At 46.1% G+C, this 262682-nt stretch overlaps 6 protein-coding genes across 11 annotated transcripts; 3 read left to right on the top strand and 3 right to left on the bottom strand.

The window, feature by feature from the left end:
• Window positions 1-26883: 26883 nt before the first annotated feature.
• LOC126531812 (uncharacterized) lies at window positions 26884-47318 on the top strand. Its single transcript, XM_050179544.3, has 2 exons — window positions 26884-27105; window positions 44304-47318. The coding sequence occupies exons 1-2, from the start codon at window positions 27061-27063 to the stop codon at window positions 44817-44819; spliced, it is 561 nt and encodes a 186-aa protein (XP_050035501.1). The 5' UTR covers window positions 26884-27060; the 3' UTR covers window positions 44820-47318.
• A 13702-nt stretch (window positions 47319-61020) lies between these two features.
• On the top strand, window positions 61021-64410 carry LOC126531817 (short neuropeptide F-like). Of its 2 annotated transcripts, none has more exons than XM_055070418.1 (3): window positions 61021-61087; window positions 61708-61793; window positions 64187-64410. In XM_055070418.1, exons 2-3 carry the CDS (start codon window positions 61715-61717, stop codon window positions 64351-64353), a joined length of 246 nt encoding a protein of 81 aa, XP_054926393.1. In that variant the 5' UTR covers window positions 61021-61087; window positions 61708-61714; the 3' UTR covers window positions 64354-64410. The 2 variants fall into 2 exon arrangements, with proteins under 2 accessions (XP_054926393.1, XP_072144237.1); XM_072288136.1 differs by having other exon boundaries at window positions 61040-61087; window positions 61668-61793.
• Window positions 64411-69898: 5488 nt separating this feature from the next.
• Window positions 69899-96561, top strand: LOC126531809 (uncharacterized). Of its 4 annotated transcripts, none has more exons than XM_055071493.2 (8): window positions 69900-70321; window positions 70417-70538; window positions 71585-71667; window positions 78275-78377; window positions 84525-84610; window positions 88102-88209; window positions 89030-89083; window positions 96241-96561. In XM_055071493.2, the coding sequence occupies exons 3-8, from the start codon at window positions 71593-71595 to the stop codon at window positions 96517-96519; spliced, it is 705 nt and encodes a 234-aa protein (XP_054927468.1). In that variant the 5' UTR covers window positions 69900-70321; window positions 70417-70538; window positions 71585-71592; the 3' UTR covers window positions 96520-96561. The 4 variants fall into 4 exon arrangements, with proteins under 4 accessions (XP_054927470.1, XP_054927468.1, XP_054927469.1 ...); XM_055071494.2 differs by having other exon boundaries at window positions 70414-70538; XM_072288134.1 differs by having other exon boundaries at window positions 69900-70538.
• Window positions 96562-101111: 4550 nt separating this feature from the next.
• On the bottom strand, window positions 101112-105284 carry LOC126531816 (uncharacterized). Of its 2 annotated transcripts, none has more exons than XM_050179548.3 (4): window positions 104505-105284; window positions 102120-102253; window positions 101705-101843; window positions 101112-101292 (listed from the first exon to the last, which is right to left on the bottom strand). In XM_050179548.3, the coding sequence occupies exons 1-4, from the start codon at window positions 104527-104529 to the stop codon at window positions 101219-101221; spliced, it is 372 nt and encodes a 123-aa protein (XP_050035505.2). In that variant the 5' UTR covers window positions 104530-105284; the 3' UTR covers window positions 101112-101218. The 2 variants fall into 2 exon arrangements, with proteins under 2 accessions (XP_050035505.2, XP_050035504.2); XM_050179547.3 differs by having other exon boundaries at window positions 101112-101295; window positions 104505-105275.
• A 397-nt stretch (window positions 105285-105681) lies between these two features.
• LOC126531802 (nephrin-like) lies at window positions 105682-180574 on the bottom strand. Its single transcript, XM_050179530.2, has 20 exons — window positions 180446-180574; window positions 167870-168016; window positions 166737-166858; window positions 165279-165336; window positions 164142-164294; window positions 162429-162596; window positions 161296-161586; window positions 158511-158725; window positions 155324-155411; window positions 152917-153053; window positions 151127-151280; window positions 148853-148911; window positions 142239-142479; window positions 139290-139577; window positions 118561-118842; window positions 113300-113602; window positions 112911-113207; window positions 112060-112230; window positions 109229-109353; window positions 105682-107854 (listed from the first exon to the last, which is right to left on the bottom strand). Exons 1-20 carry the CDS (start codon window positions 180504-180506, stop codon window positions 107624-107626), a joined length of 3591 nt encoding a protein of 1196 aa, XP_050035487.1. The 5' UTR covers window positions 180507-180574; the 3' UTR covers window positions 105682-107623.
• Window positions 180575-190330: 9756 nt separating this feature from the next.
• On the bottom strand, window positions 190331-260133 carry Fas1 (fasciclin 1 Fas1 domain-containing). The gene is made up of 13 exons (XM_050179533.3): window positions 259952-260133; window positions 236629-236773; window positions 223031-223125; window positions 221462-221643; window positions 220635-220764; window positions 219957-220107; window positions 217446-217629; window positions 211667-211823; window positions 208248-208392; window positions 198014-198161; window positions 196741-196912; window positions 196043-196151; window positions 190331-193412 (listed from the first exon to the last, which is right to left on the bottom strand). Exons 1-13 carry the CDS (start codon window positions 260063-260065, stop codon window positions 193207-193209), a joined length of 1938 nt encoding a protein of 645 aa, XP_050035490.1. The 5' UTR covers window positions 260066-260133; the 3' UTR covers window positions 190331-193206.
• Window positions 260134-262682: the final 2549 nt, after the last annotated feature.

The raw sequence follows: 262682 nt of genomic DNA, 5'->3' as shown, positions 1-262682 counted from the left end.
ACTGCGAAGAAAAGATATTTGCGATAATTTTACTTCCCCGAAGGGACATAACTTCACGGGTTCACTCTTACCAGAATCTCGAGAGCAGGATAAAAAAATACGTTCCGAGTTTTCGTGTACGTGCCAGAACCACGAAGGATTATAAGGTACGCCGCAGAGAGAGAGAAAATATTTTATTGTAGAAAAAGCAAGCAAGTTGTCGGGGCCCTCAGTCCAGGGCCTCACGCCTCACTTGTTGCCGATGAAGACTGCAAGGCGCTGTTGGTCTAGCTTGCTTCGAAGTGGCGGTGGTCAACCACTCAGCAGTGGGATTAGATGTGAGGGATGTGAGGTGAGGTTATAAGGTGTAGAGTGGGGAGGCAGTGCCACAAAATGTGGGGGAGTATTAGGGTAGCCTCCACAGTGTCGGCAGGGCCGTGGGCCTTCTGCGCGGAGGCCATTTAGAGGGCGCATACGGGCGGGTGTCGGGAGGGTGCCGGTTTATGCCTGGCGGATGAGCACGCCTCGTCGGCGTGTCATATCGGGATCTAGTTGTGCATATATTCGGCGTGTGTCTCGATATGGCTTAAGGTGTGGCCCGGTTGATAATGATTGGTCTCGGTCTGGCCCGGGAATGTCAGGAGCCTGGTTTACTGCTTCGCTGGCAAGCTGATTTGCTCGTTCATACCCCAACATTCCCGCGTGGCCAGGGATCCAGATTATTTCTACCACCACCACCTAGACTCTCTTCTCTACCGGGTGATAAAGATATTGCTGTAAGTGTTTCGTGATATTTGTGGGTACGTCGTTATGCAGGAGCTTCCTGCACGCAGACATGGAGTCCGTGAATATGATAGGTGTGCATGTGGGCGAGTGAGGAAGGCACTGGATAGCTGCTACGATCGCACGTAGCTCGGCTGTGGTGGGGTGTGTTGTAGGTACGAGCTCTGTGTGTAATGTGTGTAGGCGGTGATCGAATACGGAAATGGCCGATCCCTTTTCCTGCACACTGGCGTCTGCATGGTAGTACCTCGCAGGTTACGTGCGGTGTACCGTGTGGTATGCTACTCGTTCTTGCCTACGGGCTTTGTTATTTTCCGGGTTCATATGACGTGGAAGAGGTGCTACATGTAGTAGGGATCTAGCTTCTGGAGTGAGTGGTAGTGTATCCGCAGGGTGCGTGGCAGACAGTTGTAGTCCTACGCTACGTGAGACGCTGCGACCTTGTTCTGTTTGGTGTAGGCGTAGCTCCTGACTGCGACAGTGGATGGCGATGAGCTCGGTGACAGTGTTGTGACTTCCCACGTCCATGAGGAACTCTGTGCTAGTGCAGAGAGGGAGTCCCAGTGCCAGGTTGGTCGCTTTGCGGATGAGCGCGTCGAGAGTTGTCTTGGATGCGTAGGTTGGCATGGGGAAGGTGATGCGCAGAAAGGAACTCCGGAGTAATTTTGATTACCTGGGCTTTTTAAACGTGCACCGAATGCATGGTACACAAGCGTGCTTGCGTCTCCATCGAAACGCGGCCGGGATAGAGCCCGCGACCTTGAGCTCAGTAGCGCCATAACCGCTAAGCTACCGCGGCGGACTAGAACAGGCTACCTTTGCACAAAAGAAAGAAAACAGGGCCCACCACTTAACATAACTGACTACTTTTACATATACAGGGGGCACCGGCTAACTTTAGCCAAGCTGTCCAACCAAAAAAGAAAAATATGTTAAAAAACATGGTGCAAGATACAATCATAGGACTTGCGGCGTTCGGTCGTCCGACCTCTGACGACCGAACACCATACGTCTTAAAATCGTGTCTTACACCATGGTATTTCAATTTTTTTTTTCGTTGACGAACTTGGCCAAAGTTAGCTGGGACACCCTATTTACTAATGTCGCTGATGCAAACAGAAGATGTTAAAGCATACCGTGCTAATGCAATTACATTTGGCGTGGAGTGGGTGAAATGTTCTACAAGGTTTCCCTGTTGCTATCAGGACATTCTCCTGCATACGCTGCTTCGGTATAAAGGTGATAAGAAAGCGTACTGAAGCGCGGAGTTACGCGGTTACGCTGCCTGCCTAGCCGTTACTGACCGTGGTAACCACCTCCTCTCTCGTAGAGACTTTTTGAGAAAGAGCGTGAAGAAACGGGGCGACGATTGCCGCATGATCTGAAACCGGCAACGACTGCGTGAGCAAAGCGGTGCGTATTCGATTCGTGTCTTGCGTGAAGCCGCGAAAGCACCTCGGAGGCTGCGAGCGAGCGTGCTTCGTTGCTGTGAAGCCTCTTCGAAACTTGTGCAGCGTCAGCAAGAATTGACTTTCGATGGGTGGAGAAAGTGCTGACATCCGGCTGTTTTATATTGATAGAAAATTGCAACCTATGCCGTCAATGCCAACTGTGCCGTAAACTTCGCTGCGAATTCCGACATGGACTGAATTCGGCTCTTTTAATGCGAATCATCCTTGGCGAGTTAAAAGTCCAGTTTTCTGCAACGAGTATCTGGTACCTGACCATTTTCAGGGCCCAATCCAGTAGACAGTGCAATCTGAAAATGTGGGCCGTTCCCGTAAGAATGTGTGACTGGGTATGTGTCGCTCATCTATGAACCTCTCTGACACTAACTTGAGTCACTAGGTCCCACAGCAACGAACAACACCACGCACTGAGCCCCGCATCAGTTCGAAACACGGTGCAAGAGCAGAGCAATTACGTAGTTGTCTAATTAGGCGGAATGAAAAAAAAAACTAATATATCTCCAAGCGACGGCAAACAACATTACCTTGATTCTGTCCATGCAGCTACGTGGAATTCGCATATTTTTAAATTCTGGCTAAAGTTATCTGGGACACCCTGTATATATGTACGGACAGCGTCAACTTTAGCTAGATGACTATTAACATGGTAACTTACGGAGATGCGCACATTTGAGCATGTAAAACCTAAACGGTGCCATTTACCTTAAATAAATGCACATACGCGTAAGTGTGGATGTTTTAAATGTTTGTCGCGAGGCCTATAAATCGATGGGAGTAAAATTTTGCGGGAGCGAATCAAAGGTAACCATGGCGCCAGGCTTCTTATTACAGCGCACGTGTAATATAACATGCGCTTAATTTAAGTGTATACTGCCTTTGTAAATATTATAACATTGATGCCACCTTCAGACATAATGAAAAATTGTCGAAACAACTAAGCTGTGATTTTTTTTTCTTGTAAATGAGCTGTGGTTATAGCAGCTCTATTGACGTTACCGGGTAAGACTTGCCGTAGAGCTATTGGAACCAGTGTTAAGCACACATCAGCCATTTACGAACAAGAAGAGTTCCGAGCTCACGAAAGAAAGAAAGAGAATGAATACTGCAGTAAGCGCCAGTTTCAAGACGGGACAAGAGAAGGCACCGACGCAAAGCGCTTGTCCCGTGCGTCAGTGTCTTCTATTGTGCCGTCTTGAAACTGCGCTTGCCAGTATTCATTTATTAGCATGAAACAAGTAGCCCAGCAACGAATTTTGAAAGAAAGAAAGAGGGGAAAGCATGACGAGCAGGGGAAACAAGTTACGGTCCTGACGCGTAACTGAAGAACGAGAAGCGGGCGGAACAGATAGATGCAGGTTTCTGCAGCATTTATACTGGCGCAAGACGCACGGTGACCACAAATAAAGAGGGGTACTGGATCTTGCCGCAATAAGATAGGTTTGTGCAGATATTTTGTTTCGTCTCCCAAAGACGACTTGCCGTTGCCGAGGTATAATTAAAAAGAAACTCCGATCCCATTTCGTCATTGTTGCAGCGCGAGAAGTAAAGAATACAGGAAAATTGAGCGTTGGTACGTGCGTCTCCGCGCGCTCGTTTTTCCTGCGTCTGCCCATGCGTGCTCTGGAAACTCAATCTAATCCAAGCACGTGTTTGCTCGTTTGTCTGAAAATGTGGCCCGCGCTAATATTTTCAAACGAATTTACATTTCATTCTAGGTCGCTTGTACGTACACACACACACACACACACACACACACACACACACACACACACACACACACACACACACACACACACACACACATATATATATATATATATATATATATATATATATATATATATATATATATATATATATATATATATATATATATATATATATATATACTTTTTATAGCTCCTAAGTCAGAATGGGACTCATAAAGAAATATTAGCAAATAAAGTATTCTAACATTGGAGAAGCTGTACCACAAGCTTTTCGCAAGTGAACGGACCGCAGTTATCAAGTGCATGAATCGAGAGTATACACAGTCCAGTGGGGTCAGGACTGAACTTGATGAAATATTAAAACAGACACTTACTATAAAAGGTTTGATATAATGATAACGTTTTGGTTTCCTATGCATACAAAAGTCTTGTTCCCAAAGGGATCCTTTGAGCAAGCCTAGGCTTTCTCTTTATACGACATGCTAACTTTACTGAACATTTTGAGGTCGGTGTCTGTCTTCTCATTCATCAAGTTAGGAAGTATAGAGGGCGGGAAAGACATCTTAAAATAAAATAAAAGAATTTATATTAAACTTATCTTAAAAGGCCGTCCCTCGCGTCATCGACATTCACGTGACATCATGACAGAGAGAAATTGCTGAAGTCGTGTGGCAATATAAGCATATAAGTATGGTGGTAGTGCTCACAAAGAAAGTAAACTATAGCGTTGCGCGTGTTTCTTTCGGCTGGCATCGCGTGCGTCAGCCGCAGCGGTCGCAGGAACGGAGTCAGGCACTGTATTCTGACGTCATGATGTATTCACCGCCTGGGGACGTATTCTAGGACGGTCACTTTCGGCGATCGATAACACTGTCAGTGAGCGCTTATTAGCTGGTTCAGCGAAACCGGATGAGCTGATTGGCTGGTTGAGCCCTACGTCAAGCGAATGCATTGGTATCGATGAAAGTGATCATCTAAGAATACGTCCCTGGTATACCGAAAGCGCGGTCTGTATAAAGAAGTACTATAGCAAATTATTTAGGGCTCGGTTCTCTAGCGCTTGCAATGTTTTTTCCTAAGGTTTCAGTGTTTGGGCTTTCACTTAGCGCAAAGAAAAAAGTTATAATATGCCATGCCAGTACTTTTTCGTGGGAAAGAAGCGGGATTCTCACGTAATGTGTATTTGTCCAGTAAAACAATGTCGGCGTGTACCCATCTACTCAGAAAACAATACTTTCCAACAAGACTTAATGCTCCCAAGAATATAGTCGCGTGATGCGCGAATTGCAGACGTTATTCCGTCAATGCTATCTGGTTATACAGGCTGCTAGTGGCGTTGCCAGAACTTCTTTTTTTGGACGGGTGGGGGGGAGCAGTGGGGGGAGGGCACCAACTTGACCGGGGACGAAGAGGTTGAGGGGAGAGCAGGGGGGCCCCATACAAACACCGAAATTTCGGGAAGGGGGGGGGGGGGTGCACATGCACGGTGTGCCACCACCTGGCCATTGCAGGCTGCCTTAAGATTCGAGATGATGCACCTTGCAAGCCAACGGACGTAGAAGTGACAAAACATTATCATATCAAAGCATTATTTCTTACTATAGGCGCCCTTTTCACTTTTCCGTAGCAAGCCCCCTAATTTCACTCTGCGTGGAGTATAGCTGAAGGTGTGAAACCACATTTGGATGTTAAGAGTCATAAACAATTTACAAGCGCGCTTAAGTGAAAGTCAAGTGTTATTATTTTTAGGCGAGAAAAATCTGGCAACAAGTGGTTAAGTGCTGTGACGTGTGATGACTTGTCTGTTCGAAAAAAAATGAAAGTTCACGCAATTCATTCCGACGTCCTTTGGTCAGGTATGTTGCTCAAATCAATAGGAGAAATAAAGTTACTCCGGGGCAAGAAACAACCTGTAGAAGCTGGCGATCATGTCTCAAGAATAAGAACGTCAAGTCGTATAATAAAGCTGATAATGACTGAAGAGAGAGAGGGAGAAAAAATAGATGTACGTGTTTTGAGCGAAAGTAGAAAGGGCGATGTTAGAGGAAGAATTAGCAAACTGACGGCTTACACAAGATAAATGCGAGGATGAAGCCGTTGCCACCATTAGTCGCGCGTGACCCAGAAAATAAAAGAGGCAATCAACGCCCATTTTCCTTCGGTGATTCGTAGCGGGAAACACGCTCGCGGCTTTCCTAGCGTTAATTATAGCGCGTGGAATATTCCGGCAAGTGGACGCAGCCTAATGCTTTCAGTTCGTTCGAGCTAACCCTTTTATACATGCATAATAACGACGACGTATAAATATGACAAGAACCCCCTACAGCCATCAGTTATGGCGTACACCGATGTTTAACAATGCTTAGTAATTCCATTTGTGGATAAGTCACTTCATCAATTTTTCGGGCAGACAAATAGATATAACTTTCATCAAAATGAGACCCCCGGAGCAAGATAAGAAAAATGACTAGAGAAAGAATGCCGCTCGGCCGCGCGTTTTCGCGTCCAATTAACTTGAAGGCAATGCGGGCGCAATACGCGCTTGTACGTGTGACGACGTCCTTGCTGCGCGGTGCGGCCTCGTATTGATTGTGCGCGTCGCATGTATTGATCGGGTAAGGTATATACGCAACCCGTATACTGGGCATTAAAAATAGAACGCTTGATTTCAGGGAGAGTGATATCACTTCAGGGAAATGCGACTGCTTCGCGCTGCTGCTTCGGCATGCACCTATCGGTGTTCTTTCACGTTGTGGTGACAAGCAGTTGGTTAGTCACGCTGTTGCGCATGCTGTACACCTGGTGGACGTGGGAGAAAAAATTGTAAGCACTTTGAGTGCTTCGAAAGGACTGCTTGGAGCTGGCATTTCGCGTTGAAATGAACCTTGACCCTCATGCATTTTTTAAAACTTTTTTTTTTGTGTGTGTGTGCGGCGGTGAAAGCCTACGAAAGTTTCAAGAAGGCTTGCGTACGATTTGCGGCCACAACCGGAGGCGAGTCCCGAATGGAAGTGCGCTCAACTGTACGTAACCATGACAACGACAAAGGCGTGCCTAGTTGCAAGCACGCAGCTAAAACCGGTTGAGCTGCGTGGTGCACTTTGTTTACTGCTAAAAAAAATACCCTGGTGGGTAAGCGCAAATCGCGCGATGCCTGGCGAATTTTTTGCCCTAATAATTGTTGTAATCTGTAATCAGCATTCGTATCAACACACTAATAGAAGTCACGCTCTGAGGTAATTGGAATCACCCAATACATTGAATAATGCGTGCTCAAAACTTCAGCTCTGATGCCTTTATAATGCTGCAAGACAGCAAATTAAAGCTTCATTGAACGTTTGTAGTATCTTGTCTTCTATCGTCGCTCGCGTCATTCCTTCTCATGATGAACGGGAGTTAAGCATATACCGATATCCTGTGCACCCTTTGTTGACGCCATGGGCAATGCGTCATTGTGAGAAATAGCGAAATGGAGGAGTTAATTTAATCTTGACCAACTGCATGGATTTTTTAACGTGCACACACAACGCATTCCCGTAGAGCGTCCTTGCATTTCGCCACCGTCACAAATCGAGACCGCCGGCAATCGAACCCGCGACCCTGGCTCCGCAGCAGAACGCCACTGATCAACCGCGGCACACACCCAAGACAGACGCCGATGCAAACACTGCCACACTCAGTTGTTTCTTGGTGCCATCAGCTTCGCTTCCGATTGTGTATCGAAAAATGCGTTTGTTCTGCGGGAATTTTGATTTGTTCGGTCTGTGTATATCCCAACACCCTCTGTTCTGTCTACTTGGCACGACTCAAGTGGCCGTAGTCGTATAGATCAAAGCTGTATAGAAACGTTATTATTTAAAATGGACGCTGACACAACTCCAGATCAGATTTGACTGGTACACCGTAGTTCTTCTAAGCTAAGCGTTGGCAAGGCGGGAGGAGCTTGTTAATTAACCCGTTCAGTGACGGCGTATGCACATTTGTGCACGTGGTTTGTTTTTGCCAATTCTGTCCAGTAGCAGCAATAAAAAAAAACATGAACATTGACTTGCAGGTTCAGTGAACCTTCTGCTTACCCAATGTGACCCGCCGTGGTTTCTTAGTGGCAATGGTGTTGAGCTGCTAAGCACAAGGCCGCGGGATCATATCCCGGCCACGGCGACCGCATTTCGATGGGGGCAAAATGCGAAAAACACCCATTTAGGTGCACGTTAAAGAACCCCAGGTGGTCCAAATTTCTGGAGTCCCCCGGAAATTATTCGCGGCGTGCCTCATAATCATATCGTGGTTTTGGCAATGTGACTTTAGTTCACTTCAGTTTGCAAAGTGACCACTCGATAACTTCTTTGCAGGCACTGATACCATGTTTGACGGAATGTTCGACATGCCGCGTTCCGTCATCAATGCTGAAGGAATAGTTTTTCTTTCCTCGCAGCGCCTGCACGCCATAATGAACTTCGCTTTCGTATGTCAGACCTCACAGATTTCGCAGTCTTTTCGCAGGTTTGGGTGCACGGAACTAAACAAGACAGCTCTTCACAGAACAGTTGCAGGAATTGCCAGAATTAATGTCCATTTATATCAGGGTACAGCAAGCAGTTCGTAATCAACAATTGATCGGTATATTGACTAGTAGTTGGCCCGATTTGTGACGTCACAGGGAACTACTTCGGGAATCGAAAGGATTCGTCTCCCCTTGCCTTTAGATCTTTATCCCATTCTATAGTGTATACAAAAAAAAAGTCATCTACTTTCGGTAAAAGCGACATGCTCTATATTTACCTTTTTAGTGCCTCTTTACTCGAATAACAACAGCAACAGAAAATTGGTGGTTCATAAATGACAGTTGCAAACCAGCGCCTGTCAATGTTTCTGCTAGTTGTCATTGTTAAGCCCAGAGAGGCGCTCATGCGTATCTGGAGTTTTCCGAATGAAAAGTACCCGAAGTAGGTGCATAATTCCATGCATCAAATCTCGTGGCGCCGGCTACAACCGACGAGCTCTTTCTCGGGCCGTAAACAGGCGTTCACGTGTACGCCTCAATGAAGCCGCGCCGTCTTCAATTGAAAGCAATTGACCGGGCCCTGTAGAGACTAGCCTCCGTCACCCTATACACGAAGGCCTCGCGCTTCTCGACAGTTTGAAACCATTCTTTCTTTTCATCTCTGCATTTCATACTAGCATAACGGGAGCAACGAAACTGTAGGAATGATGCGTGTGCAATGTGGGGTCATATATGTGACTGTATGAGAGAGGTAGTCGCGTTTTAAGGATATATATGTATAGTAATGACGAAGAGCGGCAAGGGAGCTCGGGCGCTGGGACTATGAGTGCGAGGAAGACGAAGAGGGGCTCAGAACAGAACAGCCGACAAGAGTTGGCATTTTTCCGCCATCAATAAATTGGTATTTCGCTCTTAGATTGCCCCTCCTTTACGCCGATATTTCAGGCAGAGTTATTGGTGATCATTCTAGGTCTACGAAAACGAATTCCCAGACCTATTTATTCAGCCGTAGTCATAACCGACGTCTTGTCCGTTTGTTCGGATCTATCAATGCCCAATTAATCTACAATTCTCCAAGAATTTTATTCATCTATCCTCCAACATTTACGCCTCATCCATGTGGTACGGGTACCAGGGCACATGGGACTCACTTTAAACGAGTTAGCAGACGTACTAGCGGCAGAATCCCTTAAAGGCCCGGTACTCAGGATCCTAAGACATTCGACATACATCACCTCTGCAAGATCTAAAAAAATTCGGTCCAAGAAGAACATGTCGAATCATGAGCATTAAATAACACCGATTTTCGGCACCTCATATTCCCTTGGAACAGCCGTTGGCGTTGAAAAAAGAAAATTTGAAGTTTCATTTATGAGAACGAGTTGCCGAATACCAATGCTTAATTGTTATTCCCACAGGTTTGGTTTGGCGCCTTCCCCTCAATGTTCCAGAGCGCAGCTCCTTGGCACCCGTTCCCGCGTTCGTAACGAAGGTGATCATCCGTACTCTGCTCTAGCTGCGCGCGCTCCTGCTGCCACTTCTCGCGCGCGGCGCGAGTCTTGCTCTCCCCTTGTCATAGGGCCCCTTGTCCTCCAAAGCCGGATCACGTGTTCTCGCCTATCCTCTCGCCCCATGTCTCGCCCCCTACCTCCGCGCAGCGCTGTTGCGGTGGATCTCACCACTACCATCCACTCCGCCCTCGCCGTCCCTTCTCCCTCTGTCGCGGCACTGCCGCGGTGTCGACGGTGGGCGCTCCTTGCCACCTCGCGCGTGATCCACAGCTTTCCGCTCCTTTGTCTCCGCGTCGCGTGGCTGTACGGCTCTCGGCCGTGTCTGTCGCTTCCCCGTTTGCGGGGCGCGTTCTTCAGTGACATTTGTCACCTCTGGCAGTACTTGCGCCTGGCTCTCCTTCTCCCGTGTCCACTCTTGCCCTATACCTCCCCTTACCTGACGCAGTGCCGTTGCGATGACTCGAAAGGCAGTTATAGCGTTTCGTCCCCTTCTACTTCCCACCCCAACCTTGTGCGGCCACATTGACGCCTGTCTGTGAGTGAATGAGTGTGTGACCTCTACTCAATACCCCTGTTCTCCACCCGTTTCCTCATCCCACCTAAGAAGAAACATTAAATAATAATTGCTATCCCCCCCCCCCCTCTCTGCGATGGTGATCCACTATAAGATGGCGCGATGGCGCGCCGCCGGAGCGCCGGCTCGATAGCGGCGGATCCCGGTGTCTGCTGCCCAATCCGAAACGCAGAACCGCCTCCGTTAGGCACTGCGTGTCCTGTATGCGGTTGCCTGTTGTTGAAATAAGGCAGCAGCTGCGCTCAAAGATCGCATTACCAAGAAGCGTAATCGTCGGCCAATTTTTTGTTGCAATGAGCCTGATACTATGGAACCTTTCTTTAGTGTAGTAGGTTCAACGTGCACAGTAAACTACTTCTGGAAGATCGCCTTCGCCAACTTGTATTGGTCTTTATGCTTCCTGTCAGTAGAGAGCTTTAGTTTAGGGGACGCAAGGCGTTGGGGCCCCTAAACGTTGGGGCTACGCAAGCAGATTAGTTTTGGGGACGCAAGCGGCTTGCGTACGCAAGAACTAGGGGCGACGGTAGTGCGCATACGCAGACACCTACGTCTAGGTCTGCGCATGCGCACTGCCGTCGCCTCTAGTTCTTGCGTGCGCAAGCCGCTTGCGTCCCCTAAACTAAAGCTCTCTAATATGTTAGCGGCTCCAGACGCAAGCCGCACTGAGGTCCCATGCGCTTGCAGCGCCATCAGCGTCTGATCGTTGCTGCGTTATCATTTAAAAAAATATGAAATCAAGCACATGAAGTAATGTACATTAAACTATTTTTATTAAAAGCAGTTAATATATATAAAAACGATGTCTGTCGACACTAGGCAAAATATTTATAAGATTATCTGCGCGCCTACGTTACGACTGAGACCGAGCCGAAGCAATTCAAACAAACGTTTGGTAAACTGTAGTTAGGCGTCTCGTGCAGCATAATCCGTTGTGGTCTGTGTTATGTTTGTTTAGAGCCTCCTGCAAATTTTGACATGCCGCCGTTGCGTCGAGAGCGTGCCTGTGTGCTCTGCGACCAGCTTCTTTACCACGTCGGCCGTGAAATGCACACGTGCACACATCCACCCCGGCGCAGCCATGTTCTCCCTCTGTGTGGCGGGACGGGTGGCTTGTCTCGGCTGGTCTCACTTCTCGTAAGTTCTCGTACACCGCGAGAGTCACGTGGGTAACGCGACCTCTTAGGTCACAGTGTACCAGAATATGTGTACTATTCATACAGTGTACTATTCTAGTACACTGTACATAGAGTCAGCGATGTTTTCGGCCGCCCCAACAACCCAAGAACGCAAGTAGACGTAGCGGTCTGCGCATGCGCAGTACCGTCGCCCCTAGTTCTTACGTACGCAAGCCGCTTGCGTCCTCTAAAGCTCTCTACTGTCTCCGGGGGCGTCGGCACTAGGGCACGGCAATAGAAACGTATGTGATGCTATATTTATTTTGTAAGGAAAACAAGGAGATTGCCATCTTAATTCTATTGTTGTATTTTCCGCAAGATGTCAACAAAAATATTAACGTCAAACTTGAAAATAATATAGCATGGAAATTGATATTAACGATTAGTATTACTTTAATATATCATGCTTAAATTACGATTTTTACCTAGTGCTGCTCGATTCATGGCCGATCGGCAGTAGTGGGTTGCGCTATATCCACAGGCACCAAACCAAACTAAACGAAACACAGTGAACGGGTGTTGTTCCTGTTCTTTTACGCAGATGCGCAGATGCGAAACAAAGAAACATCGGAAGACCTTAATCCGCCTACGCCTACGTCCACAGCCCTTCGAAGCGGACTGGTACTTTCGGACTCGCAGCCACAACTGTCCGGGGACGGCGTCCAAGCTTACATGGCGGCTCCTCGGCAAAACTGCAACGCTGAAATTGCCCGGACCTTGTCCATGCTAACACGACAGCTGAACACCATGGCAATCTACTCTACTTCCGGCATTGTGGGCGCCGCACTTACACCGCACTTTCAGACTGAAATTCCAGTTTCGTGGCTTTAAGGATGACCCTACCACCTGGGTCTGCACCATTGACTCTGTTGTCCTGAAACACTCTTGGCCAGAGTCCGTCATGCAATCCATTGCGGAAGGGCATCTCCGAGGAGCGGCTCAAGCCTGGCACCGCTTTCAAGGAAGCAAATATGACTCATGGCCAATTTGTCGTCGGCGTCGCCAACAAGCCGGAGCTGAAGACATCGCAACCGACATCTACGACAAACTAAACGCCTCTTGCAGGCTTGCGACACAGCCTGGACCTCTCACGCACCCAGACAATATGTGATCGACGGAATAGATGACGAACGTTGCCATCCGCGGTTCATACAATCAATTCAGGGTGACATCGAGACTTTCGTCCGACGGGCGGCGAAGTTGCACGACACTGCTAGTCAGCGCGTGGCCGCAGGCTGCCCACAGGTGCCCGCTACATCACGACGTGAATGCCTTTCGTGTAGGCGCTTCCGACATGGTTATAATAACTGCCCACAGCGCAGCATCAAACCATCCAATACCAAACGCGCCCGCTGCCGACAGTCCAGGTCCGCGTCGACAGTATCGGGGAGCTTACGGCTCTTGCGGATATCGGAGCCCAGCGTACGGCGCTGCTTCTACGCCATGCCCCACCCTGCAGCCTCGGACCGAGGCACCCCTGCAGGACCTCGGCGGTAGCGTATTGCTTGTCGGTGCGCTGACCTGTAGCTCCAAACCGAAGCCGCAAGCAACTTCCTTACTGCGGTTTCCGTCTTCGTGGACTTGCCCGCTGACATGGTTATAGGAGCCGACTACCACCTCTCTGATGAATTTCAGCTCGTTGCAGATGGCAGTAGAGTGAACCTCCGCTCCGTTGCTCCGAGTACATCTTTGGCTCAAGGTTCCCAAGGTGAGCCGGCAACGCTGCATACACTGTCAGCCGCATTCGAAAAGCACGGATTACTTTTTGCTGATACTGCAGCTGCGCAGCTTCCCGGGACTAGCTTGCTTGAACACCATATACCAACTGACAACCATCCGCCGGTGTCCGTACCATTGCGACGATATCACGAACGAGAGCGGGCTGCTATGTCCGAACATGTACAAGAAATGCTAGCCGTTAACATAATCAGGCCGTCTTCCAGCCCGTGGGCTGTACCTGTCGTTTCAGTCTGTAAAAAGGACGGCAATCCACAATTTTGTGTGGACTACCGGGAGCTAAATAAACACACCATACCCGACTCATAGCCACTGCCACGCATTGATGACATTATTGACACTGTACGAAATGCAAGATTCTTTTCGTCTCTAGGTTTGAAAGCGGGGTATTGGCAGGTCAACGTGGTTGAAGAGGATAAGTGCAAGACGGCCTTACGTACATCTTCTGGCCTGTACGAATTTAACCAAATGCCTTTTGGACTGCAAAGATGCACTCTTAAAATTTAACACTCTTATGGGTGTAATAGGGGCGTCTCGGTTTTTTCACCTTTGTAAACACCCTTGGAACGCCCTTTCTTCCAGAAAAGGGTGTTCCTAAAGAGAACACCCTTGGAACACCCCCGTCCATCTAATTTAAGTCCGAATTTTACGGTTGTAAATTAACAAGGCTATAGTATGATAAATGAACGTTGGTAGATTGCGCATTTATATTGGCTATACGTGAAACACGCTACTTGGCTGCCCCCGGGCGGCAAACTTCAGACAGTGTCAATTACTGGCTGCATTTCCTTTTAGAGACGTGAATACGGTTCTAATCTTATTAGATATGTTAGTATAGTAGGACTCACTGCAGTTCCCGGGCGTCTCATAGCAAAAAAAAAAAAAAAAAACCTACACACAGCCATCAGAAAACCTTAGTTTCAGCAGGCCTCTGTGAGCTGTGCAAGAGCATGTTAAAAAGAAAAACTACACACACCCCTTACATACGTTATCAGCTCTGGATCACTACCGACTGCATTTTTCCAATAAAAAAAATCGCAGATACGGCGAATGCTCCGAGAACCAACACGCGCCTACTCCCCCGCCGAGCAACGCTGTCTGGGTCGCTCCCCCATATTGAAAGGGTGACGTCTGTGTTACACCCATATAGGAAGGGTGTCGTTTGTTTCCCCCCCCCCATCTCGTAAAGGGTGCTCTTTATTTGACACCCATAGGCAAGGTGTCATTTCAACACCCTTTTCTTTGTGGGGTGTTACTTAGCACCCTTTGCTTGGGGTGTAGCAATACAGCCAAACATGTTATTAAAATTTTTAGAGTGTACGTTCCAACGCGCCCTGAACACAGGGCTGGATTCGCTGATAGATTCGCTGATGTCGTGTGTACCTCGACGACATACTCGTTATCGGTACAACGGAAGAAGAACACCTGCGAAATCTCGACAAAATACTGAAGAGGTTACATGACGCCGGATTCCGACTCAACCGCGAAAAATGCCAGTTTGGGATGACCACAATATCTTAGCTCGGTTCTAAGATATCTCAGGACGGTATACAACCCCTTCCTGAACGAAAGAGGCCGTAATCAACTGTCCCGTGCCAATCTGTACTGCAGGTATTATTCGGAACTGCGTCGCATTTGCGCAAGTTCGTCCCAAACTTTGGGTCAACTGCTGCTCCGCTCACGGACCTGCTTAAAAAGGAGCTCAATTCCAATGGGCACCATCGCAGGACACCGCCTTTCGTACCGTCAAACACCAGCTGACACAAGGATTTGTTGTCCGTTATGAATTCCGTTACAGATACTGGAGCTAATTCCAAGTTTGTTTTACGCGAAGGTCCATCGCATCGTCGCCACTGGACCAATAAGCAGGACGAACGCCACCTCCTGGTCATTCCTAGCTCCTTGCGCTTAAGTATTTTGCGTGCCATCCACGACACAACCGAAGGAGACCACGTCGGCCATCGAGCTACCTTGCTCAATGCGCAAGGACGCTTTTGGTGGGCGAGAATAGACAAGAATGTGTGTTCGTATGTCGCCAGCTGTGAGGTGTGCCAACAACACAAACGGCGTCCCGGGTGCCAACCTGGTTACCTGTATTCCTTACTTCACCGTGCTGGAAGGCAAAACCAGGTTGAGGACGCTCTGTCACGAAACCCAACTGAGGAAGGCTCTCCACGGAATTGAGAAGGCTGGATCATGTGATCGCGGCGGCGACAACTCGGCCACAAGGATGTGGTGTCCCTTATGAATTCCATTGCAGATACTGGACCTAGTGCCTCTTTTCTTTAATTCAGTTAAGAACTACGGAGAATTTCCCACATGCTGTCCTTGGTTTCATTCTTTGTTGGCTTCTTATTATATGACTAATAAAAATTGGGTCCCCGGTTTCCTTTCTTCTCGTTCAGTACATAGTGAGGTTCTAGAATCCGGCAGCATTGATGCCTTCAGTTAGCATGTGCGGGTTTATTGACCAGTTGCTTACAGCCAGAAGGTATCTTCTGTGTGAAGATAAGGGATCATTTTCTCCCGGTCCACCTCTATTTCTTCTAAACCTAGTCTCGGTGAACGATCTAGTTCTTTCAGGACGACTAGAAAACAAGCATATTAGGTCTAGCATATGTAACTACCATATAACAAGCATACATAAGCTTCTAGTCGCGCTACCAATTTCACTGTAAAATTATGGCAAGCTTGGGAGATACTAAAAGAGAAATGCACTTCCATGCGTTAGCATCGCGCTGCAACTAATGTAACATCTAACGCCTGACCTAGCTATTTCTGCTGACGCGTTTGCATATTCATGATTTTAAGCAATTAATATTGAAAACGCCTTGAAGAACAAGTACCGGCAAGAGAGCGAGAAACGACCTGTAGGCAAGAGCTTTGAAGTCGTGTAGACCCGTCGATCGGGTCGGCAGCGTTTTTAAAGCATTTTCTTGCAGAGCGGCAACCTGCGGTGTGTAACAGGCATGTCTAATGAGCATGTGAGCAGCTACATTTTCTTTGGGTTGGAGTAGCGCTGTGCGTTCATGTCTCGCCGTGACGAGAATAATAACCTTGCACGTTACGCCAGGCCCTGCATAACTATTGCCAGGCAGACCTGATTAGTTACTTTACTTAAACGGCCGTTATGTGGAACGAGCCAGTTCAGGCGTCGCGAGGGAATGTTGCACTTTTAAGCCAGATCTCGTGGCTTGCTGCAGTGGTGCAGCTTCATTGGTATGCCGTCTGAGTGAAGCAGAAAGCTGTCGAAAAAATTGCTGGCTCTCCCGTAATCGAGAGCACATGTAAGCATGAAATGGCAACCGGCAAAGCAGATTGGTTGGAGATGATACTAGCCACAATCTTAAAACGGGTGTAGTGCACGTTCGCAACGGCACACTTCACCCACCACACCGCACCACGCCATACTGCGCACTGGTCCATACGGACGCTGCCCAGCTAGAAGAATAAAAGCGCCTGAAGGAGGCGCTTTTAGAGCGCAGGCAACCCTGTCTCAGTGCCAAAAGATGACAGTGAAGTGTACAGTGCCCTGTATCTGCCTTTTGAATGTCGCCTCCCTCTCTATTGGAAATGACAAATAAAACTTCAGCGTACTAGAAGTTACAGCTTGAGTGATATTGTAAACAAACAGGAAGAACTCGGAAGCAATATTGTTGTAACTTGTTTGGGCAGTAACTAGCATATATAATGCGGTCCTGTACTAAGGGCTGGGGGCCAGAGACGGCATTTTCTTAAGTTTTTACTGGTTGCCCGGATGTTCTTGTTTGAGTGCCCGGATAACGGCTCCGGCTTTTGGCTCAAAGTCACTTGAAGGTCGCCGATAGCTGGAGCTAAAAGCATTTCATGCTTAATAAAGAAGGAAAACAAAATAGAAAGCTAGTATCTGGCATCAGAATTTATACACGAATTTGCTAAAGCAAACAAGATAGTTAAGGCGTGCGTGGCACGGCATATCTCTCGTTATCATACAAGTACTCGTTGGGCGTTCAATTGATACACGTGTATTAGTGCGTGTTTGGAGGTCACTGAAGAGCCATCTTCTTCCAATTTGCATGTGCAGCGCGTGCTCTTTTGCGAATACACAGAGTCAAATAGCTTACATAGCTAAATGCGAACATTGTTATAGTCGTCCGTCCGTCCGTCCGTCCGTCCGTCCGTCTCTGTCTGTCTGTCTGTCTGTCTGTCTGTCTGTCTGTCTGTCTGTCTGTCTGTCTGTCTGTCTGTCTGTCTGTCTGTCTGTCTGTCTGTCTGTCTGTCTGTCTGTCTGTCTGTCTGTCTGTCTGTCTGTCTGTCTGTCTGTCTGTCTGTCTGTCTGTCTGTCTGTCTGTCTGTCTGTCTGTCTGTCTGTCTGTCTGTCTGTCTGTCTGTCTGTCTGTCTGTCTGTCTGTCTGTCTGTCTGTCTGTCTGTCTGTCTGTCTGTCTGTCTGTCTGTCTGTCTGTCTGTCTGTCTGTCTGTCTGTCTGTCTGTCTGTCTGTCTGTCTGTCTGTCTGTCTGTCTGTCTGTCTGTCTGTCTGTCTGTCTGTCTGTCTGTCTGTCTGTCTGTCTGTCTGTCTGTCTGTCTGTCTGTCTGTCTGTCTGTCTGTCTGTCTGTCTGTCTGTCTGTCTGTCTGTCTGTCTGTCTGTCTGTCTGTCCGTCCGTCCGTCCGTCCGTCCGTCCGTCCGTCCGTCCGTCCGTCCGTCCGTCCGTCCGTCCGTCCGTCCGTCCGTCCGTCCGTCCGTCCGTCTGTCTGTCTGTCTGTCTGTCTGTCTGTCTGTCTGTCTGTCTGTCTGTCTGTCTGTCTGTCTGTCTGTCTGTCTGTCTGTCTGTCTGTCTGTCTGTCTGTCTGTCTGTCTGTCTTTTTAATATTTGCGTCGATTGTGACTCCGATGCCTGGAACAAACAAGCTTCTCTATCTGTTCGACGCTGTTTCTATTCCGTTAGTGGATATTCATTCCTACGGAGACTGAGATTGTATTTTCATAGTTTATGTAATAACGCATGATGATTTTCATATCTTGCGCTCAAGAGCGTTTTTGATTTCGCAATGTTAATTGACGCTCCCATATAGTGGAAACAGGCGAGGAGGACTTTGAACAGAAAACAACAACGTTAAATAAGAATACAGACATTATAACTGATTATACATCAGGTGAGCCTTTTTTTACCGATACCTGCTTAGCAATTAGCAGAGAAGAGGCAGAAATATGTAAGCCAACACTACAATATCGCATGCATAAAGTGGGTATATGAGATAAACAATATACACTCGAGACAGAGAAGCGATAAGGGAAATGAATGTTATTCAGGATTAGCCCAGTTGGCTACCCTGCATTGGGGAAGGGGATTGAATAACGAGGAGGGAAGTTCGCAGTATGCACGGACACACACACACAATGAAGAAGATCATTGTTCAGTTGATCACAAGCGGTACGCTCGAAATTCGCGAAGCTTCCTACCTGCGGCTTGAGAGAGTTAACACGTCACATGTGTCAACAGGACTCACGCGGTGGTGCCAAACTGAACGATCACGAACCTAACCACAACTGCCCGGAAACGCTACAAGCAGGGTCAAACCAGTCCTTCATGAACTTGTATGGAAGAGCACATTCGCTGACGCGTGTCACGTATCGCACGTCATTCATGGACCCTTTCCCGTTGCTCTTACTATTAGCGAATTTTCGCTGCACAAGCGCCTTGCATATATGTAAGCCACTGTTGCAATCTCACCGCTGACGCCCGTTGTTGCAAATGGGTCGCAAGCCCCAAGGGTAGCGTTGGCCTGGCGGCCTGGGGCACAACTGGAAGCATCCGAAGGTCCTGGCAAAGCATGAGTCGACTGCTAACAGAACAACTTGTTTATTCTAGCATCGCAAAAGAGCGGCCGGTCAAGTCGACCGAAGTGGAGAGACGGGAGAGCACGTTACTCGACGGAAGAAATCGGAGCCTCTCTCCTGGCGTCCGGGGGCAGCTGCTTTTATACTCTCGGAGTCGAGGGCAAGAAGGAACGTCTCTGGATGAGGCCACGTGACGGCGGCGCTCGGGCACGTTGAGACTAGAAGGTGACGCATCCGCCGGGCCGGCGCCGGTCAGACCTCCTCGCTTCACACTTGGGGAGCTCCTCTTCCCGGCTGCCGCGCCTTGACGAGCGTGGGCACCAACATGCACACACACACACACGCACACACGAATACACGTGGCATTGAAACATGCCTGGACGCGCTTGGCGGGGAGGCGTTGCGGCGGCGCTGAACGGGCCAAAATGTCCGCCGCTTTGAACGAAGCCCCGCCGTCCGTTGCATCCGCGCCGGCTATACCGCGCGTCGTAGGCGAAACGTAACACCACGTTGTTCCGGGCCGCCGAGACATGCACTGCGTTTTACGGGTGAACGAAGTCGCGAGTAGGTGGCATTTCGATGAAATAATAATAATAATAATAATAATAATAATAATAATAATAATAATAATAATAATAATAATAATAATAATAATAATCGTCATCGTCCTGTTTTATGTCCACTGCAGGACGAAGGCCTCTCCCTGCGATCTCCAATTACCCCTGTCCTGCGCCAACCGATTCCAACTAGCGCCCGCGAATTTCCCAATTTCATCGCTCCACCTAGTCTTCTGCCGTCCTCGACTGCGTTTCCTTTCTCTTGGTACCCATTCTGTAACCATAATGGTCCAGCGGTTATCTAACCGGCGCATTACATGGCCTGCCCAGCTCCATTTTTTTCGCTTGATGTCAATTAGAATATCGTCTATACCCGTTTGCTCTCTGATATGAACCGCTCTGTTTCTGTCTCTTAACGCTATGCCTAGAAATCTTCGTTCCATCGCTCTTTGTGCGGTCCTTAACTTGTTCTCAAGCTTCTTTGTCAGTCTCCAAGTCTCTGCCCCATATGTCAGCACTGGTAAAATGCCCTGATTGTACACCTTCCTTTTCAATGATAACGGTAAGCTTCCATTCAAGAGCTGACAATGTCTGCCGTATGCGATCCAACCTATTTTTATTGTTCTATGAATTTCCTTCTCATGATCAGGGTTTTCTGTGATTAATTGACCTAGGTAAACGTATTCCTTCACAGTCTCTAGAGGCCGACGGGCGATCCTGAACTCTTGTTCCTTTGACCGGCTATTTATCATTATCTTTGTCTTCTGCATATTAATCTTCAATGCCACTCTTACGCTCTCTCGTTTAAGGTCCTCCATCATTTGTTGTGACTCGTCTGCATTGTTGCTGAATAGAACAATGTCATCGGCAAACCGAAGGTTGCTGAGATATTCGCCGTCGATTTTACTCCTAAGCCTTCCTAGTTTAATAGGTTGAATACTTCTTCCAAGCACGCAGTGAATACCATTGGAGATATTGTGTCTCCCTGTCTGACCCCTTTCTTTATAGGTATCTTCGTGCTGAGCTGTAGAACCTCTGTAGATATTTTCCAAGGTATTTACGTGAGCGTTCTGTACTCCTTGAATACGTAATGCCTCAATTATGACTGCTGGTATCTCTACTGAATCAAATGCCTTTTCGTAATCTATGAACGCCATATAGAGAGGCTTATTGTACCTTGCGGATTTCTCGATAACCTGATTAATGACATGGATGTGGTCCATTGTAGAGTATCCCTTCCTGAAGCCAGCCTGTTCCCTTGGTTGACTAAAGTCCAGTGTTGCCCATGTTCTGTTGGAGATTATTTTGGTAAATATTTTATATAATACTGGGAGTAAGCTAATGGGCCTATAATTTTGCAATTCTTTAACGCCTATCTTTTTGTGGATTAGTATAATGTTTGTATTCTTACAGTTTTCTGGGACCCTTGCAGTCGATAGACACTTCGTATAAAGAGCCGCCAGTTTTCATATAGTGCAGCATATAGTGCAGAAAATCAGGAACCGATACAGGGTAGATTGTTGAAGAACTGCACGTTGTCAAAATAAATGCAGAACCCTCCTCTGCGACGTCTCTCATACACACTCCAAGAAAAGCTTGCACCCTTTTCTGGAGAAAGCCGCCAAGGACCACACAGGAAGAGTGGTCCATGAACAAACATGTTAATTTACTGGAACAGGAAAGTGATGATGATGATAGCGGGTGAACGAAGAAGTTTCAACACCTTTCGGGTCTTGTCCCACAACAGCAATCGTCATCTGTCTTGCGCACCTTTCCTTTTTCTAAAGCTGCGCGCGCCCAGCGCTTCCAGGTGGTCACCATGGAATTTCATACAATAACTATTGTAGGAAACTCTATGGTGGTCACGAACGACATACGGGTTATCTGCGTGACAGTATTCTTGACAGGAAAGTAGCGAGCGCGGAGTTTTCAATAAAGGAAACTCAAGCAAGACAGATTACGATTATAGTAGTGAGACAAAGTTACGCCTCGAAGGGTGCAGCTGTTTTTGGACTGTATACCCACTGTGCTGCTTTACGACGTTAAACTAACTAACTAACTAACTAACTAACTAACTAACTAACTAACTAACTAACTAACTAACTAACTACTGCATTAATTCGGCATTTCAGTGATCTGACGAGATGGGTGCATGACTTGCAGGCTTACCTCACTAAGCGCTGCGTAATCTGAAAATGTGGTACAAATAAGGTAAGCGTGATGTCGTGTGAAGTAGTAAGTCATTGGGCAGAGCGGCACACGATTGAAGCACAGTGCAGATCTCAGTGCATGGCCGTTGTCGAAGCATATCGTTGTGCACAACGAGTTTAAAGCCAGCGCGCAGCTGCGAACGCGGGTTGCTTACTTCCACACATGCAAGGTGACGCCACCGACGCGCCTGCGCCTTGTCTGTGTCGGAGAACCACCGTTGATGCGCGAAATTTCCAACACCACCGTGCCAATCGACGGTAGCGGCCTCGTAAGGAATGTGCAAAGGCACTCTGTGAGTTTAGTTATTTGTAGTCATTTCTTAGCTATACTCGCGTTCATCGCTCGACATTACATTATGTTGGATAGAAAAAACACAAGCTGTACATTTTCTTTTGTACTTGCCACATTGCAGCATGACAGTTGAGCCTAGCGGATTAGAGCATATATAGAGATGCTTGTAAACTGAAAATAATTCTGTTTTCGAAAAATATTTTAGCTGTATGTTTTTCAAATGTATTTGTTTGAGATATGCATCGAGGGGTTTAATGGGCCCACTGAATCGCTCATTGTGTCTGCTAACCGCCGAGTTATGCATGACATATGAGTAGGCCTCCAAGTTTTTGTAGTTAATTTGTGACCAAGACTCCGAACAGTGCCTTCGGCGTTGCGCTGCGCTGTTAAGCCTCAAAGCGCGGGATCGAATACCGACCGTGGCAGCCGCATTTAAATGGGGGCGATATGCGAGAACGCAGGTGTACAGTGCGTTGGGTGTACGTTAAAGAACCCCAGCTGATCAAAATTGTTCCGTATTCCCCCACAACGGCGTGCCTCATAATCGTATCGTGGTTTTGACATGTAGAACTCAAGATGTTTTTAAAAATAATTTTATGACGATTCCCTTGAACTTTCCGATATAAACATGCGCCGTAAAGACTGAAACTAAGGGATTATTCCGACCAGCTTATTTAGTGAATGGATTCCTTTGGTTCTAATTGCAAATATGTCCACCAGGGCAGATAACTCATCTGCATGCAGTGACGTAAGTTGAGTAAAAGTTGTAGGCTATGAAAAAAACAAAAGTTTGAAGTAGAAAAATAGAAAAAAGAACGCTGTATATGAGACAACAATTTAATTCCTACAAAGGATGTTGTTCAGAACTTACTTTGCTCTTAGAGTGTAGATTTCTCATATTATGGGTCAAGGAACTTTTCGCAATAAACGCGTATGAATACTTCTTATGTCACTTTGACATCGTAGAATAGCGTCCGTAAACTTGTACCGCTCCAGGTGCCTGCACGAAAGAATTTACGAAAGGGGACTTTGAAGCGTTTGATTGCGACTGCAATGTGAAAGAAGGGCCAGAAAAATTTATTGATAGAGACTGTCTCCTGTACGTAACTACTGGAGAGCAAGCTACGTCGCATCACGGAGTAGACGATAGTAAATGCTATTCGCAAAACAAGAATGCTAAAATGGGAAAAGAAACTTCGTATCATATAGCCTGTGTCGGGCAAATGTCACGCTTGATGAATGTGGAAATGCAAAAGCTCATTATATTTCATTTTGTCTTGTTCAGATTTCAGTTTACACCAATTGCACAAATATGTGTTTATTGTAGGAATTCGGTATTCTCTAAGTCGCACTTTATCCACTAATTTGCATGCTGCAACACTTGGAAAATCAATATTGACACGTGCTTATGTGTTTCCAGCGAGTGCTTTTCACCGGCTAACCACTGTTCCAAAGTTATCGTCCGGCGCAAGACGCACCTTCCTCTATGGAAACGTTCTCATTCTACAGCGAAAAACTCTTTGTTGAATCAGATTGCGTGCTCGAAGGGAATAGTGGTGTACCTTCTAGAACATACCCGAGCAACAGCGATAACGCTGCAATGTACGACGAGCCATGTATAAGTAGCCGACGCGTCTTACCGGCAGATCAGATTTTGATGACCGACGACTGGGCTCACCGAGCTATCGTTGTTCTTTGAGTGTCACATGCTTTTCTGCGCAAAGTTCGCCCAATAGAGAGCTAGTTCTCATTACTCGTAGTTTTGCTACTGGCTGGTTCTTCACCTTCACCGCAACGTGACAATATCACGGAGAGCATGACGCTAAATTGTGTGAGCTAGCTAGGATACGACAATATATAAAATATGAAAATATAGCAAATGGAAATGAGTTTGCTTTGTTACAGTTCAACTTCCGCAACGACGCATTTATTTGTGTCACGTAGTTCGATAGTAATAAATGAGAGCCGACATCGGTCTGATCCCACACATACACCCATATTTGGTTGGTGATGTGATATTGCTTTGTTGTGTGATGCATTCTCTGTGATCTATTGTGGTGTGATTTTATGCATATTTTGTGACCTGAGGGATGTGATATAATTTGTCATCTTTGTGATGTGATAGTATACATTCAATTTACGTTGCTGTAATCCTTATGTAAGTTCTACACGCTCCTGTTAGAGTTATTAGTTTTAGATTATACAATTTTATTACTTCTGGCAATTGGTATTCTAGCGAGTGTTTAGAGTGACTATTAACTTTTTGCATATTTCCTGCTAACTTCTGTGTATTGACGTCTCTAATTTTGACAAATGGTTGCCTGCAATTTATATATCGATCTCCATTGGATCCTTTATTTGCCGCTGGTTACGGGTCCAGATAGTGTTTTGCGTACATTCTGTAGTGCAACAAAGGACAATAAAAGAGAAAAAAGGAGAAAGACTTGAATATTATGCCTTGTGACATGGTTCTTTGAATTCATTTGAACGACACTGAAATATGCAAATGTCTACATTATAGGAATATTTATTTGATATATTGCAATCAGTCATCATCGCCTCAACCAGCCCGTTTTTATGCCCACTGCAGAACGAAGGCATCTCCAAAAGATGTCCAATAACCCCTGTCTAGGACTAGCTGATTCCAATTTGCGCCTGCAAATTTCCTAATTTCATCGCCCTACTTGATTTTCTGCCGTGCTAGACTGCATGGCATGAATGGGTTCCCTCGGCACTCATTCGTTAACTCTAATGGTCCGCCAGTTATCTGCCCTATGCGTTAGACGGCCGGGCCTACCCAGCTCCATTTTTTAATCTTACTGCCAAATAAAATTACGGCTTTCCCCATTTGCTCTCTGATTCACACCACACTTTCTGTCTCTTAACATTACTCCTAACTTTCTTTCCTTCCATCGCTCTTTGCGCGTTCCTTGTTCTCGAGCTTCATTGTTAACCTCCAAGTTCCTGCCCCATATATTAGCACTGGTAGAACGCAATGACTGTACACTTTTCTTTTCAACGACAGTGGTGAGATCCCATTCAGGATTTGGTAATGCCTGCTGTATGCACTCCAACCCTTTTTTATTCTTCTTTAAATATTTTTCTCACAATCAGGGTCCCTTGTCAGTAGTTGACCTATAGATAAACGTACTCGTGCACACACTCTAGAGGCTGACTGGCGATCATGAATTCTTGTTCCGTTGCCAGGCCCATAACCCACACAATAGTCCTGAAGAAGAGTTGCGTTGGCCTAAGTTGAACACCGTGGCCGTACCCAAGCTGCCGAAGGCACAAAGTCACTGTCATTCGTTAGCTTTCGCATATTTTGGCTTACTTCACGTATTTGGCTATACATAAAGAATCGCTATTCACTCCTCTTATCTAGAGGCCCTGCGCCTGCGTATACCAGTGCGACTCGATAGAGCCGCCAACCATAAGTGAAGTGGGCACCACAAAACCATGCGGTTTATGTACACTTCTTTTTCCTGTATGCTCGTCGACGTCCCACAACGAGAACCTGGGCACGTTGTTGGCTGTATGCTCAAGGACAAGGTGTAACAGCGCCATGAACGAAAAATGCAGAAAAATAGACACGACGAATGCTGGAAGCTATTACCAACAGAAACTTTATTTCTGAAGATAAGATTTCATAATTAATTAATTAACTGCAGCGCGACAGGAAGGCTACGCGCAGAGACAAAGTGAACACGCTGGGCGCTTCAGTTTGTTCGTTATTTACCCGTTTCGCTGCACTTAATAATGAATCAACACCAACTAGATCGACTTTCAGTTCAACTATCAGCTTTTATAAGTACCGACCCTGTTACACTTAAAATAATTAGGCGCATTATCACATGATGCGCAGCGCAGCGCATTGCTGCGCAATATACATTTCTCAAGTCCAACTAATCAAAGTTTGTCTTCAAAAATAATGTTTCAGTCGGTAGAACACAATGCTTGCCCTCTGTACGCGTGTGTGCTGCCATGTGTATGTGCTTATACAGTCGGCGTTAACTTTCTTTCGTGTTGTTTCACCTTGAGTTTCTCACAGTGAACATGCCACCATGCAGTTGCACGCACTGTTGCATGCAGTCTAGCACAAACAATACAGGCATGATGACGGGGAAGACGGCTAGGCACGTCTTGTGACAGATTGTTTTTTCTGGGTGGTACCCTTTTAACATTCTGTTGTATACAATGTCAGTGAGGCGCAGCAAACCATCATTTGTTAGAATAGATCGCGTTTACAGCTTCCCTGTCCTCGGGCGTGCCCTGTTCGGCCTGTGTCTACTGGCCCCACCATTCGGCCGTCGATGCACACTCCGCAGCTGGAAGGAACTCTGCCGGTGCCGCAGGAGAGCAGACGGTGCTCTCCGACGCGCATATATACGCTGTCCGCTGTTACGATTCGAGCATTCGCTCCACGGAGCGGTTCTCGCAGGTGCGGCTCACGACAACGGGGGAATTCCACTGCCATCACTGCAGGTAGCACGGGCTTCTGCAGTGGGAGGCTGTGTGTGTGGGGGGGGGGGGGGGGGGGGGGGGGGTGAGCTCCGTGAAAGTCGCCCCGGTGGTCTTCCAGCGCTGCTCGGCTGCTGCCGGTGGTCGCACCTCCCATCCCCCGCCCCCCTCCTCGTCCGTGAACCTGACCCGAATCGAGGACGACCTCGTATAAGAGGCGCATCCGGAAGCGCGCATCCCCCAGACGCCCCCTTGGTCGGAAAGCAGTCGCACGCGCAGACATGGATTCTTCCTCGCCGCCTCGCTTCTTCGCAACCGCCGTCACGGTGAGTGCAACGGCCGACGACGCTTCTGGCCGGACGACGGATATGCCCGTCGGGTCTCCGAGCCGAGCTGAGCGCATCACCCGGTTGCCGCGCGCGTCGGGCGCTCGTGGCATCCCGTGTTCTTGCCGTAATCGCGGTGGTGACACAGTCAACCTTTCGCTCGTACCTCCTTCTTGTGTTACGAGTGATTCGACGTGAGTATCCCCCCCCCCATATATTTAATGACCTCCTCCCCTGTCCCACCCTCGTTCGCATATACTGCTCACTCCTGCTATGGGAACGAATACCTTGAACTAGAGGGCGGGTTGCGAAAAGGTATCCGTATAACCAACTATCCGATGAATGTGAGCAGGATCAACATCTACTGTATTGTAGCTTGAGCATCGGATTATATTTTCTGCATCTTTATTTGTTCATTTGCAGACACTGTTGTGGTAACGCTTTAATACCTGAAGGATAAAATAGTCGAATACTCGCAGTGCAACTGTGATGCAGTGCTAGAGGTTACGCATGGTGATATGGACATTGCATCAGTTCGAGCACGACGACAGAACACGGTGAGTAGATGTAAGGAACCTAAAACGGGAACTCAAAATAATGCTTGACGAAATTGCAGCATTTACACCTCGCTTCATGCCGTGGAGTCACACTACAGAGCGGTGAAGAATACGTCTCTGTGCGTGTTTTCTGTCCATTGCTAAGGAGCGACAGTGATTCGCGACAAAGTGTGGAGTGACCCTTGATGCAGAGCGACGCAAGAGGCAGGGCTCTATATAGCGGTCCGCTCGTATCGAGCCCAGTATACCGCCAATTTTGTACAAATAATCTGGACTGAGCAGCCCGCAGTGAGACTCTACCGAACAGGTCGAGCTGCAGACATTCGCCCCTTCATCTGAATTAGGCGCTCAGAATGTGCCTTAGGCTACTTACACAGGGGCAGTGCCACAGCACTACCCCCTCCCCCTTTCCATTCTCGGGTAACAGAGGGTCAGTTGTACCCTTCCCCGTCCTGCAGGATTCCACGCAATCATGGCGCTGGAGAGCAGCTTTGAGTCAAGAGATTGCCGGACAACTCGTATAAGGTCGTTCACACCAAATACTTATCAAACACAAACTAAATTTGTAGCTTTTTAAGCGTCTGCGTTTTAGACATATAGATCAATCAATTTCTGGATGCATTTAAGCTATTGCCAGCAGCCTAGAGAATGGCACTGTTCTTTCCCTTTGTTTTCAGTTAAGGCCACAGAGGGTTGTTATTAGTGCCGTACGAGTAGAGACTCCGTAATGTGCTCAGAAACAGTACAAATACGAGACCAAGCGCCACGAGAACGCTCCTTACCTTTCACAACGCTCACGACAGCTGCCGTCAGCAAAAAGCAACATCATTACTTAAACTACACCACGTGGCCTGGGGCTCTTGCACTTAATCCACGTGAAGCAGGGGCCGATCGAGGTAGCAACAAGGAGATTGAGAAGAGGGTGTCACCAAAACAAACTGAAGAAGAAGGGGATGGGATGCTCACTGTGCGGTCAATTTTGTCAGCGCGAAAATTTTCAGACCGAACGCTGGACATTTTACTGCTGCATGTGAGGTGCATTGTGTATTTATGGGCGTGGCTTGTACTGACTACTTAGGTGTCACCAAAGACTTTTCTGTTTCTCTTTGATTTTTATTAGGTTCACGTGATACGCTTGCGCGCCGCATATTAGCACATTCGCAAATATATGTATTCCGGCAATATAAAGCAAGAAAATCGAGGATTCTCTGCACCATCATGCAAAACAAGTGCGGCGTCAACCACGGCCGTTCATATATGGTGCACATTTGTGCCGTTTTGCTTACTATAGGTACGTAGCTCCCATTCCAGCAAAGTTCTCGCCAACCACTTTCCCCACGGATATATATATATATGCTAAACAATGCTAAACAGCTATGTTGATGAACTTAAAGCGACGCAAGCTTCGCCATCATAATTGGCTTTGTTGCGTTCTGTAGCACTCCTGTCGCTTTAGTTCGCGATATTCGCCCGGTTACCCGCTTCCGCTCTCGCCAGCCTCCGGTGGCTTCGATGCGATGAATTCGCTCTTTGCCGGTTTTCGACTGAAACACAAACGAGTAGGCTGCTTAGCATGGCGTTCTTTATGGTGGTTCTTCTTCAATAGATAAGTGTGAGAGGGAATGCTCTTCATTGAAATTGCAGAGTATTTAGCCAGCGTATTTTCGCCTACATGCTGCTCTTCAGGGAATGGGACGAAGGAGAAGAAATGCCCTAGAAAAAGGTGGGCGGAAGAAAAAAAAATGCAGGTCGTGTGATGTAATCAGCAGTAGGGTAAGTGTCCGGTGCGACGAATGGAGACAGTAAATGCAAAATCAAATAAAATCGCAGCCTTGATGAGACGACGTGCGTGAGTCACGGTTTAGACAGCAAACCAATTGGCTGGATTCGACTAGAAGGAAGTTTTCTTCAACTGCGAGGCTTTTCTTTCGAGGAACCCTTTGTAGCAAATGCCACGTTTGGGCGGATGTCTCATTTCCCGTTTATTATTAGTTTCAAGATGCCGACTTAAATTGCTGCACTTTATTTGAACTGTTCTTGGAGGGTATCAGAAATATATTCGCTCAAAAGTGTTCCCATCGCGTCTGTTCTGAGCGACTAACAAAAAAAAAAGGGGGGGGGAAGGAAATTAGTAAAATCCAAACACGAATAATTCGCAGTGGGACGGAATCTAGACGTGCTACGCCAGAGTTCTACTTGCGACGCCGCATACTAAACATTTAAACAAGCTTTGTTTCTAAAACAAACAGAAGCTACCGCACGTCTCGTGTGTAGTACATATAGGGTGCCCCAGCTGTCATGCACAGAGTTAAAAAAAAGAAAACAGAACACAGGCACACACAAACACTTGAACAAGAGCAAGTGGATGTTGTTTGGAGTCTCGTTGAGAAGATGCCAGTATGTTTTTTTATATATTATGCACCTATAGTCTTAAAAGAAAAGGTATTATTCTATGTGAATGAGAACAAGCGCATGTCATTCACAGTATTTTTGAGAAACCACCGGCTCTCTGAAACCCAATTATTATTAAAAGGTAATTATCTAACATTTTTAATTGTCAAGTTGTGAATTAGGCGGTTGTAGAGAATCGTAACAGACGTCAAAATGTGGCGTTTCCAGCGAGGCCGGCACATATCGCGTGTTTACTTTCTTCAGAAAATATAGAAAGTCCACGATATGTGACAAACACCACATGACCTCGCACTCGGGCGCCCATGAATCGCACTGCCATCGAGCAGACTCAGCGGGAAAGCAAGCCGTTTCTCAGTCTCACCATTCAGTGCAGCGGGTTTTCTTATTCTTGATTCGCAATAATCGTCGGGAGCAGTTGGCGCGTCGTGGAGAGAACGCCTGCCCATATCACCGCCGCCCGGCCCAGATGAATATCTCTCCTGCTGAGACTGTTTGATGGCGTGGCCTCGATGTCGATCCTCCTCCCTGGCGGCGGGGGAGGAGGACATTGCGGGGCACCCTAGTGCTCACCAAGGTCCGTGCCTACGGTTGCGCAGCCACATCACATTTTTCATATTTCGCGGGCTTTCTCTATTTGCCGAAAACCGTAAACACGCTATGTGTACCTTGTTGGAAACACTTCGTTTTTAGGTCTTGTATGATTACCTACAACCTCTTAATTAACATATGGACAATTATTACAACAAGAAAGAACTGAGCTAATTGATTTTATTTAACGAATTAATGTCAGTGACTAAAGTATTACTGGTTTTTAAGTAGTTTTTTTAGGACACTTGAAACACGAAACGACCGCGCTTGTGTCTGTCGTCTTGTGTTTCGAGTGTCATCCTAAAATACCGCGCTAAGCATCTAAGAGCTATTGTATTTATCACCATTTGGTTTTCTAATGTGACTCATTCCAGTAGTTAGCCGTAATAGAGCTATCACGCCTGCAATATCATTTGCTCACTTTGAGCAAGAGGACATCTCATCTGCCAACACCCGCGGTGACTGCAGAGCCTGCGCATATTTATTTATTTATTCAAAATACCTTACAGGCCCGAAGAATGGGCATTGGGTAAGGGGAAAATTTTTTTTACACAGTATAAAGAGCTAACAATTATACAAAATTATACAATTATACAATCCTTTGCTAATAATAATACAACGAAGAGTCAAGTTTACGCAAACTCTAATATTCTAAGCTAAAAGAAAAAAAGCATACAAGAAACAACGCAGACAAGAAGTTTTTTTTTTAAATTAAGAAATGAATGTTTATGTCGTGACGGAGTTTTTCTTTGTTAGCTTCAGCTACCAAGATATCGGGAAGGTCGTTCCACAAGCGGATGACACGTGGAAGCGCAGATGGAACTTATATATTCGTGGGAACTTATATATTCGCAGATGGAACTTGTATATTATATATTCTATATATTCGAATATATTTATATTCGTGAAAGACTTCGCATTTTGTATTTGGACAAGCAGCGTGCTTGCAAACGACTGAAGTGTTGCGATACATAACCCAGAAGAACGCCTGCGACGGTATTTCGTAATGATCCATATTATTTTTTCAATATTTTTGTTCTTCTTCTATGGCTCGCACGAAGCCATGCATCACTGTAGCTGGAATGGGCCACACGGCAGCGTGGATGATACGGAATGAACAGGAGCGGATAAAAATAATTCCTGCAAGATACGACCCAAAGTGTCGAAGGAAGTCTACGTGCCGGATGCCTCGTGTGCGGCCTCTTCTCTAAGTGAAAGCCGGACTGGAGTTGAGCAGTAAACGAACCGAGGCTGAAGGAAAGAGTCGGGGGAAGCAGACGGGTGAAACGTGGGCCTACCGATTTGCGCGGACCAGAAGCAGAACAAGAAATCGTTAGAGTTTCTTTGCATTGTCTGTCACTTTGAACGGACATATTGTACGGGGATCGTATTTTGTAACGATCCATCGTTCATTTTTCATTCCTTTATTACCATTCGCCGCGCCTATATATAGCGGGCAATCCCGGCGATTACGGTGACGCGGCGACATCCGGACTAATCACGAAGGGCAAGAAGAATGGGAATAGAAGAAATGGGTCGTTACAAAATGTGGCCTCGGGTTACATTGAAAAAGTTGTCCACAAATATTCTTGATTTTAATGGAAATCAATGCCTTTCGAGCCTTTGTCAATTGTTCGAAATAGGTGAGAGACGATGACGCGCGCACATCACTCAAAGGGAAGCGCCTCCTGTCGATATGCGCGCGCCGCCGCATCTTCGCGACTTCCCTTGAAAGCAGCTTTCCTGGCTGACGCAAGCATCTCGGTCCAACGGACACGCTCGGCAGCGGCGGCCTTTCCCTGACGCCCGCTGATCCGAGGACGGCGGCGTTTAAGGTCACCAGACCACTAATGTGTTGCAAGAAGCGGGACAAGCGGATGAAGGCGGGCATGCGTAACCAGAGCGCCGCTGACCGACCTAACCATGCCTGCGCAATCTGACGGCGGGGCGGAAAAATAGACGCAGCGGGTGCCGCCACTGCCTCCGCTACGTCTACGAAGTGTCGGCGCTTGTCACGTGTGCTGACGGTGTTGTACGTCCCAGAGCTGCACCGTCGGCTATGCGGGGCGCCGTAGTGCAGCGATGCGGGTTTATTTTAGTCTCTTGAGGCTGTTTAATGTGCACATAAATCCATGCACACGAGAGCTTTTGTTTTGCTTGCTGCTCGAATCGGAACGCGACCGCCGCTGCGAAGAATGGAACGCCCGAGCTGGCGATGACCATAGCAACCGAGCACCACTGACGAAATCTCGCTATATTTTCTGGCAGCAGCCCTGCTGGGGTCGGGATGGACAGAGAATGTGAAGGAGCGCATGGTCTAGATTTCACGGTGGACATTTGGTGCACAGGACATCTACGCTCGCTTCAACGACCATATACGAGCTAATTACCTTGGGTGCTGTACGCAAAAAGAAAAATGAAACGAAGCAAAAAGAAGTCAGATTTGCCTAGGTCGCACTTGATCCGCCCCTTTGATGCTCCTGTCATTGCACATTTAATCCTGGAACAGTATCTGCTCGTGCCAAGAAAAGAAGATGCTCGAAATGAAAGCGAAGGGACGCGTCGAGCTATGGCCAAGTGATAGGCTGCCACTTTCGTCTTTTGTCGGAATCCAATACCATATACGAATGAATGTTCTTTTTTAATTTTTACTTATACTAAGCAATAGTTTCCGAACACTTCGTGCACTGCCATTTACGTTCCATTAAGACTTTCATTTGGAACCAAAATGGCTGAATTTGTCTAATCAACACTGCGGCACCTCAATACTGCTGATTTGCATTTTATACGTCCATGATAATTACGCTTGGGATTTACGCAATCACTTTCAAAATTTTATTTGGTGATGTGTATGTTTTTGTACAATTACGTTCCTTTTTTCACCCGACGGCCCTCAGTTGAACATTGGACTAGGAATCACTTTGTAACCTATCAAAAAAATAAAAAATAAAAACGACCTGCAGGACATGCTGTTACTTTTGTGTTGTTCACCAAAGCGATTGAACGCTTAGGATTTAACGCACGCCGTGCTCCACAACACCTCATCTTGGAGAGCGGACAACGTCTGGAACTAACCCTTCTCTAGGTGAGCGTGGATTGGTTCAGCACCTGAACAAAAGATAACGGCTGCGTTCTATTCTTCTACAAGTTTACACTAAAAATGAAGAATTATACAATTGACGTAGCCCGGCTACGTACCTTACCATACTCCTGCATCAATCAATCAATCAATCAATCAATCAATCAATCAATCAATCAATCAATCAATCAATCAATCAATCAATCAATCAAATGTGTTTATTAATGTGCCCATGAAAAACATCGAGGGTATACTACTACTACTACTACTACTACTACTACTACTACTACTACTAATAATAATAATAATAATAATAATAGTAATAATAGTAATAAATATTAATAATCATAATAATAATTTGTTTTCAATACTGCCAGTCTCTTTCCGAGACCATAGCAGGTGGGCGTACAGATTGTACATGCAGGTATAATAAATCAGCACCACAAGGCAAAACAAACAGGAATCCAGTGCAGTGACATTCATCACAAAGGTATAAGAGCTAAAGGTATGCACAACTTTCCTTAATGATAATTAGGAATGAATGCCGAGCTGAAATTCTATAAACAACACGCTTATAACACCTATAACTTATACACACTTATAATATAAATAAATTAAAAAGCAGATTTTAACAGCGGAACTGCTTAAGCTTTTAGTTCCACCGTGGAGCGTTACCAGAAAACTCAGCCCAGCTGTGCGCCACCTCGCGTTGCCTAGCAACCACCTGCGCGCCCGTAGGGCGAAGTCGTGACGTCACAGGCGAGTAAAAGCTTGAAGTAGCCGGCGCGGCGACACACCTCTCGCCTTCTCTACTGCGTGTGTACATGCTGCTGCCATGGGAAGACCGAAGAAAGTCCGGACGCCCGAAGATGAAGTGGCATACCAGCAAGAGCGCCGTACTGCCGAGCGAGAAGCGATACGTCGCCGCCGAGCTGATCCGGAACACCGCGCCGAAGCTGCGGCTGAGAAGAGGCGACGCCGAGTCGAGGATCCCGAGTTTCAGTCCAGGGAACGCGAGAGTCGGCGCCTGAACGCTCGACGTCGCCGAGAACGCGTTCTCGGCCTGCGACTGCTCGAATACCTCCAGGGGCGCTATAACGTAAAACTATTCCAAACTTTTCTATTCCAATTCTGCTATCAGCCCTCCGCAATTGGTCAAAAACATTTTTGGACCACCCCCATTTCGCCTATCTGTCACGCGACGTCACGAAAATCGTGATGCCTCCCCATCTGATATGACGTGTATACACTGATTATGCATGAGTTGACCGAAAAAGGAAAAACAGTCTTTTCTCATTGGACGCCTTTTCGCCATTAGCCCCCTGCTATTGGTCAAAAGATTTCGGGCTGCACCCACTTCACCTGCCTGTCAAAAAACCGCGAAAACTCACTGCGTCAAAATGACGTGTACGCATTAAAGACCCATTAATATGCCGAACAAAACTGAATTTTCTTCTGAATAGCCGCAGGCTGCCCCGTTCCTAAACGAATAAAAGATGGCTGCCGCCGATCGCTCAGGCGCCGGCTACTCGCACCTGCCGGAGAGCATGGGTTTATTTGCGTATAATAAAACTTCTTGCGTGGCCGTGTAACGTTTTCGAGCACTTTCGCCACGTTTACGACCTCATTCTGCCTACTCTTCTTTGCTGAGGATCCGTTTTAGCGTGATTCTTAAGCTTCCGTTGCATGCCGCCGCGATTTTCGACTAGCCACCGCAAGCTAAGTAAGGGAAAGCGGACCAATCCCAGACGCCGGCACCACCCTCTTCATCCAGTTATCGATTTTCACTGCACTGGCTCTGCCCCATCGAATCCCTTTTCACTTGAGCGTGCTCCTCGCCCCTTGTCAGCGAATTAGATACGACAAGCCGCTCATTGTAGGCAATGGTATTCGTTTTTCAAACAAACAAAAGTGACCTCCTATCAACGAGGAGAGCGTTTGATTGGTCTGTTCAGACAACCTTGCGGGTGACCGCCCGATGCTTGCGTCGGCGGTTACGCAAATTTGACGTCAGAAGATTGGAATAAAAACATATTGGAATAGTTTTACGTTATAGGGCCCCAGCGTCAAGCCCGCCGAGACAAGAACTTTGCAAAACCTAGCATAACCTCGCAAAACCTAGAAACAACTTATCCAAGCCTATCATAACCTCGCAAAACCTAGAAACGACTTAGCCAAGCCTAACAACAACTTAGCAAAACCTAGCATAACCTCGCAAAACCTACAAACAATTTAAGCAAGCCACGTAAAAGCTAGGTGATCACAAGCTCTGCTGCCGACTCCAACCTTGCACCACTAGCGCAAGCTGCACACGTTTTTAAGCTCAGATAACACAAAGTAAACAACAGCAAAAGATAACAGATATTAAAGCAAAAGCTTTACTGGCCGCGAACTTGCGATTTCGCCGTGGCGGTGCTCCGAGGAGGCACATGACGTCACAACGTGTGCCTCGCCGCGGATATTATTTCTCTCTCTCTCGCTCCCTAGCCACTACTGCGCATGCGCCACTAGTAGCACCAAGCCACAGGTGTTCCGCCGTTGCGCAGCGCCGCGCCTTTCCGCTTCCGCCGTTTGGTAAGATGTCAACCGCGTTCCTCGTCGTTGCGCTCGCCTCCGCTCGCTTTGCCAGCTGCGTCGCATGCCTGATAACATGTCGGAGGATTGAAAAGGAGAGCTCACGTGCGCCGCAACCACAGTTGAGGCGGCCGTATGGACGGCGCCAATTCTGATAAGCAGAAGGAGGCCTGGAATCGACATCGGAACGAGATGAAGAGGAAACGAATCGCCCTGGAAACAGACGAACAGCGCGTCGAACGACTGGCTAAACGCCGAAACATAGTTAAACAACCATACTAACCTGGACTTGCAATCAAGATTAACCAAGGCTAACCATGATATGCCTTAGTTTTCGCTACGTATATCCTGGCATAGCGGAACTAAGCCACTGCCCATTTTTCATACATGAAATGGACAAAGTACACAGAGAGATAAGAACAAATATGATAGCACTCTGTTGTGAGCATTCGGCCACTAATATGCTCCCAATGATGGCGAAATGCCTCTGGGGCTGAGAATGTTACTGCATTAACGGATTATATTTTCTATTTTTGAGGCAAAGTCCCATAATGAATTCGCATTAGGAATCGAGGGGTCTGAACAATTCCATTCCCTGACAGCAAGTGGAAAGAAGTGCTTGAAAGTGTCATTGTGGTAAGAGTACTCTTTTAATGTGTGTGGAATGTTTGTGCCGGGTTATGCCGGATTCTGATGGACGGATGTACAATGACGTGTCAATTTTATAATAGTTGTGAAGTAGCTGAAAAAGAAATTTCAGGCGCTCTTGTTTTGCTCTAATCGCCAGTCTTTCGAGGCCAGAGCTTGTCAACATATTTGTGGGAGAATCAGTGCGCTTATAATTGCTGCAAATGAGTCTTGCAGCCTACCCCTGTGTATTTTCTAGTTATTTAATGTTAGTAAGTGACTGTATAAGAAAACCATACTGTGTTAGCGCATTCTAATACAGGTCTAACATAGGTTGTATAGGCTAAAAGCTTGGTAGATTGAGGAGCCAGCCGGACGCATCTGCGAAGATAAAACAGCTTGTGCAGGGCAACTGAAGTAATATTAGAAATGTGCGCATCCCGTCTGTGGTTTGAAGCAATCGTGACACCTAAATATTTTTGTTCATTCACTTTTTGAAGCCCAGTACCTTTAATCCTGTAATCATATTCGATAGCTTCTTTCTTTCGCGTCATCGTCACACATACTGCTTTTTGGGGATAATCGACATTTGCCACGTGTCGCACCAGTTCGAGAGATGGTTTAAGGAATCAGTTAGTGCAAGGTGATATGAATGACTGTTAATTTCTTTGTAAATAAAGCAGTTGTCTGCGAAGAGCCTAGTGTTGCAAGAGATATTGTCTGTGATATCGTTAACAAAAATAAGAAATAACAGAGGCCCCAGAACAGAGCCTTGTGGTACAACGGACGTGACAGGCCGGGTTTCTGGTGGTACTTGCTGAAACAGGACATATTGGGAATGGTCAGTTAAAAAGTTTTCAATCCAGCTTGTTAATAATCCACCTCCAATAATATTTCGGAGCTTTGCAATTAGTTTGTTGTGACATACGAAATCACAGGCCTTAGAAAAGTCTAGTAGTGTAATATCTGTTTACGCGCAGTTATTAATTGACAGTGCTAAATCATGAACAACCTTTGTTAGTTGCGTTATAGTCGATAATCTGCTACGGAACCCCTGCTGGTTAGATGAAGAAATGCCGCTCGTCTCTAAGAAAACGAAAGTGTTTTAAGATTAAATGTTACAACAACAAGAAAAACAACACAACAAAACAACTGAGGTTTTACCTGACAAAACCACGATCTGGTTTTAAGGCGCGCCATAGTAGTAAACCCAGGATAATTTCTGATCACCTTGGACTCTTTAAGTACATTTAAATCTAAGTACACGAGCGTTTTTGAAGTTCTTCGCCTCCGTCGAAATGCGGCTACCGCGGCCAGGACGTCGAGCTCAGCAGGCACTACGCCGCAGCCACGCGGCTACCGCGACGGGTGTCCCCCACATGCCTGGTGCCTTACATGTGGTCATGTAGTACACTGTTTTGGTACCCAATTACTTCGCACTTTTATTATAGAAAAGCTTGAGGCCACTAGCCTGTAATCCCAATGTCCCCCCCCCCCCCCCCATAATGTTGTCTGTGCACACTTTGGCAAGTGTGTTTCTCGACCTTTTCGCTTGACGAAAGGTGCAACATTGTGAACATGCGAACATCGAGAGGGGCGCCACCTCGCCACAGAACTGCGTAAAATTGCTCTAAATATAATTTGTTTTTGCCAAGATAGTGTTTAACTGTCTACAAGGGACCAACTGCCTATACGACAGGATATAAATACCTTGTATTTAAAACTGCATAATTTACGACGCTTTAAACAGCAACGTCCTACATGTTGGACGATAGGCAGATTAGGTGCGGTTTCGGGAGCCTATATAGTACATAATGCATGATGCCAAAGAGGGTCAAACGTAATAACTAATTCGCGTCTGTCACATTAACTGTAGAGATTCCTTGCTCAGTCTTTTGCAAACAAAGCCTTACAGAGGTTGAAGATAATGTTGAACCAAACTGGCACTCGTGATGAGGCGCCATCATCCACCTTTATTCTTCCACATGAACATCAAGCTGCGGCACTAAGTGACGAGGAAAGCAGCGAGGAATGCGCTACCAGTATGAACGATTCGCAGACACAACTTTTTCGGTTGCAGTAATAGGCAAACCTTCGCAGTCCAGTGACGATAGTAAGGTTAGCACTGAGCCACCAGCAAAATGTCAGACGTTTTGTAGAAAGTGAGCACAAGCGCAATCTGAACTTGTTTTCCTTGCACCCGGTCCTGTGGCACACCAATTCATGAAAGAGCAGCCCTGACTGCAACAGACAAGTCCGAAAAATGTTTCACTGATGAAATGGCCACTTTTCTTGTAGATAACACGAAGTGCTACGGACAGCAAAGTAATCAATGCTTCGACGATACACGGGATAAGAGGTAGTGGTTTCAGGCCCTTTATCTTAGGCGTTCCTTACCTAGAGTGGTAGAATATAGGTGAAATATTTCTAAGTAATTTACAAAGCATGACTACCAGATTTTGATTACCGAGTTGATTGAGATTCTAAAGTAATCGTCTTTCACTGTAAACGCTACAAAACCTTTGCAGTCACGACTAATGATTCCGGCGTGCAACCTGACGAGCTGGTATTGAGACATTTGAGAAAAATTCATTGAAGTGTCATGGTCAAAACTCAAAGCCTTTACAATCACACGATATAATGCTAGCACATGTGGAATGGTGAGACATGACCAAAACAGTGCAATTTACTGCGCTGCTATATTGTCAAGAAGCGGTATCCTTCGCTACTTAACTTTTCGATGTGTGTGTAAAAAAAATGCATTCAAGCTATAGAGGGTAGCAAGTCATAAAGCTCACCTGAAGCATGCCAAAGGCCTCTAGCAGTGATATGCCAGAACGTCTATGGCTATAAGCCATTACATGGAAAAAGACGGCAGTATCTTTAGTAACGACAAAATGGATTTGCTGGTTCGTTCATTTTGTGATTCTGCAGGGCAAACAAACAATTTCTTCGCACTTCCACGTGAATACTACCATCGGTTATGAGGAACTTGACATAGGAGTTCGTACGAAAGCTAAAATTTAATCACACGCGATAAGAAGCGCATTTGCCTGGTGTCCTATATGTAGGACCGACTCAGATCCAAGGGTTAAAAATTATGTTCATGTCACTAAACGGCTGATACTGTATTATGAACATTCGGAAATGCTTTCTATTAAAATATTCTTAAATATTTAAGTTTCCAACGTTTAGGCATACATGGCTTAACAAAAAGCGCGGTGAATATCAGTTTTCCAGTTTTTGATATTGAGGATAATGGCGACGGAAGCGGGAAATAAATTGTATATTGCTCTCTTGCGGCAATATTGGTTGATAGTCAGCGCTTCGTCTGTTCGTTCCGTTTGTCTTGTCTCGCTGTAACTTCGTTTAACTGTAACATGCTCCAAACAGCCCGAATTCGGACTCTTTTGCGAACAGAATGACATTCAATTCGTTATTATAAATCTGTGAATGTTACTACGCTATATATAGTTAGGAAATGAGCAGTAGAATCCGCGAATAATCTCGTTTTTCTTCACATAGTGTTCGATACAATGCAGTGTCTTCTGCAATGCACATGAGGTGTCCATAATAGATGTTAACAAGCACCACTACTCCTAATGCGTCTAGAATAGGTCATTACGTTCGATAGAAAACATTTTACTCCTGCTATTTCGTGATGATCAACAGTGCGCGAAGAAGAGAAACTTCGCGTTTGAGCCAACGCTTCGGCAATATGACTTTGTCCTTTTATCTAAACGTTGCATACTTCTAGCCTGTAATATTCTTTGTTCTCCCATTTTTACACACGCACTGCGAAATAAGCTCTCTTTGTAAGCCTCACTGCTGCTTTACAAGGAAGGAGATCGTGAACCTTTCTGCACGGCAAGTTTCAGAAATGCTTTCACTTTTGGTGCAGAACAAGGAGGCATTCAGCCAGCGAATAATAGTCGCGCTCACATGAGTGCTAAAGCGGCGGATTGCATCTCCTTGTCGGCACATTGGACCAAGTTAAACGACGGTAATGCGCTTGGAAGCGCATCAGTGCTCCGGACGAGAGAAAATCAAAAAGGGCGAGTCGGTTCACACGCCGCAAGTATAGACGCTGGCGAATGGCATCGAAGGAGACGGGGAAAAAAATCCTGACGCTTGTCTTCCTCTCCTCAGCTGCATATCAAAACAGGCAGAAATATATTACAGCTTGTCTGGGTCATCGTCGCCAGAAAAAGTCATGCTCCGCATGCAAACGTTGGCGCATAGCGTTGTCGTGACGCGCCGGGAAATGCGACACGCTACTGTCGGATTCAAGTAAACACTGCCTATGAGATCGATGATTGGACGACCTCTCCTCTGTTCGGGAAGTAAATCCATTTTCGAAAGAGCAAAACAGAATGCCGACCAAAGGGTGTACTTGAACAAGGTTCCCGTGTAGAACAAGGCTTTCGTTTGTTCACTTGAACAAGCGGGTAAGGTTTCCGTGTGGAAGCCGAAATGTGAACCCTTCTGAGTACACCACTTATGTTGGCGTTCTGTCTTTCTGTCTCTAGCATGGAACTCTGCGTATGACTTACAACAGGCTCTCAGCAGCAGCCTAAGACATAACAGAATAGAGATTAATGCCGATGACGTCTTGATTTCAGCAAACTCCGTGAACACATGGAAGAACAAGGGGAATGATCTTTCACGTCATCATCTTCCGAAAGCACTTAACAGAAAGAATTCGTTAATATGCGTCCTAATATACGCACGCGCGGAAGGCCAAAGGTGATAGATGAGTTCACAACAGTAATTCCCTGCACAGCTCTGCGTGCGCATATGATGCTCATCTCACATCGACAGCTGCCCAGAAAACTATACATTATGGCTTTCACTCTCAATATAGGGTTGAAAAAACAGAGAGAGAGAGAGAGAGAGAGAGAGAGAGAGAGAGAGAGAGAGACCTAAATGCAGAGATCAACTAAAACCATCGCTTTGTGGGGCCGCTGGAATTGTAGCAAAACTTTGGAAACATTAATATTGAATATAAAAATGTAAAACAAAACGAGACGAGATTTTTAACTCGGAGAAAACAAATTATTCTAATCAAGAGCATACTTCGAAATAGAATGCGAGCACTTCGCAACATGTGCACATTTATTATGGTCTCTTCAAGATAAAAGCCGTTGCCAGAACCTATACGCTCAGGGTAATGCAATGTTTAACATCCCTGTGATGTGTGGATTTACGGGTAAAAACTCGTGGAAGCGACTGATTTCGAAGGGGGGAAGGGAACGCACTCGTAACGCGAGGTGCCTTTATCATTAATGAACTGTTCGCATACACGTAATTTTTCCGAAAGGAAATCATCGGAGCAGGAAAGTGCCTAGTAGGCAGTCGGGAAGCCTTCCTTCACTTACCTGTCAGGTCTTGTTATTGCTCGGTATTTCTATTCCGAAACAACTGTATGGTAGCAGCCGGAAATTCATGCTGCAAGTCAGATAAGGGGCAATGCTTTACCTTGGTTACACCAAACATAAAAGGATGAACTCGCCTGTTCTGCGTTCTCACTAGGGAAATTAATGCGAACTTCACCGTAGGCGCAGTGCACCTTCCGACACGCATATAGCAGATGCGAATCAACGAGGGGCCGGCTAGTTTGCTACCTTGTCACCGCCAGCAGACACACTGAAAAAGATATAAGTTGGTTGTAGTTAGCAGTTAACGCTAAATCAACTATAATTCATGGTGCACTTTCTTTCCATGGCGAAGAACAAGCGCAGTTCTGCCTATGTGTGGACAGTTTCTTGTTTTCGTATTAGCGCAGACGACTCTCCGTAATTTGTGTTCTACACTGACAGCGAGTACAGATTTTCCACAGCTGCTCCTTATATGGCGGTTGTATTTTGTCCATTGGAAGTTGCGCAAATCGCCGGTTTCAAAGAAGTTCGAACTGGACAGGATTATTTGCGCCACAATCAGCATCGCGGCAACAAAGTTGGCGAGAACAATGCGAACAATCTCGCGGGAAGCGTCCGCGAAGCAGTGGCTTCGGAAGCGGGGCAGGCTTGAGGACCAGGAGGAGGGGGCCAGTGTTGGGGCCACTTGAGGGGCAGCCTGGGAGCGAGAAGGAGCTGCACTGCCGGTGCAGGTGGCGGGCGCGTTTGCGGATGTGGGTCAAGCGGCGGCGGTCACGGCCACTTCCTGCCCGGTCGGATCGCTCGTCCCAGCGCGAGACAAAGACGCGCCCCGCGGTGACCCCCTCTCCTCGCTTGACTCGCCCTCCCTTCGCTGGGCGAAGGGGCTTCGCGTGCGCAGATGCGGACGGGAGTGCGCATCCGTGTGCACGCTGTCGGGCGCGGAGCGCAGGAGGGGCGGGGAACGGGAACAAATGCGATTAGCTCACTCTAACTGCTTCCTAATGCTAGCCGCGAAGCACGTTCACGGTGACTGCCCAGAACGCTGAATTCAGTCGCGGAATCCACGGAAGCGAAACAAAGGCCGCAGCGGCTGAACCGCGCGCCGCCTTTCATCGAGCCGCCCTCGGTCCTCGAGGGATATCTGTGGCCTCGTGTTGTCGCTTTTCAAGGATAGCAAACTGTGAAAAACAAAGGATCTAATGTTTGCATGTGTTGTAAGAAGGTTCGCGTACGAGGAAGCCGCACTACCAGTGTTCTTTTGTCGAGACCCTCCACTGCTTGTTATTCTTTTATATAGAGCGAATGAGAGAGAGAAGTACTCGTATTTTTGCTCTGGGTTGTGCTCCGACATGTTACGCTTTGTATCTCGCGACAATGCAAACGCGCCAACAACTTCTGTAAGGGCGTCTGTAAGCATGACGGGAGTAATACCAATACTTATAGAAACAGAAGCCGGTATGGCTGTAGTGTGCTAGTGTGCTACAAGTTATCCTGGTGGGGTATCGGCCACCGCTCATTGGCTAGAGCTGAACCAGCGTAAGGAAAACTGGCTATGGGTACCTGTTTTCTTCTCACTGGCACCCCAACTCAGCCAACTGGCACAATTCAGCGGCAGCCGCAATGGACACGCCTACTAGGTGGTTATCTACACTAAATGTCCCCCCCCCCATCCCCCTTTAAAGGATAGGAACATTTAATACTGGTGTCAGCGGTGCATGCAGCGCGTGGGAGCATTTAAAGAAACACCGCTTGGCACATCTGAGGAGAGAAGCGCTATTTAGTTCGAACACGCGCTTACACGTGCCATACCGTCAAATGTGTGGAAAGAGCCGCGAAAAAGCTCGAAAGATGCACACGCATGCTGCTATAGCGCTGCACAAGGGTTGTGCGCATTGCGTATCAAGCAACGCTAACGTGCGTAAAAAGACGTTGCGCTTGTTGAGCATGAAGTGAATAATCCGTCTCCTGCTTTCCTGATCGCAGCTATTCCTGCTGGTGGTTCTGGCGCTTGGAAGGGGCGCGCATGCTGACTCGGCCACCGAGCGAGAGCCTGCCTCGTTCCGGCAGCAGCAGCCGCTGGGCTCGTACCCCACAGTGTACGGGCTCGCGTACCAGCAAGGGTTTCCGACCGCCTACCTGGCCAGGCCTGTTGCGAGGCCATCGCTTGGATCTCGCCTTCGGGGCCTGGTGAATGCGCTGTTCTTCCGCCGCCAGCAGCAACAGCAGCAGCAGCCTGGCTACCCGACCTTCAAGCCAGCGGCCGCCGTCAAGCCCGATCTGGTTGCAGCGGCGTCCAAGCCCTTGCTCCACTCGGCGCACAAGATCCACTTTCCGGGCTCCTTCCAGACTGACAAACTGGGATACGGGAAGCAGGGACTGCAGGCAGCCTACGCCCAGGCATACCCCTACCTTTCCACGGCAAAACTCTACAACGGTCTTTATGGGACCTCGAAGAACACGTACGCCGCAAAGCCCTTCGCCGGAGCATACAAGGCCTGACTACCCCGGACCGATGTTACTCTGAAAGACCGGGATGCGGCCTGAGCGCTTTCACTGGCGCGTTTTTTTTTTTTTTCAATTGTGATGAAGTTCACTGTCATCATTTGCCACCCTTCGAGACACTCAGCAAATCATCGTGGACCTTGCAGAGCGCCCGTTTAGCATCAGAAGGAATCGTTACTGCTGAGGTCTGAAGGGTCATCGCTTTCAACTCCACGATTTATGGTTATCCATATCGAACAAACGGGCATCAGTCAACGATTGGGTGACATTCGTCATATTTGCGCTGCCTCCTCGTCCTTTCCATGAGCGCCTTGAGTCAACGTTTATAATGGCCAAGATTGACGACATGGAGTCTGCCATTTTAGTGCTTGTCAGCCAGCCCACAAAAGTGCCAGAACTCGCAAAATTTTGTCTAAAACGGCATAACGGTTTCTCAGAATCTGTCCCTGCCGGTGGCAAGGAATGTGCGTCTGCTCTTGCACTTGGCGCAAGTACCACGAGGCGTGTTCAAAAGCATTTTGAGAAAGCTGGAATAACCGCACCAAGAATGGTGCATGTTCGTTCAAGTGAGGCACCGTCATACGGGTTCTCTTTCAGAGACGTTCTCTTTCGTAATTTAATTATACCAATTTAGCATGTCATATTGTTATCAATTGTTAGAAAGACCGTCATTGTAAAACATTGTTACCAACACAAGCGAAGAGTTCCACATATGTGTAAGGTCCACGTGAAGATCGGCAGCATGATGTATTAAAATGAAACTTCGTAGTCTTAAAAGTGCTCGTGGGTACAACTTAGAATTGACTCTCATATCGTCTGAAATTAGGAATGGAATGTGGAAGTGCGCAAGAAAGAAGCCAACTCGCAGTAAATGGAGGCACAGTAGCAAGGGTATTATCTAGTGCAGATATCCTGACATGTAGCTTTTAATGAAGACGCCAAAATAAAAGCGGTTGAGAACTTATGTTTTTTTGCAGGACAGTGTGAGTAGGGTGCATTAAGCTTATAACAGTCTGTAGTACCTCGCCCGCTTTTTCGCAGTCAGTTTGATAACATCCACCGTTTGCTGTTGGAAATTTGCGTTGTGCCATGCTTAGTGGAAACCACTATTGCTTTTGAGAGCGGCCCAATGCATTTAAAGATTCGCTGACACTTCAAGTACAAGTCAGACAGTATTTGTACGAAAGTACACATTTTCAATGCTAGTTTCTTACCCGATGTAACGATTGTTCTCGTGAAACTCGGTACAACTGCATTGTGCCGAGTTATCGTTGTTATGTAAAGGCAAGTGTTTTGCTAAAAGGCTGGAAGGTCGACAGTGACCGAAGCTCAGTGTACTGCGTGTGATGTGCTGAAGGGTGAGAGCTTACGTAGTGACGAAATATGTTTCACTACTGTGCCTATATGTTAAGAGTTATTTGTTCGACCTGCGAAACTTCTTGATCTTCATAAGCTTCCACTGTGCGGCAAGAAGACCATTGTAACGTAGCCGCGTACAGAAGGTACGAGAACCACTGTATAGCCTTTGTGACACGAAAGAGAAAGCATGTTGGGCCTCGGTGACTACCATGTAAAGCTTATTGGCTACAGTAGAACTTGGCTAAAGTCGAGCCGCTCACATTCCCCGATTCTTCTCACTCGATTCTAAACCTTAGGTCATGCGCTGAGCCATTTGTTAAAAAGAACATTTACCTTTAGCCTTACCACGGAGAATGGGTGAGAATTGTATTGCCATTAAGTGTGTGTGCGTGTGTGCGTGTACCAGCATCTTTGTATCGAACAAACCAAAAATGAAAAGAGCTCAGAGAATCGTCTATTTATTTGCTCCATTTGGCTATCACGAAACCCACCCACAATTTTTCATCACTGACGGATACTTCACCGTGCACTGTTCTGGGTAAAAAAAATGAGGTCTAGTAAGCGCGACCTAGTAGTACAAGTTCGAAATTGTGGATAGAGCTAGGTAGATAAATTATACGTTTGCTTAGCACATGTAACGCGCCACGGCGTAAGCTGAACTCAATAAGATGAAACCCGAGGTGATTTGTTGACCGAGATACTCGAATTACTCATATTTGTGTAAGAATGCATTTAGGTTAGCGCCAGCGCTTGATGTCATGTGAAGTGAAGCAGCGAACCATGTGAGCATACAAAATGAGTGGTATGACGACAAAAGTGTTGCGCAGTTTCATTTGCGGCACTGGGATCTGTCAAATGGGCAGGAAGCGAAGGCAAACGAGCAGCACAAGCAGGTGCGGGGGCCACAGACGAGCGCTGTTGCGGCGAGCTCTCGTCAGGCGCCCAGAGTCCGTTGGCGTCGTTTCAAAATATCGATGCTGAGAAATATCACTCCCACGTATCAAAATGAGCAACATGACGTTTTCTTCCCCCGATAACGTTTAGTCCTTTTAGATGAAATATACGTCATAATATCACTTGGCTGTATGCGTTACAATATTTATGCGTGCCCTGATTCTAATAAATTTGTGTGCTGTCTTTACCGTCTCCGCTTGACTTAATTTGTATACGAGGCTGCCTTTTATTTTCTGCAGAGGGCGACAGACCAAAGGTGAAATCTGTCCGACGTAAGCAGATATGTGAACCACGCTGTAACCAGTGTAGTTCAAGGTTCCGCAACCGCGTTGGTAACGCAATAACGAAGTGTCAATGATAATGATTGAAAAGGATGAAATCAAGTGAAACGTTATCACTCGCACAACAGAATGAAATTCAAGTACAGTATCTATCGTACCCTTGCAGGCAGTTTTTAAGTGGTCCGAACCTTGTAAAACAATGGCTTGCGCGATGACTTCGAGCCGACTGGGATGCCTTCTAGTCAGACCTCCGTGACCATTAGGTTCCGACAAACCATCGCCTCCGAGATAATGGGTGAGCTAGTCTACTGAGTGTTCCACGTGACTTGAGCTAATATTTAAAGATATGCAAACGCCAGATAGCTGGATAGAACCAAGATGTTGCTTGCCGTCTCTCGGAGATACTCAGATTACTTTCTGCATTCCGCCTAATTGTATAAGTAGAGGCTTAATTAATTAATTAATTGACTTCTTAAATATAATTATATGAAAGGTTCCACTGTGCGAATTGTATAGCAACATGAAAAACTTCCGATACAGCTTTCTGTTGCTCAAAATTTGGAGGACGCTTAAGCGTCGCCTTTAAGAGTGGAAGGCGATAGCACTCAAAAGTCCCTGGCTGCTTCTCACGCATCCAGGCAACTGCAGCTTATGTAACCGTAATGTTTACCGGGAAACGCTGGCAGGGAACGCTGTTAAAGAAGGCGAGCTTTCTGGTAGAAAGGCGGCCTCTTTCGTGGGCCGCGGATGCACGGAGGCGAGCGCCATCTGGATGGTGTTGCAAGGACCCGAGCGCGGCGCTCTATGAATGGTCGAAGCGCTAGAAAAGGGGGTTGTGTGTGAATTTCCGCGTAACAGAATTATGTTTTCTAATATATTCAAATTACATTTCGACGCTATCATGTCTGTAGGTTGTGTGTAAGTCGTACTTTACGATTTTTCTGACGCATTTTACCTTGAGAAATTCAATTAGTTCAGTAACGTTTTTGCGCTACACGGAGGGCCTGCGTGGTTGAGTATGCGTGGCACGGAAAGATGTTTCACTCACAAGACGCTGGACGCCGAGCCGCATTTTCTGCGACACGCGGCCCTTAACGCTGTCGTGCTACACAAAAATGCTTTCCAAGCATGAAAAAAGCACGCGCATACACAAAAAATTGCCGCGCCACTAGCTGCTCAAGGCACTTAGCGTTTATTTGCGGACTTCTTTTATGCTCAGAAAAACACCTTTATGTAGCGCGTATTGAGGAACAGTCAGCTGCATCGGAAGTTTTTCATGTTGCTCTACAATTTCCTTATTGAGACTTTTAATCTAATTGTAATATTTGAGAAGTTGATTAATAAATAAGACTAATTATGTATTTAGGCGGAATGCAGAGAATAATCTGAGTATCTCCGAGCGACGGCAAACAACAACACTTTGGTTCTGTTCAGCTACGTGACATTCGCGCATTTTTGATGTTTGGCTCTAGTTATGTGGGACACCCTATATATTGAAGATCATGCTCACGCGCTTCCTGTTCTCAAAGGTGCAACTCCGTGCTGTATATAGTTGAAGATGCCATTTCACTCGTATTCTCATTCCTAGCTTAAATGAAAATGTAGGTGCTTGCCAGTTTGTAGTTAGTAGACACTGAATGAGCCGTGAAAGATTTTTGCGGCAGGCGAAGGACGGGAAACGCGTTACATCACTGGAAACCATAGGCGTATCTACCGTGGGCGGGGGGGGGGGGGGGGGCAAGGAGGGCACTTGCCCGCCTCCCCACTGTCAAAAGTGGGGGGAAAGTATGTCATTTGCCCCCCCACCTCCCACTTTTGAAAGCGGGCACTTTCGGCTGCATGCTGGAAAGTACAAGAAAAATACACATGAAGCTAAATTTGCTTTCGTAATAGAGAGAGAGAAAGCAAAAGGGAAAGGCAGAGCCACCACATAATACTTTACTACGCATCCTCTGCTTGGACGGCGAGGATTGTCTTTTGTGCCTTGTCGGGATGCGCTGTAGCGGACGACGCGCGGGATTGACCATACACGTTCGCGTTGCGGAGAACGCCTGGCGTTGGGCAGTTCCCGCCGTAACAAATGTCATGTTGCGCAACTAGCATTCTGCCCAGTTTTTTGGGACCACTATATCTGTATGCGAATCAGCTTGCTGCTTTTAACCTGCGGGCGAGAGGGAGGTTTGGATAAAGCACTATAATTAGCCGCACCCAGTGATGTGCCTTACAGCATGAAATCATAGGATTATGAAATGCCGGAACTATTTATCTCTGTCCAAAGATATCGTAGAAAGCGATGCAGTCTCAGTATGTTATCATCAGGAAAAGTCTAATCAATCTCCTACAGGTATATCTGTAGAATATGATTGTATTATCACGAATTATTGTAGAGAAGCTCGTGAAAATTACGTTGGTCTAACGTGCAAAGCCGTTTCAGTACCGATTTTTTCTAAAGGCAAGTGTCACTTCTTACTTTGAAGATTTCATTTTCAGGCTGCTTCTAAATAAAAGTTACGCTATTACATGTTTCAAGGCAGGAAGAAAAAAGAAAATATTTAGTATATTGAAAAAAAATGAAGCCCACATTTTGGTGACGTGTAGTGAAAATTTGCACTGTGTAGGTTGCTTTTGTGCTCTGAAAACAGTTGCTGAATAATCGCTTTGTACCAATTTTTATGCGCTATACATCTCATTTAGTTTTCTCCCCCGGTATCTTCGGTAAAATATGTGGGGCACAGTGTATTCGAAGTACGAAGCAATGTTCTGATAGACCAGCGAGATATGTTTGTTCTGTGTAGGTTCAGTACAGCCTTTGTAGAAAGTTACTCATCGAAGCGTTCCTGGGTGTCGCACTGCCGCTAATAGAAATGTTTCCCAGAATCCTAAAACAACAGCACGAATGACGGTTGAATTTCTGTGAAAATAGAGAGAACTTTAAGCGCACTGCATTGCGAAACTTTCCTGCTGTAAATGCAAGTGTTGCAATTACTAATCCCTCGTTTTTTCGTGTATTTTACGAAATTCGTTGTTTGTTTCTCCGGTGTGCTCGGTGAGCTAAACAAGGCACCTTGTTTATATCTTGGGAGAATGAGTGGCATGCTATGGCCAATCTGTAGGCAATGTTCCAAATTTGTGGTTTAAATTCGAATTTTCTAGCAGAATATGTATGCAAGTGGTACAGAACGTTATTAGTCTGTTTTACAAAAGCTGTAAAACTTAGACGGTTGCAATGCATAATTACAGCTACAACTCAGGTGAAATTTTGCGAACATAAGGGGAATAATGCGCCAAATTTATTTGCAATGATAAATGAGTGTTGAACAACTACAAGGTTTAAAAAATTGTAAGCAAGTGTTCGAAAGTATCACGCTGCTGCTATTAGCTAGGTTTCCCAATTTTCCTAGAGAACTCTACGTTTCAGATAGTTCATACTTTGAATGAATAGGCAGGACTTTAAATGCTATGTGACGCGTAGCTCTAACGTTGCTAGCTCATTTAGAAGCGTCGCGAATATTTATTGTACCCTCATTTTTTCTTTCTTCCTTTTTACTTTTTCATGCGTGATATGTTAGTTTCACCTGGTGTCTTCACTAAACAAAAGGAGGCCGCTTCTTTATGTTCGGTAACCAAGAACAAGTTAATGGGTGATGTGCAGGTGAGGCTCACAATAGATAAGGAATTGGGGCTTTCGCAATAAATTACGTGTGCAAGCACTCTAGGGTGTTATAAGCGTGTCTAACGAGCCGGGAAGAGTTGAGCCCGCTGCCCTGGCAGAACTAAAAAAACCACAAAGATAAAATTTAGCGAAAATTTGTGGTATGCTATGGAAACTTTCCATGCGAAGATAAATGTGGTTGGACCAAAGACAATCGTTGTAAAAAAATTTCGTTCAAGTGCTAGAGCGTCTGATATGGCCGCTATCAGCTATGCTATATCCCGACGTAGTTGTTGGGTACAACAGGTATATATATTGTGGAAAAGGGATCAGGAGCATGGTAACTGCAATATGTGACAAATTTTTTATGTTCCTGGAACTCTTAGGATCGTTGCGAATAATTACTAAGCCATCGTCTTTCTTTCCCTATTTTCAGGCGTCATAATACGTCTTGGTTTGAGCGATGTCCTCGTTGAACTAAACAAGGAATCTTGCTTATATCTGGCGAAAATAAAGGCGCGTTATGAGCAATATGTAGGTGAACTTCAAAGACGGGACTAATTATGACATTTGCAGTGAATTACGCATCCAAGAGATCTGGAACTTTATGAATGTGTTTGGCGAACAAAGAATTTATACCGTTGCCTTGAGGAACTGGGAACTCAACCGATATGAAATCTAGCGGGAAAGTTTTCAAGCAGGACTGTCTATATATATATATATATATATATGTATATATATATTACGTCCAAGCGTGTAAAAGGGACGCGGGGATGAAGAAGAGAAGGGAAGAGGAGAACGAAGACTGTGCAGCGGCCATTCCTGTTGTTCGTAGCCTGCCGTTCCGGCTCTCGCACGCCTAAATAAACCCCTTTTCCCCGTGCTTGAAACAATATATATTTATACGGGCAACTTTTAAAGTACGCGATATAATTAAAAGAAACTCAAACTTTTATTGCGGCTGTTCGAAAGACAGCTTCGAAATCGGGTTGTAACTCTTGAAGGTCGCACACATCCGCTGTCCTTTTGGTGTGAATATTGCAAGTAGTTTATGTTGGTTATACTTCGTTGCATATAACCTCAACAGTACTATTACCGAAGCCACCGATGCATTTATGCTGTAGACTTAAACACCAAGTACAATTCCTTGTTTAATTATTAAATTTGTTTGTCGCAAATGTCAATTTTTTGTGTGGTGCGTGATCCGGGGACTCTCTGAGGCACTCATTTCCTTTTGTTCCTGCATCTTCATGAGATTTTATATACTTGCAAGAAATAAATGCAGATCAAAATAATTTTTTGAGCCCCAATGGTTCCCCACGTGTGATTGATAAATAGGTCTATGTCTGCTAAATATAAATTTAACTGACAGAAGCATTTCCAGGCTCTCTCGTTTATTTTTCTGATATCAGTTATATGGAAACTGCAGGCGCATTTTTGTTGTCGTCGCCGTCGACGTTGTGTTCCGTATGACGTCCAAGGTCGATAACACCGTCGCCGTAGGCTGTATGTGCCAGTGAAAGTGTGCGAGGCTGAGCCGACGATCGCGGCTCAATCTCGCGTGCGCAAGGGCGGAACGCGGGGAGGAAGCGCGCGATTTTCCGTCGCGTGCAAAGAACCGGTGGGATCGGAGGTAGTGGGTGCGTTGTACTTCGGCCGCAACTGCGTATGGGACGGCCGCGCGTGTTCGTGCGGGCTTTGTGTCTTGAAAGCGATCAGCCTTGGGGGCACAGTCTAGGTGGGCCGACAGCTCGTGCCTTTGCGTGTGCTGTGTTCTCGTCGCTCAGTTTGCGTTGAAGAGATAGACAGCATGAAGGTCACTTCTCTCGCTGCTGCTGCCGCACTTCCTCGCGCTGGTGTTTTGACAGTGAGTGTCCGCGGTCATTAAGTGCGATGTGTGAATGTCTGCCTGTGCACGCTGACACCATTCTTGGTAATTTAGTTACTAAGCGAGTGTTTACAAGTTTATATGGCCGATAGAACTACTGTCCTTACTTATTATGGCTGTCTACTAATTTGCAATTTGCTATAGCAATCGATGCTTCGCCTCTCGGGAGAAACTGCGACATCTTTCAATAGTAATTCGCCACTTTGTGTGTGTGTGTGTACACACACACACACACACACACACACACACACACACACACAAACACACACACACACACACACACACACACACACACACACACACACACACACACACACACACACACACACACACACACACACACACACACACACGTGTATATGAGAGAGGTCAGATCATTTGCGGTTTGCATGCCCTCCCCCCCCCCCCCCCTCGAGAAATAGCTGGCACGGCAGATAAAACTACTAAAACACATTAGCAATGTGACAAACTGCCAGAGTGCCGTTGTTAGCAATTGAACGCCATGAATCAGCACATTTATGAGAGAGAGAGAGAGAGAGAGAGAACATTTAATGGCAGAAAGGTGGAGAGGTCCGCCTGATTGAAGTGCCTCTAGCCTGCTACTCCACGCTGGGGAAGGGGTTTGGGGCAATAACAGAGAAAGGATGTGAAGAGGAAGGATGGTAGTGGTATGGTGAATATGATGAGAGCTGCACAGTATACTGTTTGTGGCACAGTTTTGAAATGTTGCTTAAAATGCAACTCCGGCGATATTTTGATGATGTCAAGGTAATGGAATGTTTAGGTTCCGCGTCTGATAGTAGAATTGTTAAGCAAATTCGCAAATAGTATTAAATAATCAAGAAAGCGCAAAAACAAAACCGAAACCAAGCAGCCGAGCGAACCTCTTCGTGTGACGTCACGAGTGTCTCCCCCGGGAAAGGCGCGCAAGGCATGCCGGTCTCGCCCGCTGTAAGCGAAGAACAGACGCTCGGCTGAATCGTGACCAAGCCGGACCTTCAGGTGACAATATGTCACCTACAACAGCTCTTCGAATCTGTCAAATATCGACAGTTATGATTCTGAAAAAATTAAGTAGTCGTGAATCGCCGTTCGCATTCGACCCGCCACCATGAGAGCCAGCGCCTATGCTCTACATATCGTGCTGCAACGTAAAGACCAAGGGTACCCCTAACCACTGATTTTATAGGTACTGCTTGCAATTTAAGTGTTTTACCCCTTCTCATGAAAGCGCTTCGCATGCTCACTGTAAGATGTGGAGCACGACTTTCCCCTTTTGTATCCCGCAAGAACGCCACTGACAGTGCAAAGCGTCGAACGGTGCATTTGTTTACATCAGCAGGTACAGCGACCACTCCTCGTTCGCTTGAGATATAATGCTATAGCCGCTCATCGGTGACATCAATTAATGTCAGAACATATAAAAACATGGATATTTTGTACATGTAAGCACCGTTGCATCACTCTGCATTGCGCTGATATGAGCTACCACCCACCTTCGAAAACAGCGAGCGGGAGAACGTAGTACGGGAGCGTTGTTGTGGCTGCCTACTTATCATTCTTCGTATTCTCCACATATACACCGTATGTTCCGTAAAGTGGACATAGATGAGGACTTTGCGAGAACGCGAAGTTTTCTAGCGGTAACGCCGTTGCCAGTATAGACACTGCTGGCAGCTGAACTACGGGATTGTTTACGCTGCTGTATCGAGGGGCCTACGCTTGCTGCCCATTTGGCATACGAGGCAAGCAGTCCACCTCGGAAGCTAAATAACGAGTATGCATGGCAATACGTAAAACTACACCCATGCTCGTAGTGCATTTAATTTAGGGAAGTCATGAATGGTTTATTTCAAATACGTATGGTCAAAAGTGAACCACAGAAGGAGTTTTCTTCATCCTGATGGCTTGATTAGCTTCATACCAGTCGCTCAGGCCCACCAGCAGCAGATGCATGGAGTACGCGACTGTGACACGTAGGCTTAAAGGGACACTAAAGGCAAATACTAAGTAAAGCTAAAGTGATAGATTAGTGCTCCAGAATCTCTAAGGCGTCAATGTTATCGCGAACAGAGCCTTAATAATCGAGAAATAGTGGAAAATGCAGGACATGATTAGAGACTCTCCCGGGACATTCAAGCACTTGCCCGGTGACGAAAGCACTCCTGAGTTAAATTCTCTCACTAGTACTCAACTACTCGTTGCAAAAAACATCCTCGTATTGTATTATAGGATCAACTAAAATGATACTTGTCCAGTCCCGTTTCGTGTTTAGGAAAAAGAACTCATTGAAATTACCAACGATAACGACGCGGGCGGTTGAAAGGTTTCGTTTTCACTCGACTCTGTGCCGCCCACGCTTTCGCGTTTCATTACAGTTTTGTTATCGCGTAGTGCTGCGCTGGTTTTGCTGGCTCACGAAACTCGCACAAACTGCAAGTAGCAGAGAATTGAACTTCGATGTGATGTCCTGAATTCTACCCGAAGTGTCTACGCCACTTTACCAAAAAGAAGCTGCAGTGGCGAATCCACCACTCTGGATGGATGGATGGATGGATGAATGAGGCTGAACCCTTTGAATCGGGCGGTGGCGGCGGGCGCCAACTAGCCTTGAATGGTACTATATGCATGCATACCTATGTATTTACTCCTTTACTTTTGCGTTGATATTATCCACCAATCAGATAGCATCCGTTTAGTTATTTCTACCTGTTCAAAGTCTATTTTACTTTCACTGTCTTTAAAACCCAAAGCCTTGAATAGTTCCCCGTTACATTAAACTGCAGGATGAAGTTGTTTACAAGCAAGTATCAGGTGTTCAGCCATTTCCTCATCCTCTCCACACGCCCCGCACAATAAGCCTATCTCCTGGTATCAGGGTCGGTACCTTTTAGTCCGCGGTACACCTGTCCTGGCCTCAAACAACAATGAGCTTCCCTTAGAGTTATAGTAAATATTTTCTTTGGCTAATTCTAGCTTAAACGTCCTGTATGTCTCTAATGCTGATTTGGTTTGCATCTCTGTTTTCCACATACCCCTCTCTGTCTCCTAAACCTTTTTCTTTACGGATGATTCCTTACCTGTCCCCCCAGTGCAGCCCAAGTATTTGCTCGTCAATTTTCTAGTTCGCTTCCTCCACCTTGTGTCAACATTCCTCATGTATAAGTAACTGAAAACCTTCCTAGCCCACCGCATTTCCCCCATTTTTCTCAATCGCTCCTCAAATGCTATCTTGCTACTAGCCTCTCTGTCCTCGAAAGAAGACCATCCCAGATCCCTCTGCACCCCAAGATTTGGCGTCTTGCTCTGGGAGCGAGCCTACCCACACCACGTTGCCTAGTTTCCAACTGTACCCGGGTCCCTGCTCTCATACATAGAACTGCATTGACAAAAGTCAGGCCCGGAACCATTTCCCCTTTCTATATCCCTCGTACTGCCTCGTACCTAGTGTAGTTCCACAGTGCCCTAATCTTCATAATCGCTGCACTTCTGTTACCTTCAGCCGTAACATATTTTCGTACTCTGTCAGATACTTAATTCCATTATTTATCCACACCCCAAGATACTTGTACTTATCGAATATCTCAAGCGTGGCCTCCTGTATCTTATGCTCACCGCAAATGTTATCATTAAAAATCATGACTGCTGATTTTTCTTTGCTAAACTTCAAGCCTAATATGTCTCCTTCTGTACCACATATGTCCACCAATCCCTGCAGATCTTCTGTATTGTCAGCGATGAATACAATATCATCCGCATACACCAGTCCTGGTAATGACTGTTCAATCAATTTTCCTTGTTTGAAAAATGATAGGTTGAAGCCGAGTCCGCTTTGCTGTATTTTGGCCTCTAATCCTTGTAGGTACAGCATACACAACAGAGGTGACAATGGACACCCCTGCCTAAGCCCCCGCAGAATCATTACAGGCTTCGAAACCTGCTTTTCCCATTGTATAATCACCCGGTTGCATTTATAGATATCTTTTAAGAAATTGGTTACTCCATCTTGCACTCCTAAAGTTTCCAGAATGCCCCACATGCCCCGAATGCCCCTCTTGAAGTACACTGTCATAGGCTCCCTCGATATCCAAAAAAGCCAACCATAGGGGTCTGTGTTCCTTTTCAGCTATTTCAATGCACTGTGTCAGTGAGAACAGATTGTCTTCTAGCCTCCTATGCTTCCGGAACCCATATTGTAGCTTTCCAAGCACCTCCTCGTTCTCTACCCATGCCGGCAGTCTGTCCTTTATAATCTGCATAACCACCCTGTAAACCACTGACGTCACTGTTATAGGCCGGTAGTTATTTATGTCAGCTTCGACCCCCTTTCCCTTATACATCATTCTCATCCTACTTAGCCTCCATTCGTCAGGTACTTTACCATCCATTAGCAGTTTGCTCACCACCTCCCTTAATGCTTTCTTAGATTTCGGGCCCAATTTCTTTATTAACATAATTGGAAAACCATCCGGGCCTGCCGATGTGCTACTTGGTACGTTCTTCTCCGCCCTTTCCCACTCTCTTTGTCCAAGCGAAAGCAGTTGATTGACCGGGCTATCCCTCTCCGACATACTGCATGTACCATTTCTCTGTTCCGTAAATTTTTCCCTCATCATGGTTCCTATATGCTCCGTTGCCTCCTCTCCTTCTAACCGAGTACCTTGAGCTGCTACTATATGCCTCTGCTCTAGGCTTGTCCTATTACCCAAGGAGTTCAGATGTTGCCAGAAATTCCTAGCTGCCTGTTTATCGTTTTCATTGCTTACTTCTGACAGCCACTGGTACCCTTTTGTCTTGATTTTCTCGTTGATCCGATGGGATGCTTCCCTTTTGCATTTTATGTAGTTTACCCATTTTCTCTCTACTTCTGCTTCAGGTTCTCCCTTACTTTTGGATTACCTGTGTTCCCTGGAGGCTTCCTGACGTTTCTTTATGGCCTTCTTAACCTCTTCATCCCACCAGCTCTTAAGTTTTCGTATCCCTTTCGTATAACTCTGTCTTGGGTAGGTAGCGCCGTCTGTCGGGCGGGGTATTACTCACTGACAGCAGTAAAGGATGGTGATAGCGTATGCAACGTCACCACTCCCACGGTTGGGTGGCGGGAAATATGAATTTCGAAAAAAAGGTATTCGGACCTTTCTGATACAATTTTCTTGTAAACTATAAGTATTTTCTTGGCACGAAACAAGCGTTGCGAGATTTCTGGACAGGTATTTAAACAGTCCACGTCGACTTAGTATTTGCCTTTAGTGACCTTTTAACCTTGGCTGAGCGCGATTGTCATCGGCTCAGCTGTGTGTGCGTATGGCAAGTGCTGAAGTTCTTGCAGCCTACGTCTACAGGGAACACAACTTCTCCCGACAGCAACTTCTCATGCCATGCGCGACCGTCGATTCCTCGACGCTCTCGTCACTGTCGTCTGCAAAATCTCGGCAGGCTCTGCATGGAACACGATCCTGACGTCATACACAATGTGGCTTGTAACTGGAGAGGAGGAAAGGTGGGGTCTTCTAGGGTGTTCGAGGTAATTAATGAAATTCATTTGTAAAAAATGTGCTCAACTCTCAAACCTGTTTTTTGAGGACATGGCGAAAAGTGTTCAGAGGAACGTACGGAGCGAATTTCATCGACATCCGTTGACATCGAAAAATCGCCGGAGTTGCCCTTTAAAGGCGCCTTTCACGACAAATTTTGCATTTCGTTGCAAAACATTGAACTTAATCTACAGGATGGACTCTACACTTGGCATGATGGAAGGAGAATAATTTTGCTCTGTAGGTATGAGGCGTAATTCAATCGCACTCTTTCTGGCGTATATTTTTTTTACTTCACACTGCCGATCGACTTCGAGCGAAATAGCCTCGAGATGGTGCCACGATCCGCATGAGGAGACGGTTGTTTTCTTTTGCATTTTTGTTGATTAGGAATGTCAAAGTGGAAAAAAGTGTTGGTGTGAGTAGTGTGGGAAGCTGGTCACGTGGTAGAGGCACGAAGTGGATGGGAAGCTTAGAAGAGCGTGTGTGTGTGTGTGTGTGCAGGTAGGTAGGTAGGTAGGCTGGTATGTATGTATGTATGTATGTATGTATGTATGTATGTATGCATGTATGCATGTATGCATGTATGCATGTATGCATGTATGTATGTATGTATGTATGTATGTATGTATGTATGCTTACGTGTGTATGCTTACGTGATGGTCTGCTCCGGACCACTGTCAGTTTCGCATTGCTCCTTGAAGGGCAGGATATGTGTCGAGTAAACATTGTTGTGCCCGGCGGCCGTTCAGAGGTGGGGATGCCACCCCGGCGACATGCAGTTGTCACCATTCATGCTACGATTCTTCACACCTGTCAGCAGTCCAAATTGGCCTGTCCACGCCAGAGTGGAGGTCCGTGCAAGGCTACGCTTCTTCACACCTCTCAGCCGCACAAATTGGCACGACCACGCCGAAATCGGAGTCAGCGGACGTTCCCCCTCTTTCCCTGTTTGTGCCAAGTGAGGCGAGTGCGTTTCCGACCAAGCTCTCTCCAGAGGAAAAGGCAAACCGACCTCCTGACGCCATCGGTCGTCCGGCGCCCCCGGTAGCCCGACGCACTCGGTGTACCGACGCCATCGGTCACCCGACCCCATCGTTTCCCCGACGCCGGGACTGGACTCCTGACGCAATCTGTCTCCTGACACCTGATTGCTGGAAACCATGAACAATGACGACACAGGCATAAAAAGCGGATCCAGACGGCTGGAGGAAGAGGAGGACGCTCGGAAACAGTGGGAGACTCGGACATGCTAAGACGCTACAATAGTGTGCTCCGATAGTTGGAGCCGTTTTGTAACTCTCAACCACGTACTTTGTTTTTAATATAATCATTTTTCTTCGCTCTCTTAAACGCCGCTCGGAACCTTTTCTCCCGGCACCTGGCACGGCACCATTGATGGAAGTTTCGTTGGCCGCACGGAACCCCGTCTTCACAACAGTGGTAGGCAGCGATGAGATTGACCTCACGGAACTTGGGACGTGCTGGCTTCACAGCACCACCTGAACAACACTTTGCGATGTGGTGAAGGTGGTTTAAAACATTGATCAGGGACCTGAAAAAGGTGCGACATAATGCTAACGCATTTCTCTCGCATTTGCTGCTAAATCGCCACTAAATTTTGACCAGTGGCATAAAAATTGTTTTTTTTTTTACGAAAAATAAGATATTAGGACTGGTCTCTTACTAGAATGGCCAGATAACGTCAGGAGACTACGACGTGCACCCTCTCCCGTTGCGTGCTGGCGTAACCTTGCGACTGAAAAAAGTATGCAGGTCCAATGAAAATATTGGAATTTATGTGAACCGAAGTTTTAATGAAGCGGTGTGCATTCAATCCTATTTCTCAGGCTTCTGGGTTATGCCTTCATTAAATTATTCATCACCAATTGCCGCTTAGACAAATTATAACTATTTCTGCTTAACTATCTAGCTAACAAATCAATCTTTGGAAGACGAAAAAAATAAAATAAAAATATAGACATCGCGCGTTATTTAACTACGGTTTAGCTGGCAGCGAGCTGTCTATGGTGTAGTCGATATGAAGATGATTCTGGTACGGTATGACAGTCTGTTTATTGAAGAAATAAATATGTTGAAGTAAGCGTTGAAGCCGCATTGACGACACATCTTTATTTTCTCTAATTTAGAAAGAGTCCGAACACACTAGGAGCAGTATGGCGACAGCCGTATAGCAAGAATCAGCCCCGCGCATGCAAACTATAACAAAAAGTTGCATGTCATAAGGGCCATTTTGACTGCTGGGTCAGATGTGGCCTCAGGTCTCGTGGATTGCTCAGCTAAACCGTTTTATCACCGTCATATTCGCACGCAGAGAAGAAGGAAATACAAAGAGCTCCGACAGATCAAAGCTTCGTTCGCGCTTCTTTTACTGCAACATGGAGACTGACCGAGCCGGGCCTGATCAAACAAGGTGCCCACGTTGGCGCCGTCTGATTATCCCGGTGGCAGCAATCAACGCTGCAGCGACATGAAAGCGATATCTGCTCGCGTTCGGCCAGGGAAAAGGATATAAAGCGTCGCACAATCCAGCCTTCAGCAGTGCGCCATCAGCAGCGAGTCCCCGAAGCTACAAGGTGAGTCTGGCTTGCTGATCTTCCCGTTCCCTATTTGCCGCCATGTATGCAACATACAAGCACATTTTTAGATTCGTGCTACAAATCGGGTGGATGAAACTTCTTCCCTTCCGTACCACTATCTGTAAGAGTGCACTCCAGCTTAAGACCGTAAACAGTTTCCTAACAGCATGGGCTATTATTTAGTACGTCAAAATAAACGTTTGCTGGCGAAGTGAGTGATCAAGGGTGAAAAAGTACTTGTTACACCCTTCGAGAAAGGTGATAATTAATTCAAACACTCTTATAGGGAAAATAGGTAAGCAGCGTTTGCTGAAACGCGTTCAACACGGGCAAGCACTGAACTGTAGAAAATGGTTAACTTAGACGACACTACTTCTTGTCTGGCAGTCCTGTTGGGATGGTAAATTGGCTACCATAAAGTTTGCCTGAGATTCCTGCCAGGATCGTAAATTTGCATAAAGAGAATTGGGTGGTTGTCTAACATTAATCGAATGAGCCTGGTGCTTGTGGCAAGCGCTTCAATACTGAAGGAGTGACATTCGCATTCCATTCAATTCATCATACTTTACCAAACAAGTGATTCAATCGAATCGCATCGTTGCGTCATTTTCCTGGAGAGACGAGATGCCCAGCCCTGCCGCCGCCCGCTGTTTGGTCCTCCTGCTCCTGCTACAAGCGGCGCTTGCCTTTCCTGATTACAAAGGTGAGTATGCGTGCAGCCTTTCAATACTACAACATTCAACATGAAACTGTGCTACGTCTTACAAGTCCGTGCAGTATAGCGAAAGCTATGGGTCACGCCAGTCATCCAAAACAATGGAACCCGAAGAAGAGCTCCTCCATTCACCGCTCCTGGCTCTGCGCCCTCCGCGCGACGCTAATTGAACGGAAACTCATCCCGGGCGAGCCCTACTCGCGTTTTTGGAGAAGCCAGCTGGCTCTCGTTACTCATTGCCTGGCACAAGCCCTACCCTTCGCTACCCTCCGCAGAATTAGTGAAACGGAGCAGACACAGAATGGTGCTATACAGTAATATTCCATGAATCATACATGGAGTTTTCGGCGTGTGTATAGAACGTTTAATGATAGAGGGCCTTTGCTTCTGATAAACTACCAAGATGCCATAATTCGAACTAGCTAGTTGCTCAAACTTTTGGAGTGCATCTTAGAGAGTTTTAAAGAAGCTACATTATGACCAGCTGCTTTTCTGGCATACCATTCTTAAAAATAGATTTTGTTTTCAGAAAAGCCGGAAGACGGGCTTTCCGACTACTCTTTTAGCTGGAACTGAAGTACTCTAAGGTGCTGGAGGGGAACGAATGTCTCACTTACTGTATGTAATAAGTGAGACACATGTGCCCCTCCAAATACCTAAAGTACTTCATTATGTGTGGCATGTCTACCTATAATGAGCATTCCAGGCGCCACATCATCACACTAAGAACGAAAAAAAAAGAAACTTATACGCCATGTAGCACACCGCACACACCACAAGATTTATTTTGAACAAGCCTTTCTAATTTTTATTGATTTCGGAAGGCGGTATCGAATAAGAAAACTATAAAATACCATTAAACAAAGCACAAGAATAGATGAATTGCGAGTGTCCATCTGTTGCGCGCAGAAAATTTGCATTGGGAACTTTAAGAAGGTACACAGGAGCAATGCTATAAAAAAAATAAAAAAAATAAAGGAACCTGGGGACACATTAATAAAGACAAAAATATTGTTTTTGCGCTCCATTTTTATCTTTTTTGATAAACAAAGGTTTTAAATGGCTCTATTCATCAGTTTTGAACGCGCTGATTGAAATGGTAATGGCGCGTTGTCGCCTCTGGGTTCATAGGCCCAGCAGACCTTCCCCCGAGTTCTAGATTGACATCAAGGAATCTCAAAGACGCTTGCGTGAGGACCTCGTGGGTAACAGCAAGCGGCTGAAGCGCTTGACTAGAGCACGTTACTGCCTTTAAAACTGCGTTATCTAAATTTGTGCTACGGCCATCACACAGAACTAAGTAATCATCGATGTATCGAAATACTTTTTTGTACGCTTGTTCTGGTTAGGGCATTCTGAAGTAATCTATCTTTCTGGGCAAGGTACAAATCACTAAGTGCTGGTGCAATACAGGACCCTATACACATGCCGCGTTTCTGCAAGTACACGTTCTTCTCCACAGGACTTGAGTGGACTTCAGATATACAGAAATGAGTTCCAGGAACCCACCAGTCGAAACCCCGCAGGCATATTGAAAAGCGACAGCACCGTGTGCATCTATACATATTTTCCACGCACTCCAGAATCTCATTGTGGGGGATCGAATAATATAAATCTTTAATGTCTATGCAAAGTCAGTGCAAGCATTGTCTCTTACAAATCTTATTGCATCGTCTGAGGATTTCACCTGGAAAGGGTCGTCGACAGTTAGTACATTTAGTTTTTCCTGCAAGAACAGGGCAATTGTTTTCTGCCATGTGTCGTTCTCGGATACCATAACATGCAGGGGCCATTCAGGTTTATGCGTTTTTACAGTGAAAAACACGCCAATGGATGATTTTTTGCTAGTTTCGATGCTACGCACTAGGTGGTCGAGCTTGAGGTTTCCACGTAGCTTCTTATCAGCTTACTCTCCTTTTCTCAGAACCGATTTTTCATGCTTGTTAAAAATGGAACTGATGGCTGGTGAGCTGGTTAGGGAGATCATTGAGGTAGCCGAGATTGCCAGACTTCGTGACCAATGTGTTAGCACGCCGTCCTTGTTACTAACAAAGAAAAAAAAAAGAACTTCGACTTTTGCACGTGCAATCATTTTCTTGAGTGTGCAGAAGTGCGTGTGTCATATGATGTGCAATGAGCTGTCTGTGATACGTGTGATTCCTGTGGGAAAATGTATAAGAAGCCGTGTTTCGTTCAAATAAACGTTGTTGAAAGTCAGCTCGTGCCACTGTCTACGTTTTCTGCTGTTAACACCAGGCGATAATCTTAATTTCTACAGAGTCACAGTAGCAGAGAGCAGGTCTTGTTACGCCTGCATTGCTTCAGAACAAAGACTGTGCCCTGCCTTTCTGACCACGCTGTCTATTCGCCTATGCACACAGATCTTCGCGACCTGTACGAGCTGATGGCCAAGGGTGAGCAGGAAAGTGCCGGCCACGCCATGGAGCGCAAGGCCGGCTACACACCGACCCTGCGCTTGCGGTTTGGACGCCGCTCGGATCCAGCTTGGAACGAGGCGAGGACTTGGGACGCTCAGCGGGCAGCCTGAACGGCGGGCACTCACTCTCTACGCGTGAAATAAACCGATGATTCATTCCTGCAGAAAGACTGTTATTGCCAGTGCGGCGGTGCTCTGGTCTTACAGCCGACACACAGGCATTTCATTTTATTTCATTAATTTACTCTCAGCGCTGTTCGGCGTTACAGAGAGAAGTGCGTAATAGACAAGAATACACGTGTAGTAGGCCGATTAGTGAAGATGGAAATATACAGCACACTTGAAGGCTTCGGGTACTGTGATGGACACGATGGAGGCGGGAATGTGGTTCCTGTCCGTGTTAGTCTTCGGAACAAGCGAATGAAAATAAAGATGAGTCCTGCAGCTTGGCACGACAACTTTGAACCACTGCTCCACGCGGGATGAAAAGTGGCAGCAATAAAAAGTAATTGCTTTAAAATTTCATTGGTGAAATATATTTTGTGAAAGAGGCATAAACGAGAAATACTACGGTGTATAGGGAAAGGTCAGGAAGATCTAATGTTTTTTTCATAACCGTTACACTGGCTGAACGAGAATAATTAGAAAGTACAAAACGCACAGGGTGATTCTGGATTTATTCGATGACTTGTATGGATCTTTTGGTGTGGGGGGGTCTCAAATGGAAGAGGCATACTCTACTTTTGGGCGCACAAGAGTCTCATATATAGAAGTAGTTTTAGGGACGCAGGAGCCAGGGAAACATTAGGGCGAAGGAAACCAAGTGTTCGGTTAGCGTTATTAGTGATATATTCAACGTGCGTTTTCCATAATATGTTGGTGGTAATATATACGCCAAGATACGTATAATCAGAGACAGACGTTAAAGGAGAATTATTAAGGAAGTAGGTACATGAAGACTGGTTAGGCGTACGCGTTATTCTCATTGCTTGGCATTCACCAATATTTAGTTTCTTGGACCAGGTGTGACACCAAGTGGAGATGTTATCCAGATTAGATTGAAGAGGGACTGCACCAGAAGTTTTAGGTTTTTGTCTATATAATACAAACTCATCAGCGTAGAGTCTAATTTGTGAGTCAGTGGAATCAGGAAGGTCGTTAACATAATTTATGAAAAGCAGAGGACCTAGTATGGAGCGTTGGGGAGCTCCGCACGTTACGGGGCATACAGGTGAGTCACAGTCATTAATTGTAACGCACTGGGTATGGACCTGCAAAAAGCATTCGATGCACTTTATCAGATTAGTACAAAGACTTAGTTTACTAAGCTTGAAAAGTAGTAGTTGGTGTGACGCAGTATCAAATTCCTTCGCAATATCTATAAAGATACAGGTAGGTATGTAAATCCACAAATGATGAACGATCCAAAATGGAAAACAAGCCTTTAGTAAAAGCGAGTAGTTGACTTTCGCAGGAGGGGTGTTTGCAAAAACCATGCTGATTAGGTGTGAAGAAACAGTTCGATTCGAGATGCGGCATTAGGCTAGAATGTATTATGTGTTCAAGCAACTTGCATGGAACTGAAGTTACTGAAATAGGTCTGTAGTTGTGGGGGCTATGAACGTCACCAGATTTATGCACCGGAACGACCTTCCCCACCTTCCATTCGTCCGGCAACATGGCACTCCGCAATGATTGCGAAAATACATACGACAATATAATGGTTGAATAAGTCTGGGTGCTTTTCAGAAACTTTAGGTAATACCATCTGTACAAGCTGACGATGAAATTTTCTCAACTTGAATAAGTTTAGAAATGTCTACCCAGTCGACAGGAACAGGGGCCATTTGTAAGAAGTCAGCTGAAGAAATGATAGGAAAGGTTATTGGTGCAACATGTGAAAAACATGATGAAAACGTGGCATTGAGTAGGATACAGCACTGTTTATTTGGGACAAAGTATCCTCGATTGTTCTTCAAGCAAACTTCATCGGATTTACGCATGCCGATAAGATTCCGAAACTTGCGTGGATTTCAAGTAATTAAAGAAGTAAGGGATGACTGAAAATAATTGTGTTTGGCACGGATGAGGGCACATCTATACCCCGCAGCGGTAGATTGATCAGCCAACCTTGCTCTATCAGTGTTAAGTTTCTTGGAGGCATTTTAAGGATAGGTTGAACCAGGGCGAACGTCTCTTGCTAGATATCTGTCGCAGAGGAATATATTTATCGATGAGCACTCTGACTTGCATTTGAAGTAACCGCCAGTTCTCATGCACTGTACGTTCCCAGAACTGCGGAAAGAACTCCCGAAACTTTTCTAAAGCAGTATGAATGGCTTGAAAGTCTGCTCTCCCGTAATAGTGGATTATGTTTGACTATTTCGAAGGGCGACACGAGCGTGATGGCGTAGTAAAGTGGATTGTAAACTGATCACTTAGACCTGGCAGTAGGGTTAGAGCTGGCAGTAGCGTTAGTTGGCAGTGTCCATCGAAACGGCCGGCATCCACGCCATTACTGGTGAGTAATCCAAAATTGCATTGAAAAGAAAAAAGAAAGACGCAGAGAGCGATACTTGATTTCAAAACTTACATTGCCGTAGATGCCAATTGCTGCTGCTATCATAGGATGCTACAATGTGAGAGCGGATCCCTGACCTAACAGCGCGCGAGCGCATGTAGCCGACAGTACCATCCACGTCACCTGCCGATAACTACCAGCGCTATTGGTGAGGGCACAAGCAACGTCCTTGGTACAAGGGCGCAAAGACAAACTATATGCACCATTTCCACCGCGTTATTAGAGAGTTGTAGCTCAGCGAGCCCAGCGGGCCAGCGTAGACGCCACTGCGCATGTTGTACCGCGCATGCGCACTGGCGTCTACGCTGGCCCGTTGACCCGCTGAGCTTAACCATAGAGTAATATAGTAAACGTAAAGAGTGGACACTCCCGTAGGCGCCTGCGGCCGACTTTAAAGCCCAGCCGACTTTGGCTCTCAGCGCACCTAGCGGAATCGGCGAAAAGCATTAGCCTCCAAGATGGTGACCACACGCCGCTGAATCTCGGGGGCCATAATTTAAGTTTCGTTTCTTTAATTATTTTTTGTGTGACCCATAACGTTGCGCAAATCAAGTGACTTCATGCAGGTGCTCCTACCGCTGTTTATATGTTGCGACGATGAGCGCGCGAAGGTGTTTCACTTTAGGTTAATTTTATTTAAATTCCTATCTACTGTTTCAAGCTGTAACTTAGCACAACAATCATGTCAAATGTTGAGGAAGTAGAACTTTATCCTTGGTGATATTGTACTTGTAGTAACTCACACCAAAAGGAGTATCGCAAATAAATGTGCCATGTTCCTTCGCTATAAATGAACTTGCTGCACAGCCGAGGACACGAAAATAGCAGACAATTCATTGCAGCAAGATTGTGAGAAAAGTGGCAGACATGGAAACTGGAAGAAACTGCAAAATGCGAGTAATGGAGAATAGTCGGAAATTAATGGCGTGATGGCAATAACTTCACACAAGCAAAACACATACAAGACGTGTCGCAACTATCCAGAGAACGAAAAAAAAAAAAGGTACACGGACACGCCAGCCATTAATTAGCTCAAAATGGGATTGCTTTAGAAGGAAAATATTTGACGCTTCTTCTTGTACTTCTGCGAGGGATGGTGAATTAAGGTAGCAGAATTATGTGACTGGTTGCATGCCAAAATAAAATGGCTACAAAAATAATTGGGCACGCACCAACCTCCTCATCTCGAATGTGTAAGTTTGTGCGTCCTTCATTAAACAGCTGCAAGATATTGGCACCTCAGTCAATTAAGCCCTTTGACTGTGTTGGGGGTCTTCATCTGCTATCTTCGAAGCCTCACAATCGTCTTCAACTCTTCTGATACTTGGAAACTTGCCCTTGAATATGCATGATATCCTTTGGCTCTAGAGTATATATTGAGGAAATAGTGGAGATTCCTGCAATACGTAGAATGACAGGCAGAAGGTAAGCAATACTGGAGGCTTGAAAGCTATTGAATGTAGATGCTAGGTTCCTTTGTGTAAGCAATACAGAGCCTTCAAATTTAGCTTTACAATGGAAATGCTGCTTTGCTTCGTGTAATGCATATTTTTCTGATCTAATGTCAATGAAGCACTTTTATAAATGCTAATAAAAAACAAGGAACTTTCTACTGTAAGGATTCCATGCACAATTAAAACATGAAAAGACGTATTTTCAGTCCAATGCAATATAGCTAACAACGCTCGAGGGCACGTAGCCGGCTACAGAGGCTGAGAGAGCGCGCACTCTTGCCATACTGCAAATATTGCACGTGTACCGCTTTAGAAATAGCTATAGTACTATTTCTTTTGCAAAAGTGAAGCACCATACTTTTTCAGAAGCCGCTGCTCGTAACATAAATATATCTGCACCGAACGGCATGTGTTCACAGGCCATTTTCTTTTGTAACTTCGTCATGGTTTCGAACGTGCGCCTGCAGCTCGGACGCTGCCGCGTCGCTGTTATCGCTAGCATCACCACTCATTGCTGCGCATGATAAAAGAAAAAGAATGTGAAATGAAATTCAGCGTTGCAAATGGGCAGCAGCTGTCTATGCCTTCAAAGCCACCGTCACTCGTTCATGCGGTTAACAGCGACATAACGAAATACGAATAGAATAAGTCTTTAACAACCTGAAAAACGTGTGCAAAAGAACTTCCTGTGGCCTTACCATGAAACGGCGACGAAGCAGTAGTGTCACACGCTAACAGAAGAACCCAGCAACGATCCTCGGGCGCATTTTACAGAACCGCGAGTCCGGCGACGAGACCTGTCTAGGTTTCGCACGTGTTCGGTCGTGCCACCTGTGAAGCTGCTAGCCGCAGCCACATTTTTTTTTAATGTGCTCTGCCACCTAGCGGAATCGGCGAAGCTCCATAGCTCGTCCGCGAAACGGCTTGAGTGTCCACTCTTGACGTTTACTATGTTACTCTATGCTGTAGGTTCTTTATTCTATGCTATAACTTTCTATTGTCGTGAAAGACATGAGTTACGCCCTTCTTTGTGCCCTTGATACGTTCCGCCGCACGGGCAGATGCTAATGACGCAGCTAAACGCGAAGCCACTGGTGAGCGCTACGTCATCTGCCTGTGCGACGGAGTCCAGGCATCTCACGCAGGAGCCACGACCACGCCACGGCTCGCACCACTCGTAACACGAAAAGGAAGCGTCATCTCGGGTGTATGCAGCGACTAAAGGCGCGAATATTGTCCGGCGCAGCGCGGGCGCGCGCCACTCACGGCACAGTATACACCACATATATATAGCACCACAACGAAGCCAACGGCACAGCTGGCGTTCGGCTCGCTTTGGCGTGGCTGGCTCCGGAAGAGAACGTGAACATGTGTCTCGTCTCACTCCAGAGTCGCTAGACAAAGGTGCACCTCACGCTGTATAATTTGGATGGCCGGCAGCATATACACTTCGAGTGCACTGAAAACAATGCGCGGAGTTTGCGCTTTCGCCAAGCACAAACGCGCTCGCTCGCCACCCATTTGTGCGCATGCGCTGCGGCAACAGCTTATCGCCGCGTTGTTGTGGGACGCGTTCAACGCGCTGAACCCTATCCAGATGGCGAATTTGCGGTGATCCTAGCGTCACCGGCGGTATGTATCCGACTTCACCGGCCGCTTGTGGGCAGGCTGGACACGCCGCACTATACATATACTGTGTCCGTGAACTGCGTGTCATCGCCACCAGCGCAAGGGCTCTTGCGAAAGAAGCGGAACAAGAGGCCGCGAAAGCATCGCAGCACCGTATGAAGTGCGAAGCAGACCGCGAAGACAGCAGACGACCTGCAAGGCAAGGAACGGCAGAAGCGAACGTCAGACGACTCGCGGGAAAATTAAGGCCGCGAGAAAAGCACGAGCTGATAGCTAGCCCCATGGTATCGACATGGTGAAGAAGCAAAGCTCCGACAAATAGAAGAACGGAATGTGTCAAGGGCTGCAGGGCAAAGGCACGCTGCTGTGGTGACATTGGGTGCTTGCGAATTGAAGTTGCTGTGTGTGAGAAAGTGTACGTAGAACGTGGAGCATGATGCAGATGCATACAGTTTCATGCACGGAATTGCTGATATTCTTTTTTCTCGACGCATTGCTACTTCTCAGCAGCGGCAACTGCTATAGCGCAAGGAAGGAGGAAGAAATATTGAACGCGGACGTCTTCACTTTGTAGAAGAAGAAGATCAAGCGGGGTGAGCGGGGCTGTCCGTCGGCTTTTATCGCTGTCGCAGGTATGTTCGATGTGCCGCTTTGCGAAAGTTATTTTTCCCAATATGCTAAAAGGAATGCACTGGCCTTGTGAATCATACTAATCGCGTCGTTCCTGAGTCGTTCTTATACTTAATGATTAATTGAGATGTGAATGTCGTGCATATATGGTAAACATTCTTGTTCCAGTGGCCGGTATCATTCGAAGCCGCTGCTGTATTACTACGTATAGTACGAGCGAGAAATTATATAAATGTAGGCAAATATGAATTCGCTGCATAGTTCGAAGAGGGGCATGTCCCCTCCAGTGAGCCAGAAAGAAGAAAACCAAATGGAACAGAGTTGTAGACAGGGCGCTTACTTACTTGTCTGGTTCTTCTTGGTTTTGCAGGTGTTTCCCCTTATATGATACCACATTCACTTCTGCATAAACCGTAGGGAACCCCCATTGATCAATGAAACACACCTGTTCTTATGGTACATGCCACTGGTTCCTACCACGCTCCAACTCGGTTTGCAGCGATGCGAAGCGCTCTCGAGGTTGGAACCAGAGGATGGCTGCTCTAGCCGAACGCGCTATGTGCTCCTTCAGCAATCGGAGTATCCACGTGGTCAAGTATCTGTCGGATAGCGGTCACTCACGCTCCCAGGTTGACGCTGGGAGCGCCTCCGAGCACTCGGAACTGGAGCGTGTGTGAAGTGATTTTTAAAGAGAAATGGAAGAGATAAGTGCAGTGCCGTAACTGTCTCTCGGAGCTGGAGCGCAGCGCTCAGAATGAACCAGTCGAATGGTTTCCGAGAGTTCGATTTCGAACAGCCGAATGTAAACCGAACCGCGAGAACGCACTCGAAAGCGACCAGCCAAAGATACCATTAATATAGGTACTTTGTCGGCCATTCTGTATTTTACATGTTTTCCCAGCGGTTCCTGATCCGGCACCAAATAATGTATCGTACTTGGATTAGGTTCTGGGAGCTGAGGAAGCAGATGTCTGCCAGACCATGATAGATCATGCTTCGCTGTCACGCTGTGACCTTGGGTCTCTGTTTTCGCTTTCCTTTTCACAAGGCTTCGTCATGGGAGGTAGCTGCTATCAGTTCCTGCACTTCAGAGACCGACCCAGCATCCAGACGATGGCGAGCGTCTGTTTTGTGAGTGCCTCAATATTTTCTTATGTTTCCGGCCTAATGGAGACTGTTGAATAGGGACTATCAAACGGGTCGTAGACACATAAAATGTTTCTACGACCAGTTTTCAAATTAGCAAGTGTGCCTGAAACAGATTACACTCAAAATAGGACGACATGAGTGCAGATTGACTGTTTGACTCATTTAGAACCGCGTATCGAGTACTAGAGACAGAGGGCCACGTGTCGTTTATTTTCGTGTACATAGTGGCTTGGATACCATGCTATCTAACTTGCCAACAAGCATCTCATTTTAAGTCAAGGGACGTTTATATCACGTTGTCCAAAATAGTATATATGACGTGTGCGCGCGAAACCAAGATAAATAAATAATGGCGTTTAACATTCCGAAACTGCTCAGCAGATTATGAAGGACGCCTCAGTGGAAAACTCCGCTTTAATTTCGACCATGTCGAATTCCTTGACGTGCACTCAAACATAAGTTCAAAACAGTTTTTGCAATTCGTCCCCAATCGAACTGCAGCTGGAAACGAAAGCACGACCTCATGCAACATGACTGCCCATCGCTCCGGGTCACCCTGCAGAATTGGAAGTCTCTGTGCAAAAACCATTCCGCGTCCCAAATATCTTGAAGTGGTGTACCGTCAGACGAGTCACGAATCGTCAAAAGTTTCACCTCCCCAACCCCATCATATTTATCGAAGTGAGAAAAGGTAAATTAGGCAAAGTTTCCGAAGTTCAACTGCCCATAATGACAGGGTGCTCTAAACTACACTATAAGGATGACATCAGCTACTGTATATGCGACAACACAAGTGTGCGACAGTAATATTTGTCTTACTTTATTCGTTTTTGAGAAGTGTAAGCATGAAGTCCAAAAGAATAGGCAGATGGTGCAGTTGTGTGATGTTATGTACAGCATACAGGTATGTTGTACTGGAATAGGGCAGTGTGTCGTCTCGAGGCGAAAACGTGGCTCTTTTTGCGATGACGGCCTGGGGTGCTGGATCACTCCGGTCTACTGTAGCGTCATCTGTCACTGCAGCCTGAAGTCGTAACTGACAATCGGAGCCATATGGTGCAACACCGGGCCTCCGGAAATGCTGAGCAGACGACCAGGAACACTGCATGATCAGTGAATTGAAACGTGCAAGCTTAGGCGGCATTATTGATGTATCCTAACAGTCTGTATTATTTACTTTTGCTAAATATAACAGGTTCAATTGCGTTTTGAAGGCGTTTTAGTTTATAAATGCAGAAAATTTTCCACAACATACTTAAGTTTCGCGCGCTATGCACACCTGTAGATCGCTGCGCTTCTCTGGTGGCGCCATCGCAGGAGCGACCCCGGTTTTCCCATTGTTTTGCTATACGAACGACACACTGCCCTATTCCAGTACACCATAGAACAGGTCAAGCAGAACACACTTGACGAGAGCAAAGTCGGAGACGCGGCAAACAGGATAAGCGCCGTGGTGCCGTGTTAACGCGATAACGTTAAGTGCCCCCTGTCGCAGAAGATCCGGTGTCGGCGTCCGCGGCCGAGAAAACCATCCGGAACTACACATATTCTATACGGCACTAAAGTTCTCCTTCTATCAAGTTGCTAATACCTTCTCTTACGTTCCTTGCAAAGCTATTTCTCGGGATTTTGACAATGGCAGCCCACAAACAAACGTCAAGAAACGAAATACCGACAGCGCATGCCTTTTACGTTAAATATGCTCAGACTGAAATATCAAAAGTGCGAAACAACAGGAGATCGGCCCACGTAGAGGCTGCGTTTCTACCAGAAAGTTCGCCTTCGTGCATAGATTTCGCCGCCATCGTTTCCCGGTAAACATTACGGTTACATAAGCTGAAGCTGTCCGGAGGCGTGAGATGCAGTCAGGGATCTTTGAATGCTATCACGTTCCACTCTTAAAGGCGAAGCTTAAGCGCCCTCCAATTTTTGATATGGTCATGCATGTTCTGGTTAAACTGTACTGTACATAATGCGAGCACAAGCGATAAAAAAGATGGGAGAGAAATTTTAAACTGCTTATGTGTGGGAATCCGGAAGCATTATTGTCCCTTTGGTGAAGTTTTTTTTTTTTTTCGTGCGTTCCTTGTACGCGAAAGCTTTCACCTGCGTTATAACTGCGCCTAGGTAAGGCCAAATCAAAACGCGCCAAGGGTCTCAACCCCTCTCGACGCGCTCGCTTGCCTGCGAGTAGTACATAAATCGAAGGACCGCTCATCGCCGTTCAATTGGGAATTAATGCCTTTTTAATGCGAAAGCATTACATGTCCAATGAGGCAGAAAATCCGGTGTGATCAAGCGATGGTACCGAAAATGGACGACAGCGCAAAGAGCAAAACATCTACAAAAATGCTCAGATTGATCAGGGAGGTTTCCGTAAACAAAGTAAATTAACGGCTTTGAGAAGAAAATTCGGTACGTTTGGGTCTGGGTGGGATTAGAAGCCGGGTCTGGGGTGCGCGACGAGCACGCTTCTCCAACGCCACGGCGGCTGCACGGTTGTGGCTGAGTAAAGGCTGAACTCCATGAGCGCGATTTTGTGCGCGACAGCGACGAGTGATGGCTTCGAACGACGGATCGGGCCATCGCTTGAACAGATCGCTCGGTCTTGTCGCGCGATCGCTCGCTCCTGCAAATCTAGAATTCGTCTCTCGTCGCCCGGAAGCGCTATGAGCGACTAGCCAATAGCGCGAAGCCGGAAGTGGAAGTGCTATCGCGCTCTGTATGAGCTACAACGTGCGACCGCTTGACACGTGCTTTCGCGTTGTAGCTCATACTGAGCGTGATCGCGTACATCGCTTAAGAACTACCGATTGCGGCACGGAACGAGCAAACAATTGAATTTTTATAGTGCAAGGACAAGAACCTACTGTAAGACCTTCCGAAATATTTTATGTTGCTTTTTACAGTAAAACACATCAACTTAAGTTAACAAAGCACGCGTCACGCTAGTTTCGGCACCTATATTGCTCCCCTCAAACCCGCAACTCCGGGGAGACGTCGCTCGAAGTCATCGCCCGCATGGGGTACGGCTTTAGGCGACGAGCGAACGCGACAGCCATCTCCATCGGCGGGGACCGAAAGAAAATTTAGAACCGCGCAAGATCGCTTGCTTTATACTTCAAGGTGTGCCACGTGCGTGCGTCATTGCACACGCCACGTCGCAGAGAACTGGCTGCGACCTTAGAGTTGATTAAGATGAATTAAGGTTATTATATCTAGGTGGATTAAGAAGAATGAAGGTCTGCTAAGCTTGAGTTATTAAGGGCACATGACAATGTATGACGTCCCATATTATGGTCACATGATAATTACAATTAATAAACGCAAAGAAAGCAAACCGAAGAACGGAACGCAAACACGTTATGTTACTTATGCCTTTAATGGTGATAACTTGGATCAATCATAATGCTTTCGCATTAAAATCACGTAAGGAGACTTCGGTGACTGTCAAATTTTTACGCTCATCATCATCATCATCATCATCATCATCATCATCATCATCATCATCATCATCATCATCATCATCATCATCATCATCATCATCATCATAATCATCATCATCATCATCATCATCATCACTATTATTATTATTATTATTATTATTATTATTATTATTATTATTATTATTATTATTATTATTATTATTATTTATTGACATCACCCTCTGAACCGGGGCGGTGACAAATAGTCACCTAGCGTGCTTGAGTTGCTCAGGTCTGCTATACCCGCCGCGGTGGCTTAGCGGTCATGGCGTTGCGCTGCTAAGCATGACGTCAGGGTATCAAATTCCAGCCATGGTGGCCGCATTTGGATGGGGACGAGATGCAAAAACGCCAGTGTCCCGTGCATTGGGCGCACGTTAAAGATCCCGTGGTGGTCAAAATTAATTCGGTATCTCTCACTACGGCGTGACTCATAATAAATCGTGGTTTTGGCATATAAAACCCCAGAATTGAATTCTATGCTATTATACATTCTAGCATTTTTGTTTTGATCTCTTTAATCTTTTTTTTTCTTCCTCAATACTACTCTATCTACCTTGGACCGCTACATATGTCTGTAACGAATCTGGTCGTATCAATATCTTCACTGCGTTTTTTTTTCACCAATACTCTAAACGTCTCTTTCTTATTCAGAGTGCTGAGCGGTTGATGCTTCCGTCCGCTTTAAATCCAAGAGCTTCTGGAAGGAGTACGTTACCTCCGGGTCTCTCTGGGTGAATCCCTTCGCATTCAATTAGGACGTGCTGAGCGGTTTCCAGATTTTCGCTGCAGCATACACATGCCTCATCTAGTTGCGAATATTTGCTCCGGTATCTTCTTGTCCTTATGCAACCAACTCGAGCCTCAAATAGTAATCCACTTTCCTCCATATTATCGTACAGATTGTCCCTGCTAATTTCTTTTTTCTCATTCTTGTAAATCTCTATGGCCCTTTGCATCAAATTCACTGTCTCTGTTTCTCTCGTTTTCTTTCTGATGACTCCTGGCTGTCTGTTTACACTTTCAATTACCCTGTGCTTGGTCGTCAATTTTCTTGATCTCTTCCTCCATTCTTTGTCCACGCTTATCAGGTACAGATCCTTGTGCACTTTAGCCGCTCATTTATATTGATCCATGGTCCTGAGCTTTCCTTAAAAACTCATTTTACTCTGCGCTTCTCCGGCTTCACTCATAACCTGGCGCCACCTTCGCTGCGACGTCATGTGTGGAGTGACGCTCGCACTAGGCACACCTTCAGTCAACGAGAACCGCATAGCCGCCGTGTCATCGGGGTCGCGTGCTCGTCTCACACCCAGAGCGGAATTTATGAAACCTTCTTTTCGATGCCATTAATTTACTTTGTTTACAGGAACCTCCTTGAGAAATTTTAGTCAATTCGAGCATTTTGTGATGTGTGCTTGGTCTTTGCGCCGTCCGCCATTTTTTATACCATAGCTCGGTGGCAACGCTGGATTTTCGCGCAATGGTGTATATAATGCATTCAGTCACCCCGACGGAGACAGTGTACTGCTCGTGTTCTCATCGACGGCATACGCCACCACAATATATATATATATATATATATATATATATATATATATATATATATATATATATACAAACGCACACACCAACTAACTTTTATTGGGTGAACTTGTGGCCACAAAAGCAGGATGCACTCAAAGCACAATGATAGCGGGGAACACGGTCGGCGATCATCGGGTCAAGCGCTTCGGTTTTTGTACATGAGTCACTGAAAATTCCAGAGTAATCACTGGTGCCCGCGTATCATCTAGAAAGTACTACACAATTGAGTCGCGCAAGAATCAGATTACACGAGGTTCGCTGACAATATATTGTGAAGAAGTTTATAGGCTGCGGACTGAGAGCGGCTAACGCGGCGGTCAGCACGAGTGGCGAACCCGGCACCCAACGCTGGTGATGATGATTGGCCAGCGTTCGTCTATTATACGTTCGTATATATATATATATATATATTTGTCCTTGGTTGACAGCCGTTACAGAATCACCATGTTGAGCCGTATGCTTGTGGTAATACGCATATATTACAGAGTTTACCATTACTAGCAAGACACGAAACGACAACCTCCAAAGCATGGATCTTTCTTACGCGGTGCATCATCATTGCATTAAACATGTTCCCTTGTTTCTGTTCAGGTGTCTTGTCCAATTTATGGAGGTAAGATGCGTTTACTACGCTAAGGTTGCAAGGTGTTGACCTGGGCAAGTTAATCTAGGGTAGCTATATGCTAAAATGAATCTATAGGCACAAATGGACAACAACAAAAATGACTAGGCCATAAACAGAGCGCTCTGTCTGTGATCTAGTGCTTATTCTGTTGCTTTTTATTCTGTCCGTGTGTGCATATGCTGCGCTGAAACTAGCATGGATCCGGAAAAAGAACCCTTCATTGCGACCCCGCTCGCCCAACCACACTAAAAAAAAAAAAAAAAAAAAAAGAAAAAGGCAAAAGGAGGAGATCAAGATTGGCCATAAAAAATTAGTACAACACAGTGAGGTTGCTTGCTGCAATAACAAATGGCTCTTGGTAGGAATGCAACGCACGACACGGATACCAGCTATATATGGAAGGACATTGCGCGACCTTAGCAGGCAAATACTTTTTCGCGGGATTATCTCCTGAAAATTGCTTCAATAAATAAACGAATCGTAAACGGTCAGTCTAAGATGCGCTGCAGTATAAATATCCAAAATAGTGCCGTAGGACGAAGGACAAATAGTTAGTAGCAGCAATAATAGTGCTGTGTTGAGCCTTCGTTTTGTTGCCTTTGGTCTTTTGGCGCTAGTATACTTGCTTCAATACGAATCCGAAAGTAAGAAGCCTTATCGCAGAAACGAGAAAAAGAAAGTGTTCCTCGTTCTCCAAAGGAATTTTTTGACCAATTTGAACGTTCATAAATGATAAAAAAAGACGTTTATCGCAGTGAAAATTACGCGCATCATTGGTAAAGGCCTACCATGGCGCTGTGATGCTGAGAAACGTGTTTGAAATGATACTTGTCGTTATGTTATGGCGGGTCAGTATACTTACGGGCTGTTCTCTCCCAACCCGCTATCGCAGGCAATGAACAGCATTCATCTCGTCGCGGTGCTGTACGCCGCCATGAGCGCTGATGACGCCATCGTCATGCTCAAGCTGAACGGCATTGAATCGACAGTGACGGGTATGAACGTACTCCGCAGCGAGTACTGCCGACAGACGAAGTGACATTTCAAAGATGGCTACTTGTACTGCAGTGATGGCGGTATGGAAGGGCCCATCTCTGACATAGACGTCCTTCACGTTGTTTTCGTATTTGATCATTTGAAAGAAACAGAACAGAGCAAGTGATAGCAAGGGTCACAGAAAGAAAATGCAGCAAGCGTTGACTTGCAAGTAGATTACATTTCGCCAGAACATTGACGTTGAGCTGGTTTTGTTGGCATCCAGCTCACTGGCATATATGCGCGATTTTCCAAATTTACCCTGATTACTCTTTTTCAGAAATAAATTTTTCCGAGTTAAGTGCTTGCTACGTCATCTCTCCTATTCCTCGTTACGTCGCGCTGTTCAGAGAGTTCAAGACGCCTAGTAAGTTATCTTACTGCAAGGTTGGAGCGGCCCTTGAACCTACGAAAGAGATGTAGAATAAACTTTTATTCTGAGCAAGCGCAGTGTGCGCCCTAGGTGGGCGGCCTCCTTATTCCAGGTAGCCGCGGGCCATGGCCATCTTTCGTGCCCGTTTGATTAGGTTGCTCTGCTTCGTTGGGTCCGGGTCTGTTTGCTTGGCCTCCAACTGCTCCTCGGTTAGTAATTCGACTCCCACCAAAGGTCGAGAGTTCGACTCCCACAAAAGGCCATGGGTTAAAGTGGCTTAATTAACTCTATCATAAGTAACTGTGCCTTAATTAACTTATTAATTAACAGCAAAGGCCGTGGGTTCGAGTGCCTAAATTTATCTGAAAGAACATGTGCCTTAATTCGCCTTAATTAACACAAAAGTCGTGGTTTCGACTCCCACCAATGGTCTTGCGTTCGACTACCATCACTTTTGGAGCCGTTGAATTTTTGTGCCATAACGCCGGATGGTCACTTTTTTTTATAAAGCCGGACGGTCAATTTTTCGATCCATGAGCCATCTAAGGCTTGTGGTGTACTTTTTGGGGACTTTCTCCTCAGCGCGTCGTGTGAGGAAGCGCGGTGAACGTGAGCTCGGGCAGAGGCGTCGGCTGCCACATTCTCCAGCAGGAACTCGCGGCCCGGGGTCCAAACGATGTATGCATATTTGGTATGTGATTCCTTGGCGTGGCTGTGAGGATTTGCAGGGCTCGCCTGGAGATTCTCCCTTTCTGAAAATTTCTGCAAGCCGCTTGTGAATCAGTGAGTGTGGTTGCTACCTTCCCGCAAGTTGAGATGCCCAGGGCTGTTGCTGTTATCTTCTGCCGTATCTATTGCTCTGGTTAAGATGCTACTCCGTTCACTCTTTGCTCTTACTATCGACGACGCTGATAGCATGTGCTTGAGTTCCCGAATATTTCACTGCATTGGTGTGTGTTCATATTTCGGCCGTAGGTTTTTTCGGAGAGTGCCTATTCTGGTTTTTCTTCTTCCGTCATGGTGGGGTGGATGCATATTTTTTGGAATGGGGCTACAGAGACGAACTCTCTAATTGTCTCTGGGATTATCCTTTTCTCGTCGCGACCCAGTTGCATAGCTTCAGCATTTCCTAATCTTCTGAGTGTTCTTCTAATGTAATCTTCTACCTGTTTTAGTAATTTCGAGACGTTCGAGCTGGTTGAATTAATGTGCTTCGACTAGCTCCTCCCAGGTGTTGTGGAAACATAAGCAAAGTAGTCGTGTGGAGGCGCGTTCGGAGATCCCTATGGCAATCTTGATGACCTTCCTGATGAGCGTGTTCAGTATTTCGATTTCCGCATACTTGAGGTCTAAGTAAGGGGTGCCGTAGGTGATTCTACTGAAGATAAGGGCTTGGATGCTTTTGACTGCGTCTTGTTCTTTCAAACTGTCTTCTGTTTGCTACCCATTGTACCGAATATGCTACTTGCGTGACGGTATCTTGCATTTTGGGTAGAGTGGCGGCGCCGGATCCGTCCTTGTGTATATGTAGGCCGAGGATTCTGAGCGACGCTACTTTAAGAATTGGCACTCCATCCTGGCGGAGTTCTGGTTCCGGGGTTTCCCCTTTTGGCGACTAGTTGTAATTTCCTGGTTCTCACTTTTCGTGTGAGAAGCTCCGACTTTTCTGGCGCGCATGCGAGACCGCAAGCCTTGAGGTAGGTTTCTGTATGGTCCACCGCTTCTGGAAGTGCATCCTGTTGACTTCTTGGAGATCCGCCTGTTGTCCAGATGGTGATGTTATCTGTATAGAGGGCAATATATTTGGTAGTTTCAGCATAGCTATGTTAAAAAGCAGGGTGAGATGACAGAGCTCTGCGGAGTTGCTTTGTTCGCCATTTCAAATATGTCGGATTTCAGGCTGCCCAGACCAACTGTCGCTGTTCTGCTGGTAAGAAAGTTTTGTACGTAGCGGTAAGTTCTTTCGCCACAATGCATGTCCTGGAGATTCTTCAACACTGCCTCGTGAGAGACATTGTCAAAGGCTCCTTTCATGTCCATGGCCAGGAGTGAGCACTTGCTGTGTTTTCCCTAGATGATGGAAGACGTCTTCCTTTAGTTGTAGCAAGATGTCTTGAGCCGTTAAATGTGGGTGGAATCCATACATGGTGTCGGGCATGTACCGGTTTTCTTCCACGTATGAAGTTCGTCTGTTAAGGACTATGTGCTCGTACAGCTTGCCTGCGCATGATGTTAGGCACATGGGTCGCATATTTCCTATTCCCTGTGGTTTCTTTGGCTTCGGGATCATGATGACCTACGCGTGTTTCCAGATTGATGAAATTGTTCCACTTGCCCAGCTTTTGTTGATGGCCTTTAGAGGTATTCTGCCGCACTCTTGCTTAGGTTGCGGCGTATATCGTTTATGAAGTCTATACATGGGGTTGTGCTTCGAGTGAGCTTTGCCAGTGTCGCTTCCATTTCCGCATGGGTGAAAGGACGATCTAGTTCTTCATTTAGGTTGCCTGTGTAATCTAGGTGCATCTACGAAATTGCTGTGCCTTGTGTGCCTCCTGTCAGCTTGTTTACTGCTTCCAAGATTTCGTCATCTGAGCCTCCGTAATTGTGGAGGATCTTCGTGAGGTTCTTCCTTGTCTTGTTTTTTGATTCCTTAGTGTTTCACAGTGAGATGATGCTCCATATCGTGCCTTTGCTTAGACTTTCCTGAAGCCTGTCACATACCTGGGTCCAGTTCTGCCTTTTTAATTAGTCGGCGTATTCTTCGGCTTGCCTGGTCAGCTCCGCAATGTGTTTTTTCAAGAGTCTGTTCCGTTTCTGTTTTTTTCCTTCTACGGATAAGGCTTCTACGAGTTTCCCACACATGGAGCACGTGGGGGTCCACTGCTGGAATTTCCGTGGTGAATTAAATTTCCATGATGCACTTCTCTACCTTTTCTATGATGAATTTGGTCTATTCTTCGAGGTCTTCGGCAGTTGGTATGGGGCGTTCTTTTCGGAAAGCGGTCCAGTCCGTCATTTCTGTCTTGCTAATTTTGAGGGCTGCTCTCCTGTAAGCGACTTCCGTCTGTACCAGGTAAGTTGTCACTTCCCACAGTTTTTGGAGTCTCGTCCACTCCACTTGGGGTAGTCCCGCTGTGAAAGTTAGATCCGAGTTGGTGTCTCTTGATACATGGTTTCCAATTCTTGTAGGGGCGTGCGGGTCATTCCACAATGTTACCGGGTGATGTGCTGTGTTGTGGACATTCGTTCCTTTCTTGTCCATATTGTGATAGCCCTAAGCCGTATGGTAGGCGTTGAAGTCCCCCAACACCACGAGCTTATGCCCTCTCGTATACTTTTTCACTTCTCTCACGAGGGCATCGAAGTTGGCGAGAGATTCCCTCGGGGTCTGCGAACGTTGAGTAGAAAACGGTTCTGGGCTGTTTTCTTGGCGGGAAGTATCTCCACGAAGGTGTATCCGATGTGATTGTTAATCTGATACGGTCGTGCGACTAGTAGGTTTTGTGTTAGGACTGCTGTGCGGGTCCTCCATACCGCTGTTTAAGTTTCGTATTCCCTGATTTCGATTTTGTCTGTTTGGGTTTCTTGCAGGGCTATGACGTCCGTATTCTCTTGTGTAGTTAGTTGTAACAGATTCTGTCTATTGGTTTGGATGAATCTACAATTCCATTACTATATCATTATTCTTGTTTGCTTTTGTTGTATCCTATCCTTAGGTTTGCTATCGATCTTGGCCTTCCATGGTTTCGCTCATGCGTGCTTCTTTGGCTGGATACTACGGCTTCTTTTTGCTTTGCTCAGGCATTTTCTCCAAATCTGCTGTCCGTACCCCCTTTCGGCGAAAGTCTTGTTGACATGGGCGATGAATCCATCTATGGTTGCCTTGAGTAGGTTGACCGTTGCCATGAGGGTCTCAATGGCCTGTTGTTGCTGCTGCTGCAGGATAGATTCGAGGGCTGCTTGCAGCTTGGCTTCCTGTTCTAGTTGTTTTTTCTTGTTTTCAAGTTGCTTGGTGTAGGTTTGCTATAGTCCATGCATCTTCTGACTAACTCATGGTTGACACGTTTTAGTTCTTCGATTTCTTTGCGGAGCTTCTCGACTTCGTGTTCTTCTGGCGTTTGTTTTGTGGGTCCCCGAGAAGATAAGGTGGAGCCGTAACTTGCAGCTTCTTCATAGCTCACTGTTTTCTATGATCTCGGCCATGATCTTGATCGGGAGCGTGATCTTCCCCTCGATATGGGCCTTCCTCTCGATGTGCTGACGATGCTGCTACCCATAGTGCCCGAGAGAGTGTGTGAGAAGTCAGAGACTGAGTTGATGAACCAAGACAGCTGTGACTCCTGCTGTTGTTTGAATTGTTGATTCCTTACATATAGGGGAGGTGGAGCCACCTACAGCCTTTTCATGCAGTCATTTTCCCGAAGTTTCGTGAGGGAGGTTGCACATCTTGCATATGAGATTGCACTGATGCTCAGCTGGTTGGTTGAGTTGACAGAACTTGTAACAGAAATCGGGTTTCGGTTGCGGACAGACAACCTTCCTGTGTCCCAGGTCTCCGCAGGTTTTGTAGTACTGTACTGTCTTCCGGTATGGTCGGCATCTGATTTGGGCTCACTTTACTTTTACGTAGAATGGGACATGAGGGCCGTGAAAGTAAGTGATGGCTGAAGTCGAGCTTCTCAGCCTTCTGATGCTGAGGATTTCATCAGTTGTTCCGCTGTCATTCCTGGTATTAGGCTGTGTGTGACTCCTATTTACCCTTCTGCCAGGGTTTTGATGTATGTGGTCAGGATGTAGCCATTTCCGTCCAATTGAACGGTTGTAATGTTTGGCAGGATTTCGAAAGCGACGTTGTTGTCCGAAGTGTTCGCTATGATGAAATTTTGGCTCCGTTGCACTTCTGTTGTAACTTTTATTCGAAACGCTTCGGGGTTCATCTTGCTTGCCTTGGCTAAGGCATAGGCGAGTGCTACTGTTGGCCACCTTGAAAGTTGCAGTCCGGGCTGAGGTGGATAGCTGACTTTTCGGTCTTCTGCCGGCAGTGGTGGCTGCCTGTACGTTTCTTTCTTTATTCTTTTTGTAGGCTGCGTCGATTGCAAATTTCCTTGAGACTTGCGCGTCACCCTTTTCTGCTTAGCTTCCAGGTTGTTGCGACAGCTTCATGGGGCTTTCCTTCTTTGCGGTTTTGTCCTCCTCCCTAGCTACCGCCATATGTTCTGAGTCTCGATCGTTCGTCCACTGTTTGTGTCGAAGGCTGTTTCCCCATTCATTTCTTCCCTCGCCTGCTTGTCCCCTCCATGTGCAGCTGCTTCGGTAACTGCATGCGTTTGCTCCGTCCTCCCAACGCGGCGAAGACGGGCACGAAGATGGCAAGGTACGAAGCCCCATCCCGAAGCTCGAGCACGGGCACGAGGCTGGTGGCCTCGGGGAAAGAAGCTTGGCAAACCTCAGTAGGCCAAGCTCGGTGGGCGCCGCTTTGCTACTTTTGGGAGAAGCAAACACGTGAGAAATTGACTCACGGAGTTGTGGGTGGTCTCTCTGGATGCCGCTTCTCGGGCTCCGTTTATTGATGTAAACCTAAGAGGAAATAAAAAAAATGGCGTTACATATAATTGGCGGACAGCCGAACGGCGCAAATCGCTATGTACATTCGAGATAGGTTTTGATGGTCGCGTTCACGTTGACTCTGCCTCAGTATTACGTATCTCAACCATTTCGACGAATCTCGTTTCAGAGCTTCACATCGCAGGGGGATCACGCTTTGTCCTTTATTACATAACAATATTTGCTGACTTATTTCTCATCATCGGCATCGAAGATGTGAGTAGAACTGTTTGTTGTAGCACATTAATGTTTCGTAATAGTTTAGTTTGCAGCTTTTGTTTCAGGTGACTACGTTACCTTTTCTCCACAGTGAAACAGTAGGTAGTACACGCCGTCTTTAAAATAGGCGAGTGACCTTGTAGCTGGAAAAGTTTCTTGTTCCACATTTGGTTGTTACAAAATACAAGGCCATAGCGAAAGAGGAAGAGAAGGTCGAATCGTTTCCGGCACGCCTCATGTTCTGTGACGTTCTTGCAGAGGATTGGTTATGCAAGGGATATTAGAAGAAAGCACTCATCTTACAGAAGTTAACTAGTATGCATGAACTTGATTTCAAGCCCAAGCAGATCCCATTTACAAAGTACTACGATCTGAAAAGTGCGAAATTTGATACACTGAGACCACCTTTCTTTTATGAAAATAACTTGTTCCCGGACAATTCATCTCATAGCTGAGGGAGTCATTGCAACTTAAGTCATGGCCGGTATGGGCGGCGATTTCGTAGCGATGCCTTCTGCTCAATTCTATGCCACTTTTATCATCCACTGTTCACGACCGGTTATTCCCAATGATAACACGGGTGGAGTGCGCTCTGACTACTCACGAAAAGCGAAAGCGCTCAAAGAAATAGCATCAGAAAAGGCATCGCTAATTGAGACGCGCGTGCGCTGTAGACCAGCCGCGCACAAATAATATAAACGCAAAGACCATAGACCGGACACCGCGGGCACTGGCAAAAAAGCGATATTACAAAACGTTCGTGATTAGAAATAAGACCAACATAAGTTGACGTTGTTATTACGTATTTGTTGTGTCGCTCTTTTCAATTAGCGTTGGGGGTAGTGAGCCTGCTGTAATGGTCTTATGGGTGCCTGCGGGTTCATATTTAAAGGGACACTAAAGATTACTATGAAGTCAAGTTAAAGTGATAAAGCAATGCTCTAGAGCGTCTAAGGCGTCAATATAATCGCGAACAGAGCTTTAGTAACCGAGAAAGGAAGGTAAATGCATGACACGATTTGCGACCCCCCAGCGACATTCCGGTACTAGACCGATGACGAAGGCACTCCTCATCATAATTTCTGTCACTAGTACTCAACTACTCGTATTAAAAAGATAATTTCATTACGTTATAAGACGGAAGAAAATGCTGCTTGTCTACTTCTGTTCGATTCTAAGAAAAAAAAAAACATTTTGACGTTACCCTTCAGTAGTATGGGTGGTCGAAAGGTTTCGTTTTCGCTCTACTCTGCGCGCTCGACTCTGCGCCGCGCGCGCTTTGGAGTTTCAGCTGTTTCGTTATCGCGTCGTTCTGCGCTGCTTCTGCTGGCTCGTGAAACTTGCATTTGGAACAAGCAGCGAGAATGCCACGTCCATGTAATGTGGTGGGATGCGCGAACGGTCCGCGGAACTTGGCCAAGGGCACTTGTAGCGGCGAATCCAACGTTACTTATCACTGTGTGCCAACGAGTGAACCTCTCCGTTCGAAGTGGTTAAGTGCCGTACCTCTGCCACATCGTGTTGGCAAAGAGCCGAAAAATCGCATAGTGTGCTCTCTGCCATTTCGTCCAGAGGATGACGAGTTCAACGCCGACTTACTGAAGTCGTGTGGAGTGTCTTTCAAAGCAGTGCTTTCCCGCAGAGCTGTTCCGTCGGTCTTGCCTGCATTCTCCGAAGCACAAGAACAACTGCAGGTCGAAGACGGGGCAGTGAGTGCGGTCTTTCGTTTTCACGAAGGAAAAGCTACAAATGTGCGAATATGTACAGCCATGACATACAGTTGCCGTCGTAGTAGTACGCAACGACGCCGGCAGCGCGAACCCTCAGCAGCAGATCACGTTCATCAGTGCTTAAATCGCTGAAGTCGAGCCCAGCATCGCGAGCCAATGTGTCGTTCTCAGGGTCGTCGAAGTTGGCGTCATAAAATAAAGAACCAGCCTATTGTCGCGCGATTTCCCTTCTCCTAGCCACCATATAATTTCGCTTTCGCGCTGCTGTCGGCTCTGTCTTGGCTCTGCTTCTGGCCGCGCGTTTGCTTTTTGCGCAGAAAAGCCGTAGCGCCGTCTGCGGCCGCCGTTTTACTCACCGACGGCGCAAATTCACTATGAGACAATGACGTCACCACTCCTCGGTCGGTGCGCGGGCGATTTGAACTGCGCTAGAGGTACGCGGAGGCTTCAGAACGCATTTTCTCTTAAAATAAGTCTCTTCTTCGCAGGAAACAAGTGTTTAGAGATTTCTGGGATGGTATTTCAACAGTTCACGTTGACTTAATATTAATATTTAGTGTTCCTTTAAAACAGAACGCTTACTGAACAATCTCAGATAAGCCCTCTTCCTTCCACTGCCGCCCTAGTATAGACACAGACCGATATAGTGCGGCCAATCACATGACGGTCTTGTTTCTTATCCGTTGTGACACAAAAGGCTTCCAGAGTACTATAGTGCACCATCATGAGCAAGGAGGAAAACCCTTTTTTAATGACAGATGCTGCTGATAAGTAAGGCGTCATGATCTATCACTTAGACGATCTACGACTGATTGCATGACAGCGCACCAGAACGCGTTTTTTTTTAGATATTTCATCATCGCATTATCATCATTATCTCATCATCCTATTTATGTCCCGCTGCAGGATGAAGGCCTCTCTCAGTGATTTCCAATCACTCCTAGCTCCAGCTGGCACCCCATCTTATGCGTAAATTTCCAGCTTCACCGCAGCATCTAATTGTATGCCCTCCTTGATTGCGCTTCGCTTCTCCTGGCACCCATAGTGTAACTCTATCAGACCACGGGCTATCTGCCCTACGCGTTACATGGCCAGCCCAGCTCCATTTCTTCCTCTTAATATTAACTGAAATATCGGCTACCCCCGTATGCTTCTTAACCCACACAGCTGTCTTCTTATTCTTCTTCTGAAAAAATGAAAATACGCAATAAAAAAAGATGCATGACAATATAAATGCATGATTACGCTTAAATACACATGTAGCCACTTTCCCCTCTCTTAACGTTACGCCTAACATTTGAACGACAGAAAGTTGTTGAGCTAGTTGGTAAGGATTCATAATGCAGAAGAAGGGTAAGGCGTGCAGACACGGACACAAGAGAAGTGGACAACGCCGTTCGTGTTGTCCACTTCTCTTGTGTCCGTGTCTGCACGCCTTACCCTTTCTTTTTGCATTATGAAGCCTAACATTTTTTGTTCCATCGCTCGTTGAGCGGTCCTTAGTTTGTTCTGAAGCGTGGTTGTTAGTTGTTATCGTATGAAGAAGCACGAGAAGACGTTAAGGATCGCGCGTTCTGAATTTTACAGCACAGGCGCAGAATGTTGTATTTTTCCACACATTTTTCTTTCAGATTTCTTTTTTCAGCATTTCAAGAGCCTTCGTAACTGGGGTGCAACGAATGCTCAGCGCGAAATTGACGGATTTCATGTGCTTGTTTGAGCTATAATACGCCCGTTTTTTTTCTTCTTGCCGTGCAGAACTGCCGGCTGGGCATGTTGACCTTCATATGGTGGAACTCGTTTCGCATTTTCCTGGAAGTCCTTACCATCGTGGGCGTGGGATTATGGAAAGGCACCAGTGAAAATGTTAGTATATCTTCATCCTCGCGCTTTATGTGATCTGACGAAGTCGAAGATCATCACTGCTGCGTTTAGCTGTATTTCATGCACGTGTCGTTATCGTAGAAAAGACTGTGAAGTTCAAGAGCTTAAGCAATACGCGACGTCAGCCAGCGATTCACCTTTCGCGATAAGAGGATTACGGGTTTTGCTGAATAAGCGTTGTTATAAGTGTGTATGACCTTCGATGCCGTCAGCGTGGGTCTTGCATGAAGTCTTATACTTAAAATATCAGCACGAAACCGTCTGGCCTGTAGTTTCACCCATGATCGATAATTTAGGAGGATTTGAAAACTGCTTATGGTTGCGTATAACGTAGCCGTTATGAGCGCTCGCCAGTTTCAATCGAACACCGTGTTGCACTAACGCCCTGCATTCTGAACGCGAAAACTACTTTTCTGGCTAACCGATGTCCTTTCAATGCTGGTTGTTGCTACGGACAAAACGCTCCCGCATTGAAGTCGGCGGGCGTTCTAATGAAAAAACGGTTTTAGCTGCATGATTAACCGGTTGAAAATGTTTCTTGGCGCTCCGTTAGTCGTTGCTTGAGTAAGCGTATAGAGGCGTCCTTCCGGTGTCATTACTGCACAGCACACAACTTTTTTTCTATAGGACTTTGGATTTCCTTAATTGGAGACACTTCTCGCTTTTTTCTCGCGGCCTGTTTTGAAATCTCGACACTGCGTGCAACAACACTGCTGACTGACGCTGTACCCAGCATTCTAGGTGATCGTATCTTCTGTAAGCAACGGTTTCGCTGTTTCAATGATCATCTACCGTTTTGCAGTTCACCCTCATAATGTCCTTCCTGTCGTGCCTGGGTCTGACACTTCTTGTTCAGGTAAACAAAGAAATGGCATTTCTTTACGTTGAACCTTTAATGATTTAACGATGCAACGATGCAACGATGCAACGGTTACACCATTATTCCGGATAAAAAAAAAAAAAAAGCTCTTGCTGATTTCTTCGGTGAAAAATTTGTTGTGCACGGTAAACAGTTTACGTGACTGTTCGGATAATCTTTCTTCCCTCACACCCTCATAATATACACTATACAGGGTGTCCCAGCTAACTTTACCCAAAGTTTAAAAATATGCGAATGACACGTAGCTGGACAGAACCAAGGTAATGTTGTTTGCCGTCGCTTGGAGATACCCAAATTATTATTTTTATTTCGCCTAATTAGATAATTAGACTTAATTATTCAACTTCTAGAATGTTATAGTTAGATGAAAAGTGTAAACGAGAAAATTGTAGGACGACATTAAGAACTCCCGATACAGCTATCTGTCGCTCAATACGTGCTACATAATAGTGTTTTTCCGAGCGTGAACGAAGCCCGCAAACGCACGCAAGATTGCCGCGCAACTGGCCGCTCGAGGCACTTTGCGTGTATTCGCGGGCTTCTTCCGCGCTCGGAAAAACACCTTTTTGTAACACGTATTAAGCAACAGAAAGCTGTATCGCGAATTTTTCATGTTGCTCTACAATTTTCTCATTGAAATTTTTAATGTGATTATAATTTTCACGAAGTTTATAAATTAGCCAAGACTAATTATCTAATTAGACGGAATGAACAAAAATTGCGTATCTCCCAGTGATAGCAAACATTACCTTGGTTCTGTCCAGCTACATGGCATTCATATATTTTTGAAATTCTTGCTAAAGTTAGCTGGGACACCCCCTCTACAGACGACAGCCAGCTGCTGTCGCTAATCAAACGTTGCAGAAACCTACATAAAATTATCTTTAAGAGGGTAACTGCTAAAAGCAATTTTAATTTTACGCACAATATTATATTGCTGTTACAAAGACCTCTGAACGCATCTCGGGCACCCAAAAGTCTTCTTAGACTTTCAGTCGCATTTACCTAAAATTTGTTGTCGCACTAGGAAGTACCTCAACTGCCTTTTGTGGTTTATCCAGTCCTGAAAGTAACTGAGATGCTTGCGTGGCAGTAGCTAATTGCTGGAGAAGCTCCTGCGCAAGCATTTGTTGATCGCGTATACCTTTTGCTTACTGTAGCGATACTTAAGGCGTATCGTGTGGCAGAATAATGTAGTCGTTTTGTTTGTCACGAACTTCGTAGGTCTTAATAATTTTCTGTCTGTAAAAAATGTGGCACATGTTACGTTAACCGTAAATCACACCCTATAAAATCTTGCATGGTGAATTTTTCATGAGGCACGACGGGGGCACGACGTGACGCAGCATGTCCTGCAAAAAAAAAAAAAAAAGAGCTAGCTGAAATGATAATACTCTGCACGCCAGATGTAAATGAAGATCTACTTTAGAGCCTTTTTCTAAGGGATTGAAGTGCAGATATGCGCGATGCACCAATATAAAAAAACAAGTCGCAGTGGAAAGCAACCAGTTTAGTTGCTCAAGTTATTCTTAGTGTTTGCAGTGGTTTGTGAAACGTCTTCTCTGATGCTTCTTATGTGTCGTGTGTCTCCGATGTGTCTAATCATGAAAAACTTTTCTTGCTATCGATAGTTATACTCAGTGTTTATAAATCGGAAGAAGGAATTTCTGTTACAACATATTTGAGTAAAAAAATCAAAATTAGAACTCGTGTGCTCCCCTATTCAGTTGAGTATATGCGGAGCCAGATAAATATTAGAACACCGCTGGTTTCTGGAACGGACGAAACAAATGTGCGCTTTGGCGGGTCACTGTTGAACCCTGCGTCCGAGTGTCTTTATTACACCGGCAGTGTATCAAAATATCATTAATAGGCAGGCTGAAATACTCCGTCGCATCGCAAGGCACGTCATCAATACACCAAATTCTCGCTTGCACTTTCTCTCTTTGATTTCGCATTGTAAGAAGAAATTTTCGCTTCATCCTTTTTTATCGCAATATGGCTCAATTATTTCCCACAACGACAAAACGATTATTGACTGCGCTTCCTTATTGCATTAGGTTCCGGTAGTTAAAACGGTTCTGACGCTGGTTGTACTAGGCTAATAGGAGTCTAAGGCTGCTTGGTAGAAGCTTTAACGCATATGATAATACTCTGCACGGCAGATGTAAATGAAGATATACTTTACAGCCTTTTTCTAAGGAATTGAAGTGCAGATATGCGTGATGCACCAATGTAAAGAAACAAGTCGCAGTGGAAAGTAACCAGTTTAGAAGCTTAAGTTATTCTTAGTGTTTGCAGTGGTTTGTGAAACGTCTTGTCTGATGCTTCTTATGTGTCGTGTGTGTCTCCGATGTGTCTAATCATGAAAAAGTTTTCTTGCTATCGCTAGTTATACTCAGTGTTTAGTTTACTTATTGTCTTTTTGTCTGAAGCCCTTCGTGTGTCATCTGCTTGAGCACTCAGAAAAAAAAATGGCGAGAACTGTCGCAGAGGTGTGCACCGAAATCTCAGGGGGGACAACCCTCGTCGGTGAAGCAACGAGGGTTGTCCTAACGCCTTTAAGTAAATCCTCTAAGTTCCCATAATTGGGCTTAGGTTAGCTTAGATTAGGTTTAGTTTGGCTAAGTTAGGTTATGCGAATAGACTTCCTTTTTTTCTAAGGTGAAAAATAAAGGAAACTAAACTCACTCCTTCCTCCCGTCGAATTGGCATGTTTGCTTGATCGTCACCCAAATTTCACGTAAAAAAATGCAACTTGTGCTTTGTATTTGAGCTGCGGCCGAGTCAAGCTGTTTATGAGAGCTTTTTCTGCAGCTCCCCTGTCTGTATTTCTTGAGGCAGAAATAAATTATTATTATTATATTATTATACCTTTCCGCACTGCATCCTTGCCAGCATGGTTCCTGCCTGGTTTCTGCAGGCTTTTACTTGTCCACATTTTTTTCAGCAGGAGCTCGTTTTCTGGATGGCGAGGCGAGCATACGACAGTCTGGTCAAAGCACAGATGAACGAAGCGCTTTAGTGAGTGGTGCGGGCCAATAATAGCGATATTGTGGCAAAATTTGCACAACAGCAAAGTAGGGGTAAAAGCAAAAAAAAATGTTTGAACGTTGTGGGAATAAAAGCACCAGCCAGTTAATGTAAGGATTGTGTTTAGCCTCATGTCTCCAGGTATAGTTCAATTTAAAATCTAAGAACTGAAAGCAATGGTGAACGACTGCCCGATGGAAATCAGCTCACGAAGTACGAGGCGGCGCTTTGAAAACTCGTGCGCTGCCTTAGCCTGAATGCGCCCTGCAGTGTACTTTCGAGTGGAAGCTCCAGTGCGTGTGTTCGGCCGCCCTAGCCATGTGGGAAAGAGTGCGCACGTTGCAGATGAGCGGATAATTGAACTGCTCGGCAGGGATGCCGCCGAAGGAAAAGGGAATAGCACAAGCTGCTTTGCGTGTTCCCCTCCCCGTGCTTTTTAATCCTGCTCGAACCATTCCCAACTCTCCCCGCTCTCAACCTTATAAACTATCGTGCTACTTCACTCTGTAGGTGAAACTTTCTTGTGCACATGTACACGCAGTCCAACTGTTCTGAATAATAATTAAAAGAACGCGTTTGCTCCGCGATGGTTTCAAAACGCGCTCTACGTGCACTGGATTACACTCATAGTGGCGTCTTCGCACTCAGGTTCTCGCAGAACATAACCTTACGCGGATCTTGCAGTCCATTTAAAAGGACAAATTCCGAGTCTTGTTTGGTATAACTGGTGCTGGCCTGAAAAAAAGAAATCACGCAGGAACTCCTCTGGGAGTTGTCTAATTATGCGTAAGCATTGTTGTTACGCATACATCGATGTTATGAAACTTGATCCGGCGAGTACAAACGACAGCGCTGCGGCGATACGAACTGGTGCGGACGGCACCGCGAGGAGCATTGATGACCCAAGCAAAGTACTGCAGGTGGCGGAGCCAGGTGGACTGATGATGTTCTCATCATTATAATCGTTATCGCTCTTTAGCGCCTTATCTATCCGCGTCGAACCGTTCTGACCCGTGAACAAACGTGTCCGGCCGGCGGCACCGCCGCGCGGACAGTGCCTCGAAAGCGATCTGCAATGCCGACAAAGAGCGCCGACTGCTGATAGCTTCGCGGGCTGTGTTCTCGCCGCTTACTTAGCGTTGAAGAGAGACACCCGGGCCCGTATCTTGAAAGCGATCTGCGAAAGTGGCTCAGTGCGGCGTGTGCTGACAGCTCCGTGAGCGCTGTGTTCCGCTTCGTTGGCGTTGAAGCGAGAGGCAGGACAAATGTGAATTCGCTCGCTGCTGCGGGCGCCATCTTGAAAGCGATCGTCTTACGGGACGGACGGACGGTTTGCTTGTTGGATTTAAGCATTTAAAAAAATATGCAGTAACTCCAGTGGGGTTACCTAAGTATGCGTAAGCATTGTGCCACTTGCTCATCTCCAAGCATATGACGCGACGTATGTTGTTTATCGCGTTTGAGGAAGCAGCAGACGGTTCATTAAATGCATGTTTTATTCCCCTTGTAATCTTTTTTCACTCTTCATCCGACTAGTATAAACCATTATCAACCCTTATAGGTCGTTATCAACCTGATTGGACTCGATACAACCTTTATCGACCATTATCAACCCTTATCTGCCCGTATTACCCCTATCAGGCATGATACAATTATTAAACTTCATCTGTTGTTATCAACTTTATCGGACTCAATCCGACCCTTATCAACCCTTGTCGGTCTTTATCAGCCTTATTTCATTTCATTTATTATCACGTTGAAGGCCCGAAGGCATTACACAAGGGGGGGGGGGGGTAGGACCAGACAAATACATGTAAATGTCCGACTTGATCCCACCCTTATCAACACTTATCAGTCCTTATAAACCTTATCAGAATTGCTCCGACTATTAGAAGCCCTTAGCGCTATTTAGCACGTTATCCAACCACGTCGAATCATTATCAACCACGACAAAAACCCATAAAACCCCTCATCAATCCTTATCACCCTTATAAACTCATTGACTGCTTATCTGTCTGTGTTGCGCTATACCATAGATAACTCGGTACAACACATTCATCTGGTTCAGATATATTCGCCTTTTGCAACCGCGGGTGCTTAGCCCAGTGGGCAAGACCCTCGGCTTCTGAGCGTCACAAGTCACGCGTCAGCGACCGTTTTCGTCAGTGAGTCGACATAAAAATGCTTACGCATTTAAAATCGAGGACTATTTGAGTTTTGAACCAAACTAGGTTATCGCCGATGCCATGGCCACTGAGTGCCGTAGAAACACTGAAAGTACTCCCAAATAGGTTTGTATTTACGTTGCATTGAAGCGTGTGTCGCCCATGATACATTGGTTCGACAGGAGACGCGCGGCGGATTTCGGTGACATACACGGCCCGGAACCGTCAGCCCAGGCGGTGGAGAAACGCGACGCAGTCTCAAAACCTTCAGACGCCACAGAGCTCTCGCATGTCAGCACGAGCAATCTCGAAGAGCTAGCCGGAGTTCGGTGATCTTAGCGGAGGTCGCAATTCCGAACCCGGATGAAAGCGCCAAAGAAAACTAGCCACTTTAAAACTGGGACAACTTAAAAAAAATAATTTGGTTTATTAAAGGAATGACACTCTTGACTTCGTGTATTTGGATATTTGGTGCAGTGAGGGTATTAAGGCCGCGTTTGCTGTGTCGTAGTGTAATTCCGTAGATAACAGGGGCGGCTTGCCCGAACATTTAATAAAGAAAATAATAATGAATTTAAGAACGCGTTCTGGTGCGGACTAGGAGTTGTCTAAGAAACATTTAAAAACGCGTTCCTAAATTCGTTACTATTTTCGTTATTAAATGTTCGCGCAAGGCGCTCCGTAGAGCCGGTGGCAGCCGCATCTGTAGCGGTGTAGTACCGATGCGCCGGCTCGTCATGTGTGCGCGGTGTTGAGCCATGCCGGGCGATGGCATAACTTCTGTGAAATGGAAGGCTGCGGGTGACCTCGAGGAAAACCATTTCTGCGTTAAAATGTTATCACAAAGGAATGCTAGACGATTCCTCGCTGCTATACCAGGTGCTTATTATTTAGCCGTACCAAAATTATAAACGTTGCCTGTGGCAGGTAGCACGATTCCAACCCTCGAGCTAAATTACTCAATGAGGCGGCCATTACATCTATGAAAAACCTAATACCTAATAACTGAGCTGATTACATATCTTATTAATCACTTTAGGGCGCATACTTCATTTTACGAATTGTAGCCGGTGAGTTCGCAAGGCCTATTCACTTGGAAGCAATTTTTAGGACTATGCCACTTTCGAGATATTCATTTTCAAAGTGTCCGATAAAATGCACTGGCGTTCAAGCTACTTGTGTACTTAAATGAATAGAACAGCGTGTTCGTACTGAAGTAAGTGGAACAATAGTCGATTTTTACGGCAATTTTTACGGCGCATACCTCGAAACCGGTGCCATTCTCCGAATTTCTCGCAAGTCGACATGCCTTGCATGCTCAATCGCTACAATTTGGTTTGTTGGTTGGCGTGTAGGATTTAATTCCGCAAGAGCGACTACGGCTATGATGCGCGAACCACAATAATCGCTACAATTCGTAGATTTAGATGCGCACCGTAAAGTAATTAATTAAAGAGTGAATTAGTTTAATTTTATTAATTGTTCAAAGAAGCCTTTTGATCTCTCGTAGAAGTACGACCTCTCCATCAAGCAATTTATCTCAAGGGTTGAAATCGTGCTATCTACCACAGGCAATTTTAAGAACTTGGTACAGCTAAAAAAAAAAAAAAAAAAGAAACGCCTTATATATTGCGTTCCTCGCTGAACGCGCCATTTTTTTTTTTCTGTGATGGCTGCGGAGTTACCACGTGGTCTTCTTTCAAATGACCAGATTCTACGCAGCTGTTGCTACGCGCGCTCTGTCTTTAACTAAAGGTCATGTCATCGTGCGCATTTCATTGCCTCTTTCACATTAGTTCACTTCCTTAGCTTTAGCTCGCCTCTTTCAAATTGGTTCTCAATGTAAGCTGGCTACAAGAAGAAAGGCTTTCATATTCTACGCGTTGGCGCGGCTTCTCTCCTCCGTTCCTTCTCAGAACCGTTCGCTGTGCGCAGGGCTTCTTCACTCGTCGGGTGTTCCACTACAGCTCGCTGGTGCGTCCCAGCGTGCGCATGCATGCGCACGGCGAGATGATGCCCAGCAACATGGCCCTGGTCGAGCCGGGACCCACTCCAGGCCAGGTGGGAGTTAAGGAGGGCGATGAGGAGTCGACCGAGACGAAGACCGCGCACAGGACGACCGAGAGCCGCAACGTGACCGACAGCACCAAGCGAGAGCCCAGCCCGAACAGTGGCGAGGAGTCCTCCGCTATCAAGAAGAGTCCTCCACAATGAGGCCGCAAGACCAAACATAAAAGACGTCAGTCGCGCTGCTTCCCTCGGCTTTTGTGCTCTCTGCATTTACTGCGTCAGCATTTACGCGTCCGGTATCTCAGCGGCGAACTACGTAGAGGCGGAAAAACGGCGTGGCAACGCTACCTTAGGCTCCTTGTTTCTGGATGCGAATGGCAAGCGCACGCTTGCAATCACCTTGAGAAGCGAATCGCGCTGAGTCGACCCACGTCGTTCGAGCCGGATGACCCAGTCCAGCACGACGCTTGCTCAGTCCGACCGGCTAGCGCTCATGAGGACTATATATGCAAATGTCAGTTCTAACAGGCTTTGAGAGCCCACTTTGGTCATGCTCATGATGGTGTGAGGGACTAAGCTAATTGTAACACAGCCGAAATAATATTTCTCCAACGTGGCGTAACGGACACTATACAGGGCGTCCCACGTAACTTGTGCCAAACATTAAAAATATGCAAATGTCACGTGGCTGGACAGAACCAATGTAATGTTGTTCGCCGTCACTTGGAGATACTCAGATTATTTTTCAGATTTATAATATAAAACTAATAAGATAACTAGTTTTAATAATCAACTTCTCAAATATTATATTTCGATGAAAAGTGTCAATTAGAAGATTGTAGAGCAACGTGGAAAACTTCCGATACAGCTTTTTGTTGCTCAATACGTGTTACATAATAGTGTTTTTCCGAGTGTGAAAGCAGCCCACAAGTGCACGCAATATTGCCGCGCGACTGGCCGCTCGAGGCACTTTGCGCGTATTCGCGGGCTTCTTTCACACTCGGAAAACCACTTACGTAACACGGATTCAGCAACAGAAAGCTGTATCGGAAATTTTTAACGTTGCTCTACCGTTTTTTCAATAGCACTTTTCACCTAATTATAATATTTGAAAAGTTGCTTAAAGAATTAAGACTGATTTATCTAATTAGGCGGAGTGGAAAAAATTGCGATAGTAAATTGCGATTGCGATAGTAAATTAGTATACAACTATATGAAGTAAGGATAGTAGCTTTATCGGCCGTATAAACTTGGAAACATTCGTTTACTAACTAAATTAACAACCATGGTGTCCGCGCGCACAGGCAAACATGAATACATCACACTCGATGACCACGGACACTCGCTGTCAAAACGCTGGCGTGAGGAAGCGCGGCGGCTGCAGCGAGCGAAGTGACCTTCGTGCTGTTTATCGCTTCAACCGAAACTGAGTGGTGAGAACACACGCACAAAGGTATGAGCCGTCTGCCGCACAAAGGTATGAGCCGTCTGCAGATCGCTTTCAAGATAGGGAGGCCGCGCTGCCCATCCCTACCCCGCTGCCTCCCCACTTTGTTCCCTTGCCCGCACGAAATTGAGTCGCTATCGTCGGTTCCCCTAGCGCACGGACACAAATACACAGTTGTTGCCGGAGAACGCCGCCCCCTCCCTCCCTCTCTCCCTCCCTCCCTTCCCGCCATTTCACGCGACGGAAGAAGGCGCGTTTCTTCTCAGTTTTCCCCCTTGCGCACGCCAGATTGGGCCGCGATCGTCGACTCCACTGGCGCGCTTTCATTCGCACATACAGCACTCTGCGTGGCGACGGTCATCGCCCTTGGACTTTATACGGAACACCACGGCGACGGCAAGAATGTGCCCGGAGTGTCCATAGAAATGCTATCGCAACAATAAGTGGGCTTCTTCTCATACATTTTGTTATTGTGGAGAAGACAGCTTTGGAGGCTGTGATACATGCGCGCACACGCACGAACACACACACACGCGCACACACACACGCGCGCGCGCACGCGCACACGCACACGCACACGCACACGCACACGCACAAACACACACACACACACACACACACACACACACACACACACACACACACACACACACACACACACACACACACACACACACACACACACACACACACACACACACACACACACACACACACACACACACACACACACACACACACACACACACACACACACACACACACACACACACACACACACACACACACACACACACACACACACACACACACACACACACACACACACACACACACACACACACACACACACACACACACACACACACACACACACACACACACACACACACACACACACACACACACACACACACACACACACACACACACACACACACACACACACACACACACACACACACACACACACACACACACACACACACACACACACACACACACACACACACTTTGAGGATGATGACAAAGTAACCCTTTTTGATACTACTGGCAAATCGATCCCACATGACAAATGCTGTTCTGACCGGTGGCAGCAACGACGCCCGGGGCGCTGGAATGCCCCTGCCTTAATGTCAGTGGGTCAAATACTAACGCTTCTAAAGCTCTTTGCAGCAGCGCAGTCCAAAACGAAAGCGAAAGAAGTTCTCTTAGCTATCGTCAACCCCGAAAACTTAAGAACATTGATGCCACCCACAAGAGCCTGCCACGTGCATTGATGCGTTGTTCAGCGGGAGGCCCGAAGAGACAAGCTTGCTTTCGGATGCAGAGTGCTCTGCTTTAGAAACCTGTGCTTCTTGAGCAACATTATTTCGCCTTCGCTGTACGACAGTCGACGGCACCATAGGCAATATCATTATGCTATGTGTGCAGAAAGGTTTCTGCAGCCTCGAAATCCCGAGCGAAGATGCTCAAACTTCATCGTTTTTAGTCGCTTTTAGCCAACAGCGTAGATTCGCCGCATATAAGGCAGAGCAGAGGCGCACAACACTGCAGTACCAGCAAAGTTTATTTGTAGGAGCTGTCAGTAGCAACCCCTCATCGAGGCACTTCATTGAAAGCGAAACTGGGCAAGAACCATTAGGGACACCTGCACCATACGTATAGCACTTGTTATGAAACTATACTTTTCATAATGTTGACCTTTCCAAACCTTCTATGATAGAATAGGACAGGATAGAAATAACTATTTTAAAATGCCGGGAACCGACGGTTTAACGCGTCGTGCCGTTGGCCACGCGTCGATCTAAGGTCGACCCCGGGCCTGCTGGATGGCCCATAGTTGAGCGTCCTTATCAATAGACTGCACTGCACTTTGAAGTTCGGGCGGGTATGTCCCGGAGGTAGCTTCGGTCGGGAATCTGGCACAGTCCCACATGTTATGCCATTGGTCCACCGGACCCACTGCACAAACACCGCACGCACCACTCGGTTAGAGTTTTGGGTGAAGCACGTGTTGTACTGCCGGGGCGAGGAGTGACCCGGTCGGTATGTGCCTTAGGATGACGGCCTCCTCCCGACTGAGCATCGGGTGGGGAGGCGGCATTGTTCGTTGAGCTAAGCGGTAACGCTTGGTAACTTCGCCATAACTGGTCACTCGGTCCTTGGTTTCGAACCACCACACGGAACGGTCACTCTCGAGGGGCGCGGAGGGTAAGCGCTCGCGTCGCCGAATGGGCCGTCTCGTTGTGGTCCGGTGAGAATGCACACTCGCCGGCGTGCGCCGGGAACCACTTGATACGCATGGTGCTGCCGCGGTCTGGAGCTTGCCGATGACGGCGGCCGCCGGCGCGCATACTTGCGCCATGAAGTTTTACCAAAATGTGGAAACAAGTTTCTGGTACACATCAGCAATGCTTATTACATACCATGTGTGCCACGTAACTAGTGCCAAAATAATATATATATATATATATATATATATATATATATTATATATATTCTGCAAGAGCCGCTTGGCTGGACAGAACCAAGGTAACGTTGTTTATCGTCACCTTGAACAAGTCAGACAATTTTTTGTAGTTTGCCTAACTACATAATTCGTTATTCTCAATTTAACTTCTTCCTTATTACATTCAGGGAAATATTGTAAATGAGACTATTGTAGACTACAATGAAAAGTTTCTTATCCAGCTTCTGTTGCTCAATACATGCTACAATACGTACTACATCAGTCAAATTTTGCTGTAAATAGTATATTTGAGCAGTAATATTCTTTATTCTGTTTCATTTCTTTTTCGTCGGTTGTCTTTTAACGGAATGTCATAGTATAGCTGGCGCGTCACGCTAGCGAATGTAAGGGCACCTACATGTTAGCTGTCGTGTGTCTAGAGAAGCAGACATGTTTTTGCGATGTCATAAGCTGTATTTTTGGAGTCAGGGCGAGGCGCATTGCCCACTGTGAGGCGATTCGGACGACAAGAGGTAATTAAGCTGCCTCCTCACTGAGTAGGCTTCTCACCGCAGCTGCTTTCGTCTCAGGAGATGCACCGCCGTTCTTCGAGACATGCGAGATTACCGACTTCACCGACACATTACATAAAAGTGATGGGATGATGTCGCTGGTTAGTTTAAGTGTCTATAGGGTGTAAAAATGGCAGTATGAATGACGGAGAAACTGGCGCTTGCAGCCAAATATCACGTGCCTGAGGTGCCATATCTTACACGTAGTGGCTGAAACCCATACAGATTTGCGTGAATGGGAGCCCGAGGCACACGCGAGTTTTCCTGCGAAACTGCTAGCTCATATGAGCTCAGCTTCTGCGCATACGTGGCATTTCACATTGCATGAAGTTTTCACTACCTCCAACAGAGGCGTCTGTGTGTTTTATTAATTTTAAACAATAATCGCTTCTTCGCCACGATGAAGAGGAACCGCTTCTTCAGAGGTCATCATTACACATTGTCGACGTCTTGCAAGGTCCGTAGCAGCGCAGCTCCCTGAACTCGGCACTGGCTTCCATGGCAACCTGCTGCGAAGCATGCAAATTTCCAAGCGGCCAGGCAATCGGTCAGGGCGGCAAGCAGACAAGCGCATTTGAGATCGATCGATCGATCGATCAATCAATCAATCAATCAATCAATCAATCAATCAATCAATCAATCAATCAATCAATCAATCAATCAATCAATCAATCAATCAATCAATCAATCAATCAATCAATCAATCAACGTTTCGTAAAGCATGACACTAACGAGTTGGAGTTGCTCGCAAAAGTTGTTCGTCACAAGTTTATCATTGATGTTTGCGCACGCTCACACGCACAGGTGCGTTAAAAAGCAGGCACACGCCAGTACAAATACACGCGCGGGACAGCTGCGTTCAAAGTCCAGCTTTCTCACATGCGCTATATTTATGGCACTTAGGGCCACGTTATGTACCATTGATCGGTCTTTGCCAGGCTCTGTACTGCACGCCATCCGCTCCCAGTAGATATCCCAGGTCGGCCATTGCCACCGACTGATGCGACGGGTCTGCCCTCAGGAGGCCGAGAACGCGGCTCAACCTCTGTTCTTCCAACTGCGAATCGCATGTCGGAGATGTCAACGCCGGACGTAGGACATGCTCGTACAGACGTGTTAGCAGTAGAAGTATAGCGTTAGCGGCAGAAAAATATGGCGATCTATTTGGTCGGTAACAGCAGGCTATTTGTTATAAATAAAAATAAGAAATATATTTAGTTCCCAACTGGCACATCGCGCGTGTCTTCAACGCCCCTTTTAAGACCTTACTATTTAAAATTTCTTACGTTGTAAACCAAGCGGCCAACGCCGCGTCATAATGAACGTCACTCACCGGAGGGTAGTCAAAAGCCCTTCTGCCCATACGAGGTATAGTGTTGGTTGTCTTCGAAAAGAACTGTCCCTGTGTCATTCCTAGAAGGGCTAGGCAGCAGCAAAGCTTCATGGGAACGTCTAGACGCAGCCAGCCTGGAGGAACAACGTGATTTCTGGGAAGCTGTACCCGGGCACACGAGAGCCACCATGAAAATGTCTACAAGTGAGAACACGTGACGGAATAAAAGCCTTGGGTACTGAGGCGCTGGGTTCGGCCTCTGCATGCACGCGCGTGCACTGTCGTGAGTGCAACAGAAATGCTGCAGCCAGCGTGATTGCTGTTCCGTCTGTAGACGTGTCAGTTTCAGTTTACGCTATAGCAAATCCACAAACATTTCTTTTTCGTGGAGGGCTGTCTCAAGGAAAAAAAAAAAACGTAGAAAAGAAACATTTACATGTGAACGCAATCTTACGTCATGTGGGAGGTCATTCCAGTCTCCTAGCATGTTCGTGGAGTTCCTGCATGAATTCACAAATGTGCTGACTGGAATGACCTGCTCACTGACACCGCGCTCGATTTCGATCCACATCGTTTCAAGAACGCCATCGAGTCGACCCTGAAATTAAGAAATCCCACATCCCTCTTTTAGGAGGCCTCGTGTACAGTTTCTACTTTGGGTCGTCCTCCTCCATAATACTGCGACTGTGTATATTTAATGATCACCAATAAAACTGAGTTGAATTGAAAGCCTCATAACTGGGGCCTCTGCGATGTAAATGAAAAACTTGCCCGAGACTTACGTAGGGCGCCAATTTCACCTGAATACGGCAACTTCTTTCAGACCCAAACATTGCCTCATTCCCTGAGGCATTGCCGATTCTCCCTATCGCGATAAGGAGTCGCAACTCGCCGTGGCGCGTGACTCTCACTTCCTCCGTTCAGGTTGGGCGCCGCTGCTCGTTGTGCGCAATTTTCGCACTTACAATACACTTACTTTATTTGTCGCAAGGTACGTGAGATACGAGACGTCCTTATGCACAAAGAACAATAACATCGACGTATTTTTAGGCGTTTGAATAGTGTTTATGTCTGTGAGAGAAATAGAAAGAGAAGCTTTTACATAAGCTGCAAGGCACAGATAATTAACCTGGCGGGAGGTGACACACGCGCTTTATTTGGTGAAAAACGAGCACCCGGTGTGGATGGGCGGTGACATGGCGTCCCTTCGTTTTCTGGTGTTCAAATCTACACACAGTTGCTGTCTTGACTGGCAGTGGCAGTATTGCTTTCTTGGACACCTGAAATGTGAAAAGGTGCCTCTCGTGTGAGTCGTACCGTTGTCACGAGTGCCCGTGGCGTTGTTTGACACCGCAAATGCGACGAGGAAGCCTTATTAAGCAAACGTCACCGGAGTAGAAACGGTGACAAGACAGCGAGAGCTGCTTACAGACAATTTGGTGTTTTTAGAGAGAAACGAGTCTAAATGAAAGTGTTTACATGGGTACAGTGCTTCGCACGTCCATGCGTCTCTCGTGTGTGTGCGTGAGTGATAGTAAGGAAGAACTCAAACAAGGTGCACCGACCTTTTTGAACCCCCCCCCCCCCCCCCCCCCCTTCTATTCGGTGACGACTGGTTGTGCCACGAGGACATTGCCTATCTGGATGCGATAAGAGCATCTAACACCTCGTGACGCACAGCGTGCGGTAGATACGTTGCGTTTGCAAGCTTATGACGACTGCGGCACATCTAGGTGTGGGACAAGTTGGGTGTGGGGTGGTAGCGATCAAACACGGGGTAGACTACTGAAAAGGATACTGGACGAAAAGAAAAAAAAAAGGCTAAACCTATTTAGACTGATGAAGTATCTCAAAACATCGTTTTTAATAATTTTGTGGCAAGATGCTGATTACTAAAACAGAAAATGAAGGCTAAATTTGCATTTTTTTAAAATTTTGCGTCGAAACCACCGTGCCGGTACACGAGCGTGACGTCACGAAGTTTGAAGTATTTATTGTGTTAAGGCTGTCGGGGGGGCGTTAACAGTTCTCTCAACCTGCCGAGTTCAGTATCTGGCCATTTCAGATACAACTTAATCAATTTTTGCTGATGAACAACTAGTGACACGGCGAACTGTTGCGGGAATTTAAGGCGGCGCCGCCACTGTAGCCTTTTCCTTGTTGCGCCTTTTTTGTCTTACTCAGCCACCCCAAACATTGAGAATGTCTTCTTTATTACAGTAGAAGGGTAATTTACTACTACAGAAGAAATTATTTCTTTTTCTCTTGAGTGCCCCCTTACATAGCTCAAATCGTAGTGGGTGTTAGCGAACTCCAGAACTATAGTGGTACGAAAGTTTACTTGCAGCGTACACCTCTCCCTAGAACATGAAGAGCTCACCTCACCTCTAAGGGCACGTCCGTTGTCCATTGCAGCCCTGCGGAGCAGAGTATAGCTGGACTCTGCGTTGGAGCACCCGCGCGCGACGCTTTTATATGCAGGCAGAGAGCAGGCGCCTTGGTCGGTTTACTTCCTCGCGAAGTCAGCGGGCGAAACCCAATTATCACTTGGCAAGCGGGCGCCCGCGACATTAATCGAGATCAGCAGGCGCTGCTGGCAAGTCGCTTCCTCCCTTTTTTTTTTTGTCTTTCTTTTGTTGCTTACCTTCCGTCATACTGCTACCGATTTGGTACCTTGCTAATGCGTCTCCATATACTCGTATGTATACATACTTGGCGCTTTTCACAGACACTTAGGTTGAGATACGTGCACGGACCACACAACGCTCCCGAGTGCCTCTATGTTGCGCTGTCGGCGTCCCAGCACGTGACAGGACGTCACTACCTTCGATGCTCGCGTTCTTTCTTTCTTTTTTTTTTTGTGTTGCGGCGTTCCTATTTTAACCAAGGTGTCAGAGAGTAACCTTGTTTGGTCCATTGCACCGAGCTTCCATGAGCTCCAAACACAATGTCACCTTCCTCGCAAAGGCCGTTCGCATGTAATACCTGCATTCAGTGAAATTCAAGGAGACAGCCAGTGTGAGCGCCGAATGGAACCCGGATTTTTAAAGCATGACAGGCACCGCAAAACCTTGAAATGTCTCGTTTTAGTTGAATTTACGTTTTGATCAATCAGTTTTTTTGCTACGAGACTAGCGGGCGCTTTATATATATATATAGATATATATATATATATATATGCGCCAAGCTTTCTCTTTAAGAAAGGAAGCTATCGCAGGTGTAGTTTTTTTTATATATAGCAGCGATGGATGTCAAAAATAACTTCAGCCATATTTCTTGTCTTTTGTCGCAAGTATAATCATCACCTTTCTGTATTGATATCAAACTTGAAGCGATGCTTCACACATTGAAATGAGTGCTTGTAATGCAAGGCTGCTTCTCGTGGAGTCTTCATAGTCTCTGGGAAAAGCCCCGTTTCTGATACAAACATGGCTATATAATCTTCTGCTAACAGACAGTCTTGTTTAAAAGCTTGTGGTTGCAGCCGTAGAGTGTGCCACAATATGCGACAATCAAACACGCGAGAAGAAAGAAAGAAAACGAAAAAATGCGGACGCAGTAGTGAGAACTTCTATGCACAAAAATAAGCTTGTGCAACCATTTTATTATGTACAAAGTCGTCCAGTTAACAATATGGTTTCTTAGCTGCATACAGATATTTTTTCTTTCCTTTTTACACCAAGTAGGATGTATGGTATAGTGTACCAGAACATTTATGTTGCATTTACTTTCCTCGCACCATAGTGCAAACACCTTTTTGCTTCAATGAAGACAAAAAGAAACGATCTGCGGCATGTTGAATCAGGAGTTTTTTTTTTTTCAGAGATTTCCGCAACACATCGCGCAAGGGCACAACCGAACACTCAGTTGGAGCCACGAGAATAAATACTGGCACTTAGCGAGTGCTTCTCCGCATAAACACCGACTATCACAATCACGTCGGAGGCACAACAGGCGAGTACTTAGCGATGTTTTGTTCAAGGAATACGCCATTTATATCAAACAAACGCTTTAAAGGCAGGTAAGAAAGTGGGACAAAGCTGTGCTTGATTGTTGAACGTTCTTTTCCTAGCGAGCTTACAGCATCTGCCACGCTGTGCAACTTGATCATGCCTCCCAAGAATCACTAGGTTTCTTCGCAACTATGGCAATGCTGGAAAGATGGTTTGGCGGTGTTTGGCGGAAAAATTGGGGCGGCCTGCTTCTTTGCAACAGAGGAAATGTAGTGGATGAGTGAAATGCGCGAGTGGCTTGCTTAGGAACATGGCTAAGGCGTCATGTTTGCCGTGTTGGAATGACTGACCAAGTGTTTTGATAGAATTTGGCTTTATCGTTTCCCGACTACATACTTTGCGCTGTTCTGAGCGCACGGAGACACCCTCAGTTTCCTATTTTTGATAGGCTGCGCGGCTTGTAGCTTCGTTCTGCGGACCACATTGATCAGCGCTCCTCTCCGTAGCGCCGTTATATAGCGTGCTGAGAGCCTTGCTGAAATGATCTAAACTAGTCGCGATTCTCAGAGCACCGCCGGCGAGTGGCACCATGAAAATAATTCATTCAGCTGTGTTCACTGCCACCAAAGCCACGTCAGCATCGTCGCCACTCATCAGTTATTCGACACTGTTGGAAAGGCTGAATGGCGAGCTGGTGACGGAGGATGAGGTAATTCGGCTGCTGCGCTTGTCGGCCTATCTCTCGTTCAGCGATTGTTGTAAGTTTGCAGACAGCCGCCTATGCAAGAGGAAAAAAGTACAAGGTGACAAAGTGATAAAGCGCTCTGAAAAAATAATGATAAATAAGGTCGCCTCCAGCACTTCGCAGCATTTGCTTATTATGTGTAGGTAGCGTCCATATCAACGCCATAACTGCACCGCAGTCAACATTTTCTGCCCTCGTTGGCCCTCTTTGGAGCATTCCTGTCGTTATTCTTAAGAACAGACGGAATACAAAGGTCTACGCACGAGCGCTAAAAATCATGGAGTGGGGAAGGGGCATATGCCCACCAGTGTGCAACCCACGCTAAGAGCGATGAGGCAGCCCTTAACGCACTCGCTCACGCTCGGGTTATTTAGAAAGCGACTGTAATGACGTAGGACATCAAAAGCCAGCGTCGTTTCATTAAGGTTTTGTCCGTAATTTGACCAGCCTCATGACGTTCGCTTCTTGGCCCGAGGTTGCGGAAATTATGCCCGCGGTAGTGCCTAGTTCAAGGTGTCTGAAAGATCACAGGGACCGTAGAGTACACGGCATCAGGACAACAGGTACCTGAATCACATTGTCTGCGCGGCAAAGTATGAACGCGAGGAATTCTACATGCGTATAAAGACTGTTCAATCATTCTCAAAAACACGCCGGGAAAAATACGATGTTCCGCCCGCTTGTTCCCCGTCACAATAATAGAGCGAATCCGAAGGGAGTCTCTCGCAGTACGGCGTGGCTGCAGCATTCTGCGAGTGTCTTGTTCCGTGAGCAAAGCTTGCACATTGCTCGACGCGGCAGAGCGGTCACACCATGTGGCTGCCCAGCTTTCCGAGAACGCAGCTCACCGCCGCAGCCTGCGGATGGCTGGGCGTTGTGCGCACAATGGAGTCCTGCGCGACCTGCGGTGCGTGACTTGAGCTTCGGGGCAGCAGTGATTCGCTGGGGTCGAACACTTCGTGCGGCGCAGCTGGCGCATAGATGGCGTCCGTGCAGCACTGTTCGATCTCAGGTTTTTCTTCACTAGGAGGTATTTCCTGCGAAATGACCAGGGCATACGGTCCATGAAGGGTCGTATGCACACATGTTCAAACAGGCTCATACCGATCTAACGCGTCAATGTAAGCACTGTGACGTCTCGTGGTCCCACGAAAGAGCGTTTACTGGCCTCTGCTATAGCGCTCACCACTCAGAATACTGACCGGTATGATATTCACGGCGGTGGTAGCCACTTCCAGACGGCGCTGATCCCGAGACGCCGATATAACGAGCAATGACAGCGGCATTAGCTTTGAACAGCCGCTAAATGAGAGGAATAAATACTTGTTCGATGTGGTCTATTACAGTTCATTAACAAATTATATCCAGGCAGCACGACGACATACTTTTTTTGGGGAAAATTAAATAAAAAGAAAGAGACGACAACGTCAAACTTGCGATCGTTACACAATGCCTATATATATGCGCTCCATGCACAGACAAAACGAAACAACATTCACATAATCTGTGGACTACGTTTACGGCACTGTTAGAATTGCTTGAGAAGCTGCTGGAATCACGATGACTTGATGAAATATTTGCTCTAAAACTTCTACCTCTGTGTAAGCGGTGGTAAAGGTTGGTGGGCTCAGAAGAAAAGTGCGCGCAAATAACATTGTCGATAATATGGGGAATAAACACATCACAGGAAGAGTGATTACTAAAACTAATAACGTGGACACCTTAACAGTTGTATATGGCGACTGGTATAAGAAGGAAAACCTCAGATCCAGCATTGTAAAATATAGCAAACTGTGTTACGCTTATAGACTTACATTTGTTGGAGGTTTGCTTTACCAGACATGGAACCCCTCGTAAAATGTTTAGATCAGGCTGCAGCCTGTATCTAACAAATATATGAGAAAACTGTCAATACAACACAGGCATCTGCGAATAGTGTTATGCGGTACGCATCGGTGGACTCTTTCTTTGGAAGATTTGTGACAGTTCATGCAGGCAAGAATGCCATACGAAAATGGCTACTGAACATTGCTTCCACTTGTCGACTGTCTGGATTCTGTCAGCTACGAAATCATATGCCTTGACGATCTTTACTTTACCTTCGCAACTTTTCATATTATACTTCTCAGCTAGCTAACGACATTCGCGACTAGCCATAGTATAAGTCAGCACAGTGGAAAGGTAGTTACGCGTCAGCAGAACAGGACAGAGGATGCCCGGTGTTGCCGTCTCAGAGACTTAGTGTCCATGCAAATGTCTCTTACGAACAAGACTTCTTTTCATGCATCATGCAGAGGAGCTGCACAACTACGGCAAAAACTATCACGTTGTTAAACTTTAGTGCCAAGAGGATGCTGATCGCACTGCTGCTGGTGGTAAATGAAGCCTTACGAACCTTGGTCTTTACTTACAGTTATGGCTTGACCAACGTAAACATCACTCGTCGCCATGGAGTGCCCGTCGAAGGTGGACTCGTGGCTTGCCGAATTGCAAAACTGCATGTCCGCTGAATGGCCGACAGAGTTCTTCTCGGATGCTGCAAATAATAATCAAGAAGGAGGTTAATGTAATTAACGTCCTGGAGGCGATGACAGCTGAAGTACAAACAGAAGCATAAAAGAAAAGCGACTAGGAAATTAAACGGACCTGCAGAGAAAAACACGTAAGCTCTATTTTTTTCTTGAATGAGGCGGAATAAGCGGATTTTATAGTTTACTGAGAATTCGACTTCCTCTAAACGCACGTGAAATTCATCTGTGTCCTTGCTTCTGTCGCGTTTTGCCTTGTACCATGTGCGAATAATACAAGTAATGCGAACAATTACTTGGAAATATATGTAGATTCAATGCACATTGGGAATCTATGTTACTTGGACGTTTAGAAAGGCGGTTACCTGATGCTATAAAACTAAATACGATGCGCACAAAGTTAAATGTCTTTATCGTCATCTTATATGCCAACCTCTCCTCCTTTCCCTTAATTAAAATGTACTCCTCCTCCTCCATGTTATGTTAATTTTTATGCACTGCAAAGGTGACAGTTTTAATGTCGTGAGAGAGAGAGAGAGAGAGAGAGAGAGAGAGAGAGAGAGAGAACTTCTTAATGAAATGCAGAGATTTTAGCCGGCGTAAAGACATCGCTGGCATGCTACTCTGCGCGTGGAAGGGAATGAGGGAGAGAAAGAGAGAAGGAGAGAGGCGCATAAAGAAGGAATAAGTAAAAAAAAATTGAGCGATGAGTTTCCTGACTCATGGGCGACGGCGTGCAATGGTAGAGTCCTTCATATTTCAGTGTATGCACCGCCCTACATTGAGGTGACAGAATTCGCCGCGTGAAAGGTGCATGAGGATGACAGAGTAGAACTAAAGTTTGTCGAGTTGACCAATGTTTTTTTAAGTATGTAAATAAAAAGTTCATTGCACGCCTCTGTTGCGTGAGGCAGGCTAAAGGGCCTAAGACATAGTCAAATCACAAAGGTCTCTGTGTAAGTGAATGCATGCAATGTTCATAGAACGCACGCTCGTCGACATGCGCTCGTCGACATACGCTCGACACTCAAACAGGATATGCTACACGGTTTCTATTGAGCCACAGTTGTTGCAGTTTGGACTTATCACTTGACCGAAGCGGTACCGTAAGCCGTTTCCATAGGTGGTGCTCAGGCGAAGACGGTGAGATAGAGTTTACAGATGGCGAGCAATGCTGGATGGGAGTCTGGATCTGAGATTTTGTCCCGGCTCCGGCGGCCGCATTTCGCTGGGGGCGAAATGCGAAAACACCTGTGTACTTAGATTTAGGCGCACGTTAAAGAACCCCAGGTGGTCGAAATTTCCGGAATCCCCCACTACGGCGCGCCTCATAATCAGAAAGTGGTTTTTGCACGTAGAACCCAAAGATTTAGATCTGAGATTTGGGTCGATTGAGCAAAAGAAAGGGTAATGTTGGGTCGGCGAGCTCCAGAGCCGATCCTTTTCTTCAGAAGCAAATCTTTTAGCTAGTTGAGAAGCATCAGATCTGGTGAAATAAAACCGCTTATAGTTTATGTGTTGAAGACCTTTGCGTGCAGCTTCATCTGCTTTTTCGTTGGCCAGAATACCACAATAAGCCGGTATCCACTGAAATGTGATACAGTGGCCTGATGCAATGACCAAGTGATGTAAGTACGCAATGTTTGTTTCCACACTACCGCGTCTACAAGCTATGTCCAAATGCGAACGGCAGTTCAAGTCAATGCAGACTGTGAGATGTCGATGTAGTAATACCATGACGACAGAGGCAATGTTTGATGTTGGTCAACGTAAGAACGATAAGATGGGGTGTGCGCAGCGAGAGGTGCAACAGAAAATGCAGTGAACCTCTATGATGGAAGACAAAGGTGAACAGTTCGTTTTGTGTGCTTGGAAATAAAATTGCACGCATCTTGTATGTATTTGCATAGCCTTTAATTGAGACGATTCACGAAAGTATCACTTAACGTTGATTTCAATAAATACATCGGAACTGCCGTAATATTTATTTTTTTATGTGTGTGAACTATTCGGCGAGACAGTACTACAGCTATACAGGCACAATTAGTAGCCACGGTCAGCAAATTTCGAGTGAATTCGCTAAGAAAGGTTCGCTTTAACAAGATCGTGGACTGCTAATTTTATCGTCTAAGAGAGATGTGAAGCAATAACATTTGAGAGGTTATATCATACGATGTTCTACGGCCATAAATCTGCACTGAGTAAACGGTTGTATCTCCGCCGCAGCAGCAGCCTGCTCGGGCCTGAACGCTTTCGCCTCCCCCTTTACGACCGTAGCGAGAGCGCCGTCACGTGACGGCGACGTAATAGCCTGCGCCCGCATTCTCCCCGGCTCCGTACGTAATCCTCACCACTTCACCTATTTCCTTTATTTTTTTTGGCCTCCACGTGCCTTTCCCTTTTTTCCAGGCGGCTGATGACAACCCACAACGTCAAGCGCCTGCGAATTATTGGCTTAATACTATCAGAGTAAAATTATAATAGGAACTGAAGTCTAACGGAAAGATTTTTTAAAATTTCTTTATTCAATATTGCCAACCTTGTGCAAGACCAATCAGAGTGGGTGAAAAGATAAACAAAGCAAGTATAAACAAAGTCAATCAAGTTTCACTGTATCAAAATATGGCGAAAGGCAACAGAATCATTCCTAAGGTGGACGAGTTGGTACGTATTGAATCATCTATGACAAGAGCGCCGTGTTATTGGTAACGCACCGGCTAGCCGCCGCCGCCTCCTGCGTCGACGGCGCACGAGACAGGCGGCCAACATTCCGTTGAGCAGCAGCGTGGCGCCGGCAGCGACGGTGACGAGCAGGAACTGTGCCACCGTCGCCTGGCGTCCACCAAGTGCGTCCATCACGGCGCCGCTGTGAGGCCAGCTGAAGGCTGCGAGGGGCAGTCACGTGGGTGAGCTCTGGCGGGCGTGGATAGACAACTCCGCGCTTGGATTTTGCTGTCTGCCGATTTGAATGGTAATGATGAGGAGAACGCGTTTAATAAGTGGTCTAAACTATTCATCTTGACTTTCGGCAAAGATGGTTGTAGCTTGTCGCGCCTACAAGCTTATTCAAGCACGTCACGCAGTGAAAGTAGACGTCTCCTATTTTCTCTGGAACTGACGTGACGACACTGCATTCCCCCAGCCCCTGTCATCACCTCCCTTTTCAGCGCACCACACAAGGACTCGAATATACAGCCCTACTCTACCGACCCGCTTCGAAATGACGAAAGCTCCGGAACGAGATCCCAGCTAACTTTAGCCATGCTTTTAAACGAAAATCAAAGATAAGAAAAAGACACGTTGCGAGACACGATTTTAAGACCTATGGTGTTCGCTCGTCATGGGTATGACGACTGAACACCGTAGGTTTTATAATTATATCCTGAACCCTGCTTTTTCTCATGTGTTTTCTTTTTCTTTAACAGCTTGGCTAAAGTTAGCTGGGACACACCTTGTACTGTGTTCGCAACAGTTCGCATGGTTAACGCTCAAGATTTTGGCATACGATGTTTTGTAATGTGTTTAACACTTCATGATGGTTGAAAGCATAGATCCGAACCCTTACTCTTTGTCGTGACAGCGGGTGACTCGTGGCTGAAGACGCTATCGCCTAGCGCATTGCGCGCTTGCACGCTAAACGCGTACTCGACGCCGGACTCGAGTCCCTGCACGAGCAGCTCGAAAACGCCCTGGGCCGAGGCAGTGTGCTCGTAGCGGATGGAGCCCGGTCCGCCGCCGAGCCGCCGCGTGCGCACGCGGAACTGCTGCTCGAGCCCTCCGTCGAAGCCCGGAGACCACACCAGCAGCACGCTCGAGTGGCTCACGTTGAGCGCGCGCGCGGCCGTGGGAGGGTCGGGTTTTCCTGCGTTGGGAAGGGGCGCACGAGGCGCGGCCCAAGTGAGCGCCCGAGTTGGCGAAAATGTCCACGCATGGGGCGAGCAATGCACCGCTCACCCCTTGGTCGCACCGTGAACCGGGACCAGTCGTAGCCGAGCTCGTTGCGCGCGGTGCACGTGTAGCGGCCGTAGTCGCCGAGCTCGACCCTCTCCACGGACAGCGTGGACTTCCAGCGCACCACGTCCTCCTGCTCGCTGCGCACGACGCGCCGCATGTCGCCGCCGCTGTCCAGCGCCACCTTGCCGAACGACCAGACGAACGCGGGGCCCGGCGCACCGTGGGCAGTGCACGACAGCGACAGCGGCCGGCCAAGTTCGGCCGCCAGCGTCGTCTCGCGGGCCTGCAGCATGGCCGCCTTGACTGCACCGCGAAAAGCAGCAGGACATCGCGTCGCTACGGGGTCGCCGCATCGATGGGCGGTCAGGGACGCTTTCGTTTAACAACTGTCTCGGTTCACCAAGCTGTATCCGCTGCTATAGCTTTGTCGAAAAAGAGGTCCTGGGTTTGATTCACTGCGGCACTCCGATGAAAGCGGAATGCAAAAGCAATCGTGTATACAGATTACAGATTTAGGTGCTGTACGTCAAAGAATTCCGCACGAATAACAATGGCGTGCTGAACTAACTAACTAACTAACTAACTAACTAACTAACTAACTAACTAACTAACTAACTAACTAACTAACTAACTAACTAACTAACTAACTAACTAACTAACTAACTAACTAACTAACTAACTAACTATTCAATCAATCAATCATGAATTACAGTATATTGTAGTGACATTTCTCTAGTTCTTTTCCGTGCTTCGTTAGTACACTGTGCGGTGCTTTCTGAGTTATGTCACCAAAACAGTCCATTCGGTAATGGCACGTGATAACAATGCAATAGAAAAGGGTGAAAAAGAAGCGCGCTAAATTACAACTGCATTATAGTTGCTATTTACAGATTAAAAAAAAAAAATGTCATGTGGTGAGGCCAGTTCCGACATAATAAAAACACTTGTTGGCGGAGTTGAACCCCCCTCCTCCCCCCCATCCCTCCCGAGCTGCCTCCCCCGCTTTCCTCCATAAATGGCGCGCGAGATTGAGCCGCGATCGTCAGTTGCCTCTGCGCCCGGTTGCGACATGCGCAGTTGCTGCCGGAGCAGAACGCCGTGCCCCTCCCTCCCCCCGCCGCTCTTCCGGCGCCGTTCGCGCGACGGAATAGGGCGCGTTTGACATCCGCTTTCTCCTTCGTGCGCGCCAGATTAAGCCACGATCGTCGGCTTTCCTCACGTACTTCCACTCGCGCTTACAGCACGCGACACGTGGCGAAAGTGCTATCGCCCTTGGACTTCATGCGGTATATCACGGCGACGGCAAATTGTACCTGGAGTGTCCATATAACTGCTATCGCAACAAAAATGATGCGAAATATTGAGCGGTCATTCCTTGACCTCGGTTATAACCCCTTGCTTAATATCTTGTGTCGAGGTTTTGATAAAATAGTATTAGAAATAGAGACAGAAGCGATATAATATTCACTGGACAATGACGAATGCATTTATGGACATATTGACATACTGCTCCGTATTTAAAATGCACTCACTGAAAAATGTGCAATTTCGTGACCTTGATGCGAGACTACATTTGGAACAGTTGAAACAAGAGAATGCGAGGGCACTACATTGCTGATGATTGCAGCAATGCAAAGACCCTTTGATCGAAAAATTAATGTAGCAAGGATGGTCCCGCTTAACAGAGTTGGCATAGATCGACCTAGGCAACATCGGGATAAAGATAAGGACATTAAAGAAAAATATATCTCCAGTGCCACATGCATAAATACGAAATCTAAGCGAGCCCTTGTCGAAAAGAACCTTTGCATTCGAAGCAGTCCAGAGAACCGTCCCGAATATTGCAATTATCGGTGCTGTGATTGCGTCACCTTAACGCTTTTTTAAGCACACTGTTCATGATGCTGCTTACCTACAATGCAGAAATGTACCCATTGAACGTTAAATATACCTCTGGTAAACGAGCGAGCATTTAGCTACAACAAAAAGCACTCTGCTTGCCCTGCATACGTTATATTATTTCTTTCTGGTGCACATTTTGTTCTGTGTATGGCGTGATTAAAGTGCTTTTGCTGGCACTAAGTTTCCACAAAATGCCAAAAATATTACCTAATTGCTTCGCCTCAGACAGCATTCAACTTGAACTATGTACATATTTTCTATGAAGACAGTACTTAAAATTTAGTGAAGAATTTTTTTTTTACTATTTTTTACGCTCTCAGGACATAGTTTTGCAAGTAGAAAACTATGTGCTCCCTGCTGACACATCTGCGTGAATTCAAATTACTTAGCTTCAGTAGTTCTTTATTTCTAAGGTTTTCAACATCTTAATCTTTTAAGGCCTCGTGCGTGTTGCTGCGAGTAAAAAACACACAGAAAGATCATATTGTGGGACATATCAGCTTGGTAACATAAGAGAAGAGGATAACAAGAAAGAGATTGTCTACTTCCGTTCCTTTGCTTCCAGCAGTTCCATGCTACGATTGCTAGAGGAAAATCCAGCGCTGCGAACGTTGAACCAAGGTCATCATTATGTGTAACTCCAGAATGTTTTTACTGATTTGGCATTGCTTCGTTGAGAATGTACGTTGTGGCTCCTTTTACCCATTTTCAGGATTAGTTGTCCCATGCGCCTGCCTCAAACGTTTCTTTATAACGATGAAGTTTCTTATATTTGTGGCCCATTACTTTTATCCCGTAATATTTAACAGATAAACAAACTCCGACGCTTTCGCACGTGTCTATTGCTAAATATATGCGACATTGGCAGAGCAACGTTCACCATGGTACGGTGGCTAAATGGGTAGGTGTGCCGACTGGCCTAGTTGACTGTTTCTCCGCATTATGACGGCAGGAGATCATGGCGCTGCGTCCAGAGGCCTGTCGCGAAGAGCGCGTCGTCTGCTACTCATTCTGTTGTTGTTGTGTGTGTGTAATATTCAAAATAAGTTGTTTTTACACTAAAACTTCAAAAAACGTATGGTTACCATATGGTTAGAGAGTGTATAAAAGTGTGAGGTTTCTTGCTGCAATGAGTAATCTTGAAAATCGATCATTTATATCGTCTGTTCACACGCCGACGGTACGGTGCGTTGCACTCGCAGTCACGATAGCTCTCCAAGTTCCCGTAACTCACTTCGACGTTTAAGGAGCTAAGTGAATACGGTGATGTTCGTGGGTGCTAAGCTCCTGAGACGCCGGAACAGAGTGAAAGAGTTCCTGCAAAGAAGAAAACTAATCGGAGAAGCAACACTTGATTTACGTCGAATTCTAAGTTCGGCTACAAAAATGCCGGCCACGGGCGAAAATTTTGCTGGTTTCAATGCAGCGAGACCTAGAACTTTCCGAGAAACGTGAGTTTGCAATTCATCGTGTGGAGAAAATGGTTCAACCGCATTAGTGGTGTACGAACGCCGCTTCGAGGAGTATATTTCATTGAGTGTACAGGACAGGCTGGAAGGTTGTGCAGATTTCGAGGTTGTATCTCCGCCTCGGTGCCTTCGATGTTACCAGACGCTCCGGCTCACATAGTGAAGCAAACTACCCCTAAAAGAACGTGCAATCCGACCAAATGCCGGCCTTTGAAATAATCCTGAATAGACAGCCAGCCATACTTTCACACGCTTCAAGCAAATATGATGCGAATGAAAATGACGCGTGTTGTATATACCGGTCAGGAATAAGTATATGTAGATAAGTGAAGAAGTGAACCTGTTGAAATAAGGCCCACAAAACGATTCTGTGTGAGATACTTGAAGAAGTTTTGATGAGTACGACGAAAAATATCAACATTGCAGTGGAAAAATTGGGGGTGAAGTGCAGCGGCCGTGGTTCACAAGAAAACGACTGCTGCATGTATTGGCTGATGTTTCTTCCTTTCTCCATAGCTCAAGCCTACAGGACTGGTCAGTTTTGAGCAGCGCAAACTCAAACTTACTTACAAACAGCATCATGCAGTTAATCATTTGCTCGGTTGAACTTTCATTCTTGCAAAGAGCAAGAGCAACTTGGCTACTGAGCGTATTCCATAAAAGAAAAAAAGCACCTTACGCTACACTAGGACGCTGAGATGCAGTGCCGTGTTTCATTTAGAGCTATATATATAGTTTGCTGTAAAAGCTTGGTGTGGCTGGTTTGCGCGTGCGACCGACGAATTGCCCTATTGCACTCAAATATGCATGTGCACGATCATCAAGAGTACAAACAATGTGAATTTGCAAGCTAACAATTACTGCTCTCATGGAATTAAGCATAGGTCATTGAACAACGTAATATTTTTTTGTTATAGAAACAAGTTAATTTCTATTGTCAAAAATGATGTTTGATTTAGGTTGTAAACATGTACGTCTCGTTTACAATAGGGCCTATAAAGAAAAAAAAAGAAGGAAACCAGGGGCTTTAATTGTGCGGTTATCAATATTTATTCGATTGTAGTTTACATTCCTTCAAACGAAATCATTTCGCTTGCGCATTTTGTGGTATAAGGATACTTCCTGGGCGAATTGCGTTCGCATACAACACCTATACATATTGTTTCGTAAACGAAATTTCGCCTGTTTCGGTTAATAAGAACTGATCAAAAGCTAGTTCATTCGCGCAGAGCTTGTGCTCCTTCTCGTATGATCATGCTTAACGTGTTTACTGAACTAAACAGTGTTAAGAGCTCTGTATTTTCGCCTCTTAAACCGGGAAACAAGCAGCTGACGGACAAGGCAAGTACTTACCTTGCTTCGCAAGTGACAGAGCTCCGCTGCGTTCAGAAATTTGTTACTGTCTGTGACGTCACCGTGAAGGCGGTTTGCAGCTTAACTGCATTGACAAATACTCCGAAATACGACTCGCGCCGCTTGCGACAGGCCTCTGACCGCAGCGCCACGTTTGTCATCATGAAGAGGAGAAGCGCTGAACTACGCTTCCTGCACGAGAGACGACTCACTTACCCATCTAGCCACCATAACCATGGTAAATAACATTCCCTGTTCTATAAATATCCCTTTTGCCAGTAAATTTTTGAGAACGGTTGGATGCACAATGGTGTTAATTGCTGTAGAACGAACTTATGATAGCAGCTTCAAAAATGTTGTGTTAAAGAGCCACGAAATTCGAAGGCAACGGAAGACGCACAGACAAACGCATCCGTGCACAGACTCTATAGGTGCACTGCTTCCTGCAGCAACTTAACCATAAAACTTTCTGTCGATGCTGTCGTGTTGTACCCAGCCAGCTCGTGCCAACCGTCGCCATACAAAGTTTCCGCTCACACTTTACGACCAGCCTGGCGGCCCGGGCAACCTGGCTGCCCAGGCCATTGTGGGCGACGCACTCGAACAGGCCTTCGTCCTCCCGGGTCACGTTGAGCAGCGTGAGGAAGGCGCGGCCCCGCTCCAGAAGCAGCCTGGCGCGATGACGAAGGTCGAACCCTGGCCGCCGCCACCGGACCACGTCGTCCGTGAGCGGGTCCGCGTCCGCGGCGCAGGCCAACGAAGCGTTTTCACCCGCACCGGCCAGCACCTGCTCCGTTATCTTGGTGATGCGGGCGGGGTCTGCGCAGTCGCCAAGCCGACATTGTTTTTCTACGCGGAACTGGCGCAGTATAACTTCCGCTACTGACGGCGCTGTAGCACCGTACCGTGCGTCACAGTGATGCAGTGAAGCAATCTTTACCGGCATATTGTAGCGACATTGTTCGGAGACATGATCAGCGGTTGGTTGTCTCGAAGCGCAAGTGCCCGCGCACTGGCTTCGCAGCAGCTCGACATGCAAGCCACGAAGAGGCGCACACGTGGTCAAACGATGTAATGCACTCGTACTCGCGTTCACACACTGCCCTAGTTATCTGTGCAAGCTAGGCGGACGAACCATCGATAAGGCATGAAATAGACTGGTCGATCTGAAAGTCGTCTCATTTTAGCCGCCAGCAGTTAGAAGGTCTTGATAGCAAACTGGATACGTTGGGGCATCGTATTACCAACCTTTGCTCCCGTCAAGCTTCTTCACTCATCATGTGATAATGTCAAGCTGTGTACATTTATCCTTTCAGAGGATGCCGAGAGGAGCACTCTGCTGCATGGCTAAGCGTACGTCGCAGTGTATCCTCAAGGAGCTCTTTCGTAGATGGGGATGTCAGTAGTAAAGCCACGCGCCCATGCATACAAGTATTGGAGATTATAACGTCAATGAGCTCAGTAAAGTAGTTTGTTCATGCTACAGAATACAAAACCTGAGTATACTAAATGCCAAGGTCAGAAGAAAAGAAGGACAGGACATGGTTCGCTGCCTCTTTGGTGAAAAATGGGAAAACGCTATAGTAAAACAGCTCACTATGGATACCTCTCCATGCGAAGCATAGTAGTGAATTAAATGTCTTTAATGTTAGCCCACTGATGCACTCAGTTGTTGAAGGAAGTTGCCCTATGGGGTATCTGCTAGCCAAAAATGTCCCTAGTCCTGCATATTCCCATCACGAGCTGAGGCATGTTTAACATGTCCCACACGCTAGAAAGGAGCTCGTCTTCAGCTATGTGAAGTACTAGCTATCTGCCAAGACCGCGGCTTTCGCTCCTGGAAGTCCCACTAAAATTTCGTTCTTTGGGCGCTATTTACACTCCACGTTAGGAGGAAGCTTTAGCTCGGGTGCTCCTATCTAAATACATGTAAAAGGAGAATTCGTTTTCCTCGGCAACCACTGCACCAAATTTGATTAGGTTTGTTGAATTTAAAAGAAAAACTTACAATCTGGTGACTGTTGGTTACGAATTTTCTATTTAAGTCGTAAAGGTATTATTAAAAGTTGGCAAAAATCGAAAATTTTCAAGAAACGGAAGTATCAAGTTTACATCTCTGTAACTCAGCAACAAAAAATGATGCAATTCTGTGAATTGCATCATTTTTGTGAATTGCATCATTCTGTGAATTGCATCATGTTCTATTAGATGCAATTCTGTGAATTGCATCTAATAGAACATCTAAAGCGGAAAAAATTTATATGTTGCACATTAACATAAAAAAATTAATCATCATCATCATCATCATCATCATCAGCATCATCATCATCATCATCCTAGTTACGCCCACTGCAGGGCAAAGGCCTCTCCCATACTTCTCCAACTACCCCGGTCATGTACTAATTGTGGCCATGTTGTCCCTGCAAACGTCTTAATGTCATCCGCCCACCTAACTTTCTGCCGCCCTCTACTACGCTTCCCTTACCCGCCGTGGTTGCTCAGTGGCTATGGTGTTAGGCTGCTGAGCACGAGGTCGCGGGATCGAATCCCGGCCACGGCGGCCGCATTTCGATGGGGGCGAAATGCGAAAACACCCGTGTACTTAGATTTAGGTGCACGTTAAAGAACCCCAGGTGGTCGAAATTCCCGGAGTCCTCCACTACGGCGTGCCTCATAATCAGAAAGTGGTTTTTGCACGTAAAACCCCATAATTTAATTTTACGCTTCCCTTCCCTTGGAATCCAGTCCGTAACCCTTAATGACCATCGGTTATCTTCCCTCCTCATTACATGTCCGGCCCATGTCCATTTCTTTTTCTTGATTTCCACTAAGATGTCATTTACCCGCGTTTGTTCCCTCACCCAATCTGCTCTTTTCTTATCCCTTAACGTTACACCTATCATTCTTCTTTCCATGGCTCGTTGCGTCGTCCTCAATTTCAGCAGAACCCTTTTCGTAAGCCTCCAGGTTTCTGCCCCGTAGGTGAGTACTGGTAAGACACAGCTGTTATACACTTTCCTCTTGAGGGATAGTGGCAACCTGCTGTTCATGATTTGAGAATGCCTGCCAAACGCACCCCAGCCCATTCTTATTCTTCTGGTTATTTCAGTCTCATGATCCGGATCCGTGGTCACTACCTGCCCTAAGTAGATGTATTCCCTTACCACTTCCAGTGCCTCGCTGCCTATCGTAAACTGCTGTTCTCTTCCGAGACTGTTAAACATTACTTTAGTTTTCTGTAGATTAATTTTCAGACCCACCCTTCTGCTTTGCCTCTCCAGGTCAGTGAGCATGCATTGCAATTCGTCTCCTGAGTTACTAAGCAAGGAAATATCATCAGCGAATCGCAAGTTGCTAAGGTATTCTCCATCAACTTTTATCCCCAATTCTTCCCACTCCAGGTCTCTGAATACCTCCTGTAAACATGCTGTGAATAGCATTGGAGATATCGTATCTCCCTGTCTGACGCCTTTCTTTATTGGGATTTTGTTGCTTTCTTTGTGGAGGATTACGGTGGCTGTGGAACCGCTATAGATAGCTTCCAGTATCTTTACATATGGCTCATCTACACCCCGATTCCGTAGTGCCTTCATGACTGCTGTGGTTTCGACTGAATCAAATGCTTTTTCGTAATCAATGAAGGCTATATAAAAGGGTTGGTTATATTCCGCACATTTCTCTATCACCTGATTGATAGTGTGAATATGGTCTATTGTTGAGTAGCCTTTACGGAATCCTGCCTGGTCCTTTGGTTGACAGAAGTCTAAGGTATTCCTGATTCTATTTGCGATTACCTTAGTAAATACTTTGTAGGCAACGGACAGTAAGCTGATCGGTCTATAATTTTTCAAGTCTTTGGCGTCCCCTTTCTTATGGATTAGGATTATGTTAGCGTTCTTCCAAGATTCCGGTACGTTAGAGGTCATGAGGCATTGTGTATATAGGGCGGCCAACCTTTCTAGGACAGAGTTTCCACCATCCTTCAACAAATCTGCTGTTACCTGATCCTCTCCAGCTGCCTTACCCCTTTGCATAGCTACCAAGGCATTCTTTACCTCTTCCGGTGTTACTTGTGGGATTTCAAGTTCCTCTAGACTATTCTCTCTCACCTTATCGTCGTGGGTGTTACTGGTACTGGTACTGTATAAATCTCTATAAAACTCTTCAGCCACTTGAACTATCTCATCCATATTAGTAACGATATTGCCGGCTTTGTCTCTTAACGCACACATCTGATTCTTGCCTATTCCTAGTTTCTTCTTTACTGCTTTTAGGCTTCCTCCGTTCCTGAGAGCCTGTTCAATTCTATCCATATTATAGTTCCTTATGTCCGCTGTCTTACGCTTGTTGATTAACTTAGAAAGTTCTGCCAGTTCTATTCTAGCTGTAGGGTTAGAGGCTTTCATACATTGGCGTTTCTTGATCAGATCTTTCGTCTCCTGCGATAGCTTACTGGTTTCCTGTTTAACGACGTTACCACCGACTTCTATTGCGCACTCCTTAATGATGCCCATAAGATTGTCGTTCATTGCTTCAACACTATGGTCCTCTTCCTGGGTTAAAGCCGAATACCTGTTCTGTAGCTTGATCCGGAATTCCTCTAGTTTCCCTCTTACCGCTAACTCATTGATTGGTTTCTTATGTACCAGTTTCTTCCGTTCCCTCCTCAAGTCAAGGCTAATTCGAGTTCTTACCATCCTATGGTCACTGCAGCGCACCTTGCCGAGCACGTCTACATCTTGTATGATGCCAGGGTTCGCGCAGAGTATGAAGTCGATTTCATTTCTAGTCTCACCATTCGGGCTCCTCCACGTCCACTTTCGGCCAACCCGCTTGCGAAAAAAGGTATTCATTATCCGAATATTATTCTGTTCTGCAAACTCTACTAATAACTCTCCTCTGCTATTCCTAGAGCCTATGCCATATTCCCCCACTGACTTGTCTCCGGCCTGCTTCTTGCCTACCCTGGCATTGAAATCGCCCATCAGTATACTGTATTTTGTTTTGACTTTACCCATCGCCGATTCCACGTCTTCATAGAAGCTTTCGACTTCCTGGTCATCATGACTAGATGTAGGGGCGTAGACCTGTACAACCTTCATTTTGTACCTCTTATTAAGTTTCACAACAAGACATGCCACCCTCTCGTTAATGCTATAGAATTCCTGTATGTTACCAGCTATGTTCTTATTAATCAGGAATCCGACTCCTAGTTCTCGTCTCTCTGCTAAGCCCCGGTAGCACAGGACGTGCCCGCTTTTTAGCACGGTATATGCTTCTTTCGGCCTCCTAACTTCACTGAGCCCTATTATATCCCATTTACTGCCCTCTAATTCCTCCAATAGCACTGCTAGACTCGCCTCACTAGATAACGTTCTAGCGTTAAACGTTGCCAGGTTCATATTCCAATGGCGGCCTGTCCGGCCGCCATTGGAATATGAAAAAATTAGTAATCCGTAAATACAGATTTTGTAGAACCCTTGTACACAACGTAACAAATTCACGTAAGATATAAGTTGGCTTATAGAATTTGTCCGCTTTGAGTGATCTAATGGATGCCGTTTACAGAACCACGGTATCTGTTTTTGATGCAGAACTATTCCTTTATAAACTTCGTGGGTCTATCTTTTTTAATCTCCCGAATTTAAAAACATCTTTTTCATAAAATTCAGGCCATAAATTAAAATTTCGCTTCCAACAGTCGCTAGAATTAAACTTTCTCCCTCAAGTGCAACACATTTCATTAAAATCGGTCTAGGGGTTATCTCAGAGAAGCGTTCTTTCCATTTTACATGTATATGAATAGGCCGCGTCGGAGTTGAGCCAGAGCTAAAGCTTCCTCTTAAGAGGAGACTTAAGCTTAGTGTCACTGATAATCAGCTTTTTTTTTTACCTGTGAAATAAAGCAGAGTTCCCATTAGGCAACCTGCAGAAGTAATTATTTATAAATTTGCTGCATCTTGACAATAAAACTTAACTGATAAATTATTTGGAGCAGACTTTTTATTAAGGTACCTCAACATTCTGGAAAATTGGTCGAGAATCATCAATTTAAAAAATATCGAATAAAGTGTCAAGCTTACAACTTCGTAACTCCGCACCAAGAATCAATATAATCTGTCTGAATTAGACAAATCTAATGTATTTAATTTTCAGCTTGCATGAAATAATTAGTTCGTTTATTTGAATTTGTTTAAATGTCGTGTTTGCAGAGCACAGGTGCATTGAGGAGTTGTGTACAGTAAATCAATTGGTCTCCTTTACATCCTCACAGAACTTTGTAGAACTTGAATTCTGATAGTGTTGCCGAGTTATGCGACATGAAATTTGACATGGATATCTGCTCCTCAGCGGTCGCTATGATTTTGTCTATATTTCGCTAAAATTCTGTTTGCTACATGCATGGTAGGTCATAAGGTGGGAGGCCATGCTGTGTTTTACAGAACTGGATGACTAGCGAAAGCTGGGGGACCAGGCCAGGGTGGTAGCGAGAGCCTACGGATTCTTGGAAGGAGGAGGCCGCCTACCTGAGGGCGAGGAGATCTCTCTCACTCTCTCGGCATTAAAGATATAAACGGTTATCTTTCTCTCTGTCTACATGCATGGTAGCACGGAAGGACCGAGGTCAAGTGTTCTCTTATAACGTCAAACCAGATATACTGCTATCTTGTGGTCATGAGTGCCCAGCAGCTTTTAAGTAAAGGTCCTGCTTATGTGGCGAAATTCATTTAATCCCCAGTCCTTCGCGAAACTGCTCAATTTTAATGTTTTGCATATTTTGCTCGATGCAGTTTCCACGAGCACATATATTATGGGTGTTTATTTTATGCTCATTTGTTGCAACAGTGGTGAAACTCGCTTGTTCATGAAGCCGATAACAAACGACCTTATTTATTTATTTATTTATTTATTTATTCAAATACTCTCAGGTCCACTAGAGAATTAGGGAGAGAGTGGTTGGCACTTGAACGATGTAGAAATGGCGGTCTTGAATGAAGACTCATCGGAATTGCTGGCGACGAAGGCGGTGACGTGGTTCCAATCAGATGCAGTGTTCGGTATGAAGGAATTTGCGTACTGGCTTGTGCGGCAGCTGGGCACATGGACATTAAGACTGTCATCAATGCGGGAGGGAATGTATGAAGGGGCAGCGATAAGCTCGCGTTTTAGCTTTGAAATATGATAGAATATTTTATGAACGAGGCACAGTCGAGCACCTTTCCGTGTAATTGCTAAGTCAGCGAGAGAACGCTTGATTGCTGACGCGCGAGCGTTGCAGGCGTAGTTGCGCGCAATAAAACGGGCATATCGATTCTGGATTGACTCAAGGAAAGAAGATAGGGCAGGACAGGGATCCCAGTTACACGAGACATATTCGAGTTTTGACCTGACGAGAGTTTTGCAGAGAGTTAGTTCAAAGATGTCGGGGCAGAGGAGAAATTACGGTGTATGAAATCTAGGCTACGGTTAGCATTATTAATTACGTAGGCACTCTGCATTTTTCGTGACAGGCTATTGGTAATATGGATACGAAGGTAATATGGATACGAGTTATCTGAATATAGGGATACACTGTTTAAGTACATACGGGTAAAGCTCCGAAAGCTCTCACCTGCGCGTGATATTCTCATAGACTTGCATTTACTAATACTGAGTGACATCATCAATACGCAACATTGTTAAGATCGGCTTGAAGCAAGACACTGCCATCGGGGTTGGCTATTTCACGGTAAATAACACAGCCGCCAGCATATAATGTGATAGGGGAGGAGGCTTCATTAGACAAATCATTATTAAAAATAAGAAATAGCCATGGTCCCAGGACCGAGCGCTGTGGTACTTCAGGGGTGACAGAACACACGAGTGACTTACAGTCATTAGCAAAACGATTTGGGTGCGAGAGATTAGAAATCTTTCAATCCATTTTATCCATAGAGATTGCGTCATTATAACGTTCGAACAAATGGCAGGCCAGAAAATATTGCATTTATATTTGCATAGCGTTGACTTTTATGCCCCTCGTATAGCAAAAGAAGGAAGATGCCCAAGTGCAAGCACCCTCATTCAAGTGGATAGTTGGAACGACTGCTGACTCGTGTTTGATCAAAGATTAGCACATGCCGGCCCCCCTCACCTTTGGATCAGCTCTCACATTTCTCACTTATTGAAAATAAGACCGTTTTCAGGGAGCGCGTGGTATCCTTCGTTATTAATTGAATAAGTTATGCGCCTCGGTATGGTTTAAATACACGAAATTCGATAGGGCTTAGACGTATTATATTTCAGCTTAATAAGCCAGCAGCCCTAAATGCTATTACGGCCGATATTGATTTTTTTTTGCTTGTATTCGTGTGAATTACTTGTTGAAGTACTTCGTACTTTATACGACAGTAGAACAGTGTTAGTTGTGAGTGCTCCCGGTTCTTGTTCAAAGGTTGTGCGTACACGCGTACGTGTCTGCCTTTGGGCAATATTTATTCTGTTTCTTCTTGGTGAATAATTGAATTCCCTGATATAAAACTTAGACGTTAATTTTTGGTGCCTCGGTCCCTGTAAACTTAGCAGGGTACTTTTTCTCCTTTATCAGGATCTGCAAAGTCTAAACCGAGATAGCCGTGTAATGGCCATTGCTTCTTTTCACCAGCTTACGAGAAGAGTCAGGTAAAAAGAAGAGTTGTTTCTTAAAAGCACTAACTACGAAAGAATTGAACAATCTTTAAAATTCGGAGCAGTACAAATGGAATACGTTCTAACACGGTTGCGCGTACGTTATTGGTAGGTACAGTTCCCACCAATTTCGCGTCACAAATGCTTTATGATTCCTATTAAAGCGATAGCTTTAAAGGCCCCGCGTCGCTGAAAATCCTGCGTAGGCGTCGGTGTCCGATGTCGGTGGCGTGGCCCGTCAGAAAAAAATCATACTGAACACAACTTCGCAGGTCCTCCGCGTGGCGCACAGGCGTTACTGAACTAATTGAATTTCTCAAACTGAAATTCGTCAGAAAATTCATGCAGTCCGACTTTAAGGCAACCTACAGAGATGATAACGTCGCATTGTAATTTGAATATACGAGAAAATAATTTGAATATTGGAGAAAACATAATTTTTTTACGCGGAAACTCAAACACAAACCCCTTTTTCCTTGCTTGCGGGGGTAGGATCCATTGATGAGTCACTGCTTGTAGCTGCTGCCTTACGGCGGTATGACCCATTGCTCTGGCCTTCACTGCCGTGTTGCTGCCGAAAATTTACAACAGCATCGAAGTAGAATACACTTGGTTAAGGCAATGCTAGCTGTTTTTGTCTCTTCGAGGTCTGCGCCACCAGGTGGCTGCACCATTCAGGCCGCTCCCGTTTACGCCTCCGCCCCAACGCCCCCGTCCGCCTGCGCTTACCCGAATACCGGACACGCTAAACCTCTCTATGGTTTCCTGAAGGAGAACGGCAGATTGGGCGATTTGGTACTTTACCACAATGTTTAAAAACAGCGCCAACTACACAGGACACAGAAACGAGGATGGGACACACACGGCGTTTTCTATCGAGCTTCTGTGTCGCAGAATATCCGCTGTCAGTGTCGGCGTCAACGGGGCCCGATAACGCTATCGTGTTCCACTCTTAAAGGGGAAGCTTAAGCTTCCTTCAAGTTCTTCTTCTCGTTCTTCTTCTTTTATCACTAATGTGATTGCAGTCGGCGGCAGTCTTGCTGCACAATAATAATTGGCATTTGGCGGCAAAGTCTTGCTGGACGCTTATCAGAACCGTTTTCGTTTAAACAGCTGCAGGGTTGTATCGCCGCCAATCAGCTAAGAGGAATCTGCGACTACTGGATCGAATCACCGCCCCAGGATCTACCGGCGATGTGCGAAAGTTGCTCCTGTTAGCAGGATGCGTCATTCATTGAAAAAGTTGTTGTCTCAGGATTCTACTGGAGCGTGGCGTCTGGGATCGTCCGTTCAAGGATAAAAGACGCCCCCTCAGCACAAGTGCTTCGCAGTCAGCAGCAAAGTCTTGCCGGACACTTATCAGAACTGTTTCCGTTTAAACAGGTGAGCTTTGCTTACCTAGGGCCCATTTATTTGCTGCTGCCGCCGACTGATGCCATGATTGATGCTAAACATTGATACTTGACGTTATTTGTGTGCGAAATTTTTGACTAGTTTTGTGCCTCGCCATAACATCGATCTATCCAGTGTGTTCAAATTGGCTTCCAAGTGATAACAGATTCTTGTCTTGTGTGGAATGCGGGAATGGCGTTCACTTGGGGAACGCATGCTGGGTGTTGCTGAAAGTTCATTCTTGGCTACGGGATCCTCAAAAAGGGAGATTTGGCGATGGACGCACTGTAGCGCATCTACGCGCGAGTCCAGTTCAGGGCAACTTCGCTACTCGGCTGCAACTGCAGAAGTCAATGAGGTTCTCCTCGGGAACAACTACAAGGAATTTTGCCTCTTAAAGAAAAAGGTAGATAAGTTACTTGCACTAAAACCAACGATCGATGAGGTGCTAGCGTTGAAAGGAACAGTACTGGAGTTGCAAAGTTCTGTGCAGTATCTGGCAACAGGTTATGCCACTGTCCTGGCTATAGAATAGAAACTTTATTGCAATGGAAAAGATTTGAAGGAGGGGTGGTCGGAGCCTCTCAGTCCAGGGCCCCACTGGCCTCTGCCGCCTGGCTGACCTGGCTAATTAAGGACTTTTGTCCTGCCAGGTCGGAGCGGGCGAGCTGTGCCTCTCACTGCTCTATTGTTTTGCTGGTATTCGGCCTATGAGGGTGCTTAGTGCACTCCCAGGTTATATGTATTAGGGTAGGTATGCCACCGCACCAAGGGCAGTTGGCCCTATAACGAGTGGGATACATGGCGTTTAGCAATTTTAAATAGGGGAATACCCCGGTCTGTATTTTACGCCAATCGGCGGCCTCCTCCCCGCTAAGTTGTGGGTGAGGCGGCGGGTATTTTCTGCGGACTCCGCGCTGATGACCACGGATGTCTTTGGCATTTACATTGATGGAATTTTGTGAGGGATAGTGCGGGTGGTTGGGTAGAAGAGGACGCCGTCGCTCGGTTAGTGAACCCTCGAGCTAACGCGTTAGCGTTTTCGTTCCCCTGTACCCACGCGTGGCCCGGGCACCAGAGTAGGCGATGATGGTGGTTGAAGGATTTGGGGATTATCGCGAGGCTAGCCGCAGTCACGTGCCCCTTGAGAAACATGCGACATGTCTCCTGGGAGTCCGTGACCACGACCGAGTCCCTTTGCTAACGCTCCGCGTGAGCGAGTGCGATCGCCACTACTAATATTTCAGCCGGGGTGGGGGATCCCGCCGTGGCCGACGCGGTAATTTGCTGTTGGCTGATCGCGTTCACGACTGCTAGCTACCAAAGGAGGTACTCCTTTGGTAGCGCTGCCCGGTCGCCTCTGCATACACAGCTGCGTCCATGTAGTACGTGTTGTACCTCTGGTTATTAGAGTACGCTGATTGAATGTGTTGTGCGCGTGCTTTGCCCCTTTCTTTGTTGTACTCGGGATGCATATTCTTTGGAATTGGGGCTACTGTAATTTTGGATCTCATCAAAGGAGGGAGACGTACGGCGTGCTCTGTGAGATAAATGGGGTATGCTGGGATATTGAGCTCGTGTTGAGCGCAACAAAGACGAACAGTACAGCAGGCCTTCGAATTTGGAACTCGACGGTCTTTCATTTTCATCAGGGGAAAACCTGCGTGCTGTCATAGCAGAACTTGCATAGAAGCTAGCCTTGACAGAATTCAATCCTCGGGGTGTTGTTGCGGTTCACGGACTACCAACCAGAAAGGATGAAGTACCAAATGTACTAATTAGGTTCTCTGACATTTTACTACGGGATACTTGGCTGACAGCACGTCGAAGGCTGCGTGACTTGACAGAGAAAAAACTCTACCCCATGATGTACCTAAACGAAAATTTGACTCAGACCAACAAAGAATTATTCCGGAAAGCTCGTTCCAAAGGCAAGGAAAGCCTCTATAAGTTTGTGAGTCTTGAAAAAGACAAGTCCACTAGTCGAAACGTTGGCTCCCGCTTTTACCTTGTTCTCGTTTTGCTTATTGTCTTGAATTTCCATCTCCCACCTTCCCCGTGTTTCCTTTGGATCTATGAGTTTGTGTTGGTTAAGAATGGTAAGAATGGTAAGACGGAGGCCGCGTGCTTCGAATCAACATGGTCGCTAACGTTCATAAGATGGATTAGAAAAGGACAGTGAACTTTCACTCCCTTCTAGATTTTTGCTCACTTGGAATAGTCTTTGCCGTCACTGATACCCGTCCTTTTCAGTTGTCCATATAAACGTCAGAAGTATAAGGAAACACTGGGATCGGTTTCTTGTCGATACTACTGACATTTTAAGCTTAGCAGATGCTTTCGTACTTGCAGAAATTAACGTTCAAGACGATATGCTGTTCCATTCCGCCTACCCAACATTCAACACTATTTTATAAACAGAACAGGTGGACGAAGCAGCGAAAAAGCGGTCTTCATTAAGACTAAATGGTTAATTACACCGGTGACGTTTTCAGTTTCGGTGGCTGAAAGCCTCGCATTCCGCCTGGAAAATTATAGCACTGTTCTATCTTTAATCGCTATGTATCGTGCCCCGTCAGAACACGCGCAGTCATTTCTCGATGAACTGAAACAAACTTTAGATGTTTTACTTTCTCATGTGCATTATCGATTATATTAATATAGATATCCTAAGCTCGGACAAAACATTTGTTTCAGATTGATTAAAGGTATTAGCAGACTATGGCATAGGATCTGCCGTTAACGAAGCCGCTAGACAAGGAGTGCTCTCAGAACGCCTTGTGTCCTCGTGCCTCAACCACGTCTTAGTTCGTTCAATTCATATCGTCACCATCGAATTCATTCGAACAACAACAAAAGCTGGCTGATCATTACTATATCGGCTGCAAGATCTCGTCTCCTGACGCTTATGCATTCAAAAACAAGGCCTAATATTCAGAAATATTTCATTCCATTAGATTTGACAGGCTTGTCTCCCAATGACGATGATGTCTGCCTTTTAGCGGTGTCGTGGCCACCTCATGTTTTGAAAAGTGTTCGCGCTTGTGCATCGTATCTGTTGTGCCTGCTTGTTCTGGGTGGTGATATCGAGCTAAACCTGGACCCATGACCAAGGCTCAAGAGGAAAAGCTATACCTTGTGGCTGGCTCTATCTTTCGTGTTGAAGCTAGTACTTCAGTACTTCAAGAATCTGTGAACAAGGTGCTTCAAATGCACGTAGAGTTAAAGAATGATTTAGAAAAACTGACAAAGCGTGTCCTTGATCTAGAGCAGAAATTTTCAGCGGACCCATGCGCTCAGTCCATCGCGAGCACTGACAACGGTCTCGTAGGCGTACAGGAAAAAAGTGACGACCTGGAAAATCGCTCTAGGAGGTCTAACGTTCTCTTTTATGGCTTAACAGATTCGGCGAAGTCTGAAACTTGGGAAGAATCTGAACGACTCGTAAGTAATTTCTGTACCGAAAAACTTGGGCTTACTGTGACGTCAATCTCGAGAGCACATCGTGTGGGCCGCTTTTCGTCTGAGAAGAAGCGGCCTATCAGAGCAAAATTTTTCAATGAGAAGGAAGTTGAACTGGTTCTGAACCACGGCCATAAGTTGAAGAACACTAACTTGAGCATCTCGCGAGATTACTCGGAAGCAGTTCGCGAAAAGCGACGGAAACTTCTCCAGTTCTCGCGAACTATAAAGAAAGATGGAGATCGAGTGCGTCTCGCTTTCAACAAACTGCTTTTAAACAATGACGTTTACGAGTGGAACACCAATGAAGGCCAAGCTGTTCTTGTTTCCCGGCGCAGGGATGAATGATCTTCCTCCTCCTTTGTTTCATTAAGCTCAGGTTCATCTACTAGCTCACCCGTAAAATTGCACTGTAGCACTGATAACAACATTCTCTTTTTATACACCAGCGCTAGAAGTGTTGTCGCTAATGGTATTGCACTCTCATCGCTCATCGATTCATTCCAGGCTTCTTTAGTGTTACTTACCGAGACCTGGTTTAACAACACTATACACGATAACAGCATCTTTACGAGTGAATCTACTTTCAAGTTTTTTCGATGTGATAAGCAACAGCGTAGAGGGGGCGGTGTGCTCATCGCGATAAAGGAAGGAATCATTGCCGCACCCATCATTATCGATTCTTTTCTTGAATGTATTTGGATTTCCTTGAGGGGTGCTGCATTTGGTGTTATCACATGGCGTTTTTTACCGTCCACCCGACATATCTGGCGCGTTTTCCGATAAGTATCATCGAGTGCTGAGCGAGGTGTGAGCGCTTTTTCCGAGGTCGGCAATTATCATATTTGGCGATTTCAATTTTCCAAATATCGATTCGTCGACGCTCTCCGTATCGGCCACGGATCCGACCGCACATACCTTTCTCAGCACTTGTCTTGACTTTTCATTAACCCAACTTATTAGTCAACCAACGCGATCCACGGAATCTTCTGCAAATATACTAGGCTTAGTTTTAACTAATAAACCTGATATATTTTCCGACATAACTCAGGAAGCAGGCATCGCTGACCATGATGTTATAACTGGATGCATTAACTTTTGCGTGAGCAAAAGAATAATTACCAAAAAGAAAATAAGGTGTTACGGTAAAGCCAATTTCGACGCAATTAACAATGAATTAACAACATTTTCAGGTCAATTTCTGCACGATTTTCAATCACGTTCCATTGAACAGAACTGGGTCCTCTTTAAAGGCACCCTCAGTTGACTCATTGACACTTACCTTCCTATGTTATCCATTTCCTGCAAAAGCAGTTCTCCTTGGTTTACCAACAAGCTTCGGCGGCTTAATAACAAAAAGAAGAGACTTTACAGGCAGGAAAAGCTGACTGGTCTAGCGAGTGCCCATGATAAACACAAAGCGTGTGAAAAGGCTTATAAGGCATTGCTAAAATCTACTCGCCATAACTTTTTTTCTCATGATTTACCATCCATGCTAAAAAATAATACTCGTCGCTTATGGCGTATGGTGAACCCTGCAATTCGCACTGACATCATTCTTACTGATTCTTATGGTGTCCCTATCCCCGATTCAGATTGCGCTCAACTTCTTAATGATACGTTTGCAACAATTTTCACTCATGAAAACGTTAACTCATTGCCAACTTTAAACACATTAGTGGGAATCACAATGCATGAGCTAGTCATCAGTGAGGCTGGTGTTTTATCTCTACTAACCAATCTTAATATGCCATCTAGTGCCGACCATCTAGGTTTCAATAATAAAATTTTAAAGAATACATCGCATAGTATTTGTTCTATGTTAACCGCACTATTTTCCCCCTCACTATCAACTGGTGGTATTCCTAATGACTGGCGCATTGCCAAAATAATACCCATTTTCAAATCAGGCGATCGTGCTTCTCCCCATAATTATCGTCCCATCTCCTTAACCAGCACTATTAGTAAATTACTCGAACATATCATACACAGTCAAGTCGTCAACTTCCTTGAAGACCATAACATTATTTTTAAGCATCAGCACGGCTTTCGCAAGGGCTACTCATGCGACACACAACTTGCCGGATTTATTAGCGACATACATGCACTAATAGACGCCGGGTTCCAAGTTGACGCAATATTTTTAGATTTTTCTAAGGAATTTGACCGTGTTCCACACCATAGGTTGTTACTTAAACTTTCACAGCTTAACATTGACCCTACTATAATTGCATGGATCACCGATTTTCTCTCATCTAAAATACAGTTTACATCAGTTAACAATTTCAACTCATGTTATGCTGATGTTACGTCTGGCGTTCCACAAGGCAGCGTACTTGGACCTTTACTCTTTCTAATTTATATTAATGATTTACCCAGCTGCGTGTCATCCAAAATCAGACTATTTGCAGACGATTGTGTAGTTTATCGATGTGTAACAAGTAACACTGATAGCCATTTACTACAAACTGACCTGGACGCAATAAGTGCATGGTGTTCTGATTGGTTAATGCCATTAAATATTTCCAAAACTAAACTCATGTCTTTCACCAATAGGTCACGAATTCCAACCACCTACTCTCTTGATAACAACGCTGTGGAACTCGCAACTACTTACAAGTGCCTTGGCATCAATCTTCAGTCTAACTTATCATGGAATAATCATATTACTCTTACCCTTGCCTCTTCAAGCCGTACTCTCGGGCTTATTAAACATAACATAAGAGAAGCCCCAATGCATGTTAAAAAACTAGCATACACAACATTAATCCGTCCTAAGCTAGAATACGCGTCTGCCATCTGGGATCCTGAACAAACTTATATCATCAGTAACATCGAAGCCTTGCAGAACCGTGCTGCGCGATTTATATTTTCAGATTATTCACGTTACACCAGCGTCACCTCGTTAAAAAATAAGGCCGAGTTGGACAACTTAGCACTTCGCCGTAAAATTTCTCGCCTAGCACTTTTCCATAACCTTTATCACCATCCATCACTTCACGATGATTTCTTTCAGTCACCACCAGTTATTTTTCCACGCCGTGACCATTCATACAAAGTCAAACGCATTAACTGCCAGTCATCCCATTATGCATATTCGTTCTTACCACGCACAATAACTGAATGGAACGCCTTACCATCAGTCATTGCCACGGAACCAAACTTGACTAAGTTTCAACATTTAATTCGCTCACGACTTATCGACTAATCCTATTAATATTTTTTGGGACTTTTACAGTGTTTTCGATGTTTGTTGGTGTTTTTCATTGCAGTTGACTTATGTCCTCCTAATATGTACTAATGTTCTCTCTGTAATAATGGTGACCTAATAACCTTGTATATTACCTATGTTTCACTGTATTATTACTTCTGTTACATTCTCTTGTTTTTAGTATGTACATACTATTACCAGTGCCTGTGATCGCCCCCCCCCCCCCCCGACCCCCCCCATGTAATACCCTCGTAATGAGGGCCTTTGGGGGTATTTTGAAAAAAAAAAAAATAAATAAATATGACAGGGTCACGTTCTTAGCACATAGTTGTTCGACTAGTGATATAAAAAGTTTGTAACTGCTTTTACCGAGCTGAAGCAAGGCTGTAAAAGATTCGATTTTAGTACGTAAGCGAAAAGCACACTTACATTGGGTAAACAATCGAATATTGAAAGCAATTCAAGGGAAACACGAACCTTGGAAACGATGTCGAAAGCACCCAGAAGACGTAGCTTTGAAGAATCTTTACCGAAGCGCGCGAAACAAAGTTACATCAATGATGCTCTGTTCGAAGAGAAGCTACTTTAGCGGTCAATTTTCCTTTCCACACGATAAGAAAGCAAATATGTGGTCTTTAATGAAAGAGCTTTGGGGGAACCAAGTCGAGCTGCTACTTAGATCCGATACTAAAAGGTTTCGGTGTTTCGTCGCAAGCGGTGCTAGTTGTTTCAACGACTCATTTTCTTCAATGGGGAGATATATGGGAACGCCCCTTAACCTGCCAAGCCTTATCGCAGCTAGCAGACCAGTGTCAGATTCGGCGCTTCTGCCTTCGATGGCAGAAGACGACTTGTTTCGATTGCTGTGTCGGTCACGAAAGAGCCGTGCTCAAGGTTTAGATGGTATATCAGCTGAAGATATAATACGTAATACCAGTGTGCTAGCTGGGCCGATTCTTTTTTATTTTGAACAGTATTCTAGGCACATGTGTTGTACCCGATGAAATGAAGAGAGCGCGTGTTATTCCAATATTTAAGGGTGGATATCCGCCTAAACCAGAAAACTGCCGCCCCATATCCGTACTTCCTTTCTTTGCACAACTGCTAGAAAGGCATATTTTTGAAGAGATGGACACCTTGTTCTAAAGCACAACATTTTATCAGCTTACCAGAATGGCTTTGTTCAATGCAGCGGTACGCAGAAACTTTTTGAAACTTTGTCAGATTTCTTACACGAAACTTTTTAACGAAACCAAGTGGCTTGTGGACTCTTTTTGGATATATCAAAGGCATTTGACTCAGTTAACCACCGTATTCTATGCAGCCAACTTTACAACAATAGCTTTCGGGGACATTTTCTAGATTTTCTCGATAGTTATCTTTTGAATCCGTCTCAAATTGTTTGTTTGAACGATGTACATAGCACACTTCGGTACCTCACAGTAGGAGTGCCGCAGGGTTCGGTGCTGTCACCACGTTTATTTAACTTATACGCGTGTGACTTGGGGCAGGTAATTGGCACAGACGCTGTGTTTCAATATGCAGACGACATGTTTGTTTCACGACACATGGAATATGACAGGGCTGTTGCTCTGCTTCAAATTGATGCAGTAAACGTCATAGACCGGTGTAAAAGTAATCGACTAAAAACTGGTGCCCGAAAAATGCAATTACATTGTTTTAGAAATCCCTTAAAAGTTATTGATGCCACACTGGCAGTCCTTTTGCATGGATCCGATTTCTTGGATGGCGACTATACACCGACTGAATATGTACACAGCCTTAATTATCTTGGAGTTCACTTTGACAATTATTTATTATGAAACGTTCATATAGCTTCCGTTTTGCTAAACTTCGACGAGCTGCGTGCTTACTTTGGCTGCGTTCGGAGTTATGCTCCCATTACAGTAAAGAAAGCGATCGCGCATGGGCTAGCTTATTCCCATATAAGGTATGGCATCTGCTGTTCTTTAATTTCCAGCAGCTTATGGAGTTTATTAAAGTATAGCCTGCAACACAAGCATAACCCAATCGGCTCTTCGAAAATGCCAAATTTTGATTGAGTCTCTCTCTGTATCGTTGTGCCGCGATATTTATGAAACGAAGATTTTCGCGTACCCGCTAAAAAGCATATGAATCTACGCAATTCCTCCCGATATGTTGTTCCGCGAACAAGAAGTAATTATGGCAAAGGGCAAAGACAATATTATATTCGTAATTTGTTTAATGAATTCCCCGCCTCAGTACTGGAGCAACGAAGTTTATCCGGCTTAAAAACACCTTAAAAGAAGGGATAGAAAGAAATGTCGCTCGTATGAAGCTAACTTTTATTTGTGCGTATGTGAGCATTGCGAATGGTTTGAACATGATACCTGCATTCACTACGCGGCTTTCGTTTAGTAAATTTGCCAATTCAGTGCACATTCTTGTAATAGTGTGACCCGTCTTGTTTGGCGATGACATGTCGCAACTTTGTCACTCTATTATTTTGCGTTTCATAGTATTTTTTTTGTATGTGCTCGTGAAAATGAACAGGTTAGTTTATATTTTAGAGCATTAGTTAAGCTACCCTGTCAATGTGATTTTGCCGCGACTCTCAGGTCTCCGCCATGCAAGCCCTCGGAAGGCTTCCGCAGACCCGGCAAGAAGTGCATGTACATCAGATCTCGCAAAAAAGGCTATTATTTATTTCTCCGTTAATCTCATTTAATCTCTTGGTCTGTGAAACGGTCTTGCTATTGATTGTTCCATGCAGCAGATAACGCCATTCAACGGCCGGGACAATCGAAAGTGTAGAAGGGCACGCGCGCAGACCACTTTATGTATGCCGCCAATGGATATTGCGCACACATCTGCTTCTTCAACAGGGAGAATTTGTCGTTCTAGATAACGTGCGGTGAACGCGTTGCACTATTCAATAGCTGGCGCGCTTATTCTGCGGCCGATGGCCGCGGGTTGCTTGGTCTGCGTACCTTACTGCATGCACGGACAAATGCGCATTTCTTTTCTTCACTTGGGACTCCTGTGCTACGATAGCATTCGACCAGGTAGTCTCGAAGCTGCTCGTTTCGGCACTAGCCCGTTCGGTAACGCAACTGGATTTACAATAAAATTCTCGGCAAGCGAGGCGCAGCGGCGGGTAAAAAATATCAGGTATTTGAATGCAGCCCTGCAAGGATATAGGCTACGGTTAAGCAGGAGGGAAGATTGGCGACAACCCAGTCTAGTTGGTATAGTGTAAAACTTGCATGCATGAACTCATCCTGATTATAACACACTTGGACTCTGGGGAGTCACACGGAATATATGCGGCGGACTGGAATGAGCTGTTCAAGGCTGTTGTGCTTTTGGTACCGGACTATGGCAGGGCGATTGACCTGCCAACTATGTGTTCGAACCTCGATTATTTTTTAAATAGTGCGATTCTTTCAGCATTTTTCAGCCTATGGGTCAAGCATCTCAAGTTTTGCGTTTCTGATAAGCGAAATGAAGTCGCCGGAAGCTTTCTGCTTTCAACTTTCCCCGTTAGACCCTGCTTAATTCTACATACATCTGCTTACTCTTGTCGGCAGATTGTTTCCATGCACATTTGAATGTTTCACTGTAGGGCCGTCTACATGGACGATATGTCTGTCGAGAATTCTCTTTCTTTTTTATGTTTCAGCGTGTGCCCTCGTTATTCCTTCTTCTATTTTTTTTTCACGTGAAACGTCTTTAAAAACAGTCAAACGAGGTCGCTTGCTGAAATCGATGTAATGAAAACATGTTGCAGCATTATCACTTAGATCTTCGCAACCATACTACCCACGCACCATACTTTCGTATCGTTGTGTGAAGGAAAGAAGCCATTACTCGACCATGTATGTGTCGTGTATACAGATGACGCCGTGGTCGCGCCACAACGCAATCAAAGCTAAATTTAGCGGCCGTTTAGAGGGTAGCTCGGCAGTAATATTGTCTATCTGAGCAGCAATGGTCGCGCTTGGGAAAGCTCGCTAGGCCATATTAGGACTAATTTATCAAACCCAAACTGGTGTCCTCCAGGAGTTGTAAGGCCTACAAATGTGCAACATGTGCCAAGAATTTCAAGCATGCTCGGCTGTACATTGTCCATCATTCACACGGTGGTCAAACGAACGGCGCACTAAATATCAATCTAGCAATATTAGAGTGAAACAATGAGCGCCACATACTCCCGCTCCGGTTTCCACCAAGAAAGTGAACAATTACTGACCGCATTGGTCAAAATTCAAACTTGTTCACGATTATAGATGCGCCTCCGACGACGAACTCCACGGTCCGTTATTTATCACTCCAGCCAGCTCTGCCCGGGAACGCTACTTTTTCGACATAACGATACAACCACTTTATGGGCTAGATAATCTATTAAAAAGCTGGCGAATCTTAACAGACCACACTGCTGTCAGCTTTAGTGCCGACTCTGTGGAAAGGCAGATTGTCAAGCCGTGTGCCATTCGCTTACATTCCTGGCTATTCACGAATCGTTCGTGCATGCACCTCTAGGAGTACTCACAATGCACTTTGACGACAACGGTGGCCTTGGCGGATCCGATGCTGTTCCTGGCTTCGAATTCGTAGCGTCCGCTGTCGTCCTTCTGTGCGTGGTTGATGAAGAGCGCCGAGGCGCGGTGGAAAACCCTACGCGTTTCCCGCCACGACTCCAGAGGCAGCGGAACGCCCTCCTTGGTCCATGCGTAGCTTATCTTCGAAGGGTAAGCCTTCGCGGACATGTTCAGCAGCACGCTGTCGCCTTGCTTCACCTCGTGTTTTGCCACAGGCGGGTGCAGGAACAGTGGCTTGTCTGGGAAGACCAAAAGCAGAGGCGAAGGCGCGTCAATATTAAACCTCGCCTGCGTACGTCATTGCGAAAGTGGACTTACAAAACTTTTGCCGATCGAAATCGCAGGAATGAGACTGTATGGCAAGTGACGACAGATTCTCGCCTTTGGCGCCCACACATGCCAACTGCTTCGGCACCCAGCTCTGAGTGGCGGTCGTTTAACAGCGACGGCAGTCACGAACGCACAGAGACGTCATGTGTTGGAACTGGCCTCACTGGCGGCAATGTGTCTCAGCATTTCGTCTTCTTTTTTTATGATTGGGTCTGTGTTCAAAGTTACGTCGCAATAATACTTTGAATCACTTGAGAAGCTTCAAAAGTAAAGCGTAGGCAGCGTGTACATTTAAACATAGCGTTCCCAAGCGGCTTTGCGTACACAGAAGCACGAACTCCTTTGTACGCGTTTTCCATTATCTTGTACTCTACGTTCCTTTACACGCCTCGCCGACAGCATCCCTTAAAGGGCAACACCGGCCATTTTTCTACTGATCTTAATAAAATTTTGAATATATGTTCTTTTTTGCCCTCTGATTATCTGTGCCAAACTATATGGCTGCAAGTCACTTAGTTTTCCTGAAATCCAATTTTAATTATTGGTTGCGTTCGCGACTCATGACTTTCTACTGGCCACCTTGTGTTTGTGACGTCAGAGACTACACCGCCACTGTCATTGAAATCGTCGCTTAAATCGTCGCTCTCTGGTTCGAAAAATCTGTAAAAGCTCCCTGTGTCGCCAGGAGACATCATCAACTTCGTTTCTTTGGCGTTAGCGCCAAGTGTACTGCGTGTTTGCATCATGGTAGTATAGGATGTGACGTCAGTGAGTCATCGTGACGTCACCCAAAGCAGCTACCCATTTCGGTTTGGGTATGTTGTTTATTACTTATTTAAAATTAGTGATAAATTTCAAAGCAATTTGAACCATCCTACCGGTAACAGGTCTGTCAATGCCATTTGAAAATGACAGTATCTTAACACGGTTAAAAAAAAAAGAAACGTCGGAGTTGACCTTTAACATTGCATCCCCATACTTGTAAACCTCCCTAGTATATTTTCCTCCATCGAACGCCTATGACCACACTTATCACTACGTTCCCTTTAGTGGTGTAGTGCATTAAAAGTTTCGTAATGATATAAGCATCAATGCCAGAAGGAAAGAAACCTATCGCATAAAATGCGGGTTACACTTGCTAAGCAGCGACAATCTGAAAGCAAAAGCCAAAAGCTCCGGACTACTAGTTTAGGTATAAGAATAATAATTTCGTCTCTTCTCTACGCGCCAAATATTTATTGCAGTCACTCGCAAGCCCTGAGGCTTTCGCGCAAGGCGGCTTGCTTAGAATGCCGTCTATGGAAAATCCCGAACATGATTGTTGTATCCTGAGAACTATCCATGTGTGGAGTTAGTTACGAGTTAAAATATTTTTATCAAAGATTCTACAGCAGCAAACACCATTTAGTTAGAGTTGCAAAGAATAATACACATTTTGTAAGGAACAAGTTGACCTAGCAGTGAGTTAAACAACGCAACAAACAATTTGTTATTTTGGCGTCCTATCGAAACTTACGTCATGCAGGCTATCGTGTGCTGTCAGTTCATACCCTGTCGACTATTTAAAAAAATACATAAATTATTTCGCAGGACTTGTAAGCATCTTGCAAAGTGTCGCAGAAAAAACATGGCTGCCTGGGCGATCATAAACAAAATCACCTCGATGGGATTTACATTGCAGGTGCATTCCAATAAATATAACCCGCCACAAATACAGCTAGTGCTTGAGGATTTAGCAACGCCTTCAATTTCTAGCGAAAGGGGATGCCTGTGCTCGCATGGGGATGCCAAGCAATACGTGAGCACTTTACACACGAATACGAAGAATCGCTGCAGGAATAATGTAACTTGAGAAACGCACATTAAGACAACGGTTCTTTTCAAGCGGTGATTGCTGCGCGTTAGGCAGAAAGACAAATTTTATTAGTGGAATGTCAGATTATGAATCAAGACAGCTTTGCTTCGAGGTCGCCTCAAGCTCAAAGAGCAAGAAATCTGCTCTGACCGTGGTGCACAAGTCATTGCTTTTGTTTCCCCGAAGCCGGGCTTTTCCCAAACAGCTCCGGCATGTTTGGGAGTGTGGGTTATATGAGTGTGGGTCGGACCCCGGTCGCCCGAAGGCTTGTCATTCTCAAGAAAGGCAATGTTAATAGTTGCAGCGACGCGACACGCAGACGTAAGCAAACACAAATCTAAGAATAGGTTAGGAAACACCATTCTGTCAGATAATTTCTCTTAAACGCATTTGTCAAAGCTTTTAGTGTCTTAAATTACTGCGTTTGTCCGTCGTTTTTTAGCGCTGCCTTTCTGTCTCGAATTCTGATTCTTGTGTACCTGTAATGACATCTATTACCGGGGAAGTAGAGCAAATAAATATCACTTTAACCACTAGCACGTCACGCCTACAAAAAAGAAGAAAAAACAACCCATTTCCCTAAGAAAGGCTTCCCGTCCTCCGTGCGCGCGTGCGCGAGGTCGCTGCCGACACCGAGACTGAGCCACGTGAGCGCCGCCCTCGCTTCGGTGACTTTATTGCGTCGTTCACTGCTGCGGCAGGTCGGGTCCCTTACGTCGCACGCGCAGCGCCACGCTCCTGGTAGCGGCCGGCTGCACTTGGTTGGAGGCGAGGCAGGTGAACGTGGCTCCGTCGTCGGCGGCTGTCACGTTGAGGCGAAGTCGGCTGCGCGTCGCCTTGCCGCCGTGCTGGGCCGCTACACGGCTCTGGTGCTGGCCAGACAGGGTGCGGCCGTCGCGCTCCCAGCGGATGCTGCTCTCCGGGTTCGAGCTACCGGACTCGCACGTCAGTACCACCTGCCGGCGAACGACAGGGACAGGTACTTTCATTGTTTGTTAATGGCATCTTCGTCAGATCGTTAAAGAACGCGGTGCTAGGACTACAACGTCGTGAAAAGCATTGTTAAAGATGTATTTCACGTCACTTGGACTCCTCTCTCTCTCTCTCTTTATGTCTCTCTCATTCAACTTTCGACAAGACTTGCATTTGTGCTCATTGCTATCATTTCCCATTTGTATAAGTTACTCTTAAAGAACACATATGCGCAAAATTCAGCTTCCTAAACTATCTTCTTTTTAAATTTCTATATTGCTCGTTTTCCAACCGTCCATCCCGTATCTCTTCTTACTTCCTGTTTTCTGGGAAAATTAGGCTCACCAGGTTGGACAAATTTGAAGGTTATTTGTAACGCAAGAGATAACAATGACACATCTTCAGCAGTACATTAGGAGGCCCCAAAGTAGAACTGTCTGGGTGACCTCCTGTTTTACATTGCATACGTGATAATGTATGCATTAACGCTTCACGTTTCCTTAGCCATTAAGATTATTTACAGCTTTTGCCACATCTAGCAAGGATTGACTAGTGGGCTAGTTGTTTCATGATCACTGAAAAGCAGCCCTAGAAGACAGGACAAAATCGCTCTGAGTGCCTATGTGCTCCTTCCTATATTGTCCCGTCTGCTAGCACTGCATTTGTGTTGTCACAACTACTTCTTGGAAGAACCGGCAGCACCAAACACCCCTCCAGTTCTCTCGCCATCCCCACTAAGCACCCGCCATTTGAACACTGATTTTCCTCTTCCTACTCTATGCACCCACCTATTATGCTTCCCCATTGAGTATAGAGGAGGGTGAGCATCTACGTAAAGGCTGCATGCAAAAATAAAATAAAAAATATGAAGATAAAAACAGTTGCTTCTTTAACGAAGGCATGTACCTTTCTCGAAACATTGATTGCAAAGAGATCCGTTGTCCTACCGCTGTTGCTGCTTAAATATGCATCTCGAGGATAAGAGGGCCCTAATTCGCTGGCATTCAGTCTTCGTAATACGCACTGTAGCCGGCTTAGTTTTCTAATGAAGCTTCGTCTCTTCCCTACATGGAGCTTTAGCCCAGTCGTAGCGCTCTGGAACGACCAGTCGGGGATTTCACCGTATAGTAGGGAGAGTGGTGGTCTATAGTAGGCACTGTCGACACGCCGGAAAGACGCGCGGACAGGAAACGCCTCCATTAAGATCAGCTGGAGCCTGGAGGACCAAGCAGAACTTTTAGAGAAAACTTTAGATCTCGCCCGAACTCGGCGTTCATATTCAACGTTTAGCAGGCAACAAAGAAACGTTCTCAATACTCAAACTATAAGCCGATTAGAATAATACTTTTACGCGCAAGCGTAAATGGCCCGCCAGTGAAATCGGCGAAGTTTGAAGCCGCGAAGGAAGCGAGCGCTGCAGGAGGGAGGCGCCTAGAGGCGGAGAAGAGAATCGCGCGCTGGGGAAAGTGCGAAGCAGTTCGCCGAACACGCGGTAAAGCAACATCACCAAGAGGAAAGCCTAGGTGGCATTGAGCGAAGCGGGGAAGGAGAAAAGGATTGCTGGGGAGGAGGGTAGGCGGATGCGCGCTGGGTTGCTACGTGTCCCGTGTGCAGTATGGATGTAGCGGGTTCGAGTCGCGATAACATCGTCCCTGCACGCCGTATGCTGTATGTGCGAGTGAAAGCGGGCTACGGTGAGCCGACGGCGGCGGCTCAAGCACGCGCGCTTAAGGGAGGAAAGTGGTGAGGAAGCGCGTCGTCTTCCAACCGGGAGGGTGGGGGAGAGTTTCTATTCCGGCAGCTGCTGTGTATGGTGCAGCAGCGCGAGCCCCATCTTGAAAGCGATCTCCGATGTGGACAGCCTAGGCGCACCGAGGGCCGAGAGCTTCGTGTGCGCTACAGCATCCACACGTTTGCGCATCACCCGCGTTTACGAAGGGAAATGTCACTGTAACGTTGTTGTATTTATTGCATATATATAAAGCTCCGTGCCCTTCCACTCTGTGAAGAAGGATGACAAGCGAAGCTGTGTATGCGGGCCCAGGGTGTCTAACAACTGAGAAAAATGGGAAAACTGAGAATTCTCAGGGATATCGAATAGTCTGGAAATACTCAGGAAATACTCAGGGATTTTGTACTTCTATCAGGGGAAACTAGCTGTAATTTTATTGAAAGGGAACGAAAGTCGTGTCAATGCTGGCTCGAGTAACAGAAAGGGATTGTAACTAATCGTCTTTAACGCCGTGTCGTCGGCTGAGGCGTTGCCGATGTACAGTCAACGACCGACTTTCCAGACGCACGATAATTCGGACGGCTTCGCGGCACCACCACGTACCCCATGGAGTCAATGTATAAAAACGTCTGAAATTTCAGACGCAAGAACCCTTCGCCGTCCGATTTTCCGGACTTTTTGCCGTGATTGCAGGTCAGAAACTGCATTAATCAAAGCCACCACCACCGCCGTTTTGATTACCTCGCCGCCTCGAACCGGCGCTCTCGAACGCAGATCCGCTGGCAGCCGTAGCCACCATTGCGACAAACGCTAGGCCTAGCTGATTCGACGTTCGCTATTAAGCTTCTTGCTGTTCGCCACCGTGCTTCTATATAGAAAGAATTCGCCGCTATCAGAAATGGCACCGACTTCGCATTTATGGTCTACGCGATTGGCTTCAAAGCTCGGAAAGCACGGCGCGTTGCATGCATAATACCGGTTCCCGAAGTTAGCTTCGCCTCAATATTTCAGTGTTACGCAGTGTAGCATAACAAGCGTGGGACGGGGCAATTGTCACGGGACGCAGTATGTATTCTTTAATTATAAACGCGGCCACCCGCCATTTCCTGTCACAGTACGAGCACTGACATGCCTAATAAGCATACTGGCAGGCCTTTTCGGATGTGCCTGTGGCGGTTTTAGCCCTTAAGGGCAGTAAAAGACATACATTCATTTTTCCGAACTGCCCGATTTTTCGGACGTTTTCGCGGCCCCTAGGGAGTCCGAAAAATCGGACGTTGATTGTACAACTGGCCAAGAGGATGCTTCAGATGATCCGTGGGGTGAACGCGCGGTGGAAGGAGGACGCGAACAGAAAGGTCCTACGCATTGATGAATGAACAGGAAAGGAATTTAAGTGTGCCGCCACTTCTTTCAAGGAGCTTGAGCACCAAACAATGAAAGTCATGGCTGACACCGAGATGCAGGTGTCCCTCATCCAAATCAAAATAAACTCTTTAAAGCAGTGAAACGCAACACAGGTGTTGTGCGTGGGCTGAGATTATGTCTAGGACAGCTTAGGTTGACGCACCAGCTGTTCAGAGCGAATCTCACTTGTGAGAAAGTTCGGGCCTTATACCAATAAGCTTGTCATCAATTGATAGAAATAGCTTATATCCCCTTCAGTCACGGCGCCCACATTTGAGGACGTGACCTATTTTTGCTATTTCTGTGCAGTCGTAGCCAGGAATAGAGCGCAAACATTGAACTTACGGCAAATTGAACATTCTGATAACCAAAATTACTTGCATTTTACTTCTGTGTAATATGTATCGTCACAGAGTACCGCTTTGGTGAAGGCACTACCGTGTTTCATGTGATGTTTAGCATGGGGCATGTCAGTAGCAACCTTAACATATATTTTTCTTTCTTTCTTGAAATGCTCGAGGCCACTGAATAACTTGGGCACCTAATTCGAGCAGGGGATCTAATGATTTTAAATGAAGAAGCGTAGCATGACTGACTTCACAACATTCAAATATTGAGTTACTTTCTAATTATGATGACTCTTCATAAAATGACCCACCGTGGTTGCTCAGTGGCTATGGTGTTAGGCTGCTGAGCACAAGGTCGCGGGATCGAATCCCGGCCACGGCGGCCGCATTTCGATGGGGGCGAAATGCGAAAAAACCCGTGTACTTAGATTTAGGTGCACGTTAAAGAACCCGAGGTGGTCGAAATTTCCGGAGTCCTCCACTACGGCGTGCCTCATAATCAGAAAGTGGTTTTGGCTCGTAAAACCCCATAATTTTTTTTCTTCATAAAATGCTCAAAGAGTCAGTCTACCATTTTGATTTGCTTTCAGTGGAGTCTCAAGCACTATCTATGTTTCACACGTGTATCTACAGTCGATAATAATTCGTGACGAAAGGGGACATTCGAAAATATTTTTTTTTGTATGCATCTCTTCTTTTGTGTTTGAGAACGTTCGACTGGATTTGGAATGAGTTCTAAATTTTTTTTTTCAAGTATATCTTATTTGCTGTGCATTCTGCTAACCCTCCCTTCTGATTCATTTTTGATTAAAATAAACGCTACTCCTTACTATTCAAACTGGGTCAAGTTTTTTAATTTTTTAGCATGCTTACTATAGAGTCACAGCATCGGGAGAGACGGTGGCAGCCTGTCTTGACATAAAACAAAGTTCTGTGTTACTCAGGAAATTTTGCAAAAGCACTCAGGGAAAACCTAGAAAACTGAGGGAATTCGAAAATGTCAACTTGATAGACACCCTGGGGCCCCTTAATGGCCAACTGCACCCCAGCCGCGGGTCGGCCTTGTATTGCACAGTCTTTGGGGGCGGCCCACGAATGAAAAATTGTTGGCCCACGCGCGGACGCGATCCGCCAGGTCGTAGCCATAGACAGCTGCGCTGCAACATATATATTATTACGGTTGCAGAGAAAGTGACATATAATGCCTGACTGTACAGCCTACCAACGTTTCCATAAGAAAGAAAATTGAGAACGTCGTGTGAGAGACCTTGTATAATATGCAAAATAACGTGGGCATTTTTTACACTTCGTATGCGCCATGAGGCACTGTTTACAGAAGAAAATACTTGTCTTTGTTTCGAAGTTACAGCGCTGTAAATGAGGCGTTCAATGTCTTTGGAATACATTCGGTATATTCGTCAATTTTTATCAAATTTTTAGTTCACTAAGCAAACTGTTTGTGAGAATCAATGAATACAATTTGACTCTTTCTTTTGGAGGCAAGAAATGTCATAGACACCGGCGTTCCGTTCAGCCTATGAAGAGGTGTACTGACACCGCTTTCTTGAAGGTGCAATCGACTGACCGTCAGTTTAAGAAGTTAGAGGTTCCACGTAAAATTTCAGGCGACGGGGTTTTACTTATTGATGACTCTAACCGTTGTCATGGTAATGTTATACGCTACGCGCAAACAAAATATAAAAATATATGGTGTCGATATTCGTGGTGATCATCTTATGCTATGCGAGGGGAACCTCAGAAATGGGCTTCTCCTCGCGATTTGTGTTAACTGAGGAACCAGCTTTACAAGTATGCGTCACATAACATTGGCAGGACACCCCGGAGATTGTCGAGGTTGGTACGCACGCGCAAACAACGTACTGAAAGAGAGAGAAAGGGAGAGATATTCGAAGAAAAAGGAAAAGAAAAGCACACTAATAAGCTGCATGTGAGTTTTATGCGTGTTTCTGTTAGACTGCCGTTGTTCACCAGAGTCCTGATGTAGCTATCTTGATATGAAGGCAACTCATACCATCGCAGAGATGCTCGCCTAACGAAGACGCACGTCAATCAAGTAAGCCTTCATGAAACATGCGAACAATGAAATTGTGCGTCGTGTGTATTGCATATGACAATTGAACTTGAACAATATGAAGTCATAGCTGATTAAATGATTTTGCACGCATGATTGTGTACTACATGTTGCTTTTAATCTTCATACCCATCTCCCAGATTAACTGCACTAACTGCAGTCAATATTCTATTACAATATAAGTAAACAATGACACTTGTAGTGCATGACGAACGAAGCTCTTAAAGCAAGAGTCCGGTGTCCCATGTAATCAAAGTCTACCTCTCAGTAACTGAATGTTTGCTGGAAGCTTCGTAGATCGTATCGTAGCGCCAATCGGGACGAGGGTATGAGAAAGAAGCAGCAGCTACCTTCTTTAAAGCACATGTCGTTACTCTCGTTCTGGTCTCTCACACTGTGTTATCACTAAAAATACATTATTAATGAAAACCTCCAACTCGCTCAACAATTTTTACGGTACTCAAGGAAATGACAATAAGCAGCGCTGGACGAGTAAATCGCGAGATGTGTTCATGTCAAATTTCCTTATTTTTGTAGAAATAACGCGCTCTGAATTTATATCTGCTTTCGGTCACGTAACTCCATCCAAATAAAATAAGGTTTTCCCACCAGTACATCGTACACAGAGAAATGTCTTTGATAATTTAAAGAGCTTTTTGTTCTTGCACGTGCTTATATGGCAATGAGTTTCAACACGAGCTTCTATGAGCAGCCTCAAGTAATCTAGTTGAACGGTGGCGCTTTTTCTTTCAACCAAGCAAGAAATAGGCGCCACTCACCGTGTCACCTTCTTTCGGAGCTTGTGGAACCACCGTGATAGAGACTACTTTCGGAGGAACTGCGATACAAAATGTTTTTTTTTTACAAGTCATTATCTCAACCAACGCAATTATGACGAACTGCTGCGAGTGATATTGACCCTTTTCGCGGAGCAGATTGTTCTAGACAAGCGAGATGGCGCTTTCGGCCACGCGGCGCACGAATACGAAACCACTAGCGCTTCCACCTTGCTTCTGTGCGATCAGCTGTCTCAAATGCAACTGTGCTTCAATAGTGCTCGATTGAATCATGTGGATTGAAGACATGTGCAGTAGTTGGTTGCAAAAATAGTGGCTGCCATATTAAGGAACTGAATGAATATCTGCGGCCAAGTTCGCGGACCACTACTGCAATTGTCCGTACGTGTTACCGGCACTTCGAGATGTACGGCTTTGCTTGAAGATACAAAAATTTGCTCATCCACCAGCATTGTATCGCTAACCTTCAAAAAAAGTGCTTTAGCCCCGGAATATCGGCAAGAGTGAGTACCACTCGTTAAACAATGCCAAAGGGAGTAGCGCCACGTCCTCTCACAGTAAGTTTCGTGCACAATGGATACACATATACCCCAGATGGCGCGGAAACTTACGCCCACTCGAGCGCCAGCGTGTCAATGAGTGAATGGGCGCAAGCTTGAATATATGCGCACTATATAGGCACAACAAATGACGGACTACACTGATAGAGCACCAAAGGTCGAAGCTGAATGTTTCGTGACGGTCCACAAGAGTAAGCGAGTTACTACCGATAATACATCTTTGCTACGAGGTATAGCAACGTGCAAAACAACTACGTTTCAAGCCTTGTGCACAGCAAGAGTAAATCTATGGGGACTGAGCACACTCGTGAGCGATTAGGCAGAAATAATCAGAATCAGCAAATTTACTGAGTCAGAAATGTGACAAGCTGCTTCTTCAAAATATTTGCCAACTAAAGAAGGAAGTGCAAAACAGACTAATCCTAATTCAAATCATGAGCGGAAAGTTTGGATAGCTTGGAATACATATTTAGCCCCGCTTTTAGAACAAGCACCATATGCGCTGTTCGCGCCGTTTAGACATAGCTTAATCAGCGCCGAATGTGCTTTTGCATGTTCTCTGAAGCTGTGGCCAAAGCTTCGTGTCATCCACCCAGTCACCATCTACGATATCTCCCGAAACAGAGGCTTTCTAAGCCGCACCGGCGTCATACACACCCATTGTATACACGGAGGCAACGGTGGCAGTTGAGGCAAGCAGTGGACGCGTGACCACGTGATCAAACGTGGCAGCGCACACAGGATTACCGCGAAAAGGGTCAATAGGGGAGACAGCACACAGACAACACATAAGAAATGCACTTTTGAGCGACGTGTGTTATTTTTGTGTGTGTGAATGTTATCTGCCGGGGTTGTTTAATGGCTATGGTGTTGGGCTGCAAAGCATGAGGTCGCGGGATCGAATACCGGCCACGACGGCCGCATTTCAATGGCGGCGAAATGAGAAAACACCCGTTTACTTAGATTTAGGTGCACGTTAAAGAACCCTAGCTGGTCCAAATTATTCCGGGCTCCCATAACGGCGGGCCTCATAATCAGATCGTGGTTTTGGCACGTAAAACCCCGTAATTTAATATTTTTTTAATTGTGTGCGCGTGTATATGTTTGTGTGTGTTTTTCTTGATCAGATGAGCCACCAGTAGTTAGGTGAAAATAATAATTAAAGAATCCCTTAAAAACACGTAGTAGGCGAGAACAGCTGTTTCCAATGTGATCAGTATAGTTTAAGGCTTACAGTTTGAGTTCACTCATAAACAGCAGCCGTATTTTGTAACGACCCATTGCATTTCTCTTTCTTCTCGGCCTTCGTCATGATTCGGACGTCGCTACCATCATGGTCGCCACGTAGCCGTTAGCACTGGCATCGATCACTCTTGCGCAATGGATGCCGCCACGGTGGTAAGGGATGCTTTATCCAAAATTAAATGTCTCCTGACAACATATGGCCTCATTACCTACAGCTGTAGGTCACTAATACTCATGCTGCATACGCAATATAGTTTTCGTAAATGACATTTATTTAGTGGATGGTAAGCCCTTGCATTATGTTCCGCACTTTTGTCCTTGCATTTTCTTTTTGTTTCATGATTCGTTAATTACAAATGAAGTCGCTGCGAATAACCCAGGTTCCTTATTTCGCGCGGTCAGTGGTTAGGCGAAAATCAGTAAAGTGAACAAAGTTTCAGTGGCCTCTTACAGATAACCGTCGTCTTGACGGACGTCGTCAGCGGCTCCGTGGTGGCCGAATTGGAGGCCTTGCAGTGAAACGTCGCTTGATTGTCGTCCGGCTGCGCCATGATTTCCAACACACTCGACACTCCGCTTCCTGTGACCGTAGACAGCGATGAGTACTAGAAAAAAAAAAAAAAGAAATCAGCAGAACAAACTGCAATAAGCAACGGCTCGCACATTGTAGTTTTCACATATAGTAGACTTCTGTTAACTCGACTTCGGTTTATTCGATCCCAACTGAAGGTCCCGGCTGGTGCCCATGCATATCTATGGGGAAGAACTTTCATTATTTCGTTCACAAAATTGGCCCTCACCAGATAATTCGTATTCGACCAGTTAGCATTCACGCGCATGACTGCTATGGTAATCCCAATAGCGACCCCTTTTGTGGCAGCGTCTGTCTCAGAAGGGACCGTGAGTGCGTTGCGCAGCATCGATCTTCCGTCGAAAACACCTATTTTCGGCTTACCCGAGGACTAAGTTCAAGCAATAACGATAGCTAACAATGTCTGATTACGGTATTTACCCAATCCTAACGGGCACTTTCTTTTCACGAGAATCGGAACGGAATTCACCCACGCAGTTCAAAAGCGGATGCTAAAACAAAACCACGTTCGCGGCGTTCGTATGCCTTACTTCATGGCACATCTGCAATGCGGCGAAGCTGACTTTAAAAAACCAGCCGTCATTTCGTAACACATATTAGACCCTTGCCTATTTTTCATGCTAAAGAAAATAAGGTGCGCGTTAGATTTCTACTTTGCTTAAGAGCTCGAATGTCATTTATGCGTTGATTTATTACTTTGGACACATAAAAAGTGACCACGCGTTTAATTAAATTATGGGGTTTTACGTGCCAAAATCACGATCTGGTTATGAGGCACGCCGTAGTGGGGGGACTCCAGAAATTAGGACCACCTAGGTTCTTCAACGTGCACCTAAATCTAAATACACGGATGTTTTCGCACTCTGCCCCCATCGAAATGCGGCCGCCGTGACCGGTATTCAATCCTGCGACCTCGTGCTTAGCAGCTCAATACCGTAGCCACTAAGCAACCACGGCGGGCGACCACGCGTTTGGTTTAGGCATATATTAGAATCGGACAAGTACTTCCAAATGAATTAGCGATGTGTTCTGGTGCTTTTCTTGGTTCTTATTTAATTCGACCTACCGGATAATTAAATCAGTTTAGTCGGTCCCATCAGGGTTTAATTAACGAAGTCAATTGTATTGACTTCGAATTTCTTTTAGAAAAATACGAGGCATTTATTATCGCAGTGTTACAAAAGAAAACCTTAATGAGTCTCATAGTAAGAACTTCACATGCACTCTCCAACCTCAATGAAAATAGAACGAAAACTCTCACATACATGACACACAAACTTTCTCACTTAGCGTCTAATAACTAAATTAACCGAATTACGACTGACCGCCCCGCATTCTCTTAATTTTTTAATGCTCTTATTGCGTTACATTGAATAGTAAGAACACATGACTAGGATAGCCGACATTATGTTTCATGTTCGCGAACTGAAAAAAAAAGAAAAAGAAATAGAAGTCTGACACATGTTATGCTCATTGCGGGGTAGACGCGTAAGTCCCTTCTGGCCATCACCCTGGCCTGAAATAAAGCCCGTAAAGAGGCCATAGTCGCATCCTTTAGGCAGTTCGGCACAAGTCCGCGCAAATGTAACCGTTGCGCATTTCCAAATGCATGACTTCTGGTAAAGTTCTGGAGAGAGCGGCGTCGTTACCTCCTTGGTGCCCTTGTACCACTTGACCGACGGCAGCGGGTTTCCCCCGATTGAGACGCACTTTATGCGCTGTACCGAGTTGGCCACGATAGGGGTGCCTTCGTCGTAGCCGATTATCACAGGCGCGCGGGGAGGATCTGCGCACGAAAGCAGGGAGGGTGATTCACTGTGTTCCCCATTGCCGAGGAAGAAACGCGCCACGTTACCCACGTGGGACCTGAACGTGTAGGTAGACTTACGCACCTCGTAGCATATGCCACGAGTACTGTAACGATATCTGTGCTAGAGAAATTATTACGGTGTTTCGATCATCAGGTGATTTACGGTAACCCTACGGTGCTTAGTAAATGTGGTGGCAAACATGAGCCTGCAGACATCGAAACGTGGATGACCACGATGTCATGAATTTCTGAACGCAGCCAGTAATGCTGCACAACACTCTGCCAGCATGTAGTAGTATTAATTAAAAATCCTGGTTATCAGACTGCGTGTCCAGGCTGCAGATATATTCAGCGTTTTCTCAGATATTGCGGGACATAAACATTTGACCCTCAGTGTACACCTTTATAAGCTAAGCGGCAAGTGACGGAGGACACTCTAATAGCGCTTCTCAATGGAAGAATGTGTACACATTTCCCCTCTTGTCATTCCAGCAGAAAATGCTTAAAAACAAAGAAACGTCATAAAAGAGTGTATAAATTTGGGCATGTTGGTATTTTAGTTTAGCATTTAGCGCGCAAAGGACACTGCGATAGTTTCGTCTGCGTCTGTCTAAACTGTCCCTGTCTATAGTGCGCTAAACGCTAAGTAAAGCTGTCATCCGGTAAACAACTAAACTTTCCAGGTCAATTTGAAGAAGAAGAAAGAAACCGCATACAGATTTAGCAAGCATATTTTTCTTCAATGAACTTGTGGAAGCCGTTTCAATACAGCTGTAGTGAATCTAGAACGTTAGTCTCGATTTTTCTATAGTGTTTTTATTCGACTTAGTTGTCTGCATGTAGGTTGAAGCGCATGCTTTATGAAGCAAGAAATAATAATAATAATAAACCGAACGTCGTAACACTGAAGAGAAACTTCCGAAAGAATGCATCACTTCATTTATATATTTTACGTCCGTGTACTCGGGACAGGCATTGACAAGCCAAGCAGTAAGAAAGTTTTTTTTGAAAGGCATGCTTAAGTGATTGTGAACATGCTCTGATGTCGAATAATACTTTCAGTCAATTGAAGCCACAGGTCTCATCATGTTCCATCGGCAAACACCTGGAATTTAAGCATCACTGCGAGTCGGCCTAGTTTGAATTGATTCATCGTGAAACTTTGCGGTACACACAAACGGGGGCGAAGAAAGACACACAAGGACGAGCGCTTTCTAGCAACTTATTTTATTATTCGGAAACATTAGACTTAAGTATCCCACAGAACTGCGCAAAACATCTCAGGATTCCTTATAGGGCGCACAGAGCGATCACGTGAATTGTGTGGAAATGTATAGATACAAGGAAAGTAGCAACACTTTTTTGTCTAACATAGCAACGGATGGGTCACTCACACAACCATCTTTTTGCTGTGAAATATAAAAAGCTTCCACGATTTCCCTCAATGTTTTCTTACAATGCTTAAATAGAATGGTAGTGTTGGCAAAGCCGGGCTTACATGAACACTCGTTGCAATGCAAAGTCAAATGTGTGCTCGGACGTCCTTTTAATATAGACAAGTGTTCGCTTTACCTTGTGTTCACACATCTGGTGGTTTGTCCGACGCACACGTGTGCGGAATTCATAGGGATCCTATAAACCACATGCTTTATGCATTCAGCAAACTGATACTTGTGCCTTATAATAGAATAATTCCTAACGTCATCCTTACCTTCAAACAAACACTTCCTATTTTGTTATTGTTTTTCTGCCGAAAAAAAAAAACACCTTTACTCCATTGTTTCCTGCTACTTTTTTTAGTCTGTGGGAGAGGCCATGTACATAAGGAATTCTAGAAACATGAATTTTCTTCGTTCTGCCTGCTTTTTTCTGTGGTTGGTTCCTTTTCTTGTTTTAGCTTCTTCATTAGTATGCCACACGACGCCTGCAATACTGTGAGTCGTTAGCCAGCATCCCGTAAACGGGCAACCTATCGATCAAATGCTTGGTTCACAGAGTGAAAACATGATTTAAACAAGGCAGACTGAAAGCCCGCAACCACTATACCATTCTTGACAAGCCTGACAAGCTTGACAAGCTTTGTGGGTCAAGCCACATATATCAAGACAAGGCTGCGAAAAACCAGGCGCGATACATCATTTGTAAAAGGTTGTTGCTGGCTAATTTTGGCACGACACTTACATAATACGCGAGAAACATACGTCAGCTTCGGCGAGAAGGAAACACAAGGAAGAGCAGTGTCTTACATATGACTTTGACTGTCACCGTTTGGACGACTGTTGCCTGCAGCTTGTGGTTTTCTGCTATGCATGTGAAAGACTTGACGTCGGGGTCCTACGAGAGAAAAAAGTGGGGGTGGGGGATTGCAATAAGGACGAATGCGCTGTGGGCAGTGGAAGACGTAAGCGTGCGCGTCTCTATTATTTTAGCAGAAGCCTTTCTTGTACTGAATATATCGAACAGCTATTAAAAGCAGTAGCGCGTGACCTGTAAAACCAACGTTATGTAAGAACAAATGTTTCTTTGCGTTGTTGATGCTAAATAAAGGCAGTAGTGAGAACGTCGAATCACTAACATTTCAAGTATGCTCGGAGGCTAGTATTCTGCCTGATGCAGACTGGCGCGGTTATTCATAACAAAAATACAAGAATACGCTGTGAAGTTGAGCGCTGCCTTATGAAGCAATATCTGTTGCCGTGCTTCATAAATTACCAGCTAGAAACTATTGTTTGTAATTTTGTAGTTAACAGCGAAATGGGAATATTCGCTACCAATGTTGATGTATATCTATTGGTGCAAATATATAGCCCCTACGTGCAATTAATTGTTGAGTGTCAGTCACCAAACTATCATAATACGTTTCAAATTGAGACATCATGAACGCATGCACAGGTCTACATTTTGCGATTGCAGATTTACACATAAGTTGGTTAGCAACTAGTGCGAGGGCGAATAATAAGCGTAACGCCAAGCGACAATTAGGCAAATCTTCTGCTACACTGGTGTTGCAGAGGAATGTATACAGCCCCATGGGACGCCACTGATTTATGATTTGTTTCTGTCCCTAGGATGTAGTACAATATAAACCGACAGAATGGCACGAGAACACTTTTTCTTGTGTGTGCGTATACATGTGCTGCTATTTGAATACCACGCTGTGAATGACCATTTGCCTTGTGCTCAATAATCACGACTGTGGGCATCGCTTCACGAATAGCGCCGTCATCTCAAGCTGGTAAAGGTAGAACCCACGAGGACTTTCGTTTCGTCGGGTTAGCGAATGGCGTAACGTTGATGATCCTATAAAAAACCAGCCTACGGACGAAATTAGAGTTTGAATGGAGAAAAGCGATATCGATTTAAGGTTACTTTCATAAGGCAGGCACTCAGGCCTTATACCACATACGTACCCTGTACAAAAGTGTAGCGCTGCTCCATTTTTCAATGCTAGCGTTTATTTGGAATACCTTCAGCAGTAATGACTCGTTTCCATCGGTTAGGTCTCTCGCCAGGTTAGGTTTCCATCGGCAGGACTATAGAAGTCTTATGTAACGTTATCTCTCGTTTTCTCACTGGTTTATTCTTGCGTTGACGTGCTTGCACTGCATAAAACGTCCGTCTAACCGCCTTCTTTTTTAACGGATAGAGTACCATTAGGGTTCTAACCAATGTCTGTTCTTGTAATTCGGAGCTTGCTTGTAGTAGAAATAACGTATCGGAGAAGTATGTAACAAGTATTCCATTTACGTTAGAGGGTAGCTCCTACTGCGAAATAAAGAGGCATAGACGATGTGCTTTAGGATCTGTCTATTCAGCGGCTTTTATGCGCAAAGACGGAAGACTAACGTTTTTCCTTCAATAAGCACCCAGCACTTATCCTTGTGGAGTACTTAAGAAATATATACATTTGTGACGTTGGGATCCATGTCCTGCGCAGAGTTTCGTAACGTTTTGCTAGCTCAGAAAAATCACGGGTTTATTTTCTACACTATTTCGTTGTTACCCGTTGCCGAATATATTGGTGTGATCATCTCTTGCACAGCTTAGTGCGGAGCATGCTTAATGTTTTTTATGTGAAATTCTGGTGTCGCATAACAAAGAGTATTGGCGAAGATGATAGTAAGGCTTTTGCCAGAATACGACACAGAATAGTCTAGAGCAAGCCGGCACCAAATCGAAAAGATGCAGTTAGGATCTAACGTGTTATCCGCTTAAACTTTTCGAACATGTTGAGCTTCAATCGGCCAGGTGGCAATACTATGCTGCCTTCTTCACGCAAATGGTTGAATGGCATTTAAAACTGAAGGAAACTGCCTCGCAGCTTGAAGCACTCTTGGCACAGAATTGTAAACATATGTTACTTTTAGAACAGGCACGCGAACGTTAAACGCTAGAGATGAACCAGAAGCTGCTACGTAAAGTACAGGAAGTGCACATACGTATAATTGTAACGACAAGTGAATTGATTGATGCTTTCCTGCGCAGTGTTACCCTACCATTGTTCGCAATGGAAGCCGTAATATAGTTTGAGATGTGGCACACCTCGCCTTTTGTTTGCAATGCCACGCGACTTTGAGTTATTTGACGCCTGTCGAACAAACAAATAGGGTGCCGGCGTCTGCCTTTATGAAAACCCTCCTGCGTTGCAACTTCTTTCAGCACTTGTTTTGTTGACAAATGGTTGCGTCAATGGGGGGGGGGAGGGGTGAGGGAGAAGAAAGCTATGCGGCAGAGCTATAAGCCGGGCTCAGGTTGCAAGGCCTGTCTACCTGTCTAGCAGATCATGCGGCGATGCATGTTCTTAAACGTTTTACTTAATGCTGCGATGCACATCAAGTTTAAATTTACGCATGCACTTTTATACGTGAATCAAAGAAATCATATTAGGATACCAGAGAGATATGCGATGTTCCGTTAGAGTAGAAATTTATGCCTGGGAAAGGTAAACTCACTGGAGAGTGGCGGGCGAAAATTCATAGGCAATGAATGCAGTCGGCTGATGCTGTATAGAGTACAGAGGATCACTCGTGGCCGTTTTAGCCCAGCAAAGGTCTCACAGGTGTTGTTGTTATTGATGATGACTGGTGGTGATACTGTATTACCTGACTGGAATACGGATGAACACCTGTAGATTTTGTTACCGCTTTGTCAACAGCTATCGAACCTTTGGCAGAAAAGCGTGAGTTTAGAGCGCAATGTGGTTATATAAGGTACGCGTTGTTCTGAACGTATGGATAAGTTGAGCCCATCAGGTGAGCTCAGTCATCATTGTTTGACTAAATGTGGCTTGCCGTCTTTTATTACAACTCGCCTAAGATACACGAGTGTCAGAAGGAAGAGGAGCGGCAGCAACTCCATCTTTCCAAGAAGACCCACATAATTGAGAGAGCTGCGGCAAGCCCCGAGCATGGCTTGACAGGGCTGCGGGCATACCTGCCTTGTCAACGTGATGGTGAGGTTCGACGCCGTGATCCAGCCGTTCTTGTTCTGCACCGTTGACTGGTCTGAAGCGGGCTGCACGGCGCGACCGTCCAGCCTCCAAGACACCTCGGCCGCCGGGTTGCTGGGCGCCGTGGTGCACGAGACGGTCACCAGGTCGCCGGCCTTCGCCTCCTTTGGTGCCGCCATGAAGACGCGAGCGGGAGGGACTGCGTTTCGCGTCGGAACGTCAGTGCACTGCAAACAGAAAGGCGACCTAGCCAAACGATCGCGTAGTGCCCATGTGTAAACCTACTACGCCTTATAGGGACGTTTTGCCTGTATTCACGAGGTATTGCCACCGCATGAGTACAAACGAAACGAAATGCCCGATTTTCCGGTTCTGAGTTTCCTTGTCCATCGCCTAACCGTAAGCGACCCAGTTTGTCAGCTTCTCCAGGTCCATTGTTACCGACAGGTGTTCAGACATCAATATTTTAGACGTTCTAGCGCACTGCGTAAGCAGCGCCCTTGCACATGTATTAAAGACAGCCGACACACCCTTCCCAACGCAAAAATAAAAATAGAAAGAGCATATTGTAAGCAGCCGACGTGATGACACGATCTAATAATATTGCCTAGAGCCAGGCACGTACCTAGGAAAGAGGGGGGCGGCCCCCCCTCATCCCCGCCCACGCCACAACTCCTCATACACATTCCTAAAGCGCCGACAAATCAATCTATTCGGCGGTCAAGATTTTGCTGCCTTTTACAACGAAAGCTGTATATGACTAATCTTCCGTAGTTTTTTCGGCGTCCCTCAACAGAAAAAAATCATCATGTGGGCCGATCCTGGTGATAGTGCAGAATACCCCTGTGCGTTCGGGAACCTGTAAGGCACCCTTCGAAACTTCGGGATGGGCCCACGTATGGGGAGTGCATAACGCCTGCTTCACTTCCGCCGCGGGTCGGCCCGGCATTGCACTACCGACTTGCGGCGGAGGTGAAACATTTTGCTTTTCATTTGAGAGCTTTGACTGTCGTCAGCTCTTGCTGCCATTTTATCTTCACAGAGTCGAATAGTTGTCACTTATAGCACTCTTTTTGGATGGCGGTAGTTATCGGCATCTCCTGGGGTGTGAAGGCCAGTTTTATCATCCATTCGGTGCCCGCGCGATTAAACCGAGATGAGTTCAGTTGTCACCATCTATTCAACGATCACGCGCATCGCTGTTGCTTTGTTAGTTCAACCTTCTTTGTTTAGACTGATCCAGAGACCAGGAAAGGGATTCGGTTCGTGGTCATCTGGTCTGTATGCTCGTGGAACGAGTTACGGCCGGACAAAACGCCAGTTGTGTTTAACTTTGCTTTTTGCTTTATTATTTCCTCAAGTGACGGCTCGCTGCGACGCTGGCAGATCCTCGGAACCATATACCCACCATATGGGCTAAATAAGGTGGAAAATAAAATAATGCGAAATAGTGTTCATCATCAGGCCCTGCAATAACCATTAAATTCATAAGCAATATGACTGTCACCCGTTACCTCATCTGGCTTTTCCCTAATTGTACAGCAATTTTCGTACAAAATTGGCAACTGGAAACAAGAGTCTCAATGAGTTGAGAAATTAAGCGATCTACTAAGGGGAAGAGCCGAGGCAACAGCCATACAGGAAGAAAAAGCGAAAATTAACAAATTTAGCCGTTGTTTGTGAAAATATTTTTGGATCGACCTTTTTATTTAAGAAGAAAGTAAAGAAAACGTGGCCGGAAGTGGAGAATAATTCCGTGTGTTTTGAATGACGCTTCTACAGTTATCAGTCGAGCCACCTGATGTAGCCACTTCTCTGCTGTGGTAATGTGGGTGTTTTTATAACCTTCTGCGGTGGGCGCAATGCGTCTAGAACCGCAGCGTCCTGCGTTCTACGCGGTTGTACGTGACTGGTGACCACGCATCGTTACACAACTTCCCGAATAACAACCCGAGTCGGTTTTGGCAACTTAAATTGGTAGAGCAGTAAACGAGGGACCCAAAAGAACTGTGAATATATATATATATATATATATATATATATATAATTCTTCCAGAGCCTATCCAAGAACGCTACTAGAAATCTTTATTTTACACTTTCACTTGTTTATTTGTTTTTGACGGCGTTCTTATTGCGCTTCTGTCATGCTCTAGTCCATTTGATGTGGTTCTTTGTTTGCCAAGTAAAGGAGAGGTGCATCTCACAGGCGTACCTGTGAGGTACACCTTGTTCCAATTATATTTCGCGGGTTTACGCGTGTTGACGGCAAATGGTTGGCATTATCCACATTTGTACTAGTAAAGGTACCCCCCCCCCCCCCCCCCCCCGAAAAAAATCCTGGGTACGTGCCTTCCTAGGGCTCTATGTACCGGGAATAATCTATCACGCAGAGTTTTGAGCACAGGTTTTAAATGAGATATTAGTGTGGAAGTACATCGGAATGCCGCACCACGTATCAGAAAGTAGCAACGTTGTTGGCGGCACCTTTTGGCTCTGTGGCCTACTATGTCGTTCGACTAGTGCTCTTGTTTTGGAAGGAGAAAATATAGAAGAATATTATCGCGATTATGTCATAGCCGATGCTAAAGGGCTTTACACTGCCACGAAATCTCGCCACCAGCGCTGCTGGTGTCGCCACGTCTTCCGGTATACGTCCACGTTGGTAATTTATCTTGCGGTAGTTAATTTGATTGAATGCATCTTCGTGTAAAATGCTTGCTAAGCGTCGTTGGAGAATGCGCAGTTGACGCGCCTCTTCGACATACTCACAGAGCACGCTCAGCGTGACCGACGCCTGCGACGGCTGCAGCGTGACCAGGTTGCTGGCCTCGCATCGGTACGCGGCGTTGTTGTCCGCGGCCGTCACCGCGAAGGTGTAGGCGCTGGTGGCCTCGCGCGAGGCCGCCTTGTAGCGCGCCCGCAGCGGCCGGCCGTCGCGGCTCCAGGCGAGCGCGGCCGGCGGATTGCCGCCGCGCGAGATGCAGGCCAGCGTGAGCGTGTCCCCGACCTGCACGATGTCGCCCTCGTGGTAGCCCTCGATCTCGGGCGCCCCCGGTGGGTCTGCGTGCGAGGATCGAGTAAACGTGCGAGCTTTTACGTCCCGAAAAGAAATGTAGAAGGAAAAATTTATGAAGGTACAATCCCTCAGCTTGTCTAGCCTGAGTGCGCTTGTTCCCCCGGGGCTGTCTCGGTCTCTTGCTGCGATTTCAAGTATTCCTGATGCATTTCAGCCAACTTGCATGCCTCGCCATCCCGCTAGCTAGCTACTTCGCGCCGGGTGAAAGGAAGAGGGAGAGAAAGAGTGTTGTGAGGTCGTCTTAATAGATGGCCCTATAATGTAACAGTTTGTCTATGAGAAATGCCGTATTGATGTCTTGAGGGTTGACTGAATGCTCGGGGTTCTCTAACGAGCAATAAAGGCTCGGTGCACGAGCGTTTTCGATTCCGCCCGCCGCATTTAGGTGTTTCACCGGCGTCCTTTTTCTTTTTTCTTGCGATTTTCTTGAGGAAATTAAGTCATACTAAGTGTGTAGTGGAACATACTGATCTGTCCCAATTCAAAGATATCTGGATGACTATCTGTGCGAGTGCGCCGCTTGATTGCGATGTATTTTGTGTTTGTGATTATTGCGCATGTTCTTTTCTTTTATATTTTTTCATAGCCCTCTCTGTAAGGACCCTGGCAAGGGGGTTGACAATATTGTTAAATAAATAAATAAATAAATAAATAAATAAATAAATAAATAAATAAATAAATAAATACCAACACACCCAACTGTCCTCGCCGCATTTCTTCTCATTAAACCTTTTTGTTTTTCTCGCCAACCATGTTTGTCAGAATTACAGCACTCTATATAATATGACCGTTTGTAAAGCCAGGAAATGCTTTCATTGTGACTTACATAACACGCTGACGGTGACCGAAGCATGCAGCGGGCTCTCGAGGGCGGGGTGCGTTGCCTCACAGGTGTAGACTGCTCGATTGTCGTCCAGCTTGGGGTACAGCGTGACAGAACTGTACACAGAAAATAGCTTCTCTCCCGAGGCATTCTTTCTCGTCAGCACTTTTTCTGAAATATGCAAAGTCAGAACTTGAGCATATTTCCGTGTTCATCTACAGTTTAGGCGGCCGCCCAGTAAGCCACAGCCAAGGTAAGCTTTAAAAAAAACACAATATGCACAAGCTGCTATCAAGATATTTGACGACCCTCAAACTTCACAAAGCTCAAACATTTGGAATTCAAATGTAGCGAGCAGCTGTGAACTGACCAAATAACAAGTAAACAAAACGACCATTCAGAAGCGAAAAAACTTGATAAGACAGACTCTCGAGCCTGAAATCAATGACTGTACACTGAGCAGCACCAGGCGCGAACAGGATCGTGCGTGGCTGATTGTCGCGCCTATAGCTCGGAAGGCTGCGTGTCGATAGCTAGGCAAAAGCGCGGTTGCGCGCCCCGAACGATGAGTCTCTGTCTTCTCGGTCTTCGCCAAAGACGCGACGGTCTCAGCTCTTCGTCCTAGAATTTCAACATGCCCGGAAACATACCGCGCGTGCGCTGCAGCTTTGCGAGATGAACTTGTATTATGACCAGCTTATCCTCTGACTCGCCTCCCACTAGTGCCTCTGCTCCGCGCCGCTCTGAATAACGTCGAACTCCGCGCCCATAACTGCCTAGAGCAGTGTAAGGTTGCTTTCATACGCCATTTTCTGTTTCGTGTCACGGCAATGTACCACGCTGAAGCGCTGACTTGTGCAAGCATACACGGAACAATACACACAGAAGAGACGCAGTGGTAACTGTTCATGGTTAATATTCTCCATACGTTTCGATTTAGTTTCGTTGTTGCGAAGATAGCCGATAATTTCTGCTCATATTATGTGCACTGCAGTTTCTAAGGTGTATGTCATAGTTCGCAGGTCACGGGAAAGCTCTGAAGCACTCTGATAGGGACAATTAGATCAACGTCCCCAACTTAAAGCAGGGAAGTACTTGATCTAGCTATATGGTGGGGAGCACCAAAATTTCTTTCAACAGGCTGTAGTGGCTAAACATAAGAGTGCTGAGAGCGAGTAAATGGTCGACGGGATCTTTGCTTGCTACATATTAAGACGTCGCATTCGAATTCGCTTATCGCGAGCACCCATTAATTGAAAACGCGTTCGTTGTTCCCTCTCATATTGCTTACGTATTATCGTGATCGTGCAGACGAACGGTGGAGTCTGAAGTTAAAGAAAATACATGATTTTAGTGCACGTCGGAATTTTTCTTTCTGGCAAGTGTGGAAGCGCCCGGCTTTGCGGCAGACGTCTGATTGGTGGCTCTGGCACTTTCTGCATCCCTATGTAGCACACTGAAGTAACTTTAGTCGGCATTTCAGTTGGAGTGTCAGCAATGTGAGAGCCGTACATTGACGCGTTTCCGCATACGCCGAATTGTACATAACGCTGACATACACCCACACAAGAGTAGGCACAGGGCACACGAAGCGCTTGAATACCACACTCACTGATGTCACCATCCTGAATGGGTACGTAACGTGCCATAATGATTATAAGAACACCTTGTAGACTAACTGATACAAGTGTTGTTCCATCAGCGTTGGCGGCATACCTTGCGCGAGTGGGAGGGAGTTCCGCAGCCACCTGATGTTAGCTGCGGGCTTGGTGTTCCGCACCCAACAGGCAATGGCCAGGCTCTCGGCTTCTCTGACTTCCACTACACTGCCATTTCCTCGGTGACGAAGCTCGATCTCTTTTGTCGGCACTAAAAGGTCGACAATACAAAAAAAAAAAAAAAAACGAATGCTGTTAATAAATAGGGCGCGACAAGCTCTGAATCAAGTGGCGATGCTGGCTTGGGAATTACTTATGGATGTTTATTACACCTTCGTGTGTTTTTCACAGTAGCTGCCGCAACACTTTCAGAAATATAAAACTACGCAACGACCGCAAACCCGCGTATTTGCCCTCGGAAGCGACGGCATCTCAAGCTCCAACCTCATCCAATGACGAGGCTGATGACTGGTGGCTCATGTATACGTATTACAGAAGCCACATACACTAAAATACAGCAACGAATGGTACGTATAGTATAAATATCCAAAACGAGCAACGTTGATACTACCAAGGAGCATGCAACCTAAAGCACTGACAGAACTCCGCGCTGTCAGAATATCACGGTTGATCACCGTCGCAGATACCTTGAAGTGTCGCGTGACACTAGTACCGGTTTCTAGATCAAATATTGTATGAATTACTTCATTACTTTGAAAGACACTGCGCAGTTTGATACCACTCAGGATTTGATGACTAGATCCTTTTTTGGTGATATTTTGTTTAATCGTTGCCCATTTCACTCTTGTTCAGGGTCGCGGAATGGCATGGCTAACATTGTTTTTGTACTTTAAGCAGAAATACAATTAGAGTCAAACCTCATTATAACGAAATAATGAATATAACGACGTAACTTCGGCTCCCCCATCATCTTAGTTATAACGAGGATTTACTGTAATATGCCAAAAGTAGAGAGAAGAGTGCTACAACGCTCTTGTAGCCTTGAATATCCAGAAGAGAGGTTTACCAGATTCACGCACTTCACCAGGGCATATAGTTTTGCTAATCAACAAAAGTTCGGCTTTCAGTGTAAAGAAAGCTAATCGAGACAAATGTTCTTGGTAATCACAGCAGGTGTATTTCTTTGCAGTAGCCCCGCTATCATTGTTTTTCGCTGGATACGCTACTGACATACCGAGCACTGTAAGGCGGGCTGCAGTCCAAATGGCATGATTCTTGTAGGCTGGTCCTACCTGCAAGGATTAAAAGGTACCTTCACTACGCGTTCGCGTAGGGAATACCGTCGTTTGTCTAGCGCTAACTCGCGAGAACTCCTTACATATGCAGTCACAAGTTTATCGCTAGTATTTCAAGACTGCATTAATAGTACTTCAAGTGCATCTTTATAGCACTAACTCCAAATGTCTGACAGAAGCGTCTGCGGTAGTCCTAAAGCCTATTTCAGCGAACGTAAAACGAACAGAAAACGTTTTCTACTCTGATGATACAGTCTGTACAAATACTTTAGTTACTTACATTATAGCAGTCATTTCATTCCATATGTTTTCACACACCGTAATGCTGAGCGCACTATAGAATGACAGAGAATATACAAAACAGCAAGAACATGAAGAATAAGGCACAAATGTGCTTGCTGATATTTATAAAGATAGGAACGCAACAAAGCTTAGGCAGTAAAATACTGAAAAAGACAGAAAAAGTTAGGAGTATTATTTTCGACATCAATTTTGGCTCATTAAAAGAAAAACTGTCAGTTGTAAACATACAGCACACACATATTGCTTCAGCAATACAGCCTCTTAATCACACAGGTGGGCCATTTCACTTCGTCTGAAAATGGTCGAAAAGTTTCTGTATTTGTTTATATCAACAGTACACCAATTGCCAGATAATATTTGCACACGGGTTGGTAAGTCAATTGGTGATATACTGGAGTGTTGTGCTAACGTAGTAATGATGAATTTTGTATTATCGTATGCTCTTTCAAACATTAATCGATCAAACTATAAACTATTTCTTCTACTGTGCACAGCATAATAACTTGTATCTGGTGGTGGGGGTGGTGAGTTGTAGCAACAGGCGGGTTTAGCCTGGCGATTGTTACCTCTCAACATCCCCAACGGTGTTAATTGAACGTTTGCCACGTGTCAAACCACCGCACCTACTAACCAGATATCAGCGCGGCGTGGGCTTTTTCCCTGGCCGACTGAGCAAAGAAGAAAGACAGAGCAGAAAGACAAGTAATTTCCCCTATGTTGTCATTGGTATCAGTGTTTGTTGGCTTCTTAAGCTATTAGTATTTGTTATTTAATCGCAATAGCTACTATTCTGCATAGCATTCCTATCTCGTTCATTGTTATCTAGATGTACGCTGTTTTCAATTTGGTTTGCTTTGCGTTTCTAGTAAACTCGCTCTAGTCCTTGCGTTACTTATTATGTTGCTACTATGCTAGGTATTGCCTGTATTTTGTTTGACGGACCTTCAACTAGCCTATGGCTACAGTCCGACAGGTGTTTGTATGCCTGTGTCTTGTGATGTGGAAATAAATACTCGCTACTCCCAACCAATCTCCCAACAAATCCAGAGATTAACCAACTGAGAAAAATAAACACGCGCAGTCGTTTTTCTTACTTGGCACTGGTATTCCGCCTCATCTTCCATCTGGACGTTGGTGATGCGCAGGTTATAGACACCGCGTTGATTGTCTACGATCATTGTGTACCGCGGGAAACCTGGAATGGACGGGTCGAAACCTGTAGGAGCAAAGGAAGAATAAGATATGCAGAAGTTAGCAAGGTGCCCAAAGCAGTGAGCTTATGGAGTTCCGTTTCCACGGTTCTTGAGTGGTGAAACAACTGATCGTTATCGCAAGAGCCCACCATGGCAAGGCTTAGAGCACTCTTTGGAGAAACATTTTTTGGAAACTCGTTAAAACTTGGATACGCTGGTTCAGTGAGAGGTACGTTTAAGTGAACTTTAATGGGCCAAGGAGCATGACCAAAAAATGTAGAATATATTTTGGAGATAGTGTAGCCTATTACAGGATGTCATGTGCGCAAGCACAAGTAGTGGCCAACATTACTGACAGAGTGACAACGAGGGAAAGAAAAAGTAAAAAAAGGAAAACCACTGTGAGGTGCTTAAGAACACTTGACCCTACCGCAGCTGGGGATGAACAAGCTGGGAGGGAAATACATTTGTCCTGCACTAAGTATGAAAAATGTATCGACGGTGGTAAAAACGAGCCAGTTACACATCTTCACATACAAAATGGGGCGATAAATTTAGGCGAAGATTGATGTATGTACTATCTGTTGGTGATGGCAGTTATTGGTATGTCGCTATTTGCAGAGCCAACATTTTGGTTGTCAGGAAATGCAGTGTGAACAAGTTTGTCTGCCGTTTTACCACCAAAAAGAAATTGAAATCGTTTTGACAAGTGCAAAACGGGTACGTGCTTTTTTCTTTGCACCAGCACTTCAATTTCTTATCTCACTCTTACCGCTTATCCACGTGACCAGTTACAGAAGCTTTTCTCTCTATGCCACTGAAGTTTATTACCAAAAGCTGAAGAATTTCGGACTCATTTGATATCAAACATATTGTCACGAGAGAGATCAACTACATCTCGAAGAACAACTTCATAAGGTTCTTCTAGTAGAAGTTACACGCTCGCAGCACAAGCGGCGTCATGTCAACGCTAGTTGTCAAACAATGCACTGTCTTAAGCTGCTTGGTAATAAGTGTAGAGCACGGACACCCACCGAGCAGGAATCCGTCTTTGCTCCACTGGACGGGTCCGGCCAGGTTGGCCACGTGGCACTGCAGCTCGGCCGTCTGTCCCTCGACTGCTTGGGTGTCGCGGGGACGCACGCGGAAGTACTGCTGACCGCCCGCACATGTGCACAGCGCTGCGAGAGTGGCGGAGAATGCCGTCGTTGAAGCGAAAGATTGTTCCAGAACAAAGTAACGGTGCTTGCACCATTGCGCAACAGGGATGGTTCACGTTGCGTGTCACTGATACGTCGTCATGTCGGATGTGCCTGCTTGCAAAAAATTGGCGAGAGTGCCATGTGGACATACATACACTGTCTAAATTGATTTTTCTAGACCTTCAAGGCGATATGTGCCACCAAAACGTTCGTGCGCGCTATAACTCATTTCGACCACTTTATTGAGTAATGATGTCTGGGTCTTTTTTTGTTGTTGTTGCATTTATAGCAGAATGATCACGCTTACAAACAGGTTAAAAGTTGAGATTTCATTATTTAAAACACTGTGATAGTAGGCAGCTTAGAGTATCGCTCATGAGATTTTTCCTACGAGCTGCTGCGCTGCGATGAAAGCATACAATATTAAGTGTTGGCAGTGCCCACAAGAACAAACGCCTGTGTTGCGCCCAGGTCGTACTAGGAGCAATTCATCTAAGACTTGCGGAAAGTTGACGCTCATATCGCAATGTAAAAGAGCGAGCGTGTTTGGTGTTATACACTAATACGTTAAGGAACAAGATCGCTACGATACCGCTGTTTAAGTGTTACTGCAAGGGTGAAGCGGTCAAGTTCCAAATCAGGAGAGCTTAGGACAAACACCGTGACGACAACGAAACTGGACCGTGTCTTAACGGAATTACCGACCACAGCGTGCCTATTCCAACCTGGCCCGCTTCCTGCACTTTCTGGTCTTCGATTTATTTTCTTTCAAATGTGTGGTACTTTGACGACTAGGAACTGGGGTTAAACAGCGAGAAAAAGACGAGGACACAAGGAAACAAATACCACAGACAAGCGCTGACTGCCAACTGGAAGTTTATTTGAAATTCACCGGACATTTATACCTCTTTTTTTTTCAGCATAGGCATGCGCACATCAGTCGCAAAAACATCTGCAAATCAACAACATTATAATCTTTCTTCCAAAAATGTGATTTCTTTTCCCGACAAGGCAAGAGAGGGAGTGCTTGCACATTTATCTCCTTCCTTTCTAATGTGAAAGGCCTCTACTATTTCCCTTTCCCTCTTACCCTTTCCTTTCCCTATGAATTTTGTCTTTTCAAATATGGGGGTGCAGTGACACTTGTTACAGTGTCCGGCTAAATGACTCCCATAGCCATTCTTTAGGTTACTGCTGTGCTGACGAGCTCTTTCATTGAAGCACCTGTCCCGTTTGACCTATATAAGATTTTCCACAGCTGAGCGGTATCTCATAGATAACGTTGCGCCTGCACTCAGTGAAACGAGTTTTTTGAAACAAGGAGGGCTAGTGGCAGAAATGGTATAGAAACAGATTGGAATAGCTTTACGTTATAGCGTCCCCGTAATGCCGAACCAATGTCTGGACCTCAAGTACAACAAACGACCTACTGAGACCAGGGTCACATGTCTCCTTCACCGCCATCTCAGGTGCCACAAACTTCAACGAAGCTGTCACCAACCGCCTCCACTTCTTTCTTCAATGCCTTCTGGCACCACGAATACAGAAAATGAATAAATAAATTTAAAGTACTGTTCACGCGGTGTCACGTGATTGCATACTGACGCAAAAGTATCGCTAACTTCAGGAGCTTCCCAAGTCTTCAGTGCATATGGTGCTTTTTAATGTTAGACATTAGTGATACGGTGGTGTGAGAAAGTGCAAGCAACATGTGCAAATGCACCGCGTTGCCATTCTGAAAGTAACGCTCTAGCCATTGCATTCTATGTGCACTGTCATCACCATGAGCAACCTAACGCCTCCGTAACTTATCTAATGTCGATCTGTATGCATAAGAAAGCAATCAAGATGGATGCAGGGGCACTACATCGTGATTCATGCTCACCTTAAAGCGTGACATACACAGAACGGGAAGCCAGACTGCTTATCAGTCATTTCTGTCGTCAGGTAAAGCCATGCAACGATGGTGCAATGGCGGCCACGCCTCGAAGGTTTCAAAAGCTTTACGTACTCCACTCGATGCTGAGAAATATCACGCCCTAATGAAGAGCAAGGAATGAAAGAAAAACTAGAAGTAGCTATTCTGAGCATAGTTGGTTAATCGAACGCTTAATGCATTACGGGGACGCCGGGCAACCGTAGCTTGTTGTGATTCAGCGCCAGGCAGGGACTTTGTATGAGAATTGTTCATTAGTCGACAGCAATAGAGAGCTGTGATAAAGCTGTGTTTAAGTTTGGATCCGTGTATTTTCCACGGGAAAAGTAGTCACTTACCCCAAGTAGTTGCGTTGGGAGCGTCATAGCTGTGCTTGGAGTGAATGCGTTGGCCACTAAAAGGGCCACGCGCAGACGATTCCATCCAAAGACGTACTGTCCAGCTTTAACATTCTTCTGTAACTGACTGACCCTTAAATTCATTAATAGGATTGAACTACCACAATGTAGGCTCCTTTAGTCCCATTATTACAATTGCCCTGTTACTATCAGGCCTATACCACACCTAGTACGACCGCTCGCGGAAGAAGAAAGAATTTAGACAATATATGTAGTACGCCAACATAATCCTAATCCATAAGAAAGGGGACGCCAAAGACTTGAAAAATTATAGACCGATCAGCTTACTGTCCTTTGCCTACAAAGTATTTACTAAGATAATCGCAAATAGAATCAGGAACACCTTAGACTTCTGTCAACCAAATGTCAAGGCAGGATTTCGTAAAGGATACTCAACAATAGACCATATTCACACTATCAATCAGGTGATAGAGAAATGTGCGAAATATAACCAACCCTCATATATAGCTTTCATTGATTAAGAGAAAGCGTTTGATTCAGTCGAAACCTCAACAGTCATGGAGGTATTACGGAATCAGGATGTAGACGAGCCGTATGTAAAAATACTGAAAGATATCTATAGCGGCTCCACAGCCACCGCAGTCCTCCATAAAGAAAGCAACAAAATCCCAATAAAGAAGGGCGTTATGTAGGAAGATAGGATCTCTCCAATGCTATTCACAGCGTGTGTACAGGAGATATTCAGAGACCTGGATTGGGAAGAATTGGGGATAAGAGTTCATGGAGAACACCTTAGTAACTTGCGATTCGCTGATGATATTGCCTTGCTTAGTAACTCAGGGGACCAATTGCAATGCATACTCCCTGACCTGGAGAGGCAAAGCAGAAGGGTGGGTTTAAAAATTAATCTGCAGAAAACCAAAGTAATGTTTAACAGTCTCGGAAGAGAACAGCAGTTTACGATAGGTAGCGAGGCACTGGAAGTGGTAAGGGAATACATCTACTTAGGGCAGGTAGTGACCGCGGATCCGGATCATGAGACTGAAATAATCCGAAGAATAAGAATGGGCTGGGGTGCGTTTGGCAGGCATTCTCAGATCATGAGCAGCAGGTTGCCATTATCACTCAAGAGAAAAGTGTATAACAGCTGTGTCTTACCGGTACTCGCCTACGTGGCAGAAACCTGGAGGCTTACGACAAGGGTTCTACTTAAATTGAAGACGAAGCAACGAGCTATGGAAAGAAGAATGATGGGTGTAACCTTAAGGGATAAGAAGAGAGCAGACTGGGTGAGGGAACAAACGCGAGTTAATGACATCTTAGTTGAAATCAAGAAAATGAAATGGGCATGGGCAGGACATGTAATGAGGAGGGAATATAACCGATGGTCATTAAGGGTTACGGACTGGATTCCAAGGAAAGGGAAGCGTAGCAGGGGGCAGCAGAAAGTTAGGTGGGCGGATGAGATTAAGACGTTTGCAGGGACAACATGGACACAATTAGCACATGACCGGGGTAGTTGGAGAAGTGTGGGAGAGGCCTTTGCCCTGCAGTGGGCGTAACCAGGCTGATGATCATGATGATGTAGTACGCAAGATCTTTGATGTACTGTGATAAAATGTGAAAATTTGCAGGCACAACTTGCAATCAGCTAGCGCAGGACAGAGTTTATTGGAAATCGCTGGGAGAGGCCTTCGTCCTGCAGTGGACATACACAACAATATGATGATGATGATGATGATGATGATGATGATAACGTACTATGCATAGACTTTTTGTAGAAATGTGGTTTTTATCTTACCAGAACTTATTATTTTATATTTGTAAAACCTGAATTTTATATGCACAAAAGTCGTCAAGGAATCTGTCTATTTCTGTCGACAAGGGTAGCGATGGGGGCTTGTTGGTAAGTATTGACTAAAGGGAGTTAAGCACAAAGAAACGCGAGGAGGAATAAAAAAGACGAAGTAATGTGTGTCCATCATGACTTCCTTGTCCTCATGTTCCTTCACGCTTAATGTGTTCCACTGACTCCAAAGTGTGTATGTTTTCTAAAATTGGGACAATATTGAAAAAAAAAAAAATACGCGAGGTCTTAAGTCCATTGGCTGTTCATATTATTACGTGGCGAAACGAATCAAGGGATCAAGTATAAAAGCATATTTGCAAGTTATTTAACATGGGGGCGACGCTATCTAAAACAAGGCGGCTGTGAAAACCGGTGCCGCCTCGTCCCACCAAATCGTCTTCTTTACTTAAGATCAACTTCGTCTATGGCTCTCTTCTGATTGCTCTGTAACATCTGCTCCGGATGTAAAGGCTCAACGCCATAGTTGTGATGGAGGCGAGCTCGCGCGTAGGTGTACAAATTGATCTGAAGCACGTGCGCAACGTCAGTGGATGGAGTTGCTGACGAGCAACGAAAGTCCAGCGCAGCGATTTCGTAGTTAACATCGTCAAGCGTAATAATGCAAATAATTTCTGGAGAAGCTTGGTGCTACAAGTCGGGTAGATGATAATTTTTCCTTTCATCGCCAAAGTGATGAAGGGTCTTGTAGGGCCCTGTGTAGCACGGCAGGCAGCAGCTTTTTGAACAAGCCGATGTGTCGACACGGTATTCGTAGGAGCACACAGGAGGAAATCAAACGTTCCGATCTTCTGAGCGATCTGTGACGTCGTTTACCGGGAAAAAGCAACTTGGCGAGCCGCGTAAGCCCGGGCAAGGACGTACTCGACATATTGTTACGTGCAAAAAAAAAAAGAACACATTGTATGAACAGATATTTCGTAGAAGTGTTCATCGAGGAAGGAAGGAGTGTGTCGAAGGACAAAGTACGGTGGCGGCCGGACGGAAAGTAAATCACGCCACTTCTGATTGCTACGTAACGATATATTCGATTATCGTTACTCTTTTCCGAGAGGCTCAATTAGGTTTTGTGAGAGTTAACTTGCCTCTCTGTGAAAGGGAGGTGCGAAAAAAAGTTACTCAAGGACGAATTGCACAACGCTTTCTATGCCTCCTGGCAAGAAAGTTTTGTTCGAGAATATTAATATATTTAACAAAAGCCCAAAGCGGTAACCTTCAAGTAATTTTCGACTGTACGAAGTGGTTGGCCGTGTGCAGCTTGCGATTCTTGCGATGATCGGGCAGTCATACGCAACCACATTAGATCTTTGTGCCGCTAGTATGATTGTGAGCTTGCGGTATCCTTCTGTGCAACGAAGGCCGCCAATGGTGGTTTTCTTCTACCACGAACCAACAGCTGAATTTTCTTAAATGAACAGCGACCACCAACATGGAGTAGTGTATGTGTTGTGTGTGTGTGTATGAGTGTGCGTGTGCACGCGCGTGCGTGTGTGTACTGTTTACGTGTTGTGTACACGCTGTGTGCGTGTGTGTTATGTGTTGGTGGGTGCCTGTACATTTTGTCTCATAGTGAATGCTGTTTGTTTCAAAGTGTACACGGTGCCACTGACTTGCCACGGACTAATATTCTGCAGTTACCTGAAAATAAATAGTGGCACGTCTAGTTTAATCGAAATTACTTGCAAGTAACCTCCCACGTGGTACTCAGATACGCACACGCTGCATAACTTTGTTGACTACTCTTCACAAAAAAGATTCACACAGAAACTGGTCAGATAGCGCTCAAAACCATGATAACCCAAGCGAACTACTGCAGGTGGCGGTGCCAGGTACGCTGATGGCGTTTCGATTATTAAAAGCCATTACCGCTCTTTAGCGCCTTATCCATCCGCGTCGAACAATTATCAACCGCGATCAACCGTACTCCGGCGGCGGCTGCGTATGACGCGGCCGCGCGGGCGCATCTTGAAAGCGATCTGCGGTGGGGACAGAGAGCGCCGAGTGCTGGCAGCTTCGTGTGCGCTGTGTTCTCGCCGCTTAGTTCGCCTTGAAGAGAGAGGCAGCGAAAAGGCCAATTCGCTCGCTGCTGCGGGCCCTATCTTGAAAGCGATCGTGTTACATGACGGAGGGACAGGTTTTCTCGCTGGGTAGGCATAGAAATGCTTACGCATTCAAAGATCCTTGTGCTAGAGTGCTTCACTGAGCTCTGTACAATCACAGTGCCGCCACATGTATATCAAAAGCACCATTATTGTTTTTCAGGTCAGTCGCAGCATGACACCTTGCGAAAGGAACCAAGGTCCAGCGCCCAAGCAAGCAGCACGGCCTTTCACCAAAAGATGTCTCCATAATAAGGTATCTTCGCGATTGTGTTTTAAAGCAAAACTATCCAACAACGTAATGCCGCGACCACTTTGAGCTTTATTTCAGCACCATTATGGTTTGATATTGTTACGCTGCAGGCTTTTTGCAACCAGTGAAACCGCCTACTTTAACATTCGAAAAAGTTGGTATCGACTTGCTCGACTTCTTTCCCAAGAGCTCTACCGGTCGTTGCTCGATTGTTGCGTGCGTCGACTACTTGATGCGATATACTGAGACTGCGGCGCTAACGTCTGCTATACCGCCGCCGATCTGTCGCTCCTTCTGCTTCAGTCTGTCATCTTGCACCACGGCGCTCCGCGTGTTATGTGTGACCACAAACGGCAATTCACCGCCGATGTTATTAAAGATATTCTGCGCCTTTCAACGCCATGCCATCCACATACAAATGGCCTCAACGAACGCACGTATATCGTGCGCTTACCAACATGTTGTCACTGTATACGTTTCTGCTGATCAGAAATATTGGGATGCCGTGCTGCCCTTCGTCACGTGTACGCCTGCAATATAGCCAAGCATGATGTAACCGGGTATGCACATTTCTGTACGTTGTACGCTCGCAGTTCCCTCACGTTCTTGGGCACAATTTTGGCATTCGCACTGAACGAATACACATTCATTGCACGAACAATGGGTCGTGCCAAAGAAGCGCGTCGGTGTGCTCACCTAAGAACACTCTCTTCGCAAGTTTCACCAAGGCGTACTACGACGCCCGACATATAACTGAAACTTTCGCTCCAGGCGATCACGTGGACACTTCTACGGTAGATAGGCTTGTATCGCAAGTTTATCGCAATTATGTATAATGACCCATTAGGGATGATCAACCGATTAAGTGACGTCAGCTACATAATAATCAATTTGACTTCCAATAATCGCCGGTCGCTGAAGGCACAGGTGGTTCATGTGGATCGCCTGAAGCACTGTTATCATAGGGTTCCCGAATCAAGCATTACAAATCACGTGGTTCCCTAACTCACCCGGGGAAATTCGTCCGCGCCGGAGGAAGATGTTACGCTCCGCGACGGAGCCGAGGAAGAGGAGATTGAAGAACTGCGCGAGGTGTAGAAAATGCCTGACTGCCTACGATCTCATCTCTATGCCCCCTCGACCATCTTGTAAATAAACCCATCTCATCCATAACAATATGTAAGCTGGTTCTTTTGTATCGTAGTAAAAAGTTCGCTGTTTCTGTTTTATTTTGTTTTATTGTAGCTTATTTAGGAAACACTTTTTCTTGCTTTAAAATGAAACCATTTTCTCTTTTCGTACGAAACGAACTGTAGCCTGGCTCTTCTTTGTCCTGTCTTGTCTTGTGTCCCAGACAGTGGCGCGTACCCACTACGGGGGATTGGCCAAGAAGCAGGCGGTTTTCCGTAAGGTTAGAAGTATAAAGAAACTAGATTTGTAGCGTCATTTACCGCAGTGTTAGAGCTGACACCTCATTTTTGTCACACGTGAGTCTATTAAACATCTGGTTCCTTTGTTTATAGAAAAAAAGAACAAGTGTAAAAATCAAATTAGGTTAAACAATTTTGAGGTGAGGACAGTTTTGCCATTTTGCCAGTCAGCGATGATACTTAAACTAATAACTGACTTCCTATAACAGTTTGCTTTTACATAACAAAAAGCATTCGATTATATTTGCATTTTGGAAATACGCACATCTGTTTTGTGTGCACTTCACAATATCTGTACACTATGACATAATACACACTGCACACCCAGCTTGATGCTATTGTGTGTCGCAAATTTGTACATGAATACATGCGGTCACTAATTCAAGAAATTTTACAGCGTTGGGAGAGTTCTGTAAATTGGCTACCAGTGCCCATTATACACAAGGCTGTGCGTATTTATTTACTTCGCTTGCCTTATTTTCAAAGGGCACGTACTTTTTTATTCTTCTTTCTCTACCTACGCGTGCGATTCATGGCAAGCAGAAGCTTATCTATAGCTTGGGAAATTGACCTTTAAGTTGTTATAACAACAGAAGGAAAACTGATGTTGCTCGTTTTCTGAAACTAGGGCGCATAAAAATTATGGGGTTTTACGTGCCAAAACCACTTTCTGATTATGAGGCACGCCGTAGTGGAGGACTCCGGAAATTTCGACCACCTGGGGTTCTTTAACGTGCACCTAAATCTAAGTACCCGGGTGTTTTCGCATTTCGCCCCCATCGAAATGCGGCCGCCGTGGCCGGGATTCGATCCCGCGACCTCGTGCACAGCAGCCCAACACCATAGCCACTGAGCAACCACGGCGGGTACTCGGGCGCATAATCAGTTCTATTGACATTTCTGTTTTCATATTGCTGTCATAGGATCTGTTGATGTAAAATAAAAGGAAAATTCGTTTTCTTGTATAATTTTCTAAATTACAAATGATCTTTTACAGCCACTGAGAAAAGAAGTGTTGACCGTGTTTAACAGCAGCGCAAGAAAACTGAGTAAAGTAAAAAAAAAGAAAAAGAATAACGGATACACAGGAGCGCTACGTATGACCTTTGTCTTCTTCCCCTACAGTTATATATTTTCAGCTTTTACCATATGGTCCAATTTTCGTTTTGAGACATACTGCATATTTACAGGCTATTTGTTATTTTAACATGTTTCTGTGAGGCACGACACAAAATTGAAACAGGACAGAAGTTCACAGGAAAATTTAGGTTACAAGTGATAAGCAGTGGTCGAACAAGGAATATCAGCCGCAGACCACGTTTCCTCGAAGGAAATTCTCTTCGTCAGGGCGGCCACTGCCCTCACGAAGGGAAATGTCCTTCTCAACACATTGGCTTCACACGACATTCCTGGTTCGCCCAGTATTCATCACGATAGAAAATTGTCTTTACAAATCAAATTTTTGTACAGTGGAACAGAAGAAAATGTGAAACAGGGACAGGAAACAGAAAACACATACTATTTATGTACAGTGGACCAGAATAAAGAAGTGAACCAGAAACAGAAAACGTAACTTTTCCTGTGGCTCAATATGGATAATTGTTTTACACATACATTCTCTGTAAAATAAGACAGAACAAATTATTAGCATAACAGAAAAAAATTAAACAGAAAATAGAACTTTTTCAGTAATACAGAACAGATAACTTTCTTTAACACGAAATACCAGAAAAATAAATGGAACACAGAGCTTTACAGATGTTTACGGCAAGGCCACTGCCAAAAAAAAGTAATTTTTTAATGAAATATTTTGCAGTGTGGTTACCGACATTCTGAAACATGGTTACCGCGCTGAGAAAGATGAAATAGAAATATGAAATGCACGTTCTGTGGATGGGACGTGGCAGATCCAGCACCCGTCTTGCAATTAATCGGTCAGTCGGTCGGTCGGCTTGTCGGCCGGTCGTTTGGTTGGTTGTTCCTTAGTGAATTAGCGCAGCCAATTCTGGAGAATCGGCCCCGGATTGGGTGGTGCGAGAGCTCAAGATAATAAAAAAAATGAAGGAAGTAAGCTGAGAAAAATTTAACCGGGCATTGTGAAATCCAAAACTGATACAGATATAAAAAGTACGATAACTAAATAATACTGTAAAACATGAAAATGCAAGAAAGAAACAACACTTAGCATGCCATTCTTTATTTCTCGTGTAGAAAATTGAAGATGGCATCACAAATGTTATTGTAGCTAAAGCTCAAAGCAGACCTCTAAAGGAAAGCACCACCGGAAGAGTGAAGCTCACTCCAAGCTTGTGCAATGGTTCTTCTGAAAATGTTATCTTTTGAACAGTAAAACGGCGACACGCTAAGAATATATGCGCTTGAAATGAAGTCTAATTGGCAGAAATGTCATAAAAGTGATGGAGCTAGACCAAACCTGTTGAGGTAGTACGTACTAAGTTAAAATATGGGGTGGGGGGTGGACTCGGCAACCTAGTCTCGCGAGCGTGGTTTCCAACTTTCTAGTGGCGCACCATCTCTAGCTCCAATGAAATTTAAAATCTGGAACTCAGGGGAAAACAATGAAGGTTCTGAAAAGTTGTTCGCAGTGGCAATCTTTATGAATCGGGTCGCGATTACGAACAGAGACGTTGGTTAAACAGAGATTACAGGATCATCATGGACTGTCACTGCGAGTGCATCTGCAGATTCAACTAGGATAAAATATTTGGGGACTGGTACCTACACCAAACGAACGAAGCGTAAACATCTTGGGACAAGAATATAGAATACTTCTAAGGGGTTTGATAAATTAGACGTTGCTGCGAAGAACAGACGGGCAAGCTGTTAAAATTACAGCTAACAACAAGGACGAAGGTAACTTATAATATATAGAACGGCTGCCAATAATTCAGCCTGTAAGGTAGACCTGAGGTCAGGTAGGTGAATAAAGCGAAGATCAATTGAGAGGTGTCGATGCAATGCCCACACCGGCATTCTCTTCACAGAAGGAAGCATAAGTCGCAATAAAGGTTTTTATTTCAAGGTGTGCTATAGGTGGTCTTCCAAAAGACCATTTAGGTACTGGCAAATCTTTAGCATTATTTGAAAAGATGTCATCGCATTCAATCTTAGTGACTAGAGCAGAGCTACTTAGACTACCTCGCGGAGGTGAAGCTGTAGCGTGTCTAAGAACGTTGGCGCAAAAACGACTTCAGGGCACCGTAAACAAGACCACTGGCAGTGCAGTTCGCATTCGTGTTTCATCCTCCATAGCTCCGTAAACGTGTTTTATACCCGCGAATGTCTTTAAGTGTTAACTTGTGTCTGGACATTGTGATACAGAGATCGTGTAAAAGAAAGGATAAAAGAAATACATTAATTGCAGCTACCTGAAAGCCAAAAGCGGAAGCCATCATCAAAAGAGTATGAGATGATAGGCTCCAGACTTACAACCCCAATCAACCTCAACAGACAGTCCTGTCCCAACCTGACTTTAAGAACGGGTGCTTAGGGCAATTAAGCGCAATTTTATATTACGTATCTGATACGCACATCGCAAATTACAAAGAATCGTGCCATTCTTGGCGCTGGAGCGTCCACGTGGCCTATACAAGTTTCTTAATACCGTCGGCGCCAGATAATCACGCGCAGTCGCATTTGCTGACACATTTGCTATTCATCAATGTTATTGATTTCTGACAGTGGGACGCAAGTTACTACAGCACTGTGATGCGACATTTAGTGATAATTATCTGGAGAACTTACAAATTATTTTGAAAATTTGCTCCAGCAATCTAACCTGTACCTCTGAAATTGGTACTGCGTTCATGCTTACATGATCATAATGAAGCATGTGTCTAATGTAAGCACGCTCAGAGGGAACTGAAACATATTAGCTTGTTTTCACAGGATGTTCGATGCACAAGTAGGCATTGCCGAAATCAAGACCAGGAAAGCCGTGGCCTCAACTAGGCTACCGGCTTGTCTCGTGATCTAAATTCTTAGTGACTGAGGCATTAGAAATTAACAAGGATAATTGCAGTTAATGCCAACAATCTGTGTGCGATTGTCTTTCTCGTCCTTAATTCAGAAATAGCCAAGATTACGAAAATTCTATTTTCACTGCGCCGTCCGCAGTCGGGCCATCTCTCCTTGTTCGGCATCATTAGGTGGGGGAGGCAGTGCTTTAGGATTTAAGGGTCACATATATTCGGTGATTGAATTGGCGTCGTTGCTATATTCTTCGAGAATTACGAGGTTCACAGTGCGCGTAAGCAGCCGACTCTTAAAAGAGGGGCCATGGATGGTAGGACCGAAACACCCACGCCAGGTGAACGCGAGCGTCCGAGCATCACTTCGCATGAAATGTGAGGCGCACCAGTGGCCCTCAGTGCTTTCGAGTCTGTTGAGCCTAAATTAAGAAGGCTGATTAATGAATAACGCGGTGCCTTCTACGACGCTCACCTTGCCATCCGAGAAAGGCGAAGGCCAGGGAGAGCCGCGCGCAACCTCCGCGCGCACCCATCACGTCGATGGCCGCTGTAATCTGCGATGGCCGCCCGGCCGGGGACTCGCTGCGATGAAGAGGAGAGAGGGTGGTGAGCGAGCCCAGGGTGCGTCGGAGCGTGCGAGGGAAAGTGGGCGGAGAACCGATACTGAAGCTCTCCAATCACAACAATCGTGAAACTCTCCCGAAATTTTGCGTCTTAACAACTGCAAAAATTAGCGCCTAATTTAGACATCTCACATTATTAGCGCCACCTGTGTGATAAAAAGGAAACTATTTGGGCGAGACTTGCTGGTGCTACACAAATTCTTAACGATTTTTCCTCTCGTAGGCGGCGCGTACGCCCGACCGTCGCTTAATATTGGCAACCACAGATGGCCCCACTTTGAAGGGAAGCGTCTCAGCTGAAGGGTTTAGAGAACCCCAGACCGATAGCTATCTGATGGGAACAAGTGCGCAGAGGGAATGCAGACTTCCGGCCCGGGAGCAACGTTTCGATCAACTCCGAGGCGCAGTCCGGTAAGCAAGCTGATAATAAAGAGATGAACGGCGAAGCTGCCATTCAGAAGCAGGCCGCGCGTGTGCAGACATTCACGAAAGAGACGCGCAGCGCTGTTTTGCAGCTGGATAATTGTATGCACGTTTCGGACTGCGATTTGTGCTGTCCGCGCGTCGACCCTGGCTTTGCGTATTGATTATAAGCCCGAAAGCGGTGCAGCTTGGTTAGCCATCTAGATGTGATGTGCATTTTTAAAAGCATTAGATTGCATTAGTGGAGTTGGCATTGCCGCTGTGTTGTACTGGTCGTTTCGGTGTACATTTACCTTTCTGCAACGCCAAGCACATTGAGTGAATCTGCGAACACAGCGCTTTCACGAATGTATTAGTGCGGAAGAAACTCAGAAAAACACACGTGAGTTTTTATTACTAGCTTTATCACTACCTTGAGCGCATAATTAATATAATTCTCAAGAACGTTTCCTGCCGACGAGGTGTCTGCAAGCAAAACAATACATGAATGCAAGAAAGTTCACTCTTTTATGACGATTAATTAGTCCTATTCAAGCAGTGAACCCTTCCTCTCAAGGTAATATACATACAGAAAATACTGCCTATAGACGATACAGACAAAATACAGAAAAAAATATTATGAATACGGACGTAGTGCTTTATAGTATGCGTAAATGACACGTTACAAGCACATAAAGCAGTTCATTCGTGAAACACGGGCGTAGTTTATAACCGAATGAAGCAGACGACGCACATGACCCGGAAATGAACTGGCAAGACGTCAGAGCTGGCTGTGAGGCCCCACCTCTCCCAGCGATCCCACCGAAGCAGACAGTATTTAGTTCGACAAAAGCATTCCCATCTTTTGGGTCTGCGCCAACAGACCATCGCGTTTGAAAAATCAGACTCGGCTGCCTCCTCACGGCGTTGCAGGCAGACAACTCCGATTGATTTATTGAAAACATTTATTAGAAAGGATGGCCTGTGGCCTAAGACAGGGGTAAGGGATCACGTGAAAGGAAGGATGCCTGCCTGCTTAGCGAAGGGCAGCAAAGCGTTAATTATTCTGGTGGCGTCTCCTTGCGGTGCGACCCAGTCGTCGTACGACGCCACCCTTAGAGGTCGGGTGTGCTTTTCCGTGAGAAGGCGTACTAGGAAACAGTGTGCAAAATAACCGTCAGGTAGCGATGCGCGCACCTTTGTGGGTTGCAATTCCGCCGATGGGGATTCCTTGCTCTTCTGTGGTTGACCAACTAGGGCTGCCTACGAGGACGGGCCCAGGTTCTTCCGGTAGGCCTCTGGCTTGCGCATTTCCCCGCCGTCATTGATCGGTTCACTGGGTCACGTGACATTTCCGCTTCCGGAACAAAACAACGGACGTGCCATCACTGTTTTGGCCGTTTGTGTTTATCGTACAGCCTCCCTCCCTCCATCCTTTCTTTCCTCTTTCTCTCTTTCTTGCTCCAGATCTTTTCGATGATTCTCAATGACGCTGAAGAAAGGGACGATCCAAATCCATACGCGCTGCAGGCCGCTCGAATCGAATATGCTCGGTAGCTCTGCCATCACGTCGTTAAACAACCTTAGCGAGAAAATCGAAGGATCTTTATGGGTGGTAGAAGGTGTTCCTCGTCAAATATCTCGTTTCTGGTGCTTATCCTAAAGAAGATGGACCAAACCTCTGTGATCAGCTACAGGTGCACTGTCATGATGGAGCAATTCTTTTTCCGGGGCGATTTATAATGCCCTACTTGCTACACGTATGAACTTCTGCACCCTCTTTTCGGGACCACTACAACCGATAATTGATGCACAACTCTCTCGTTGCCAAAAAAGAAGAAAGGAAGGCAAAGACAAAGAAAGAAAGAGGGATTTGCAACAAAAGGATACGATTGACATTAATTATCTTTTCCGTAAACAAACGCATGAATGCTCTGTATCAGCTATGTACTATGCGTTCCATTCTTCTGTTTTGCATTCTAAATAACATTTGATACTGCCGGTATTGTTTCCCTTGCTCTGCTATGTCTAATTTTAGGTTCTTGCTCGACATAATTAAAATTGTTACAGTTTAGCAAAATGTCTATATGTCCACGTTAGTTTATATAGTGTACTTATTTTTTGTGCACAGTGCACATCTCAGATCTGCTCCTCTTTGTTCTCCTGCTATTTTCAACACGGGAATTGTGCCATTTCTTCTATTGAGGACGAATAAAGCACTTTTTTTTTACTGCTGCTGTACTTGCGAGCCGCCAGGCACTTCCACGCTGCCCAACGAAATTGTTGGAAATGAGACCTCTTGAACCTCTTGATTGACTGAAATATGTTCTCAAGTGCATTTTCTAAATAATAAATGGGGGGAGGGGTAGCATTGCGACGAAACGGCACAGCGGGTTGTGAGTGACGTTGTATTGGGGGACTTTCAATTAATATTGACCTCCTAGGGTTATTTAACGTGCATCTAAACCTAATTACACGAGCATTTGTCGCCGTGTAAATGCGACGACCATCGTGACGGGTAATAGACCTTGCGCCCAGCAGCAGAAAACGAGAGTCACTGAGCCGGCATGGTACAGCGCGTGGAGGCGAAGAGACAGGAGAATAAGTTGACATTAATTGTTTTTTTTTGTGCTCCGTTTCGAACAACAGAATTTCCCTTTAGGATATTCGTCGCCACGTTGAGATCATCTCTTGGGAACGCCGAGAGAATATGTTTGACGTCGTCTGTTTCTTTTTCTTTTTTTACGTACACTGAAACTGATGCCGTCGCCGATGCATCTTCGTGACGTACGACGCGTGTATGCGATTATTCGCAGACACTGATGTTGGCTAGCGCTTAAAAATGTGAATTCTTGCGCACACATTTAAAGATCCTTGCTGGTGGCAACTGCAGACGGAAACACCGTAACGATTTATATGCACACATCGCTAGAGATTGCACAAAGCGCTGAGGTTAGGAGCATAAATACTGCAAAGAAATAAAGTATTGGCATCTTGATTTTCTCACTTTTGGGTTTTTGTTCACCAGACAACATTGTCGATGTACGCACGAAGGACGTGAGAACTATTGCTTCACGTCTTCTGTGCCTCTGAAACCTGTAACTACAAAATCACAGATGCAGACGAATCTCATTAAAACTGATCAAAAGAGCGCCTTGATGCTTTTGATTGGGTCGTTGGCCAGATCGATTGCTGGAAAATTTTTACGCTTCACGCTCTGGAAGGGGGCTTTCTGTCAAGAAAAACGATGTTAGAAAGCGCAATTTATGTATTTTACAAATATGGGGTAGCTGAGATGATGGGGAAGCTAAGAAAATAAACATACATTTTAAACCCGCACTGAACACCAATACCGATAAACTACTTCTTAATCAGTACTACCGATTAGATTGACTTACATCCAAAGTCAGCCACGCGACGCTTTATAAAGTTCATGCCTTACACGAACTGTCAGGCGACCATAAAGCAACACATATTATGCTTTACGCATTCGCGGCCTCTGACGCGTAGAATCGCCAACAGCTCGAAGTGGCAACTTGCCGCGTATTAGCTGACGACCGATTGATATTTTTGCTAACACACATATACGCCTGCACTGCATAACAAGATACCGAAATCAATTATCTGCAAACACTCGCTTTCGCTAAATTGCGAGCGCGTCTAATGTAACCATGGTTTAAATTTCTGCACTGAAAAGCAAGCGAGTCCCTGTTATCAGCCGTATCTGGTTGGCTGCCTTCTGTATCACACAAAATAATAAATGGCAAATTACATTATTTCTTACCAGCAGCGGTATCTGCACTTTCACAGTGGCTGACACCGACTTCAGTGAAAACATCACAGAAACGCTCCGAGATGGCATGCGACTTTGCTTCTACGGCAGGCGTTTGCAAGCATATATGCCAACAACCTTTTCTTTCTTTTGCGCCAAGAACCGCAAAGCGCTTGGTCAACATTAGACATTCGCGTACTACAAAACCCCGCGATTTAATATCACAATGAAGAAAATGTGTTATAGAGCTTAAAACTGCCGCATCAAGCGAGTCCCGGGGTGCTATTTTCGACATTCCCAGATTCCACCACATGGTTGAATTCTGTGACGGAGGCATTTTGAGCCAATCAGAGAGGCCGTAGCAGCTCTCTGGGCCAAACACAGCTGCCACAACGGTGAAGTCGGCAATCCAGACGCCATCCTTGCAGGACTGGGGCGCCCTATCAAGGTTTCGCAAATTACGAATGCAATATCCGTTTGCTGTAACCTCCTGAAGACAATCAAATGGCAAGAGAAGACCAAACCAGACATTATTTTCACATAATGAACAGTCGGTGACAAATTAATTTCGAGAAAGCTGGAGTAAAAAGACACAAGGACGTTCAAGGATGTACTACACTGCACACTTATGGTTGGCTGTGCTAATTGCAATGCGTTGTTACGACTTTGCACCGGTGCCACCACTATTACGACTTTGAGGTGGTCCCGTAGCGCTCGTCACCCGTTTCGTGACAGAGCGTTGGTAGCGAAGACTCCGAGTCAGGCGTCGGTGAGAATAACAAAAGGGACTTTATACACTATATACAGGTCATTATACAGGACATGATCGGATCGGCACTGGGGCCGAGAGCTCACAGCAAACGCGACTGTTCCCGCACGGCGACGTCCGGCGAAAACGCGTGACACATCTCACTCCAGTCGAGAGCGGCACTCTGCTCCCGGTGGGTCGGCGGATCCGGTTTTCCAGGCGGCGCGTCGCGGCTTATAAGCCCCGAGAAACCTTTGTCACTCAAACGGCCCAATACAAAGCCAGCACTCGATCGTCCGAGAGGTCCAACCAGCGACCGCGCTGGCCACCCCGTTCAAAGTTGGCGGGCGCGGTGACCTCCCGGCAAAGGGAGGTACGGCGCCGGGCTGTCTGGCACTTGGTGGCACGTTTGGACATGTTGCTCGCCGACACTTCTCCGCAGGACACCGCTGCCTGACGGCTCAGCATCTTGACTTGTCAAGGGAGAATTAGGGCGCTGTGCCTTTCGGCGCAGCCCCGGGTTTGTCCAAAGGGCGCTCGCAGGATAAATTCTGCATCTTGTAGATTCGGAATCCAGGCTGGTGGTAATGGAACAACAGCGTCGTGCTGAACAAATAGTAAGCATCTGTTGTGCGAGTGCCATTCACACGATGTTCAAAGGCTTGTCCTTAACACCGCTTTCAGACAATTGTACACTTTGCCAGAAAAGTTCAGGGACTGATTTTGAGTTCTATTTGTGATATTCAAACACAAGAAGGCCATTATTGGTGCGGTTGGCATGTATAGGTCACGTATAGACATGGAAGGGTTTCAATGCAATATCACTAGGCGGCAGAGCTGTGCTCAATAATGCGCTGTTCGGCTTGTTTGCATATTTAGTTGGAGGTTACACGAGTGACTTGAAGGGCACACATTCCAAGCAGGTTAGCATTAAGTTATGCTTTATGCTGGGAAACACCCCTATCGAGACGTGAAACGTGATTCACCAAGTAATCGTGATGACGCATTATCGAGAAACTCCAAAGTTTTCGAGAGAGAGTCGGCGCAAGGCGATCCCTGAGCCTGCTACTCGTCAATGTCACATACCGCTGCAAATATTGAACATGTGAGGCAGTTACTGCATGAAAATTGCCGTGTTTCTGTGCGCATGATATCAGATCTGAAACTGAACAGGGATGTGTCATCAGATCTACAGAACAACTTAAGGAAGCTGATGTTGAATGCAAAAATAATCCCTCACACATTGTAAAAAAAAAAGAACAGAAAGAAACCAGACGAACAATTAATTAATCTTGTATCCTATTCGTAGGTAGCGAATGGAAAGCCACTGATATTAAGGTGGCAAGAAATATACAAATTGCAAAAAGAAGCATCAATTTAAAGCTAGCATTCAGCTCCTTGCAGTCGGTAGTTTAGGATACGAGTCACCGTTGGGCCTTCAGTTTTTGTCTCTTCATGCGCCTCTCCCGAGGGGGCCGATGACTGCACATGCTCTTTGCGCAGTTGCCGCTTACGTAGAATGTTGTACGATTTGCCTTACCTTTTGATGTATGGTGCTGCGCAGGGTCAAGGAGTAATCCAGGGAATTAAAAAAAAGGAAAGTCTTGTCATGGTGAAGGCACTCCAGTGCGAAATATCACCAGTCACGGTTATCTGGCGGCCGTTCTCACATTCGTAAGAATGGTCACCGGAACTGTCACTGAAGGCGCCGGCTTATGAATTAGCACGGCAGCAACGTACGCGTTATCCCCGATGCATACATTCGGCGTGGGGTATGCCCGACATTTGTTTCGTGATGCGGGACGCCTTGGCCACAATCACGGCCGAGCTGCGTTTTATGTACCTTGTGGTTTAGGTGACAATAAGCTGTGAATCATTATAATTGTATGACAGCGTGGGCATCGTAATTTATAAAACAATGCAATGATGTCATGAGGAAAATACGGCACGTTCTGTGGGGATGCCACTGAACGTTTCCGCTGGACGTTCATATACGAACGGAAAACATGCGAATCAGGCTGGGACAGCCACTCGTTATAAACTTGTTTTCATAGCGCTTTGTTATTTTGTTACTTCTTGTGTTCTATATTTTGCTGCTTTTCGTAGCTCAAATTGTGCGATAGCCCTCTCAGCCGGAGCCAGTACAAAATAAATAGAAACAGCCGGTGTGCCGTGGCGCCAGCTTAGGTTTCCTACTTCGATCGAAGGCCGTGAAAGAGCATGATGCAGTGCCTGAGTGTTGAGGCAGAAGTAGTCAGGTGTGCCTGCCTTTTTTCTCATCGTTGCCAGCATCACAGCCCGCGGCATCCTGCCTTTGTGCAGGCACGCATAAAGCGTTTGATCACACTGCCAGCTTCGGCCTTTGATGAATCCTACTCAAGTTACTATAGAAGTTGAATACAACCAAGAAAGAAGAAAATGCGCAGCCTAATCGTTCAAGCAAATATGTGTTCTAAATGTGTGCCAGCTGTCTGTTGCTCCCACCTCGCGCACCTCGCCCGCCACGCGATCGCCCAGTCAGTAGCTACGGCATTCTGCAGCTCAGCACGAGATTGCGGTTTATACTTCCGGCTGCGGCAGCGACGATCTGGTGTAGAAGGATGCACAGACTCCGCTTTGAACACATGTAAAGGCCTCCCGGTAGCCAAGGTTAAACCGGAGTAGTCTTCGGTGCCACTTTGACAGGTTAAAATCAATGTTGTGCACCTCAGAGTTTCTCTTTTGGAGCGCAGCCCTTAGGCACCTGTTCCTGCTGCGAGCGTCGGTGTCGTACCTCGTAACTGAACGAACGAGCACAGCGAAAGATGCGATCGAACGCGGAGCAAGCGGGCGATGAAAGACGGCAATAGCGAAGAAAGCGTGAGGAGGAAAGCGGAGGAGGAGGGTAAGGTGAAAGCGTGAGAAGCGTAGTGCCGCGCAAGACGGAATATGGCGACGATTGCTACGAGGTGGCGCCAGAGTCCGTCAAGGTGCTTCGATGCGCTCGCTCACCTCCGCTCCATTCGCGCGAATCGAAGCACTATACGCGTCGCCTGCTCAGCAAAGCACTGCACGAGCAGAGGTATGTCTGCGGCGGTTTCTGTGAAACGCGCCATGCGTCAGCCACGCACTGTATCTCGCTATCTCCCGATTAGCGAGGCAGTCGCGCCACACCGCTCCGTTTGGAAAGTGCTGCACGAGATAGATTGTCCGCGCCAGCCAATATATCGCGAAATGAAAACACGTATAGAGCTGCGCCCAAATTTCACACCAGGGAGTACGGTGATCGTCGGTGAATTTTTCTCGCGCTTTTATTACGGTTTGTTAGAACGACGCGATACGCCACATCCATTCACAGATCAAAACAGTCTATAGCGACTGAGTGCGCTAGGAAACTGCACGCGTCGAACGCTCCACGTCGGCGTGAACAGCGGGTCACAGTTTGCTAAAACGCTCAGTTAAGAATAAAAAATTAAATTCTGAAGTCTTAGGTGCCACAACCAAGATCAGATCATGAGGCAAGCCGTAGTGGGTAACTGCGGATTAATTTCGACCACCTGGAGTTCTTTAACGTGCACATTAACCTAGGCACAACAGCCTTCTTGCATTAAACCCCGCCGGAATGCGGCCGCCGTTGTCGAGGTCAAAGCTGCGACCTCCAGCTCAGCAGCGCAACGCTTTATAGCCACTAAGCTACCACGGAGGTTTTCTGTCAAAAAACTCATATATACGTTTGATCAACTGGACTATAGACAAGGCCCAGTAGCGTTCTGTTGCCTGAAAACCCCGGACACACGGGCAGAAATACCGCAGCATTGTTGTAAGAACTGCGTCTTCGGCAGTACTTCCGGAAAGCTGAACGTGGACATGTACATAGATGTTTCCAGCGTAACATCACATAAAACCTGACAGATACCGTTGTAGCTCCTATACAAGGTTTTTTTAGCTGCATCAATTTTTTTACGATTGCTGGTGGCAGCTAGCTTAATTTGAATAATTCAAATAATCACGTTACGGGTAAATTAATCACTTAATTTACGGAACATATTTCAATCTACCGATTGCAGCTAGTGAATATGCAAGGCATATCGACTTAGAGAGAATTCTGTGGACGGCACCGGTTTCAAGATATGCACCGTCAAACTTGCGGTAAAAATGCACTGTTGTTCCACTTACTTTTTAATTAAAACGCTGCTTTATGCATTGAAGCACGAAAGTAACTGGAACGCAAATGCATTCAGTCGGACACATTGAAAATTAATGTATTGGAACTGGCGTAGTCCTGAGAATTCGTTCCAAGTGGATTTGCCTTGTTTATAGTGGATACGCCTTCATGAAAGACATTGCAAACGAAAAGGGCGTCAAGGCGGTAAATAAGTAGATAAGCCTATATCTCCGCTAGCATAGCTGCAGGAATTATTGATGTAAATGCAAAGGACGAGAAGCCTAGCATTCCCTCAAAGGGCTTTTAACTTTCTGAGCTGACGTGCAGGTGTAAGCGAGTGGACCAGGTGATATGTAATCTTGGGTTGATCGCAATTATCATGATAGAGCGTGCACCGGAGAGGCTTCTTCGGCAGAACATCTGTGACGTACTGCCACAACTTTTCAAATCTCTTTCCGGAGCGGCCACTTTCGATGCTCAATCTTTTGTGAATCTCGCCGCATAATCTAAGCCCTGATCGGAACAATATAACCTTTTATTTTTTTGTAGGACGGCGTAGTTGACTGAAGTGTAGGGAAAAGTGATGCAGTGCATCTATGAACATGCGATGCCCGTGGTGTTACACGAACAGAAAAAGGAAGGCGTCACGCGGAAGCGAGTGGCTGGTCAACATTTGAAGCACTATTTTATTTAATCTTTCAGTTTACACTCATACTTTGCACAAAAAACATTTTTCTCCGCAACATTATCGCACAATGGTAATCATGGAGAACTTGCGTTCTGTGTGTATGCTGGGGATGTACAATTAAATTAGATGGACCCACACCTTGACACACTTAGTTCGACATGCGTTCAAAATATGGCAGTGTTGTTCTCGTGTAAATAACCAGAGGCGTGTTGCGCGCACCCTGATCGTTTGCGTGGCCACGGGGCCAGATTTATGAGAAGCCCAAGGGGGATTTCGACAACCAGCAGACGGCGCTCGGCCAACCAAAAGCGAAATGAAATACTATGCGTCTATATAAATAGCAGCAACTATCGTAACAAACCAACAACAACGTGTATAAAAAAATAAAGACCCTCTCTGCTTGACCTGATCGCAGGAATCTTGCCGTTTTCGTGACTCGGCCGCCAAGGTTTCCCCCGGGGCCGTGCTCCCCCGCCGCGTAGAGCCGGTGTCCTTGTGACCTCGAGGCAATCGGACACTCGTGGTGAGCTAGCGCTGCTTACGTGAAATCTTCTTCCAGGCCCAATGCGTCGCATTTTAGCGCCCGTATCACACCGAGGCCTCTGTCTCGCGAATCAACCAAGCAAGAAGCGCGCACGACCCAGCCAGCTCGGTTACGCAGGCGAGTGTCTGATTTGGAATGCTACGTCGCGCTTCCCGAGTGACTGATTCGCACCGGCAGCGACCCCAGACAGAAAAATAGTATTCTTAGTTGAAGCATAGTTCCCTTTTATTCTTTGGTTCTACCAGGACACGGAACAAAAAAAGCTATCGCCTCGCACAGGAAGGCGAACACGTCCGATGAAGGTGCGACCGGGCGGCGCCTTTCCCCCGGGACACCGCACAAACCCGGGGAAGGCTTCCGCGCAAACGCCGTCGACGAGGCGCTGAGCGAGGTGCGCCCCCGAAAGAGACACGAAAAACGAACAAAGCCACACAAATACTTGAAGCTCGAGAGAAACATGGGAGAACAGTGGAGTATTCCATACAGATAGTTATGCATATGAGAGAGTGTCTGCATTATGTGTACATATAATATGCTATACTTGTAAGGGAATTTTAATTGAGCAGAAAGAAAAGTGTTTAACATTAAGTGACACTACTGTACACCAACTTTTTTTTTTTCCACAAAGGATGGTAGCCACGAAAATATCTCTGCGGGTTGCGCGAACAAGAGATAAGCTTATAATGTATATCCCTATGTACAAGATGTTTAAGGGATCACGAGAGAGACGCAACATGTTTTAATCTCTGTGGTATTTCCAAAAGACAAAGCTTAGCGGATGAAAAGATTTCAGACTAAATGTGGAACGCAGCAATAGGTTTCTTCGAATTATATGACTTCTTCTGAGCGCATATTCAAAAACTGTTAAAATACATTTTGTTCAAATTGACTGTTGATGAACGCTGTGACTTGAAATTCCACGACTGAAGTGGCCAATCTCTCCCGCATTCTCTCCTGCTTTGTCAAAATTTTTTCTAAACAGCTCCGACGCAACGCTTTCCAATCAGAATAAAGTTGGCAGAAGCAATTCGGTTATTCGCGCTAGACATCACATCTAGAGCATTGGCTCAGCTCTCTTTAAATGGAAGCTTCACACGAACTTCATGACGCACGTCACACATAGACTATACAGTGTTCACACTGCCAGTACAGTTCACTTCAGAGTCATTCGCAGAGGAACCAAAATTAATTATCTCCTATCTATAACTGCGCGAAAATAAAACAATTGACTCGAGTCGGCTAGAATAAGTGAGCTTTAGCTATGCTGCTGAAAACAAAAATAGGTGCTTATAAAGCCCGAGCAACAGCACAGAATTGAAAGATTCGCCATTTCGTAAAGCATTTCTAGGAGACCCCGTAAAATGTGCGTTATGTACAGGGTAATAATATCTGTGATGGAGATGCTGACCTAAAAACCTCTTACAACAAAATACCACCAACGCCAGTGAAACAATGGGAGAAGCGCGTGTCCGCGGCAGCAAAGCAAAGGCGCATCACTTGTGGCAGCTCGCGCGCTCCGGGTGGGGGTTGGCCGTGTCGAGCTCCGCTACCTGGCGCTTCACCGGAGGTGGTGTGGGTACGTGACGCAGTCGACTCGAGCATCTCACCACTCCAATAGCAAGCACGAAAGAGCGCGCCTCGTTTGCGCCCGGTTGTTGGAAGAAGTGGGGCACGGAATGTGTTGCATTATTGGCTTGTCTCGTCCCTTCCTTGCGCTGCGTATAAAGCCGGGACACGTTGTGACCGCTGAGCACTCGAGAATCCCGCTCTCCAGGAGTGGGCCTTATGAAGACTGCTTGACGAGAAAAGTGAAGAGGGGTGATCGAACATCGAAGTCAACGTTAATGACACTAAAACGGGCCGGAGCGAACAGACAGCGCGGCGCACCATTTCGACAAGAAGCACTTTTTTTTCTTTTTTTCAAGCTGATAAGAACTTAACGTCGCCCATACTTGAATGAAGAGCTGCCAGTTATCTTTTTTTCCTTTGTGCGCCACACTAAGCATCCGAACACGCACACTCACACAGGTGCTCGAAAGAGAACGAGTCAAAAATGAGGTTTACCCCTGGCCAGGGGTCGACACGGCGACTTGCACAGCGACGTGCTAGATAAAGTACGACGTCGTTTCGTACAGCAAGTGCGTAGGGCAACTTGCTCTACCGTTGAGAGCTATCTGTCCAGCAACGTGTTCTACTGGAATGCGCAGTCGCCGTGCGCCACCCGAGGCAGAAACAGAATGGAGTCGGCTTTGTTTTTCGAAACAAGGAAGTGGGTCGGGGCGAATGCGGATGAGTGGCGGCGGCCGCGGGGCTCAGGCGCGCGGCGTCCGGAGTACGAGCCCTGCGGCCAGCCCCAGCAACACGGCGGCGAGCGCTGTTGCCGGCGCGGCGGCCGCCGAAGTCATGTCCCTGCGCAGCATCATCACCTTGCTGATCACGTGGATGACTCCGTTCGTGGCCTGTACGTCGGGGCGCACGACGACCGCCTCGCGGCCTTCCCACAGCAGGTGGATTTTGCCTGTATCACGGAAAGGAACACGCGCATTAGCATATTTCGGGGGGCGGGGTGGGGGTGGCACTTTGGTGGAATAAGTGGGCAGACAGGTCGTCTAGACAACACGAAACAGAATGCACAATTGTCAATGATGTGGGCGAAACGGCAATCAAACGATGCCTAAGAAAGCGCCAGCTTCTAGTATTTTAGTATCCCCCCACCCACCACCCCCCTTGCCTGCACCTCCTTTGAGCCGCCAGCACTTTATTTAAAAACAAATCCAACACGAGGGTGTAGGGTAATGTGCATCTTGAACAAACAGGCCAGGCGGCTGGAAAACACACAGCTTAAGCAGCACAGATTCGAGTAAGAAGCAATGATCACAGAAAGGAGAGAAAGCGCAATGAAAAGGGTCACAAAAGGTGCACGTCGCAGGTGTACGTTGCGGGACCAACAAAGTGTTTTGCGCGAACTGTATAAAGAAATAGGGAAAGGAGCAGCGAAAAAGATTTACAGTACACATTGTGGATTTGAACTCCATTTCCACACAGTGGCACTCAGAGACTTTGTTTCTCAGGCACTCCATTTTCTTTTTCTTTATTGTCGGTTTATCGCAGTACAATGACTCTTTCAAGATAAGCTTTTTCATCTCAGCTACTCCGCTGATCTTCCAACACAGAATACTCGCCCAGCAGTCATGATTGGCTGACGGAACTCTCTGCAGCTTATCTATAAAACAGCGTCAAGGTAAAATAACTTAATTTACGCCATCGATAAAATTTGAAAGGCAGGATAGGAAAGAGAAGGAAGAAATAAAACAGTCGCACTTTCGTCTGAAAGGCGAACAATTGATTGAGATAGCAAATTAGTAGGCAGCTATATCAAGTAACAATAGTAGTTTTATCGTCCGTATAGGTTTGTAAACACTCGCTTATTATCTAAATTAACAATCATGGTATCACCGCGAACAGGCAAACGTGAACACATCACACTCGATGACCCCGGACACTCACTATCAAAACACTGGCGTGAGGAAGCGCGGCCGCAGCAGCGAGCGCTTCAACGCAAACCGAGGGGCGAGAACACAGCACGCACGAACGTATGAGCCGTCGACGCACCTAGACTCTGACCCCCAACGCAGATCGCTTTCAATATACTGCACGACCGCGCGCCGCCAGGCAATACGCAGTTGCTGCCAGAGTACAACGTCGCTCCCTTCCTCCGTCCCGTCCGCTCGGTGCCTCGCACGCGACGGAAGACGGCACGCTTCCTCCCCGCTTTCCTCCCTTGAGCGCGCAAGATGAGTCGCGATCGCCGGCTCCCCTCGTAGGCTTTCCCTCGCACACACATACAGCATACGGCGAGCGGCGACGGTGTTATAGCCCTTCGAGTTTATGCGGAACATCACGACGACGCCGACGGCAAAGATGCGCCTGGAGTGTCCATATAATTGCTATCGCAATAATAACTGTCTCCTAACGTGAATGATGATGATGATGATGCTTATTGGCATCTCCTTTGAAACGAGGCGGCGACAAATGGTCACTTAGCCTGCTTCATTTAATCAGGTTTGACTACATCTATTGTCATCTAGCGTTGTGCCTATCTGATTTCATTTTAACTTTCGCATTTAAAACGTCTACCACTATACTGCACCGTAACCTACGTTTGCAATGACTACGATTTTATAGTCACCAATTATCTAAGTGTCTCTTACTTATCCCGAAGACTGACCACCAGCGGGGAGCGCCACCTTCACAATGAATCAAATATTCCAGTTGAGAGGAAATTGCGCCGCGTGTCTGCGAATGCTTACCACAATTGGTGCTGCACTAAAAGCGCCAGACTTACTTTTGACACTGAGCTGGTGCAGTTGCTGCAAGAAAAGAATATGTGTCTGGGTGGCTATGGTTGGTTGATCCGCCATGAATGACATGATACCACGCCCTGATCTATAAACCAGCACAGAGCTGAAACGAAGCCAGCGATAAGAAGCGATAGGGAAAGAAGAAGAAGAAGACAGCGGCCGTGTCTCTCCGCTCCACCACCACCGAGGAGCGCAACCTCCAAAAATGAAGACATGGAGCAAGCAAGGTCGACATGTTGATGCGGCCTGAAACATTGAAAGTTTTCTTCTCGAAAGGAAATTACTCGAGCGTAGCTGCGAATGTTTGCTCCAATTTATGCCATACGTAACTGTATGCGATAAATACATACTGGGTATAATAACGTTCCAGACCAGCATGTCACCATTACGCGCCATGAGCTAGACTACAACGTTTAGAATAAAATCTCAGACGGTACACTACGCGTTTGTGACTTTTGGCGTGAAATGACCCGGCAGGTCTTTAAAGAAGATAGCCGTAATGGTTCCTAATTATAAAAAAAAGCAGAAGAAAAAGAAATGCAAGCACCACTTATGTTTACATTCGCCGCTGAAATGCACACTTTCAATTTCACAATAAACCCTTGTTTGGCGCAATTTATGCGGTATGATTTGTTTCTGTCGCTTTCATGTAAAGGCGGCTAATATGAGGTACCGTGGCCTCATCTGAAGCACGATGGTTAATTACTAAGTAACTCGAGGTCTTACAAATTCCACGAGTTGTCGCATTATAATTTCTAGACTAGCCACACACAATCACTGTGCTCACCGTTAACATTTCGGACGTCCATCTTGCCTCTGGCTGTCTCAATGGACTTTAAGTTCTCCAGTTCCATTTGAGGTATTTCTCTTCCTACTATTAGGTGACGCTCAAGAATCTGGCAGAAAAAGAAATAAGGAGAACATGGTCATAATGCAGCCTACCTGATCTGAAGACTGTTCTTGAAAATTTTAGTTTTCCTAACATGCATTAGAATCACTGGAACGCTGTTGTTAATGGGTCCTGTTTCGTTTAACAGCCTTCATGTTGCGAAACAACATCCTCGAACATGTGCTACCATATATTCTATTCTGTTAAGTAAAAGCACATCGCCAGTCTACGTAAAATTTATTCAAAAGGACGAAATGATGCCTTGCTAATCAACCTTTTACATTGGTTAGTGCTGTGTTTTTATTCAGTACAATCACCTGAACCACGCCCTCGATTCTACCTATTTAATTACTTCCGTACAACACTCAAGATATTATTCGTTGTTTTATACATACCCTTAAGTAATTAACATGGTTACTTTCAATGTTATATACACGGAAAATTCGGACATATATACTGCTAAGTTAGCTTTCGAAACATCGCGATGCTACTAATATAACAATATATAGACGTGATAAAAGCTGAATAAAATATCGTGTTCTAATGTGGGGAATCGGTTTTATGGCTACTGTGATGGCACATAAAAAAACACTCACTTTCTCCGCATGGTACCCGAACTGATCCATAGATAGCTGTTTGTACTCAGACGGGAACTCTAGCTTGATGTCGTGCCAGGCGTTGTCACTCGGCGCAAAGAATGTGTACCGCTTGTCGGTGTTCTTCAGCCGTTCAATCCAGCCCTTGTGTTGGGCGAAACGCCTCGTGTCCCTGCGGAAAAATCAAAGAGCCGGTTGATTAATTGTCGCGACATCCCTCTGTGCCTTTCATCACGCGAATATTTCCACACGAAATTGATTAAATCAAGCACCCCACACCGACCAACGCGCAACAGTCTTGACCAATCCGAAACCGCCCATGAGTAAAATTTGCAAGAACAGGATTGGTCAGAACCTGGACCCATTTTCACAGAAAGCTCTACCGCTAGAATTCTTATGTAACAAAATATTATTAGACCCCGCCCATCGTCGCTCATTTAGCGCCACATTCTCGCTTAGTACTTTTGGCTCAATGAAAGCCTTCGGGTACCCTTGCTGTCAAATTTGAGGCTGTCGAGAGTACGCCAACGTATGAGAGAATGCGAACGCAGATCCCCGGAGCCGCTGATACAGTAACTGTCTACCCTAAGGTGGACACGTGACATATTCAGTGACAGAAAGGTCATGGAATAAATACATATTCCTTGACAACGTTGAGCTTTTCCAGGTGGACTGCATCCCAAACATTCACTGACCAAGACCACTGCTGCTAAGCTTCAGTGATGTGACGAGAACCACAACATTATCATGATATGAAAGAAAGTGTTTTGTGACAATTTATAGAGTTTTGGCCTGTGCATATACCAATTACGCTTTTTGGAACACCGCACTGCCGGAGACGAGGATGTCAGCCGAAGTGCCTGTGGGGCCATCTTGCGATGCTGAGCTCAACCGGAGTGCTCTGGGTTATAATTGCAATGACGGACTACGTGCTTATTTAGCTCGTGGCGTAAAGGCGTGGCCAGCAACATAGTCATTAATGCAAAGTGGCTTTTTTTGTGACTCGACAAGAACGGTCACGCGACACGGGCAAAAAGAAAATAAAGAAAACAGAAACATTCCTTAGCGCATGTCGGTTTAGGAAAGCACCCCAAGTATTCGGTATTCCGGTATTTCGTAGCAGACCGCAATACATTTGCAAACAGGCTAGAACTCTCTACTACAATTTCAAAGATTTTCAAGCAGGATTTATTTATTTTTTATTTACTATAATTTGTTTTCGCTTCGATCTTTTTACCATCGCCTCCAGAACCCGTGGTCACGGTATACTCACTTAAGCGCGGGGTCACTGCTAATCTTCTCGTAGATGGTGTGCGAAGGCATTCCAAGCACGCGATCAATGATGTGGATCACGCCGTTGGTGGCTCCGATGTCCGCTTGGACGGCAGTGGCATTCACGCCGCCACCTTCCACGGTTAGAGCTGCAAAAGTATCACCGGTGGAGTGAGCGTATGTAACAAGCAGCAGTTATATTTGCGTGTGACGCAAGTTCAAGCTACAGAAAGGGAGGGAGACAAAATGAATAACGTAAAGAGGCCAACAGAGCAAAATGTCGGGCTTCAGGGGAGACAAAAAATTTAACTAAATTATGGGGTTTTACGTGCCAAAACCACTTTCTATTTATGAGGCACGCCGTAGCGGAGGACTCCAGAAATTTCAACCACCTGGGGTTCTTTAACGTGCACCTAAATCTAAGTACACGGGTGTTTTCGCATTTCGCTCCCATCGAAATTCGGCCGCCGTGGCCGGGATTCGATCCCGTGACCTCGTGCTCAGCAGCCTAACACCATAGCCACTGAGCAACAACGGCTGGTCATGGGAGACAAGGGAGTGGAGGCGGAACGATAAGAAGCAAGTACAGAGATAGAGACACCGCGTAGATACAAGTTAACATTACTAAGTACTACTGTCACAAAGGCAGTGTTGCAGTTAACGGCAACTCCGGCTACGCGTTCACGGTACAGCGCTGCTTCACTCTCACTGACCTTTCCAAGATCTTAAGGGATCGCTGATTTGTAGGCAAGGTATAGTGGAAACATTACCCCTCCTGCATTTCCCTCTTGATTGCTTTCTCGCTCACTCACTCCTTTAAATAGGACAAAATCAAGACACAAGACGGCAAGTCACATCAATGTTCACATTCATGGACATCGATGTCAGCCGCATCGATGTAAAATATTGTGGTGAACACATTAAAAATACTAGGGACAATACTTTATGCATACTGATTTGATTGCGGGCCGTATATATTCATGCAAGGGCCGCACCCCCACTTTGGAGGGCAAATTTTTGTAAAGATATTCAAAACATTCCGCCGGAAAGCGAAGCTGGTTCCGTTGTCGCTAGATGACGTTAGCTGCTTTTCCGTCGACGCCGCTCATGCAGACGCCGCCGCGCTATTATTTCTTTGTGTAGCGCGTCGTCTAGGCCGTGTTGGCAGTGTTTCCAGTCAGATCGGTGGCATTTCGCCTCTAGTGAAGGGAGCCCTATTTGGGTCAGGAACGATGGGCCGGCATCTGAGGTCGTTTACTGCAGCATTATGTCATTTACGCCTCTCTTACCCTCTGCTACACTTGCGGAATCAGTACGGGCCTTTAAAGGGCAGCTCAGGCGATTTATCAATGTCCACTGATCCTAATAAAATTTTGAATATACGTTCTCTTTTACACTCTATCTGGGCTAAACAATATGGCTGCAAGTAATTTAGTTTTCCTGAAAATGAATCTTAAAGATTAGTTGCGTTCCCGACTCATGTTTTTTTACTGGCCACTCTGTGTTCGTGACGTCAGAGACTACACCCCACTGTGGCTGAAATCGTCGCTGAAATCGCCGCTGTATAGTTCGGAAAATCTATAAAAGCTCCCTATGTCGTCAGGAGACATCATCAGCTTCCCTTCTTTGGCGTTAGAACCACGTGTACTTCGTGTTTAGCACGCGTTCTGCGTGTTTACATTATGGTTGTGTAGGATCTCACATGATCGACTGATCATGACCTCACACGAAGCCGCTACCCGTTTCGGTTTCGGTATCTTGTTTATGGGTTATTTAAAATTATTGATGAAATTCTAAGCAAATTGAACCACCCGGAACAGTGGCAGGATTGTCAATGCCATTTGGAAATGACAGTGTTCTAATATGGTTAAAAAATGCCGGAGTTGACCTTTAACGGGCCGTCATTGGCCTGATTAGTCTAAGTGGCGCACCCATCCAAGATTCTAGAAAAAATTTGCAGCCCTTGCACGAGTATCTACGGTATGCCGCTGTTGATGTTTTTCATGGAATTGGAAATGTGTAAAAATTATATGGTTGCAGATTTTTCACTAAAACAATACTCAGCAAAATTAAACAAAGAATGCCTTCTGGAATGTAGAGAAAACAGAGGGAATACCGGAAATCGAAATTAAAGACGATGATAAAAACGTGAACAAGATGAAAGCAGGAGCCATCGTTCCGACAAGTGGACTTGACGAAACGTCGGCTCTGGCTTTCATCTCGTTCACGTTTTGATCATCGTCTGGAAAATAGGCACATATGACTACGAGATAGAGGAATAGAGTGAACTTTCAATGTTTATTCAATCTTTTATTGGTGGGATTGACAAAAGAAATGAAAACAGCAATTAATATATGGAGTAAACAAGTCTATGACGCAAATATTAAGTTATATGTAGTATGACTGCATATAACATCTGCATGGTTGGAGTGACGCCTCACACCGGCAAAAGATGCCGGGAGCGAGTGGGGCTTTACTAATCCAGGTAAACACAAATTAGGAAGGCCCACAAAGCTCGAACAAAGACTCGCCAGAACAGGAATTGGCCTCCGTGGTGAAGTATTCGGTCACTACCTCCCTCATAATTCCTACAACTAATCCACGGCCCTCAGTCTCCCCAGCAGCTGCGGAGCACCTGACCAAGGCGGCGGCCAGACCTGTAACGCAGCAGAGGGCGCTACGAATGTCTGGGTCCGGACAGGCCAATGGAAACTGACCCTGTCAACCTTTAATCGCCGAACTCTGTCAAGTTAGGCTAGCTTAGCAGGGCTCTTTTAGGAGGAGGAGGACGAGTAGGAGCAGGAACATTATTATTACAGAAGTCATTGCGTGGTTCATTCCCGGGTGGTTACCTCTGACAGGGCTCCACTGGCGATCGCAGCTCGCCGGGCCTGGTCGAGGGTCGCCAGTTGGCTTCCCAGGACCAGTTCGAAGAATCTCGCCTCCCAAGACCACGTAGTGAGTGTGTGTGTTGTGACTCGTGGCGAAATTGCGTCACCCGGACGGTCGATGCATTCGTGTGTTATGTGCGCGAGTGTCGCTGTGTCGTTGCTACACCAGGGACATGTCCGGCACGTATATCTGTCTGGGGAGATTGCGTGTAGACGAGACAAGTGTGGATATGTGTTCGTTTGCAGGCGGCGCCAGTCCCTTGGAACATTGAATTACCATTGAATTCGCACACAATCAGACATTGTTTGGGATATTATCGGCGTTAGTGAGATTAGAAGGACTGGCGAGGCTCATACATTGCTGAGTAACGGCCATGTCTTCTGCTATAAAGGTCTCCCGTGATAAGAAGCAATACGGGGTAGGATTCCAAATCCATAAGGACATAACGGACAACATTGACGAATTCTACAGCATTAATGAGAGGGTAGAAGTAGTCGTAATCAAACTTAATAAGAGGTATAGATTAAAGGTAGTACAAGCTTACGCTCCAAGATCCAATCACGATGATGAGGAAGTAGATCAGTTTTATAAAGATGTTAAATTAGCGATGAGAAAAATGCAAACTCAGTATACTGTAGTAATGAGTGAGTTCAATGCAAAAGTGGGGGAAAAGCAGGCGGGTGAACAGGCAATTGGTAAGTATGGCGTCGATTCTAGAAACGCTAGAGGAGAGATGGTGGTAGAATTCGCAGAAAGGAATAACCTGAGAATAATGAACACCTTTTTAAGGAAGCATAGCAACAGAAAGTAGATCTGGAAAAACCCTAATGGTGAAACAAGAAATGAAATTGATTTCATACTTTCTGCCGATACCAGCATAGTGCAGGATGTAGAAGTGATAGGTAGGGTAAAGTGCAGTGATCATAGGTTAGTGAGGGCTAGGATTCACCTCAATTTGAACAGAGAAAGAGTAAAATTGGTCAAGAAGAAACAGGTCAACCTAGAGGCAGTAAGCGTAAAAGCGGACAAATTTAGGATGGTGTTTGCAAACAAATATGCATCCTTAGAACAGAGAGACGATGATGACATAGAGCTAATGAATGAAACCGTAACTGGGCTGACTTCAGAGGCAGCAATTGAAGTGGGAGGCTAGGCACCAAGGCAACCAGTAGGCAAGCTCTCACAAGTAACAAAGGACCTAATAAAGAAGCAACACTGAATGAAAGTGTCCAACTCAAGAGATAAGATAGTTCCAAAAGGACTTCTTCTTGGGCAAGTTGGAGCTTAGATTTCCTAGGTATACTTTGTGGCGCAAAATACATTTCTTGAACAGGGACAGAAGAAAGGGAGACAGTGAAGCGCCAACACTTCACAACACAACGCTTCACTGTCTCCCTTTCTTCTGTCCCTGTTCAGGAAATGTATTTTGCGCCACAAAGTATACCTAGATAAGATAGAATTTGCGTAACTTTCAAAACTGATCAACAAGGCGAAAATAAGTGATATTCAAAACTATAACGTGAGAAAGACTGAAGAAGCCGTAAAAAGTGGACGCAGCCTGAATCAGTGAGAAAGAAACTTGCCATAGGACAAACCAAGATATATGTACTGAAATATAAGCAGGGTTGCATCATCAGCAATCTCGAAGATATAGTAAAAGAAGTGAAAGAATTCTATACTGACCTGTACAGTACCCATAGGACTCAGGAGAACTCCATTCGAAACAGTAATGAACAGGATACAGAAAGCCGTCCTATAACTAGCGATGAGGTCAGAAGGGCCTTGCAAGACATGAAACGGGGAAAAGCGGCAGGAGAAGATGGAACAACAGCCGATTTAATCAAAGATGGAGGAAACATAATGCTTGGGAAACTGGCGGCTCTCTATACGAAGTGTCTCTCGATTGCAAGCGTCCCAGAAAATCGGAAGAATGTAAAGATTGTACTAATCCACAAAAATGGAGACATTAAATAATTGAATAATTATTGGCCCATAAGCTTACTCCCAGTATTATATAAAATATTCACCAATAGAATATCCAACAGAATAAGAGCAACACTAGACTTTAGTCAACCAAGGGAACAGGTAGGTTTCAGGAAGCGAAACTCTACAATGGATCACATCCATGCCATAATCAGGTAATCGAGAAATCCACATAGAACAACCAGCCTCTCTATATGGCTTTCATAGATTGCGACAAGGCATTTGATTCAGTAGAGATACCAGTAGTCATAGAGGCATTACATAATCAAGGAGTACATGACACTTACGTAAATATCCTTGAAAATATCTACAGAGATTCCACAGCTACCTTAATTCTCCACAAGAAAAGTAGGGAGATACCTATAAAGAATAGGGCCAGACAAGGAGGCAAAATCTCTCCAATGCTATTCACTGCGCGCTTGGAAGAAGTATTCAAGCTATTAAACTGAGCAGGCTTAGGAGTAAGGATCAACGGCAAATATCTCAGCAACCTTCGATTTGCAGATGACAAAGTCCTGTTCCGCAACACTGGGGATACGTTACAACAAATGATTGAGGACCTTAACAGAAGGAGTGCAAGAGTGGGGTCGAACATTAATATGCAGAAGACAAAGATAATGATGAATAACCGGGCAACGGAACTAGAGTTCAGGATCGCAAGTTAGCCTCCAGAGTCTGTGAAGGAGTACGTTTACCTAGGTCAATTAATCACATGGAACCCTGATCATGAGAAGGAAATTCATAGAAGAATAAAAATGGGTTGGATCGCATACCGCAGACATTGTCAGCTCCTGACTGGAAGCTTACCGTTATCATTAAAAAAAAAAAAAGGTGTACTATCAGTACAGTTTACTGGTGCTAACATATGGGGCAGAGACTTGGAGACTGACAGAGAAGCTTGAGAACAAGTTAAGGACCGCGCAGAGAGCGATGGAACGAAGAATGCAAGGCATAACCTTGAGAGACAGAAAGAGAGCGGTTTGGATCAGAGAGCAAACGGCAATGGAAAAGAGACCTGTCATGATTAACTACTTAAGAGGAATAAACGAAATCAGGAATAAAATAATTGATGATAACTCAAGGGGAAGCTCATTACTTTTCGGAGCGAGATCAGGATGCCTTAGAACACGCCCCTATAAAGCGATAGATAGGAAGGAAGAAAAAGCATGTGCTTGCTGCGGTAAAGCTAGGGAAACGATGCATCATATGTCTTATAAGAATGTGAAGATATCTGCCCAGCGGTTAATTTAGGCTCCTCTGGCCACCTTGAAGCCTTTGGGTTCAGCGATAGCAGGGAAAAAGTAAACATATCCGCTATAAAATTTAGTAAGAGGCGATTGGAAGCTTGGTGGTAGAAACTTAGGAGATCACAAACAACTGAGGCGTACGAGAACGAAGTTCCCAATAGTGGTTAAGAAAGCTTGATGCTGTGAACTTTTCTGTATTTTCATTTCTTCTTTCTTTTTAAATAGAGGTAGGACATTAGGCAAAATAATAACAGCCTGATGACGCAACCCACCACCTCGCTTCAAAGGGGACGCTCATAGCATGCATACATCCATCCATTCTCAGAGCGCTCCTCCGTAGTTTTCCCGGCGTGCGATTCTCTTCTCCACCTCCAGGCGCTTTCCTCCCCGGCGCTCGCTTACTTCGCGGGTTCGAACATCGCATCGACGACTTCACTGCCAGCGGGCCTAATGAACTTTCGCGCAAATTTTTTGTAACGCCGTGTACTGACGTAGCACCACAATAGTCCCGCGCGTTTACGCGTCATTTGTAATGAAGCACGAAGATACGCGGCTAAGTTATCTCTTTCTTCCAAAGCAAAGCTCATCCACACACATGGCCACTGGGACTCTCCCCAAGGTTGCTGTGCCTATGGGCGGTATACAGTAAATTTTAGTGTACGTATGCATAGTTGACTGTTTAGTATTGTAGTGCTCGGCGCTATAGGTATATGTGTCCTCTTACGCCCAGATTTACCTGCGCTGGTTTGTTTGGTGCTGCAGGATACATTTGTTTCGCCGGTTACTGATAAATATTTCATTCAGAGATTACAGACATCGACAGCCCAGGTAGAGATACGAACGGGAAATTTGCAGTTGCAGTACTTCGTTAATGGGCTCAGCGCATCCACAGCCTCTCCTTTACTTGGCGAGGTGCGTTCACTGTATTGCTGTACGATCAAAAGCTGTAGCTCATCTGCTAATGCGAAGGTAATTTGCGGCGACTGAAATCAAAATGCGGCCGTCACGCCAGCAGTTTCTCCGTTTCAATGTCTCAGCATGAAATTTCCCTAGAATTGAACGAGTTATCTTTTCACTAAACAAGGCTTAAAATCGCTACATATAGGCAAATTTCCCGAAATTGGCAGCACTGAGTGGATAAGTGCTCGCTGAGTGCAATATGTCAGGCTTTAAGGCAAATCGTTAAAAATAACAAGTCTTCTCAAACGGTAGCAACCTAAACAAATTTGACAACGTTCTTGTCCTAACATTGACCACTCCAGAACCAACGCTACCGTTATAATACGCTATCAGCTTGAAATACACATGGCATTTCTCAACCTTTACATGTGCGTCATACCCAAACGCAAACGGAAAATGTTGGCGCGTGTTGGACAAAAACCACGACTACACTTCATTTCTCTGCACGCGGGCGCTAGAGGGTCTCCTGTTACGAAACTGCCTGATGACTAACTCTCGAGAAATCTTTAGCCTGCACAGAGTACCACACGAGGAGGTCACGTATATTCGGGTCACCACTATTAAAGAAAAGCGATAGAGAGCTCGTGGAGCTGCTGTTCAAAAGACTGCGAAGTGTGGGGTCGATGTTGGCCCGCCATACGTGACAAGCCGTCAGTTTTTGGGCCGTTAACGGCCTCAGAGGGCAGCACAGCTACAGAGTAAGTGGCCTCGGATGTTGTGCTTTCTCGCAAAGTGATATCACTTCGGCTCATCGCTTCACTTTATTTTATTCTACTTATGTTGTAGTGCAACATTTGGCCTTCGAAGAGCGACGGAGTCGGCGCCTGGCGCCACAAACACGGCGCGGCTCCAGAGACCGGGCGCGCCGCCCTTTTCGTATACACCCCGGCGGGAGCGCTTGCCGGCAGCGATGGGTTTCGTCATCCTGACAAAGGCGCCGTCGATAAACGCGTTTTTCGCGTCGCTGCTCGATGCGGAGAGGAACCTCCGGTGTTCCAGGCGCACGCAGCGCGTGCGGCCGCACGTTCGTGCAGGCGCGTCACGCGACCGGTGGGCCGTGCCGCACCTCGGGTGATGATCGCTGCTTCCACAATGATCTGCTCTCGGAGTCGTCACGCCCGCGCTATTGAGCGCCGAGCTGCGCGCCAACGTTGCTGCAACGCTGGTCGACTCTCGAAAGTGCGCGCCCAAAGCGGCCGATTCAGCAAGCCCAACGTCCTTGCGAGTTGCTAAACGTCGTCAGTTTTCAGGTTGGCATACCTTCCGCGTACCTTAAATGCAATTTTAGCGAAAAGAAAAAAAAGTCGAGTAGGCAACAACTGTTGCCCCGTGTAATTAATCATTGCGACTGGATAGAACACTGGAATGATAAATATAGATGTAAATCCTTGTGATATACTCGCACAAGGATCTGCGGCTTTCTTGCTTTTTTTCAAGCTTTCTTCCCGTTCTTCGCGTCACTTATACCCTTTGTTTCCTCATATTTCTGGCGTAAGAGCGTTATCGCTGGTATGTTGTTGTCTTTTCTCAAGTCGGCCTCGTTGCCAGGGGGCGCCATAGTGTACGCCATGCGGCATAATGGTAACGGTCAACCTGCACTGCGCTTTCGGCACCCTTCTAAAAATGACGCTTTGTAAAAATGGCCAAGATTAGCCAAGATTCGTATGGAATTAGAAAATAACATTTAGTCCTGCCTTGAAAGTAAATGAATCACTTGACAAAAAATATTGAATGATGTGAAAAGTAACATAATGTTCTAAGAATTTAGCAAGCCTTGAAACAAACATAAGTTCATTGACGGCTGAGCAGACATCCTTGTGACAATGTCTGAGGGACGATGTTTCCGGATAAGGAATGTCAGGAATGGAAAAGTTGAAGCCAACTTTAGGAAACGTGGCTTCTGAAACATTTTTGTTATAGGTGAGAAACGGCGACAAAATAAGAATAAATACTCTATTGTCCTAGCGTCACCCCGTGGAAGAATGCAGGCAACGTCTTCTTTCTCGAACTATAGTAAAGTAGAAGCTATTTAACCCCTTACTACAAGTACGAGCTAGTTTTGTCTGCCAACCTGGACTGCAACACCATATCTTCGACCGAAACGTACCAACACTGACGCTTCAAGCAGCTTTATAACTTAAAAAAAAAAAAAAACAGTGGCACTGCGTCTTAAAACTACCGCCGGATCGCGACTCGGTTCGTATTCATCGAAACAGACAAGAATTGTCAATATCCGTGGCGAAGAGTCTGCATGGACATGTAAGAGACCAATTTACTGAACATGCTGAACGTTAAACTTCGTTTATTGAGCATTTGCGTCGTCGATGACTGGCCTAACGGATCTATAGGACATTAATAATTAATTAATACAATTAAGCTAAGGAAAAAGTAACAACAAATACTTCCCTATGTTTTAGCGCTGAGGAGTGCGAGCCTAATAAAAGCCCTACGTGGCTTATTTTAAGCCCACATGGAAGATGTGACTGTAATGTGTCACGACGCGCTTGTGACGCTGACTCGCGCTTGCTGGCTCGTATCGCTATGGTGTCAGAAGCATCTGCATCGTCGGCGGCCGGAACCTCGGCAGTAGCGATATGTGGCCGTCCACGTCAGTACACCGCAGACGAAGTAACGGAACGCAAGAACGCAGCGAAACGAGCGAAGAGGCCAGGCAGCGAAATCCACTATCGTCGTCAATTCTCCCCATTACATGGCAGGCGGAATGAGCATTAATACAAATATTACTCGCAGCGCAAAACAGCGGTAAGTCACCGAGTTCATTCTATAACCAAAGATTTTGCGCTGCACACGCACCAGAAACGGACAGATTTCTGAGGGAAGTAGCCCTCAAATTCTTACGCAGTAAAATCGAAACGACAATAAGGTGCTCGCCGTACCCCTCGTCGTCGCGTGAATAGCGCCCTCCTCATTTAACCTCACTTTGTAGAAGTCGCCCATCATCGGCCTCACATCACGATTTCCGCCCTCCCTCATTCTTGCCTACACAAGCTTTCTGAGTGCGAGCCTCACTTCACCCTCACCTCATTCCGTGTGAGGGATGGCATATGAGGGTGAGGACGACCTCGTGAGGTCCTCAAGAGGGCGGCCATGTCCGCTTGGAACACGCCCTTTGTATGGAACGCCGAAACTCACTGCGTCCGTGTTCTCCCTCGACGACGCGCATGTAGAGCATCCGCCGGCTGCTGGCAGACTCCCGCTCAAAGATTCCAGCGCGGCCCGCGTCCAGCACCTCGTCAGACGCCACCGCCTCGTTCTTGATCATGTGCAACCGGAGGAGCTGCGAGAAATGGGCCCATAAGACGCGAGAGAAAAGGACGTTGCTATTTTACTGTCTACAAACAGCGACCCTGACAAGCTCGCGGTTTTCACAACAGAAATAGAACGGACAAGAAAGGCAAGGGCGAGACACAGTTGCGCGCCGAAACACAACCCTGCAAAGTTAACAATTGTAATCTGCAGATAATCACAAACACACATATCGACTTCACCAGGTAATACGCGAAAATGTATAAATATGCCTCCTTGAGGCACGATGGTGGTTTCCTTTACTCGAGAACATATAAAAGTGCGGCTCCTACGTTGAGCTAAGTTGAAAACACGCTTTTTTTTTTCTTCGGCACAATAGACTGCTACACGTTCGCGTCTTTCTTGCGCTCTTTCACCATACTGCGTATCACGAACCAATAAGCCCAAAGACATGCCTTGCTAGAACACGGGACCGAAGGTTTCTGGGATGACGCAGGCCCACTGCTGTCAAGGCGCGTGCCTGCACAGGGAGAGCGCGAAAAAGACTACGTAGCGCGCGTGTCATGCGCGTCGACCCGCGCATCGCAGCGCACATCCGGCGTTTCCATTACACAAAAATCGATGGCCCCGAATTATCCCTAAACGTCAGATTTGGCGAAAAACAATACGTGTAGAGCCGACGAATGAAAAGTTGTTCACGGCGCATAAAAATGCCAGTTGGCATGGAGTGAAATGTGCAACGTCAACGAGAATTGGATAAATAAAAGGGATGCTCACAGGAATGCAAGCAAGCAAAAATCAAGGCAAGAAAGAAGCCCAGTATGGAACAGCGTACGGTAAATGCTAGAAGAGACTGATAGAGATCATGTGCATCAAACATGAAGGCACGGTTATTCGCATTACTTACGCACAGATTGTCATGTCATCGTGACACGAAAGAAAATAGAATGATGAGAAAATATGCAAGCAATGAAGCTTCGGCATGTGCGTGATATCTTCTGCGTTGCGACTTCCCCACCTCGACTATAAATATATATCTCACAGGCAAGCCAATGACCCAGCACGACCGAGGCGCTGCAGAATCACTCGTAAAGGGCGTTCTCCAGATTGTATGGTTGCACGGCAGAAAGCTCTCATCTCAGGGTATGTGATTCGCTCTAAAGAAAAAAAAAAAAGAATGGACAGCTTTTTTCGTTCCACGGAGTCTTCATTAAAATCAAATTCTAATGATATCCACGGGTTAAACCAGCCCGCGTATTTTATCAAGTTTTGCATATGTTCAAGTAGTACTCCACCTTCCATTACTCCCTCTCATTTCCGTTTACAACACACGGTGAACAGCATGTTATGCCTCGGGAGATCATTAGGTAGCATCTACGCGTCCGCGTCCAAAAAGCAGATCTCTATGCCGGAGATGTGTCAGCCATCGTACGCACCGTCGAGAACTCCAGACGCGTTTGTTCAAGCTATAGTATCGCAACCAAGGCGTTATCACTGGGAGTGTTGTTAACCCGGTCGTACCATTTTTTTATTATTATCCGAACAGCGCAGTGTTTTCAAGCAGTATTACACTTGATTACGGAATACAGCAAAAAAGAAAGATAGACTGAGAAATACAACAGAAAACTTTCGCTCTACGCCTGCTTTAAAGGGACGCTAAAGGTTCCTATGAAGTCAAGTTAAAGTGATAAAGCAATGCTCTAGAACGTCTAAGGCGGCAATATAATCGCGAACAGAACTTTAGTAACCGAGAAATTTAGGTAAATGCATGACACGATTTGAGACCCCCCTAGCGACGTTCCGGTACTAGCCCGATGAAGAAGGCACTCCTCATCATAATTTATGTCACTAGTACTCAACTACTCGTATTAAAAAGATCATTTCATTAGGTTATAAGACGTAAGAAAATGCTACTTGTCTACTTCTGTTCGATTCTAAGAAAAAATAACATTTTGACGTTACCCTTCAGTAGTATGAGTGGTCGAAAGGTTTCGTTTTCGCTCTACTCTGCGCCGCGCGCGCTTTGGAGTTTCAGTTGTTTCGTTATCGCGTCGTGCTGCGCTGGTTCTGCTGGCTCGCAAAACTTACATTTGGAACAAGCAGCGAGAATGCCACGTCCATGTGATCTCGTGCGATGCGCGAACGGTCCGCGGAACTAGGCCAAGGGCAGTTGCAGCGGCGAATCCAACGTTACCTATCACTGTGTCCCAACGAGTGAACCTCTCCGTTCGAAGTGGTTAAGTGCCGTACCTCTGCCACAGTGCGTTGGAAAATAGCCGAGAAATCGCATAGTGTGCTCGCTGCACTTTCGTCGAGAGGATTATGAGTTCAACGCCGACTTACTGAAGTCGTGTGAAGTGTCTTTCAAAGTAATGCTTTCCCGTAGAACGGTTCCGTCGGTCTTGCCTGCATTCTCCGAAGCACAAGAACAACTGCAGGTCGAAGACGGGGCAGTGAGTGCGGTCTTTCGTTTTCACGAAGGAAAAGCTACAAATGTGCGAATATGTACAGCCATGGCATACAGTTGCCGTCGTAGTAGTACGCAACGACGCCGGCAGCGCGAGCCCTCAGCAGCAAGTCACGTTCATTAGTGCTTAAATCGCTGAAGTCGAGCCCAGCATTGCGAGCCAATGTGTTGTTGCCAGGGTCGTCCATTGCAACGAGCGTCAAAGTTGGCGTCATAAAATAAAGAATTAGCTTATCGTCACGCGCATTCCCTTCCCCTAGCAGCCATAGTTCCGCTTTCGCGATGCTGTCGGCTCTGTCATGGCTCTGTTTCTGGCTGCGCGTTTGTGTTTTGCGCAGAAAAGCCGTAGCGTCGTCTGCGGGCGCCGCTTTACTCACCGACGGCGCAACGTCACTATGAGACCATGACGTCACCACTCCTCGATCGGAGGGCGGGCGATTTGAATTGCGCTAGAGGTACGCGGACGCTTCAGAACGCATTTTCTCTTCAAATAAGTCTCTTCTACGCATGAAACAGGCGTTTCGAGGTTTTTCGGATGGTATTTCAACAGTCCACGTTGACTTAATATTAACCTTTAGTGTCCCTTTAAGTCTTTTGTTGATATATACGAACATTTTGATAATAGTCGCTGTTGCTGAGTGTAGTAGCTGACTTGCACCGGTCAGAGCCTTTTGTTTTCGGAGAGCGTTCAGCATTTAGTCGAAAACCCGGCACATGAACACTGACAACTGACTAACAATCGTCTTATGTATGGCCATGGTACACGCTCCGTCGAGCCTAACTTCAGGAGCCCATATCTCGATAAGCCGAAGAGGGGGGAGCGTTCAGCCAAACGTACCTGTGTGAGTCCAGACGTGTTGGCCTTCAGTGTGTCCAGCACGCTAGCCGGGATCACTTTCAGTGCCTCGTTGGTGGGCGCAAACACGGTCTTGGGCTGGTTTCCATCCAGGTCCATCAGGAAATCCGGCGAGTAGTCCACCAGTCGCATGAAGTCTCTGGCAGAAAGAAAGGCCACGCAGGTAAACAGCCCGCTCCTGCTAATTATTTTAATGCATTTTAGTAGCTGTCTTAAACCGCGACTAAATATTGCGTGCACGTGTACGAGGGTGATAAAGACGCTCGAAGTCAATGCGAACGTGTCTTCAACGGTTACACTCACCGCTCTTGTCAAGGATGCCATTGTGGAAGGGTGGCATTGGCGACACGAAAGTCAATGAAAAGACGGACATGCCCTACACGGAGGCGAATGTTTGGCAATCAACAGATGCGTCCACTCAACCTCGAAACGGTGGGACCTTTTGTTCATGGCGGACGGCACTGTTTCCGCGCTCTAAGCGTCGGTGACAGAGGCTGTGCTGCTTGGCCCAATGTTCTCGCGGAACGTCAGTCCCGCCTGTACAATTATAACGAAAATTCACCTCGACACTTTACAGTCGGCAGGAACTTCAGCATTAGCAACATAAGGCGACGACACATAGAGTGGCTGACATAGAATTGCTATATAGACTCCCCGCCTCCACTTCCATGCCCCCTTCTAGGAACTACAAAGGTTGACACGTTGCATGTCGGAGCGGATTGCACCAGTGACTGCAGCGTCGATGCGTTGCAAGCTGTTCACCGTTAATAAAATAATAAGCGCCACATCAATTTCAAGTATGGTCAAATCAACGTCTCCGTAATTTCAAGGTAAACGCTTGATGGACTTAGCCTGATGGGGGCCTCAACTGCTCTACAAGCTTCTTCTTTCGTGTTGAGCGTCCAGACGGCTCCTTTGGGGCTTTTATACACATCATTTGACTAAAAGTTTTACAACCGTTAAATCTGCCAGAATATCTGAATTGGCGATGATATTTCCTTTGATTTTTGTGTCATCATCATCATCAACCAATTTAGATCCACTGCAGGACGAAGACCTCTGCATCCGATCTCCAATTACCCCTGTGCTGCGCCAACCGATTCCAATTTGCGCCTGCGAATTTCTTAATTTCATCACCACACCTAGTGTTTCGCCGTCCTCGACTGCGTTTCCCTTCTCTTTCGTGACTGTATTTTTCTTTCTCAAATTCATTGGTTGGCGGCATTTAACGTCCCAACAAAACAAAAGAAAAAAGCCACAGAAAGAACAAAAACACAAAAACGACAGCAAAAGGCACAGGTACAGCTCCTGCAAGTCCAATGTGCCTTCTTTTGTTCTCGTGTTTCCATGTGTTCAACCACCTTTAGTCGTTCATTAAAACTTCTTTCTGGGCGAGTTGGTGCATACTTGACATGAAAACTGTTTACAGCGCAAACACATGCAACCACAAAGTATAAGGAACAGGACACAAGCGCTGACTGTCAACTAACTTTTATTAACGGAAGACGGGTGCCTTATATAAGGGGAAAGGCAGAAGTGAAGGGGGAAGGGAGTGATACAATCGGGGAAAATGACGATGCGCATCGATGAACGAACGTGCCAGCATTCAACGCACTGAATGCTGGCACGTTGAATGCTGGCACGTTCGTTCATCGATGCGCATCGTCATTTTCCCCGATTGTATCACTCCCTTCCCCCTTCACTTCTGCCTTTCCCCTTATATAAGGCACCCGTCTTCCGTTAATAAAAGTTAGTTGACAGTCAGCGCTTGTGTCCTGTTCCTTATACTTTGTGGTTGCATGTGTTTGCGCTGTAAACAGTTTTCATGTCAACCTTTAGTCGAACAGCTGGATCGTATTGCGGCTTTCACTGACACGCTCAGTGGAATGTTTGCAAGAAGCGCGGTCGGAAAGTAAAGGGAGTAACCGCGATAAACTGGCCCAAGAAAAACGAAAAGCAAGATCTTGCTCACGCGCCATGAACCCAGAGGCACAAATTACAGTGCGATATGTTATAACCATTCGGAATGAACCCAGTTTCTGGCAAATTAGATTAACCATGCGACTCTATTATAGCTAAGGTTCGCCGATGATCGATGAAATGCGAATGATTAGGCTATTTGGCTTTGACTAATGGTACATCCTACGTCTTACTAAAGCTTTCTTTACGAATGCGTTAGACGGATCCGGCGATGTTCTTATTGCAGTACGTTTCACGTTAGGATACGTCGGGCAAAAGCACGTCGCACAGCTGAACACATGTTTGCCTCACGCCAGCGCTTATTCTGTGTGTGTGTCGTGGTGCAGCCTGCCTTCGGTGCAGACAGCGCTGATCGTTGCCGTAGCAACTGCTGTACCTGCTTCCATAAGGTTGACGCAGCGCTCTCACAGCCCGAAAAAGGCATTCCATTCGGTGGCCCTCAACGCGATACTATGACAAAGTGCGCTTATCGCTAAAAGAGCAAGGATGCAATTACGCTCCGCTATCGACCCACTTAAGCGATTGGTGGAAATCCGTGCAAGTTGCCCCATTTCGTAATCACGAAGATGCCGAAGTCGAAAGTGCAATCTAGAAATTAACATAGTCGTTCACTAACGAAAGCAGAGAAGTGCAACTTTTCTCCAAATAGTTCGTTCCGCTGACCACCCTTCAAGTCGCATTCACTTTTCGTTCGCGAAAACGCGCGAGTGACCTTTGTCGTACCGTCCACTTTGTCGCTGAAAGTAGTTATCTCGTGACACTTATTCAAAAGATTGCTTTAATCATGTCACCACGCAGACCACTAGCGAAAACCTGAAAATTGGTAGCATAGGTAACAGCGTCGTATAAGACGTCGTTGTCTACATCAGCTTAAAGGCAGTTTCGGCTGTGTCCGTATGTACAAACTTGTACTTTGATGCTGTTTCATTTGTTTAAAGTACTGAATACTGTACAGATTAGGTTCTGCGCAAACGTGATGAAGAATAGTTCAGTAGCTCGCTTCTAAGGTAATCAACGCTGGCTAAAGGCTCGGTTTTCTTACCAAAAATTCAGTGTATGTTTGTATTCCCTACGTTATAGATTAAAGGTTACAGTACAACGTACGTAAACAGCCCAATATTTAGTTTAGAAATACTACAATCAAGAAAACTAATTCGGTAGGAAGCTGAACAGTTTTCCGTCAGTGGTTAATATTACAAGTTCAGAAACTATTGCAAGTCAGCCGCTTTGTTATAGCGTTGTGGTAAAATCTCCGACTGCTACGCTAGGCACCTTGGTTGGAATACCAGTTCGCTAAATTTCTTGTTCATTCGTTTCCTTTCTTCTTTTCTGCGGCCGTTTGCCTGGCGTGGCGAAAACCTTTTCGTCAATCGCACTGGACAAGGCGGGACCAGACGAAACAGTGCGTCATCACTGCTGACGGACTGCCGCACTCATCGGACCGTCGGGTAACGCGGTTAGGTAAGTTTATTGCGCCGTCCTTACATGCGCTACACGGCACATGTAAAAGCACCGGAAGAAACGTATTGTAGAAACAAAGCAACGATCCCACTTATACGTATGACCCGACGGTGCATTAGATCGGGATGCCGCGCCGCAGTGAGGACGTGCTGCTTGCTGTCATTTGACGTTATCAGATCTATAGGCGAAAATACTTTGGCCATGTCAGAGACATTGCTGAAAATGAAGACAGAGAAAAAGAAATAAAATTTAACTTAGAAAGAAAAGAACGTTTTGCCGGAGAATGAAACCTTGGGCCACAGGGGGTAAGTAAGACTTTACCTTAGCGCCACCGCATATTTTTTTCTTTAATATATGGGAAACCATACATGGAAACAGCACAAACAGAAATTCAAGAATAGTACATGCTACACAAAAGAATTAAAAATCGGGTAAGCATACGCATGCATTGAACAGCTCCATCAAATCTTGCGGCTGCGCCGCATAAGCTTGAAATGCTCCTTCTCCATCACTATAATAGCAGAGTCCTTCCATGGAAGGACTGTGGTAATTGTAACCATTGCTTGAAAACGTTCGGGTCTCTGCCACTTTGTTTTTGACAATTTTGGCATGTTGAAGGCCCGTGACTTTACGCACATTCTGCTCTAACATATTACCTATAACACATTCAACCCCTAGAGAAACTTGTAAACGGATTTTTCATTAGAATAGCGAGCCCTTCGCCGCGCTAGCACAGAGTGCCGTCGAAGTGCGCTACGGCACGTACCACTGTTAGCGCCGGATTCCAGCTCACACACATTATGACGGCAAGGTATGCGTGTATGATAATCAGCTCTGCACGTAATTTACGCACTGTATTCCTAAGGTAGTGTGAATCTTCGCGCAATGCGGTTATGGAAGGGCGTTTTCCCTACGGATGCGCCATTGCGCCGTACCTTTAGACCGACAAATCGGATTGTTCGCACGTTCGTTCGACGTAGCTATAGACACTTCGAGGCTATTATCATTACGTTTCGAGCACGTGTGCACGAAAAAAATATATTTGCATTGCGAGGGAGTGCAAGTGAGGTATTTTATATCGGACGCACTTATCCCTTTATCTCGACCGTCGCTTGCTTGATATGAGGAGTGCGCTACCGTTCGCTCAATGCGGCGGAGCGAGGACATCAGGCGGAACACGCGCCTGCCGCCCACTCTCGCGGCGGTGAAGTGGGCGATCGCGCAGGCATCTAAGGGGCAGTCAGGCGCGTGTGTGCCTCAGGATTATTAAAACACAGTACGAAAGTTGAACAAAAGTTGGATGAAGACTTCGGATCATCGGCTAACATCGATCACCGCCATTTCACTGAGCTACGTACGTGCGCGTGTGCGTTTTCGGATCGCCGTTCCGTTGAGACGAGAACGCCGCCATCGCGAAACCAGTAAGCGACATTTGGCTCGACAGTAGGATCAAAAATTAAATGGCGGGGTTTAACATCTCGAAAGAACTCGTGGGCCATGAGACCAAGGCGCCTTAATGGCGAGCTCCGGTAAATGCCAGTCATCTGGACTTGATTAACGTTCCCCCAAAGCATGAGCGTTTTACATTCCGCCCCCATCCGTATGCGACCGCCGAGGACCGGAATTCCACCCGGAATTTCGTGTTTAGCAGCAGAGCGTTAAAGTCACTTCTCTGGGTATCCTCAATTGCACGACTCGGTAGAAAACAATTTCGGCATGCATTTGACTGCTCGAGAGCAAGTTTAAAGTTTATGTCAGATGTGGCCAAACATTTTGTCACACGTCACATTGATTACACCTTTTTAATTACTCTAATCACGCGACCTGGCTCCTGCAGCCATTCGTTAATCTCTTGTCTGGTGGTAGACACGTTGTGCGATACCATTTCCCGATGTGCAGACTAAACTGGAGAATTTTTTTAAAGCGCCTGTTTTATATGGCATTGCCTCACCTTGTTATCAGGAGTATTCGGAAATAATTATGAGTAACACAGTATTCGCGCATCGCGGCAGCAGACGCATCCTTTAGGTTCCAGGCTTCGTGGTCCAACTTGGCGGCGGCATGTGTATGGAAACGGAACAAAGCACACACCGTCGGATCAACGGGATTACATTATTAAATGCGGAACGTGTTTCACCTAGACGGGGCTATCTCGCCACTTTGACTCTGCCATAACGTAGTCTGTCGAAAAAATGAAACTGGAAGAGCAGATTTGCTTCGTAACCACATTGCGCAACTGTGTAAACTGTGAATACAATGTACCGAAATATACAGTAGCCGACGGTGTCCTGTATCCCCCACCCAAAAGGTGAAAACTCACTCGAGGCGTCCGTGCCGCTCCCGGTGGAAGAAGTCCTTGATGGAGGTGTCGACGACCATGAGCGGCTTCTCGATCAAGTGGACGACGCCATTCTTGACAGGGATGTTTGGCTTGACGATCTTCGACAAGACCACACCCTTCTGGCGCTGCGGCTCGGTCGACATGGTGTTGCTCTGCGCAAACACTTCGGCCAGAACGGGGCAACCACTTCATTATGCGGACCAACAAGCACCTCAGGAAAGATCCCAAACAGGCGCTTGGCTACAGTGCCTTGCACTGCATTATGCCATGATAGAATGTGTAAGCGCGACGGAACGAGGACGTAGAAAGAAAGAGACACACATAGACGGCGCTACTTTCAACTATGCATTTATTTTCGCACGAACCGATAAATACGTAGCGATCGAAGGTAAACAAAAGAGACAAAGAAAGTACATTCAGTGGTGCATATCGAAGAACCGCACACGTGTCTAAGTCATGATCAAAGCATACACTGCAATAGTTACAACGATAAACCGAGGAATTAAACCGAGAAAAGTACAATTGTACTTTTCACCTCAAAAGGTCTGCTGCAGTTACCATCCGAGAGGCAATAAGCCAGTCCTATACCATTTCCTTCCGCTCATCTAAATCTCGTCAAGCGCGCTTAGTAATATCTTGGTTCAATAATTCTCTCACAAAGTCACGTAACCCAAGGTGGAAACCAGTTTCAGGGATCAAGCCAAGCGCCTGACAGAATCTGGTTACCGGTTGCGTCTACTCACCTCGGTCGCGGAGCGCTTGAACAGGAAGTATATAAATGCGTCAAGGGGAAGCAGTAGCACTGCTAGAGCAAAGAAAGTTGCTGTAGTGCCGTACATTCATTGTATTTCGCATAATCTTAACATAATAGCCCGAAAGTTTCTTTTTTTTATGACCCTGTGAGTCTACAGAAGTTGTGCAAACAGGTTAATTCAGAGAATAACACGACGAACGCAGGTTCTACTCGACATCGCAAATATTTCGTAACCTGCACTCATAACGTTGTCTATGCCATTCTGCTTTCGCGCGAAAAACGTATGTCGGTCAAACAGGCAGATGCACCAATCACGGACTAAATAAACATCAGTGACTACACACCCTCCGTGGTTGCCTAGTGACTACAGTATTGGGCTGCTAAGCACGCGATCAAGGGATCGAATCCCGGCCATGGCGGCCAAATAATTTCGATGGGGGCAAAATGCGCGAACACCCGTGTACTTAGATATAGGTGCACGTGAAAGAACCCCAGGTGGTCCAAATTTCCGGAGCCCCCCACTACGGCGTGCCTCATAATCTCATCGTGATTATGGCACGTAAAATCCCAAACTTTAATTTGATTTTACTACAATACAGTAATTCCGGGCCATTTGGGCATTGATTGCCGAAATTGCGGCTGCAATCCCATGTTTGAAAGTACTTCTATTTTGTATAAGGCTTGAAGTAGGATGACAAGAGAAATTGTGGAAGCCCATGGATGATGGATGGATGAATAACTTTCTTGAGGTCCGTCGGTGCGCGCGATTAGTGCGCAGCGGGCCGCTCCCACGTCGGGACAGAGAGGCCATGCCCCTGTGCCGCGCCGCGGGCCCGATGAAATTGTGAATTTAGAAGAAAAGTGCGTAAGCAAGCATTCAGTGTTCAGAAAAAGAGATGCAATTTCTCGGTTTATCGCTGTAAATATTGCAGTGTATATTTTGTTCATGCCTTGGAAACGTGTGCGGTTCTTCGATATGCACCACTGAATGTTCTTTTTTGTCTCTTGTTTCCGCTCGTTCAGTATATACTTATTTATGCGTGCGAAAATAACTCTATAGTTGAAAGTAGCGCCGTATCTGTGTGTCTCTTCTTTTCTGTATGTATACGTCCTCGTTCAGTAGCGCTTACACATTCTATCATGAATTCTAACAAACTAACCCGCCATGTTAAGCCAAGTTCATTACATCCATAAGGTAGCAAGCACCAACTAACCAACTAACTTCCTGGTGCCCGGACAAACTTGTTTAGAGCTTGTCGAAATATATCCCTAAAAAATGTACTACAACTTAAACAGCGTTTTCAAAAATCCTCCTATGCGCATTTTGTTTCCAAAGTATATACTATTACCACACATTTTATGCGATGACTGAGTTTGTTTCGATAAGGAAGTGTGGAATACGTGTCGCCATCATCGATCGATCGATCTATCGATTGTCTGACTTTATTTCATTTGCAACAAAGCTTGTACACACTGGGTATACCCATAGTCCTAGGCTAGTTTGGGTCCAAAAAAAATTTTTTTTTTTCACAATGCGATTCGGCCAGGGTAAACAATATTGAACAATATCAAGTATACAATCATCAAATTCAATCATCAAATTCAATCATCAAATACAATCATCAAACCATCATATTTCGCGTTAGGCAGTGACTGCGACAACATGTAAGTCGTTCTTGCCTTTCGCTACCAGTCTTACGTAATGGGGGTGAGCGGGGAAGGGAGAACGAACTCACACGTGTACTCGGCACCGGCCGAATCCGACTGGTTGGCGAGTGACAGCTCGACCTTGACGGCGTTCTCTTCCCACGCGGCTGACTCGTACGTCTCATTGCCCATTGTGCGTGTGAAGAGCCGGCGGTTCTTGATCACGTGGCCGCGAACCACCTGGTAAGAACGATCGGCGAGAACATTGCGACGGGGAACACGAACCAACCGCGACGAGTACGTGCGGCATCAGCCGCGCTTTTTCGAAATGTTGGCCTCTCGAACGAAAACTTCCATGCCAGTACGCAATCGCTACGCGCTCATGTAGCAACTTTTCTGAAGGCAGCGCTTGAGTGCAGTGCCACCTGCCTTTTTCTTTAATTGCTTTTAGAAGATGACAGTGAAACAGTCAAGAGACCAATCTTCTTGGCCTAATTGCTTCACAGTGTGGTAATATAGAAAACAAACAGACGTGTAACGGTAAACACGCAAACAAAATAACCCACAGTTAGAATTGAAACGGAACAAATACAGACGAAGTCGACAGAACAAAGACTGAGAAACTGCTTTGAGTCTGTCTTTTTGACAGTGAGTTTGCGACAGTGTTCCTTTCAGCCTTTCCAAATCTGTAGCGCGTATCATTCTGCTACATTGTGGATCTTACGTCTCAAGCAAAGAAAATGACGTAAACAGAGGGCAAGACTCACGTATTTGTCAATCTCGACGCGGGTGCGCTTGGCCGGGTCCGCGTCGTCCACAGGCACAAAGAACGTGTGCATGCCGTCCTCTGTGAAGAGGCTCTGTTCGTATGCCATCTGGACGCGTGAGTGAAAGAACCTGCGCAGACCCCGGGGACAAAGTTGTGCTTACCACAATGCTGCGCAAGCACGTGATTGCGAAGACGCGGCCGCCGAAAGCTGTTTTCTAAGCCACACGTGCAAGCAGAAATTTCTCGTTAGATCAACTTATACACACTATTAATGGTCTGCTGAACGTTCCCACCAGAGTACGGCAAGATCTCGGACCAGGATGACAACTCTAAGAGAAGCAATGGACACTGTTGCTGAATGCGCCCCGTAGTCCTTGGTTGTTTCGAGAGCGGAGGCCTTGATAGATATCGCCGTTATTCTCTGCATTAGTGGGGCATGTCCCACACTCCTCCTTTCGTTACGTATTAAGGGGGATAAAGATGGAATGGTGCGCTACATTACAATCGGCTATCCCATAGACTAGTCACTAATCAAGCAAAAACATGTTCTCTTTCTATTCATCTAGCTATAGGTCGAGCCCACATGTTACTCATTTCGTCAATGCCATTCGTAATTTTCTCGCTACTGTTGAATTTACTGCTGGAGCAAAATCTATGTGGCACTTCCTTTTAATAATCGGGATGCTTCTCCGTCTCAAATACGCTACACACTTCGCAAACAACGGTGCCTCATGAAAGCTCACACTAGCGCTGGTGAGCTCACAGCATGCGTAGTACAGCGTCACCCACAAGGAGAAAGTAAAAATAAAAGCTAAAAATACTCACACGAGCCTCTGGTTGATGTTGTAGATTGATGGCTGGTTGAGGAACTCGAAGGCGTTCGGCGTCACACCGCTGGTCGGAATGAACGCCTCGAGCACGTCGTCAATCACGTACAGCTTCTGCTTGTACTGCTCGAACGTGAGCTCCCTCCGCCGAGTAACCTTGGCGTTGTTAACGAAGAAGAACTGCGAGACACGACAGCGGAGAAAGTGCTAATCAAAATCCCCATTGTTTACGTTATGTGCCGCACTTGCAAACATTAGGCAAAATATTACATAGTACTGTATAATTAGGAATTATTAATATGCTGCATTGTTTATTTTTCGTATTTCATCGTTATGCTTCCCGTTTTCGCACTCCCTTCTGTAATACCTTGGGGCCTTGAGGGTACCATAAATAAATAAATAAATAAATAAATAAATAAATAAATAAATAAATAAATAAATAAATAAATAAAATATTTTCAACGCTATTAGGTTCGCTACACCAGTGGGACCACTGTGATGCAGCAAAGTACCCTACCTTCTCTCTACTCAACACTCTGCGTACAAAAAATGAAAAAAAAAACGACTCTCCTATAAGTTTGTTGACAGAAAATTAGCACACCGGATACTACATTCGAGGGGCATTAACTTCGTAGCGATTATGATGTGTGTCTTGAGCGAGATCACCGCAAGGCTAAGAGGGACGATGACCGCCTGCCTGGCGATGTAGTTCACCTCCGGTATGCAGTAACGGCGGTAGAAGTTAAGTTGCAGAAGTATATACATTCTGTACAGAACTTGTGACTGAAGCCTCCGTAATCCATTGTCATACACATTTATGTGCGTTTAAGATAGAGCCGTAGTAAGAACATGGCAAAATTAAGTGCGTAGCAACGAATTTTCATCGCAGGTTTTATTACGAGAGTGCTACGCTGGACTAGAAGACCAAAATAGGACCATATATATATATATATGTATATATATATATATATATATATATATTGCAAACTCTTAGACGGATTTGTCGCTACCCTAAATTACTTGCTTTAATTGATCAGTCTCATTAGCCCCATCTGTTTACCGTCTGTTTACTGACACTAAATACGTCGAGCCATTCGACATAGACCCACTGCGAGAATTACACGTCAATATACACCTGTTGGAAGTGGCCCGGTGCGCACGGAGGAGCAGAGGCGAAGCGTACCTTGTTGCTATACATTGCTCAGGCGGCCGAAGGTTTATGCTTACCTTTTGACTAATTCACGGACTGCGCTACACGAAACCTCCAGTGGTCGAGCAGCTACGCCTAAACCCAACCATAAGCAAGGCTAACTGGGAAACACCACTGGTGACCAAAGTTTGGTCAGAAACTAGCCGGTGCTTTTACGAGATTGGTTCTTTGACGCTGTCGATTAATTATGCCAGAAAGGCCGCGTGGAAACTCGTAAACACGGTTTCGTGCTGCTAGCGCTCGCGCAGTCTGACGGGAAGTATTCAGGTCAAGGCGCATTCAGGTCAACGATAAGAGAAAATGAAGCCCGCTCTTATCTGCATTTGCGTGCCCGCGTGGCAAAGTGCAAGCTCTTACCCTGTCCCGCGCCCTGGTGAGGTAGAGCTGCGGTGACCCTTTGGCAATTGTTGGCACCGACGAAGGAAGGTTGTCCTCCGCCAAATTGAGCGAAACTGAAAGAAAGGGGGGATACAAAATATGTTGACGGACCAGCTCGGGTTTCTATATCCAAGAATGCGCTTAGCTTGCTTTGAGAGGTGATTATTTCTGACACTGTGCCTTACACGTACGTGGGATCCCAACTGGGATATCAACCGGCACTTCTAGCGCAACAAGAATAATTTCGGAATCCTGTGCAGCACGTGATACTCCTACGTGATGGCCTCTGGCGACTAGAGGCCCGGCGTCTCGACTGATAGCGTCTTCGTCCTCAAACCGAGGCGCAGCGTTTCAATGACAGCGTCTCAAAACACTAACTGTCACCAGGGAAGAATACGAGAAAGCTACCACCGCACGGTACTACCGGCAGCGGTGCTGGCGGTACCGTACCACCGTGTGGGTTTTACCGCTGTGTGAGACTGAACCGTTGTCGGGATCAGCTCACAAAAATGGTTAGACAATCGCAAGAAATGACGATTAGTTCCAAACAGAAAGCTAAATGGAAGCTCCACATATTTCCGTTCACCAAGCAATGTTAAGTGCAGCTCGGCTTCTATAGTGAAAATACGCGTTCTCATAGAACGCTTGTCGCTCTATCGGAAAGCTGTTGTGCAGTAACTATGCGCGCGATAGCAAGCACCGCGCGATTCGTGTCTCGCGGGGCCCGTGTTTGCAACGCCACCGGATTTTATTGGCAAATAAACCCGTGATATTCGTGAACACCCGTGAATTTATTCGTAATTCCGACGCGCGATTGCGACTGGAACTGCTGCGGAGTTCTTGCAGCCATAGTTTACATCACTCTGCAGTCTCATCAATGAGGTAAGACTCTGGTCTTTCGGAATTACCGTTGCGTTGGTCTTTATAGCTTGATGGGAACGCGAAGTAACCGAGAAACAAACTAAGGGCAGGAAAGGCAGTGTACTTCTGTGCTCCTGGCTTTATTTAAATTCGGACGTTCTTTCTTATGTTGATTTTTATGCATAGTTTTTCTTCTCGCAAGCATGGATATTTTGTTTTGCAATGGTTTACTGTATTTGACGACGTTATGAGTGTGCACAGTTTGCAGCTTTAATGGGTGTAACTTTGTAATGTCTGCGGTTCGTTCGCACAAACCAAACAGCGTAAGCAAGAATCGCATTTGCCAGTATCGTTCTAAATCTTTGGTCACGAGAATTTGTCTTGAACAAAAATTTATGAACTACACCGAGAAATTTAATGTAACGAATAGTATAAATGAAGAGCTAATTGGAGATCGCAGAGAGATCTCTTCGTCCTGCAGTGGACATAAAAAGATGATGATGATGATGATGATGATGATGATGTACATGGCGTCGTATAGTATGTTCACTAAGGCGCGAGGTTCTAAAATTTGGTTGGGCCTGCTGATGACATCACGGAGTCAAAAATTTTCTTTATGTACGCACCAGCTTGATCAAAGCCTGCCTGCCTGCCTTGCAGCCTTACAGTGTTGGAATGTTCAACAGTTCATCACGTATGACATTCTGGTAGGCAATGAGTGCAAAGATGTGAACGTGGCGGGTATCGGCGCATTTCCAACTGGTCTACATAACTATGCAGTCAAGCACTATTTATTTATTTATTGATTTATTTATTTATTTATTTATTTATTTATTTATTTATTTAAAATACTCCAAGCCCAGGCAGGGGCCGTCGTAGGGTGGGATTGACATCAGTACACATCAATATAGTGAAACAGTAAACGAATAAAGAAAACAAAACTTGACAATAACCCTGTACATAATTAGTAAACACAATTATGGTAGTACAAATCATTAAAAACAAGAAATGGCACGGAACAGACTTCACATACTCTGTTCAATGAACGCCTGAAATTGATCTACGTAGTCCACTTCAACCCACTAACTACCAAGGTTGTTCCACTCGACCAGCGAGCGATGAAAAAAGGAGTATTTAAAAACATTTTTTTCTGTTTGAAAAGGAAGCAAAGTAAAATGATTTCTGCGTCCCGTAGCGTAACCAAGAGAATGTGTGACGTATTGATGAGCGTTGATTTTTAATTTGCCTTTAGCAACTTTAAACAAGAAACGCAAAAATATGAAGACGCCAAATAAACGGACACACGCAAGAGAAGAGAACGGGACAGGGCGCTGTTTACTTGGCGTCTTCATATTTTATAATGAACAGCTACCAACTAGCCCAACAAGAAGTGCTTTTAAGAAACGCAAGCCCGCTCTCTTATTTCGGTCTGATAATGCCCTCCAACCTGCTCTTTCCCTTAATTCAGTAATAGACGTAATGCCATACTGATTGAAGACGAACCTGACTGCTTCCTTTTGCATTCGTTCTAATTTATTGATATTAACAGAAGTAAATTTATTCCATATTATATTGCCATATTAAAGAAGAGGTAAAACAAGAGATTTCCACGTTAAAAGTTTAACATCCTTATAGTAACTGCGAAGACATCGCTTCAAATAATGTAATTTTGTTATGGTATTATTAGCAATGTAGTTAATGCGACAGTCCCAACGCAGACGGTGAGTTATGTGACGACGCACATATTTGAATTCAGAAACTCGACAAAGTTGGTTACTATCAGCTGAATAGCCAAAAAATCAATGGACGCTTCTTATTTGTAATAGTTAGAACAACACTTTTAGCGTAGTTCACAAACATCTGCCACGTATAACATAACTTCAACACACAATTGAGTTTAATATTCAGTTTAACTTGATCATCATGTGAATTTATAGCAGAATACAGTACACAATCATCAGCATACAACCGGAGTTTCTCCGTTATAACTATCAACAACGTCATTTATATAAAGTATAAAAACTAACGGTCCCAGTACGGAACCCTGGTGTACCCCTGATACAACCGGTAGAAATTTCGATGGAAGTTCTCCGTAAACGACATATTGGCGCCGAGACGTCAGGTATGCTTGAAGCCAGTTACAAAGCAGATTATTTTTTAGTATGCTACGAAGTTGACTTTGTAGTTTCGAGTGGGAAATCTTATCAAAAGCTATGGCTAAGTCCAAGAACACTTCTTCTCTTTGACTTCGGTCATTTATAGCTGAGGCAAAATCATGAATTGCTTCAACAAGTTGAGTCATGGTTGAGGAACCCAACCATGCTGAGCTGGTGAAATAATACAATGAGTATCAAAAAATACAATAATGTGTTCATAAAATCGTGTGCTCCAGTAACTCACAGCAGGAACAGGTTAGGGCTACGGGCCGATAATTTGTAATCAGTTGTTTGTTTCCATTTTTAAATAGCGGCTTTAATTTGGACGTTTACAGTCGTCCGGCAACGCACCTGACGACAAGGATGCATTGAAGATAACTGTGAGAAATTTAGACGACCGCTCAGTATACCTCTTTAAAAAGGCATTGGGTATTTCATCTGGTCCATGGGATTTTCTCTTGTCTAAGTTCTACAAAAGGTTAAACACACCTGGTTCAGCGATTTCCAGATCATCAATGGGAGGCAGGATTTCAAATTCAGCGAAATGAGGTGCGCATGAGTTATCGCATGTGAAAACCAATTTGGAACGATCGTTGAATGCATCTGAGACTTCTGTTTCGTCAGACGTTAAGCGATTGTTTATCACGGTATCAGCACAAGAGGTTCTTGGCGATATGAATCTCTCAAACTTAGTAGGTAATTCCTTTATTAGCCTACATAGGTGAACATTATAAAAAGTGTTCCGTTCTCAATAAAATTCATCATTTTTTTTTAGTTTCGAGGACAAGAGCTTGATTTGATCGCGTAGTCTTTGAGTTTTGCATTCTTTCTTTTTTTTTAGGTGGTTAACTTTTCTTTTTAAATGAATAACATTCGTTGTTCTCCGAGGATTAGATTCATTAGCTTTGCTAAGCTTAAATGGCACGAAGCGATGAATACAAGCATGTACAGTGTTCTTCAACTTTAACTACATAGAATTTACATAATCAGAATCGTTAGTAGCACTATTTTGAAGGTCACTAAATGATAGCTTAAATCTATCAATAATACTAACATCATCGGCAGCATGAAAAACTGACAAGCGAGTTACAATAGTTGACTTTATGTAATGGAGCTGAATTAAATTAAGACAGATTTATGATCTGAAATACCATCAATGACATCGCATTGATTTTCATCGAGGATGTTGCTACAAGCAAAGACAAGATCCAGAACAGACATACTGGTACCTTGAATGCGCGTGTAATCTTTGACCAGCTAGTTTAAATCAAAGCGAAACGCAATGTCAATGAGTTCTTCATTATTAGCGTAATCACTATTACCAGCTGAAAACGTAGACCAATCAATAGCCGGGAGATTGAAATCGTTACACAAAAAAATCTTGGTAATAATGTTCGCACTGTTCATAACGTAGTTTTGCAAATGCTCTAGCACTTCCTGCCCAACTCCTCATTCGAGGTCAAACCAATTAAAGACAGGTAAAATATTCAGTGTCATTTACGTAGAGGTATATGACAAGAGCCTTTCGCGTGAACTCGAATTTCCTAATTGCTTTAATATTGGTCAATCTTTCTAGCACACAAAATCTTAGAAATGAGGTAGTTTTAATCTACAATTATTCGCGTCTGCAATTCTATGGTAAAGTTTGGTCAACACGAAAGATACTGCAGTGCTTACCGCTTGTGATATTTTACAGCGAAGCTGTATGTGGCTAAGGCATTTCCGTCGTCCGCGAGAGAGAGAGAGAGAGAAAAACTTTATTGATGCTATCAAGGGGTTTAGCGGTGAGCCGTCTTGCGCTTGCTGCCTGGCTCTTCAGCACGGGTGTGCCCCTATTCCAGGGCTCCACTGAGCCTGGCCACTTCGCACGCGTGCTGCACCATTGCCCTTTGGGCGCTGAGCTCGCTGCTGGTGAGCAGGCCCTCCCATTGCTCCGCACTCGGGTTTTTATGTTTATGGAATGTGTAGTTATGCTTACATTCCCATGTTATGTGGTAAAGAGTTGGTATTTCTCCGCACCATGGGCAGGAGTTTCTGTATTGTGTCGGGTACGCGAACAACCCGCAACCGCGCGAACGAGCTCGTACCACTGCTCACGCGTTCGTCGTCGTCGTCGTCGTCTTCTTCCACAGCTTGCTCCGTTGCCGCTCATTGCTTAAGGGGGTACGAGCCACTCATTGGTAAGAGGAAATCATCATCATCATCAACAACAACAGCAATATTGTCACCTGCAGTAGTGGGGACAGTGCAAATGAAGAGGCAGGAAGGCTAAGAAGGAAGAAGTGCGCTTGCTATACCCCCGCCTGCTCGATAGGTTGGTCCCGCCACCGCTGTTCTATTTTCTCATTACATATATATATATATATATATATATATATATATATATATATATTCATCATCAGCAGCAGCAGCAATGGCTCGGGCATTGTCGTCGTCTTCCACGGCTGGCTCCGTTGCTGCTCGTCATTCCAGCGTAGAATTTCATTTCTCTTCTGTCGTCGTAATAGGGAGGCCGCGTCAAATTTTTTTCTTTATTTACGGTGGTATGAACCATTGTGTTAGGGGGTACGAGCTAGTTATTGTCTTACGTGGCGGACTCATTAATAACACAGGTGATGAGAGAATGTCTGTGCGTACTAGCGTCACGATGACCAGTGATCGGGACAATAAATATGTTTCTACCTTTATTCAAAATTTCATGCAGCATGTCTGTCGCGTGCTAAACAGCTTAGCATGGTCATCCACCTGTCACTGTCGTTCTAGTGTTTCTTTCTTTCTTCCATTTCTTCTTCTTCTTCTTCTTTTTTTGTGCTGGGAAATATCGCAGTTTTGGAATCTGTAAATTGGTGCCGTTACATCTCGCGTTTATTGTCGGCGGCAAAAGCAACTTCACTATAATAAAAATAATGCATATTTACGACAAAATGAAGGGGTTACGCAGTCATCTTGATCGTCATCATAATTTAGAGCCCGGCTGTGTCCACAGCAGTACGAAGGCCTATCTCAGTCAACTCCCAACCCGTTCTATAAATTGGGTTATGAGAATTGCTTAAGTATACCCTTTCCCACCTTCACCTAATTTATTCATCGCGAAAAGTTTATTCGTGTTTTCAGGTCTCTTTGTTTGCCTGAAAAGTTTTGACACTGGCACAAAATTACTCTTCATTTTTATTAAACTGTAATGAATTGGTATACAGATATGTGGTAACTAAAAACAGTGCTCATATTTTACGCCCGCGTTGCTTGTTTAGCCTTGGACTGCGTAAACAAACAATTATTAGGATTTTCATTACCACAGGTGGTATGGTGACACATCTCTATTGGGAATTACAATATTTGTAGTATGCCTCGCGTCTCAGGACTGCTTGTGACAGCTGATATACTATCACGTGGTGAACAACAAGAAATATATTAAACCTGATTACTTTGTTACAATGTACTGGACTTCAGGTACAAACGTTGGACAATGCTTACAATCATAGTGTCAGAATTAATACAGTTATGTCTTGCAAGTTCTATCGTTTTATTTTTTATGGTGTTACGCCAATTAATACTTTTGACAGCTAGCAAAACATTTAATGTACACCAATGTTCTATTTATTTAAATACAGAATGCCGGATACAGTCGCCAGAGTAAGATTATATGTGAAAAATAGCACATAAAGCTAGGAGACTCCAACTTTTTTTCGACTGTACAAGAAACTTCAGGTGGACCAACAACCAAAAATATCGCATACGCACGCTGAAAATCACTTGTCCTACAAAGCACCGTCGGTTCCTGCACAGCACCTGAGTTATCCCACCTTTGCGAACGTAGCTGCTGCTCTTTTGTAATTGATGACGCTTTGTTGAGTATGCGATTAGAGGAGACAGGCATCTCTGTGCTGTATTGTAGAGTGCCAACGCTACAATTTTTTTTTCAGTTCAGGTTTGGTTGAGGCAAACATGTTCTCCTTAGTGCTTTGTGAAAATAAATTATTGATAAGCATCTTTGCTGAAATTATTTTGACTCTGATATCTGCCAGAACGCCAAACTGCAACCATGCGTTTCACCTGTCAGCACAGATGAAACGACGATGCAGACAAAAAATAACTGTAACACTGCTCTAGAATACTGTGCTTATGAAAAAAAAAAAAAAAATCAGCCAAGGGAGCTGGCGGACTCGCCGGGGCACTTCTTTTTACGAAACGAACTAATGATGATGATGATGATCGCTGGTCCGGAGGATGCGTGCGTCTTCTTTATCATTACAATTTTGAACAACGCTATTTCTTTCCCTTAATCACTGTTTCGCATATTGTGGACTGTTGAAGAGTGTTCGAGCAATGTTTAAAATATAATTTCTAGGGGGTTGCGAGTCAAAATCACAATCTGATTATGAGGCACGCCCTGGTTGAGGTCTCGGTCCGCGTTAATTTTCCCCACTTGGAGTTTTTAATGCAAAGAGAAGAAAAAAATATCTTGAAAACAGTGTCGTTCACAAAGTGTTTCGTTCTTTTATTCCTTCGGATGGTCAGGCGCCAGAGAAGCTCCCGCGCGCGATTCTGTGTCGTCGACAAGGTACAGTGCGCTCCCGTTATAACGGCTTCGTTTGCTAACATTTGTTACAGCGGGTTATTTTCCCCTTCTCACTGTCGTTGCGCAAGCATCATCATAAAAAAATGGAAACAAAAAAGAAAAACAAACGAAAGGCTAATCACAATATTGTCGGATCGTAAGTGCGCACAAAAGCTTACTATCTTCATACCTGCCAACTCTCTCGGTTTTTTCGTGAAGTTTGCAAAATAGGGCTAGTTTTATGATTTTACGAGTGTCGAATAAATATTTACGAAAAATATTGCTCGCGTAAAGGTATTGCTAGTCGGTCTCCGGCCCCATCGTTGGAAGTCTCTTGATGGGGTGAGCACGCCAGTGGGTACTTACTGCGAGCAAGTTTACACAGACAAGTTCCCAAAGCAGCTGAAATCGCTGCTTTGGGAACTTGCAGAAAGTTGCTGTGGTCTAGAAACTTGCTTTTTTCAATCGTTTCTCTTCCAAATTTGCTGCTGTTGAGCGCCGAGTCCAAAGTACAGTCATCATTAATAAAGTGCGCATATATTCCACAAAACGCGTGTGTCGAAGGGATCATTAAAGAAAAAAAGAAAATGTGCGGTACCCCCCCCCCCCCCCCCCCCTTCCCCGTTTTGCCTTCAACTCACTGTCGTGTCCGTGGGATTTTACCAATTTTAATGCTTACAGTGGCAAGTGGCGAGGATGTGCGTCTTATGCCTTTCTCGCAGCTGTCACGCTCACGTTCTCCTTTCGTAAAGTAAACGGCGTGTGAGAAGCGTTTACAGTTTTAATGGTTCCATGTTCCCACAACAAGGAGCAAACTTTCGGGTGTGTCCGTCGTTGTATGCGGAAGCCGCTCGTCCCACGGCTGTCGGCCGCTTTGCCCGCAGGCACTCCGTGAGGCGCGGCGCGTGGGGGCACTCCGGCTAGGACAATAACGCAATCAATCGCGCACACGAACACGTCGCATGGCGTTGTCTGCACTCTCTCTCAGCATTTTCGCGCAGCACTGCATACGGCGAGTGCGTAGGTACGCTCGCCACGCTGCAACAACAAAGTTGTCACGGAGTCCAGTGGCTCTTGTGACTATAGTGTTCTTTTAAGACGTAAGCATTTCTAAGCTCATCCAACCAGAAAACCGTCCCTCCGTCAGTCCCGTAAGACGACCGCTTTCGAGATAGCGCCCGCAGCAGCGAGCGAATTCACCTTTGCGCTGCCTCTCGCTTCAACGCGAACGAAGCGGCGAGAACACAGCGCTCTCAGCACACACCTCACTCTGCCACTTTCGCACGTCGCTTTCAAGATACGGGACCGCGCGTCTCTCTTCAACGCTAAGCAAACGGCGAGAACACAGTGCGGGAAGCTGTCAGCAGTCAACACACTTGTCGGCATCGCAGATCGCTTTCAAAGTGTGGCCCGCACGGCGGTGCCATACGAAGCCGCCGCCTGAGTACGTCTGGTCACGGTTCATAATGGTTCAATGGTTCTTTCCTCGTCCGTTGTCGGTTGCACGGTTACACGATGCCTTCCAATATCGACCACCAACTAGCCCGCCTTTCCCTGGTAAAAATTGATTATGACACCGGGCTGCGTGGAGATGAGCAAGTGGCACAATGCTAACGCATACTTTTTAATTCGAAAACGGCCGGGTTGAAGCCCACAGTGCCAAAAATGGAACTAATGTTTTATACATGGGCGCGACCCCGTGTCAGATACGAATCTCTGTTGCATACCGCGATAGTTTGCTTGAGCCTGCATGCTGAAGTCGCAGGTCTATACATAAGCAAATATATGTGTCCCGCCAGGGCAAACCCACAGAAGGTGCTATAGTGGCCTTTTCGTTCTGAGGAAGCAGTCGCGTGAGACACGGAAACATTTGCTTTCGACTAATCCCCCCCCCCCCCCCCTCGTTCTTTGCCATCCGTCACTCAAGTCATAGTAATTGTTAATTTGCTCACTGTGTTATTTATGCTTTACACAATTTATGATTTCTAGTTGCTGATGGTCCGTTTGTACAATAAAGTGTGGGCCATATCAATATACGTAAACAAGAACTTTTGATAGCCCAGAGTAGTTCTAAACATTGCTTTTCTACTGTGGTGGGACACTGGCCCGAACGAGACGTTTTATGTCCTTGTTACCATGTGTGTTTGTTACGATACTACTAGTGTAAGCTGCGCATGTGTGTATTATGCATGATTGTGTCATTTTAGGCATCACACTTGCGCTGGGCGTATGGCCAGTCACAGATATCCAGTACACCATTAAAGCATGTCTCTTTCTGTAACTCCGCCGCGAAGTTTTCATACGTTGTTAAAGAAAGCTGCAACAGTCAAGAGGAAGTTTAGTGACACTCAATGACACACACGATAATTATGAAGTGATTTGTGGAGATTAACACATTTAAACGCGTCTCCATATTATTACCCCGTTAATATGTTATAGCACTAATATGTTGCAGGATCGGGTTCAACAGTTTTGAATCGCAGCGGTTATTTGTCACTGGTTGGCACCTTCACTAACATTGCTCCCCCATCACGACTGACACGCGGCGGTGGCACGAAGTTGCAGGCTCAGTTCGCATTCCAGTGCCTGTCACTTATCACTCGTTAAAGAACCCCGCGTTGTCGAAAGTCCCCCCGAACCTCTCACCGCAGCCCTTGTCATGGCCCAGGTGCAGCTTTAGGGCGTGGAATCCCGTCAGCTGTTACCATCAAGACTGACCCCGAAGTTTTTTTCTTGGAACCATTCTTGTGTATGCGAGCGGCTTTGTAAATTCAGGTCCTGAACCCGGGGGGGGGGGGGGCACTTAGCCACGACGACGTGGCGTCGGGTTACGGTATTGTATCAAGTGCGAAGACTGCACGAAGCGTGCGTGCAACGGCATTCTCAGTGATGCCGCATGCCGCAGCGGGAGTCAGGCCGAGGCACCAGCATCTACACCACTGCACCGAATTCAACACGTAGAGCGTCAAAGCTTGCGCGGGAGTGCTGTTAAAAGCTCCGGCACGTTGCTTTCCCGCGGCGGGGCGAATGCCCCGGCTGTGACGCGGAAAACGGTGCCGGGTGGCAGGCACCTCGGTGACGGCGCTTCCGACGACAAAAGGCGCCCTCGGTATGCGTTCCCGCTCGCGGCGAGGCTTGGTATTTCCTGGATGCCTGTGGGCGAGTGCACGAAAACCGCGCGTTTTCCGTCCGTGTTCTTCTTTTTCTTTCTGAAATTTCTCAAACTAGACGGAAGTTTGTTGTGGTGGTCGCTGGATCCCCGTCACTGCGCGTGTACCACAGGTAAACATGTGCAACATTTTGCCGTTGCAAATGTCTCATTAGCTCAACTATCTGCTCTCGTCATTAGTAGTTCTAATGGAGTGAATAAAGCGGGACTAATGCTTACTGCTAAATAGTACGCCATTTAAACTTAGCTGCTGCCCAATTGTAAGAATACTTAAGAGCTAACAGATAGCGATCGTGATTGTAGAAGCTCTTGCCTTATTCGCTCACTCGCTAATTACCTGCATTTCGAGCTACTGCTCACACCGTAGGATAAAAATTAAACGTAAATATCGAAGCAGATGTCTTATGACGACATCCTGATTCGCATCATTACTGCAACGAATTGCGCATAGTGGAATTCTCACTATACTTGTGGGCAACTTTCCGCGACAATGAAGGCAGAGCTATACGGAGGCGAAGCCCATGCTTCACAGCGGTACTGAAAACGCACTTGCAATCTAATTCGCGTTAGCATAAGCTGGAAATTGAAAAAAAAAAAAAAAAAACATTAGCATTTTGCATATAACACAGCACTTATCTTTAAATCTGAGACAAAATACAACACCCTGTGTTATAGGTTCGTGTTATTTTTCTCTTTCCCGTTTTGGTAAATGCGAAACCGTCGTAGTAGGGAGCTAGCAAAGAAAGCGCTGCAATAGTGTGCCGGACTACTTGGTGAACTGCAGAAGGGCAGCGGATTGGGCGAGTTGGTGTTGCATGGTAACTATAAATTCAAACAGCGCTAAACGACAGGACCAGAATGAGGAGGAGACAAACACGTGTTTGTCTCCTCCTCATTCTGGTCCTGTCGTTTAGCGCTGTTTGAATTTATAGTTACTTGGTGAAGTTAAGAGTTGCCGGGAAGCTCCGTCCGTGTAGCTTTCCCTTCATTGCCACAGAAAGCTGTCAGTGAGTAAGTGGTAATCCGAGCCCGATGAATGGGATGTCAAGATGAACAAACGCAGCAGCTAAGGACTAACATTACTCAATGCGCAACTTGTATTCCGTTTTTCAGGCGTCGTGTTCGTGACCTTTTGCTTGCGTTGTGCGACCTGATACTTCCAACACGCAACACCCCACATGGGAAGGTTACGTTTGTTGCAACGCATTATCGCAAGAAAGGCTCTTCGTATCCGATTGCACATTCGTCATGATGAGTGGTAGTAGATGTTCTCGAATTGACTCAACAAGAACCGGCGAGACTCATCTGCTATGCGCAATGGCGCGCTGTACTAAACAGGGACCGCTTAGAAGGGGGTCACTGGATCATGAAGATGGATGGATGGATGGAAAACTTTATTTGGCCCTGCAAGTAGTGATAATTAACCACTAAGCGGGCCGCTCCCACGTCGGGACCGGAAGGCCAAGCCTCACGGCCACATCGTGAGCCTGCTGGACAGCCCAGAATTGTTCATCCAGGTCCGGGCTGCGAAGTGCAGCCTCCCACCTGGACGCATCCTTGATCGCCGAGTCTTCAATTCTTTCGCAAGACCAGAGCATGTGTTCGAGCGTGGCTAAAATACCACAATCTTGGCAATAAGGCTCTGTATACGTCTCCGGATAAAACATGTTCAGTCTCCGTGTGCAAGAATAAGTACCAGTCTGTAGTAAGCGTAATGTAAGTGCCTGAGCCCTGTTTAGTTTAGGATGCGGCAAACCGTAAACCCTGCGATTAAGAAGGTAATACTTCGTGATTTCATTGTGTGTGGAAGGGGAGTCTCTGTTCTCGGGGAGTACCGCCACGCCGTGGCGCGGGGCAGAGCGGAGGGTAAGATCTCGCGCTGCCTTATGAGCGGACTCATTGAGATTCGGAGGGGCTCCCTCAATCATCCTGAGGTGAGCAGGGAACCAACATAAGTAGTGTTGAGAAATCTCACATGTCTGCATAATTTTAAAAGCAACCTTAGCCACCGAGCCCTTCTCAAAGGCCCTAACGGCCGACTTTGAATCGCTATATACAAAAGGCCTGCGCCGGTCAACCAGGGCGAGCGCAATAGCCGCTTGCTCCGCGACCTCTGGCCTATCAGTCCGAACGGTAGCAGCGTTAAGGACACAGCCCTCATTGTCCACGACAACTATGGTAAACACCTTCCTCTCCTCGTTAAAAGAAGCATAATGAGTCTCAGCAGGCAAGCCCCCCTGGCCTTTCTTCTAACCACATTTCGCTCCGGATGCATGTTCTTCTAAATTCTAATGCGACTGTCTCATCGAGTTCCTCACTTCGGCGATAAGCAGTCACGACTTCGGTACCGGCCGCATTCCGATGGAGGCGGAATGCAAGAACGTCCGTGTACCGTGCACAGGGTGCGTACTAAACAACTTCACGATGGCAAAATTTATGACTTTGCCTCATAATGAGGCTTTGTTTAAGGCATGCATGACCTCAGATTTTTTAAATCTTGGTAATAGCGGGGTCATGGCTTCGTGCGAGCCAATGAAGAAGGACAGGAGGAGGAGGAGGAGAAATAAACGTTTGTTTTTGAAACGGTATCCCGGGGTAAGTTCCGGTTCTACTCTAGGTGGGAGGTCAAAGGTAAAATAAATTGTCATGGAATGCGGCCACCGATCCAAGAGATGTTGAGAGGTACAGTTTCTGTCTACTGCCGAGGCTGCAAATGTTCAACATTGCTGGGCGCCCAACCTTAGCGACGACGCAGCGACGGACTCGGCGTCATTGGGGCTGAGCGTGTTCTCACGTGGCTGTCCACGCATGCGCGCTGATTGCACTGACTTACCGACATGGTAGGTGACCTCGATAGGCTTGTTGGGGAACCTCTCGCGGAAGCTGTCGATGGCGTCATTGGTGGGCGCGAAGCACGTGATGTCTGTGCTTTCGCTGTATGCCACGAACAGCTTTACCCGCTCGGCCAGCTGGTAAAACTGCACATGCGCAAAGCAAAGAGAGGGCAAATAAGAATACTATTGCATGGATTCCACAACATCTAGCGTGTTTTTAGCGTGATTGGACTGTAACCGGTACACCTTGATTGGCTCAAAAAGCGTAATACGGCCACATCAAAGACAGGACTGCAACATCGACTTCATCATTGAATACTCTGAGATATTGAAATAGTGGATAGACGAGAAGACACATTTATGTGCAAATGTTCGCATGTAACACGGTGAGGCTATAACTTATAGATGCTGTTAGCTCAAGTTGGAGGCATTACAGGACATTTAGCTGGTTCATATGAGTAAGCTAAATTGAAATTATGCTGTTTGATTTTCAATGAAACTTCTAGCGTAATCTATCTAGCACAGCAATTCTGGACGCTTTCACTCAATTCTCGTTAGGAAACTCGTATTACGTCACTACTACAAAGAAACTATTTATTATGCGCCCCTTACAAGCGCACGTTCATACTCAAAGCACCGTTCTCATTTTTTATTTTTCTAGCGAAAATAGTTATTTTTATTTTTGTAGCGACTATAGCTTTCGATAATGCTCGAACATTTCAAATCTGAATCGCGAAGTACGAAAGGTCGTCGAGTTTCACAGAACTTGGAAGACACGTTGCAGCTGTCTATGTGCCTCGTTCAATGTACCTTGGCTCATGGAGCATTGAGAGTTATCCATTGACTTCGATAGGGTTGGCGCCTCTTCTTGAGGCTGTTTGAAAAGGCGCCGCTTGAGGCTCGATCAGCTAACCTCTGCTGAATTTTGTTGCAACTGAAAGCGACAACGCAGTCATCGATGCGCGTTGAGTGCGGTGTATAACTTCGCTCAGTGCATTAAAACAGACGGTGAGAGGGGCGTCACTCAACAATCAGACGCAATTATGGACACTCTTCTGAGAAATCCCGAGACGTAGTAAGAGCACACGCCCGACGTGATGCCTGACGTCGCGAACCAGCACAAGTGGCGTGACGCGCCGAATCAACGCAGAGGAAGAACGCGATAAATTGTGAGGAACGGGACAATTGTGAGGCACGGCGCAGAGACTCGCACGCGATTAGAGGAATTCGCGTAGGGCGATTAAGAGCGTCATGCAAGAAGGAACACGAAATGCGCTGAGCTGGACGCGAGAATCGAGCTGCTCTGCAGGAGGGCAGGTCGTATCCGTGCCTGTTCAAAAAGACATTTACACCAGCGGCACGAAGGTGGGCGCTGTCGTTTGTTGTCCGTCTCAAAGACATAAGTATACGTGCAGCTACAGCACTGATAGCTCTCTTGTTCGTCGCATTACTGCGCAGTGGTCTGAAGCCGGTCTTCCGCGTCACTATCGTTCACAGTCGTCAAGCCAGACCAGAGCTACAGCGGGCTTAATGCGAGAACCGCGGAGCGGAGCTTCTGCTGACATCAGCCGCCGCCTGATGTGACGGCAGCGATATGACGTCTGTCGCGGCTACCACAGTAGTAACAGTGTAGCAGTCTATCACGCTAAAAATGCACGTGCTCTAAACGCATGGGAGGGGGAACGGAGGACTGGCTCTTTTCAACGCAGTCTGTGGTGTTGGTGCATGCGCGAAACGTTCTCGACGAACTTATAACGTCCACTCGATGAACTAGTGAGGAGGCGCTTCATTTAACCATTCACTTCGACACTGCATGGACTTCGGCATTTGTTTCACACAGCTTAGTACAGGACAAGCTTGCAGAACTCCACGCAGTTGTCGGCAGTGTAGGGCACGTGCAGGTTCAGGGCACTGAAGTGGTGCGAACTATAGTTCACGCAAAGCAGGGCAAATCAAATACTGTGCACAGGAAATCTGCTTTCTCGTCGCTGCACTGTCAAAGTACGAACCACCAACTGACACGAAGAGCAACAACGTTCAAGTAGGTATCGCAATAGAATTGGCAGGCAGGCTATTCTTGGACTGAGTTTAATGTAACTTAGTAGATGAGGGAAAGGGGGAGGGAGGTTGAGGAAACGCAACATGGGCCATCCGCGGTTTCTCAGGGCCTATAACGTTCTTCTAATGAGCACGAAGTCGCGAGTTTGATATCTCGCGGTAAATGCAGCATTCTGAAGGAGGGGGAACGCAAGAACACTTGTGCACCATGCTTCATGCGCACGTTGAGGAAACCCGGGCGGTAAAATTTATTCCATTATTACTTCTCTGGTAGCCCACTGCGTTCACAATCAATATTTTTTCCCTGGAACATGCTACGCATACGCACTGTTAAACTCGCTCCCCTTCCCTCTCAAATGTTTATAATAAGAAAATATTTTATTTGTCTTAATGTCCGAATGACTGGTACTTGGTTTAATACAGCTCCTTTATTCTGTAAATGATAACTGCGTGCAACACTCAAAGCTTTGCAGACCACGTTTCCCATTATCGGTTTGTTGGACTTTTCAGGCAACAGTGTTGTAAGGTTCACAGCACTCGTATCAGATGAAAAAAACTGCATGTTTATAACATACGTTGTATAGCGATAACACCAACGATTGCGCGACAGATCTCTGTTCCTTCGAGGTAAGTTTTGCGCGTGCGTGTATGCGCGTGTGTTGTGTGTGTGCGCGTGCGTGCGTCCGTGCGCGTGTTTGTGCATGCGTGCGTGCGTGCAAAAGAGAGAGAGAGAGAGAGAGAGAGAATGAAGTAAAGTGATAACTGGCACACCGCGCCGTAGCAGTCTCGCGCTCGTGTGTCACCTGAACATTATCATCATCATCAGCCTATTTTCAGTCCACTGCAGTACAAAAGCATCTCCCTGCAATCGCCAATTACCCTTATCCTGCGTCAACCGATTCCACCTAGCGCATGCGCATTCCTTATTTTCATCACCCGACCTAGTCATCTGCCGTCCTCGACCACGCTTCCCTTCGCTTGGCACTCATTCTGTAACCCTAATGGTCCACCGGTTATCTAACGTACGCATTGCATGCCAGTTCCATTTCTTTCTCTTAATGTCAATTAGAATACCGGCTATCCCTGTTCACTCTCTGATCTACAACGCTCTGCCTGTCTCTTAAAGTTACGCCTAAGAATCTTCGTTCCAACGCTCTTTGCGCGGTCCTCAACTTGTTTTCGGGCTTCTTTGTCAGTCTCCGAATTTCTGTCCTATATGTCAGCACCAATAGGACGCACTGATTGTACATCTTTCTTTTTAATGATAATCGTAAGCTTCCACTCAGGATCTGACTATGTCTGCCGAATGCGCTCCAACCCATTTCTTTCTTCTGTAAGTTTCCTTCTCATGTTCAGGGTCCCCTGTGAGTAATTGACCTAGATAAACGTGCTCCTTCACAGACTCTAGAGGCTGACTGGCGATTCTGAACTTTTCTTCTCTTGCCCAGCTATTCATCGTTGTCTTTGTCTTCTGCATATTAATCTTCAACCCCACTCTCATACTCTCTCTGTTAAGGTCTTCAATCATTTGTTGTAACTCGTCCCCACTGTTGCTGAACAGGACAGTGTCATCTGCAAATCGAAGCTTGTTGAGATATTTGCCGTTGATCCTTACTCCTACGCCTTGCCAGTTTAATAGCTTGAATACTTCTTCCAAGCACGCATTGAATAGCATTGGGAAAATTGTGTCCCCTTGTCTGACCCCTATCTTTATAGGTATCTTCCTACTTTTCTTGGGAAGAATTAACGTAGCTGTGGAATTTCTGTAGATACTTTCCAAGATATTTACGTAAGTGTCCTGTACTCCTTGATTACGTAATGCCTCTATGACTGCTGGTACCTCTACAGAATCAAATGCATTTTCGTAATCTATAAAAGCCACATAGAAAGGCTGATTGTACTCCGCGGATTTCTCGATTACCTGATTAATGACATGGACGATCCATTGTAGAGCGTCCCTCCCTGAAAACTGCCTGTTCTCTTGGTTGACTAAAGTCCAGTGTTGTCCTTATTCTATTGGAGGTTATCTTGGTGAATATTTTATATAATACTGGAAGTAAACTAACGAGCCTACAATTTTTCAATTCGTTAACGTCCCCCTTTCTGTGGATTAGTATAATTTTGCATTCTTCCGGTTCTCTGGGACCCTTGAAATCGATAGACAGTTCGTATAAAAGGCCGCTAGTTTTTCAAGTATTATATCTGCTCCATTTTTTATTAAATCGACTGGTAGTCCATCTTCTCCTGCCACTTTTCCCCTCTTCATGTCTTGCAAGGTCCTTCTAACTTCATCCCTAGTTATAGAAGGAGCCTCTGTAACCTGTTCATTACAACTTCGAATGGTAGTATCCTGGCCGCTTTGGGGACTGTACAGGTCAGTATAGAATTCTTCCGCTGCTTTTACTATATCTGCGGGATTGCTGATGACATTACCCTGCTTATCTTTCAGTGCATACATCTTGGTTTGTCCGATGACAAGTTCCCTTCTGACTAATTTCAGGCTGCGGCCATATTTTACTGCTTCCTCAGTCTTTGTTATGTTACTATTTCGAACAACCCTTATTTTCTCCTTGTTGATCAGTGTTGACAATTTCGCGAATTATATCCTATCTCTTGAGTTGGACATTTTCATTCTTTGTCGTTTCTTTATTAGGTCCTTTGTTACTTGGGAGAGCTTACCTAGTGGTTTCCTTGGTGCCTTACCTTCCACTTCAATTGTTGCTTCTGAAGCCAGCCTAGTTACGGTTTCATTCATTGCCTCTATGTCATCTTTATCTCTCTGTTATAAATCTGCATATTTGTTTGCAAGTGTCAACCTGAATGGGTGGTTCACTTCATCCCGGGTTTATTTGCTTGGAATTCTTCCAACATATCTGAATTGTGCATCCCGGAATCACAAGGCGCCACCGCCGTCACATATTCAAAGTGCTTGCGTAATGACCTCACTGCGAGAAAAAAAGTTCCTGTACGTCGCGCAACTTGAAACATGCTTCCCGATACACACTCCTGGACGGGGCTCCGGAACACATTCGAAGACAGCCAGCCTACTGACACTGCGCCCGCCGAAATCGTAACGCGCTGGCATTCTCAGATTTCGAGCCGCAGTATTGAAACGCAGCCACGGCATACGCGCACATTGTCTCTCCCTGGAGGGACAGCAAGCGTCCGTTCCCTTCTCCGACGCTCTGCGCCAAACTGGCGTGGCCTACTGCCGGCATCGGCGGTCCACACTGCTCTGGCCGCGTGCCCTTCTCCAAGAAAAGGACCCGGCGCGAGCACCTCCGATGCGAGCCAGAGAAAGAGTGGAACCCGGGTCGATGAGGCGTCCTTGGCCCCACGAGCGCGTCCGCTTCGTTCTGGCGAGGCCGCGCCAGTTGAGGCAATCCGGCACACCGGCCGCCCAACGGGGCAAGCATGCCGGCGCTCGACCACGAGGCCCGACCAACGGGACACACGCGGCGTCACAAAGAGGCGATGCCTGCCACTACCACCTATGGGCTTCGTCAAACCGCACCGGCGGAATGCTACGCCTTTCGACTGGCGTGCGCTACTCTCCCGAGCGTGCCTCTTTATATTGTTACGGTGCATTTGGACAGGACCGTGCGCGTATGAGGGAGACCAAGAGGACGTGCTAGACTGTCTACTGGAGCTGTGACCTTTGCACCAGCCTGCGTGTTTACCACTAACTTTTACCTATGTAATGAGTTATATATACGTTTGTGCGTCAGGCTTCCTCTTCGTTACAATATACCACAATATTCTCTAAAGTGGCACAGCTCTTCAGAGAGTACGGCGATTCTTCTAAACGAAGTAGAGGAAAGCTCTGCAACTTGCTCATTCGAGCCGTCAGCTGTAGGTACTGCAGGAGCGAGTAGCTGAAGCGAGTACAGCGGAATAAATGACCAGCACAGCGCGCACTATCAAGAGGATTAGGCCTTCTTCTAGCTGCGCGCTATCGACACCATGAAGCTTTTTTTGCGAACACGAAGACAATCTGCATTAACTCCTTCCGATACCTCGTCCGATGACGACCGGTTGACGACGACCCCCATTATAGCTGCGCTATCGCTATCGCTGCTATCCAAAGCTCCAATTCTTTGTCTTCGCAAAGATAGTCAGCCACGCTCGCTCCACTTTGAATGTTCGGTTTGATCATTTGGTGATGTGCTACATCACATCCTGCTGGGCGAGAAGCAGATCTATAGACCACTCTTGGAACGGATATGGCTTGTACGAGGCATTTCGTCGTTAAAAGGAACATATTTTCGTAAAGTTGGAGGAGCCCATATTCAGCCCATTCAGCCCATATACGGGCTGCATGTGGACGAAGAAAACGTATTTGAAGATGCCGGTTTTGACCTTACTGTAAAACCCGTTTCCTTTGCAAACCATAGTGGTTTATTACTATCATTTCCAGAATGAATACAAAGGATAAATTTAAGAGCGCACAAAGGGCACGGATCGGGTGATCTTGCCGTCTTCAACTTAAGAAACCAATCAATTTAATAGCCGTCCCTTCTTTTCCTCGAAAAAGAAAATAATTAGGCGGCGACATTAAAGCCTTTTTTTTCTTCTCAGCACAACGAGCCTTGCTATCCAGGAAGCGATGTTGTGTTCAGCTTCGACTTTCGTGTAAAGAATTAAACACATCACCAATCTTCCAAATGCGCACAGAATCGTGGAGCACTTTTCTTCATGAGAACCATAAGCATTATTAGAAATAACGGAAGGCTGAAAGAGAGCGGACATGAAGGTCTCCTTATTTGTTTACTTGAGCACGCTTAAATATGCGATGCGCTAGAAAATAGCATTAGTCCCTACTACAGGTCGATAGAGTCACGCACATCGCTTTAAAAAAAAATCACGTTATTTTATATATGTAAAGAGTTGCCATCGAGCAAGATAATTCATCCAAGTTGAAGCTTGATGGGCATTCCTTTCATTTCGCTCACACATGTTCAATGCAACGAGTTCCATTAGAGGTAACGTAATTTATTTGCTTAAGCCAACAAACGACAAGAAGCACTAGCGCCAATGCTCCTCCATGAGACAATCCTAAATGCTTTAAGTTTTTTTTTACCTACAATCAATGGTGACACTACAGCACGACACACGGAGAAATAAATCCCTGAGTGGTGCCATATAGAATTTCACCAAACGGGGATTGCGGTGTTTCGATATGAAGGTTTTTCTGAATTTTATATGTGGCAAGACAAGCACAGCGTGGAAGATATGGACACAGACAGAAGCACACGGCGCTGACTTTCGACAGTCCAACAGTGATCATTGCAAGTCAATGCCGGGTGTGCCTTTCTTTCTGTGTACCCGTCTTTTGCGCTGGACTCGTTTTGCATTAATTACCAGCTCGTCCAAGCCTCTACCCTTAACAGCTCTAACGATGATTTCAAATCGCTGAAAAATGGGAATATGGGCAGCCATCCGCCTAGAGTGTCCAGAAACTAATACTAAAAACCACGTTTAACACTTCGTGAAAAGCCCGCAAAAGATATATCGCATGTGACGCCAAACTGTTCAATCAGTACCATACCTCTAACCGCGCCCATGCCATGCCTGTGGCATTTTCGCATTCTTTATCACACATCTCGTTAAGACCACCAGCATCGGTGCGCCTCGCCGGCAGCCGGGTCTTACCAGGAGACCGGGCACGGCTTCGAGTCGGGGTGGCCCGTCGGAGAGGAAGAGATGCCTTCCAGCCCAGGCAATTCGCTATGGTTACACATAAAGGAGCACTACGCTACAGCAAATGCAGAGTATTATTCTCCTGGAGTGTTCCACTCGGCGACGGCTTGCAACGCGCTTTCGTTGTGCGGAATTCAACGAACTACGCTCGCGCTTTGGTGGAAGAACGCACAGCGTTTCTTTAAGAGTCTTGCTTGGTGACGGTGAGGCTGTATCCGCTCAGTCTTAAACAGTGCTTTCTCAAGGAGATATCAACGATGCAATGTAAAATAAGTAAGTAAATAAATAAATTAATAAATTAATAAATTAAACGAACATAATTGGACACTAAGTAAGTAAGAAGTAGTAGTAATCATGTTGCTGTTGAGTTTTAACTTAGTATCACTGAGCTTAAAAAGTTGCTCTACGTTTGTGAAGCCTCTTCGATCACGGATGACGTCAAACGCCAATAATTTAATGGAGATTTACGTACTCGGCGCTAAGATATAAAAGACGTGTATGCAAAACAGCGGCACTACGTGAGGCGATGGCACACTGACAGAAGATGCGACGCCCATATTGCGGAATGTTGCCTTCCTACAGCTAGCGTGATTCAGCTATTTGCGGGGAATTCGAAGCGATGCTTGCCAAGGCTGTGCGAAAAAAAAAAGCTTGCTCTTCCTCAAACGCGCTTGTAAGTTGCACCTGGGCACCACTGAAATTTTCATACCGAGTGTAGTTGTTCCAGTTTTAGTTTTCCTCGCTTTCATTTCTCGCAATAGCTGTCGGGTTTTGCTATCGGCAAAACCGGCCAGGAGGTACTTCAAAAGTAAAGACACGTCGCGGCCAACTTAAAAGAAGAAAAAGGAACATACCGAACAAAAAAATAAAAAGGGAAAGAAATGCACGAGCGCTGTTGAAAGTGAAAGTTATGGCAATCTGTAGCGCATGCGTTATCACCGCCGTCACTTGGCAGAGCTAGTAAACATGGATAGAACGTGTAAAAATTGGCGCCGAGTCTATTGCCGCGGCCACAACAGCTAGCTGCTATAGAGGTCGACGAAGGAAATCTGGAAATGTCTTTCGCTGCATACGTTATTTAGTTGCATGGACGATGGTGCTTTGGCCTTATATGAATGGCGAGAAAAAGATAAGATATTCATTCAAGGAAAAAAAAAGAGAGAGCCGACCTTAGATCACTTGAGCCTATTATGCACTCTAAGTGGGGAAATAGAAAAATGAGACCATGAGGGATTATATGAGTGCTGACATTCAGAACAATGTTCACCTGAATGGCATCCGTAAGTCTGTACGGTATACACGATGGCGATCGGAAGTATTACCCCAGTTTCACCACAAAGGCACCCCCCCCCCCTCCCCTCGGTAGTCTGCACAGCACAGCACAAGTCTTCGTTTTTTTTTCGTTTTTTTCGTTGCTGTTTGGCGTGGTTGGCTGAGAAAAACAGCTGCTCAGGCTGTTGATCCCCGCTATAGGTGTTCGCATGCCCCGCAGCATCTTTAGGCGGCTTTCAGCGAACGTAAGGTATCTTCATCTCGTAGACAGGGTTTAAAGCCGCACCTTTTGCAGAAAAAGAGGGGCAATCACAAATGCTGACGTAGCGTGAATTAATTGACCATTTGCTGTAGTGTGATTGCTTGGCCACTATACTTACTAAATATAGCAATTATGTAGCAATGAGCAAGTGCTTATCTATACAACGTCTTCGTGTATTCGTGTTCACAGGGCCACCGAAGGTTTGATAAGTCGGAGCCATTAAAGTGGCGAGGGTAAAGCATGCTCAGTTGAGTTAGATGTGTCTTACGTCATTCTGAGGCCATTTATTTATTTTTCTTTCATTCGTGGACGCGGAATCGCGACAGGCGCAAACTAAAAATATGTCGTCAGGTGTCCCAAGCTATTCTCTACCTAGCTTTTAGTACTCCATACTGCTGGTATTAAAGCACGGGCTTTCATGTCTAGTTACCAATGTGATCACATTTCTGGTGAATGGATAAATACTCGTCCCAGAGCTCCTCCCCCATCTCCCCTTCTGCTTCTTTTTTGCCTTCATCAGAGCAGCTTAATAACCCTGAATTATTAGTTGATAGACTTGTAACGGCCCCAAACAGGCTGCCCATTTTACTGCTTTCCCACGAACGTCAATGTTTTCCTCTAACAGCAGACTGCTGCTTTTACACAACCTTGAAGACCGCTTGTCCACCAATTACCGCTTCCTAAACTATACGTTTTACGGTGCAGTTACACGGATGCCATAGAATGTCAGACATCCTTGTCGACAAAGCAGTGAACGTAAAATGCCAGAAAAGGCCTCGTATTATATTCCGAGACGTGTAGAAGGTCAGTAAGCGTAAAGTCGTTGGAGAGCGCGTCCTAGACAAGCATGTTCACAAATGGTGCCGGCGGGACGCGCAACGCGTCTTGGGCGGGCAGGGTAACATTACCATGAACTTTAAAGCGTGTCGCGAGCAGCTTCTAAAATACGCGGGTCATATTTCATGACCTTCACAAGTGGCAGATTACAAGAGCGCGAACAAGGTGTTCCCACTGCACCAATGTCATGTATGCGTTTGTTATTTGTTATAAACTGTCCCTTGTGAAGGTCACGCGCCAGCGGTCTTTTATCTGCGTGTTCTATTTTCAGCAGTACATGCTGTCGAAAGTCAGCGGTGGTGCTTTCTGTTTCTTTCCTCATACCCGCGTCGTCTGTGCTGTACAGAATCCTTCATAAGTGATAAATAAGCCCGCCTTGACGACTTAGACGGGTGAACCGCAAGGAGGAGGAAGGAAGGAGAAGGTGGAGAAGGAAAGGCAGGGAGGTTACCCAGTTTAGCTCAACCGGTTTGCTACCCTACACATGGGAGCGGAACACATGGGACATAAGGAAGTATAATATGGATAGAATAGAACATGCTCTCAGGAACGGAGGAAGCCTAAAAGCAGTGAAGAAGAAACTAGGAATTGGCAAGAATCAGATGTATGCGTTAAGAGACAAAGCCGGCAATATCATTACTGATATGGATGAGATAGTTCAAGTGGCTGAGGAGTTCTATAGAGATTTGTACAGTACCAGTGGCACCCACGACGATAATGGAAGAGAAAATAGTCTAGAGGAATTCTAAATCCCACAGGTAACGCCGGAAGAAGTAAACAAAGCCTTGGGATATATGCAAAGGGGGAAGGCAGCTGGGGAGGATCAGGTAACAGCAGATTTGTTGAAGGATGGTGGGCAGATTGTTCTAGAGAAACTGGCCACCATGTATACGCAATGCCTCATGACCTCGAGCGTACCGGAATCTTGGAAGAACGCTAACATAATCCTAATCCACAAGAAAGGGGACGCCAAAGACTTGAAAAATTATAGACCGATCAGCTTACTGTCAGTTGCCTACAAAGTATTTACTAAGGTAATCGCAAATAGAATCAGGAACACCTTAGACTTCTGTCAAGCAAAGGACCAGGCAGGATTCCGTAAAGGCTACTCCACAATAGACCATATTGACACTATCAATCAGGTGATAGAAAAATGTGCGGAATATAACCAGCCCTTATATATAGCTTTCTTTGATTACGAGAAAGCGTTTGATTCTGTCGAAACCTCAGCAGTCATGGAGGCATTACGGAATCAGGGTGTAGACGAGCCGTATGTAAAAATACCGAAAGATATCTATAGCGGCACCACAGCCACCGTAGTCCTCCATAAAGAAAGCAACAAAATCCCAATAAAGAAAGGCGTCAGGCAGGGAGATACGATCTCTCCAATGCTATTCACAGAGTGTTTACAGGAGGTATTCAGAGACCTGGATTGGGAAGAATTGGGGATAAAAGTTAATGGAGAATACCTTAGTAACTTGCGATTCGCTGATGATATTGCCTTGCTTAGTAACTCAGGGGACCAATTGCAATGCATGCTCACTGACCTGGAAAGGCAAAGCAGAAGAGTGGGTCTAAAAATTAATCTGCAGAAAACTAAAGTAATGTTTAACAGTCTTGGAAGAGAACAGCAATTTACAATAGGCAGCGAGGCACTGGAAGTGGTAAGGGAATACATCTACTTAGGGCAGGTAGTGACGGCGGATCCGCATCATGAGACGGAAATAATCAGAAGAATAAGAATGGGCTGGGGTGCGTTTGGTAGACATTCTCAGACCATGAACAGCAGGTTGCCATTATCCCTCAAGAGAAAAGTGTATAATAGCTGTGTCTTACCAGTACTCACCTACGGGGCAGAAACCTGGAGGCTTACGAAAAGGGTTCTACTCAAATTGAGGACGACGCAACGAGCTATGGAAAGAAGAATGATGGGTGTAACGTTAAGGGATAAGAAAAGAGCAGATTGGGTGAGGGAACAAATGCGAGTTAATGACATCTTAGTTGAAATCAAGAAAAAGAAATGGGCATGGGCACGATATGTCATGAGGAGGGAAGATAACCGATGGTCATTAAGGGTTACGGACTGGATTCCAAGGGAAGGGAAGCGTAGCCGGGGGTGGCAGAAAGTTAGGTGGGCGGATGAGATTAAAAAGTTTGCAGGGACGACATGGCCACAATTAGTACATGACCGGGGTTGTCGGAGAAGTATGGGAGAGGCCTTTGCCCTGCACTGGGCGTAACCAGGCTGATGATGATAACATGGGAGCGGGATGGAGGGATGAAGGATGGGGAGGAGAGAGAGAGAGCACATAGCACAGCACACACATCGTCAGTTACAGTTCGTCAGTCTTGCGCGGTACGTGACATCACTGTCACAGCCGCTTGTCCAAGCCCGTCTCTTTCAAAAACCGAAGTAGTCCCTTCGTCGCCTTCAGCTGCGATGTCTTTTGTCGGCGACATGTGAAAATCGTTTCAACTGACAATGGTCTATGGTCGAGGTGCGCTAGAACGGACGCCATGGGGGACTGTCTCTGAACATTATATTCAGGACAGTCGCACAGAATGTGTTCTAGCGTCTCCTCGCAAATACAGGCATAGCAGAGAGCGTTGTCGTCCATTTTAATGTGAAATGAGTAAGATTTCATGAATACTACCCCTAGCCATAAGCGATAAAGCAGAGTGGTCTCTCTTAGGCGGAGCCAGTTGGCATACAGAGATGCATCAAAGAGGGCAGGTGGTATTGACGAGAGCTCCGATTGGTCCGGCTCCTTGATGTGCACCATAGAGAGAGCGTGATCTCCTGTGCAAGCACTCGAAGTCTGCTGGCTGCGTCGGACCGTGAAAAGGGTATGGCCTCTTCCTGTGGGTCTTCAAGAGCTGCCCGAGTGGCATTATCGGCGTCTTTGTTTCCTATGGCGCCGCAGTTACTTGGCAGCCAGTGAAACGTCACGTGGTGTCCTTTCTCGTGTGATGTATGGAGTAGGCATCTAATATCGAATACGAGCTGTTCATATGGGCCGCAACGCAGACTTGATAGCACAGATTGTAGGGCTGCCTTTGAGTCACTGAAGCTTGACCCTTGTCGAGGAGGTTCCCGATTGACGAAACAAAGTGCAGCGCGAAGAGCAGCTAGTTCCGCAGCTGTCGATGTCGTTGGGTGGTCAGTGCTAAAGCTGATGGTAATAACTCTTGCTGGGACAACCACAATACCGGACGAACACTGGATGTTTGTGGAACCATCAGTATAAATATGTACACTGTCCGCATACCTCTCGTGCAGAAGCGGAGACAGTTGTTTCAGCACAGGCGACGACAGGTCAGACTTTTTCCCGATTCCTGGTATACTGAGATGTGTAATGTGGGGCTAATAAGACACCAGTGGGGTATCGATGGTTTAGATGCAGCGGTGAAGCCCGAGGGAAGTTTGTCGTTGTACTTGACGATAGTTTTAGAGAATGATGCTTGGTGCCTGTCTGAAGGTAGTGTTGCAAGGTGGTGATAGGGGGCAAGTGCATAATGTCTGATGTGCGTTCTCAGGGCTTCCACCGTAATGGTGCATTGAGTTTGCATTGGATGGTCCCGAGCAATCGCAATAGTTGCCTCTGTTGACGTGCATCTGGGCAAACCAAGGCAAACTCTGAGTGCTTGAGCTTGCGCTGCCTGCAGAACACGAATGTTTGTCTTGCAGATGTTGTTCAGTACAGGTAGACTATATATTAAAAAACATAGAGAGCTCTGTAGTTTCAGCATTGCGTCTACTGACACCCCCACGTCTTTCCTGTTAAGTATTTAAACAACTGGGAAGTTGCTGTCAGGCGCCGTTTCATGGAGGCCACGTGCGGTCTCCAACAGAGGTCTCGGTCAATAATTACGTCAAAAAATCTGTGGGTTCTGACATAGGAAATGGTCCGCCCATTGACTGAGATGACATAAGGCGTCATTGGTTTGCGAGTAAATGCCACTAGTGCGCATTTTTCTGGTGATGAGACCTTGTTTACACAAGTAGCTCGCTGTCAAAGTTGCCGCTCTTTGAAGCCGCGCACGTATCTGAGGACGTGTAACTGCCGAAGTCCAGACACAAATGTCGTCTGCGTATATTGAAACCTTGATGGTAGTTGGCAAGTATTCAGCAAGTCCATCAAGAGCGAGGTTGAATAGCGTCGTGCTGAGAAAACCGCCGTGAGGAACGCCCGTGCTGGTATAGCGCCGCGTAGTTGGGCCATCATCAGTTAACACAAAGAATGATCTTGCACATAGGTAACTTGCAATCCACAAGAAGACTCGACCACCTAGGCCAACCGTCGCAAGAGCGTCGAGAATGGCCTCATGTAATACGTTATCGTATGCGCCTTTCACATCTTAGAATAAAGCTGCAGATAAACGCTTACGGTACCTTTTGTGCTGGACATATGAAACGAGATCAACTGCATTGTCGATGGAAGAGCGGTCACGTCGGAAACAGCCATGGAATTCGGATAAATCTTGTAGTGTTCAAGGTACTCTTCCAGGCGGCCGAGGATCATCCGTTCCATTATCTTTCCTACACAGCTGGCCAGCGCTATTGGGCGGTAAGGGGTGAGCTCTAGTGGGGATTTGCCCTGCTTCAAGAGTGGCACCAGGCGGCTTTCCATTCAATTCGTCAGGAACATTTCCCTCCTGCTATGAGGGGTTGTAAAGACTCAGCAATTCTCTCCGTGCGGATTCTCCGAGGTAGCACAAGGCTCGGTATGATATACCATCTGGACCCGGAGAAGCGCCCGCAGAGAGCTAGTGCTGTTTCGAGCTCCTCCATTGTAAAAGGAAGGTCCATGCAGCAATCACGGGAATTGGGGACGTCACCTCGGGCTGGAGGATCTGGACGAGTCGCTTGGTCTGCGATCCGCGCACAAAAGTCTTCTGCGACATCGATGTCTTGCCGCCCTTGGAAAAGCGCGAGCGCCTTGAATGGAAAATGCTGTTCCGGAAGGCAACGCAGACCTTGCACCGTTTTCCAAATGCGAGACAGTGGCTTGCGGGGGTCTAGTGTCTGGCAAAACGTTGCCCAACGTTCCGACGCTAATCTATCCATACGACGCTGAATCTTCTTTTGCATCCTCCTGGCTGCCCTAAGGTCATCGATTGATTTTGTACGACGATGTTCCGCCCGGCGACGAAGTGCTCGAAGTTGCTCTAATTCCATGTCGAAGTCGTTTCGCGTGGAAGAGATCGTTATCATGCGAGTGGCGTTTTGCATCGTATTTTTAATTGTTTGCTCTAACCCAGAGGATATGCCCTCGCGGCAGGCATCTTCCATACCAGATTTGAAGTTGGCCCATTGAATCGTCCGAATGGTATTCCGTGGACCAGATCTAGACGACAAGCCTTTGATATTTAGGTATGAGGGAATGTGATCACCCCCATGTGTCTGAATATCTGGAAACCACTCCACATATCTGGCGAGAGAGTTGGAGAGGAAAGCACGAAAACATTGCTTTATAACTGCGGAACACATTCTGTGGAAGAAATGTAGTGGGAGATTTCATAGAGCAACACTGCTGCGCGATATAATATTCGGTCTGTCCAACAGTACTTCCATGATATACTCGTTAAATTTCATTCTTCGTATTACATCCGCCTTGGAGATAAGTAACAAACATTTTTTCCTTATTTGCCTTTCTTTTCTGACCCCCCGCTAACGAAGGAGGGCACCAGAATTCGTGGTTAATTTAGAGGTACCGAAATAAAGCGCCGCGTACGCCTCGCTGACCGGAGTGGCACTGCCTCCATAGGGCGAGCAAGCGCGCTGCCAACCCCGCGACAACGTTACGAAAACGCACAAAACAGGATGTCTTCGCATCTCATGATGGTGGCGCATGGTGATTTCGCCCTTCGCCATAGAACAAGAGCTGCATCTCTTGAACACAAAAAAATAAAAAAAAAATAAAATAAAAATAAAGGGGAACGAGAAAGAAGCATCGGCTGAATGCGGGCGTCTGCAGTCGGTTTTTCTGACTGCTCCACAGGGAATAGTAAGAAGAAGAAAAAAGCACTAAGCGGAAGATGCATTTGGGTAATTTCAGCATACGCTAGTTACTTAATAGCTTCTACGTTCTTTCACACCTTTATTATCATTATTTTGCATTTTCCCGCTAGTCTTCAGGATCTCTTCAACTCACATGTCCCTGTTCATGCGGAATAACAGGTAGGTAGTTTGATTATAGCAAGGAAGATTTAGATATGCAACGCCGGGAACTCTTCCAAAACAATGTTGCTAACCAACGCCACCCCGGGGCGATATCGAGCCAGAAGGGAGAACGACCCCCACTGCGGTGACTGTTATGCTTTAAATTCAAGAACCAAATGTAAAAAAAAAATATGGGGTTTTACGTGCCAAAACCACTTTCTCATTATGAGGCACGCCGTATTGGGGGGCTCCGAAAATTTGGACCACCTGGGATATTTTAACGTGCCCCAAATGTAAGCACACGGGTGTTCTCGGACCAAATGTAAACAAACACACAGACGGCGAAAAAAAGAAAAGGCACAAATAACAAGCTGTTCTTGTTGTGGGACACGGCGTTAGGATGTCGGTGATTTTTATAACGGAGCATGTCCTGATGCGCGGACGACACACACGAAGCGCTCCATTGTCTGCGTACTCTGTCGTGTGTCGTCCGCCTCAATGTGGCTTTCCAAGAATTGGTCCCCCACTCAACATGCACGGTTCTAGCGACCGATGCGTCGGTCACGGCGGCGCTACAATACTCGTGTCACTCGCGTTACCTTCAGCGCCCGCCGTGTTGGTTCCGTGGCTACATGGCGCTCTAGCTGTTGTTAAGCGTGATGTCGCGCGTTGGATTCGCAGCCGCGTTCGGATGGGGGCGGAGTGTAACATCTCTCGTGCGCCGTGTTTTTGGGCGCACAGTACGGAAGCCCAGGTGGTCGGCACCAATACAGTGTCCTCCAACATGGCGTCTCGTCAAGCCCTGTCAGTGTATACCATGATAACTATAACTTCCATTGCAATCTAAACGCACAGCGTTCTGCACTATGCGTCTCACAGCTATCCTAACCCAAGCTGCTTCGAGATATTCAACGCAAGTAGAGGCCACCAGTACTTGTTACACATCGCGCGCTAATTTATCGTTACGCAAGATATGTATATATTGCAAACAAAGAAGCTGAGGTTGTGAACTTGCAATCAGAGATGAAGAATGAAAAGGGAGAGACAGAGGCGTAATCCGCACAAACGCGTGCGTAGGTTTCTGAGCGCGGAAACTTATCCGGATTAGGAATTTTAAAGTATTTCTATATATTGTCTACCTTAAATAGAAGCTCCCGTCTTTGTGATATTCCGGTAACAAGTTCCTGCTTCCAATATGGCCTCAACGGTCTAGCTTCACAAGAATAAAAAAAGAAAGGCAGACTGCCGAAAGGCTCAATGAGTAGGCGTGTGTTTGGGACGACAGCGATTATTGTTGGCCTTTCGCTTTCTTCTTTTTCAACTTTTTTTTTACATGGGTATGCGTAATGAGCCACCATCAGCTTCGGACCCTTGGGCGTCGACATTACCACATTACCCACCTACGCCAGACAGGCTGCAGGCGTGAGGCTCCCCCTACTTGTATAATTATGCGGATTGACTGCCAAGATTTACCACAGCCATGTCAAAACAAACATGCTCGGTACAAGGGCAAAAGGAAGAAAGCACATAGTCGTTCATAACATATATGCGCTTCCTGTCCAAAATAATCCTTTTAAACATCTCTATGAAATCGCTTATTATTGCTGATAAAGTGTCGGAGCGAGTGCATTTTATATTCAGGCAGGAGGAATTCATGGCTGTTTAAAAACCAAATGTCAAGACGTTAAGACAGAATCCATTAATCAGGAGTTGAATTAACAAAGCTTTTTGTTCGTAAGTGCTCTCTGCTATTGGCCGGCCGCCTTCGTTAATGATATGTACATCATCAGCATAGACTGAAATTTGGCCTTACGAACAATTCTAGCGTGAGAGCTTTTTGGGAATACGGACCCACAATCCACCACAGACAAGAAAATGAAATTCTGCACTAACCTGAGTAATTATAGAACCACAGAGAAAACAACCTCGACTAAGTGCCTGATCTATAGCTTCGCGAAGTTAGGATAGCTGTAAGACGCATAGTACAGAACGCTGCGGGCATAGATGGGAAGTTATAGCCATCTTGGTATACTAAGGAGCCATTACGAGCTTTCGTGGCTGTCTCTGTCATTATTGCTGCGCGTAACAAAAAATAAGGTAACCTAAACGGGCGTTAGCATGTAGCAACTGTTAATTTCCGACTTTCAAGACCAGACTACACTCGCACGCAACTTTCGATGGAAATGAAAGAAAATCTAGGGGGCGGAGCTTCTGCACATGTGTTACTGCGCCAAGTAGTCCGGCAGCGTTTGGCAGCGCTTTTGGTTTCTCGGAACAGAGGCTGGAATCGACGCAGCTTCCGCGTGCAACGGTTTCGCGTTTGCCCGGACGCGGAAGGGAAAAGTCGCAAAATAAGTCAACTTCAGCACTCAATGGTGTGTTTTGTCTTATTTAGCGGTTGTAAATAAGGATATTGTGCTCTTTCTTCCTCATCTTAAACTAAGGCGGCAGCGAGTGCGGGACTCGATCTTTTCAGAATCGCTCTCACTTGTGCGCACTTTGCCTCCGTAGCTTTCCCTTCATTGCCACAGAAATTTGTCCGCGAATGTAACCGCTAACGAGCTACCTCGCCAAAACTCTTCTTCAAGGCAAGCTATTCTATACTGAACTCTGGAATTTCCCAATAAATATATTTCAACAAATAAAAGAGTTTACAACATGGCAATAATTAACCCTGGCGTGAACATGAAAGAAAATGCAGGAAACCGTAACGTTAGGCGATAACGAGGCGAACGAAGGATTACGCGCTGCTGGGAAACTACGACTATTCCAAACCATTTCTGAGCAACTTCACATTCTGAATAATGGCTTGTCTCGAAACAATTCACCGACGATTATGATAGTCCCTAATGCGAAATTTGAGCGCAGCTCTATACGTGCTTTCATTTCGCGATATAATAAAGCAAAGAATCTGAGCGAGACACGTAGCAGAGTCGGCGATCGTCGAAAATTTGATCTGCTGGTTAAGCGCGTCGGCTTTTATAGATGACTCGTCGAAGGTTCCAGTGTAATCGCTGGTGCCGCGTCGCTTCCAGAAAGTATACTACATAATTCCCGTCGCGCATACAATCAGATCGCAAAACAATCGCAAACCATGACAATCGAAACAAGCGCGAACAAGACTAAACCAAGCTAATCAAACAAGCGTGGGCGAAAGCCGACGCGCGCAGGCGGTACTATACGAAACGAGCTTTCCGGCTGAGACCAGATACGAGTACGCATGGAACGGTAGGGCGGGTCCGCATGACACCAGTTTCCCGTGCGCACGCCACTGAAGGGGCTGCTCTCATTGGTCTCCGCCGTTCGCGGCTCGTGTCTTTCATCCTTCGCTGTTGTGCTCATTCGCTCGGTTACGCCGACGCCGACTTTTGCCACAGGAACGAGCGCCTAAGAGGTGCTCTCTAAAACAAGGTTGATACGTGAGGGCAAATTTTCAATATAGTCCTGCCAACTTATCTTATTCGATGGGAAACTTTAGAGGGCATTCTTAATCGAAAATTCATTTGAAGCCATAAAATAGTGGTGTTGTCTGCCTACTATGTATACAAAAGCGGTGAGGAGAGAAAGAAAAATCGCAAGAATAAAACAAAAAGAGCGGCAGTTGATTTGAGTTTGCACATTACTTTGGGCATAGAAATGTCACGTCGTACCAGTATACACTGGCGACACGCTTCCTTCAAGGCAACCTCTATACGCCTGCCAAGTTCGAGAAGGCTGCAACTAAAAGCAATCTGAAAACCATTTCCGTGACTCCTTGGGCCGAATGCGCGCCACCTCGAGCCGCCATACCGTCGTTCAGTTGCTCGCTGCAAATGCAAGCAGCGCACGGAGACTCGCTAGCGCACGTGCGAAGGGACGGTGTTGCAAGCCCTGCGCCGACACTGATGGGGCGGCCGCGCGCGTTGAGTGTCCGTCGTTGCCACGAGGCATGGCTAATCGCAGTTGCTGTGGTATGAATTGCACAACGATGTTACGTCACAGCAGAATCGATGTGTACCTGTTCGGCGGGTAGGTGAAAGCTAAAGGGGATCGATAGAAGCGTTTCATTCCTTAGCCGCGTTGTGTCACGGCACACAAGGGTTCAATGCTCCGAGCGAGAAGTTATAATTGCGGTGATGCCAGCGACAGAGGTCAATCACGCTCGGGACACTATAATCTGCGTGGAAGACGCACTCATATATAGAGACCAGCCGAGGTTGGTCATTGGCTATGGCGTACTGCTGCTGAGCAAGACGTAGCGGGTTCGATTCCCGGCGTCTGCGTCCGTGTTCCGATGAGGGCGGAATGCACAAACGCCGCTGTGTAGTACCAGGCGGTGGGCGCACGTAATCGAAAGTGTCCTCCACTGTGGCGGATCTCGTAGCATCTGTGTCGCTCTCGAACGTTAAACATAATAAAATCGAATTAATAATGAATGCTCACACACTCAAGGAGAGAAGGCTCTAACAAGAGCTCAAATTAACTGAATAGGCGAGGTACATCGGAACGCTGAACAGGTTTGAAACCAATCACTATACGCGTGGGCTGCAATCACAGTGTTGTTGTTATTTCCTTTGATTGATATGAAAAGGAAAGAAGAAATGCTCCATTTCTTATGCGGGAGGTAGGTGCGAGGAAAAGCTTATCATTTCGTATGTTTTTAGACAATCCGAGTACAGAAAATTTTCTCAGCTCCGTCTTCCGAAAAACCTTTCAAGAGTTTTTTGGAAAATTTATGTGACTATATTTATACTGAAGTGAAGAAATTGAAAAGGACAGTTAATATGCGTAGGTCACAACAAGAACCGAGAAGACACATGGCGCGAAATGTAAACATAAGTTAGAAGAAAGCACCACGCTGTAGTAGCTCAACAAAACAAAGAACAGGAATCCGTCTAAACTGGGAGGAAATTTATAATTAATACTGTGTGTCGAAAATGGCACTGTATTGGTGTACGAAATCGGTAAACCAAAGGATTTAAAGTCGATTTATAAGCTACTTTTAATAGCGCTTTATAATCGGTTACTCTGCGGTGCCTCGTAATTAATTATAGTTAATACTGTGTTAGAGGCTTGGCTATAGACGTTTAATGTCGATACGTAAAATGAACGACTGTAAAAAGAAAGTATCTGAATTGGCCACAGCTAAGCCAGCTATGGTTGAAGTACTCAACGGCAAAGCACAGTCTTCTGCCTCCCAACGAAAATGCACCAGGACGCCCTGTAAAAACAAATTGTAAGAGCTCTTGAAACTTTAGGAACAGTCAATAAACTGGCATGAAACCAGCGCATGGACAAGAACTTAACACTGCTGTGTATTAAGACGGAGTAACTGATTGCAGCATACATCATGCCACGCCCACCTTCCAGTTATGGTGAAACGCATCCCATGTTATGCCACTGAGACCTAAAAGAAATACCGCTTACAAACAAAACACGTTGCCGATATCTGTGGAAATAGGCATACATGGACTGTTTCTCAATATTGACGTCGATGCTATTCTTGTGCGCACCCAAATTTGCCTTAAGGAAAAGGTAAAAGAGAGAGAGCGAGAAAGGCTAACGACAGTGGTTTTCCCAAGAAGGTGACTGCGCGGACGATTTCCTCATCGCTGTTTGCCAGCGCCGAATGCCCGCTTTCCTCGCCTAGTTTTTCTGGTCGGCCAGTGCGTAACAGAACTCGCGAGCGACCAACCACGGAGCACTGTTGGCGTTTGAGTGACGCATCAGGTTCTCAAGCGACGACTCATCTGTCTGTCGAGAATCGAATATGAGAAAGAGAAATCCCGTAGTGTAAAAACGCGCCCCAAACAGGCAACACACCGACGCGTCGAGAGGGTGAGAGACTTCCGCAGACATGCGGCGTCAATGAAAGCACGTGCTGCTCCACGAGAACCTGTTTGCATGCATAGGCACGAGCTTAGCGTTGTAAATAAGGAAAAAGAGATGCACTACCGGTACACAAACGACCGCTCCTGACGACAGGCAGCCAATTTCGATGCAAGCAGCACCGCCCTTCCACCATGACGGTTCGAGAACCACGTTAGTGGGGGATACGCAACATCGTGACTCATCCGGCCTTAAACGGCTTGTCAGCGTTCACAGTTTTCTGCAGCGTCATCCTCGTTTGAAACAGTATATGCCTGCGAGACGCTGCCTGTAGTTTTCTTTTTGGCAGAGACGGGCACGCCTGTCCATTTCATGCTGAACTATTAACGCTCGCCGCTTCGCATTTTCTATCGGCAACTCCGCGACGGTTCCCGTGCTGTAGCACCGAGAATAAAGACTCGCCCGTGCGTCACGCTGAAATCCGAGACGCTACCGTGGAAGTGCTTGTGGAGGGCATCCGCAACGGTCGGAGATTAGCACCGCACGGAGCGATTCTCCGGCGAAAGGGCTCGTAGCCCCGCCCCACGGCGAATGCTACCGTGGCGGCCGCTTCACGCAACGTCCGTTTCGGCGGCGTGTCTCGTGCGCCAAGGAGGAGTCTTCAGGCGGCGCATCTTTGGGAGATTCGCCTCGGCTTTCGGCACGCTGTGCATTCTGACTCGGTAGATGCGCGCGGACGAACCCCACACGCCCCGCACTGCAAGGGACTAGTTCCTGCCCCACATGTCGCGCTGCTTCCGGAAGTGCAGGATAAGCAGCCTGACCACGGTGATGGAAGCCGTTGCCGGCGAAGACGCGACCCCACCCCATGGGGCGAGTGTGTCCGCGCGCACTGTGACGGCGGCGTCCGTGCCGGCTTTGCTCGAAGGAGCCGACGACCCGAAGCGCTTCTTCCGGCCCTGCAGAGGGTTCCTCCTTTGTGCGGTCAATTGCGCGCCCCATTCACGGCTCGCTCGCTCGGGCCGGCTCGACAGCGTTCGTTCGGGTCGGCATGGAAAGACCGGAATGGGCGGCGCTGCCGGGCTGCGCGCACGGGCCGCTGCGGCGGTTTCGATCGACCGGCGCCATGACGGCTCGCCCATGCATGGGGTCTACAGAACATGGCGCCAAACTAGTCGCGCGCGCGCACTGCCACGGCGCGCGAAGCAACCGGTCTACTTACCGAGGACAGCTCGCCGTCGTTGCGTATGGCATCCAGCACGTTCTCGGCCGCTCCAAGCGCGGCGACGATGGCGAGGAGCAGCGCGGAGCACACGGCCATCGGCGGCGTCATCATGATCGTGGCACGGGGACACAGCGCGGAACGACGCCGGCCGAGACGACGCCTAGCGCATTGTTCCCCCGCGAGCGGCGCTGCCTCTGCTGGAGAGGGGAGGCAGGGAGGGGGGACCAAGGGGTACGAGGGGGGGAAGGCGTTTGTGGCGTCCAGCTGACGTCATCCCCCCGCCAAGCACCGGTTTTGCCCGCGCGCGCGCAACAAAGCCACCGCGGGGCGCCCGACCGCTCGACCACGCTCTGGGCGGCGCCCACCGGCTGCCGCTGCTGCACCGTCATCGCGCACCGGTGTGTGACCTCCCACCACCACGAACAGCCACCGGCAACAAAACTACAATGGACACACCTACAGGAAACCTGGCCGCGTATTGTAGACTCATCGGGCAAAGGGACTCCGCTTTGCATCGGCACTGACCTCCTCTCCATCGCACCAAAAAACAGGGGCGAACGTGTCACGCATTAAAGGCACCTGGCCGCTCAACGAAACTGTTCGTGCAAGTCTCTCAAGTTGTCTTACAACAACCGCCACCAAAAATAAGGTTACATTGGACCCACTTAAACATCGCGCGCGTCGAGACACCCTTCAGACGCAGCAACTCCGCTTCACGACGGTACCGGCCTCCTCCCCTGGCTCTGCGAGCTGGGGCAAATGCATAATGGATTAGCTTTTATAAGGACCCCGGCCGCTTATAGCGGGCTTCGAGCCGGTGGTGCGAGACGTCTTCACAGCCACTGTACGTTGTGACCGGCTACTGTACGCAAGTTTCATGCAGGCGGCGAGACCCGCCGTGTAAAAGGTACTCGCGACAGCGAGAATCCCCCCGCTGTGTTCCGGCGAAAGTCGCGAGTGCATGGCCGACTGCGCGCCCGACTGCGCATCTGCGAGTTCGAGTGGCGGTGCGAGCGAAGAGTTTTTCAACGATAATTGATCTGCGTGCGCGGCCAGGTGTGCCAACAGCGCTTACCACTGGCGGGACTCGGGTTTCGCACTGATTGGCAGCACGGCAGAGGGAGACGGCGGAGAAACGTGAGCGTCGAAATTGGCGCCACATTTTGCCGAAGCGCCGACTTTCAGCATTGATAATATAATTGCAGCCCACAGAATAAGTTTCCCATGAATTTGTTGGTCGCCTATTAGCCGTGTCAGTTGGCAGGGAGGGCAGAGTTTACATTTATTTCATAATAGAGCAGTATCAGTGTGCTTGTGAGTAACGCGCGGACTGGAATATATTGGTGGGTGATGGGGCACCTCGAATGAAAGCATGTACTAGCGTCAGAACTTGAGCTAGTTGGTATTGATGTATGTTAACCTGTCAGAATGTGGAATCTCCGGTTCATATTTTTTGAAGATGACAACCCGATCAAAAAGTACGCTCACAGCACACAGCCTTCTAGGACTCTCCACAACCACCATTTCTACACTGCCCACTGCACAAGATCGTGTCATCATTCTAATCCAGACGTCTACCATCGTGAGCGCTGCGACTGAGCGACTCTAGTCCTGCGTTGAGCAATAATTAATCTAATGAATTTCGTATGTCTGAGCAATGCGTGCAACAGGAAGGTAGGGTCATGTAAATTTGCATGTGATCCTGTCGCTCTTGGACCGCCCAGCTGTGCTATAAGAAATACTTTCCTGCTATAATTTTGATGACGATCTTATTACTTTGTTTCACTAAATTCAGTCATGACAAGGTGTGTGAAATACCAATCACTAACTATGTGCGCGCCTTCTCTCCAGAAGGCATGAAACTTGTAACACCTTTGTCAGTGGTACAGCACGAGAACCATCGTGGGAAGACCGATAGAGTATACAGCGAGCATTTTGTTGAGCTTGAGTGTATTTATCCCTTAAATAATCACTAAAAATGATAACATTGGTTACTCTTAATATTAAGAGTGCCTTCCTAAACTGTAAAGAAACAAACGACAAGGTCGGGCGCACCTATAATTATAGAAGATTCCGTAGCAAGAGATCGAATGCCCTTTGGGAGCCTGTGTATGATATCTGGCTTCATGCCAGCTGACGTTCTTTTTTCTCTATAACCGCAATCAATCTCCAGTCTGCATGTACCTTCACAGTTGTATCAGATGCCTTGGTTTGACCCGCTACAGGTTACAGTAAATAATTGTTCCAGTTCGGAGTAGTCAGACATCGTATGCGGCCGGAGTGTTGTTGCTGGAATCCGCGAATGGGGCTGTCATCTCACTTGCTTATTCCAAAAATGACTCCACCTTAAGTGTCTTTAACAGAGGTAATGCTGGAAAGGGCGTCGCCTCTGTATTTCCTTTTACTATGCAGACGGGCAGATGCGCATGTCTTGATTGCCCGATGACCCATTTGCGAGAACAGGGGAACGCCGCTGCCTCTGTGTGCAACTAAAGCGACTAAGAGCAGCGGCACGCATATACCGCGATAAATTATAGGTAGTAGCACGCCACTCTTTTTGTTTATTCTTTGCATTCGGTCAGTGTAAAAGAAGATCCAGGCTTTGCAAGGCGGCAGCGTCAAAAAGAGAGGGGAAATGCCGGACCAGTTGTCCAGGGGTGTCGACGGCGGGCGGAGCGAGCGCGCCTTCCGGGCCTCGTGTGCTCGCACAGTGCGCAACCAGGGTTGC

This window comes from Dermacentor andersoni, chromosome 5, assembly GCF_023375885.2.
Source record: "Dermacentor andersoni chromosome 5, qqDerAnde1_hic_scaffold, whole genome shotgun sequence".
NCBI lineage: Eukaryota > Metazoa > Arthropoda > Arachnida > Ixodida > Ixodidae > Dermacentor > Dermacentor andersoni.
This window is presented reverse-complemented; position numbering and strand designations above follow the sequence as displayed.

What these genes read in the sequence shown, in the direction of transcription:
- LOC126531812 (XM_050179544.3), top strand. Translation starts at nt 27,061, where the DNA reads ATGGATTCTTCCTCGCCGCCTCGCTTCTTCGCAACCGCCGTCACG. An exon ending in TCTTCGCAACCGCCGTCACG is followed by an intron (nt 27,106 to 44,303) that starts GTGAGTGCAACG and finishes TCCTGATCGCAG; the next exon opens with CTATTCCTGCTGGTGGTTCT.
- LOC126531817 (XM_055070418.1), top strand. Translation starts at nt 61,715, where the DNA reads ATGCCCAGCCCTGCCGCCGCCCGCTGTTTGGTCCTCCTGCTCCTGCTA. An exon ending in TGCCTTTCCTGATTACAAAG is followed by an intron (nt 61,794 to 64,186) that starts GTGAGTATGCGT and finishes CTATGCACACAG; the next exon opens with ATCTTCGCGACCTGTACGAG.
- LOC126531809 (XM_055071493.2), top strand. Translation starts at nt 71,593, where the DNA reads ATGGGAGGTAGCTGCTATCAGTTCCTGCACTTCAGAGACCGACCCAGC. An exon ending in CGATGGCGAGCGTCTGTTTT is followed by an intron (nt 71,668 to 78,274) that starts GTGAGTGCCTCA and finishes CCGCTATCGCAG; the next exon opens with GCAATGAACAGCATTCATCT. An exon ending in GGAAAGGCACCAGTGAAAAT is followed by an intron (nt 88,210 to 89,029) that starts GTTAGTATATCT and finishes ACCGTTTTGCAG; the next exon opens with TTCACCCTCATAATGTCCTT.
- LOC126531816 (XM_050179547.3), bottom strand. Translation starts at nt 104,529, where the DNA reads ATGGACAACGGACGTGCCCTTAGAG. An exon ending in CAACGGACGTGCCCTTAGAG is followed by an intron (nt 102,254 to 104,504) that starts GTGAGGTGAGCT and finishes TTGTTCCTCCAG; the next exon opens with GCTGGCTGCGTCTAGACGTT. An exon ending in CTGGCAAAGACCGATCAATG is followed by an intron (nt 101,296 to 101,704) that starts GTACATAACGTG and finishes CATGCTTCGCAG; the next exon opens with CAGGTTGCCATGGAAGCCAG.
- LOC126531802 (XM_050179530.2), bottom strand. Translation starts at nt 180,506, where the DNA reads ATGGGTGCGCGCGGAGGTTGCGCGCGGCTCTCCCTGGCCTTCGCCTTT. An exon ending in GGTCACCGTCAGCGTGTTAT is followed by an intron (nt 161,587 to 162,428) that starts GTAAGTCACAAT and finishes CCTCGCACGCAG; the next exon opens with ACCCACCGGGGGCGCCCGAG. An exon ending in CGCCAGGCTGGTCGTAAAGT is followed by an intron (nt 113,603 to 118,560) that starts GTGAGCGGAAAC and finishes TTCGCGGTGCAG; the next exon opens with TCAAGGCGGCCATGCTGCAG.
- Fas1 (XM_050179533.3), bottom strand. Translation starts at nt 260,065, where the DNA reads ATGATGACGCCGCCGATGGCCGTGTGCTCCGCGCTGCTCCTCGCCATC. An exon ending in GGCCGGTGCCGAGTACACGT is followed by an intron (nt 217,630 to 219,956) that starts GTGAGTTCGTTC and finishes TTCTGGCCGAAG; the next exon opens with TGTTTGCGCAGAGCAACACC. An exon ending in TCGGGTACCATGCGGAGAAA is followed by an intron (nt 196,152 to 196,740) that starts GTGAGTGTTTTT and finishes TTTTTCTGCCAG; the next exon opens with ATTCTTGAGCGTCACCTAAT.